The sequence below is a fragment of the Bubalus kerabau genome, chromosome 12, assembly GCF_029407905.1.
Source record: "Bubalus kerabau isolate K-KA32 ecotype Philippines breed swamp buffalo chromosome 12, PCC_UOA_SB_1v2, whole genome shotgun sequence".
NCBI classification, from domain to species: domain Eukaryota; kingdom Metazoa; phylum Chordata; class Mammalia; order Artiodactyla; family Bovidae; genus Bubalus; species Bubalus kerabau.
In genome coordinates this window covers 70,975,001-71,184,821 of record NC_073635.1, presented here as the reverse complement: position 1 = coordinate 71,184,821, position 209,821 = coordinate 70,975,001, and the positions used below count along the sequence as shown (strand labels likewise).

At 41.3% G+C, this 209,821-nt stretch overlaps 2 protein-coding genes across 2 annotated transcripts in view; both read right to left on the bottom strand.

Moving 5' to 3' along the window:
* Nucleotides 1-2,861: 2,861 nt before the first annotated feature.
* LOC129624640 (ATP-binding cassette sub-family C member 4-like) lies at nt 2,862-161,718 on the bottom strand. Its single transcript, XM_055542793.1, has 31 exons — nt 161,476-161,718; nt 143,652-143,762; nt 142,988-143,108; nt 132,510-132,734; nt 124,923-125,012; nt 123,498-123,661; nt 122,196-122,321; nt 121,016-121,265; nt 118,537-118,638; nt 106,591-106,680; nt 104,490-104,681; nt 99,713-99,807; nt 99,403-99,489; nt 90,446-90,542; nt 86,367-86,564; nt 84,912-85,052; nt 84,127-84,164; nt 83,375-83,469; nt 79,182-79,328; nt 73,781-73,860; nt 70,179-70,329; nt 57,537-57,656; nt 56,259-56,369; nt 52,787-52,887; nt 51,413-51,604; nt 38,548-38,706; nt 23,509-23,598; nt 13,375-13,547; nt 12,855-12,960; nt 5,422-5,545; nt 2,862-4,107 (listed from the first exon to the last, which is right to left on the bottom strand). Exons 3-31 carry the CDS (start codon nt 143,051-143,053, stop codon nt 4,064-4,066), a joined length of 3,654 nt encoding a protein of 1,217 aa, XP_055398768.1. The 5' UTR covers nt 143,054-143,108; nt 143,652-143,762; nt 161,476-161,718; the 3' UTR covers nt 2,862-4,063.
* Nucleotides 161,719-182,292: 20,574 nt separating this feature from the next.
* The window catches only part of LOC129624636 (ATP-binding cassette sub-family C member 4-like), a 364,051-nt gene continuing 336,522 nt past the window's right edge, over nt 182,293-209,821 (bottom strand). The window contains exons 38-39 of the mRNA XM_055542792.1: nt 204,009-204,143; nt 182,293-182,984 (exon numbers count right to left, since the gene is read on the bottom strand). Of these exons, the coding sequence (XP_055398767.1) occupies nt 182,940-182,984; nt 204,009-204,143 (180 nt within the window). The 3' untranslated portion in view covers nt 182,293-182,939. The remainder of the gene's footprint in view (nt 182,985-204,008; nt 204,144-209,821) is intronic.

Sequence of the window (209,821 nt, the reverse complement as noted above, 5' to 3'; positions counted from 1 at the left end):
GCCATTCTGACTGGTGTGAGGTGATATCTCACTGTGGTTTTGATTTGCATTTCTCTAATAATGAGCAATTTTGAGCATCTTTTCATGTGTTTGTTAGCCATCTGTATGTCTTCTTTGGATAAATGTATGTTTATGTCTTTTCCCCACTTTTTGATTGGGTTGTTTGTTTTTCTGGAACTGACTTGCATGGAAGTGCGGTAATGTTAGCATCTCAGTTGTGTCCAACTCTTTGCGACCCAATGGGCTGTAGCTCACCAGGCTCCTCTGCCTATGGGAATCTCCAGGCAAGAATACTGAAGTGGGTTGCCATTTCCTACTCCAGAAGATCTTCCTGAACCAGGGATTGAACCTGGGTCTTGCACATTGCAGGGTTCTCCCTCATTGCAGGCAGATTCTTTACCATCTGAGTCACTAGGGAAGCCTTGCATGGGCAAGGCTTGCTTGTATATTTTGGAAATTAACCCTTTGTCAGTTGTTTCATTTGCTATTATTTTCTCCCATTCTGCAGGTTGGAAAAATGATCCCACTTTTATACTGTAAAACACTCTAAAGTCTCAAAGCATTTAAGCATCTGCTCTCTCATCTGATCCCTGTAATGAGTGTGAAGAAACTGGCAGAACTCTAATCCCTGCTCTACACACAGGTGAGGACCTGAAGCAGAGAGGCCTCGGGGGACACAAGGCCACATGGATGCTAAATGGCTCCTCCATCGATTCAAACTGGTCCAGGCGCCTAGAACTAGAATATTGGGATTTTGTAACTTCTGGGCTGTATTAAGTGATTTCATGAATAGATTAATAATACCATTGTTACACACCAGGAACAAAGAAACTTCAAAAAACTTCAACCAGGTCTGCTTCATCACAGAACAGAATGAATGACAGGCATTTTTTCTTTAAGTTGAATTGTGTCCCCTCCAATTTTACATGTTGAAGTCCTAAACCTGCCAGTATCTCAGAATGTGACTGCATTTGGAGACAGGCTCTTTAAAGAGGCAAAAAGTTAAAATGAAGTCAAACAGATGGGTCCTAATCTAATAGACTGGAGTACTTACAAGAAAAGATCAGGACATAGGTACAGAGGGAAGATGGCATCTCCAAGCCAAGGAGAGAGACCTCAGAGGAAACCAACCCTACTGACACCTTGCCCTCAGACGTCCATCCTCCAGGGCTGTGAGAAAATAAATTTCTGTTGTTTAAGTCATTTACTCTGTGGTACTTTGTATGGCAGTCTTAGAAAACTAATGCTCCTTCCACTTTGTGTATCTGAAAGGTAATTTCTCTGCTATTTCATGGATCATCTAAAAGGGTCAATCAGACAGTGAATCAGTGATTCGCTTGAACTATGTATTTTAAAAAATGTGACTTGGAAGCACCTCTTCTCAGCTGTTGAGTTTTCTTTTCAAATGAATGAATTCTGTTCTATTAGAGTGAAAATTTTGTTGACTTAGGCTAATGCTCCTGGTGTTATAGCTCTGAACAATGCATGGGTATCTTATGCTTGCACATCCAAAAACCTGATAATCTGACAGCTTACCTAAGAGGATGCAGAGTATGCAGAAATAATGTCAAGAAGATGTTAAAATGGGATGAGGATCAAGAAATGCTTTTTTTTTTTTTTTTCTGTAGAGGTGACCTGACCCAGTGGCAGGACTCCAACTCAAGAGTGAGGTTCTGCCACTCTGTGAACTTGCATGATGGCCCCATCTTGGCTACCACGTGAAAGAAGCAGTGTTCTCAGAATTGACACAGGACACAGTACCTAGGGTAGCCCTCAGCATCCCCTAGCAATTGCCCCTCTGCTCCTTGGACCAGCTCTGTGACCTTAGGTGAGCCGTGGACACACTCTCCCCAACCATGACATGGATAAAAATGGACCATCGTGAGATTACGTGAAATCATACATGTGAGAGCAATGTAAAATAAATTGAGAAGAAATACACAAACGTAACTTACCCTGAATATTGTTAGAGTAGGTGCAGGATTACTAGACCAGGAAGCACAAGATTTCTAATTCTATGACCCATGTCTGTTTTTATATGTATGTTATACTTGATTTAAAACATTTACTGAAAGAAAAGATTTCTATTTCTGTATCTGCTGCAAACAAACTTCACATCAATTATATACATAGGGCCACCTTCCTTCTAAAGGGCCTCAGTTTCATCACCTGTAAAATGAGGTTGTTGAAACCTATCTTATGTTATCTGGACCTATCAGAAGTTCTGTGACCTACTTCTCATTACTCAATGCCTTGATAATGCATAATGATAACACAGTTTTTAAATGAAGACTTTGACACAGGTGGACACACCTCTTTCTGCTGTGAAATGCCTAAGGTGGAAAGACCAAAAGGGTTTGGGAGATTCCTGGTTGTTTTGTGATTTTGTCACCCAGAAAATGACAATGCTTATCAAGTCTTCAATGACTGGCAGACACTCGAATTAATGAAAGTGCTCTGTGAATTTCAGGCACTAAAAAAATATATAGGGTGATATATGGCTCAGATGGTAAAGAATTTGTCCTCAATGTGGGAGACTGGAGTTCGATCCCTGGGTTGGGAAGATCCCCTCGAGAAGGGAATGGCAACCAACTCCAGTGTTGTTGCTTACAAAATTCCATAGACAGAGCAGACTGGCAAGCTACAGACAATGGTGTTGCAGAGTCAAACGTGACTTGACAACTAACACACACACTCTATATGTGCATACAATATAAGTACTTTGGAAATGTTCTGAACAGACTTCCTTGTCCCTAAACCTAAGTACGAACTCTAACTCTGCCACCTCTTCAACCAGCTCTGCAACCCAGGAATTCTCCTACACTATGAGCAGTAGAAGGTACTGCTCTGCGTTTCCTCATTTCTAAGGAGGGCTGAGATGAGACAGTGATGAACTAAGGTCACATTTTAGATAAATGTTTCATATAGTAGTACTTAAGATACTGGGACATGTTTTCTTTAAGACATTTAAAATATTACACTAGTAATCTTATTCTGCTTACAAGTGAAAATTTGGGAAATGCACAAAAGTATGAGAATAGAAAATATACCCATAATTTAATACTCAGAGATAAATTTTCTATGGAGAAGCCTCACCACAGGCACCTGGAAGCCTCATCCCACCCCAAACCCTGCATGTCAAGGGTCAAGAACACCAGACCTTCCTCCCCTCCATCTTCCCATCAACCCTATTCCCACTCCCACCTTCTTCCAGGAAAACTTACAGATGGCTGAATGACAATGGCTAAGTATCCTAACCTAGATCTCAGTGACCATCTCACCTTTGTTTGGAAGATGTCACGTGACCTGAATGTTACCCATAGAGCCCCTTCCTCACACCATGCACAGTGCTTAGTGCTTTGCACACCTCATCTCTGAGAAAGTGCTCTGTAAACCTTCAAGCACCATTCAGACTACAGTGTGAAGGTGTTGTGAGTTCTTGATTTGTCCTGATGACAATTTCATCTTCTAGAAGGTAGAGGAAGAAGTTTTCCTTACAGATTAGAAAACAGAAGAGACCTACACCTTTCCCTGGAAGATCTTCCTAGAATCAAAATATTTCAAAAATTGTCTCCTGAACTCTCAAATTTCCTGGATATTCCTTGACAGAACTTGCATCACAAATATGCTGAGCACCAATCAGAATGAATGTAAAGGGTCTGCAAAGTAAGAGTGTTCTGTGCTCTATGAGAATTTGAGCCCAGAGCCCAGAAATGTGGAAGTCCAATCAGAAATCTCTGTCGCAGGCACAGGTGTGTGCACACAGAAGGGTGCACACATCCTGACCCCACCCCCACCACTGCTGCAGATTCTCAGCAGACCTGCTCTTAACCCACCTTGTGTTGTTAAGACCCACTCATGAAGCTTAGTCTCTGGAGATTTATAAGGCCACAGAGTGCTTGTTATCAGACCCCTGATAGAGACCTTGTGAAGAGTGAACCTGGAGACAAACTTTAATGACAACTCCCTGTCCTATTTTGCCCTTTCATTGAGGACAGCTACTTCCTCCTTGCCCAGATGTTGCACCATTTTATAAAACAGACTGTTTCTATTCTGCAGCAAATCATTTGGCTGACCAGTTTCTTTCCGTCTCCCTGAATCCAAAACCTGTAAACAGCAAAAAGAAACCCATTAGTACATAATGTCTCCCAGTAACATATTATAACCCAGACAATATTTCAAAAAGTGGCAGGATAGGGAAACAGAGAAAATCTGTTTGGGTGGTAGGACTGGCTGATGTTTTAATAGTTTGACTAATTTGTTTTACTAGGCAAACAAAGGCCTAACCTGACCTTTTAATATTATAATGTTATAGGAAATAAAGAAAATAGAATCTTTAGACTATGACTACTATATATATAGACTATATATATAGACTACTAACTCTATAGCATCTTATTTTATGTTCAGGGCATTTGGGGTTGTTATCATTAGCACTTTTAGCACTCAGACTCTGAGCTTTGAGGCAATTTGTACAGATTCACAGAGTTGGCAAATATCTTCATTCAAGAAAATCAAACTCCATTTACCTAAAAAGTAGGTTGGTGTCTTACAAACCAGAGAGCAGTGCCCTGACAACAAATTAATGGTCAATTTGAGAATCTGAACAATATTTGGGGAAAAAAAGCAAAGGCTTCCAGGATTTCTTAAGGATCCTGGATTATGCCAGCTTCTAAGAGGAACAGAATCCTTGTCCAAGGGATTGAGATGCTTCTTGAAGCTGGATGTGGTTGTAGTTTATTCTTCTGGGAGAGAAAGCCTGGCAAAAGGAGCTGGTACATAAGCAGCTTTTGCAAAACTGCTCTGCACAGAAGAAATCTCTAGAAGTCCAGTTTTCTCTTTGGATAAGACTAAAGAAGCAAGTAAGAAATTGAGCTCCAAATTCCAGTGATCATGGGTTACAGAGCACATGGGGCCAGCCCAACCTGAACTGCCGAGTATCTGACTCTGTTTCCATAAATTATCTTTCTTTCCTTGTTTCTCTTTCTTTCTTCAGCTGCTTTCCTTTCACCCCTGTTATTGCTCATTAATAAGTCTGCTAAATGCAAACTGAAAGTGAGAGGAAGGGGTCCTTCACTCTGCCTTTCTACTTATTAGTGACTTTGGTTAATGGTTCTGGACGGGGAAAAAGTGCCTGAAACAATTGGCCCAAGTGATATAATTATAAAACTGTTCTGATGTTCAGTAGTATTTAATTCTTCATTTAGGTCATATTTGAAATAAATGCATATTAAGAGAATATACTGGATGAGCTTCCCTGGTGGCTCAGTGATAAAAGAATCTGCCTACTAATGCAGGAGTCTTGTGTTCCATCCGTGGCTCAGAAAGCTCACACATGCCACAGAGCAACTAAGCCCATGTGCCGTAACTACAGAGCCTGTGGTCTAGAGCCCAGGAGCCTCAGCTATTGAGCCTACATACCTAGAGCCCATGCTCCACAACAAGAGAGCCCATGCAATGAGAAGTCTTCACACAGCAATGAAGAGTAGCCCCTACTTGCTGCAACTAGAGAAAAGTCTGTGTAGCAAGGAAGACACAACACAGCCTAAAATAAATAAATAAATAAAAGTTGATGTATGGCAAAACCCAATACAATATTGTAAAGTAATTAACTTCCAATTTAAATAAATTTATATTTTAAAAAAAAGTTTTTTTTTTTTGTTTTGTTTTTTTTAAAGAACAGAATGCAGGAACTCTAAACAACACACAGGTTGTTTTTCAACATATAGGTACTACAATAAATTTAATCCTTTCCATTTAATTGGAAACATTTATTAGTCTCATAAATGCCATTTTCCTGTTAATCATTTGTTTACTACTGTGAATTACTGCTAAGGGTAGCTTTCTCAAAAGAGTCTGAGAATAATCGAATCTGTTTCATCCACTTAATGGGCTTCCAAGGTAACTCAGTGGATAAAGAATCTGCCTGCAATGAAGGAGACACAAGAGACACAGGTTCGATCCCTGGGTTGGGAAGATCCCCTGAAGAAGGGCATGGCAACCTATTCCAGTATTCTTACCTGGAAAATCATATGGACAGGGGAGTCTGGTGGACTACAGTCCATAGGATCATAAAGAGTCAGACATGACTGATCAACTTTCACTTTCACATCTGCATAATAATTTAAATGTTCGGTGAAAGTTTCTCAGTCATGTCCAACTCTTTATGACCACATGGGACTGTAGTCCACCAGGCTCCTCTGTCCATGGAATTCTCCAGGTAAGAATACTGGAGTGGGTAGCCATCTCCTTCTCCAGGGGATCTTCCTGACCCAGGGATTAAACTCAAGTCTCCTGCATTGCAGGTGGAATCTTTACCATCTGAGCCACCAGGGAAGCCCTGTAACTTGGCATGTCAATTTAGATGTCTCAAATGTGCAATTCTACTTAAGCATAGCATAACAGAACGTAACTACCACTCCTGATGTTGAAGAAGAAAAACTGCAGTTTTAAAACACTGGTCTCCACACATCTACGTCAATTAATATATGAAACAGTACACAAGAATTGGAGAAAAGGCAGTTTCTATGGTAAATAGTAGTAGGAAAGCTGAACACCTGAAAATACATGAAATTAGACACTCCCTCACATCATGCACAAAAATAAACTCAAAATGGCTTCAATATCTAATATAAGGCTGGGAACTACAAAACTAAATGAAAACACAGGCAAAAGACTCTTTGATATAAATCACAGCAAGTTTTTTTTTTTAGATTAGTCTCCCAAAGCAAAAGAAATGAAAGCAAAAACTAATGGAACCTAATAAAACTTAAAAGCCAAGGCTCACGTAGGGGCTACAAAAGCTGAGATGGGACACAGACTGAAGAAAGGCCAGAAATAGAATTTTACAACTTAGCCTTTACATTTACTGGTTTGGTAAAAGACTCTAGATATTTCAGAACAAATAAACATAAAGCAAATCCAAATTCTCGTTATGTACAGAAAAATAGGTATAATTTTGGATTTTTAACATCCCTTATAAGAAAAAGCTCCTACAATCTCCCATTAGGTCCCCAACTCTTCTCATAACCCAAGATAAACTATTAACTAAACCACATATTCAAGTTGGTATGATAATAATCCCCAAACCCTAGGATCTCTCCAGGAACCCCAACCCTGAACAGCTTATCAAGCTCTAATAGGTTAAGTAAAAATACATTATGTTGGATGAGTAACTTAGTTACATAAGCTCAGTGAAGATGTGTTTATGAAGCCTGTTTATGTGCAGATATTCCAGACAGCTGTCCTAGAAATAAAAATGAAATGGATGCACTGCAAGATAATTTGATCCATTTTCACTGGCAGGATGTCATCAGTGATACAGAAGAATGCAGGGAGAGGTGGGTGAGTGCACCAAGAGGTGGTGGTGCCCAGGAGAGGATGGAGGAGAAGCCTGATAAGAAAGATGCTGGGAGGTGATGACAACAATGGAGAGAGATCCCACTGCGCAACAAGCAGAGCGGGGAGGGGGAGATCTGAGTGTCAGATTTGTCTCTGGCGGCCAGGTGATGACACAGGACAGCTGTCCAACCCTGAAGGTGGGTCCTCATCGGTAAAATGGGTACCTGTGATTTTCTCAGTGACTGGACAAGGTGACGACTATTAACTCAAAATCCTGTCTTGGGTCTTGAAATAGTAAATCATTCTTCTCACTGGGGAGGGATGAAGGCTGGGTCAGGGTAACCTCCACAGCCACTCTCCCAAAGCTGCTGCCTTTGCACACAAGCATGCCCCCTCCATAAACTATTTCTTCTCCCCAACTGTATTTCATACCTCAGTGTTAGTTATCTTTCCTCTTAAAACTTGAGTGAAAACTCTTGCAGTGTTTTTGCAGGAGCTTTTCTCTTCTCGAGTGTTCTAACTGCAGCATGTAGGTTTATGAAAGAAAAGTTCCATTAAGGTGAAAAATAGAATTTAAGTAAAACTCTATTTAGGTTGAGCTGTTTTATGCTTTTCAGGTGGGTGTGTTACAACCGTTTCTGATTTTCACTTCTGTGGGAAAAATTCTAAGAAGAGGTTTGAGATGAGGAAGAAACAAAAAATATAAAACCATAAGATGGACTATAAACAGAAGAGGTGGGATCTGAGTTTCTCAGCTCTGCTTTTGGTTCTTCATCATTCATTTCCAGAGAATTCTCTAACTGAGGACAGTGAAAGTGTTGACCACAGATAACACTGTTAGAGTAAGTGCAGATTGTCACATGCTTCCTTTGTTCACACCAACAGGAGACTATGGGTGATATGAAGGCAGCAGTGTGCAGAGACTGGAGGGAAGAGCTGGGCTGTTGGCTGCAGAGAAAGCAGGTCACGAGTGCCCAGCTACTCTCAAAAACTACAGGAAGAACCCTCTAGTGTAGAGACAGTGGTGAGTCTTAGGATAAAGAGCATTTCTAATTTGTCTGTCTTGCTCCACTGTTTTGTGGCAACTGAGAAAGTAAGGAAGATTATATTAGCTTTCATTATGACTCCATCAAGTTTTATAAACTTAATATTGAGAGAACTTTGTGAAATCAAATTCTAAGCCTGACACTTGAGTGGTGCTTAATGAGCTAAAACAGGCCAAATCCCTTTGGAGAGACAACACATAAACAAAGCTATTAATTAGGTTACAACTGTTTCCCAGCAAGCCCTTTCTCTGACTTACTTACAGTGAACAAAACCATATCCATCTAACTATTTCAAGATTTTTTATAAAAGTGACAATTTGGAAAATATATAGATGTCTAAGTTTGAGATTAATTGTGCTCTATACCAAAGGAACATTTCATGCAAAGATGAGCTCGATAAAGGACAGAAATGGTATGGACCTAACAGAAGCAGAAGATATTAAGAAGAGATGGCAAGAATACACAGAAGAACTGTACAAAAAAGATCTTCACAACCCAGATAATCACGATGGTGTGATCACTGACCTAGAGCCAGACATCCTGGAATGTGAAGTCAAGTGGGACTTAGAAAGCATCACTACGAACAAAGCTAGTGGAGGTGATGGAATTCCAGTTGAGCTATTCCAAATCCTGAAAGATGATGCTGTGAAAGTGCTGCACTCAATCTGCAAGCAAATTTGGAAAACTCAGCAGTGGCCACAGGACTGGAAAAGGCCATTTTTCATTCCAATCCCAAAGAAAGGCAATGCCAAAGAATGCTCAAACTACCGCACAATTGCACTCATCTCACATGCTAGTAAAGTAATGCTCAAAATTCTCCAAGCCAGGCTTCAGCAATACGTGAACTGTGAACTTCCTGATGTTCAAGCTGGTTTTAGAAAAGGCAGAGGAACCAGAGATCAAATTGCCAACATCTGCTGGATCATGGAAAAAGCAAGAGAGTTCCAGAAAAACATCTATTTCTGCTTTATTGACTATGCCAAAGCCTTTGACTGTGTGGATCACAAGAAACTGTGGAAAATTCTGAAAGAGAAGGGAATACCAGACCACCTGATCTGCCTCTTGAGAAATTTGTATGCAGGTCAGGAAGCAACAGGTAGAACTGGACATGGAACAACAGACTGGTTCCAAATAGGAAAAGGAGTTTGTCAAGGCTGTATATTGTCACCCTGTTTATTTAACTTCTATGCAGAGTACATCATGAGAAATGCTGGGTTGGAAGAAGCACAAGATGGAATCAAGATTGCTGGGAGAAATATCAATAACATCAGATATGCAGATGACACCACCCTTATGGCAGAAAGTGAAGAGAAACTAAAAAGCCTCTTGATGAAGTGAAAGTGGAGAGTGAAAAAGTTGGCTTAAAGTTCAACATTAAGAAAACGAAGATAATGGCATCCGGTCCCACCACTTCATGGGAAATAGATAGGAAAACAGTGGAAACAGTGTCAGACTTTATTTTTCTGGGCTCCAAAATCACTACAGATGGTGACTGCAGCCATGAAATTAAAAGACGCTTACTCCTTGGAAGGAAGGTTATGACCAACCTAGATAGCATATTGAAAAGCAGAGACATTACTTTGCCAACAAAGGTTCGTCTAGTCAAGGCTATGGTTTTTCCTGTGGTCATGTATGGATGTGACAGCTGGACTGTGAAGAAAGCCGAGCGCTGCAGAATTGATGCTTTTGAACTGTGGTGTTGGAGAAGACTCTTGAGAGTCCCTTGGACTGCAAGGAGATCCAACCAGTCCATTCTGAAGGAGATCAGCCCTGGGATTTCTTTGGAAGGAATGATGTTAAAGCTGAAACTCCAGTACTTTGGCCACCTCATGCGAAGAGTTGACTCATTGGAAAAGACTCTGATGCTGGGAGGGATTGGGGGCAGGAGGAGAATGGGACGACAGAGGATGAGATGGCTGGATGGCATCACTGACTCGATGGACGTGAGTCTCAGTGAACTCCGGGAGTTCGTGATGGACAGGGAGGCCTGGTGTGTTGTGATTCATGGGGTTGCAAAGAGTCAGACACAACTGAGTGACTGATCTGATCTGATCCCTATGATGAAATTTTAGGCAGCTTTAAGAACTGAGCTGTGGAAAATTAATAAATGACATGGGGGAATTTTAAGAATACATAAAAATTCTGGTAATGAAATATTCTGTTTTGAAGAATAAAATAAATTATTAAAATGGCTCTAATGTTATCCAAATAATATTATAGCACTATATAACTGCCACTTACTGGTGGTGGGTATTTTGTAACCTTCCCTTTATGAGATTTTCTTCTATTTTCCTATTTCTGCCTTGTACATCTATTGCTTTTTTATAACAAAAATATATTTTTATGGATTAGATTCAATTAAAAATAGAATTAAAAAACATATTCATCTATCTTTCTGCAGAAGTATTCACATGCAATAAAATGTAATTATTACACCTTATCACTTGCAATGATAGGACTTTATGGTGACAACCCTGTCGGTTATGCCCTTCGTCAGCATTTGTCACTTCCCCAGCTACTCCTTAAGGCCGGTCGCCCACCCTCTGGAGCATAGGCTTTGAAACAGATTGACTCGTCTTTATGTTCACACTAAAACTTTCAGAATAGACAGTCACCTGTTTTCCAAAAAGGAACGAGGTACAGTCATCCGTCAGTGTGGGTACAGTTCCAGAACACTGGAATGAAGTGAATATGTCATTAAAGTGAGTCATATGAATGTTCTGGTTTCCCAGAACATACAGAAGTTATGTTTGCATGACACTGGCCTATCAAGTGTGCAATAGCATTATGTCTGAGAAAACAATGTAGAGACCTTAACCTAAAAACAATGCATTGCTTAAAAAAATACTAACCAACAGAGGAGACTTCAGCAAGTCATAGCAGTAACATTGATGTTACAGATCACCAGAGAAACTATAATGATTGTAGAAAAAGTTTGACATATAATGAGAATTACCAAAAGGTGAGACAGAGAATTGGAATGAGGAAATACTGTTTGAAAAATGGCGCCCATAGACTTGCTCGATGCAGGGTTATGATAAGCTCTCAATTTGCAAAAACGCAGTATCTGGGAAGTACAATAAAAAAGCTATGTCTATTTCTAAAGCAAGAAATACAAATAAGGTTCAAATTGGGAAAGGATGTCAAGGTTGTATATTGTCACTCTTCTTATTTAACATATATGCAGAGTACATCATGCAAAATGTCAGCCTGGATGAAGCTCAAGCTGGAATCAAGATTGCTAGGAGAAATATCAATAACCTCAGAGAGGTAGATGACACCACCCTTATGACAGAATCAAAGAGGAACTAAGGAGCCTCTTGATGAAAGTGAAAGAGGAGAGTGAAAAAAGCTGGCTTAAAACTCAGCATTCAAAATACAAAGATCATGGCATCCAGTGCCATCACTTCATGGCAAATAGATGGGGAAACAATGGAAACAGTGACAGACTATTTTCTTGGGCTCCAAAATCACTGTAGACAGTGACCACAGCCATGAAATTAAAAAGATGGTTGCTCCTTGGAAGAAAAGCTATGACAAACCTGCTGCTACTGCTATTGATGCTAAGTCGCTTCAGTCGTGTCCGACTCTGCGCAACCCCATAGACGGCAGCCCACCAGGCTCCTCCGTCCCTGGAATTCTCCTGGCAAGAACACTGGAAAGGGTTGCCATTTCCTTCTCCAATGCATGAAAGTGAAAACTGAAAGGGAAGTTGCTCAGTCGTGTCCGACTCTAAGCGACCCCATGGACTGCAGCCTACCAGGCTCTTCCATCCATGGGATTTTCCAGGCAAGAATACTGGAATGGGGTGCCACTGCCTTCTCTGATGACAAACCTAGACAGCATATTAAAAAGCGGAGACATTACTTTGCCAACCAAGGTCCGTCTAGTCAAAGCTATATGGTTTTTCCAGTAGTCATGTATGGATGTGAGAGTTTGACCATAAAGAAGGCTTAGCATCAAAGAATTGATGCTTTCAAACTGTGCTGATAAAGAAGACTCTTGAGAGTCCCTTGGACTGAAAGAATATTAAACCAGTCAATCCTAAAGGAAATCAACCCTGAATATCCATTGGAAGGACTGATGCTAAAGCTGAAGATCCAATACTTTGGCTACCTGATGCAAAGAGCTGACTCATTGGAAAAGACTCTGATGCTGGGAAAGATTGAAGGCAGGAGGGGAAGGGGATGACAGAGGATGAGATGGTTGGACAACGTCACGGACTGAACAGACATGAGTTTGGACAAACTTGGACATAGTGAAGCACAGGGAGGCCTAGTATGCTGAACTCCATAGGGTCACGAACAATCAGACATGACTGAGCGAATGAACAACAACAATTTTCAGAAAAGAGAGGAGAAACTAAGAGAAAATTACATTACTGGAGGTTCCCATCAAATTTTTCAAGGAAGGATACATTGAAAAATTGAACATAAATGAAAACAGCTAAAGTGGTGAGAGTCTTACCGATATCCGTTGACAGTCAATGACATTGCTCAACCTGTGTGTGATGGTTAGCACAGTGCAGTGAGCAAATTTCTCACGAATTCTTTTTTGTATTAACTCATCAGTTCTAGAATCAAAGAAATTGATTTAGTTCAGTAAAAACAGGAAAAGCAGATGTTTGACTTAAAAAATCATGATACTTTTAATAATGTTTTTAAAAATCAATATCTTAATGTATAATCTTGTTCCTTAAAAAACTAAGTATAAAAAGTCTATTCAGAAATTTATTGTTTTTCAAAAATGGAAAATAGTCTTCCCTCAAAATTGCTTGAGATTATAATGAGCTGGATTTAGGAATCTAGCTCTCTCAGGTTGCCTCATAACAACATTAACCCTATATAAAATGTCTTGGTTTTTCCTTTGTTTTCTGGAATTAATATTATCAAGAAATATCCATGAGGCCAAGAGAATATGTTTTCAATTTACCACCTTTAGAATTCAAGAATTCAGATTCAAGGTTTCCTGGATCTCAGCTCCATACCTTGGATCCACATTTGATGTGGCTTTGTCAATAATCAATATCTGACTTTTCTTAAGAATAGTCCGAGCAAGGCACACCAGTTGTTTCTGTCCAACACTTAAGTTCAACCCAGATTCTGCTAATTCAGTATTCATTTTACCAGGAAGATATTCAAAGATGTCTTTAAGTTGCACCTGTGGATACAGAAAGAATGATATTTTCCTAAGCAAACTGTTACTGAAGTAGACAAGCCTCTACACATTAGAACTCTGACATCCTCAGGACTTCTTATGTATCTTACATGTACAGCCAGGTGATGGGGAGAGCTCTTTCCAAAGAGTGTTCACTGAGAAAGATGGTGGAGTCAAGTCAGGACAGAAAGATCTCAATGTCCCTCATCCCTGCCATAGGACAGCCTCCAGAAATCCCACCACCCTTGGGATTAGTTAGGGAAGTCTCTCAAAAAATGAAGCTATTTCTCCCAATGTGGTTTCAACAGAAAAGTTAAAACAATCTTTATAGTTGAGTCAAGTTTCCAAACGTTCATTTTGCATAGGAGTTGGTACACTAAAGAAAAACTTCAAAAAATTTTACAGTCTTTTTCTCTGAAGATAAAATCTTACCACCACATTTTGTTTTAGAAAAAGCAGAGGAACCAGAGATCAAATTGCCAACATCCGCTGGATCATCGAAAAAGCAAGAGAGTTCCAGAAAAACATCTATTTCTGCTTTATTGACTATGCTAAAGCCTTTGACTGTGTGCATCACAATAAACTGTGGAAAATTCTGTAGGAGATGGGAATACCAGACCACCTGACCTGCCCCTTGAGAAACCTGTATGCAGGTCAGGAAGCAACAGTTAGAACTGGACATGGAACAACAGACTGGTTCCAAATAGGAAAAAGAGTATGTCAAGGCTGTATATTGTTACCCTGCTTATTTAACTTATATGCAGAGTACGTCATGCAAAATGCTGGCCTGGATGAAGCACAAGCTGGAATCAAGATTGCTGGGAGAAATATCAATAACCTCAGATATGCAGATGATACCACCCTTATGGCAGAAAGTGAAGAACTAAAGAGCTTCTTGATGAAAGTGAAAGAGGAGAGTGAAAAAGTTGGCTTAAAGCTCAACATTCAGAAAACTAAGATCATGGCATCCGGTCCCATCACTTCATGGCAAATAGGTGGGGAAACAGTGGAAACAGTGACTGAATTTATATTTTGGGGCTCCAAAATCACTTTAGATGGTGACTGCAGCCATGAAATTAAAAGACGCTTACTCCTTGGAAGGAAAGTTATGACCAACCTAGACAGCATGTTAAAAAGCAGACATTACTTTGTCAACAAAGGTCTGTCTAGTCAAGGCTACGGTTTTTCCAGTAGTCATGTATGGATGTGAGAGCTGGACTATAAAGAAAGCTGTGTACTGAAGAATTGATGCTTTTGAACTGTGGTGTTGGAGAAGACTCTTGAGAGTCCCTTGGACTGCAAGGAGATCCAACCAGTCCATCCTAAAGGAGATCAGTCCTGGGTGTTCATTGCAAGGACTGATGTTGAAGCTGAAACTCCAATACTTGGCCACCTGATGTGAAGAACTGACTCATTTGAAAAGACCCTGATACTGGGAAAGATTGAGGGCAGGAGGAGAAGGGAACAACAGAGGAGGAGATGGTTGGATGGCATCACTGACTCAATGGACATGTGTTTGGGTAGCCTCCAGGAGTTGGTGAAGGATAGGGAGTCCTGGCATGCTGCGGTTCATGGGGTGGCAAAGAGTTGGACACGACTGAGTGACTGAACTGAACTGAAAATATACAAATTCAAACAATTGCAAACTGCACCTTATACATTAGTAATCCTGGAACCTGCTCTGGTGATGGTTCTTTCCCAAGTTTACTTCTATAAATAGTGGACCAATCAAGTGCATTTTCCTCAGTGTCATAAATGTCTTGCAGTGAATGAAAACTCATGAAAAATAAGACACAACATCTTATTTTCCCCAGAATATGGATATAGATGATGTTTATATCAATCTATCTTCATAAAGTTATACTCCAAAGATTAGAAAAAACAAACTTTTAACTGCCAAAGATAATCTGAAACTACATTTGGTGGTAGGGATAAGTTCAATAAATATTTATTTTGAAAAGTATTATGGAGCAAGAACCAAACTCAGGCTTTACTTGAAGTTGAATAACAAAGAAGAAATACACTCCAAATTAAGAGACCAACAGCTTGATGAGTGATGGCTGATAAATTATCTGACCCTTTACAATGTCAGATAACAACACACCAAGGATGAGTGAGCAGTGTTTTTAATTTTTCATTTTTCAGGTATCCTAAATGCTGGAGCATATCTATGAATATGAACCTGAATTATGTTCCAGATGGGAGTCTGATCCCATGAAAAGGGAATTATGAGTTAGGATTAAATATGGTATTTGTAGGTAGTGTTAGCTTGAAAAGTACATAAAATCTAAAGAGTAAGATTTGGATTGTGGTGCAAGTGGTTGGACTTGCTTAAGACTGACATCCTGACTCACACTTGCCTCTGACTTGGATGACATCTCATCACTAATTTGATTTTATACTTTCCTTCGAATTTGTCTATATCGGCGTCACAAGGAAAAAGGGTTGTGAGGGGAAATGTTTTTCAGAAAATGTTAATTTCTGAGATTCTGTCTTCATTTATAAATCAGGGATAGTTATTGGAATATATGAATATGAAGACCCTCTGTAGTGCAATGATAAAATCAAATTATAATTAAGTATTAAAATGGGGAAAAAGGACAATAGAAGCAGAGACAATAATAACTAGGAGCTACAATAAGAGACTCTGAAAACATACTAGATAATAGCATAATATCACTGTTAAATTTATTGATTGATATGACTGTGTTAGGACATATAAGGGAACGTCCTTGTTCTTAAAAGGTGTACATTTTTGTATTTAAAGGTGAAATCCAACTTTTAATAAACATTTCTACAACTTACAAAAAATTCAGCAAAATATAGATTATATTGATGGAGAAAATATGGGAAGACACTAACAGCTGATGAATCCAGGTGAATGTGTATATGTGTTCATCATACTATTCCTTCCGTGTTCCTGTGATTTGAAAATTTAAAAAAAAATAAATTGGAGGCTTGGGACTCCCTGGTGGTCCAGTGGTTAAGAATCCACCTGCCAATGCACAGGACATGGGTTTCATCCCTGGTCTAGGAAGATCCCACGTGGCAAGGAGCAAGTGAACTCACATGCCACAATAACCGAGCCCACACCCTAGAGCCCACAGGCTGCAACTCCTGAGCCTGCAGGCCACAGTACTGAAGCCTGTGTGCTCCAGAGTCCAAGTGTCACAACAGGAGAAGCCATGTCAGTGAGAAGCTGTGTACTGCCACGAAGATTAGCCCCTGTTTGCCACAACTAGAGAAAGCCTACAAGTAGCAATGAAGAACCAGCACAGCCAATGTAAAAATAAAAAATAAAAATGGAGACTTGAAGCCAGACAGCCTGGGCATAAGTCCTGCCTGGCTCTGCCAACTGGGCAAGTTTCTAAACTTACTCTACCTTACCTTCCTAAGCTCTAAGACTATATTATCATAATTATAAAGATGGGTACCTCCTAACACTGATAGAGTACAAAATGAATCAGTACATGTAGACTTTATGACAGATCAATAGATATTGCCCAATATTAATAATGCTGCCAGCTAGCTTCTGTTCATGTTCTGCTCCATTTTCCTCCTTTGCATGTATCAACACTGAGACCTTGTTACATATGCATCGACTTGTTTTCCATCTTCTCCAAGAGAATTTAAGCTCCAAGGGTAGAGATTTTGTCTTTTGATGACTGTGATAGCCCTACATTCTGCAACACTGCCTAACAAGCTCTCAGGAGATATTTGTTGCCTGTATTAATGAAGGCATGAGTGAATCTCATCGTGTAACACATCTGATCCTATAAATTAGAAAATAAATCCACATATATAAATAATTTATACATAACAGTATCTCCTTATTAAGTTCAAGTGTTGCTGCTGCTGCCGCTGCTAAGTCGCTTCAGTCGTGTCCAACTCTGTGCGACCCCAGAGATGGCAGCCCACCAGGCTCCCCCGTCCCTGGGATTCTCCAGGCAAGAACACTGGAGTGGGTTGCCATTTCCTTCTCCAAGTTTAAGTGTAAAAGGAATATATTATAACAATTAACTGGGTCCAAGATATCACAACCTCATACTTTACACAGTGGAAAGCACTGAAAAAGTTATGATTTAAGGAAAATGGAGTATATAATACTATTCAAAGCTATACATCTCAGTAGAGAATCCTTCAGACTGTTTTTGAGTTTGGGAAAATTACAGAAGATAGCAAAATTGAAAAATAATACACTGAAATTGAAGGCGCCCTATTTCTATCACTATAAACATTTCAATATAACCTACTAATATACTGAATCTACCAACCAGGCACCAACACCCCGCTCAGGAGATCAACACAGATGTCAGACGGTTTATATATTTTGCGGAACCTTCTTACTTTTCAAAAATGTTGATGTTTGGCAAAACCAACACAATATTGTAAAGTAATTAGCCTCCAATTAAAATAAATAAATTTATATTAAAAAAAAAAAAAAAGAAGAAAGGCTGGTGTGCACTGAAGGAGCCACTGAAATGCAATCAACAGATGGGGAAGAGCTTTTACTAGAGCAGGACTGGCAGTAAAGGAAGTAAAGGGAGAGCCCCTTCACCAAACACAAGGCCTGGAAGTAGACATGTGACCTGTCTCCACCGCAAGGACTGAACCATGTGGTTCCTAATGCACAAGCTGCTGATGCCCAGGTTTCTGTATCTCAGTTTCCTGTGTGATGAGACACACTTGTGTCCTAACAGAGACACTATCAACATCGAACATTTGACTGCATGATTTCTTCCCCAGTTTTGACAGGACAGACCATATGCTTAACTTCATATCCCAGAATCCCAGCTGTTTTGTTTTCATTTTTTTAACAGAAGTGACACATTGGTGATTCATGTTAAGAGTTATATCTACTGTGCTATTTTAACCTTTGAGTGATAAGGTGCTTCCTCTTCAAGTACATTCATGTTTTATTTGTGGCATTATCTTGCTTCTTAGTGCCCCAATCAGCACTAATTAACTGATGAATTTTTGTCAATTTATAGTAAGGTGGCTAGTTTTCAGTATACAAAAAATGTATTTTCAGCATATTTTGAAAAATAAGCAAGATGAGATGGGCAGCACCCATTGGACTGCCTCCCTTCTGAATGCCCATCTCTTCCAAGGAAGAAGGAGGAAACAGAACTAGAGGACTTTAAAAGACCGGTTCCCTCCTATTCACTCTCAGGTCACCTCTGTGAGTTTGGGTTCACATGTCCAGTTTGGCACCATTTACACACTAATAACTATGGTTTTGAGGAGAAGGTGATGGCACCCCACTCCAGTATTCTTGCCTGGAAAATCCCATGGACGGAGGAGCCTGGTAGGCTACAGTCCATGGGGTTGTGAAGAGTCGGACACGACTGAGTGACTTCACTTTCACTTTTCACTTTCATGCATTGGAGAAGGAAATGACAACCCACTCCAGTGTTCTTGCCTGGAGAATCCCAGGGATAGGGGAGCCTGGTGGGCTGCCATCTATGGGGTCACACAGAGTCGGACACGACTGAAGCGACTTAGTAGCAGCAGCAGCAACTATGGTTTTGAATTTATATAAAAATTGACCTCACTGATTTAGTGATACCTCTTAGAGTAACAGGCTTTCCAGGTGGTACAAGTAGTTATGAATCCTCCTACCAAATGCAGGAGATGCAAGAGATGTGGGTTCAATTCCTGGTTTGGGAAGATCCTCTGGAGGAGGAAACAACCCACTCCAGTATTTCTTGCCTGGAAAACTCCATGGACAGATGAGTCTGGCAGGCAATAGTTCCACAGAGGGTCACAAAAAAGTCAGACATGATCAAGCATGCACACACACACAGAGTAATAAATCACCCCATTATTCTATTTCTTCAGGAATTTTTCTTTATCACATATGTATGTTTTCAATGAAAGATTTAGTATATTTTCTTTAAAACAGTCATAAAGAAGCAATTCCTAGAGAAAAACAATGATGGGATGATTTCTCTAAGTGATATTACCAAAGTTAACATGGTAAATTCCAGAAGCAATATAAAGAAACCACATACTTCACTTTTGAAATAGACTCACGCTACTTCTTTTTATAGAAAGCTCCAAATGCAGTTTAAATAAAGGTGGATCTTAGTATTATCTACCCCTTCTAACACTTCATCATTTTTAGAATTTAGATAAAAGTTGCCTCTCTGTCCATGGAACAACGTGTTCTAAAATTCAGAGTAATTTTTCTACCTGAGAATCTGTGAAAAAATATATCAGCTGGGAAACAAATAGAAAAATAATTTACCAGTACTTCCAGTATTTTTCTTAAGATGTCATAATTTCACCATTAAATCTGTCCTGTGAATTCAAGTTCAGTTAGTTCAATTCAGTTCAGTCATTCAGTCGTGTCCTACTCTTTGTGACCCCATGAACTACACAATGCCAGGCTTCCCTGTCCATCACCAATTCCCGGAGCTTACTCAAATTCGTGTCTGTCAAGTCATTGAGGCCGTCCAACCATCTCATCCTCTGTCATCCCCCTTCTCTTCCTGCATTCAATCTTTCCCAGTATCAGAGTCTTTTCCAGTGAGTCAGTTCTTTGCATCAGGTGGCCAAAGTATTGGAGTTTCAGCTGCACCATCAGTCCTCAGTTCAGTTCAGTTCAGTTCAGTCGCTCAGTCATGTCCAACTCTTTGCGACCCCATGAATCGCAGCACGCCAGGCCTCCCTGTCCATCACCAACTCCTGGAGTTCACTCAGACTCACGTCCATCGAGTCAGTGATGCCATCAGTCCTACCAATGAATATTCAGGACTGGTTGGATTTCCTTGCAGTTCAAGGGACTCGCAAGAGTCTTCTCCAACACCACAGTTCAAAAGCATCAATTCTTTGGTTCTCAGCTTTCTTTATAGTCCAACTCTCACATGACTACTTGAAAAACCATAGCTTTGACAAGATGGAACTTTGTTGGCAAAGTAATGTAATATTTAAAGTAATATTCTGTCGAAGTTGGTCACAGCTTTTCTTCCAAGGAGCTAACGTCTTTTAATTTCATGGCTGCAGTCACCATCTGCAGTGATTTTGGAGCCCCCCAAAATAAAGTCTTTTGGTGTTTCCATTGTTTCCCCATCTATGTGCCATGAAGTGATGGGACCCAGATGCCATGATCTTCGTTTTTTGAATGTTGAATCTTAAGCCAACTTTTTCACTCTCCTGTTTCACTTTCAAGTGCAGCTTCTTCAGCATTCTTCAGCAAGATCATTGATCATCCTGTCTTTTATTACATTTGATAGTTAACTGCTCTCCCCTCTTCTCTTCTAGAATTTCACTATAGACTCAAAGACTTAAATGAAATCAGAGGTGCACTTCTTTTGGGGCAGGAAAAGGTAAAGCAATTGGCCCAATTTAGGAAAACAAAATCCTCACGTTGCTAGAAAGCCAGGTGGGTGTGTAAAGACTCAGTGCTGACATCCTTTAGAAACCAGAATTTCTGGCTGGAAATGTATGCTACTGCAGAGTCACTTCAGTTATGTCCGATTCTGTGTGACCCCATAGACGACAGCCCACCAGGCTCCTCCGTCCATGAGATTTTCCAAGCAAGAGTACTGGAGTGAGGTGGAAATGTATGACCTCCATCCAAATCATACTGCTCACAGTCAAGGCTCATCTACATATTACAGATTTCAGAGCTTGCCTGTAAGGGTAACACTAAATGACAAATACATCAATTCAAAACAACACGAACAGTTACTCAGATTTGCGTAGGAAAAAAAAAAAAAAATTTAAGGAACTATGCCACACTTCTCTGAAATGAAAAGAGCAATAAAAAATTTGGTAGTTATTTATGTCAAAGAGTGTTTTTCTTTTGTTTTCTCTAAGAGTTTTATTGGGTCTGGTCTTACATTTAGGTCTTTAATCCATTTTGAGTTTATTTTTGTATATAGTATTAGCTGCTGCTGCTGCTAAGTTGCTTCAGTCGTGTCCGATTCTGTGCGACCCATAGATGGCAGCCCACCAGCCTCCTCTGTCCACAGGTTTCTCTAGGCAAGAATACTGGAGTGTGTTGCCATTTCCTTATCCAATGCATGCATGCATGCTAAGTCACTTCAGTCGTGTCCAACTCTGTGCGACCCTATGGACAGTAGCCCACCAGGCTCCTATGTCCATGGGATTCTCTAGGCAAGAATACTGGAGTGGGTTGCCATTTCCTTCTCCAATATGGTATTAGGGAGTGTTCTAATTTCATTCTTTTACATGTAGCCATCCAATTTTCCCAGAACCACTTATTGAAGATATGTCTTTTCTCCATTCTATATTCTTGCCTCCTTTGTCATAGATTAGGTGATTAGGTGGCCATAGGTATGTGAATTTATCTCTGGGCTTTCTATATTGCTCCCTTGATCTATATTTCTGTTTTTTTGTGCCAGCACCATACCATCTTGACTACTGTAGCTCTGCATTGAATTTGTCAAAAAGTTCATTCGGGTCTTTCTATAATATCTTATGTAATGAACTTTTTGGCCAACTTAATAATGCAGTCTGAAATCAAGGAACCTAATCCCCAGCTTCATATTTTCTTTCTTAAGATTGCTTTGGCTATTTGGGATCTTTCGTGTTTCCATACAAATTGTAAAAATTTTTGCTTTAATTCTATGAAAAATGCCATTAGTAATTTGACAGGGATTGTATTGAATCTGTAGATTCTTTGGGTAGTATAGTCATTTTCACAATACTGATTCTTCCAATCCAAGAATATATCTTTCAATCTATTTGTGTCAACTTTGGTTTCCTTTGTCAGTAAATTACAGTTTTCTGAGTACTGATCTTTTGCCTCCTTAAGTCGGTTTATTCTTACATATTTTATTCTTTTTGTTGCAATGGTAATGGGGTCATTTCCTAATTTCTCTTTCTGATCTTTCATTGTTAGTGTATAGGAATGTGCATGCTTACTTTTCAGAAGCAAAAGACTGAGCTAGGTCCTATGAAAAAGTCAAAGACTGTCTGTGGTTTAGAAGTCTAGAGTTTCTGCCCTCAGTAGAATCAATTTGTAAAATGAGGGCAAATATACAAAATAATTTGCATTAAATATTCAAAAAAACAGCAAGATAATAGTCAAAAATGTTTCACGCAAGGGTGAGGGAATTCAAAGAAGTGGGGCAAGGAGAAACATGACACAAATGACAGAAAATTATCCAGAAATGAACCTCTCCATACAAAAGCTTAGCAAATTCTCCAGGGTTCTGTTACCTGCATTCATGCTGCAGCACTAAAATGACATAATCACCAATAAATAATCATTCTCACATTCCAGGGCTTCCCTGGTGGCTCAGACAGTAAGAATCTGCCTGCAATGTGGGAGACTCAGGTTTGATCACTGGGTTGGGGAGATCCCCTGGAGGACAGAATGGCAACCCACTCCAGTACTCTTGCCTGGAGAATTCCATGGACAGAGAAGCCAGGCAGGCTACAATCTGTGGGATCACAAAGAGTCAGACATGACAGCATGAATCTTTTTTCTGTCTTCTTCTCACATTCCAACTACAAAATATACTTTTATAGACACTTTACTATGAAACTTCCTTATTTTATTGGTCTGATCTCATTCACATCTTTTGGTTAATAATGAAAAACTACTATTGTCTCCCCTTAGTAGATGTTCCCTAAGACTAAAGGAATGAAATGAACACTGGAGGGTAATTAGGATAATGACATCATTAGATCACTAGTAGAATTTGATCCCACAGATTTAACGTCTAATTTAGTGCTCTGTGAAGGACAAGATAATGTGTCTAGTCATTCAAGCTTTTAAGGAAAAAGCTAAAATGCAAACATGGCATTATATTGTTGGTTTTCATCATCATCAATTAATAAACATTGTAAGTGTACACATGTTATCAATGTTCTTCTAGGAGGTAAACAAAGTCAGTTAAACTGTTAAGCTCCTCTTAATTACCTGCAATGCTCTAAATGTACATGTATGGATACTAACAATTAATTATATTTAATATTAATAAATTACCTCTTCTAAGGCATTCCACAGTTCCTCATCTGTATGTTCATTAAATGGATCCAGATTGTTCCTCATTGTTCCAGTGAATAAAACAGGTTCCTAAATACCCCAAAATACTGAATGTTATTAACTTAACCTCTTTTCATTATATCCCAATGCTTATAGAACAGAATTAAAATATAAAATATCTAAATTTACTTAATATTAATTATTAATTTACAAAATTAATAACAAAATTGCAAATGTACATTTAGAAAATGTTATCTATAAAATAATTTTCCATGTACAAAGCATGCTACAAAATATCCTCCAGACTATTGAACATTAACAGAAGAAAAAAGTGTTGAAGAAGTTTTTTATCTTAAGAAAAAACATGAAGAAGAGAAAGGAGGATTTGCTTATTTAAAAAAAAAAAAGGCTTTCTGGGACCATGGGCTTAAGCACACACACGCAAACTGAGGATATAATTACTGGAGAAACTTTATATCAAGATCTACATAAATTAATTGTCAATCGTAGTGTGACTGGGAAATATCAATAGCATGATTAGTTGAGGTTTGTGCCTCAAAGCAAAACCATTAAATATTTACACACTGGCACTGAAGAATAAACTAGGCTCTTTTCTCCACTGGTCAAACAGTCTTCTAGGATATGGAATATCTCCATTTGTGTGAAAGAACATCCTCACATGTGCAAAGAGAAGTCAGCTCCTGGGGTCTGCAGCATCTCTGTCCAAGGAGAGATCTCCTTGGATTCTACATCAACCTGATCCCCACATTCTCTCACCTGTGCATCAGAATGACCTGCCTCACAGAGCCTCCTTACTACTAACTGCAAGGTCAAGATGACCTGAAACCCATTATGACTGGGTCATAATAAAATTATTCAAATAACTTTTCCTGTTCAACTTTAGGAGGAGCCACAAGTAAATTACCCTAGAAATGTATGTGTCTGCCGGGAGCCGGCATATTGCATATTGAGTGCATATTGCATATTGAGTGCAGCACTTTCCACAGCATCATCTTTCAGGATCTGGAATAGCTCAACTGGAATTCTATCACTGCTGGGAGCCAGCGTGAGGAGCTCCACCCATGACAAAGGTCATGAGGAAGGAGGCTCGGCATACGCAAAGGCGGGATCGAGCCTCAGGAGTCCCCCTGGAAATTCTCGAGCATCTACCTCCCAAACCAGAGTCTGCCTACTTTCTGCTTTTTGCTTTCACCTACACCTCTGACTTTATGGGGGCTGTCCCCCACTACCTCTCTCTGAAAAAAAGAGTTAGCTTACAGCTCCAGTTAATAATTCCTGGGTGTGACAGTGTTTCAACCTACAAACTCCTTTGGAAATCCTCTAGCCTGCCTGAATGGGTTTTTCCGGCCACATGTGATTGTTCAGAGCCTCCCAACTGTGAGAGGCAGGAGATGTTCTAAACTGCCTAAACACAGATTCCTTTGAGTAGTTAAAAGATTGATTAGAAATTGTATTGGTGAAGGGTTTTTCACTTGTTGGGCCAATGTTTGCTGCTAAGTCTCCATACTCCTTACCTACTGTGTCCTTGGCAGTGTATTGATTGATATAATGGGTGTATAGAAATGTAAAATGCAGCTTTGTCCAATGCTTTTTTGGAGGCTGGTGCCTGACTTTGGAATAATCACCTTTAGAGAAAAATAAGTTTCTTAAAATGTTAACAGGCCTCCTGGCCAGAAGATGATGTCAATCACCTGAACTTTTGCATATGATAAGTTTGAAAGCCTGGCTTCGATTAGAACCAGGAACTGCTGTCCTTGCATGACTCCACCCCTTCCCCCATTATCCTCTATGCATAACTTAAGATATAAAAACTACTTTGGAAAATAAACTGCGGGCCTTGTTCACTGAAACTTGGTCTCCCCATGTCACTCTCTCTCCCAAATTCTGTCTGAGTCTCCATCTGGAGTGCGGAACCCACCATGCTTGCTAATTATGCCTGGGCTTCTAAGATCCGACCAGGGAGGCCTCAGTGTCTCCTCTCCTTCGGGAGAATGGAAGGACGCCTGCGGCCTACGTAAGTGGTGCAAACTTCTTGTCTTGAAGTTTTATTGGTCTCCCGTGTAAACCAAGCTACTCAGCCTCTTTTCTCCACTGAATTTCCTCACTGAGCTATCCTTATTTCAGCCTCTTTTCTCCACTGAATTTCCTCACTGAGCTATCCTTATTCTATTACTCTTTATATCCTTAATTAAAGTTTAATTAAGCAGTTGTTTCCTGACCCTCGCCTATGCCGTCTCTCCTTCGAATACCCTGGATCAGCTGGGGCTGGACCCCGGCATGTGTCCTTCCAAGTTTCAGGACTTCCTGGAAGCTTAGAGGGTAAAGTATCTGCCTGCAATGCGGGAGACCCAGTTTTGATCCCTGGATTGGGAAGATGCCTGGAGAAGGAAACGGCAACCCACTCCAGTGTTCTTGCCTGGAGAATCCCATGGACGGAGGAGTCTGATAGGCTACAGTCCACCTGTTCATAGAGTTGGACACGATTGAATGACTTCACATTCCTTTCCTTTTTTCCAAGTTTCAAGACAGAATCTTGTACAAAAGCTCCTGTAGACCATTTACATTATCTTCTGGAATGCTCTAGTAAGTCAGGCCACAAGAATATGAGCAGCAGAGAAGAGCCCAACTGGCTCCTTTCAGTGAAGGGGGAAGAACAAGGGGATGCACACGTGTGGGAACAAGAGGAGACTTGACTCTTCCACAAGTGCCCGGAACTGCTCGGAATCACCAGCCTCAAAATCCTGCCTGGCCTTGGGGCTAGACTTTCCTCCTCACTTCACAAAAGCCTGATAAGATGAAGAAGACAGACATTTCTTTTCCCTAGTCATGAAGAAGAATGACACTGAGAGCCTCCTGTACCTTCTTTCAATATTGTCTCTGTTTTAAGTCTGGTGAGAGACAAATGAATGCAGAAGACTCAGGGTGTGCCACCAAAAAATGTGTATCTCTAAGCAAAAAAAAAAAAGACATTATACAGGAGCTTTATTGCACAAAGTTGATTAAGTGGCCAATATGCCTCCAAAGTGGTGAAATCACTGCTCATACATTTCAAAATGATTACTGAACTGAAAACTCCAGAGACCCAAATTTAAGGTCTCCCTTAAAACTCTTGAAAATAGGACCAAGACCAAACAACCATCTGTGCAATGGTAAGAGCTCCTTGTTAGGGGAACCATCATTCTATTTCAGATTTTCACAAAACTTTTTTACTCTTTGTAATTATCAACCCTAAGATTCCTGCTGCTAAGCTGCTAAGTCGCTTCAGTCATGTCCGACTCTGTGTGACCCCATAGACAGCAGCCCACCAGGCTCCCCAACCCCTGGGATTCTCCAGGCAAGAACACTGGAGTGGGTTGCCATTTCCTTCTCCAATGCATGAAAGTGAAAAGTGAAAGTGAAGTCGCTCAGTCATGTCTGACTCTTCGCAAACCCATGGACTGCAGCCTACCAGGCTCCTCCATCCATGGGATTTTCCAGGCAAGAGTACTTTTTAGGGGAACCATTATTCTACTTCAGATTTTCACAAAACTTTTTTACTCTTTGTAATTATCAACCCTAAGATTCCTACATGCAGGCAGTTTTCATCCTTCAGTTGTTTCCATGAGGTTAAAACAGATGACATGACTAGGCAAGAGGAGGCTGCCCCCCAATACTCCTCTTTTCTCCATCTTCACTTCATTTTCCAGATCCTTTCAGATATGCAGCTGCTCCCTGAACATAATCTCAGTCAGTGTTCTTTCTGAGAAACATACTTAACTACTTCAGATCCTCAGCACAAAGGATGAACATACATTCTTTGTTCATCAACCTACTTTGTACATCAACCTACTTCAGATTCTCAGCACAAAGGATGAACATACATCCTACCTGTTCTGTTCAAAGAAATAACTTAGGAAGAGCTTTCATTTTTGCTCATTCCCAAATTTTGAACACAAATTGAGGAGTACCTTCTTTAAAACACAGTATTTATCTTCGAAAGATCCCCCAGGACTAATGGTCTATGTCCCTACTCCACTGTCTCTGGTTCCTACCCAGGTCCTTGCTGCTATCCTGTCTCCCCCAATTCTGATCTGCTCATGCTGGGTCAGCAGGATGGTGGGATGAGCCTGGGAGAGAAGTAGAGAGAGGACCCCAGAAGCTCGCTACTGCTCCAAGGATCACAGAGAGCAGGCAGTCAGGGAAGATGATGTGAGTTCATTATCTGAGTGGCTCTCCTGAGTGGGGCAACTCAAAGAAACAGCACTGGGCTCCCCTTCTGCAGAGTCTGCTCTCAGCTTCCCTAAATTAGGGTGTTGAGACACAAGCATCACTGCTTCCTACTCATTTGGGGGGAAGAGAGATTTAAGCTTTCTACACTTAGACAACTTAACTTCATGTAACCAAACCAACAGACTTTCTTCACCTCTGAGCCAGTAAGACATTGTAAAGTCAAAGGGCTCTTGATTGGGGAGGGGTAAGAGTTTGAGTCAAAGCCTTTGACTGTGTGGATCACAATAAACTGTGGAAAATTCTTCAAGAGATAGGAATACCAGACCACCTGACCTGCCTCTTGAGAAATTTGTATGCAAGTCAGGAAGCAACAGTTAGAACTGGACATGGAACAACAGCCTGGTTCCAAATAGGAAAAGGAGTACGTCAAGGCTGTATATTGTCACCCTGTTTATTTAACTTCTATGCAGAGTATATCATGAGAAACGCTGGGCTGGAAGAAACACAAGCTGGAATCAAGATTGCTGGGAAAAATATCAATAACCTCAGATATGCAGATGACCCCACCCTTATGGCAGAAAGTGAAGAGGAACTAAAAAGCCTCTTGATGAAGGTGAAAGAGGAGAATGAAAAAGTTGGCTTAAAGCTCAACATTCAGAAAATGAAGATCATGGCATCTGGTTCCATCACTTCATGGCAAATAGATGGGGAAACAGTGGAAACAGTGTCAGACTTTATTTTTGGGGGGCTCCAAAATCACTGCAGATGGTGAGTGCAGCCATGAAATTAAAAGACGCTTACTCCTTGGAAGGAAAGTTATGACCAACCTAGATAGCATATTGAAAAGCAGAGACATTATTGTGCCAACAAAGGTTCGTCTAGTCAAGGCTATGGTTTTCCAGTGCTCATGTATGGATGTAAGAGTTGGACTGTGAAGAAAGCCGAGCACTGAAGAATTGATGCTTTTGAACTGTGTGTTGAAGAAGACTCTTGAGAGTCCCTTGGACTACAAGGAGATCCAACCAGTCCATTCTGAAGGAGACCAGCCCTGGGATTTCTTTGGACGGAATGATGTTAAAGCTGAAACTCCAGTACTTTGGCCACCTCATGCGAAGAGTTGACTCAATGGAAAAGACTCTGATGCTGGGAGGGATTGTGGGCAGGAGGAGAAGGGGACGATAGAGGATGAGATGGCTGGATGGCATCACTGACTCGATGGACTTGAGTCTCAGTGAACTCTGGGAGTTGGTGATGGACAGGGAGGCCTGGCGTACTGCGATTCATGGGGTCGCGAAGAGTCAGACACGACTGAGTGACTGAACTGAACTGAACTGAAGAGTTTGAGTATGTTCTCCTGATACTTATTAGCCCAAGACACATAAACAAATAAACCCATTTCTAAACTAATACTGTCCAAATAAGGGACAGGACAGTAGGAGTAGTATCTTCTGGCTTTGCTCCATACTTATTCACTTTTGTTATGGTTTGGGGAATCCTTTTCAGGATTTTTTAACATAAAATCTTATGTTAAAAAATTCAGGAAAATATCTGATGAGAACATAATTTAGTTCAACTAACATTTATTGAAAAAAAAGAAAACTTGGAGTCAGAAAATTCTCAGTTCTCATTTTACTGCTCATTAGTTATTAGACTCAGGGTAAATTATTAATCTTCCCAAGACTTACTGCAAAATGGGGTTAGCCTTGCAGGGCTGCTCTGAGAATCTGGAATAACAGGGAAGCTCCTGCTGTGATGCTAACATGGACCAGAAGCCCCCACCAGGGGGAGAGTGAGGGACAGTGTTTGTCAAAATGCAGGTACAATGAATGGATCAGGAAATCAACTTTGTGCCTCGTGACCATCATTTTGTCATTTATATGAACTAGAATAGAACTAGTATCACAGAAAATATCAGAGCACAGAGCAAGAGTAATGTTATTTGTGAACTTTTTGTTCCTCTGTGTGTGTGTGTGTGTGTGTGTGTATGCACATGGAGGCACATGAATCATGATACAAATCAATTGTACATGGACCACACTCAACAGCCACTTGAAGGCACAAGCAGAGTAATTTGCTGCCCAGGCTCTGGAGTTGGGATCCTGTTAAATTTGGATCCTGTTAGTATATTTTGGAAATTAATATCTTGTTGGTTGCAACATTTGCAAATATTTTCTTCCTTTCCAGAGGCTGTCTTTTCAGTTTTATTTATGGTTTACTTGGTGCTTCAAATTCTTTTAACTAGGTCCCCTTTATTTTTGCTTTTGTTTCCACGACTTTAGGGGACAGATCCAAGAACATATAGCTGTGATTTATGTCAAAGAGTATTCTATGTTTTCCTCTAGGATCTTGTCTTACAAATCTTTAGATCCTTAATTTATTTTGACTTTATTTTTGTCTGCATTATTAGAGAAAGTTCTAATATCATTCTTTTACATACAGTTGCCCAGATTTTCCAGCACTATTTATTGAAGAGACTGTCTTCTATCCATCATATATTGTTACCTATTTTGTCTTAGATTAACTGACCATAAGTGTATGGGTTTATATCTGGGTTTTTTAATCTGTTCCATTAATCTATGTGCCTGGTTTTTGTGACAGGAATATACTTTTCATTATTGTGTCTCTGTAGTACAGTTGGAAGTCAGAGACTGTGAATCCTCCAGCTGTGTTCTTCTTTCTCGAGATGGTTTTGGCTATGTGAGGTCTTTTCTGTTTCCATATAAATTTTTAAAAAATTTTCTTTTGTTCTAGTTCTGTGAAAAATGCCATTGGTAATTTGATAGGGATTGCACTGAATCTGTAAATTGCCTTGTATAGTTTTGTCTTTTTTTTTTAATTTAAATTTATTTTATTTTTTTAATTTTATTTTATTTTTAAACTTTACATAATTGCATTAGTTTTGCCAAATATCAAAATGAATCCACCACAGGTATACATGTGTTCCCCATCCTGAACCCTCCTTCCTCCTCCCTCCCCATACCATCCCTCTGGGTTGTCCCAGCACACTAGCCCCAAGCATCCAGTATCATGCATCGAACCTGGACTGGCAACTCGTTTCATACATGATATTTTACATGTTTCAATGCTATTCTCCCAAATCTTCCCACCCTCTCCCTCTCCCACAGAGTCCATAAGACTGTTCTATACATCAGTGTCTCTTTTGCTGTCTCGTACACAGGGTTATTGTTACCATCTTTCTAAATTCCATATATATGCATTAGTATACTGTATTGGTGTTTTTCTTTCTGGCTTACTTCACTCTGTATAATAGGCTCCAGTTTCATCCACCTCATTAGAACTGATTCAAATGTACTCTTTTTAATGGCTGAGTAAAACTCCACTGTGTATACGTACCACAGCTTTCTTATCCATTCATCTGCTGATGGACATCTAGGTTGCTTCCATGTCCTGGCTATTATAAACAGTGCTGCGATGAACATTGGGGTACACATGTCTCTTTCCCTTCTGGTTTCCTCAGTGTGTATGCCCAGCACTGGGATTGCTGGATCATAAGGCAGGTCTATTTCCAGTTTTTTAAGGAATCTCCACACTGTTCTCCATAGTGGCTGTACTAGTTTGCATTCCCACCAACAGTGTAAGAGGGTTCCCTTTTCTCCACACCCTCTCCAGCATTTATTACTTGTAGACTTTTGGATCGCAGCCATTCTGACTGGTGTGAAATGGTACCTCATAGTGGTTTTGATTTACATTTCTCTGATAATGAGTGATGTTGAGCATCTTTTCATGTGTTTGTTAGCCATCTATATGTCTTCTTTGGAGAAATGTCTATTTAGTTCTTTGGCCCATTTTTTGATTGGGTCATTTATTTTTCTGGAGTTGAGCTGTAGGAGTTGCTTGTATATTTTTGAGATTAGTTGTTTGTCAGTTGCTTCATTTGCTATTATCTTCTCCCATTCTGAAGGCTGTCTTTTCACCTTGCTAATAGTTTCCTTTGATGTGCAGAAGCTTTTAAGGTTAATTAGGTCCCATTTGTTTATTTTTGCTTTTATTTCCAATATTCTGGGAGGTGGGTCATAGAGGATCCTGCTGTGATATATGTCGGAGAGTGTTTTGCCTATGTTCTCCTCTAGGAGTTGTATAGTTTCTGGTCTTACGTTGAGATCTTTAATCCATTTTGAGTTTATTTTTGTGTACGGTGTTAGAAAGTGTTCTAGTTTCATTCTTTTACAAGTGGTTGACCAGAGTTCCCAGCACCACTTGTTAAAGAGATTGTCTTTAATCCATGGTATATTCTTGCCTCCTTTGTCAAAGATAAGGTGTCCATATGTGCGTGGATTTATCTCCGGGCTTTCTATTTTGTTCCATTGATCTATATTTCTGTTTTTGTGCCAGTACCATACTGTCTTGATAACTGTGGCTTTGTAGTAGAGCCTGAAGTCAGGTAGGTTGATTCCTCCAGTTCCATTCTTCTTTCTCAAGATCACTTTGGCTATTCACAGTTTTTTGTATTTCCATACAAATTGTGAAATTATTTGTTCTAGTTCTGTGAATAATACTGTTGGTAGCTTGATAGGGATTGCATTGAATCTATAGATTGCTTTGGGTAGTATACTCATTTTCACTATATTGATTCTTCCAATCCATGAACATGGTATATTTCTCCACCTGTTAGTGTCCTCTTTGATTTCTTTCACCAGTATTTTATAGTTTTCTATATATAGGTCTTTAGTTTCTTTAGGTAGATATATTCCTAAGTATTTTATTCTTTTTCGTTGCAATGGTGAATGGAATTGTTTCCTTAATTTCTCTTTCTGTTTTCTCATTATTAGTGTATAGGAATGCAAGGGATTTCTGTGTGTTGATTTTATATCCTGCAACTTTACTATAGTCATTGATTAGTTCTAGTAATTTTCTGGTGGAGTCTTTAGGGTTTTCTATGTAGAGGATCATGTCATCTGCAAATAGTGAGAGTTTTACTTCTTCTTTTCCAATTTGGATTCCTTTTATTTCTTTTTCTGCTCTGATTGCTGTGGCCAAAACTTCCAAAACTATGTTGAATAGTAATGGTGAAAGTGGGCACCCTTGTCTTGTTCCTGACTTTAGAGGGAATGCTTTCAATTTTTCACCATTGAGGATAACGTTTGCTGTGGGTTTGTCATCTATAGCTTTTATTATGTTGAGGTATGTTCCTTCTATTCCTGCTTTCTGGAGAGTTTTGATCATAAATGGATGTTGAATTTTGTCAAAGGCTTTCTCTGCATCTATTGAGATAATCATATGGTTTTTATTTTTCAATTTGTTAATGTGGTGTATTACATTGATTGATTTGCAGATATTGAAGAATCCTTGCATCCCTGGGATAAAGCCCACTTGGTCATGGTGTATGATCTTTTTAATGTGTTGTTGGATTCTGATTGCTAGAATTTTGTTAAGGATTTTTGCATCTATGTTCATCAGTGATATTGGCCTGTAGTTTTCTTTTTTTTGTGGGATCTTTGTCAGGTTTTGGTATTAGGGTGATGGTGGCCTCATAGAATGAGTTTGGAAGTTTACCTTCCTCTGAAATTCTCTGGAAGAGTTTGAGCAGAATAGGTGTTAGATCTTCCCTAAATTTTTGGTAGAATTCAGCTGTGAAGCCGTCTGGATCTGGGCTTTTGTTTGCTGGAAGATTTTTTATTACAGTTTCAATTTCCGTGCTTGTGATGGGTCTGTTAAGATTTTCTATTTCTTCCTGGTTGAGTTTTGGAAAGTTGTACTTTTCTAAGAATTTGTCCATTTCTTCCTCGTTGTCCATCTTATTGGCATATAATTGTTGATAGTAGTCTCTTATGATCCTTTGTATTTCTGTGTTGTCTGTTGTGATCTCTCCATTTTCATTCTAATTTTATTGATTTGATTTTTCTCCCTTTGTTTCTTGATGAGTCTGGCTAATGGTTTGTCAATTTTATTTATCCTTTCAAAGAACCAGCTTTTGGTTTTGTTGATTTTTGCTATGGTCTCTTTGGTTTCTTTTGCATTTATTTCTGCTCTAATTTTTAAGATTTCTTTCCTTCTACTAACCCTGGGGTTCTTCATTTCTTCCTTTTCTAGTTGCTTTAGGTGTAGAGTTAGGTTATTTATTTGACTTTTTTCTTGTTTCTTGAGCTGTGCCTGTATTGCTATGAACTTTCCCCTTAGGACTGCTTTTACCGTGTCCCACAGGTTTGGGGTTGTTGTGTTTTCATTTTCATTCGTTTCTATGCAAATTTTGATTTCTTTTTTGATTTCTTCTGTGATTTGTTGGTTATTCAGCAGCGTGTTGTTCAGCCTCCATATGCTGGAATTTTTAATAGTTTTTCTCCTGTAATTGAGATCTAATCTTACTGCATTGTGGTCAGAAAAGATGCTTGGAATGATTTCTATTTTTTTGAATTTACCAAGGCTAGCTTTATGGCCCAGGATGTGATCTATCCTGGAGAAGGTTCCATGTGCGCTTGAGAAAAAGGTGAAATTCATTGTTTGGGGATGAAATGTCCTATAGATATCAATTAGTTCTAACTGGTCCATTGTATCGTTTGTGTTTCCTTGTTAATTTTCTGTTTAGTTGATCTATCCATAGGTGTGAGTGGGGTATTAAAGTCTCCCCCTATTATTGTGTTATTGTTAATTTCTCCTTTCATACTTGTTAGCATTTGTCTTACATACTGCGGTGCTCCCGTGTTGGGTGCATATATATTTATAATTGTTATATCTTCTTCTTGGATTGATCCTTTGATCATTATGTAGTGACCTTCTTCGTCTCTTTTCACAGCCTTTGTTTTAAAGTCTATTTTATCTGATATAAGTATTGCTACTCCTGCTTTCTTTTGGTCCCTATTTGCATGGAAAACATTTTTCCAGCCTTTCACTTGCAGTCTGTATGTGTCCCCTGTTTTGAGGTGGGTCTCTTGTAAACAACATACGTAGGGGTCTTGTTTTTGCATCCATTCAGCCAGTCTTTGTCTTTTGGTTGGGGCATTCAACCCATTACGTTTAAGGTAATTACTGATAAGTATGATCCCACTGCCATTTACTTTATTGTTTTGGGTTCAAATTTATACACCGTTTTTGTGTTTCCTGTCTAGAGAATATCCTTTAGTATTTGTTGGAGAGCTGGTTTGGTGGTGCTGAATTCTCTCAGCTTTTGCTTGTCTGAAAAGCTTTTGATTTCTCCTTCATACTTGAATGAGATCCTTGCTGGGTACAATAATCTGGGCTGTAGGTTATTTTCTTTCATCATTTTAAGTATGTCTTGCCATTCCCTCCTGGCTTGAAGAGTTTCTATTGAAAGATCAGCTGTTATCCTTATGGGAATTCCCTTGTGTGTTATTTGTTGTTTTTCCCTTGCTGCTTTTAATATTTGTTCTTTGTGTTTGATCTTTGTTAATTTGATTAATATGTGTCTTGGGGTGTTTCGCCTTGGGTTTATCCTGTTTGGGACTCTCTGGGTTTCTTGGACTTGGGTGATTATTTCCTTCCCCATTTTAGGAAAGTTTTCAACTATTATCTCCTCAGGTATTTTCTCATGGTCTTTCTTTTTGTCTTCTTCTTCTGGGACCCCTATGATTCGAATGTTGTAGCGTTTACTATGTCCTGGAGGTCTCTGAGATTGTCCTCATTTCTTTTAATTCGTTTTTCTTTTATCCTCTCTGATTCATTTATTTCTACCATTCTATCTTCTAATTCACTAATCCTATCTTCTGCCTCTGTTATTCTACTATTTGTTGCCTCCACAGTGTTTTTAATTTCATTTATTGCATTATTCATTATATATTGACTCTTTTTTATTTCTTCTAGGTCCTTGTTAAACCTTTCTTCCATCTTCTCAATCCTTGCCTCCAGGCTATTTATCTGTGATTCCATTTTAATTTCAAGATTTTGGATCAATTTCACTATCATTATTCAGAATTCTTTATCATGTAGATTCCCTATCTCTTCCTCTTTTGTTTGGTTTGGTGGGCATTTATCCTGTTCCTTTATCTGCTGGGTATTCCTCTGTCTCTCCATCTTGTTTAAATTGCTGAGTTTGGGGTGTCCTTTCTGTATTCTGGCAGTTTGTGGAGTTCTCTTTATTGTGGCGTTTCCTCGCTGTGTGTGGGTTTGTACAGGTGGCTTGTCAAGTTTTCCTGGTTAGGGAAGCTTGTGTCGGTGTTCTGGTGGGTGGAGCTGTATTTCTTCTCTCTCCTTTTGAAGAGTTGGGTTGTTTTTCTGGGTGCCTGATGTCCTCTGCGGGCATTCAGAAGTTGTTTTGTGGAATTTACTCGACGTTTAAATGCTCTTTTGATGAATTTGTGGGGGAGAAAGTGTTCTCCCCGTCCTACTCCTCCGCCATCTTGGATCCTCCCCCTAAATTTATTTTAATTGGAGGCTAATTACTAAACAATATTATATTGGTTTTGTCATTTTTAACAATATTGATCCTTTCAATCTAAGAACACAGTATATCTTTCCATCTGTTTGTCTTGTCTTCACTTTCTTTCATCAGCATCTTATAAATTAAGGGTCTTTTGCCTTCTTAAGTAGGTTTATTCCTAGTTATTCCTAGCATTGTTTTTAGTTTTTTTTTTTCCGCTTTGACATGATGGCCAATGAGGTTGTTTCCCTAATTTCTCTTTCTGATACTTTGTTTTTAGTCTATATAAATGCAAGAGATTTCTGTATATACAACAGCTTATACAGCTCAATATCAAAGACACAAACAACCCAATCAAAAAATGGACCCAAAATCTAAATAGACATTTCTCCAAAGCAAAATACAAATGGCAGGAAGGCATATGAAAAGATACCTGACATCACTAATTTTTAGAGAAATACAGATCAAAACTACAATGAGGTATGACTTTACACTTGTCAGAATGGCCATCATGAAAAAGTCTGCAAATAATAAATGCTGGCAAGGGTGTGGAGAAAGGGTAGCTTCCTACACTGTTGGTGGGAATGTAAAACTGGTGCAGCTATTATAGAAACCAATGCGGAGGTTCCTTAAAAAGCAGAAAAAGAGTTACATGTGATCCAACAACTCTAATCCTCAGCATATATCCAGAAAAGAAAAAAAAAATCCTTATTCAAAAAGATACATGCACCTGAGTGTTCACAGCAGAACTACTTAACAGCCGCCAAGATATCTCCATGGACAGATGAATGGATGAAGAAGATGTAGGGTATACACACACATACACACACAATGGAATATTATCAGCAATATAAATGAACCAAATAATGCCACTTGCAGCAACAAGGAAGGACCCAGAGATTGTCAGGCTAAGTAAAATAAGTCAGAGAGAGAAAGACAAACATCATATGAGATCACTTATATATGGAGTCTTAAAAAATGATAGAAATTAACTTATTTACAACCCAGAAATAGACTCACAGACATAGAAAACAAATAATGGCTGCCAAAGGAAAAGAGATAGGGAGGGATAAATTAGAAATCTGGTAATAATAGATACAAACTACTATATACAATATTCAGAAAACGAAGATCATGGCATCTGGTCCCATCACTTCATGGGAAATAGATGGGGAAACAGTGGAAACAGTGTCAGACTTTATTTTTTTGGGCTCCAAAATCACTGCAGATGGTGACTGCAGCCATGAAATTAAAAGACGCTTACTCCTTGGAAGGAAAGTTATGACCAACCTAGATAGCATACTGAAAAGCAGAGACATTACTGTGCCAAAAAAGGTCCGTCTAGTCAAGGCTATGGCTTTTCCAGTGGTCATGTATGGATGTGAGAGTTGGACTGTGAAGAAAGCTGAGCACCGAAGAATTGATGCTTTTGAACTGTGGTGTTGAAGAAGACTCTTGCGAGTCCCTTGGACTGCAAGGAGATCCAACCAGTCCATTCTAAAGGAGAATCCTTTAGATTGGTCCCGGGTGTTCTTTGGAAGGAATGATGCTAAAGCTGAAATTTCAGTACTTTGGCCACCTCATGCAAAGAGTTGACTCATTGGAAAAGACTCTTATGCTGGGAGGGTTTGGGGGCAGGAGGAAAAGGGGACAACAGAGGATGAGATGGCTGGATGGCATCACCGACTCGATGGACATTAATTTGAATGAACGCTGGGAGTTGGTGATGGACAGGGAGGCCTGACGTGCTGCAATTCATGGGGTTGCAAGGAGTCAGACACGACTGAGCAACTGAACTGAACTGAAGCACTTCACACTTAGTGACCTATTTTGTCCTCACAACAGCTCAAGGGGTTGGTACTGTTAGTTACCTTGTAAGACAGATAAAACTGAGGTACATAGAAACAGAATTCTCAGTTACCTGCTTTACCTCACTATTTTATACTGCCTCCCTGGTGAAAATTATTTATTAATGGATGAATTGTCAAAGTCTCCCCAGCATCTATATGCCCTGTGATTCTCAAAGCTCAACAGTTTCACAGAAAGTCCTCCAAGGAGATAATCACCTTTGAAAAGATGTCCTCATTTCCCACAGCAAAACTCCATCTGTAAGACACTTAAAAGTCATGTTTCCCTATAGGAACCTCTCCAGCACTAGACAAACAATTTATCCTTTTATTCTCAGAATTATGTGGTTATCAGTGTATACAATTGTGGCAACTGAGGAAGACTGAGTCCAGAAATCTATCTCAGTAAGTTATTAAATCACATGCACACAAAACTAATGAATGAACAAAGAAACAAAACCTGGTATCCGATGAAAATGTCTGTTGAAAATACCTGATGCTAAAAATGTACTCTATTGGGGAAAAAAGGATCAACCCTTTCATGTAACTTGAAAATAAAAATCAAATTAAAAGCAATGAAACTTATATACTTTATTAAAAGAACATGTGAGAATACTCTGATGTGCATACCTGAGGTGCAACTGACATTTTCTTCCTTAAATCATGAAGTCCAATGTTGGTTGTCCAGATCCCATCGATCCAAATGTCAGGTTCTTCAAGTTCTGACAATCTAAAAAGAGCAGTGATGAGGGAACTTTTTCCAGCTCCTGTTCTTCCCACAATGCCACGCTGTAAAGAGACCCAGAGCAATTAAACCCTGATTGTTGAAGACGAATTTTCAAAGTTCTATTATATATAAAGTGTAGTCTATAGTTTCTCAAGCATAGTCCTGGTGACATTTGGGTCCAGATAATTCATTGTTGAGGGGTCTGAGGACTGTCTTGCATATTGTAAGATGTTTGACAGTAGCAATGAACTCTACCCACTAGATACCAGATGCAACCCCCAAATTATGGCAACCAAAAATGGCAGATATTTACAAGTGTCCCTCCTTGAGACCACCATCAACCCAAGCATATGTAATATAAATGTGAGTGATTTTTATGCCTTCTTACAGTTTTATTTATTTGTGTAGTTTTATTCAGATTTCCCTGAAAATGAAAGTGAAGTTGCTCAGTCGTGTCCAACTCTGTGTGACCCCACGGACTGTAACCTACTAGGCTCCTTCATGGGATTTTTCAGGCAAGAATACTGGAGTGGGTTGCCATTTCCTTCTCCGGAGGATCTTCCCGACCCAGGGATCAAACCCAGGTTTCCTGCATTGTAGGCAGACACTTTACCGTCTGAGCCACCAGGGAAGTCAGATTTCCCTGAAGGAATGCTTAAAATGCTAAAAATTGTTTGTTTTCTGTGATTATCACATAGTATCCATTATATGGCAGGTTAAAAGGGGGAGACATGTTTTGTGTGTGGTGTATATGTATACATGTGTATGTATGTGTGTAATTAACATTCATAAATAAAGCAAGAAGATAACTTTAAAAAAAATCTGCTGGCAGTGAAAAAACAGCAGTCTCCTAAGTGGTACATAAGAAGTCAGTTTTTAAATTAGGTTTATTCCTACTGCCTGGGTAATCTGACCTTGAGAATTACATGGGTAATTTTACAGAGATGTCAACAAGTCATAAGTGTTATACACAAACAAGTACTCACTTTCTCAGGGATCTTTTAAGAGGAGTTATTCTTTGGTATAAAAATGAAATCACTTCCTGATATTAATAATCTTAATTACATTCTATCTTGAAACAACTTAAAATATAAAATGGACAAAATGCACATAATGAGATTAAAAACAACACAAAGAGAATTTTCTATTTACATGGGACCTTTCATCAGAGCAGCACAAAAGGCAGTTTATTAAAAAATTAATACTTACAATTGAATTTTGGAAAAATAAAAAAATACATATAATGTCAGTCTATTAATAATAAAGCAGAGAGAAATGAAATGACTAACAATAAAGTTAAAGAATCTATACAGTGCAGGTTAAATGCTGGTAAGGAATAAAACTGTATTCAAATATGTATGTAGAAACTGGCCTTTTTAACCAATGAGTTTGGAAATAAAAGAAAGAATTAGTCACTCAGTCTTGTCCAGCTCTTTGCAACCCCATGGAATGTAGCCCACCAGGCTCCTCTGTCCATGGAATTCTTAAGGCAAGATTAGTACAGCGGGTTGCCATTTCCTACTCCAGGGGCTCTTCCTGACCCAGGGATGGAACTCTGGTCTCCTGCCTTTCAGGCAGATTCTTTACCATCTGAGCCACCAGTGAAGCCCAACTGCAAATTCCCTGAAGGAAGCTTCCCTAGAGACGATTCCATCTCTATTTAGAATCTGGAATTGATGACAGTGTAAGACATGCTTTTGATCATTTGTAAATTAGTACAATTTTAAAACTCAGCTTTATTTTTTTTAATTTTATTTTATTTTTAAACTTTACAATATTGTATTAGTTTTGCCAAATATTGAAATGAATTCGCCACAGGTATATCTGTGTTCCCCATCCTGAATGCTCCTCCCTCCCCATACCCTCCCTCTGGGTCGTCCCAGTGCACCAGCCCCAAGCATCCAGTATCGTGCATCGAACCTGGACTGGCGACTCCTTTCATACATGATATTATACAGGTTTCAATGCCATTCTCCCAGATCTCCCCACCCTCTCCCTCTCCCACAGAGTCCATAAGACTGTTCTATACATCAGTGTCTCTTTTGCTGTCTCGTACACAGGGTTATTGTTACCATCTTTCTAAATTCCATATATATGCGTTAGTATATTGTATTGGTGTTTTTCTTTCTGGCTTACTTCACTCTGTATAATAGGCTCCAGTTTCATCCACCTCATTAGAACTGATTCAAATGTATTCTTTTTAATGGCTGAGTAATACTCCATTGTGTATATGTACCACAGCTTTCTTATCCATTCATCTGATGATGGGCATCTAAGTTGCTTCCATGTCCTGGCTATTATAAACAGTGCTGCGATGAACATTGGGGTACACGTGTCTCTTTCCCTTCTGGTTTCCTCAGTGTGTATGCCCAGCAGTGGGATTGCTAGATCATAAGGCAGGTCTATTTCCAGTTTTTTAAGGAATCTCCACACTGTTCTCCATAGTGGCTGTACTAGTTTGCATTCCCACCAACAGTGTAAGAGGGTTCCCTTTTCTCCACACCCTCTCCAGAATTTATTGCTTGTAGACTTTTGGATCACAGCCATTCTGACTGGCGTGAAATGGTACCTCATTGTGGTTTTGATTTGCATTTCTCTGATAATGAGTGATGTTGAGCATCTTTTCATGTGTTTGTTAGCCATCTGTATGTCTTCTTTGGAGAAATGTCTATTTAGTTCTTTGGCCCATTTTTTGATTGGGTCATTTATTTTTCTGGAGTTGAGCTGTAGGTGTTGCTTGTATATTTTTGAGATTTGTTGTTTGTCAGTTGCTTCATTTGCTATTATTTTCTCCCATTCTGAAGGCTGCCTTTTCACCTTGCTAATAGTTTCCTTTGTTGTGCAGAATCTTTTAAGTTTAATTAGGTCCCATTTGTTTATTTTTGCTTTTATTTCCAATATTCTGGGAGGTGGGTCATAGAGGATCCTGCTGTGATGTATGTCAGAGAGCAAGTGGTGCTGGGAAAACTGGTCAACCACTTGTAAAAGAATGAAACTAGAACACTTTCTAACACCATACACAAAAATAAACTCAAAATGGATTAAAGATCTCAACGTAAGACCAGAAACTATAAAACTCCTAGAGGAGAACATAGGCAAAACTCAGCTTTAAATGGAACAACTAAATCTTTCTCAGCAATATAATCAGAATTCTTGGAAATTTTCATATTTTCTGAATTGAATCATATTTTCTGATTTGAATCTCTAAAGTTTCGCATCTTAGCTGTCAGATCAATCATGGCATTTCAAAGCAGAATTTACCTTTAAAGAGATTAAACATAAGAAAAAGCGGGTTTAGCTAATTTTATTATCTTACGAAGATAATACAATGTCTATAAGATAATTTGTTGTTGTTTAGTCGCTCAGTCACGTCCAACTCTTTGCAACCCCATGGACTGCAGCACACCAGGCCTCCCTGTCCTTCATCATCTCCCTGAGTTTGCTCAAACTCATGTCCATTGAGTCGGTGATGCCACCCAACCATCTTATCCTCTGTCATCCCCTTCTCCTCCTGCCTTCAATCTTTCCCATCAGGGTCTTTCCCAATGAATTGGCTCTTCTCATCAGGTAGCCAAAGTACTGGAGCTTCAGCTTCAGCATAAGTTTTTCCAATGAATATTCAGGATTGATTTCCTTTAGGATTTACTGGTTTGATCTCCTTGCTGTTCAAGGGACTCTGAAGAGTCTTCTTCAACACCACAGTTCAAAAGCATCAGTTATTCGGCGCTCAGCCTTCCTTACGTTCCAGCACTCACATCCATACACGACTACTGAAAAAACCATAGCTTTGATTATATGGACTTTTGTTGGCAAAGTAATGTCTCTGCTTTTTAATACATTGTCTAGGTTTCTCATAGACTTTTCTTCCAAAGAGCAAACGTCTTAATTTTATGTCTGCAATCACCTACCACAGGGATTCTGGAAACCAAGAAAATAAAGTCTGTCACTGTTTCCATTGTTTCCCCATCTATTTGTCACAAAGTGATGGGATTGGATGCCATGATTGTTGTTTATTGAATGTTGAGTTTTAAGCCAGCTTTTTCACTCTCTTTCACTTTCACTCTTTAGTTCTTTTTCGCTTTCTGCCATAAGGTTGGTGTCATCTGCATAACTGAGTTTATTGATATTTTTCACGGCAGTCTTGATTCCAGCTTGAGCTTCATCCAGCCCAGCATTTCACATGATGTACTTTGCATATAAGTTGAATAAGCAGGATAACAATATACAGCCTTGATGTACTCTTTTTCCAATTTTTAACCAGTCTTTTGTTCCATGTCCAGTTCTAACTCTTGTTTCTTGACCTGAATACAGGTTTCTCAGGACATTTTGTACTTTATTTAAAACCCTAATCTGTATAATACAGATGGGCCATTCTCTGCACACAGACAGGTTGTAGTGTATACATATGTGGCTCACATGTGTGTACAGGCAGAACTCGAAGATATTTTGGATTTGGTTTCAGACAACCTCAATCATGTGAAAATCACAAAATAAAGAAAGTTATATGAATTTTTTGTTTCTCTGTTCAAATAAATTTATGTTTATACTATACTGTAGTCTACTAAGTGTACAATAGCATTATATATTAAAATGATGTACAACCTTAATTTTCAATAGTTTATTGCTAAAAGAATGCTAACCATCACCTGAGCCTTTAACATTAAAATACACTGATCACAGATCAGAATAACAAATATAATAATAATGAAACAGTTCACAATATTGTGAGAATTACAAAAATGTGACATAGATACATGAAGTTAGCAAATGCTGTAGGAAAAATGGTGCCAATATACTTGCTTGACACAGTATTGCCATAAATGTACAATTTGTTTAAAAAATGCATCATCTGTGAGGCACAATAAAACAGATGTGCCTATATTTCTGGGTGTTCTCATACACAAATCAACACATATCAGGACACAAGTGAGAACTGTATCTGTGAGAATGTGTGTTTGTTCCCATGTTATCAGCTCCACTGAAACCGATCCATCTGTACAAACAGGAACATTTGTAGACTTTGGGTAAATGGAGTGAGATATGTAGGAGCACCGAGGACTGCTCATAACCACAGGTCTGTGAACTCCATACTTCAGTGAAGAACATAAAAGAAAAATAAAAACAAAAAAAATGGGGAGACTTCCATGGCAGTCCAGTGGTTAAGATTCTGTACTTCCTCTGTAGGAGGTGTGAATTCAATCCCTCATCAGAGAACTAAGATCCCACATGCTGCATGGCCACAGGCCCCCCAAAAAGAAAAAGGCAACTCAAAGAAAATCTGGCTGTGGCTATCCTGCCATTCAGTCATCAAAACTATAGTCTGAATGTCTTTTCTGGGTAACCAAAGAGTTTTACCAATTGCCCCTGGAGAGTGTCACCAGTATCAGTAAGCTCACATTATTCAATCTAAAGACACTTGGAGGGCTTCCCTGGTGGCTCAGTGGTAAAGAATCCACCTGCCAGTACAGGAGACATGGGTGCAATCCCTCATCCAGGAGAATCCCACAGGCCACAGAGCAGCTAAGCCCATGTGCCACAACTATTGAGCCTGTGCTCTACAACACAGGAACCAAAACTACTGAGCCACAACTACTGAAGCCTTCATGCCCTACAGACAGTGCTTTGTAACAGGAGAGGCCACCACAATGAGAAGCTAGGGCACACAACTAGAGGAGTCCACGTTCACCACAACTAGAGAAAAGCCCAAGCAGAAACAAAGACTCAGCTCAGACAAAAATAAATAAATAAAATTATAAAGACACTTGGAGAAAATCGTATTTTATTTGCTTTGAAATGGCCCATTTCTGTTTTTCCAACCAGGTTGGTCTCTGATGATGACATCAACTTGTTACACATTTGCACCTGGATTTCTCTGCACACACCAAACTCAACATAATCAACACCCAATGCCCTACACAAAGCAATCCTTTCCTCCTCTTTCCCATGTTACTCTCACGATTTCACTCCCAGCCTCAGGGGCTGAACTGTCCACCTCACTTCCCTGAGTCCAGCATGGTGCCAAGCCCTGAAGACTCTACCTTTGCAGTGTTTTATGACTCTGTTCCTCATTTTAAGAGCCACAGTCAGCACTGGAGTGCCAGGCTGCATTACCTTTTAAAAAACAAGTTAAAACAAACTTTATGATTTATAAAAAATATGTTTTATGATTATTATCCTTAATCATAATCACTATAAATTTGAAAAATAAATAATAGCTATACTCAGCACTCTGATAAAAACATTTTCAAGATGATGTTTTTACTTTCTAGACTTCTGTATGTGTTCTTAAAGACACATGTTCCTATATATAAACAAAATGGGATTAATATGAACATATTGTTATGTGTTTTCATTTAGTATTTCATAAGAATATTTATTTTAATGGCTACAAAATATTACAGTATATGTGATCAATTAACAAACCCCCTACTTCTGGATATTTAGGCAGTTTTCAATAATTTGTTATTATAAATAACTCTGCTAAATATCCTTGAAGCTAAATCCTTTTTTTTTTTTTGCAAATACTCTCAAAGATTTCCTTCAGATAAATTCTCAGATGTGGAACTGCTGAGAATCAAGTATGAACATTTTCAGAGGAATGTTAAGCTGTTAACCTACTCTCCAGAAATATGATACCATTTTCTACTCCCACTCAATTCCCTGCACATTCACAAACCCAAGTGTTATATCTTTGTTTTAATCGACATCAGTTTGATTCCAAAAAGGGGAATCACTTTTCCAGGACATTTTCCTGGAGGCACAACAGCTCCAGGCTCCCCACCTCCTGCATCTGCCCACTCTGGTCCTCAGGCTCTCACTTCTCAGATTAAACTCCCAAAGGCCACAGGCCTTGTGCCCATCACTCCACCCTAGGATGTTTCTTCTACAAAACTGTTCCCACTGACCTCTCCATCCTTCATGTCCACAAGTTGGCTTCCTTGGGGTGACTCGGGAGTTGTCAGGGTTGAACATGTAAATGTCTGCTGCAAACCTAGTAGCTGATTTTCCTGAATTCTCTGCAGGCGCCTAGTTCTTCATTCACTGGATCAGGTTATCATGCTTTTGCTTATGTTGACTCCACCTCCTAAAGAACTTTCACATGCATTTCTGCTGAATGCATCTCCACCAGCTGAAACCCTAACCACACATCACTAAGTCTGTCTCACATGCCTAAATCCTTGGAAATACTCTCCCTGTCCCATCATGTGGGCTTGTCCCAACCCTAACAGATGTTATGTCATTTTTGTAAAAAAAACAAACAAAAAAAGATGTTATGTTATTTTTGTGAAAACCTCTAAAAATTATGACTTCTTTCTAGCTTACAAAGCTAATATAGTCATTTTCTTGTTTCTTCAGATGAACTGTACATGTTGACAGCAGAATATGTATTGGATTTGACTCATTTGTATTACCTATGGTGTCCTGAGAAAAATAAGCTTCCATTGGGAACTGAGATTTTTTAATTAGGCCAGACAAATTTATGGAAAATCTATTACTGTATTATTTAGGTATATGATAAACCAGACAGAGAAACACAACAGATGGATCCTACAGCTATAGATACAACTTAAAATGGCTAACACCTCTTTTCTCATGGGATAGACAAACTGGGTATAAGTGGTTATGGTCATTTAACACCCAATGAAATGATGGCCATCTTTATCCAAGCAATTACTCTGATCCCTATGCTGGGTGCTTTACATGTCTTATCTTGTTTAAGTTGTACCACAACCCTCCAGGGTACATCCTATTGCTTCCATTTTGGAAAAGAAAAGATTGAGGTTTAGTTAGATGAATTAGTCTGCCTGAAATGTCAGAACCCATAAGTCACAGGATGGGACTCAAATCCACATCCTCGGGCTCTTCTCCATCTGCCAATGGCCTCCTTATCACCTGGATGGCCTGGCACCTTATCATGTCCCTCTGTGTAGCCAGAACAGAGAAACTGGGGAGAAGTAAGTGTAGCTGCAGTTAAAGGCACAGGCCTAACATAGAGATCCTATAGCCAGATAGTTAAAGCATGATGTGGACACAGGCATGTTCATGGTGAGTGGGAGCAAGAGTGTGCCTGAGGTCAGGTGGGCCAGCTGTCAGCAGGAAGAACCAGCACCCACAGCTGGGCTGAGAGAAACCTGCAGCTGAGTGGGGCACATGGTGCCTGGGGAACAGACCAGACAGACCTCGTGCCGTGCTTAAGGAGCAAGATTCATATTTCATCCCATCAGGTGGTGAAAGAGCCATGCATACGCTCAGCAATCTCTGACTACCTTGCTCAGCAGTCTCTGACTCCAGTTCCAGGCAGAACTGAGCCTGTGGGAAATTCCTCCCATCCCCGCAGAAGGCTGCTGTGGAGAAGGACAGACAGCAGGATGAAAATGGCGCGTGATGAAGACAGACTCCATGGAAAGATGCAAATAAATGCAGTAAAACCACAGAATTAGATTATACTGTAAAGACCCGATTTATAGAGTATAAACGTAAGTAAATCTGTAGGGTAAGTGGTACAGAGCTTTCTAGTGCCTCCTGCTCAGTCACAATAGGGGTTTGGGTGATTCATGAGCTCAGTTTCAAACTGTCAAAGGAAATTTCTTGGAAATCACAGGCTATCAGTTATCAAACACTACCCATGGGAGAAAAAGGACTTTAGGAGGTCCTGTTTAAATGCAATGCTGAGAAAGTGATCTGAATGGGCCTGAGACCCTGCATTTCTAAGAAACTCCAGGAGAGGCAGGTGCTGCTGCTCCGGCACCACAGTCTGAGTCGCAGGGAATGAGGAAGCCAGCAGGGGAAGGGGGACAAGCTCAGAGTGAAGGGAGGGGTTTACAAGAAAACATTACATAAAAAAGAGAAAATATAGAAAACTTAATATTTTTGCACATTATAGAAAGGTTTAGTAAGCATCTGTAAAAATGTATTACCCAAGTAAGAGCCGTGAGCAAAAACAAACAAATCAATCTACCTCAAGAGATGGAAAATGCTTTAATATGGCCCAGGACTCTCTAAATGATCAAATAAACCACAAAACCATCTAAATGAAAACTGCAGCCCATGTTCAGAATCTAACCAGGAAGCCTAGCATGCTATTTACCTCAAGCTGATTTTTTTTTTTTTTTTTTTTTTTTAGTTTTTGGCTGTGCTGGGTCATGGTTGCTTTGGGCAGGCTGTCTCCAGTTGTGATGAGTGGAAGCTACTCCTTATTGCAGTGCACGGACTTCTCACTGAGGTGGCTGCTTTTGTTGCTGAGCACAAGCTTTAGTAGTTGTGGCACGTGGGCTCAGTAGTTGTGGCACGTGGACTCAGCAGTTGTGGCGCACAGGCTCAGTTGCTCTGCGGCATGTGAAATCTTCTCGGTTCAGATCAAGGATTGAGCCAGTGTCGCCTGCATTGAAAGGTGAATTCTTCTCCACTGCACCACCAGGGAAGTCCTGGTTCTTTATTTTCACTTGTCATTTCTTCTATGGATTAAAGTCCCACAAAGTACCTACTATACTTTCCTACTGATGGTAACTTCCAGGAATCGTGACAGCAGAGGAAATGAAGGAAAGAGAATAAAGCCCCCCTTCTGCTGAGCTGGTTCACTCCTACATCTCCTCCCCACCCACAGCTGCTGCTGCTGCTGCTAAGTCGCTTCAGTCATGTCCGACTCTGTGCGACCCCATAGGCAGCAGCCCACCAGGCTCCCCCGTCCCTGGGATTCTCCAGGCCAGAACACTGGAGTGGGTTGCCGTTTCCTTATCCCACAGCAGCTTCTCTCAATCAAATCCAACACCAAAGGGGGTGTCCTGGAGTGACAGGGGTGGGGACCTGTGAGCAGGAGAGGATACCTGGGATGTACACAGGTGGAGTGAAATGGCTTTGTGAACATGCTGCCCGGGTTTCATCTCCCCACACAGAAATAAAACTAATGGCAATACTGTGTCAAGTTGCTGCAGTTACTACTTCAGTCTCCAAATTTAATTTGCCCTCAAACATTTTAGAATCTCAATAATCCTATGATTTCCAGGGTTTAAGAAGGAAGAATAAGAATCTTTTATGTCCCTAAGTTGTACTACAGAGTTTCTTATGTAAGTTAACAGAATTACATTTACAATGGAAAATTTGACAGACTCATTGTCTGAAAGTAAACAAACATCACCCTCAGAGCTCTCAGGGACAAAATTGTATCAAAAGCTGTGGTGAATGTTTTCCTGATATGGCAGTTCACCTTCTTCCTGACCTACAGTGGAACTGGAAATAATTAGGACCAGCTTTTGCCCTGTGACTGACTGAAGCTGCTTCCTGGGCAGCATTTGGGGATTAAGTTGAATATTTATTTTTTCATTTTCATGTTACAAAGCTACCATTCATTAAATTACAGCTACAGTCCACTAGATGGGTCTGGGGTGGTAAGAGTTTTAAAGAGCAGTTCTTTTGGTAATTTACAGAGTTGTCTTCTCTGTGTGTGTTGGTTCCTGGTTGCTCACACCTGTGTATTACTCACTCATCCTCTCATCCAGCAATCTCTCAGTACTCTCTCTGTGCTCTGAAGAACGCCACTTGCTAGGAAACATAGATGAAAATAAGATGCTTCCTGATTTTAAAAAGCTTCAAGGTACTGTGAGATACAGACTTCAAATTACAAAGCATGTCACAGGTGCTATCTTTTAATTTAATTATGATAAAATTCACATAATGTAAGATTTAACTACTTAACCATTTTATTGGACAGTTTAGTTTTCAGTACATTCACATTATTGTGCAACCAGGCTCGAGAATTTATTTTTTTGCCTCATAAAACTGATATTCTATACCCTTTAAACAAACAACTCCTCATCTCCCCTCCCACAGTCTCTGGAGACCACCATCTTACTTCCTGTCTTTTTGAATTTGACTGCTCTAGGAAACTCACATGAGTGGAATCAGAGTTTTCATTTCTTTTGTGTCTGGTTTATTTCATTTAGCAAGATGTCCTCAAGTTTTATCCATAGGCCAGAATTTTCTTCATTTTTAAGGCTGAATAATATTTCATTGTAAGGATTTAGTTCCTTCCAACTTTTGCCTGCTATGACCACAGGTGTACTGTAAATGCTATGTTAAAAGAAAACATAAGACACTGAGGAAGAATTGAGAGTCTCTAAGACGCATTAGAGATGCCTCAGAAAATGAGGCGGAAAAGGCAATGGCACCCCACTCCAGTACTCTTGACTGGAAAATCCCATGGATGGAGGAGCCTGGTAGGCTGCAGTCCATGGGGTCGCTGAGGGTCAGATACGACTGAGCGACTTCACTTTCACTTTTCACTTTCATGTGTTGGAGAAGGAAATGGCAACCCACTCCAGTGTTCTTGCCTGGAGAATCCCAGGGACAGGGGAGCCTGGTGAGATGCCGTCTATGGGGTCGCACAGGGTCAGACATGACTGAAGCGACTTAGCAGCAGCAGAAAATGAGGAGACTTTCACCATCCAGACGATGGAGGGGATGGGTCTCTCAGGTTGAGGGACATAGTGCACACTGGAAGTTGGGAGGACATAGCTTTGGGAGAACCTACACACAACCCGAGTGCAGGGGTGTGTGTAAATCAGGAGACATTCTGGATGTAGAGGCAGATGGGGCAAGGGCTTCCTACCACCTTGTCTGTTCTGGTTTAGTCTCTTCTTCAAGAGTCTGCCCTGGCCCTAGTTGAGATTCCCAATCTGAGCGTGAAAGGAACATCACCAGCAGACATGGACACCGGCAGGTGCAGGTTACTAGCCTCTCTGCCATCTCCAATGTGAATCTTCCCTGCTCCCTTCAATTTGCTTTTGACTCTGAGCAAGTCTCTGGGCCCTATCTCCATCTGGGGCTCTGGTGCCTCACCTGTGACTGAGTCATGATTCTCTAGTGGCTACGAGCTCACCCCACAGCCTCTACTGGAATTGGCTTAGGGCGGTGCTGTGGTTCTACCAGCAGCTCACCCAGGCCAGTAAAAGTCAGATCTGTGCTTCAGAAAGAAGCAGTCTGCGGGGTGGGGCAGGGCAATGGCAGTTCAGTGTCAATGAATGGAGGACAAGTCTACGGGAAGGGCTAATGGAGAGAGGAGGAGGTGGCAACCAGAGGGCACCATGGGAGCAGGAGGAGATATCAGAAATACAAAGAAGAAAAGACGGAAAGGAGGAAAGGCAGGGGATATTGGACAGTTAGTGGCAGGGAGCCACGACTGACTTCCCAGACTTAGTATGAATAATCAGGTGTCCTGTAGAGTGTCCTGGGTCAGGTTAAGATTAAGCCCTGGAGCCCAGGACCCATCTACCACCATGAGGGGGCTCACTCCACAGGGAAAAAATTGCTGGTATCCCCATTCCATAGTCAGTTTCCAAGAAAGATTCACCTATGATGTCACTGATCTAATCTGCATCCATTAGGAACAAAGAGTCCCCCTGACACACTGACAAGGAAGCCAAGAGCAGATGTGGTGCTAAATATTTAGCTGGATTTTAAAGAGGCAAATGGGTCATCCCAGTGCACCAGCCCCAAGCTTCCCGTGGCAGATGCATGTTGATGTATGGCAAAACCAATACAATATTGTAAAGTAAAAAAAAAAAAAAAAAAAGATGTTCTAAATTAAAAAGTTCTGGAGATGGATAGTGGTGATGGTTGTAGAACAATGTGAATATACTTAATGCCACTGAAGTACATTTAAAAATAGTTAGAATGGTAAATTTTATGTATGTTTTACCTCAATAAACAAGATAAAATGTTAACACTTAAAAAATAAATAAATAAATCAAGAGGCAAATGGCTTAAACTAACCTTTTCTCTTGGGTCAATGAGCGTGTCCAGGTTCTTCAATACCAGAGGCCCATCCAGGCTGTACTTGAAATTAACATAAATAATGTAAATCCTTCCTTCATGAGGCCAGGATGGTGGTGGACGATACTCAAGTTCCCAGGGTGCTTCTTTTTCAAGGTCTGTATATTCAATCCCCCTTTCTACTGAAATCATCTGAAATGCATATGACATCACACGAGTTAAGTGTCAGACAGTCTTGCTTATGAATTTTAGAGATTGCAAGTGAAAACTTCTGCTTTTATATCTTCACATTTGCCTTTATATGGTATAGAATATCTCAGGTCTCAGCATCCACAAAGGACAGAAGTAGGAGTCTTATGGGGCCTTGGGTGATTTGCAAATTTATTCACCGTCAACCTTTTTACTTATGACTACTTCCTTCAACTTTATATTAAAGCTAAAAGAATTAGAGAAATGATTGTTTAAGATTTTATCACTCTACCTTTCACATCTGCTTAATGTTAAATAAAATATATACATCTTTTTCTTAGTTTTGTGTGCTCCATGTCAACAGGTTTGATAGTTTGTGACTATAAATTTAAAAAAAAAATTTTAAAAAGAGACTTTTCTCAAAGAAAAGAACACTTATGGACACCAGCTAGTAAACTGTGGTTACAGAAGGGCCATGTGTTACAGATGAGCAGGACTGGATGGTCATCAACCAACATTTTAATAATTAGTCAGGTTCTACTCTGTTAGAAGACCAAAATTATAAGATTTCATTTTTATTGTTTTTCTCCCTTTAGGAGAAGGTGCAAATATTTAGAGAAAGTGTATAATTTACATATTGATTAAGGCCTCTTAAACAACTATAACTCCACACCTTGAAGAGCACATTTTGAGAAACAGCTTATCCTACCAGAAAGAAGGGCTTCCAGCAATTTTAGGTGCTCAACACATACAAGGATAAATGACAAAATGGGTTGGGGGAAAGGCAGAGGAAGCTATTAATTAAATAAACAAACCTCAGAGTACTGAATACTTTTTTTTGTAACTAAAAACAAGGAATTACCCCTTAAGAAGCAAAGATAAACAAGCTGCTAAGAAATTAGCTCATATTCTCTCCAGGATTACCTGACCTCCCTCCTGCAGAGACATTTATTATACTTGAGGATAGTTTGTGACTATAAAACCTGTTGACATGAAGCACACAAAACTAAGAAAAAGATGTATATATTTTATTTAACATTAAGCAGATGGAGAAGAATAAAAAGAAATCCCTCTGTTAACAATGATGCAAAAAAAATAGTTTTATTATTTTACATTAGAATTGCTTTTATTCCATTTAACAGCAAGGAGACTTGAAAAGACTAAGAATGGAAAGATAAACATCACCATATTCTCAACTTCGGCACTTTGCTTGATACACCACTGGAACATCCCTGTAAATGTGATGATTAGAGACAGGACCAGGCCAGCCTCCCCAGGATTCAAAGCTAAATGAGGAAGAAGAGGAACAGTCAGTCTCCTTCTCCACCCCCTCACCTAGTTCTGTCACTTTATGAAGAAAACTCTTTTATTTTTATAATTTTTATTGGAGCATATTTGATTTACAAAGTTGTGTTAGTTTCAGCTGTACAGTAAAGTGAATTAGCCACACATATACATAAAATCTATTCATTCTAAAATTATTTTCCCATATAGGTCATTACAGAGTATTGAGTAGAGTTCCCTGTGCTATATAGTAGGTCCTTAATAGTTATCTATTTTATATTAATATATAGTAGTGAGAAGACTTCTTTATGACATTTTAATCATTTGCATGTAATATTACTCATAATATTACTGTCTATTGATTGGGACCATAATACAGTGAAAAAAACACTATGGATTTAGAAAGAATTAGAAAGGTGATTTTATTAATCCCAACTGGATTGACATACAGTTATTATATGGGTGAGGATCATGTCATTATTCAGACTTTCATCATTATGGCTTCAATTATCATTATGTAATCTCACTTTCTATGTCCAATGTACCTGCAGTTGAAATCACAAAAACAAGGCAATTCTAGGAGCCAATGCTTTTAAATCTAAAGTATTACTCTCATGTTTCATTATTAAAGACTATGATTCAGAGTTACTACTATGAATAGTTAGGGATGGTGAGTTCATGCCACAAATACCTACACCTACTCATCTTGTACCCATACAGCAGTGAGGATATTGATCTTTGCTACAGAGAATCTTTCTCACCCCAATGTAACATTATCTATAACTAAGAGATCCGAGTAGACCTATAGCTAAAACCTAAACCCTCATTTGTGGAAAAAGTTTAATAGAAAACTTGATTCTCCCCTCCCAACTACAGGACACTACCTGGAATGTTCAGAATGTCATGCTGCTACAGCTGTGTAGACCTCAACCCCTTCAAAGAAAGATGAAAAGATAAAAGGTCTCAACAAGGACCTACAGCAAATAAATATACAAAGAAACTATCCAAAGCAATCTATAGATTCAATGTAATCCCTATCAAATAACCAATGACATTTTTTACAGAATAAGAACAAAATTTTTACAATTTGTATGGCAACACAAAAGACGATGAATAGCCAAGGCAATCTTGAGAAAGGAAAACAAAGCTGAGGTAATCAGGCTCCCAGTCTTAAAACTATACTACAAAGCTTCAGTAATTAAAAGAGTATGCTACTGGCACAAGAAACAGAAATATAGATCAATGGAATAGGATTGAAAGTACAGAAATAAACCCATGCTCCTATGTCACCTAATCTATGACAAAGGAGGCAAGAATATATAATGGAGAAAAGACAGTCTCTTTGATAAGTGATGCTGGCAAAACTGGACAACTACTTGTAAAAGAGCGAAATTAAAACACTCCCTAACACCATACACAAAAATAAACTCAAAATGGATTACAGACATAAATGTAAGACTAGACACTATAAAATTCTCAGATGAAAATAGATAGAACACTCTGTGACATAAACTGAAGTCATAACTTTTTGATCCACCTCTGAAAGTAGTGAAAATAAAATAAAAAATTAACAAATATGACATAATTAAACTTAAATGCTTTTATACAGCAAAGGAAACCATAAATAAAATGAAAAGACAACCCATAATATGGAGGAAAATATTTGCAGATAAAATGACTAACTAGGAATTATTCTCCAATACATACACAGACCATGGTTCAATATCAAAACAAATAACCCAATCAAAAAATGGGCAGAAGATCAAAAATGACATTCTTCAAAGAAGACATAAAAATGACCAAAAAAGCACATTAAAAGACACTCAACATCTCTAATTATTAGAGAAATGCAAATCAAAAGTACAATGAGGTATCACCTCACACCAGTCAAAATGACCATCATCAAAAAGCCTACAAACAATAAATGTTGGAGAGGATATGGAGAAAAGGGAAACCTCCTACACTGTTAGTGGGAATGTTAACTGGTATAGCTCGTATTGAGAACAATACAGAGGTTCCTTTAAAAACTAAAAATAGGACTACCATATGATTCAGCAATCTCACTTCTGGGTAAATATCCAGAGAAAACCATAATTCCCCCCAATGTTAATTGCAGCACTATTTACAATAGCCAGAACATAGAAGTTGGACATAAATGTCCACCAAGAGAGGAATGGATAAAGAAGAGGTGGTATATATACACAATGGACTATTACTCAGACGTAAAAAGAAAGAAATAATGCCGTCTGCAGCAACATGGATGAACCTGGAGATTGTCATAAGTCAGATTCAGAGAAAGATAAATAGCATATGATATTGCCTATATGTAGACTCCAACAAAAGGCTAGAAATGAACTAATCTACTTACAGATGCAGAAAATACAAGGGGTAAGGGAGGGAAGGGATAATTTGGAAGACTGACACATATACACTACTATATATAAAAGAGATAACTAATAAAGACCTACTATAAAGTACAGGGAACTCTGTAATGACTTACAGGGAAAAGAATCTAAAAAAGAGTAGATATATGTATAGCAGATTCACTTTGCTGTACACATGAAGTGCTGTACACTAAGATAACAGTAAAAATCAACTACACCCCTATAAAATATTTTATTTTTTTAATTTTTTTTATAAAATATTTTAAAAATAAAAATAAAAGAATGGCCCAAGTGAGTCAAAGCAGGCACCCAAGGCACCCACCGCAGGTCAGCTGGAACAGGCAGGTTCATACCTGGTCTTTGTTCCTGAAGATTCCTAAAGCCAAAAAGAAAAGTTCTTTCCAATATGGCAATTTATTTGAAGTATTCTTTAAAATGAAAATTACCAAAAATATGCATGCAGCCCAATGTTCATGAGGTAGAAAAAAAGAATCCAAAAAAAGGGGATATAAATATAACAGATTTGGGTTTCCATGTGGCTCAGTGGTAAAGAATCTTCCTGCTAATGCAGAAGACACAGGCTTGATCTCTGGGTCCGGAAGATCCCCTGAAGGAAATGGCAACCCACTCCAGCATTCTTGTCTGGAAAATCCCATGGACAGAGTAGCCTAGCAGGCTATGTCTATGGAGTTTCAAAGAGCTGACATGGCTTAGAGACTGAGCACACAGTAATAGATTCACTTGGCTGTACATTAGAAACTAATACAACACTGTAAAGCAAATAAACACCAATAAATCTTTTTTTAAAGGTCTCAAGAAGGATCTACTGTAAATAAATAAATGGAAAAAAAGATAAAAGTTATCAAGATGTAAATAACTTCACATGGACCACACTGTGGAGTCACATGCTACAAACACTTTAATACAATTCATTAGAATCTGAAGCTATAAACTGTAAGCATTCCATAAATATTCAGATTTTTACTTACTATCTGCCAGAATCAGGGCTGCAAAGGAAACAATAGCGACAAAGATGGCACAGATGACATCCAGATACACAGCGAGCTGTTGGGACATCGTCAAAAGCAGGAAACAAGCCTCTGGATTTGTGAACCATAATATAATGAATAAACATAAAAACCATGTTAGCTGCTTCTAATGAAGGAGAGCATTTTGCTTAGTTCAGCATTTACACAAGGTAGGACAGCAAAGTTACACATTCAAGGAAACTGAAGATTCCAGGAAGCTAGGTTCTGACAAAGACAACATATAGTACATATAGAATCAGTCCAGTGGCTTTGTGAGAAGCATACACTGAAAACTTCAACTCACAGGCTATCAACAGAAATACAATCACAAGGAAAAAGAGAGAAAAAAGTCTAATCCGCACAATTCCGGCAGTGCTGGACCTCAACATGAAGGTCATCCTCTCACATGTCAACTGTTCCCAGCTCTCTGATAGCAGACAGCACAGCTCACACTGTTTCCAGCACCTTCTGCACTCATTACATGACCCTACATGTGTCTACTTTTAGGAGCTAATATCTAAAGGACCATCAGCTAACAAGATCTGCATGCGGTTTTTTAAAATGCAGTCATTATCTTCAAACAGAATAAAGATTTTAGAGATAGCTCAAAATTTTTCAGACTTAGTGGAAATTCTGAAATTTCTTCCTAGAAAATAATTCATTGATACAAAGTATGATCAAGTGGGTGGCAAATCAGGAAATTATACTCCTCAATCATATCTGCCACCCTGTATACTCTGAAAGAAGAGTCAATAAACTAAAGCCTGTGGGCCAAGAACAGCCACCACCTGGTTCTGTAAAGTTTTATTGGAACACAGCCCCAGCTATTTGCTGACATATTATCTTTGTCTGTCTTTGTGCTACAACACCAAAGGTAAGTATCTGCAATAGAGACAGTATAGTACAAAAAGCCTACAATATATTCTATCTGGATGTTTATTAAAAAAAAAAGAAAAAAGTTTCTTAAGTCCTGCCCTAAAGAGAGAGAGAACCACAGGGCACAGTGATGGAAGGACGAAGGACAAGGCAAACGAGGCAGGGGAGAAAAGCAGGGGGTGATGGGGAAGAGGGGCACACAGAGGGATGCCGAGAGGAAGGGCTGGGGGGAGGCAGGTGTGCAGAGGGGGATGAGGGGCAGCACAGAGAGAGGTGGGAGCAGCCAGGCCACCTGAGAAGAAGGTCAGGCCTCAGAAGGCAGCAGACCTCATACTTTGAAATCATCTCCAGAAACTGACAGACCTGAGTGCAAATCCTGGTATGTGTCGAACAGTTTCTGAAACTTGTGTTTGGCTTTGTACGCCCGGATGGTCCCGAGTCCCCGGAGAGAAGATGCTAAGTGAGAAAACACTGGACTCTGTGCTGGGGAAGCAGAGACAGACACACAACAGAGAAAGTCAGGGAGGCTGGACGCGAGGAAACCCACTGCCTCCCGGGGTCTGTGGTCACACGTCCTGACAAAGGGCACACCCAGGGCTTCCTGGAGGGCTGCCTGGGGAAGGAAGCTGCCCCTTTTGGAAAGGATCTTCCATGTGACCCTCAAACTCCTGTTCATGCCAACCTTCACTTTAACAACCTGGAAATTAAAGATTCTCTTTGAACTCACCTTTGACCAAATTCAAATTGAAGCTAGATTTAGGTAAAGGAACTCTTTATTAACTCATCAAGATCCTCTCAAACATGCCTCCCTCCAAATTCTTCTGGCATCTCTCCATGTGGAAATTGTTCACAATGTTTTTTAAAACATATTGAAGGACGGTTGATTTACAACAATATGTTAGTTTCAGGTATATAGTACAGTGAGTCACTTATTTTTTCTTATTATATTCCATTATAGGTTATTACAAGATACTGAATAAAATTCCTTGAGCTTTACAGCCAATCCTTGTTGCTTACCTATTTTACATGGTACTGTTTATCTGTTAATCCCATATTCCTAATTTATTCCTCCCTTCCAGTCCCCTTTGGTAACCATAAGTTGTTTTCTGTATCTCTGAGTCTATTTCTGTTTTGTACATAGTCTTTTACTTTTTAGATTCCACGTATAAGTGATGACGTATCATATTTGTTTTTCTCTGAATTACTTTACTAAGAATAATATTCTTTGCATCCATGTTGCTGAAAATTGCAGTATTTCATTCTTTTTCATCACTGAGTAATTATTCACTAATTTATGAGTCAGTGGCATTCCAAAATTTAATTCATTAGAGTCCTCACCACACTGAATTTTGATGAGCTACCTGTGTGCCATCTCCACCTTAGATGAGTAGCCTAAAGGCTGGGATAGAGTCAGTACATCCCCCACCCTGGACCAGACCCAGACCCAGGACAGGGTGAGACAAGTAAGGGGAGTGGACAGTCTGATGCCTCCCCCGTCCTGAGCCTCTCCCTGCACCTGCGCCAGGAGCCTCTGTGCGAGTCATGGAGCACCCAGTGCTGCACCACCCTTGTGCCCACAGGACCCAGCAGATGAGGAGCCTTTGAATAGTCTTGACTTCTGCTCTGGGAACCTGATGGATGTTTTTATAACTTCCCTGCTGGATACCTGTCCTGGTGTTTGGAGGTCACTGTGACATGTGACATTCACATCACCTTTTTAGAATCTGACAGTGGCCTTAGTGTCCACTCTCTTTTGAGTGATTTCATGTGGGTTTTGGGTCTGGTGTCACATGACTGGTCATTCATTTCCTGCCATCTTCTCTAAGAGCACACTGACCATGAGCACCAGGGTCAGGCTCCTGCCCATCAGGGAACAGGTGAGCTGTAGGCTGCAGGGCAAGGAGGACCCCTTACGGTTCTCATTCTCCACAGTAAACAAGGCTGTAACTTGCTGTGTCAGTGGCAGACTGTGACACTGTGACCTCTGTCCGGGATGAGTGATAATTTGTGTTGTATCAGCAGGAAATACCGACATCACCTTGTTACCTGTGCATCTCCTGAGAAGAGCTGTTAGTAAAACCTGGGTGTTTAGAAGAAGTTAAGATCACTTATCTTGCAGGCAGCTATGGAGATTTTATAAAATGAAAGGGAAAAAAGTCAAGGGGGAGAACTCCAAATTATTTTCAGGGCCTGACTCCTTAGCCTACCATCTGAACATCTGTCTGGTGACAGTGTAATCAGTAGCAATGTGCACATGGGCGCTGCGGGGTGGGGGTGTGCTGGGATACAAGGGGGCAAAGACACAGAACCTCCTCTTATGCTTAGTGTCCTCCGTTCTACCAGCAAGGAAGGAGAAGGCTTCCTCCTGTGAGACACTGGAGCTCAGAGAGGGTAGGAACCCCTGGCTGGGGGTGGACAGCTTGGGCTGGAGGCCAGCTGACCATCCACTGGACCCTGGGGCTCTTTCAACCTGGGGGTGTCTGACCAGGAACCATAACTATTAGTGCCCCACCTGTGACACTGACTTAAAGGAAAAACCTTCTGTGAAACTGAACATGATCATACATTTCCCCTCTGTACGTTGTTCAGGCAAAGAGCTGAAAATGATTCAGTGGTGCTTTGCCTTTGGTCATCCAGTTGCATGCCTGTGTTCTCATTTCAGCATCCACATGGCTCTCTGCCTTCACTAAGTTGAATAACATTTTATTTTAGCTTCCTATAACTTTGCCCTTTTAAGAGCAACACAAACACAGACCGAGCTCATGCTTCAAATAAGAGAGACTGGGAGCTCTGTTCAGTCCTTTTCTGCACCCCAGCAGGTGTCCCAATCCAACCCCAGAACTCAGTCTGGAACCAGGGTTCTCACAGGGATAACGCAGGTGAATTCCGGGGCCATCACCCTGTCAGAAGGATGCCAAGGCTGCAGCTCCAGAGAGCACAGAAAACTCACAAGAACCAGGCTCCCATTTTCACAGCAAATGTGGTGACATCAACACTACTTATCACAGACAAGACTTCTGAGCAGGAAGCAGACGTGACTGTTCACCCAGGGAGAGTCCTGGAACGAACTCTTCAGCATGACCTCCCTCACCTGCTTCCCTGTCGGGAGATCAAAGCTGCAGCTGATTCTCTCCAGCAGGCATGGTGGCCAGGGTCAACTTTAGAAACCAGGTATCATCTCAACCTTGAACACCAGGGAACCAAACATCCCACCACCTACCTCACCTCATGCCCAAGAGTTTCAGCGGGCCAGAGGGAACGCACACCTGTGAAAAGCCATCCTGTTTCTTTCAAACCCCTCTTAGGGCTGAGCAGGATGCCAGGATGAGTGAACTGGAGGGTCTGCAAAGACAATTAATTTGTACAGGGGAAGAGGGGATGTCAAGGCTCTGGTATTATGTTGCCCAATGTAACAGTCTTTTTCCCACAAACACTGAGCTCACTATCCTGAAGCAGATATGTAGCAGACATGGAATCACTCAGCAGTCACAGACACATGTAACTTTACATTTCATGTGACTGACAGCTACATTTTCCACAACCCTGAGGACACTTGGGAACAAACCTCACAAGGCCAGGACAACTTCCCTGGCAGGGGGAGGGAAGGAATTGCATGCAAGGACCATGGGCTGACAGCCTTCCTGCAGGTTATCATTCATGCTCTGTGAGACCTGCTAGTCATTGTTGTTCAGTCCCTAAGTCGTGTCTGACTCTTTGTGACCAAATGAACTACAGCACGCCAGGCTTCCCTGTCCTGCACTATCTCCCAGAGTTTGCTCAAATTCATGTCCATTGAGTCAGTAATACTATCTAAATATTTTATCCTCTGTCGTTCCCTTCTCCTCCTGCCCTCAATCTTTCCCAGCATCAGGGTCTTATCCAATGAGTTGGCTTTTCAGATCAGGTAGCCAAAGTATTGGAATTTCAGTTTCAGCATCAGTCCTTCCAATGAATATTCAGGACTGATTTCCTTTACGATTGACTGGTTTGATCTTCTTGCTGTCTAAGGGACTCTCAAGAGTCTTCTCCAGCACCAAAGTTCAAAAGCATCAATTCTTTTGTGCTCAACCTTCTTTATGGTCCAACTTTTACATCCATACATGACTACTGGACAAACCATACCTTTGACTATACAGACCACTGTCAGCAAAGTGATATCTCTGCTTTGTAATATGCTGTCTAGGTTTTTCAGTTTTTCTTCCAAGGGCAAGTATCTTTTAATTTCATGACTGTGGTCAACATCCACAGTGATTTTAGAGCCCAAGAAAATAAAGTGTGTAACCGTTTCCACTTTTTCCCCATATATTTGCCATCATGGGATGGGATTGGATGCCATGATCTAGTTTTTTGAATGCTGAGCTTTAAAACCAGTTTTTTTCACCCTCCTCTTTCACCTTCATCAAGAGATTCTTTAGTTCTTTGCTTTGTGCCATTCGAGTGGTATCACCTGCATATCTGAGGTTGTTGATATTTCTCCAAGCAATTTTGATTCCAGCTTGTGATTCATCCAGCCTGGCATTTCGCATGATGTACTCTGCATATAAGTTAAATAAGCAGGGTGACAATGTACAGACTTGAAGTACTCTTTTTCCTATTTGGAACCAGTCTGTTGTTCCATGTCCAATTCTTACTGTTGTTTCTTGTCTTGCATGCTGGTTTCTCAGGAGGTAGGTAGGTGGTCTGGTATTCCCATCTCTTCAAGAATTTTCCAGTTGTGATACACATAGCCAAAGTCTTCCATGTAGTCAATGAAGCAGAAATAGATTATTTTCTGGAATTCCTTTGCTTATCTATGATCCAACGGATGTTGGCAATTTGAGCTCTGGCTCCTCTGCCTTTTCTAAATCGAGCTTGCACATCTGGGTAGTTCTTGGTTCATGTACTGTTGAAGCCTACCTTGAAGGGTTTTGAACATTACCTTACTAGCATAGAAATGAGTACAACTGTGCAGTACTTTGAACATTCTCTGGTATTGCTTTTCTTTGAGATTGGAATGAAAACTGACTTTTCCAGTCCTCTGGCAACTGCTGAGTTTTCCAAATCTGCTGGCATATTGAGTTTGCAGCAAACTAACAGCATCTTTTAGGATTTGAAATAGCTCAGCTGGAATTTGATCACCTGCACTAGCTTTGTTTGTAGTGATGTTTCCTAAGATCCATTTGACTTCACACTCCAGGATGTCTGGTTCTAGGTGAGTGATCACATCACTGTTAATATTTTCTTATTTCTTCTTGTTCAAGGTCTGGTGTCTTTGGCAGTGGCCTGCAAGTACTTTATAAGTGTCAAACTCAAGAAATTCTCATAGGAACCCCAGAAACTGAGGGATTAAGAACACTCACTTAAGTAAGATTAAGTATATTAACCTACCTAAGTGGTAGAGCAGATGTCAGACCCAACTCTGTTTTATTCCAAAGTCTGTACCTGTGTATTAAGTCATTATAGTCATGTCCGACTCTTTGCAACCCTATGGACTGCTGCCCACAAGTCTCCTCTATCCATGGGATTCTCCAGGCAAGAATACTGGAGTGGGTTGCCATTTCCTTCTCCAGGGGATCTTCCCACCCGAGGGATCGAACCTGTATCTCTTATGTCTCCTGCACTGGAAGGCAGGTTCTTAACCACCAGCTCCACCTAGTTCAGTTCAGTTCAGTCTCTCAGCCATGTCCGACTCTTTGGAAGCCCCTTATTCCCAAGGCTGGGCTTTTATTCACAGCTGCAGTGTCTCTTTTAGCATGGGCGGCTGCGACCAGCGCACTTAGTGCAGCTGAGAGGAGCTACCCCACGTCCGAGGTCAGGGGCAGAATCTGGGAGGACCCCATGCCCGAGGGGAGGCGGCCAAGAGGAGTTACCCCACATCCAACATCAGGGGCAGCAGCCGAGAGTGCCAGACACAGGAATGACCAAGAGGAGCTACCCTACGTCAGAGGTCAGGGGTAGCAGCCAAGAGGAGCTACCCAGCGTCCGAGGTTAGGGGCGGTGGCCAGGAGGACCTACCCCACGTCTGAGGCCAGAGGTGGCAGCCGGGAGGACCTACCCCATGCCGAGGCCAGGGGCCGCGGCCGGCAGGAGCAACCCCACCTCCAAGGAGTGGTGGCTGCACAGGGTGCAGGAGGTCCTAGAGGAGCTAGTCCACGTTCATCATCAGAAGGGACAGTGGTGAGGAGATACCCCTTGTTCAAGGTAAGCAGCAGCAGCTGCACTTTGCTGGAGCAGCCGTGAAGAGATACCCCAGGTCCAAGGTAAGAGAAACCCAAGTAAGACGGTAGGTGTTGCTAGAAGGCATCAGAGGGCAGACACACTGAAACCATAATCACAGAATACTAGTCAATCTAATCACACTAGGACCACAGCCTTGTCTAACTCAATGAAACTAAGCCAAGCCTGTTAGGCCACCCAAGATGGGCAGGTCATGGTGGAGACATGTATGTGGTCTGACAGAATGTGGTCCACTGGAGAAGAGAATGGCAAACCACTTCAGTATTCTTGCCTTGAGAACCCCATGAACAGTATAAAAAGGCAAAGTGATAGGATACTGAAAGAGGAACTCCCCAGGTCAGTAGGTGCCCAATATGCTACTGGAGATCAGTGGAGAAATAACTCCAGAAAGAATGAAGGGATGGAGCCAAAGCAAAAAAAAAAAAAAAAAAAAAAAAAAAAAATATATATATATATATATATATATATCCAGTTGTAGATGTGACTGGTGATCGAAGCAAGGTCTGATGCTGTAAAGAGCAATATTGCATAGGAACCTGGAATGTCAGGTCCATGAATCAAGTCAAATTGGAAGTGGTCACACAAGAGATGGCAAGAGTGAACATCGACATTCTAGGAATCAATGAACTGAAATAGACTGAAATGGGTGAATTTAACTCAGATGACCATTGTATCTACTACTGAGGGCAAGAATCCCTCAGAAGAAATAGAGTAACCATCATGGTCAACAAAAAGGTTCGAAATGCAGTACTTGGATGCAATCTCAAAAACAACAGAATGATCTCTGTTCATTTCCAAGGCAAACCATTCAATATCACAGTAATCCAAGTCTATGCCCCAACCAGTAATGCTGAAGAAGCTGAATTTGAATGGTTCTATGAAGACCTATAAGACCTTTTAGAACTAACACCCAAAAAAGCTGTCCTTTTCATTATAGGGGACTGGAATGCAAAAGTAGGAAGTTAAGAAACACCTGGAGTAACAGGCAAATTTGGCCTTGGAATACGGAATGAAGCAGGGCAGAGACTAATACAGTTTTTCCAAGAAAATGCACTGGTCATAGCAAAACCCTCTTCCAACAACACAAGAGAAGACTCTACACATGGACATCACCAGATGGTCAACACCAAAATCAGACTGATTATATTCTTTGCAGCCAAAGATGGAGAAGCTCTACACAGTCAGCAAAAACAAGACCAGGAGATGACTGTGGTTCAGATCATGAACTCCTTATTCCAAATTCAGACTGAAATTGAAGAAAGTAGGGAAAACCACTAGACCATTCAGGTATGACCTAAATCAAATCCCTTATGATTATACAGTGGAAGTGAGAAATAGATTTAAGGGACTAGATCTGATAGATAGAGTACCTGATGAACTATGGACTGAGGTTTGTGAAATTGTACAGGAGACAGGGATCAAGACCATCCCCATAGAAAATAAATACAAAAAAGCAAAATGGCTGTCTGGGGAGGTCTTACAAATAGCTGTGAAAAGAAGAGAAGTGAAAAGCAAAGAAGAAAAGGAAAGATAAAAGCATCTGAATGCAGAGTCCCAAAGAATAGCAAGAAGAGATAAGAAAGCCTTCCTCAGTGATCAATGCAAAGAAATAGAGGAAAACAACAAAATGGGAAAGACTAGAGATCTCTTCAAGAAAATTAGAGATAGAAAGGGAACATTTCATACAAAGATGGGCTCAATAAAGGACAGAAATGGTATGGACTTAACAGAAGCAGAAGATATTAAGAAGAGGTGGCAAGAATACACAGAAGAACTATACAAAAATCTTCATGACCCAGATAATCACAATGGTGTGATCATTCACCTAGAGCCAGATATCCTGGAATGTGAAGTCAAGAAGGCCTTAGAAAGCATCACTACGAACAAAGCTAGTGGAGGTGATGGAATTCCAGTTGAGCTATTTCAAATCCTGGAAGATGATGCTGTGAAAGTGCTGCATTCAATATGCCAGGAAATTTGGAAAACTCAGCAGTGGCCACAGGACTGGAAAAGGCCAGTTTTCATTCCAATCCCAAAGAAAGGCAATGCCAAAGAATGCTCAAACTACTGTACATTGCACTAATCTCACACGCTAGTAAAGTAATGCTCAAAATTCTCCAAGCCAGGCTTCAGCAATACGTGAACCATGAACTTCCAGATGTTCAAGCTGGTTTTAGAAAAGGCAGAGGAACCAGAAATCAAATTGCCAACATCTGCTGAATCATGGAAAAAGCAAGAGAGTTCCTGAAAAACATCTATTTCTGCTTTATTGAGTATGCCAAAGGCTTTGACTGTGTGGATCACAATAAACTGTGGTAAATTCTGAAAGAGATGGGAATACCAGACCACCTGACCTGCCTCTTGAGAAATTTGTATGCAGGTCAGGAAGCAACAGTTAGAACTGGACATGGAACAACAGCCTGGTTCCAAATAGGAAAAGGAGTACATCAAAGCTGTATATTGTCACCATGCTTATTTAACTTGTATGCAGAGTACATCATGAGAAACGCTGGGCTGGAAGAAGCACAAGCTAGAATCAAGATTTCCGGGAGAAATATCAATAACCTCAGACATGCAGATGACACCACCCTTATGGCAGAAAGTGAAGAGGAACTAAAAACCCTCTTGATGAAGGTGAAAGAGGAGAGTGAAAAAGTTGGCTTAAAACTCAACATTCAGAAAACGAAGATCATGGCATTCAGTCCCATCACTTCATGGGAAATAGATGGGGAAACAGTGGAAACAGTGTCAGACTTTATTTTTTGGGGGCTCCAAAATCACTTTAGATGGTGACTGCAGCCATGAAATTAAAAGACACTTACTACTTGGAAGAAAAGTTATGACCAACCTAGATAGCATATTGAAAAGCAGAGACATTACTTTGCCAACAAAGGTCCGTCTGGTCAAGGCTATGGTTTTTCCAGTGGTCATGTATGGATGTGAGAGTTGGACTGTGAAGAAAGCTGAACGCTGAAGAATTGATGCTTTTGAACTGTGGTGTTGGAGAAGACTCTTGAGAGTCCCTTGGACTGCAAGGAGATCCAACCAGTCCATTCTGAAGGAGATCAGCCCTGGGATTTCTTTGGAAGGAATGATGCTAAAGCTGAAACTCTAGTACTTTGGCTACCTCATGCGAAGAGTTGACTCATTGGAAAAGACTCTGATGCTGGGAGGGATTGGGGGCAGAAGGAGAAGGGGATGACAGAGAATAAGATGGATGGATGGCATCACTGACTTGATGGACGTGAGTCTGAGTGAACTCTGGGAGTTGGTGAGGGACAGGGAGGCCTGGCATGCTGTGATTCATGGGGTCACAAAGAGTCGGACACGACTGACCAACTGAACTGAACTGAACTGCAGTGTCTTTGAGGGAGAATAATCAGGGTTAAGGATGCCCATGTGTGAATACATGCATTTTTCCTCCAGACTTCGTTATTTATATTCAGAATACTCTCAGATCTAACTCAGCTAATAACTAACAGCTTTTGCCATTACCATACATCGTATTAAGCACCAGAAGTTGAACAAAATTCCTGGGAATCTTGTATGAAAACACCTTAAAACAGAAGATTTAAGGGATGGTCTGAATACACCTGAACAACTTGCTAACCCACTGCTACCAAAGCCTGTGGCAGCATTGCTAGTTGATCACAGCAGCCTTTCAAACAGAATTTGCATGTGACTTCATCATTCAGGCACTGCTAAATGCAGAGCGGACCAGACCGTTAAAAAGAATGAACTAATGCCATTTGCAGCAACATGGATGGACCTAGAGAGTGTCACATGAATGAAGTCAAACAAAGAGGGAGAAATATATGAAATCCTTTATATGTGGAATCTAATAGGAAATTATACAAGTGAACTTACAAAACAGAAACAGACTCTCGTTCTTAGAGAACGAACTTATGGTTGCCGGGGGAAGAATGAGAAAAGATAGGGAGCTTCGGATGGACGTGTACACAGTGCTGTATTTAAAATGGATAACCAACAAATATCTACTGAGTAGCACATGGAATGTTAAGTGCAGCCTGGATAGGAGAGGTGTTTGGAGTAGAATGGATACATGTATATGTATGACTGAGTTCCTTCATTGTTCACCTGAAGCCATCACAATGTTGTTTGTTAATTGGCTATACCCCAATACAAAATAAAAAGTTTAAAAACAAACAAAAAAGAATTGGCAAGAGAAAGGCATGGAGAAGGCAATGGCAACCCACTCCAGTACTCTTGCCTGGAAAATCCCATGGGCAGAGGAACCTGGTAGTCTGCAGTCCATGGGGTCGCTAAGAGTTGGACACAACTGAGCTACTTCACTTTCACTTTTCACTTTCATCCATTGGAGAAGGAAATGGCAACCCACTCCAGTATTCTTGCCTGGAGAATCCCAGGGACAGAGGAGCCTGGCAGGCTGCTGTCTATGGGGTCACATAGGGTTGGACATGACTGAAGCGACTTAGCAGCAGCAGCAGCAGAGAAAGGCAATCAAATGCCATCCAGGTTTTATGTACTGCTCTGTGACTATTGCTATGCTCAATTTTGCAAAAATGTGCTCAATAAACCCATTATAATCAGCTGCATATTCATCATTAAGATGAAAGTGTCAGCCTAAGCTTCTAGAGGCAACTAGGTAGCAGGATCTGAAACAAAACCTCGGGACTTCAGTAGTCCTTCAGAGCACAAAGAAGAAGCAGGTTTATGCCTTCTGGCCATAGCTGTCAGACAAGTGAACTTACAGAACAGATGTCCTTACAAAATAGATGTCAGGTGTCCTTCTTGCTGGTGGTTCCAGCAGTGACCTTAAGAAATACTATAAGTTACTATTTAGAGAAAACAGCAGTATTATTATTTATGGCACAGACCCACCACCTAGAGAGAGAACATAGACAATTCTAATCAACTAGCCACCACATGTGGTTATCTGGGGTGTGTAGGAGGGGGTATCTGGATTGAATTTACAGTCTAACATTCCTGCAGCCTACTAGAGTACCAAAAATTCCAATATTCCACAGAGATGGGGCCAAAGTTTTCAGACTCTTCAGATGAAACATTGAGAAAATCCTGTACTGCTTCTTCATTATAAAAGCCTCAGGAGGTGCCCTTCTCTCCACTTCTGTGTGGATGGGAAGTAGCCCTTCCCTAGGTATAAATCTTAATCACTTGTTCCTTCTGGAACAACACCTCTTTGAATGTACCAGAGACCTGCTTTTTCCAACAAAACTACTGAATGACTCCAGCTCATGTGCACCCTCAAATCATAAAACGTCTGAAGCCTTGTCTACACAGAAGACTGGATGGAGCTCATCACTTCCTCTTCTGCCTCCCCAGGTCCTACCATGCTACCAAGTCACATCAGCAGAATGCCACATACCTGGACTCTACTGCTCCCCATCCACCCAAACACCTCACAAGACCACACCTCACAGGAGTTCAGCTAGTTCTCTTGATGAGTGAAAACTTCTAAAGCTTTTATAAAACAGATGATCACTATCCTTTTTGCAAATAATTAGAATAAGTATCTCTTAAGCATTTTTATTATTAAAAACAAAGCACACAAATGCCACAATAAAGGGAAAAAACACTTTTGAATGAACTTAGATTTTTTTTCCACTTGGTAGATACAAAGACTCATAGGACTCAATATGCTTCTCTTCTTGGCTTGGTTTCTAGAAGGTTAAATTGGTATTAATTTGTAATAATTATTCATGATTCGGGTCTCTGATATAAATATTTTCCTTCCTTATTTTTTGGCTATAGTTCTTACAACTTTTTAAAAAACATGTAACAATTCTGCTTTATTTTTTTGTTTTAATATTGATGAAATATGTACATTAATAATCAGATAAATTCAATTATTTCATCATCTGTGATTACCCATAGTATTGAAGGATTCATCATAAAATGCATTCGCCATTATTATTATTATTTTTTTGGCTGTGCTGTGTGGGATCTTAGTTCCCCAACCAGGGATTGAAGTTGTGCCCCCTGCAGTGGAAGCACAGAATCTTATCCACAGGACCGCCAGAGAAGTCCCTGTTCCTCATTATTCTACAAGTAGGAAACTGATTGGGGTAATACACCAAATGCCTACCAAACAGATTCCCCGTCCTGGGTCCTCCCAGGGGAATATTTTTCATATAGCATCTCATATAGTTTTCCCATATAGCATCATTTATATGAGAAGTTTTGAGAAAGGAGGGACCACAAACAGTGTGGGATCACTCCAAATACTGGTGATGATAAAGAATGAAGCTGAAAATAATAGGACTTATCTTTCCAATACATTTAACAGCTGCAACTTACTCGGACATGTAAATTAATGTATTTTTCAAATATATCACTTCTGACACACATTTCCTTAATATCTCCTTTCCTTTTCTTAATCTTTTACTATCCTTGTCATCTCTAGTAGGAGAAGAAAAAAATGTCATCTTTAGCAGAAGAAAAACTCCTATTTTCTTTCTACAGTAGTTCAAACATGATGAAATGTTTTATTTTTAAGAAAAGTATCTATAGAGTGGATAATCCGTTAGGCAGTATGTCATAAACAAGACAGAACGGTCCCTGTCCTCACCGTGCTCACATTCATCTTTGTGCTAAAATGCAAAGCTGCAGCTGACCTGTTAAAGGCCACACTGACTCACAGCGGCCATCACATTCAATTACATAATGTCAACTTAGTGAGAAATTCCAGAAGATAAGACTCTCTGGAATTTCAAGGGTATGGTTAATTACAGCATAAATGGAAGCCAGCCTGCCTTGCCATCCCAACCTGAGAGCCCCGGTACTCACCTGCAGATTCCAGGCGTTTCACGTCTCGTGATGACCTTAAGAAATACCACTGGATAGCAAAGAAAATGATGCCAAAGGGAATCACAAGTACAGCAACCCAAGGAGTCACAGCCACCATCACGCCCATCACACCAATCACAAGTAAAAACATCTGAAATGGCAAAAATAGATACAGAGGGCTCCTTAGGAAGGACACTTCTCAAACTTTAATGGGCTGTTTTGTTAGGATTAAACTCCTTTGCTCAAAAGACTTGTTGAAACAGTAAGGAATGCTTTTGCATCTTAAGAAATAAAACTATAGGAGGTCCTCATAATGTTTATTATATGAACCAAACACTATGATAAGAACTTTCTCAGTATTCTTTTTCACTTGCTAACTTAAGCCTGACTCTTTGTGACCCCATGGACTGCAAAACACTAGGCTTCCCTGTCCTTCACCATCTCCCAGAGTTTGCTCCAACTCATGTCCATTGAGTCAATGATAACATTCAACCATCTCACCCTCTGTCATCTCCTTCTCCTCCTGCCTTCAATCTTTCCCAGCATCAGGGTCTTTTCCAATGAGCTGGCTCTTTACATCAGGTAACCAAAGTACTGGAGCTTCAGCTTCAGCACCAGTCCTTCCAATGAAGAGTCAGGGTTGATTTCCTTTAGGATTGACTGGTTTGATCTGCTTGCTGTCCAAGGGATTCTGAAGAGTCTTCTCCACCACAGTTCAAAAGCATCAATTCTTCAGCTCTCAGCTTTCTTTATAGTCTAACCCTCACATCTATACATCACTACTGGAAAAACCATAGCTTTGACTAGATAGACCTTTGTTGGCAAAGAATGTCTCTGCTTTTAATACACTGTCTAGGTTTGTCATTGCTTCTCTTCCAAGGAGCAAACGTCTTTTAATTACATGGCTGTAGTCACCATCTGCAGTGATTTTGGAGCCCAAGAAAATAAATTCTGTCACTGTTTCCCCATCTATTTGCCATGAAGTGATGGGACTAGATGCCATGATCTTTATTTTTTGACAGAGCTCCCACAATTAGGAGTTCAGAAGCATCAAGGGGTGAGTTTCTAGATGTCTTCGTCCCCTGGGGGACTGGAGGAGACCCATGAGGGGAGGACTTCATGCCTGACTCACATCTGTACCTCAGGACCTCAAATCTATCTCATTTGTTGAAGGGAAGGAGGGAGAGAGGGAAATACCCTCACCACCTCACACACACCTGACTCACAAACTTAAAATCCAAACAACCAGCAATATATCCTCAGACCCTACATTCCAGATGGACCTCTCTCCTGCTTCAGTCAAACTCCTTCCAAAAATAGCCTGTCTTCACCTCAACTCCCTCCATGCCTCCTGCATTTGCAACCCTTTGTAGTCTGGCCTCCTCCCACCTGAAGCCTGTTCCTTGAGTCACCAGAAGCCTCCTGATTTGAAATCAACTGACAATTTTCCACAGACTCACCCTCTCATTTGAGTTGAACAGACTCATCCTTCCTTGGCTCCCCAACCTACTTCCTCCTTTCTCACTTGCTATTCATTGTGTGTCTCCTCTCCTCCCCTTTCTCTCTGAGTATCGAACCTTCTTATCTTGACCCCTAAAACTGCTTCACTCTCCCTGGGTTGCCATCTTCACAGATTCAACTACTACCTGCTCAGTGAAAACTACACAGGCTCCATGCTCATCCCAGGTCTCTCCCTCGAACACCAGACTCTTACTTCCAATGACCTGCAGGTCATCTCCACCTTCAACTTCAAGATAATTGAACTACAGGGCAGAGCTGAGATTTAAAATCAGTGAGACTAGAATTTTATCTCCTCATTACTGAGACTGGATCCTACAGAAATCAGGTAACATCTATCTCTGTCCTTCCCTATGTCATGCAAAAATATGTGACAATTCTGATAATGACTACTAACTAACCAAATACTAAGCACACGGAGGAAACCCAACCTTGGCCTAGCTTGTCATTAACAAAGATACAGAGCCTTTCACAAAATCTTTTCAAAGCTATTCACAATCACTGTTAAAATATAGCACTGTTTTTAGGGAAGAAGTGTTTCTAGGGATAAATTATGTAGTTAAACTCAGCAGGATGTACTCATAAAATCAGTTTGTGAAAGAGGAAAAAAAAAACCAAAAACCGGACATCTCTGCAGTAAAAGCACTCTGCCTCCTCATCTCAGCTTAATTCACATTGGTAACAGTGAAAGCCATGCTCACAGGCTACACTGTCTGCAGTTAGATATTGACTGCTGCATTTCTGTGCTCAGCTTTTGATAATGCATTTCACTTCTGAAATTAACAATTGGAAAGAAAATGAAAATTTTCCACAGATTTAATCACTAAAAATTTGACAGTATTAAATAACAGGAACAAACAAACAAACAAAAAAAACACTCCACATGAGCAACAGTACTGAGCGAAGAAATGAGAGCTGAGATGACCCAACATCATTCTTTAGAACCTCAAATTCACAGACAAAACAGAGGCTGGATGATAGTATTCCTGTAGGTCTCTCTCTCTCTCTCATTTTTTTAAGACCCTTTAAGACAGAGCAATCAACTTGTTAAAAGAAAAACTTCCTACAAAAACAAAAGACATTTTATGAGATGGCTTCGATCGTGGAATTGAATTACTGGCTTAAAGGCTTTATATCTTCAATAACTGCTCTGTATTGTACTTGTTGAATTCCCTGGTGGGTCACTGGTAAAGAATCCACCTGCCAATGCAGGAGACGTGGGTTTGATTCCTGAGTCAGGAAGATCTCCTGGGCAAGGAAATGACAACCCACTCGAGTATTATTGCCTGAAAAATCCCATGGATGGAGGAGCCTGGCGGGCTACAGTCCATGGGATCACAAAATAGTTGGATACAACTTAGTAACTAAACAACATTGTCCTTGCTAAAGTATGAATTTCATGTTATTTTTACCACTCTTCTCTTGGTAAGTAACCACACCTGGCTTTATCCAAATAAAACAGTGCAGTAAGTATTTGTCCTCTGTAGGAATACAATGTATCAGCTTGTGCTCAGTCCTGTCCAACTCCTTGTGACCCCATGGACTGTAGCCCACCAGCTTCCTCTGTCTATGGAATTCTCCATGCAAGAATAGTGGAGTGGGTTGCTCTTTCCTCCTCCAGGGAATCTTCCTGTCCCAGGGATCAAACTCACATCTCTTGCATCTCCAGCACTGGCAAGCAAATTCTTCACCACTGAACCACCTGGGAAGCCTGATACAATGCATAGTTTAGTTAATCTAGGCTATCTTTCCAGGAGAGGTGATTATTTCTATATTGTGAAAGTCTCACAGTAAAGGGAATCCAGTGAGACACCTGGAAGGCAGAGGGAGAACCAATTGCCCAGCATGTCACTGCTTCAGAACAACCTTGATGTCACTGTGTAGCCACTCTTGCCCCAGGTGTTTCTCATGTTAACTCAGCCTCCCAATCACAGCTGCACCTCTCTCTCACAAGCATGACCTTACAGAAGATAACAGGACACATTGCCAGGCTGAAAGGCCCACCCTCAGCCCCTCTGAAATGGCCTTGAGAAACAGGCACTCTACTATTCCCTGTGAAAACTCTGAGAGGATTGGTATGTTACCTGGATGAAATCTTGAAATATCTGGGGCAGCAAGTCATCCATATGCCCAATGTCTTTGGAGAAACGATTTAAAATTCTTCCTACAAGAACAGGATATGAGAAATTATTCATTTCCTCAGATAGGAAACAAACAATTCACAAACAAATGAAAACACTATTTGTAAAGTATATGTATTTAGAGACTTTCCCTGTGGTACAGTGTCCCCAGTGCAAAGGACATAGGTTCAATCCCTGGTCCAGGAAGATCCCACATGCCACAGAGCAACTAAGCCTTCACAACTACTGAAGTCCCTGTGCTTACAGCCTGAGCTCCACAGCAAGAGAAGCCACTGTAATGAGAAGCAGGAGCACCACAATGAAGAGCAGCCCTGCTTGCTGTAAGTAGAGAAAGCCTATGTGCAGCAACAAAGACCCAATCCAACTATAAATAAATACATCTTAAATGTATACCTGTGGCGGATTCATTTTGATATTTGGCAAAACTAATACAGTTATGTAAAGTTTAAAAATAAAATAAAATTAAAAAAAAATAAATAAAAGCAACCTTGCAAGATTCTTCTTTCAAGATTGCAAAGCGATCTTGAGAAAGAAGAATGGAACTGGAGGAATCAACCTGCCTGACTTCAGGCTCTACTACAAAGCCACAGTCATCAAGACAGTCATCATACTGGCACAAAGACAGAAATATGGATCAATGGAACAAAATAGAAAGCCCAGAGATAAATCCACCCACCTATGGACACCTTATCTTTGACAAAGGAGGCAAGAATATACAATGGAGAAAAGACAATCTCTTTAACAAGTGGTGGTGGGAAAACTGGTCAACCACTTGTAAAATAATGAAACTGGAACACTTTCTAACACCATACACAAAAATAAACTCAAAATGGATTAAAGATTTAAACATAAGACCAGAAACTATAAAACTCCTAGAGGAGAACATAGGCAAAACACTCTCCAACATAAATCACAGCAGGATCTTCTATGACCCACCTTCCAGAATACTGGAAATAAAAGCAAAAATAAACAAATGGGACCTAATTAAAATTTAAAACTTCTGCACAACAAAGGAAACTATAAGCAAGGTGAAAAGACAGCCGTCAGAATGGGAGAAAATAATAGCAAATGAAGCAACTGACAAACAACTAATCTCAAAAATATACAAGCAACTCCTACAGCTCAATTCCAGAAAAATAAACGACCCAATCATAAAATGGGCCAAAGAACTAAATAGACTTTTCTCCAAAGAAGACATACAGATGGCTAACAAACACATGAAAAGATGCTCAACATCACTCATTATCAGAGAAATGCAAATCAAAACCACAATGAGGTACCATTTCACTCCAGTCAGAATGGCTGCGATCCAAAAGTCTACAAGTAATAAATGCTGGAGAGGGTGTGGAGAAAAGGGAACCCTCTTAAACTGTTGGTGGGAATGCAAACTGGTACAGCCACTAGAGAACAGTGTGGAGATTCCTTAAAAAACTGGAAATAGAACTGCTTTATGATCCAGCAATCCCACTGCTGGGCATACACACCGAGGAAACCAGAATTGAGACACGTGTACCCCAATGTTCATCGCAGCACTGTTTATAGTAGCCAGGACATGGAAGCAACCTAGATGTCCATCAGCAGATGAATAAATAAGAAAGCTGTGGTACATATATACAATGGAGTATTACTCAGCCATTAAAAAGAATACATTTGAATCAGTTCTAATGAGATGGATGAAAACTGGAGCCTATTATACAGAGTGAAGTAAGCCAGAAAGAAAAACACCAATACAGTATACTAACGCATATACATGGAATTTATAAAGATGGTAACAATAACCCTGTATGCAAGTGAGCAAAATAGACACAGATGTATAAAACAGTCTTTTGGACTCTGTGGGAGAGGGAGAGGGAGAGGGTGGGATTATTTGGGAGAATGGCATTGAAACATGTATAATATCATATAAGAAATGAATTGCCAGTCCAGGTTCAATGCAGGATACAGGATGCTTGGGGCTGGTGCACTGGGATGACCCAGAGGGATGGTATGGGGAAGGAGGTGGGAGGGGGGGTTCAGGAAGGGGAACACATGTACACCTGTGGTGGATTCATGTTGATGTATCACAAAACCAATACAATATTGTAAAGTAAAAAATAATAATAATGATAATAAAGACATGATAAATGGTTAAAAATAAATAAGTAAAATAAAATTATAGGCCAAATTCCCTCTAAAAAAAAAAAGAAAGAGAAAACAGGATGATAACTAAAAAGAAACAAAATTACCACTAAATGGCAGTGGGTGGGGAGTTGAAACTGAGCCCTTATTTTTAAAAGAATGGGGGAATCTTGTGGCAGTGTCAAAAAGGGTTGGTGGATTTCAGAATGTTCCCTCCCTTTAGATCCATCCCATCTAAGACTCATTCCAAGTGCTAAGTTGGTAAATAAACAGTTGCAAAATACCCAAATTAATCCTAATGTTACACTAACTTTGCTTTAGTTGTCAAGATTAGTTTTCCCAAGTGATACTTTTTAAATCAACATAATTATAATCTCTCTGTAATTTTTTCCCTCCAGATCATTCACAGCACCTCACATTTGGGGAAAACTGTGAGTTTTGACTATTTCCAAGTTGTGAGTTTACTACTGGGGTAATAAAGTCATTATTTTCAGAGGTGTACCAGGTGTGACAAGCACAGACTTATGAATAAGCATCTAAGAAGATCAGAGGGATGACGGCAGGAAAACAAATATATTACTAAATCACTAAGGATCACTTATCATTGATTTTATCTCCCTTTTCAGAATCCACAACAATAGTATATCCACAATGATATATATAAAGGCTGCAGGATTAGAATATGAGAACTAATTTCTATTAAATATCTAGGGCAAACTTAAAATGCCACTTGCCACATCAGTAAACAAAGGATTCTGCAACCGTGAGGACTCTGCAGCCACCCTACAAGGGTGGTGCACCCTGAGGAGATGCAGGATGAGAAAGCAGAGGGTACTGGCCCCAGACAGGAGAGGTGCACATCAAAGGAACTGCAACAAGGAGGAGCCAATACTGACTCCAAGGTGGATCTGTTTCTTTGACCATTGCTGTTCACTGCTTTTGTTAGGGAACCCTGACCCTCTGCCTCAAAGTTAAACTAAAGTGGCTTTTTTTCAGCTCACAGGGGGACAATCTGACCCTCACCACCTGTGAATGGCTGTAGAAAAGAAAAAAATTAACAAATCCCCTCCAATTTTGCAAGGCAAATGGCTTTACTTCCTCGCCTCCTCTCCTCTGTGTTCTATAAAAGAACCTGGCATCCAGACCCCAATAAGATGGTTATTTTGAGACATTAGTCTGCCAGGTTTCCAAATGAAGTTGCTATTTCTTGCTTTAACACATTAGCTGTAAGACTTACTGGCATTGTGAGGCGAGCAGAGTGAGCTTGAACTTGGTAACAAGTAACACCACTCCACGTGGTTCTCTCTTCATGCCATCACACACCAGAAACAAAGACACCATAAACAGTCTATTACAAATTCTAGTTTTGAAAATAAACACAGGGAAAAGTTCAACTTAGTGTACCTACAAAAGAGTAAATAAGTGATACCCTGAAACCCTTGGGTGTATCTTTGCAGCATTTAATTAGGCTTCTATTTCTTGAAGGAATGAAGTTCTGATAATAGACACAGGATGAAGAAACAATATATATACTAGTGTGCCTGCTGCTCTAGGATTAGTGCGCTTGAAGATTTAAACTTGGTTCCAAATCCTTGAATAATAAATACATCAGCATCTGGAGAAGCCTACAGGTCATCATCAGCCTGTTCAGCTGTGGTCAGGAGCACTCAGAGGCTGTGATAACAGAAATTCAGTCCCATTTGATGCTCCCAAATTTATAACCATAGCTTTCACATTAACAGGCAAAGTAAAGTAGAGCAGCTTCACAGCCAAAATACCATGGACTCCTCCAATCACTTCCTCGCTATGACTTCATAATATGATGAGACCTATGTGAGCCTCTGCACCTTACCATCCTGTGCTCCACACAGTGCCTGGACTAAATGACATGTGTTGAATAAATCTGCACAAGATGCTGCCCTAAACAGTCTTATTTAATCCTCACAACAGCCTTGTCAAACAGGAAGGGCAACTGTTATTCCCATTTCACAGGAGAGGAAATTCCCAGAAACTATGTCATTATCCTTACTAAGGTTCATTAGTTACTGCCAGTGTGCTAAATGCTATGACTATATTAACCTGTTTAATGCCCACAAAATCAAGATATTGGTAAGTGTGTGAATAATGTCCTCATTTTATAGGTAAGAAAATCAAGACACAGAGAAATTAAATAATTTGCACATAAGTATTAACATAAATATAACTGGCTATTACTACTAGTAACTAGCACCAGGACTGAACCCAGGAAGTTGGCTCCAGAGTCCATACTTATAACCATGACAATATCCTGCCTGGAGATTTGCCTGCCCAGTAGTATCTAACTACTTTGACCTTGATCACACAGCTAGTTGATGACCAGGCAACTCCTGTCCTCTCTCCAGTCACATCCCTGCTTTGACAGGTCCTGTCAATCATGACCTGCAAAAACAAACCTGCCCTGGGCCTCAACACAAGTCTAACCAACTGAACAGAGTGGGCATATATGCTGATGAACTACCTGTTCATAGAAACCCACGTCAGGAGACTACCTTCCAAAGCAAGACAGGTCAAAGGCCTCAGAATGGAGGAAACAACCACTGGGAAACCTTCAGGGACACCCTTACTTAGTAATGAAAATCCACCTGCTATATACCACAAGACCTCTTAAATGTAACCAAAATTCCATTGTAAAACTAGAGGGTTGATTTTCCTGCAGAGGAGGTATACCTTTCACTGATCTTGCATTTAAATTAATTTTCCATTACAATTCAGATAAACCTCAAAATATGAGCACATGCCAGAGCTCTGTGGTCCCAGAAATGGATGGACAATGAAAGAAAGAAACACACAGCCTGTCTCCTGTAGAAATGTTTCTGGAAGAAGGTCATTCCTAGTTAGCTTAACACCATGTAACACGCCCAATGTTCCAACAACTAGTCAAAGACATTTCAACACATTTGCATTGTATATTGGGTATATATAACAAATGGATTTCTAAATCATCCTGCAAAGTAAACGTTATTTTTTTTACAGACATGCATAAGTTGGAATAAAAGCTTATTTGCTCCTATATTCAGATTTTTTTCCTACCAAGAAAAATTATCAATGAAGCTTTTTGTACAAAATGAAAAACCACGGACAGTGATTTTCTTCCAAGCATATCTTCCATTTTCAAATATGAAAATGTAATCAGGCACTAAATGTGTTAATAAGACATATTCATTGAGAAGCTTCATGTCCGACTTACCTATTGGATTTCTGTTGAAAAACAATACCGGAGCTCTCAAAATGCTCTCCAACATTTTGTTGTGCAAAGTTTGTGAAGAATTAGCAAGGACATAGAATAACAGCAGAGACCTTGTGATGCCAAAAAGGAAGGTAGATACAGTTAACCCTGAAATAAAGAAACATCAATCAGCACAAGATCTCTGTCTAATCCTCAGTGATGCTGAAGCATGGTAGGCAGTTTATAAAGATACAATGCATTTAATTGTATAGGTAAAATTTACACAAAAATTTACATACACAGAATAAATAAAATGTTATATATGTAAATATATATATATATATAGTAAATTCTGTAAGAGTTTAATGCTTTCACAAAAATACATTTATAAAGAAGAATATAAAAATCAATGTTTTCCTCTCACTAAATAGAAACAACACAGGGGTAAAAATATCTGTTACCTACAGTTTCATTCTAGGCTTTCCTAATTCAATTACAAGTTCTAATAAAAACTCACAAGATTGATAATTGCAAAAAGTAGTTGATCTTCTCTCCACATTTCAAATTTCACTATTTACAAACATGTCCCACAATCTAAAATTGAGGTACACTTTGGTACCAGCATGTGAATTAACAGGAAATAGGAGAAATGATTTACCATTTCCCTGTAATTTATAAGGAAATTTACTTCCATGTAAAGTAGCTTCTTAGGAACCTACTGTATAGCACAGGTAACTCTACTCAATGCTCTGTGGTGACCTAAATGGGAAGGAAATCCAAAGAGAGGATATTTTATCACTGGTTCACTTTTCTGTACCACAGAAACTAACACAACATTGGAGAGCGAGTATACTGAAATAAAAATTAATAAAAATTTAAAATATTAAAAATAAAGTAACTACTCTAGGCCCAAGTAACTTTAAAGAGTATAAAAAGACCATGTTAAGTTGCAAGTGGACAATCTCTTAAATAACTGAATTGTAAGAAACTACAAATTATATTCTGGCATGAGATAATTAATCTAAACAAGCAATTAATCTCTCACTAAGTGTTTGATAGAACCCCAAAGCATTTGTAAACAAATATAATCATGCAAATTTATGTTTTATCAATAACATAAATGAACTCTACTATGCATATAAACGGAGAGGTAATGGCACGCCACTCCAGTACTCTTGCCTGGAAAATCCCATGGTTGGAGGAGCCTGGAAGGCTGCAGTCCATGGGGTCGTGAAGAGTCGGATACGACTGAGCAACTTCACTTTCAGTTTTCACTTTCCTGCATTGGAGAAGGAAATGACAACCCACTCCAGTGTTATTACCTGAAGAATCCCAGGGATGGGGGAGCCTGGTGGCTGCCGTCTATGGGGTCACACAGAGTCGGACACGACTGAAGTGACTCAGCAGCAGCAGCAGCAGCATACATATAAAGGGCTTCCCTGGGAGCTCAGAGGTTAAAGCGTCTGCCTGCAGTGTGGGAGACCTGGGTTCAATCCCTGGCTTGGGAAGATCCTCTGGATAAGGAAATGGCAACCCACTCCAGTATTCTTGCCTGGAGAATCCCATGGACGGAGAATCCCATGGACGGAGGAGCCTCGGACATGACTGAGCGACTGAACTGAACTGATGCATATAAAAATTAAAAGAGCCCTCTAAACATCTCTTCAACCCACAATGCTAAATAGAGTTGGGGTAACTTCTGTAATAAATATTCCATCAAACACTTTTTTCCATTCAGCTGACCAGTATTATTTAAATTCTGAAAGCTGCTCAAATTCCTGAATTCCATTAACAGCCATTTGCCTTAGCCCACCATCCCATATGGATGTGTAACAGAATACCTTCCTTCTTCTCCAAGCTCTCATTGTCCACCAATTCAGAAAGTAAACTGCTGGTGGATTCAAGTTTCTTGACAAGCAATCAACAAAATAAATGCCAAATTTCAGTGAGTGGATTTTTACATAACACACTCTTTGTTAATCTTTGTACAAGCATTTGTACAAGCAAACTTTGAAAAGCATTTTCTGTGAGGATGTTTAAATTTTTATTTAGTTTTTGTTTTAATTTTATTAGGGTATAGTTGCTTTACACTGTTGTGTTAGTTTCTGCTGTACAATGAAGTTAACCAGCTGTATGTATACATATATCCCCTCCCTCTTAGACCTCCCTTGCCCCCATCCCTCCCCTCTAGGTCATCACAGAGCACTGAGCTGAGCTCCCTGTGCTACACAGCAGCTTCTGACTAGCTATCTGTTTTACAGATGGTAGTGTATGTATGTCAATCCTAATCTCCCAGTTCATCTTCCCCACCTCCCTACCCCTTGCTGTGTCCACACATCTGTTCTCAAAATCTACGACTCTGTTCCTGCCCTATAGGTTTATATGTACTGTTTTTTCTAGATTCCATATATATGCATTAATATAAGCATTTTGTTTGTTTTTCTCTTTTGACTTACTTTACTCTGCATGATAGACTCTAGGTCCATCCATGTCTCTACAAATGACCCAATTTCCTTACTTTCTATGGATGAGTAATATTCCAGTGTATATATGTACCATAAATGAAATGAAAAGACAGTCCTGAGAATGGGAGAAAATAACTGCAGACTAAGCAACTGACAGGGATTAGTCTCCACAATATACAAGCAGCTCATGCAGCTCAATATCAGGGGAAAAAAAATTAAAAATGGGCAGAAGACCTAAATAGACATTTCTTCAAAAAAGACATACAGATGGCCAAGAGGCACGTGAAAAGATGGTCAGCATCACTATTAGAGAGATGTTGATCAAAACTACAATAAGATATTACCTCACACCAGTCAGAATGGCCATGATCAAAAAATACACAAACAATAAATGCTAGAGAGTGTGGAGAAAAAGCAACCCTCTTGCACTGTTGGTAGGATTGTAAATTGATACAGCCACTATGGGGAGCAGTATGGAGGTTCCTTAGAAAACTAGAAATACAACTATTATGTGACCCAGCAATCTCACAACTGGGCCTATACCCTGAGAAAACCATAATTCAAAAAGACACATGTACCCCAATATTCATAGCAGCAATATTTACAAAACCCATGGCATGGAAGCAACCTAAATGTCCATCAACAAATGAATAGATAAAGAAGATATTTAAAATTTTAAGTGAAGATACCCTTTAAGTAGTATATAATGCGATATATATTCTTTTTTTTTATTTTATTTTATTTTATTTTTAAACTTTACATAACTGTATTAGTTTTGCCAAATATATTCTAAACATTCTTGTGAATAGAGGCAGTCATGCTAATATTAGTCTGGCACACCAAATGTTAAATTAATCACACAGTTGGGGAGGAGATAACACTGTGATCTCAAGATAAGAAAGAGAAGGAATCTAATCCCAGGCCCTGGATTTCCCCTGTTTAGCTTCTCTAGTAATTAGTGAAGCCCAAGAGATGACCAGTGTGGTAAAGGGGAGCTTTGCATACCTGGGAGGGAATAATGCTTTTAACTGGGGCCCATGCTGCCAGAGGATTTCACCCAAGATCAATAAAAGCCAGGGGTTATTTAGACTGAATTGGAACATCCTGAACCACAGGGTGGGGATTCACCTCTAATCCCCTTGCCCATCCATATAGTGGATAAAAGATTTAGCTAAAGCAATCTATTTAATAGACAATAGCCATGTATTTTCCAGGGGCTGATTTTCTGAATGTGCAATACTGGTTTAACTACCAAAATCCAGTACAGAGCAAATTAAGAGTCTTCATTCAACCTCTTTTCTTCTAGTAGATCTTTAAAATAATTATTCTAATTAATTAACAGAGTAAATGAGACTAAGACAATCAGTTAATACATTACTGAATTACTCTAGAAGCCCTAGTTTATCACACAGACTCTTTATAAACACCTTGCTGCTGCTGCTGAGTCACTTCAGTCGTGTCCAACTCTGTGCAACTCCATAGACGGCAGCCCACCAGGACGCCCCATCCCTGGGATTCTCCAGGCAAGAACACCGGAGTGGGTTGCCATTTCCTTCTCCAATGCATGAAAGTGAAAAGTGAAAGTGAAGTCTCTCAGTCGTGTCCAACCCTCAGTGACCCCATGGACTGCAGCCTTCCAGGCTCCCCATCTATGGGATTTTCCAGGCAAGAGTACTGGAGTGGGGTGCCACTGCCTTCTCCATGAACACTTTAGACTCTGCTATAATGGAGCAGATGACGCAACTTTACCTGAATAAGCTCCTAAGAACCAGTTCAGCACAAACATTACATCTGTGGCTTCTTCTACATATGTCCCAAAATATAGGCCACTTTGTACATTTGCCCTATGGAACAGGGAAGAAGAAATATTACACTATAGATTATACATAGAATTTACACAAATATCAAAAATTTTAGCTCAATTCAAGAAATGTATTTTATGCTGTAAAGTATTTCCCAGCTCACAAGACCCTGTGTGTATCTCTCTTTTAAAAATCTGAATCAGTTTTCAAAACTGTCTGTGAAGACAGACTTAGAAAAGGAACTTACAGTTGCCAAGGGGAAGGATAATTAGAGAGTTTGGATGGTCATGCACACATTGCTAGATTTAACAGAGGTAACCAACAAGGATTTATTGTACAGCACATGGAACTCTGCCCAATGTTATGTGGCAGCCTGGATGTGAGCAGGGTTTGGGGGAGAATGGATACATGCATATGTATGACTGAGTCCTTTCGAAGTTCACCTGAAACTATCACAACGTTGTTGATCGGCTATACTCCAATACAGTATTAAAAGTTCAAAAAAAGAAAAAAAAGTTTCTGTGAAGAAGCTGCTAGAGGGAGGGACATGGGAGAGATCACAGGGGGATCACACACCACCCGCAAGAACTTTCATTTTTCTTCAGGGAAACTACTTGAGGGTCAGTCCCCCTGACTCTGTGGGAAAGTGAGGCTTCGTATAGACTTACAGCACTTTCAGTCAGACCAGGAATCACTCACCAGTTTAAAAGCCACCAATCCTGCAGGACATAGGCAACCTGGAGCAGGAAACAGCAGTCATTCACACACTGACATCACTGAGCCTCACACCCCGCTTACTAGGAAGGGGGACAGAAAGGCTCCAGAACATGGAGATGGTCCTTCCAGCTCAGGTCTGCACCAAGCCCCATGCCCAGATGACCACAGGTCAGGGGAGAGCATGTTACAGTTTAACATGTTTAAAAGAAACCCCCTTTTCCCTAGAAGACTTTGCTCCCCAAATATAATGTATTTCAATGCAAATCCAAGTAGACTGTGAAAGGCAGTAATAACAGTGCAAATGTTGGGATTTTTCAAAGCAAAAAGCTTGACAGGTACAGAGATGGTCAGTTCCGGTGTCAGCTTGGCTGAGCCAGTCTCCAGTGATTCAACCAAACGCTTGTCTAGATGTTGCCTTAAGGTAGTTTGTGGATGTAGTTCACATCTATCATCAGAAGTTAAGCAGAGGAGATCACCCTCAACACTGTGGTTGCCTCATCCAGTCAGTCAAAGGCCCTTAGAGCAAAACCTGAGGCTTCCTGGAGGAGGAAGAAATTCTGCCTCAAGATCAGGGTCAGCTCCTGCCTGAGGTTCCAGCCTACAGGCCTGCCTTTCTGATTTCACATTCACCAAGCTAGATCCCACAACCTCATGAGCCAATTATTTGAGACAAATCTCTTAATACACAAAATAATCATAAAATACAGTATAAATAGTATGTAAATATCAACCTGGGTACACAAATCAAAATAAACACCCTTACATACCTGAGCTGCGATGTTTACTAGAATAAGGAAGATGATGACAGACCAGTGAGCACCAGCTGTGAAGTAACTTGCATAGGTCTTAAAATCCACTTTTCTTTCCAACTGGTCTTCTAAAGGTAGTGTAACCTGTATGTTCTCAGTCTAGAAGGGAAACATGGCAGTGAGAGATGAAATTTTATATAATGAACTCCAAATTTCAAGAGTTCAACACTGCCCTCCACTGCAAAACTGTGGGGAAACAGACACATCGCATACACTGGCAGGAGTGCAGGATGGTCCATCTCCTATGGAGAAGGGTGTGGGAATATCTAGGCAAATCACATATGCATTACCCCTGGACACAGCCATCCTACTTCTAGGAATCTATTAGAAATAAAAGAATATCCTCACGAGGTTATTCACTGTTGGGTAGCTTTGCTTAAAATAGATCATGGCTCTCAGCACACACACAACAAAATCAATTAATGTATAAATGCAGAAGATTGCTCTAAAATAACACACAAAATGATATGGAACTAATATATCCCTCTAGATAACTTGTGTCAATGATAGAAACAGAAAACACAGGCTCAAAATACTAGCCAAATACAGTAAACTGAGATCACAGAGAGGGCTGGAGTAATCAGTTTGGATAGCACATTGCAAACGTATGATCTGAATCTATTTGGTTCTGAAATTTCAGAGAGATTCTTGAGTCTAGAAAGTGAAGAGCTAATCCCAGTAATTATCAGAATCATCCAGGCTCCTGGGTTTAGATATCAAAGAATATCTGTGTATTTTAAGGGAGATCTAGTATATTTCTGGATTTCTGTCTGGAGGACTTAGAATGCATTATAGAGTCACGGGAGACTAAAATGTTGTACTCTACCCTGGCCACTGGGATCCAAGGTCAATAAGATGTAGTTCTCGGTCTTCAAGGGTAAGAAAGAAGGACAGGAACTAACACCGAAGTGTCTATCATGTGTCAGGTCCTTTGCACATGTTACCTCTGACCTATCACAAACCATCTGACACCAAGGCAAAATACTACCGTTAGTCATATGCAGTGCTAGAACATTCCAACATACAGGAAAAAATAGATGATTTACTATGGCAACAGCAGGACTCAGTCTAAGGCAGTCTTCACATTAAGCTTCTGGATCCATAAGGGAAGTCAGGAGCCATGACAGCAAGTAGGACACAACCATGGTAAACTGAAGAGTTCTCAATCAGTGTGAGCCACACACAGCAGTGCACCCACTACTGACCTCCATAAGATTTTCCAACTACCCCCAAAGAAGAACCACAAACAGGCTTGCTCCCTTCATGCTTTTCCATGAATTTCATGGAATAAGACTTTGGGAACTTTAGGGTCTACTTTGGGAAAAATGAAGATATCATTAGAGAAGCAGACTGAAGGTCCATGAGGCCACCAGGAGCAGAAAGACCAGGGCACTCTGATGGATAGAAACTCACATCTTGGTCTTCTGGAGCTACATCCTTCCATGAGGGTCTAGGAGACTGTAGAGACCGACTCAAAGACTTGGAGATCAGAGTGGGAGTTCCTGGAACTGGAGATGGTTCAGATTGCTTATTCCCCTTGTCAAAAAGGGAAAGAATATCTACCCTAGATTTCAGGAACTCAGAGTAAGTCCCCCTTTTCACTGTTTTGCCCTAAAATAAAAAAAAATTGAGAGGAATTAATTTACATTTGATAATATTAAAACAACCTAAATACTAGTCAAGAAAAGTTATGTGGCCTTAAATTGTGGTTTTTGTAAAAAAAAGAAAAAAAAAAAATCCCTGAGTCTAGAAGTGTTGTTGAAAAATCTAGTTCAGTCAACTCAGTATAGAACTGAGCATTGTGTTCTCTGCCAAACCCTGTGTTAGGTGCTAGGGGATATGAAAGAAACATGTGCTTGTGTGTTTAAAATGCAGGCCATTGACATAAGTACCCTGGGCACTTGGGGAAGCAAAAAGCACAGAGGTTGGTGGGAGGATCAGCACAGTCTCTACAGACAACATGGGAATTGAGAGAAGCCTCCCTGGTGGTTCAGACAGTAGAGAATCTGCCTGCAATGCGGGGGACCTGGGCTCGATCCCTGGGTTGGGAAGATCCCCTAGAAGAGGGCATGGCAATCCACTCCAGTGTTCTTGCCTGGGAATTCCCATGGACAGAGGGTCCATGAGGTCACAAAGAGTCTGACATGACTTGAATGACTAAGCACATACAGCACATTATGTGAGAAGCAGAATTTTAAAAAACAGTCAATTGGGGAGGATATTCCAGGAAAGAAATTTAAACTTAACCCAGAGGTGGGGACAAGCACATCTGCATATGGGTAAGAGTCACTCATGAAATCTTCACTGACCACTGTCACTGTCGCACTGTCATGTGCCCGGCTGGGATAACAGGAACCAGCCCCGGACAGAAAATCCACGAGAGGCCTCTCCTTGGTCTACAACTGTCCCCAGACACTCAGCAAGTTTCCAACTGAAAATTCAATATTCCACCTTTTAAAGTAATTAAACAAGGAGGCCATGGGGCTGGGGTGGCTCTAAAGCCTTGGCAGTCTGTGCCCACAAACCAAAACCTAAGCCAGAAACAGTGCACTCAGATCTGAGAGAAAAACTTAAGAACAACCAACCACAAGCAGCCAACCATCCTTCCCCAAAACAGGCAACTGCTTAAGCTACAGCCAATCTCATCATGTTCTTCAAACACGAGTGACAGATCCTTGCACAGTTTCTCTCCCTTAGAAAGTCATATAAAAAAATATGTTTCTCTATTTTCCAACCCCTAAGCAAGACACACCTGAATCACTCAGTGGCAAACAAAACATTAGGAAAAAAATCCCAGGATGCAAAACTCATCAAATGCAAGAAGCTCTGGTTAACAGTGGTCAGATGAAAGATGGACTCAGGACCCTAGTTGGGACCCCTCTCACCCTTTCCCCTGAGGTGAGCCAATGGGAGAAACCCAGTGAAGCATCTGGGTACCATCTGATACTTCAGAACTAGAAACGTATGTAGGATATAGTGTGTCTTGTTCCACTTGGGAGGCAAAATTCATACACCTCTTCAAGGAAATTAGTGCTCACCACTTGATATCTGTAATATACACAATGAAATGACTGGTAGTACAAAGACAGCAATTTCACTCAGCAGCCAAGCACTGACAATTCCAAGGGGACAAGGGGGCAGCCATCCCCCCTCTGCTGTGAGAGACGGGCCAAACACTAAGGATGGACCCCAACTCATGCAGCAGTATTCACCAGTGGACAAATAGTTGTTTGTTAGTAGTAAAATTGGGGGTAGTGTCCTCAAAGGAAGCAATAAGGGGACCCTAAAACATCTAGGGATGGAATAAATAGGTTATTCTCCTGCCCACTGATCCTGTGCTCATAACACTGTCAACACTGGGATTTGCACACTAGAATTGCACTCTCTGCACATGAAATCAACTGCTCTCAAGCTCAAAAAACCTTAACCACCACCCCCTTCCCATTCCTATAGGAGCAGGTAGGAGTCAACACATGGAACTGCTTCCAGAGAGACAGAGGTTCTGCATTCTAATAATCTTTCTTAGAGCAGAGATTCATTTCTTAAGTCGGGAATTTGACCAAGGGCCTGTGGAACAGTCAGGGGTTAATGACAACGGTGCTGAGACACAGAGGCAAACAAGCCAAGGAGTGAAGCATCAAAGGACCTCTACGTCTGAACACTTCTCACTACTCTCCACCCCACCCCCAACCATGCTAGGAGTTGTGGGTTGGATGGTGCCCCCTCCTCAAAAAGATAAGTTCAAACATGACACCTGTGAACATGACCTTATTTGGAAGCAGGGTCTTTGCAGATATAATCAAGTTAAGATAAGGTCACCCTGGAGTAGGGTGACCCTATATCCAATATGGCTGATGTTCTTATGAGACTCAGACAAACATGGGGACAATGACCATGTGACATCAGATGCAGAGACCACAGTGCTGCAGCTGGAAGCCAAGGAACACCAAGGAAGGCCAGTGAACACCAGAGGCTGGAGGGAAGGATTCTCCCCTGGAGCCTTCAGGAGAGCAAAGCCATGCCAGCACCTGGATTTGGGACTTGTAGCCTCCAGAACAAGGAGACGATAAACTTCTGTTGTTTTAAGTCACCCAGTTTGTGGTGCTTGGTTATGGCAGCTCTAGAAACTGATCGTCTAGCCTGAGCCCACACTTCTGTCTCCTCAGCTTTACTAAGATTCCTAATTACTTCTTCTGTCACCTCAGCTTTACTAAGATTCCTAATTACTTCTTCTGTCACCCCTCCAGTGACCATCAGAGGAATCTTTCAAATCCACATTACATCACATCCCTCCTCTGCTCTGGACCATCCGATGGCTTCCATCCCACAACCGCCCATTGTCCACTGCTCAGAGACCAGCTCCCTCCTGTCCGCTGCTCACTCTCCTCAGACATTCTGGTCTTCCTGCCATTCCTCCAACCTGCCCAGTCAGCTCCTTCCTTAGGGGGTCTGCCTTCCTTAGGACCCCCTGCTTCAGACCCCCTCCCCCAGGTGACAATGTGGCCCCCACCTTCATGTCACTCAGACCCTGTAAGGCACCTCTATTCAGGGAGGCAGCCAGGATGTTAGCCCACCTCTCTCTCTGTCACATCCTCCCCATAAGAACAGGAGCCCAGTGAAGGCAGGGCCTTGTCCTCCTGTCGCACAGGCTCCCACACGTATCGGGCACATAGAGACCTAGGCAGGGAGACCAGCAACTGGAGACACCAGCAGAATGGGCATCTCTGACCTGGGTGCTTGGATACCCAACCTCGCTTTTGGTGTTAATGGAAGATGCTCTTTAGGCAAACTATGTATAACAATCACTTAGATATAATCAGATGTTAGTATCTCTAATTTCTAAGTGATACATTTTGACTTAATTTGTGAAAGAGGAAAATGAAAACTTCTAAACAAAATTGAATCATTATCCTTAACAGATTTCATCAGAACAGTGACGATTTAGTAATGCTGTTGCACTTTTATATACTTTAGGGTTTATGTGACTTAGAGTGTAGTAGTGACATTTCCTGCATTGGAGAAGGAAATGGCAATCCACTCCACTGTTCTTGCTGCAGTATCCCAGGGATTGGGGAGCCTGGTGGGCTGCCGTCTATAGGGTCGCACAGTCAAACATGACTGAAGTGACTTAGCAGCAGCAGCAGCAGCAGCAGCAGTGACATTTCTGGACTTCCCAGGTGGTGCCAGTGGTAAAGAACCTGACTGCCAATGAGACAGGATTCAATAGCAAGAGACTCGGGTTTGATCCCTGAGTCAGGAAGATTCCCTGGAGGAGGCCATTGCCACCCCCTCCAGTATTGTTGCCTGGAGATTCCCATGGACAGGAGCCTTGGGGGTTACAGGTCTTTGGGTTCATCCTCCAAGGCATGAACACCACCTGCTCTGAGAAGGGGGTGTTTACTATGAATCCAAGGAGAATGACCTGTGGGGAAGTTTGTTCTTCAACACACCTGAGAGAAAAGCAATTCCCCAGACTTCTAGAAACCACTTACATCTTTCAGTATCAGAATCTGACTTGCATCTTCTAGGTACTGCAACTGATGAGTTACTAAGATTGTGATTTTCTCCTTCAAGGCCTGACGAATACACCTACAAATGCAAAAGGCACAGTATGCAAATGCACATTAATGGGGCGCTTCAAACTGGAAACTTATATTTTGAAAAAAATAAGGCAAAGACTACACATTAGTCAAAAATCTGCAGTTTAAATACCAAATCAATAATAAAAATTAAACATAGATCAATTAGTCTTGCTAGGTTCTTACATTTATCCCCAGTAAATTTGAACCTAACTCTGACTATGCCAAAGCCTTTGACTGTGTGGATCACAATAAACTGTGGAAAATTCTTTAAGCGATGGGAATACCAGACCACCTGACCTGCCTCTTGAGAAAACTGTATGCAGATAAGGAAGCAACAGTTAGAACTGTACATGGAACAACAGACTGGTTCCAAATATGAAAAGGAGTACGTCAAGGCTGTATATTGTCACCTTGCTTATTTAACTTATATGTAGAGTACATCATGAGAAATGCCAGGTTGGATGACGGACAAGCTGCAATCAAGATTGCCAGGAGAGAAATATCAATAACCTTAGATATGCAGATGACACCACCCTTATGGCAGAAAATGAAGAAGAACTAAAGAGCCTCTTGATGAAAGTGAAAGAGGATAGTGAAAATGTTGGCTTAAAGCTCAATATTCAGAAAACTAAGATCATGGCATCCGGTACCATTACTTCATGGCAAATAGATGGGGAAACAGTGGCTATTTTGGGGGGCTCCAAAATCACTGCAGATGGTGATTGCAGCCATGAAATTAAAAGATGCTTACTCCTTGGAAGAAAAGTTATAACCAACCTAGACAGCATATTAAAAAGCAGAGATATAACTTTGTCAACAAAGGTCCATCTAGTCAAGGCTATGGGTTTTCCAGTGGTCATGTATGGATGTGAGAGTTGGACTATAAAGAAAGTTGAGAGCCAAAGAATTGATGGCTATTGAACTGTGGTGTTGGAGAAGACTCTTGAGAGTCCCTTGGACTGCAAGGAGATCCAACCAGTCCATCCTAAAGGAGATCAGTCCTGTGTGTTCATTGGAAGCACTGATGTTGAAGCTGAAACTCCAATACTTTGGCCACCTGATGAGAAGAGCTGACTCATTTGAAAAGACCCTAATACTGGGAAAGATTGAGGGCAGGAGGATAAGGGGACTACAGAGGATGAGATGGTTGGATGGCATCACCAACTCGATGGACGTGAGTTTCAGTGAACTCTGGGAGGTGGTGATGGACAGGGAGGCCTGGCATGCTGCAGTTCATGGGGTCGAAAAGAGTCGGACATGACTGTGTGACTGAACTGAAAAACTTCTAAAAAGTAGTCCAATGAAGGAGGCACCAATAGCTAAGTTTTTTTTTTTTCCCCCTAAAACTCAGCTTAACAATTATTTACATGTTTCATAAAGAAAAGCAACTAATACTGATATTCCTAAATTTGACTGAACTAAAATACTATTTCATCTCTATGTGGGAATGAGAAGAGAGATCTATGTCATATAAAAATGTGTACATTCTAGGGCAACTTTCTACATGATTATAATCAATTATGTAAATATTAGCAATGAAGAAACGAATAGATTCTCTGTAATCTTTGCCACAGTGCATTGGCTAGATACTTGCTCCCAAAGAACGTTAGACAGAAACTAAATCCTAGCATGGCCTCCATCAGTCTCTGCAACATTCCCAGTCCCAATCAGGAAGCAAGACTTCTTTCATTAGGACTGAACACCTTCCAAACATGAAAATAAAAGAACAGAACTCAAATGGCCCCAATCAAAATGGAAATCATCCAACAGCTCAGAGCACCCACCAGTTCTCTATATCAAGACCCCCCTCAGTATTCAACCTTAAATTTTTTTCACAGAAAAAAAAATTACAACTGCTCCTACCTTTTAAAAGCAGACCCCTAGGAACTCAGCCCCAGTCTCATCCCACAGGGTCCACAACCCCTCTAGGGAAGCGAGTGTCCAGGTCTGGCACCCCCCTGACCATGGGCAGGGCTCCAGGCAGGTACTCTGGGAACCTAAGCCCCTCGCAGAGCAAATCTCAGGAGCATGGGCCACACCTCAGCCTGTGAGTGAGTCAGATGGAGAATCTGGAGGCAGCAGGCTGCAGCTCAGTCCCTCTCACGAGTCTGACGATGTCAGACAAGCAACTAAACCTCATTTTCTTCATCTCAGAACGTCAGTGACAACTTCTGAGAAATCAAACCACCGACAGGCTCAGTAAACGTCAGCCCCCTTCTCCGCTCCTCCCTAACCACAAGTGGCCCTGTGCTTTGGACTCAGGACAGAGTCCTAAGGGGACACTCTGGACACTGGGTCTGTGATCAGAATCAGGACCCCAGGACTCAACACACAAACCATTGCTTCATTAAGTCCAAAAGGATTCATGTTTACCCTTTAACATGTGTTAGTTCAGTGTTCATACTAAGTTTCTTGACTAACACTTTTTTCAGATTTAGTACTAAAGCTTTTAAATAGAATTTTTTTTCTCCTTAATTCATAATTACCTGCCAGTAGTCTAGGAAGGCATATGTTAATTAAATCTAATGGGCTGTAAAGTCCAAAATAGACCAACACAAAAGTTTTAAATTGTTTTCTTCTTAACATTCCATCACAGATGAGGTAACATAAATAATTACAACAGAGTGATCAGTTGATGGCTTTGAATTTTTCCTACATAATGCTTTTATCCAAATCATTAGGAAAATACACTGTTTTCCAAGTTTTTAGAGTAAAGATTTCCAAGTCATGCCATAGAAATTACTGAGCAGCAACCAGTTGTTTAACTGTTATTCCTATATAAAGGTTGTGTTAATCCTATAATCCCACATATAATCCTATATAAGGGCTGGTCCCTGACAGCTCAGCTGGTAAAGAATTCGCCTGCAATGCAGGAGACCCTAGTTCAATTCCTGGGTTGGGAAGATATGCGGGATAAGGGATAGACTACACACTCCAGTATTGCTGGGATTCCCCTGTGGCTCAGCTGCTAACCTGGATTCGATCCCTGGGTTGGGAAGATCCCCTGGAGAAGGGAAAGGCCAGCCACTTCAGTATTCTGGCCTGGAGAATTCCATTGACTGTACAGTCCGTGAAGTCGGACTATACAAAGAGTCCGGCATGACTGAGCAACTTCACTTTTCTGGGGAGACACGGGAGCCCTGAGATTCTCTGGGAAAACATCCTGGAAAAAGACACAGCAAGTGCAGGGGTCGTGGGACAGAACACGCTGGGCTGAGGCGCCTTCCTGCATTCATAGCTTGGGGGCAGGTGAGGGCACTCATAAATGGTCAAGGGCACCCACTGAGGGCTGTGGGAAGACAGAGGGCAGGGGCGCCCCCTGGAGGAGTGGGAGGGAATGGCAAGGCCGCCTTCCTTCTGTGTCCTGTGCACTGCTCCCTGGCTCTGGGACAGAGGGACCAATGTGCAGAGACAGAGGGGGTGAGAAAGGACCCCACAGAGCCCGCACAGCCAGACCCCGAGTGGGGGTAGAGCTGGAAAGGCTGAGGGGGTAGACGGCAAGGAAGCCTGTTCTCTGTCTGAGGACCTGGAGCTGCTTCCTGAATGTGAAGAGGGGTCTGAGAAGGGCTGGAGCAGGAGGGTGAGCTGTGTAGACAGCAGCATGGGAGTCTGATCAGGACAGACCCGAAGACTTGATAATGCAGGAGGTGGGGGTCTGGGATGTGGGGCTGAACCAGAACAGGATCCACAGCTGGACACAGGTGAGAGAGCATCAGTTCACCCAAGGCCACTCATCTTCTGTGGGTGACAGAACCCATTTAGTGTTCACAGCATAATGTAAAACTCACGAACCTTAATGACCTTCCTTCATAACGGAAGGAATCTGTTCATCGTAAGCAGAAGTGTGATTCATTCACTTTTAATACAAAACCCTTCACATGACTAAGCTTCCACGTGACCACCATCTCTCACAGCATATTGTTCGTCCAGTTCCCTAGCTTGAGAACACTCTCCAGCTGCTGCTGAGTGATTTCCTAAATTGCTTTTATGTTCTCTGCTTTTGCTTTAAATCACCCTAGAGAATGTGGTTCTGATTAACAAACAACTGTCTTAAGCCTGCTTCTCTCAAGAATATATCCAAAGTGGTACACCCAAAATATTTGAAAGGATTTTATAAATATCTCCTGTGTTCAAAAAAGAACTCAGGAGAACTTCTGTGATCAGCACACTGTACTTCACACCAATTGCCTTCCCCTGTGACATGGATGCAACGGCCAGTAGGATCTGTTCCCGCCCTGATGGGGAACTTGTGCAGATGTTCACAAGATGGGTTGACACACATTTGTGAGTTCAAGGTCGGGTCCTAGGAATAAAGAGGCTGAGATACGCACGATGCCAGGAGGGTGGGGGTAGGGAATCACTGTCACAGCACTAGCTCCTGTCACTGAACTCATGACAAGACACAGGCACTTCTCTAATGAAAAACTCATCAAGTCATGAACAGGAGAAGGTGGGAGGTCAGATCAGAGAACTGGAGGCCACGCCATGTGTCATCTGCCCTGTTCTCTCATGTTCTCAAAGATTCAGTGCTACTATGCAGGTTTGTATAAGTGTTACAATATATATATAACACGAAATTTACCATTTTAACAATTTTAAGCATACAGCCCAGTGGCATTAAGTACATTCACATAGTTGTGCAGCCATCACCACCATCCATCTCCACGACTCTTTCATCATCCCAACACTGAGCACGTTTTACACCTGGGCAGGTTCCACCAAAGACTAACGATCCCTGCTTAGAAGACATGGAATCCCAGCTTCTCATATCCAGAGCTCTGAAGTCTCTTCACTTGGCTATCTCTGAGATTCACGTGGCACTTTAACCATCAGTTTCTTAAAATTTGGTGACAGGGACTTTAAAGAGTTAATCATTACCCTCAATTATGCTGGACCTAATCTAATCTGACTGGTGTGCTTAGATGAAGCGGAGACTAAGACACAAGGACAGAGACACAGGACTGCAAATCAATGACGTTGGAACACACCCTCCCTCCATGCACAAAAATAAACTCAAAATGGCTTAAAGACTTAATCATAAGATGTGATACCATAAAACTTTAGAAGATATTAGAGGCAAACATTCTCTGACATAAATTATACCAACGTTTTCTCCTAAGGCAATAGAAATATAAGCAAAAATATACAAAAAGGGCTTTCCTGGTGGCTCACTGGTAAAGAACCTGTGTGCCAATGCAGGAGACATGGTTTCGATCCCTGGTCCAGGAGGGTCCCACATACGACGGAGCAACTAAGTCCATGCACCACAACTACTGGGCCTGTGCTCTGGGGCCCAGAAGCCTCAGCTACTGAGCCCACACACCCTAGAGCCGGTGCTCTGCTCAAGGGGAGCCACTGAAATGAGAAGCCCACACACTGCAACTAGAGAGAAGCCCCTGCTCATCACAACTAGAGGAAACCTCCACCAACAAAGAGCCAGCACAGCCATAAACAGATAATTATTTTTAATTAAAAAAAAAAGTAAGCAAACAGGACCTAATCAAATTTACAAGTTTTTGCACAGTAAAGGAAACCATAAACACAATGAAGAGACAACCTACAGAATGGGAAAAAATACTACAAATAATGTGACCAACAAGGGCTTAATTTCCAAAATATACAAACAGCTCATATAACCCAACAACAACAAAAAATCCAACCAAAAACTAAACTGCCTTTTTTTTAGGCAGAAAAACTAAATAGACATTTCTCCAAAGGACAGACACAGATGGCCAAAAGAAGCTCACCATTGTGAATTATTGGAGAAATGCAAATCAAAACCACAATCTGGAATCACCTCACACCAGTGAGAATGGCCAGCATTAAAATAACAGTGGCTGAGGGGAATGGAGTAAAGACAACCCTCCTACACTGCTGGTGGGATTATTAGTTGTTGCAGGCATTATGGAAAACATTATGGAGATTCCTCAGAAAACTAAAAACAGAATTATTTTATAATCCAGTAATCCCATTTCTGGGCATATATCTGGGGAAAACTATAAATCAAAAAGACACATTCAACCCTATGTTCAATGCAAAACTATTTACAATAGCCGAAACATGGCAATAACCTAAATGTCCATAGACAAATGAATGGGTAAAGAAGATGTGATACATATAGATGATGCAATACTACTCAGCCATAAAATAAAAAGAAAGAAAGAATACCATTTGTAGAAGTGTGGATGGACCTAGACTTTATCATACTAAGTGAAGTAAGTCAGAAAGAAAAAGACAGATATCATGTATCACTTATATGTGGAATCTAAAATAAGGCAAAAATGAACCTATCTATAAAACAGAAACAGACTCACAGACATAGTGAACAGACGTGGGGTTGCATGGGTGGAGGTGGTGTGGGGGAGGGATGGACTGGGAATTTGGGGTTAGCAGATGCAAACTGCTGCTGCTGCTGCTAAGTTGCTTCAGTCGTGCCCAACTCTGTGTGACCCCATAATGGACAGACAACATGGTTCTATGGTACAGTGCAGAGAACTATATTCAGGATATTCAATATCCTGAGATAAACCATAATGGAAAAGACTATTAAAAAGAATGTATAGCTGTGTATAACTGAGCCATTTTGCTATACAAAGAAAGTAACACAATATTGTAAATTAACCATATTTCAATAAAAATTTTTTTAAAAAATGGACAAAGACACAGGGGTGCTCGAGGACAGAGGGGAGACCAAGTGAGAACACCATGCGGTGGCCACTGCAGAGACCAAAGCTGCCCACGTGCTGAACTCCCAGCCTCGAGAAACGTGAGAGAATCAATTTCTGTTCTCTAAGCACCTCCATCTGTGACAACTTGGTAGAGTGAAAGTTTTTGTCCTCAAAATGCATGCATTAAAACCTAATCCTCACTTTTTTGGTATTAGGAGGTGGGGCCATCAGGAGGTGATCAGGTCATGAGGGTGGAGCCTCCATGAAAGGGATTAGTGTCCTGATAAAAGGAACCACAGGGATCCCTTACCCTTCCAGCATGAGAGGACACCGGAATCAGACCCTCACCAGACACTGAATCTGCCAGCACCCTGACTTGGACTTTCTCAGCCTCCAGAACTGAGAGAGATAAACTTTCTATTATTTCTAAGCCATGCAACTCTGGTTCCTGTGAGAGCAGCCTGGATGGACACAATCCTAGAAACTAACATAGGACCTGACAACGAGAATTCCCAAACAGCTTCTCTCTGCTGAACACCCTGCCTCCTCCAGGCGAGGACATGCCTGCTGTACTACTCACGACCCTGCTTCCTCCTCCCTCCACACCTGAGCTTCTCCTCTTCCTTCAGCAAAGGACTGGGTCCTCTTCTCAGCCTCCACACACACCCACCCAGCCTGAAGGCCCCCAGGGCACTGCCCGCCCAGCTCTGGGCACAGGGAGCTTTCCAACTTCAGTGAAAGCCTCAAGCTGCCACTTCCATTTCCACTTAGTACTTCCTACCCTGTATGGAAACTCTCTAAGCCGTGACTCTGCTGAGCTTTCCCAGGCATCTGTGTTAACAAGCTCCACATAGAGACAGGTTCCTCAGAGGCAGGAATGAGAGCTGGGTGTCCTAGTCTCCCTTATTTGGCCCAGTGTGGTCCTTACCCTCTCCTGGCTCACCATCCTTCTTGTAAACTGAGAGGTTTTGTGTAGGAACATCTGTAAGGGCATCGATCTCAGTGTATACAGCAGGACATTAATAAGTGCAGCTGGAAGGCTCGTTGGCTTTACAAGGTGAACAACAGCAAGGGAACTAACTGTGGGGTAGATGTAGAGGCTGTTTCAGAAAAAGAAAATTCATGAGGCTTTCAAACAGGCCAGTCTAGACTCCACCAGAGGCCTCAATCAGCGTGTGTTAGGACAGAAAAGCATCAGAGCTCTTCTCCTTCAGGAGTTCTGTGGCCAATAAAGAGCCACTGACAACAAATTCCAGAACAAAGTGAGAGTCAGGACTTCAGCCAAGATATCGAGTTTCAAATTCAAGGTTACCCTACATGAGGGTCTAAGTATTAATTCTAGTAAGAATCCATTGCTGCTGCTAAGTCGCTTCAGTCGTGTCCGACTCTGTGCAACCCATAGACGGCAACCCACCAGGCTCCCCCGTCCCTGGGATTCTCCAGGCAAGAACACTGGAGTGGTTTGCCATTTCCTTCTCCAATGCATGAAAGTGAAAAGTGAAAATGAAGTCGCTCAGTCATGTCCGACTCTAGCGACCCCATGGACTGCAGCACACCAGGCTCCTCCGTCCATGGGATTTTCTAGGCAAAAGTACTGGAGTGGGGTGCCATTGCCTTCTCCGAAGAATCCATTAAGCAATGTTAAATAATTGAGTCATATTCAGATGCGAAATAAATCATTTGCAAATTCTAGTCTTTATTAAGTATTTCCAAACCAACAGATTAATTAATAAGCATAAACCAAAAGTCTTTCCACAGAAGTCCTATGTCAGTACTGAAAACTTCACTTCTAATGTGCCTTGAACACACGATGGAGGAAAAGGGCTGGCATCCAGTTACCAGGTTACCAAGTCCTACTCTCTGATTTAAAAATTTTACATTGCCCTTCTTATCCCTGGGGTCTGGATCCATCAACTACAAGTCATGGAGGAATCTGCCATCTATCCCTCACTCCCTAAAGCATGGACCCCACTCTCCTCCACACACTGGAAGCACCTGCTGTATTTTCCTGTCCTGACCTCATCATGATGTAAGATTTCTCTAGGATGGATCTTCTGTGGAGGGAAGGGAGTGGAGAGAGGAACACCAGGGCAGAGGGAGCTGAGTCTCCTGGAGCACAAAGAACTTCCTGAGCTCCCTTCCCTGATCCCTACAGGGTTCCTGGAAAGAAGAAATTATATAAAACAGGTGCAAACTCACTGTTCGAACAAATGCCTGCTGACTCCTGCATCCACTGAGCTGAGCGGATCATCCAGGAGGTAGATGTCTGCGTCCTGATACACAGCTCTAGAAAATGTAGAGAGACGTCAGGAGAAGACACTTCACACTCCCTGGGTCTCATCTCTGAATCATGATGGCGTCCAACAACTTCATGTTCATTCCAGGAGCCCAGGGAAAGGGCCAAGACCCTGCTTCACACAGGCCCACCCGGTGAGCGGGGTCTGCCTGCTCACGTCCACTAGGAGTTGCAGAGGAGGAGGGGCAGGATGGCAACTGAAACCCCATCTACCTGGCGAGGCTGACCCGGGCTTTCTGGCCTTCACTCAGCGGGGTTCCTCCATCTCCTGTCACAGTTAGATCTCTTTCCTTCAAATTCTGAAAATCCTGTATGGAGATAGAAAAGGGGAAAAAGAAAAACATTTAAAATGTGTTCTCCTGCCATCCTAACCTTTTAACATAAGTTCTTTATACAAGTGTTTAATCAACAGCAATGGGCTTATTTCATAGTGACTATACTGTAACCAGGAAAATTAAACTCTCATATTCTGTATTTTTTTCAAAGCATTTATGCATTTTACCACTTTAACACGTATTTACTAAGGATTGACTATACACCAGGCACCGTTCTGGGCACAATGAATTCATCCACGAGAAAACAGAGCCCTTAGAATTTCTTTCCATGGTGGGAGGTGGGTGATATGGAAAATTAACCCGAGCATAAGTACCCAGGACAAGAAGGAAAAGGAAGCCAGCTCAGGGGGATGGAGAGTGAAGGAGGGAAGTGAGTCCACACTGGATGGGGAGGGCTCTGCTCAGAGTGGGTGTGAGCAGATCTGGGGGTGGGGAGGGGCTCAGGCAGACCTGGAGAGGCTGCTCCTTACAGATGAAGGGGTGGGTGCAGGGACCACGGGGAGATGCCCAAGGTGTTCATGACAAGGAGGCAGGAGAGCAGAGCAGAGTAAGAATGAGGGGAGTGAGGGCAGAGACAGAGCAGGAGGAGCCTGGGGGCACTCCAGTAAGAGGAGGAGGGGGAGGGGAGGACTGACATGGTCTGAGGTTTACAATGAAACTCCTGTGCTTTGCAGAAACCAGGCAGTAAGTGGGGAAGGGTGAGGGCGAATACAAATGAGGACATTACTGGAATAAGCTAGAGAACAGTGGGAATGGAGAGACGGGGTCACACTCCAGACACATTTGGAAGGCAGAGTTGTGAGACCTGCTGACGGGATGGGTGTGGGCTGTCAGAGGAGACTGTGGTGTCTGGGGTGAGGAGGGGGATGGACAGGGTCTCCATTTACTGAGCTGGGGAAGATGGTGGAGGCAGGTTTAGGAGACATCACTTGTGGACAAGCTGAGACGAGCTCTCGGTGACGTCATGGTGCAGCTGGACACGCAGGTGTGAAGGTCTGTGCTAGAGACACAGGTGTGAGAGCTGGAGGCCCAGGAGGTGAAGGCAGAGGACTTGTTTTATCTCAAGTTATCAGTTGTCCTGATCTTGGTCTCTGCTTCTTACTTTCAGAGAAGGGATAACACCTCGCCAATATCTTCACAGTGATACTTAAGGCAAGTCATACAGTGACAGACAAGGTCAGTGACAGACAATGGGAGCAGAAAGAGCAGGCTGGGCAGGAAAACCAAAAGGAAAGAAACAGTCTGCTCGATGTACACCAAGCATATCAGCTGGGCTAAGCTGATGCTTATCTGTGAAAGCAGGAAAATCTCAAAAGTTAAGAAGGATATGAAGCTTTGACTTGAGAATCTGGGAATCTACCATAAGTTATATTTGAATATTATTTAAGAAGTAAATGGACAAATCAATTTTCCCCAGAGTATCTGGGGAAATTTTTAAAAAATGACAACAATATCCCCCAAATGACAAGATAACAATCAGGTTTAAGTTACACAATTATTATGTTAGAAATCTTTGAATTATCTACTAAACCCCTCAGGCATCAACCTAAGATACACAGCAGTACCTTTCTGCAGATGACGCCCTCACTCTCTGTTTCTACTTTAGCAAATTTGGGGAGAAAGCAGGGAGCACACTGGAGTCTGCATGAGAAACAAGTCCTTTGATCTCCCTAAGTCTCACATTCCTCTTCTACAGAATGTGCTACAAAAACAAGAGTCACTGAACTCAAAAGTGAGAACACCCTCTATAAATGGAAAAAGGACTAGAATTGATTGCAACTTGCTACTGGTGGCTGATGCCTATTTTCCCATCAAACCAACAGTGGGACCACATTCACAGTGTGGGTCATAACACGTAAAGCACATGACCATAAAGAGAAGAGTGTCCATCATAACCCTCCCTGACAGGCACACAGACACACAGTGTCCCTGCTCACTCAAAGCTTAACTGGGGTACATCCAATGAAAGGCAGCAACTGATCTGTCATGAAAATTGATCATTATTTTATTTTCTTTCTTTGACAAGTTCAGAAGTTATTACCATCTCTTGATTTGGTTTTCATGAACAACAATGAGCCACTTTAAACAGGTTCCCAGACCTATATTCATGCGCACACACACACACGCATACAGAGTTATTGGCCTCTGTTTCACTGTTGAAGTCCTGCAAACTGTTCCACTCAGCTTTTATGCTTTTGTTTCATTTTGCTTAATAGTAACACATCATAGCACAACAACCTTAACCATGTTCTAGAAAAAGCACCTAAATCCACACATTCACTTAGCACAGTTAGGGCACAAGAAACAGGCTCTCTCTGAGCCTGGTAGCAAGACTGCGACTGCATTGTTGACTCTGAACATTATTTATGGGCCAGCCCCAAATGAGAAAACCATTTCACAGGATTTGCAACAAAATCCAAGTCAGGCTAAATTCCTAGCCACCATTTTCCAATTAGGTTAAAGGGAAAAGCCTGACTTGCGTATAGACTACAATTCCCCCCACCGACAGGTGTTCTTATTCACGTTATTTTCCTTTAAGTTTCCCCAATTCTCACTGAACAGCAGACACACACATTAGAGGCAAACTAGGAAACAGCAAAGCAGATCTGATGTCATCCATCCAGAAGCACATCAAGGGCCCTTCAGCGATGGTGGAGACTTACAGTAGAAGCATCACCAAGCAGACTGCTGAAATGGTAAATGTGGGCAAGACGTGAGGCCCTGGCAGAGGAGGGCTGGACTCGAGAGTCAAGCAGCAGGAGCCCTGCCTTCCTTCACAGCTTTTCTTCCATGTAGAATCACCCCTCCTCTCACAGTCTGTCAATATCCTGCCCATTTTCCCAGGCTCAGCCCAAGTATACTCTCGCATGAAACCATCTTGGATTCATCTCTACCTGCTGGGTTCCTAAGGCTCTGTTTACATCTCTCATCTCTCATGAAAGACCATCTTATTCTGCTCCATCATTTGTACATGTGTATATGGCTTCTCTCAGGTCCTGGGGGGTAAGATCTGTGTACCAAGCTCTGTGCTGGATCCTGATGCTGATTATCTCTAATCCTCACAACAAGCTAAGAGGAAGCACTGGCCCCATTTCACAGATGAGGAAACTAAGACTAAGTGAGGTCGTATCACTGGTCTGAGGATGGTCAGCTGCTAAACAGAAGAGCTGAAATCTGAACCAGATCATGTCCTTTCAAACCACTTCATAGCCTTTTGCTCTTTCACATCACACGGCCCAGGGGGTGACTGAAGATTATATCTGAAATGAATGCAACACTAAAATAACTCAAGTCTTGAAGGCCTCTATACCTAGACACAGAAGGATCTTATTATCTATGATTGTCAAGGCAACCTGAAAAGAAAATGGCCAAGTTGCCAGAAATGTGTAAATATGAGATGAAAGTATAAACTTACAGGCGTCCAAGAGGGCTTTGTAAGGTCAAGCAATATATACGGGAAAATATCAAACTAGAATTTATCAACATGATACCTGTAACTAGGTAATGCCTAAAACTTTTTAAAGTCCTTAAAAAAATTTTTTTATAAAAACTTGTTTATGGCAAATAGATGGGGAAAAGGTAGAAACAGTGACAGATTTTATTTTCTTGGGCTCAAAAATCACTGCAGACAGTGACTGCAGCCATGAAATTAAAAGATGCTTGCTCCTTGGGAGAAAAGCTGTGACAAACCTAAACAGCATACTAACAAGCAGAGACATCACTTTGCCAACAAAGGTCCATATAGTCAAAGCTATGGTTTTCCACTAGTCATGTATGGATGTGAGAGTTGGACCATAAAGAAGGCAGAGTGCCGAAGAATTGATACTTTTGAATTGTGGTGCTGGAGAAGACTCTTGAGAGTCCCTTGGACTGCAAGGAGATCCAACCAGTCCATTCTAAAGGAGATCAGTCCTGAATATTCATTAGCAGGACTGATGCTAAAGCTGAATCTCTGATACTTTGGCCACCTGATACGAAGTGCCAACTCATTGGAAAAGACCCTGACACTGGGAAAGACTGAGGGCAGGAGCAGAAGGGGACAACTGAGGATTAGATGGTTGGATGGTATCACCGACTCAATGAACATGAGTTTGAGCAAGCTCCAGGAGATGGTGAAGGACAGGGAGGCCTGGCCTGCTGCAGTCCATGGAGTTGAAAAGAGCTGGACAGGACTTCGTGACTGAACAACGACAACAATGAAATGTTTACAGATGAACTAATCTGACGTCTAGGATCTGCTTTAGAATACTGGGAGATGGGGTGGGGTGTTGGGTGGAGGGGTGGCACAGGGCAGGGGTAAAGACCTAGCAAGACTGGCCACCAGCTGACCCCGGCTGAACCTGGGGGTGGGAACATGAGGGTTCATTACATTGTGCTCTCTTCTACAAATTTTTGTTAATTGCCCATTAAGAAAAGAATCTAAAAGTGAATGATACTTCACCAAATGAAACAAAGGCATTCTGTGACCATCATTATCACACCAGAATTAAAACAGTAACATATATGACTGCATACTTATGCAAAGTCCAGCATAAAGCAACAAATAAGACCTTTCAAATTCAAAAAAAAAAAAAAAAAGAACTTTTAAGAAACCTTAGAGCTTAAATCAATGTTATCATAATTCGACCACATGCAACTCAAGAGTCACTACTCACCTCTTCCAAAGCACAAGCCTTTATTACTTCTTCATATCGTTCTTCTTCATATTTCTTCCCAAATAAAATGTTACTCTTCACAGTTCCTGGAAAAACCCAGGGCTGTTGAGAAACATATGCGATCCTCCCGAGCGCGCTGACCTTCCCCTGGCTCGGGGGCAGCTCCCCCAGCACAGCGCTTAACAGTGAGGACTGCAACAGACGGGAACACACACATGTGAACAGGGTGCACTCAGGATGGAACATGCCCTGCAGCACAGCAGACCCCACCCTGGCGCTTGATACACGATATCAGAAGAGTATAAAGTACAGCTTTGGATACTGCAGGAAAAAAAAATGGAAAAGAGCCATTATTGGTCACCGTAAACTAAAGGTTGAAAAGGAATATTAACAGGATAACAATCTACTCTGCCTGATCCCTCAGATGAAATGCTCTACTCAGCAAAGACTAAGAATGTTTAACATCCTTCACTAGCAGAGCAGACTAACAGGATGTATATTTTCTGTATCTAATGTTTAATGCAGTTGCTCCTGCATCTGGGTATCTTTTACTTGACAAATAGTTGTTCTTAAAAAGCTATGTGAGGCTTCCCTGGTGGTCCAGTGGTTAAGAATCCACCTTCCAGGATGGGGGGAAGGGATAGTTAGGGAGTTCAGGATGGACAGGTACACACTGCTGTATTTAAAATGGATCACCAGCAAGGACCTACTGCACAGCTCATGGCACTCCATTCACTGTTACATGGCAGCCTGGATGGGAGGGGATTTGGGGGAGGATGGATGCATGTGTATGGATGGCTGACATACACCCTTCACTGTTCACCTGAAACTATCACAACATTGTTAACTGGCTACCCCCCAGTACAAAAGGAAATGCTAAAAAAAAAACAATAATTATATTCAGATAACAAACACTGAAAAAAAGAAGAATCCACCTTACAATGCCAGAGACTCTAGTTAGATACCTGGTCCCCTGATGGGGGAACTAATATCCCACATGCCCAGGGCAACTGAGCCCACATGCCACAATTAGAGATGCTATGCACTGCAACAAAGACCCAATGCAGCCAAACACATAAATAAGTATATTATTTTAAAAAATAAGAACTAACTAGGACTAGGTGTGAAAAATATATCCAAAGATTATTATTTAAAACAACTCTGAGGTTGTTGTATTTGAAGAACAGAAGTCCATCATGCCCAGGGGATTCAAATCCTGGGCTCTGTGACAACCTAGTGGGGTAGGATGGGAAGAGAGGTGGGAAAGAGGTTCAAGAGAGAGGAAACATATGTATACCTATGGCTGATTCATGCTGATGTATGGCAGAAACCAACACAATATTGTAAAGCGATTATCCTCCAATTAAAAATAAATTTTAAAAAACTCCTTCATAGAGGAAATCATCACCCTCTCGTGTGCATACCCCACATTTAGGTTTCTGTATTTTGTGGTACAAAACACAGGACACTAAGTGCACACGTACATGTCCTTCACATCTCTTGTAACACAGAGAAATGACATGCCTATGTCCACGCCATCAGAGCACTGACCACACTGGGCTGAAATAGTCTGCCTGCATATCTGTCTTGCCCCAGAACCTGGTTGCCTCTGGAGGACAGAGGTGTCAAGATCTGGCTCATGTCTATATCTTTAGCTCCAGCACGTGGTTGCACATTCCCTAATGTGCACTGATGGGACCAAGTCAAGTCACATGAAGAAATGCTCAAAGCTTCCTGGAAGAGCCTTCACCACCTCCAGACTTCCTGGAGGGGCCACTGTGACAAAAAGAAGTCCCCACTGTCTCCGTCCATCCTGAACAGCTGCCACATAAATAATGTCCTTCATTGAGACGTGCAAACTCCCCACAAGCAGTTCCCAAGTATGTCACATGAAGCATGAAGAAGGAAAACACAGTGTGCATTTATCCCAATGTAGTTGGCCATGAAACCTTTTTGCAAAACTAATGTTCCTAGAGAAACACTTTTCTAGATACACCCAATTCAAACTCAAACTGAGTCACACTCAGCTCTGGGCTCCACTCTGAGGACTGAATAGGGGCTGTGGCATTGCATCAGGCTGACAAAAGTCATCATAACTTACCTTTCCTGCTCCCACAGGTCCGACCACAGCTAACAGTTCACCAGGTCTGACAGTAAAGGAAAGGCCTTGTAGGGTTGGGATTTCTGATTCCTGCAAATTAAAGTTTATAAAAATGCACCCATTTCCATAAAGTAATATACATTACTTTAAAAAGTAGAGAAAGTAACGTAATAGTCACTGATATCCTAACATTAACTCACATTTTTCTCCTTCCTATTTTAAGATACTGTGTCTCAAAGGCATTTTCATCCAATCCTATGTCTTAGGGGGTTTGAAATAGTTTTAAGTTGCCTTTAGGAAGCCTCTTTCTTTTACCAGATTGACATATGGATTCAGCTCTAGACACCCACAGAATTTAGTAGCAGAGATGAGAAGACACCTTTCTGAAATGCAAACTGAATGATGCATACTAGTTTATTAAAATAATGTACTTAATACAATATCCAGTGTGGAATGTTTTCAATAATTTATAAGTTTTCATCAGGACCCTTGGTTTTAACTGTCTCATTAATCTCCACAAAGCAGCAGCATAAGAACCTGGCATGCCTGGCCTTTTACTAAATAAATAAATTGAAAGTGAAAGTTGCTCAGTTGTGTCCAACTCTTTGTGATCCCATGGACTATAAAGTCCATGGAATTCTCCAGGCCCGAATACTGGAGTTGTTAGCCCTTCCCTTCTCTAGGAGATCTTCCCAACCCAGGGATTGAACCCAGGTCTCCCGCATTGCAGGAGGATTCTTTACCAACTGAGCCACAGGGAAGCCCAAGAATAATGGACAGGTAGCCTGTTCCTTCTCCAGGGGATCTTCCTGACCCAGAAATTGAACTGGGGTCTCCTGTATTGCAAATGGATTCTTTACCAACTGAGCTATAAGGGAAGCCCTAAATAATTTCAAATCTCCACTAATCTCTTCATTTTCATTTGAAAGAATGAAACTCAGTAATGTTCAGCAAGCAAAGAGGCACTTTATATTAAGAAGTCACTCTTGGTAAATTAACTCTTATAAGTAATCTTCAAAGCTCTAAAGAGAGCTTTAATTCAACACCTACAACAACAACAAAAAAAATGGGTTATAAAGAAATTAATTATGACACCATGGGTCAGAGTGATAAAGCCTCAATTTTGTACATGATACATGCATTATGTGTCCTGGCTAAACAGGGCAATAAGGTACTTCTACTGTAAGAAAAATATAAAACATGAAGGTATATGTGACAACACATAATCCAACTCAAAGGTGAAGGACAAAGTACTCTTCATGCCTATCACAGGTCACGTTCCTGAGAGACTCAGGGTGTCTGTGTGTCTTTACATATCCTGAGTGTTAAGAAAATAGTAACTTCTATGTAAAAAAAAATATAAAAAAGTTTATATGTGATTAAGTAAAATGCTCAAAAGACTAAAAGCACACAGTCTGGATTAAAAGTCTGAAAAATCTTCAAACTGAAATTTTTTTCTAGAAAAAACTGAACTGATTAAACAACATTCACATACTAAAAAAATGACAATGATTTTTCATCACCAAAAAAAAAACTAGTTTCATATTTTAGGAATGAAAAATCTATCAAAAGAAACTACATTTTAATATACAAGAAACATTTTTTAAGCCTTTTAAGCTTCTCCACTTTCCCCCTTAGTCAGTCTCTCCATCAAAAGGCTTCCATAAGCCTCTTATCCATCTTCATCAGAGGTGCAGACTGACTGAAAACCACAATCATAAAAAACTAACCAATCTGATCACATGGACCATAGCCTTAGTCTAACTCAATGAAACTATGAGCCACGCTGTGTAGGGCCACCCAAGACAAACAGGTCATGGTGTAGAGTTCTGACAAAACGTGGTCCACTGGAGAAGGGAATGGCAAACTACTTCAGTATTCTTGCCTTGAGAACCCATAAACAATATGAAAAGGCAAAAAGATAGGACACTGAAAGATGAACTCCCCAGGTCGGTAGGTGCCCAGTGTGCTACTGGAGATCAGTGGAGAAATAACTCTAGAAAGAATGAAGAGATGGAGCCAAAGCAAAAACAACACCCAGTTGTGGATGTGACTGGTGACAAAAGCAAAGTCCAATGCTGGAAAGAGCAATATTGCATAGGAACCTGGAATGTCAGGTCCATGAATCAAGGCAAATTGGAAGTGGTCAAACAGGAGATGGCGAGAGTGAACATCGAAATTTTAGGAATCAGCAAAATAAAATGAATGGAATGGGTGAATTTAACTCAAATGACCATTATATCTACTACTGTGGGCAAGAATCCCTTAGAAGAAATGGAGTAGCCATCATAGTCAAGAAAAGAGTCTGAAATGCAGTATTTGGATGCAATCTCAAAAATGACAGAATGATCTCTATTCGTTTCCAAGGCAAAGCATTTAATATTATGGTAATCTAAGTCAATGCCCTGAAGAAGCTGAAGTTGAATGGTTCTATGAAGACCTACAAGACCTTCTAGAAAGTGAAGTGAAATCGCTCAGTTGTGTCCGACTCTTTGCAATCCCATGGACTGTAGCCTACCAGACTCCTCTGTCCATGAGATTTTCCAGGCAAGAATACTGGAGTGGGTTGCCATTTCCTTCTCCAGGAGATCTTCTCAACCCAGGGATTGAACCCAGGTCTTCCACATTGGAGGCAGATGTTTTACCGTCTGAGCCACCAGAACTAATACCCAAAAAAGATGTCCTTTTCATTATAGGGGACAGGAATGCAAAAGTAGGAAGTCAAGAAATACCTAGACTAACAGGCAAATTTGGTTTTGGAGTACAGAATGAAGCAGGGCAAAGGACAATAGAGTTTTTCCAAGAGAACTCACTGCTCAAAGCAAACACCTTCTTCCAACAACGCAAGAGAAGACTCTACACATGGACATCACCAGATGGTCAATACCGAAATCAGACTGATTATATTCTTTGCAGCCAAAGATGGAGAAGCTCTATACAGTCAGCAAAAAAAAAAAAAAAAAAAAAAAAGATGGGGAGCTGACTGTGGCTCAGATCATGAACTCCTTATTGCCAAATTCATACTTAAATTGAAGAAAGTAGGGAAAACCAGTAAACCATTCAGGTATGACCTAAATCAAATCCCTGTGATTATACAATAGACATGAGAAATAGATTCAAGGGATTAGATCTGATAGAGTGCTGGATGAACTATGGACAGAGGTTTGTGACATTGTACAGGAAAAAGGGAGCAAGACCATCCCCAAGAAAAAGAAATGCAAAAAAGCAAAATGGCTGTCTGAGGAGGCCTTACAAATAGCTGAGAAAAGAATCTCTTCTGATCTCTTGTGAAAAGCAAAGGAGAAAAGGAAAGATATATCCATTTGAATGTGGAGTTCCAAAGAATAGCAAGGAGAGATAAGAAAGCCTTCTTCAGTAATCAGTGCAAAGAAATACAGGAAAACATTAGAATGGGAAAGACTACAGATCTCTTCAAGAAAGTTAGAGATAACAAGGGAATATTTCATGCAAAGATGGGCACAATAAAGGACAGAAATGGTACAGACCTAACAGAAGCAGAAGACATTAAGAAGAGGTGGCAAGAATACACAGAAGAATGATACAAAAAATATCTTCACTACCCAGATAATCACAATGGTGTGATCACTCACCTAGAGCCAGACATCCTGGAATGTGAAGTCAAGTGGACCTTAGGAAGCATCACTACAAACAAAGCGTCTGGAGGTGATGGAATTCCAGCTGAGTTATTCCAAATCCTAAGAGATGATGCTGTGAAAATGCTATACTCAATATGCCAGCAAATTTGGAAAACTCAGCAGTGGCCACAGGACTGTAAAAGGTCAGAGTTCATTCCAATCCCAAAGAAGGGCAATGCCAAAGAATGTTCAAACTACTACACAATTGCACTCATCTCACACGCTAGTAAAGTAATGCTCAAAATTATCCAAGCCAGCTTCAACAGTACGTGAACTGTGAACTTCCAGATGTTCAAGATGGTTTTAGAAAAGGCAGAGGAACCAGAGATCAGATTGCCAACATTTGTTGGATTATCAAAAAAGTCAAAGAGTTCCATAAAAATATCTATTTCTGCTTTATTGACTATGCCAAAGCCTTTGACTGTGTGGATCACAATAAACTGTGGAAAATTCTTTAAGCGATGGGAATACCAGACCACCTGACCTGCCTCTTAAGAAATCTGTATACAGGTCAGGAAGCAACAGTTAGAACTGGATATGGAACAACAGACTGGTTGTCACCCTGCTTATTTTACTTATATGCAGAGTACATTGTGAGAAACGCTGGGCTGGATGAAGCACAAGCTGGAATCAAGATTACCAGGAGAAATATGAATAACCTCAGATATGCAGATGACACCACCCTTATGGCAGAAAGCAAAGAATAACTAAAGAGCCTGTTTATGGAAGTGAAAGAGGAGAGTGAAAAAGTTGGCTTAAAGTTCAACATTCAGAAAACTAAGATCAAGGAATCTGGTCCCATCACTTCATGGCAAATAGATGGGGAAACAGTGGAAACAGTGAGAGTTTATTTTGGGGGGCTTCAAAATCATTGCAGATGGTGACTGCAGCCATGAAATTAAAAGATGCTTGCTCCTTGGAAGAAAAGCTATGACCAACCTAGACAGCATATTTTAGAGCAGAGACATCAATTTACCAACAAAGATCCATCTAGTCAAAGCTATGGTTTTTCCAGTAGTGATGTATAGATGTGAGAGTGGACTATAAAGAAAGCTGAGAGCAGAAGAATTGATGCTTTTGAACTGTGGTGTTGAAGAAGACTCTTGAGAGTCCCTTGGATTGCAAGGAGATCCAACCAGTCCATCCCAAAGGAGATCATCCCTGAATATTCATTGGAAGGACGGATTTTGAAGCTGAATCTCCAATACTTTGGCCACCTGATGCAAAAAATTGACTCATTTGAAAAGACCCTGATGTTGGGAAAGATTGAAGGCAGGAGGAGAAGGGGATGACAGAGGATGAGATGGTTGGATGGCATCACTGAATCAATGGACATAAGTTTAAGTAAGCTCCAAGAGTTTATGATGGACAGGGAGGCCTGGCGTGCTGCAGTCCATGGGGTCGCAAAGAGTTGGACATGACTGAGCGACTGAACTGAACTCCTTTCTTCCTGCCTGACACTTGGGATTTCTATTTTACTGCTTTTCACCTAGTTATGACAGCAAAATAGTGAACCAACTACAAACATCCACTTCCTATCACAGCCCCTCAGTCTGTCAAGGACAGAGTTCCCTCCGTGTTCAGGCCTCAGGATCGCGCACTGCTCCGGGGTGACCAGAAGGGGGCAGCACCCGACAGCTCATGGCTGCTGGGTCCCTCCCCCACTGGTTATCCAGGCTCAGGGAACACTGACTCAACAAAGAACATCATCTAAGCTACTACTCCGTGCAGACACAGTTCAAAACCCTGCCCCTTGAGATCTGGAGGCTCCCACAAGACCGTTTGTTTTGCTTATTCTTTTTTTATTATTTTGGCTGCTGCTGTGGGTCTTTGTTGGGGTGTGGGGGCTTAGTCGGAGAAGACAATGGCACCCCACTCCAGTACTCTTGCCTGGAAAATCCCATGGACGGAGGAGCCTGGTATGCTGAAGTCGATGGGGTCGCTAGGAGTTGGACACGACTGAGAGACTTCACTTTCACTTTTCACTTTCATGCATTGGAGAAGGAAATGGCAACCCACTCAAGTGTTCTTGCTTGCCTGGAGAATCCCAGGGACAGGGGGGCCTGGTGGGCTGCCATCTCTGAGGTTGCACAGAGTCGGACACGACTGAAGCGACTTAGCATCATCATCAGCAGCAGCAGGGGGCTTAGTTACTCCATAGCATGTGAGATCTTAGTTCCTCAACCAGGGATGGAACCAGAGTCCCCTGTATTGGAAGGTGGATTCTGAACCACTGGACCACCAGATAAGTCCCTGGAACCATTTATTTTAAACCTTAAAGATCAAGACCAAGTCACATCATTTCATGAATGAGACCTGGGTACCTGAGAACTGCCCATCTGGCTGTCTAGGGGAGCAGGTTACATGTCTGTCTCCTGCCTCCCAGCCCAGCAGGGGCTTCATTCAGACTCAGCTTCTCTCCAAAACCCTAAATGCCTTCCCCTTCCCCTCCAAGGACTCTCTCACCTATGACCTAACCTGACAGCCCTAATTACTAATAACCCCAGCAAGGGACACAGTCCTTCCATAGGCAAGGCCAGGGCAACAGAACAGGGTGTTCTGGACTACAGTGCAATTTACACAGAAGTCTGTGACCATGTTATTAAGTTCTTGAAAGAACAAGATAGTTCATTTTAAAATGCTGCATGCTGCTGCTGCTGCTAAGTCACTTCAGTTGTGTCTGACTCTGTGCGACCCCATAGACGGCAGCCCACCAGGCTCCCCCGTTTCTGGGATTCTCTAGGCAAGAACACTGGAGTGGGTTGCCATTTCCTTCTCCAATGCATGAAAGTGAAAAGTGAAAGTGAAGTCTCTCAGTCGTGTCTGACCCTCAGCGACCCCATGGACTGCAGTGTACCAGGCTCCTCCGTCCATGGGATTTTCCAGGCAAGAGTACTGGCGTGGGGTGCCATTGCTCCATAGTTTGGTACAAAAGCAATTCAATTGACACCTGCGCACACTGGGGGAGAGGATGCAGGGGACAGAAGGACAGACGCAGTGATGGGTCCACTTGAACACCTGCACAGAGGACGTATTGTCGGGCTCTCGCATCTGCTGCTCTGGGCTGCGGGCTGCCTGGCCACACTCTGTGTGATGACCGGCTCAGGGCACTGCCCTGGCCCTGATGTGACTACAGCTCAGCTTTACTGAGCACCACCACGAGAGCCTCAGTGCCGCCACTCCTCAGGGGCACCTCTCCAGCCCCAGAAATCTGGGAAACCACAACAGCTGTGTTTCCTGTTTTGATGCTAAGACTGCTAATACTACCTGCTTTTGGACTGAATGAAAGGCAAGACCTACTGTTTACATAATTCAAAGTTAGTGACTGCCAGGTGGTGAACACAGAGTTCTTTCTGTATCTGTGCCTGCTGTCACACCATTGCCAACCAATTTGAGAGCTAACACCACAACTCTGCCTTCCCCTCCACAGCTCCCACGGCAGCTGCCACATCAGGTGTAACTAAAAGCACTAACTCAGCTCACAACCCGCGCCAAAGTCTGCCTCTGATGCAGCCAGGTTCTTTGGAGGAACTGTCCATTCTTGGGTGTGTAGGCTGTAATTTTCTTTCTCTATAGATTTGCAAATCTAAAACCCAAAATTACCACACCCTATGGGCTTCCTTGATGACTCAGATGGTAAAGAATCCGCCTACAATGTGCCGAGACCCAAGTTTGATCCCTGGGTAGGGAAGATCCTCCTGGAGAAGGGAATGGCAACCCACTCCAGTATTCTTGCCTGGAGAATTCCATGGACAGAAGAGCCGGGCGGGCTATAGTCCATGGGGTCACAAAGAGTTGGACCCAACTGAGCAACTAACACTAACCCCACCCTCTGAAAACAGACCTGCTAAATTAACAAGGGCTGGAGTGTAACTCACTGAAACCAAAATATCATCTTTCAATATGTCCCACATGGAATATGCTATTCTGGGATCTTTAATTTTTCAAGGGATGCATATAGGAGCATTGCTCTTGAAGAAAAATCAGTTAAATCATTTTGCTCAAGGGGAATATTTAAAGTCCTCTGCATGAATATTTGTGGCTTCTTCTTATACCTTAAATGCCTGCTGCTGTGGGATTAGATTCTCTCTTCTTTACATGCCAAATGTAACTCTGTAAGTGATGGAAAACACTGTCCTGTGCAGACAGCCTCATGACCCTTTTGCAGGTGCAGTGAAAATCACTTAGCAGTCCCTAGGCAAGATTACTAGAGTGGGTTGCCATTCCCTTTTCCAGGGGATTTTCCCAACCTAGGAACCGAACCTGGGTCTCCTGCACTGCAGGCAGATTCTTTACCATGGAGCCACCACGGAAGCCCAATATTGTAAAGTAATTAGCCTCCAATTAAATTTTTTTAAAAAGTAGTCATTTTAAAGCCTGAAAGATGCATTATTTTTATTCGAACTCAGGATGTACTTTAGTGACCAGAATTGAGAAGAAGGTGCTAAGTGAGCATCAATCAGGTGGATTTTTGGCTATCATTTAAAAAGTGGAATAAATTTAAAAATTTAGTATCCTTAGAGTAAAATTTTGTGCTTGATAACAGTTTTTTGCACATGGAAAAAAAGATGCATTGTTCCAGATTTTAAAAAATGAATGGAAAGGACAAAAAAATAGTAAAGTACAACAGATTATTGTTCATACTTATAAAGCACTTTGTATCATTTAGAAATTAAAGAACAATGCCTTAAAGTCTAGACCTAACCTAAAATGCTGATGATTTGCTATTTCACATTAAAGAAGGGAAAAGTTGGTCTGAGGATGTAACTGTTGATGTGGGCAATAAAAAATCTGCTCTAAGATACTACACTGTTATAACTGAAAACTTACCTACTTTATTTCAAGCCTGAGTAACTTAAACAATTTATATGAAGTCAAAAGCCTTCATCTATGGAACCACCCTAAATTTTTCTTATGACTGTTAAAAAGTATAAAGTTGATTTAATTATATTTTCCTTTGTACTTCAAAAAAGTATCCTAACTGTTGTACCTTAAGATTTCCACCAAGCTTTCTTAAAATGTAACTTTTATGAGGCAAGAAAGAAGTTGTTTTAGAATCATTTACTAACTCTTTAACGTGACAATCATTTTAAGTTTTGACACAGAAAATGTGAACAGTGTAATTTCAGAAAAAAATTTTAGTTGATCGGATTACTGTTGATTTTTAATGATGATTGTGCTAGGTAAATAGATAGTACTTTTTATTTCTTCTCACCTATCTTTTTTTTCTTAGTTCCAATTTCTGTGGTATGGTAAGCATGCATACTTTCATCTCTTTAGTTTCCTTATGAATCACTAGTTTTTTCAGGTTTAGAGGGATCCTTCTTCCCTGCCTTTGACACACAGGATTAGTTCAGGGGCTTAAGTCAGTTTAAAATGAGCTTTTGCTCATTAAGGCTCCAGGTCATTAAGGCTTTTTTGTTTTAGTTTCCTTACCCTACAATGGCTGAATTTAGCACTTGGTTTTCAATATTATATAGTAAGATATAACAAGTTGCTCTTGACCATTTCTTAAACCAAAATTCCTTACATTTAGATAATTAAAGGTTCATAAAATGAAGATTTACTATTTCTTCATTGCTTGCTGGTACAGCTATAGTTTGTTTTATTCACAAGTTTATACATATCCCTAATGTTTTCAAGTGCCTTAATTGTTTAATATCTCTGGCTTCAAAGGTTTCTGGGAAAAGATATGCTTACCTCACATTTGTGTATCTCCCTCAGTAGTAACAGTCTAGGTACCTCACAAAAAATGTTATTATGGTGCCATGGCTGTTAGTTTTTAGTGAGTGCTATTAGACTAGATTCAGTTGAAAATATTTAGAATTTCTATTCCATGAAAGTGGTAAAAATTAGCTGCAATACCAGAATCATCATTTACCTAGATAGGAATACCTTTGCTTTGCTCAGTCACTCTGCAACCCTATGGACTCTACCCACCAGGCTCTTCTATCCGTGGGATTCTCCAGGCAAGAATACTGGAGGGAGTTGCCATTTCCTTCTCCAAGGAAACTTTGCCACACAATAATGTTCACATTGTTATCTATTTTTGTGAAAATGTAGCTGATGAAGCCTCTCATCTCTGTAATTTTGAATTCTGCTCTAACAGAATCATAATATCCCATTAGTTAGATTTTACAAGAACCTTACAACAGAACTCACAGCCTTTTCCCCTCTTCCTTCAGCAGTTTAGTATCTTGAGTTAGTAATAATGTGTGTGTGTGTTTTTTTTAACTCTAGAAGCTATATAGAAACCTTTTCAGATTTTTCATCTGATTTATTCACATGGACTGTAGTATAACTAAAATCCCTTATTCTACCTTACAGGCATTTGCTGCACAGGCAGACTGCTGCATACAGATATTTTTATTTCAGTTAATTAATAACTGCAGAACATATACTGAACTGATTTAAAGTAAATCTACATATTTGCTTGGAACAAAAGAAATCTGCTCATAAGTTCATACAAAGTATGTATTAGCATTTACATAAAATGGTCTTTATAATGGAATTTTAGTGGTACTTTCTATAAATGCTTCAAGAGCATTATGACGAGAAACACCAACCAGAAGGTAAATCCACTGTATTAAGGTAGCAGAAGCTCTCAAGTTAGATCAGACACCTTCTGTGAGTTTCCATGGACAGAAGGTAAAGGGTTATGGTTTCATGTATCTAGGAACAAACCACTGGTTGTCGGTGGGGACAGCAGCTGCTGAGTCAGAAGCAGGTGAACAGGATGCAGGTGGCACCACAGAGTCACAGGCACGGAAGACAGGGTGAGTCTACAGTCAGGACACGTGCTCTGTGGTCCCCACTCTGACAGCCCGGCTCCTGGGCGCTGCTGTGGAGGGTGGACCCTCTGGTGGAGGCGCTGCCTGCCTGAGTCCCTCCAGCCCTGGGGGTGGGAGCAGCTTCCTGCCTTTGATAACCCCTGGGTTGTCTCACACACCACCATTTTGCCCTTACTGCTTTTTTCTCCCTCTTTTATCATCTGCGTAACTAATTCCCTGCATGGAACTCCCTCTCCTGCAGTGGGGTTCTGTTTTCCTAACCAATCCTCACTGATACAGGAGGGTGAGCACAGAAGACCACAGAACCGGGGAGCAGCAGGGCATTTCAGTTGGTAAAGGGGCTGCACTGGGTGTGTGATACTGACAACTTCTTGAGACCAGACCCTGTTGTTTTTTCTGTTTGACTGAACCTAACAAATAATAACCCTGTATACAAGACAGCAAAAGAGACACTGATGTATAGAACAGTCTTTTGGACTCTGTGGGAGAGGGAGAGGGTGGGATGATATGGGAGAATGGCATTGAAATACGTATAATGTCATATATGTAACGAGTCGCCAGTCCAGGTTCCATGCACGATACTGGATGCTTGGGGCTGGTGCACTGGGACAACCCAGAGGGATGGTATGGGGAGGGAGGAGGGAGGAGGGTTCAGGATGGGGAACACATGTATACCTGTGGTGGATTCATTTCGATATTTGGCAAAACCAATACAATATTATAAAGTTTAAAAATAAAATTAAATAAATAAATAAATAAAAGAAGACTACAAAAAAAAAAAAAACAAATAAGATGATGGACAGGGAGGCCTGGCATGCTGCGATTCATGGGGGTCGCAAAGAGTCAGATAGGACTGAGCTGAACTGAACTGACTGAACTGAAAAGTGTTGGAAATCTCTAGCTCTCCTAGTCAGCTTCCATACAACATAATCCTTTAACTAGGAATCACTGGTGCTCATTATGATCACCTGCTGTCTCCTCCTACCCTGGCTACCACCAAAGTATTCAGAACCATCCAGAAGCTCAGGATGGGAGAGCCCCCACTCTACCCCACAGCAAAGATCCAGATCATGGCCTCATTCTGTATATAATAAACTGGTCTGAAAATCAAGGCAAAAAATATATGTTGATTCCCCAAAGCCTCTTTAAAAACTAGTTGTTTATTTTTCAGATAATCCATATCACATTGCAGCATTTTATCTGTCCAATTCTGTAAATGCTAACATTACAAATGTATGGACTTTAAGTTCAAAATGTGCTAATACTTTGAAAGCTCTCTTGAAAATGAGAGAGACAGCAACATGTCAAACATCTTAGGTTGATACTATAATCTCCATTAGATACAAACATTAGTCCCTATTTTGAATAATTTTGTAACATACTTTTAGTAAATGAGCAAGTCACATTTTACACCATGGGTAAAATCTAAAAATTCTCCAGTGAATCTTAGTCACAGTTGTCTGTTAGCAATCATGATCTTGGAATGGAAGATCTGTTACCTCATCCCAAAAAGCAGTGAAGTCTTGCACGTCCACCATCACTTCACCCTCTGATGGCAGCTGAGTGTTGACCTGTGGTATTTCATCAAGTAATAAAAAATTCTACAGAAATGAGGCAAAAAAAAAAAAAAAAACCAGATTGTAAAAAAACAGATTGTTAAACTGCAGGAAGAAAGCACAAACAAAAACAATGCTTTCCTGGGATTTGCAAACTTTGAACAGTCTAAATATGTTTTGCTAACTGTACTTAAAGTATTAGTTCACATCAAAACTTATTATGCAATACATGAGACCCCAGTTCGATTCCTGGGTTGGGAAGACCTGCTGAAGAAGGGTTAGTCTACCCACTCCAGCTGTGGCTTCCCTTGTGGTCAGCTGGTAAAGAATCCACCAGCAATGCAAGAGACCTGGGTTTGATCCCTGGGTTGGGAAGATGCCCTGGAGAAGGGAAAGGCTACCCATTCCAGTATGCTGGCCTGGAGAATTCCACAGAATGTATAGTCCATAGGGTTGCAAAGAGTCAGACACAACTGACCAACTTTCACTTTCACTCAGAACATATTAAATAATGTATGGAATAATATATTACATAATTACTATTATTACATAATTAATAATTACTATTATTACAGCTCATGGTATATATCAATATAATCATATAATATAGTGTATTTGTTGTTGCTCAGTCACTAAATCGTGTCTGACTCTGCAATCCCACGGATTGCAGCACTCCAGGATCCCCTGTCCATCACTATCTCCAAGAGTTTGCTCAGACTCATGTCTGTTGAGTCAGTGATGCTATCCAACCATCTCACCCTCTCTCGTCCCCTTCTCCTCTTGCCCTCAATCTTTCCCAGCATCAGGGTCTTTTCCAATGAGTTGGCTCTTGGCATTAGATAGCCAAAGTATTGGAGCTTCGGCATCAGACCTTCCAATGAATACTCAGGGTTGATTTCCTTTAGGATTGGCTGGTTTGATCTCCTTGCAGTCCAAGGGGCTCTCAAGAGTCTTATCCAGCACCACTGTTCAAACCATCAATTCTTCCGTGCTCAGCCTTCTTTATGGTCCAACACTCACATCTATACATGACTAGTGGAAAAACCATACTTTTAACTATAGGGAACGTTGTTGGCAAAGTAATGTCTCTGCTTTTTAATACACTGTCTAGGATTGTCATAGCTTTTCTTCAAAGAAGCAAGGGTCTTTGAATTTCATGGCTGCAATCAGCACCTGCAGTGATTTTGGAGCCCAAGAAAATAAAGTCTGTTTCTGTTTCCATTGTTTCCCCATCTATTGCCATGAAGTAATGGGATGAGATGCCATGATTGTAGTTTTCTGAATGCTGAGTTTTAAGTCAGCATTTTCACTCTCCTCTTTCACCTTCATCAAGAGGCTCTTTAGTTCCTCTTCACTTTCTGCCATAAGGGTGGTGTCATCTGCATGTCTGAGGTTATTGATATCTCTCCCAGCAATCTTGATTCCAGCTTGAGCTTCATCCAGCCCAACATTTCTCATGATGTACTCTGCATATAAGTTAAAAAAGCAAGGTTACAATATATAGCCTTCATGTACTCCTTTCCCAAATTGGAACCAGTCCATTATTCGATGACCAGTTCTAACTGTTGCCTCTTGACTTGCATACAAGTTTGACAGGAGACAGGTAAGGTGGTTTGATATTCCCATCTCTTTCATGATTTTCCACAGTTTGTTGTGATCCACACAGTCAAAGGCTTTAGAGTAGTCAATGAAGCAGTAGCAGATGTCTTTCTGGAATTCTCTTGTTTTTCTATGATCCAACGGACGCTGGAAATTTGATCTCTGGTTCCTTTGCCTTTTCTAAATCCAGCTTATATATCTGGAACTTCTTGGTTCACATAATGGTGGGAATTATAAATGTGAAAAAAAGAGGGCAGTTAGAGAGAGGATTAAGCAGTAAATAAAGAGGGGACAGGGATGAAAAGGCAGACGCAAAAGGTGGCTCAGATATCAACAAGCAGAACATCTGTAGAGGAAAGAACTCATTTTTGAACACAGAGAATTAAGTGAATCTGAGGCCACTCTTCCTGTCCAAGGAGCAGGGAGCTCTCAGTAAGTTCCTCCCCTCCCAGCCCAGAGAGGAATCCTGTACCCCAGGACTGTGCACAGTCACTGCCTGGTCACTGGAGTCAGCACAGGAGATGCACTCTGTTTGCTTCTCCTGCTTTTATACATTTTAGTCACTCTGCAGACATCACTACACAAGAGCCCTGTGCTACTGCTACTTATATATACTACCGTCCCTACAAGAGAACCATTCTTATGATATCTGTAATGCACTCTACCTAAGAAGAAAGGGGAGTATCTACAACATTCTGGGAAGGCTGCCAGCTTTGGCACTGAGAGAGCTAAGTATCTCCTAACTGGAACACAGTGATACCAAACAAAAGGGCATTTTACAAAAAATCCACCAACAACTGAAAACAATTATTTGTCTCCAAACCTTGATTCTTCGGATGCTGACAACAGCCTCTGACACCTTCTCGACAGCCATGGGGAAGTAGAGGGTGCTCGAGAACCGCAGAGCCTCAATCAGCGTCACCACCACAAACACCTGGCTGGCTGTGATCCGGTTGTCAAGGAGCTCATTGGTGATGAAGGTGACAAAAATCATAATCTTGCTGATAGCGAAAAATGATGCCAAATTCATGCCCCTAAGGTAGGAACTTTTCAGAATCCTGGAAATTTCCTTCCTGAAAAGGAGAGTAGGAAAGAGGTTTTAAAAGAAGCATCGACATCCAAGGCATGACTTCAAGTCCTCACATGGAGACACTACACAGTGCACGCCTGGGGCTCCGTCCCAACACCAGGACACACACTTCATCACCACTTCACTCTTCCAACTAAAGAGAGGCTTCATGTCACCCTTTTAAACACTGTTGGTCAATTGGACTGGGTTTGAACATTCTTTCAACAAGCATTCATAACCACATGTCCTGGGCCAGGCTCCCCACTGATAACAGAAAGACACAGTCTGTCCCCTCCAGGAACTCATGAATTTGTGGGAGAAGAGAATAAGACACCCCAAAATTGTGAGACACCAAGACATTAGACAGAGGCAGGCACCATGGCCCCTCTGGAAGCACATGTCCTGGCTATTGTAAACAGTGCTGCAATGAGCATTGAGGGACATGTGTCTTTTTGGATTCTGGTTTGCTCAGGGCATATGCCCAGTAGTGGGATGGCTGTGTCATATGGTGGATTTATTCCTAGTTTTCTAAGGAATCTCCAGCCTCTTTTCCACAATATCTGTGCCAATTTGCACTCCTACCACAGAGCAGGAGGGTACTGTTTGTAGACTTTTTGTTGATGGCCATGCCTACCAGTGTGAGGTGATACTTCATTGTAGCCTTGATTTGCATTTCTCTAAGAAAGAGTGATGTTGAGCATTTTTCACGTGTTTATTGGCTATCTGTTCGTCTTCAGAAGCATACATAATTTTTACTTTAAGAAGATTGTAAGTGGAACAGCAGGTTAAAACGACATTTCCCCTCTTCCACTTATATGGAGTTCATAGTATTTAAGCTCATCTTCATGTGAAAACTTGGTAAGACTTCTAATTTCAGTCAGTAAAAATAGAGGGGAAAGTATAAAAATATGGTGTGATATGCACAAAAACTTACCTTCTCAGTCTGGTAATAAGGTCTATAAATGACTTTTCCCAAGCATTCATTTTTACTGTTCTGATGCCAGTTATGACTTCACTCATGGTCCTGATCCTGTCGTCTGTGAGAGCTGCAGTCTTACTCCTGAGGGGACAGACGTGAGATGAGCCTCAGTGACCACAGCCCAACTTTCTTCAGCAGCTGCAGAAGCAGCAGGGGGCACAGGGAGGGACCAGGGATCGATGATTCCCTACAGCTCTTCTGTGCTGACATCACAGGCAGGTCCTTCTCAAAGTGCAAATGGAGAAAAAGACTTTTAGAAGTCAACCACTCAGCCCAACTCAAGGAGTAACTTGGAGAGCTCGCAGTACTGGCTGAGGAAGACCCAAAGTAAGTCAGGTATAAACTCTCTGCCCAAGGAGGTCACAGTTGGGCAGAGAAGGCAAAAAGACACTGAATCTAACAGGAAGACAGTGTCTGTGCTATGATAAAATAGGAGAGAAGTGCTGGGGAGCAGAAAAGATGGGACTGTAAATTCTACCAGGAAAGCAGAACAAGAAGAAATTCAGAGACCTGATAGCACTGGAACAGGGCCTCGAAGGATAAGGAACATCTCTTCATAGCCGACAGGAAAGGAAATTGCAAATAGACAAAAATATCACATGTAAAGTCATAAAAAAAAAAGAGAGAAATCTCAAGGGGGAAAAAAAAAAACTTCAAAGAGCACAACACCTCCACCACCTGACAACCTGGACAATGACCCACCTCCAACCCTCTGGGACCTGCTTCAGGTCTATCTCTTCACCATTAGGTCCTTCATCACCAGCCACTGTTCTATCACATATTCTGCTGGGACTGTGGGGCTTTACTAAGACATAGTTAATTAAGATTGACCTTGTCCTTGAGGCACTTATAAGTTAATGGAAACACTGAATTAAAAACAAGACAAGAAAATAGGTACCTGAAAATTGCTCTAACATAAGAATAACAAAAATACATGCAGTTAAATTTGAGTCTATGGGATTATTACTATTTAATAAAGTTTACATAACATCAATGTAGGTATATTCTGCTCAAGGACATTCCACTTATTCAGCTATGGTAGTGGGAGGAGCCAATGAGTGCCATCTCCTTTCCCTCTTCAAGATCAGCCTTCAGCTTAAGGCTGGAGCCTCCACCTGCAAAGCCTGAAGGGTCTACAATGCACTCAAAGAAGAGACCAGAGAAGGCATTGGTTTTGTTTTTGAACACAAGCATCGAGCAGACGGTGCATGTTACTAAGCACATATCACCTATTTTTTAAACCAGTGTTTCTCTTACCAGAGTGATGAAAACAACATCCCGAAGCAGCTTTGCAAAAGTAGAAGAATAATGAGAACCGCCATCCCAGCAAGACACGACATTCCTATTTCCATCCAGAGCAGGGCGGTCACTGCGACAGCCTGCAGTGGTCCCATCCACAGATAGTGCAAGAACATTGTTACCTTAAAAGAGAAAGACAACAGTGTAGAAACAATCTACTCTGAAGGAACAGACAGGAATCTAAACAGAAATGATCTTAGTGAGTTTTACACCTGCTGAAGGAGAAATCCAAGCGTCCACCCCAGATGATGCTGTCCCAGGGAAGCACAGGGCCGGCCTCAGGGATATCCAGGGAGAACCCGACCAGCACCACTGACAGAAGATGTTGATTTTGTCCACAACACAGATGAACTCAGGGCTTCCCCAAACTCTCTCTGTCCCAAAATTCAGCCCCATCTCCCCAGAAGAGCCTATATTATGGTACCTACCACACTTTCCAATAACTGCTTGTGCATTTACCTTTCGGACAGGCTATGGCCTTTCCAGGGCAGAAATTAAGGCTTATTCATCCTTCAAATTAAGTAGAGGCCTTACATCATGTTTGATGAATAATTGAAGGGGAATTGAAAGTGTTAGTCGCTTAGTCATCCAACTCTTTGCAACCCCATGGATTATAGCCCACCAGGCTCCTCTGTCCATGGAATTATCCTGGCATGACAACTGGAGCAGGGTGCCATTTCCTTCTCCAGGGAATGTTCCTGACCCAGGGATCAAACCTGGGCATCGTGCATTGCAGGTGGACTTTTTACCATCTGAGCTACCAGGTAAGCTCCCAAACTTAAAGGCAGTATCATCCAGGAAAGAGAACTGTTCTATGCAGATCTGGCCAACAGCTGCAACACCCTGGAATCGTGATCTATTCATAAGGTAAGTGTGAAATGGGTATGATGGGACAGCAGAGAGGAGGTTGTGCAAAGCTGGAGACCATCCACTTGGCATTATTCCTCAAAGGCCCTGTGAAGCAGCACTGAACAGAGGGCAGGGGAAAGAACAATCCCTGCCCACCAGGCCTTCATCATCCAGAGAGGGAGGAAGACAGTTCAGGCAGCAACACTGACACCACATGCCAAGAAGGGCCACTATGAAACTTCTATGGAGGACCTCTACAAACACTAACCAAGCTGTCCAAGAACACTACTGCCTGCCTATTACTGAAGTATATTGCAGACAATGTCAGAAAAACAAACTTATCTACAGGACAAAACATATTATCACATCTAAGTTGCACACAGAGGAAATGAGAGTTGGATAAAGAGAACCCTTGTCTTATGTCCTCAACAGAACACTGACCGACACCAAACCCTGGCACCTGACATCCCAATAAGCTAAATCCAGTAAGAAGAAGGATGGGAAATGGAAGAGGATCCCTCAGGGGCAGCTCACCTGATCAAACCTGTTCACATCATTGGACAGCAGGTTGACTATCTGGCCTGTGGTGGTCTTCCCCATGGCTGAGCTACTCAGGAAAAGTGACTGAAATGAGAAAAAGATACAGAGAATCAGATTCCTACAGTGATACAAAGTCAGTCTGAGAACATAGCAAAATGGAGTGTGTTTTCATGGGGTTTTGTGTGGTGTCAGGACGAGCAGGATGATGCATGACAGCAGGGCTTTGGGGACCCATGTTCATCCTTAGACGATTCAATGTGGCAGCAGCCCTGCTTACAAGGACAGCAAAAGGAGGAGCAGGAGACAGAAGCAAAACCCTCCACCCTGTTTCTCAGTGAACTTGGACCTGTCCGAAGGATAAATGAATGTAGGTTTAGACTTACGAGCCAACTAAGTAATTTTCAGCCAAAACCTAAACAGCATATTAAAAAGCAGAGACATCATTATGCCAACAAAGGTCCATATAATCAAAGCTATCTTCTTTCCAGTAGTCATGTACTGATGTGAAAGCTGGACCATAAAGAAGGCTGAGCACCGAAGAACTGATGCTTTCGAAATGTGGTTCTAGAGAAGACTCTTGAGAGTCCCCTGGACAGCTAGGAGATCCAACCACTCAAACCTAAAGAAAATCAACCCTGAATACTCATTGTAAGGACTGATACTGAAACAAGCTCCAACAGTTTGGCTGCCTGATGCCAAGAGCCGATTCATTGGAGAAGATCCTGATGCTGGGAAAGATTAAGGGCAGGAGGAGGAGGGGGCAACAGAGGATGAGATAGTTGGATGGCATCCTTGACTCAATGGACATGAGTTTGTGCAAACTCCGGGAGATAATAAATGACAGGGAAGGCTGGTGTGCTGCAGTCCATGGGGCCACAAAGAGTTGGACTGGACTTAGCAAATGAACAACAACAAGATGAATGTGGAGAGGCCGCCTTAAGGAAAGAGATTAGGGGACTGGGACTATAAATCTGGTCAGTCATTAATACCAGGTATGACACCATTTAAACACTCTGGTCTTAGTTTCCTCATTCTAAAACTAACCAGTATAATATTCAAAACACTAATCCTGTGAGGAACTTATGTTCTTAATGCCAGTCTGCTGACTTTACAAAAAACACAGACTGTGCTGTACAATCCCTTGATTTGATAAAAAGCTCTGAAAAATTCCCTGGAGAACTGAGAAACCTGAACAGACCACCTTGAGCTGTTTCAACAGACCATCAGCTGGAGCCATGGATCCAAACAAAATATCATGGTTCATAAATTCTTTATATTTAGTCTTCAAGTTAAACAGAAAAATCAATGCTCAAGAGAAAATGTAAAATGATGTAGCCATAATGGAAGAGATGGCATTTCCTCAAAAACCAAACATGAAATTAGTATACAGCATAGCAATTTCATTTCCCAGAATGTACCCAGAATAATTTAGAGCATGAATTTTACTGGTCATTTGTGCACCCTTTTCATAGCACCATTATGTACAACAGTCAAAAGGTAGAAACAACTCAAATGTCCACTAACAGATAAATAGATAGTTAGTCAGTCAGTCAGTACTCAAACTCAAGTCCATCGAGTTGATGATGCCATCCAACCATCTCATCCTCTGTCATCCCCTTCTCCTACTGCCTTCAATCTTTCCCAGCATCAGAGTCTTTTTCAGTGAGTCAGTTCTTTGCATCTGGTGGCCAAACTATTGGAGTTTCAGCTTCAGCATCAGTCCTTCCAATGAATATTCAGGGTTGATTTCCTTTAGGATGGACTGGTTTGATCTCCTTGCAGTCCAAGGGACTCTCAAGAGTCTTCTCCAACACCACAGTTCAAAAGCATCAATTATTTGGTGCTCAGCTATCTTTAGATTCCAACTCTCATCCAAACATGACTGCTAGAAAAATCATAGCTTTGACTGGACAGACCTTTGTTGGCAAAATAATGTCTCTGCTTTTTAATATGCTGTCTAGGTTGATCATAGCTTTTCTTCCAAGGAGCAAGCATCATTTAATTTCATGGCTGCAATCACCATCTGCAGTGATGTTGGAGCCCAAAAAAATAAAATCTCTCACTCTTTCCATTGTTTCCCCATCTATTTGCTATGAAGTGATGGGATCGGATGCCATGATCATAATTTTCTGAATGTTGAGTATTAAACCAGGTTTTTCACTCTCCTCTTTCACTTTCATCAAGAGGCTCTTTAGTTCTTCTTCACTTTCTGGCATAAGGGTCGTGTCATCTGCGTATCTGAGATATTTTTGATATTTCTCCTGGTAATCTTACTTCCAGCCTGTGCTTCATTCAGCCTGGCATTTCTCATGATGTGCTCTGCTATAAGTTAAATAAATAGGGTGGCAATATACAGCCTTGATGTACTCCTTTCCCGATTTGGAACTAGTCTGTTGTCCCATGTCTGGTTCTAACTATTGCTTCTAACTACTGCATACAAATTTCTGAGGAAGCAGGGTCAAGTGGTCTGTTATTCCCATCTCTTTAAGAATTTTCCACAGTTTGTGGTAATCCACACAGTTAAAAGCTTTGGCATAGTCAATAAAGCAGAAGTAGATGTATTTCTGGAACTCTCTTCCTTTTTCAATGATCCAACAGAGCTTGGCAATTTGATCTCAGGTTCCTCTGCCTTTTCTAAATTCACCTTGAACATTTGGAAGTTCATAGTTCACGTGCTCTTGAAGCTTGGATTGTAGAATTTTGAGCATTACTTTGCTAGCATGTGAGATGAGTGCAACTGTGGGGTAGTTTGAACATTCTTTGGCATTGCTTTTCTTTGGGATTGGAATGAAAACTGACCTTTTCCAGTCCTGTGGCCACTGCTGAATTTTCCAAATTTGCTGGCATATTGAGTGCAGCATTTTCACAGCATCATCTTTTAGGATTTGAAATAGTTCACCTGGAATTCCATCACCTAGACTAGCTTTGTTCATAGTGATGCTTTCTAAGGCCCACTTGACTTCACATTCCAGGATGTCTGGCTCTTGTCCAGTGATCACACCATCATGGTTATCTGGGTCATGAAGATCTTTTTAGTATAGTTCTTCTGTGTATTGGTGCCACCTCTTCCTAATATCTTTTGCTTCTGTTAGGTCCATACCATTTCTGTCCTTTATTGTGCCCATATTTGCATGAAGTATTCCCTTGGTATCTCTAATTTTCTTGAAGAGATCTCTAATCTTTCTCATTCTATTGTTTTCCTCTATTTCTTTGCACTGATCACTGAGGAAGGCATTCCGATTTCTCCTTGCTATTCTTTGGAACTCTGAATTCGAATGAGTATATCTTTGCTTTTCTCCTTTGTCTTTAGCGTCTCTTCTTTTCTCAGCTATTTGCAGGGTCTCCTTAGACAACCATTTTGCCTTGTTGCATTTCTTTTTCTCAGGAACGGTCTTGATCATGGCCATCTGTACAATGTCAAGAACCTCCATCCATAGTTCTTCAGGCAGTTTGTCTATCAGATCTAATCCCTTGGATCTATTTGTCACTTCCACTGTATAATCATAAAGGATTTGATTTAGGTCATACCTGAATCAGTTCAGTTCAGTCGCTCAGTCATGTGCAACTCTTTGCAACCCCATGGACTGCAGCACACCAGGCCTCCCTGTCTATCACCGACTCCCGGAGTTTACTCAAACTCATGTCCATTGAGTCGGTGATGCCATCCAACCATCTCATCCTCTGGCATCCCCTTCTCCTCCCACCTTCAATCTCTCCCAATGTCAGGGTCTTTTCAAATGAGTCACTTCTTCGCATCAGGTGGCCAAAATATTGGAGTTTCAGCTACCGCATCAGTCCTCCCAATGAACACTCAGGACTGATCTCCTTTGGGATGGATTGGTTGGATCTCTTTGCTTCCAAGGGACTCTCAAGAGTCTTATCCAACACCACAGTTAAAAAGCATCAATTCTTCAGTGCTCAGCTTTCTTTATAGTCAAACTCTCACACCCATACATGACTACTGGAAAAACCATAGCCTAGACTAAATGGACTTTTGTTGGCAAAGTAATGTCTTTGCTTTTCAATATGCTGTCTAGTTTGGTCATGACTTTCCTTCCAAGGGAAAGCGTTTTTTAATTTCATGGCTGCAGTCACCATTTGCAGTGATTTTGGAGCCCCAAATAATAAAGTCTCTTACTGTTTCCCCATCTATTTGCCATAAAGTGATGGGACCAGATGTCATGATCTTAGTTTTCTCATTGATGAGCTGAATGGTCTAGTGGTTTTCCCTACTTTCTTCAACTTATGTCTGATTTTGGCAATAAGGATTTACACAATATTGTATATACATGTGAAGGAATATGATTCACCTTTAAAAAGGACTTAGATTTTGACATCTGTTCCAACATGGATAAATCTTGAAGACATTGTACTACATGACATAGAATAAATATTGTATGATTTCACTTAAATGAGGGACCTAGAGGAGTCAAATTCGTAGAAAGATGTAGTAGAGTCGTGATGACGAAGAGGAGGTGACTGGGGAGTGAGTATTTAATTAATGCAGAGGTTAAGTTTTGGAAGAAGAAAAAATTCTGGGGATGCAGAGTGGTGATGGCTGCACAAAAATGTGAATGTATTTAATGTCACTAAATGGTGCACTTAAAAAGTTAAAATGGTAAATTTTATGTTGTGTATGCTAAGTCACTGCTAAGTCACTTCAGTCGTGTCCGACTCTGTGTGACCCCATAGATGGCAGCCCACCAGGCTCCCCCATCCCTGGGATTCTCCAGGCATGTTGTGTATATTTTACCACAATTGTTAAAATTATGAACCAAAGCTATAAGTAATTTTATCAAAAGGTAAATAAATGACAAATCATCTTTATATATGATACATCTCCCAAAATCATTCAAAATCACAAACTATGACTATGAGCTTAGCAGCCATCCCATTTCTAACACCCAATCTGATTTCTCCCCAGGACCAGGGGTCAGGAGGCGGAGCCTAGGTATGAACCACAGACGTTCACAGGGGCATTTCAGAGCCTCTCGGCAACCCCAGCTTTGCCCTAAGGAACCAGCCCACCTGTTACCTGCAGAGAAGTGTCTTATTTCTCCATCTCAGTAGGAATCTAGATGCAAGGCTGTCCATGAGGAAATTCCCATGTTTCTGGGATTTCAGGTTATGTATACAGTTTCTGACTTTGAAAGAAACAATTATTTTAGGCTAATTAAGCCAGTAAATGAACACTTTGGGAGATGTTCACATTCATATAAGCAACATACAAGGTCAGATCAGATTTCCCAAAATAGGCATTCCAAAGTGTTAGTGGGAAGAGGAAGAAAACCAGGCAGACACTGGCTCACCTGTACAGCAAAGAAAGAGCTTTGTTTGCCTAAACCATCATCTCAAATATAACTTAAGATTTTCCCAGTAGAGTTCTGGTGAAATTTCCTGCATACTTATGGGAGCTAAGCATGATCTGGAAAGGTAAACATCTAGCTATTTTTGGGGGGGTGGGGGCTCCAAAATCACTGCAGATGGTGACTGCAGCCATGAAATTAAAAGACGCTTGGCTCCTTGGATGAGAAGCTATGACAAACCTCAGTTCAGTTCAGTTCAGTTGCTCAGTCTGACAACCCTAGACAGCATATTAAAAAGCAGAGACATTACTTTGCCAGCAAAGATCCATCTAGTCAAAGCTATGGTTTTTCCACTAATCATGTATGGATGTGAGAGTCTGACTATGAAGAAAGCTAAGCACTGAAGAATTGATGTTTTTGAACTATGGTGTTGGAGAAGACTCTTGAGAGTCCCTTGAACGGCAAGGAGATCCAGCCAGTCCATCCTAAAGGAAATCAGTCCTGAATATTCATTGTAAGGACTGATGCTGAAGCTGAAACTCCAATATTTTGCTACCTGATGTGAAGAACTGACTCATTGGAAAAGACCCTGATGTGGGGAAAGATTGAAGGCGGGAGAAGAAGGGGATGACAGAGGATGAGATGGTTGGATGTCATCACTGACTCAATGGACATGAGTTTGAGTAAACTCTGGGAGTTGGTGATGGACAGGGAGACCTGGTGTGCTGCAGTCCAAAGAGGTCTCAAAGAGTCGGACATGACTGAGCAACTGAACTGAACTGAATTTGTAGGGAAATCTGAGTATTTTGTCTACTAAATGGTACAACAAGGTGCAAGAGAATAACAAAGATGATGATGACTGACAATGAAGACCCTTAACTAGAGGGTATGTCACCCAAGGAGAATCTGGACTCATGTGCCATAGCCAAACACAGACAGTGAGATGCCAGGGCTCTGAGTTCACAGTCCCAAGATTTAACAAGATTTTACTAAAGGAAAGATGGGGAAAACACATCCTACATTTTACCCAGAAAAGTATTCCCAAGAAACAGAAGCTGTAGATAAGTAGCAAATAATAAGAGAAGCAATATTTTTCATTTAATTTTTTTTGGTTTTAGCTTTCAATGAGGATTTTGTTTATTTGTAGTAAAAATTAAATGTATTTAATATGTGTAATGTGATATTTTGATGTAAATAAACATTGGGAAACAGTTACAGTAGAAAAACAAACATACTCCATCATCACATGTATTTACCCTTTTGTATGTGTGGTGAGAACATTTAAGATCTACTCTCTCCACAAATTTCAACTATAAAATACAGTTATATAATTTTTTTCTAGAAAAAAGTAAACAGCCAAGGGCAAAGAGACATCCAAATCAAGTTTATAAACAGCCCTTCAGCTTATAACACTGGTGTATCTGTGGCAAATCCTTAATAAAATCACCAAAAATCCTTATTTCTTTTAAACTAGTTAAGACCTGGGTAAACTATGGAATAATTCTGCAGCATTTCTCAATACAAAATCACTGAACACATTAAATCAGGTCTTATTAAAAGTGCTAAAATGCATACTTAAGAAAAAAGAAACACTGAATTAAACAACTTGAATGAATAGCAACAAATTCTCACCAAAATACTAAAAACAGTATGTGATTTCAAGTTTCATCCCAACATTCAGCTCTATTCTTTAATACCATTATAAACAATCATAACTATAGAATATAGTGAGTGAGTCTATGTTTGGCATGGATTCCATTTATATGTTTTTTTAGTTCACACAATTATATTCAATATGATTAGATGGGTCATTTAAAAATATAATCGTTTCCTTTCTCAAATACATTTTTTGCTCCTAGATTTAATTTTATAAATCCAGTCACTGAAGTTTACTTTTAAATACAACTTCAATGTAAAAGAAGGTTTTAATGAACAACAAAACGTCTACAAATACAGCTATGAGATATAAGTATTAAAACATTGAAAACCAATTTGATAATCAGAAATCATTACAAGCTGAGTGGATATTATGCAACAACCTGTGGATAAAAGTTATCAAAGGCAGCTCTGACACGATCTCAACACAAAACTTTTCATTATTTACCGGTAAACTTTGCTTAAATGACAACAACAAAATTGGCCTGATGCAAATAGCAAGACTCTCTAGGAAGGTGTAAATGATCCCAGTTACAAATTTTTAGTTTTCAGAGAACTTTCCCAAAATGCTTCTGATGCTTGAGGGGAGGTACATACCGTGGTACCGAGTGACACTCACCTTGCGGTAGATCATATGGCACACGGCTACTCTCAGCCTCATCCCCACACGCTGCATGTGGTAGAAGTACAAGTGGTGCAGAATGGCCCACACGAGCACGCAGGCGCTCAGCCCTGCTGCATAGCCATAGGCTTCATGCAAAGCAGCAGAATTGGCAGGATCATAGTTTTCAATATAACTAACCATTTTCCCCAAAAATATGGGTTGAATTACTCTGGTGCCTTCCTGAAAGAAAAAAAAAACCTTAATTAGAAATACAAGTGATGTCAGTTTTTCTTAATACAAGCTTTATTTTTATTGTTAGCATGTTGAAAAAGCCATCTTGAGAAAATGCTACATTCATGGCTAATCTAAAAGAAAAATGCACAGATCCACTATCTCAAAAAAGACAGACAACAGTGTTAGTTTTAACATAAGCCAAAATCTTACATTCAAAGATATTAAGCCTTAGTGTTGGGTTGGCCAAAAAGTTCTTTTGGTTTTTAAGTAAAAATAAAAGGCACGTTTTTCATTTTCACCAAGAACTTTGTTGAACAACCTTGTCAAAGTTCTGTTCCATTACCTTCTTGCATTTTTCAGGCAATTTCCTAATTTCATCTTCCCAAAACTTTGTATCTATTTCAGGTGCCTTTTACAGTCTTCCAGAGAATTAAAATTTTCTTCCAGTAAGAGAATCTTGTAAAAAACAAAATAAATGGAAATCTGAAAGTGCAATGTCTGGTAAATATGGAAGATGAGTTAGATCCTCCAGGTCAAGCTGTAACAGTTTCTGCCTGGTCATCAAAGAAACATGCGGTCTTACATCATCCTGATGGAAGATAATACATTTTTTGTTGACTAATTTCAGACACTTTTCATCAAGTGCTGCCTTAAGTTGATATAATTGGGAGAAGTACTCACTGGAATTAACTGTTTGGTTTTCCGGAAGAAGCTCATAATAGAGGACTCCCTTTCATTCCCACAGTATACATAACATCAACTTCTCTGGATGAAGACTGGACTTTGGTGTGGTTGGTGGTGGTTCATTTCACTTACCCCATGATCTCTTCCATTCCACATCAGTGTAGAGTATCCACTTTTCATTGCCCATCACAATTTGTTTTTAAAAAGGAGCATTTTATTAATAGTTACGTATCAGTAGAGAATTGACTGGGGAAATATGGTCAAGAAAGGTTTTTTGCCCCCTGCTTAACTTAGGTGGAAACAAAACAACAAAGTCATTAACATAAACAAAATGGTAAAATGACTTTTGATTTTTTTTTTTTTTGCTATTTTGAGTATGTTGACTATCTCCCATATGATATAACATTGATTGTTCTTAATCAATGTCTGGATTTGATCTGTGTCAACTTCTACTATCAAATGGTCTACTCAACTGAGGATCATCAGCCACAAAGAAACCTCCAGCACAAAACGTTTCTCTTTTTTTGGCTGTGTTGAGTCTTCATTGTAATGCGCAGGCTTCTCTTGTTGGGAACTGCCAGTTTAGTTGCCCTGAGGCATGTAATATCTTACTTCCATGACCAGAGATCAAACTTGTGACCCCTGCATTGAAAGGCAGACTCTTAGGACCACCAGGGAAGTTCCCAGATGGGTTTTCTTTTGAGAGCTCTCTACTGTCTGTACAAATTTGAGGCACCCACACACAGGAGGAAAGGAAGAAGAATCCAAAGCTCAAATGTGAAGCATAACAAAAAAGCATTTTCTGCTCAACCAACTAGTGCCTGCTCAAATTATTTACAGAAAGCTGACCCCATCTCTCAAATGGATGAGGCACTCAAACGGATGAGGCACTCCTATATTGCTTTACACACACATGTTCATAGGCTGTAACACCTGCCTTACCTTCCACAAGGTCACAGGAGATTTCATCTACTCCAGAGAAGAGAAGATCATGTAGTGGAAGAATTATGAGTAAGATGACCATATCAGAGTAAGATGACCAGTTTTAAAGAACACAAAGGCTCACTGCTACATTTCCAGAAAGCCACATCATTCACCCCTAGAGGTGCTAAAAGCTTAAGAGCCCCTCACATCATAGATTATAAAACACACTGTTTATAGAGTTTACTTAGGTAGAAGTCTGGAGGCTTACACAGAGAAGCAAGAATGTCAAACTACACAAGGCAGTCCCCAGCCCAGATATGATCAGGGAAGCCCAGTGCTGCAGGCTACAAACCAGGGGCTCTTCACCAGAAGTCTAGCAGTAACACCTGCCATCCCAAAGTGTCCTAAAACTGTGATTCTCTTTGGGAATCACTGCTGTCTGTTACTCAGCTCTCAATTTGGTCCTAATATAATTGTAATTACAGGAAAAGTAAGAGCAATGTCACCTACTTAAAGAACACTGTAAATGCAACAAATTCAGCAAAAAAAAAAAAAAAAAAAAAAAACTGCAAAATAAAGGCAGGTCATTACTGCCTAAATGTCTCGATTTTTCTGCTAAGAGACGGAATTTAATATGCCAGCTGAGCAAACAGCCTCACTAAGGAGTAATGCCAGTCCAGGACCTATAGCTTCTACTCTTCTGTCTGTTCCTGATCTTAACCCTCAGTTAGTGAGGTAAAAAACAACTGAGAAAGTATTCACTATCAAACTTGAAACTGGGGGCTCTCCTGATAGCTCAGTTGGTAAAGAATCCACCTGCAGTGAGGAGACCCCTGTTTGACTCCTGGGTCGGGAAGATCCACTGGAGAAGGGATAGACTACCCACTCCAGTATTCTTGGGCTTCCCTTGTGGCTCAGCTGGTAAAGAATCCACCTGCAATGTGGAAGACCTGGGTTTGATCCCTGGGTTGGGAAGATCCCCTGGAGAAGGGAAAGGCTACCCACTCCGGTATTCTGGCCTGGAGAATTCCATGGACTGTATAGTCTGTAGGGGTCACAAAGAGTCAGACACAATTGAGTGACTTTCACAAACTTGAAACTAACCAAATTAAAACTTTCTGGATAAGCAGGGAGAAGATAAAAAATTGTTTCCAAGATGCTTCATCTTTGACTTCTAAGCTTGATCTGTGAATATTCTTTCCACAAACCAATGGAGATTAGAGTTCTTACTCCTTCACAGGAATTCTTCACAACTGTGAAACCATAAAAGATTTTTAAAAGAGTCCAATACAATATGACAACATTTGTTCAAGTTTCCACAGAAATCTCAGGGTAAGAGAGAAACAGACAGACATTTCATGGTGCAGTCCCTAGTATTCAACCTTCTGAAAGTACTTGACTTTTGGGCCCTGTTTCCTGCTTCTTAGGGGAACTTCTCACAGGGTTAAGTGCTAAAACTTCCCTAGTCAGTATAGTTTCCCCATTACATTTCTACATGTACTTAAAAGGTTTCTTACCCAACTCCACCATCTCCACTTCATGAGAAAAATTAATAAAACACAGAAAATAGAAACAAGCTATCAACTAAAAAAATGCTTGAATGAAGTATATAAGCAGAAAAGAATGAGCTTATGGAAAAAATGAATAGACAGTTTATCTTCAGAAATGGGGGAACAGGTGACAAAGAGTAGAGCTGAGAAAGATCCAGAGCTAAGGAGGAAAAGCAGTGAATCTGGGAAAATAATAACCATTAGGATTCTAAATATAACATCACTCCTCCTGACACAGTGGTCTTCATCCTGACTGCAGCTTAGCATCACCTGGGAGGGGTTAGGAGCACCCTGAGGCCTGAAACCCAGCCTGAAGAAACTGATTTAGGTTCAAATGATTAGAGAAGGAGCCTGAAGTTCCCTCTCCCTAGAAGATACTGGATGCAGAAACTAATCCCATGTAAGCATCTGCTATTCTCCTGTATCATCAGGGCATCTGGACGTGGAGGGGTCATGAACCTGCTCTGAAGGACTTACAAATGCCACAGAGGGTTTTAACCAGAGTTCCATGTTACATATCATGCTTCTAGGAAAATTCCTTATGAATCCAAATTCTTGAGACTCCAATGATGAAATTCAGACCTTTCATTTGACACTACAGAAAAAAGTAAATGTTTATAAAATACTATATCTACAAAATAAAAACATGAATCAAAATTTGTAATGTTACCTCTAAAAGCGGAGGGAGAATTAGAATGGAGCCAACAAGGATATCAGACTTCCTTAAAAACAGCCTCTTCTGTTGATAGAGTTTGAAAACATTATCAGTTCAATTCAGTTCAGTCGCTCAGTTGTGTCCGACTCTTTGCAACCCCATGGACCACAGCACACCAGGCCTCCCTGTCCATCACCAACTCCTGAAATCTACTCAAACCCATCTCCGTTGAGTTGGTGATACCATCCAACCATCTCATTCTCTGTTGTCCCCTTCTCCTCCTGCCTTCAATCTTTCCCAGCAAAATATTATACAGAATTATAATTATAAAACAATAAAGTTTTAAAAAGCAATTCCTAAAATTTCAGAGTGAAATGAAACAAAAGTTATATTCATCCAGTAGTCTGAGTTATATAAAAAAAGAATTATTAAAAGTGGTTGTAAAAAAAATAATTTGAAAACACATTCCCTATGTGATATGCCTAAGGACAATATGAACAGCAAAAAAAAAAAAAAAAAAAAGCTTCCAAAAGTCACATTATGGTTAATAGTGTTGATACTATAAGATTTTTAAATGAGTAATTATGTTGATATCATTGAGAACTGGGATTAGGCATAACAGAAAAGAGAACAGATGATGAAAGAAAACAGATACCAATCTAAGAGTTAAAAGATAAAGTAAAAACACTAATGTCCTGAATCTGATTTAGATTGAAAATACCCATATAAACTCAAGGTTTGTTTACTACAAAAAAAATGTATACTAGCTTTGTCCAATGAAAAAGCTGAGAAACAATAGCCAACTCAACAGCAATGAGCACCCCTAGTGCCCAGACCATAGTCTCTAAATACCATTTCCCACTAGAAGGAACCATGGCTGCTTGGAGAAATGGAGATTCTAGGGCTGGGGCAAATTTGTACTTAAGGGTGCGCAGCTTTTTGTGTGTGTAAAGATAAACTAGAAACATTTTGTCACATCAGAAAGCAAAAAATTAGCAAGGATTTCTACAGTATGCACAAAAGACAGGAGTCCTGGGAAGAGATGCATTCTATCCTTAATAGCACAGGCTGGTTTCACAAAGAACTTAGAAAACTCATTGCTGTTTATAGGCCATTATGGCTGAATGAGATCTCTTGAGAAAAGTCACGTCTAAAAGCCAACTTTTCTGTAAAGTAATTAAAAGTTTCACTTCTAAGCAGGATTTTGATTTTTTTAATCATTATGAAAATTACTTAAAAAAAAGGAATCATCAAGGAAATAATCTATTTCCTTGATTTTTTAAAGAAAATGGATTGAGGGGGATTGGAGGATGAGTGAAATAGGTGAGGGAGATTAAGAAACACAAACCAGTTATAAAATAAATAAGTCGTGTGAATGTAATGTACAACATAGGGAATACAGTCAATAACATTGGAAAAATTTGTATGGTGACAGAGGATAACTAGACTGATCAGGGTGATCATTTAATAATGTACAAAAATACTGAGTCACTACACTCACTATACACTTGAAACTAATATAATATTTATATTATACGTCATTATATTATATATATTATATATTATTATTATATTATATATTAGTATATATAATATTATATATACTAATATTTATATATACTTCATTATATTATAAAGTATAATACTTCATATTATACTTCAAAAATCATACTTCAATTTTTAAAACTTATTTTCAATGAGACAATAAAAGTATAGATTTTTTTTTTTTAATGAATTGAAAAGCATTACCCTCGTATATGTCTCAGGTCATCACTGTGGATATTACTAACACCTGATGGCTAATGCTATGCTCTCAAGAATCAGTAGAGCAGGTCTGTTCTGCAGGTCCCTTTCTACTTGGCTCAATGCCCCCTCCTCTCCTTTGCTGTGTGGTCCTCAGTGGTTGCTCTGAGCCCACATATCTCTGCCACAAGCAGCCACTCCTCAGCCTCCTGGGTGGAGCAGAAGTGAGGGACACATGAAAGAAAGGGTTGGGAAATAAATGCAAAGACCACTCAGCTCTCCGGGAGTGAGTCAAGGCACAAAGCGCTGAGTCCAGGCACAAAGCCCACTTTGGGATGCAGAGGATTCTGCTTACTTCCTGCTCATCAGTTGAGCCCCAATATAAAGATTTACCCAAATATGTGCTTCCTACATTCTCCACCTAAAGCAGAGACAATTAGCAAAAGTGGCCTTGGACAAAGGTCAGTAATTAGACAAGGCCAGGCCATTTCTAAGGTTCCTGGGAAGAGGACATAAACTCTGTTCACTCCGCCCCCCTCAGGGGAAGGGACTGGGTGAACTGGACTGGGTGAACCCCCTCTGGTTCTCTGAGATCACCTCACTTACACACCAGCAGATGGACACCTCATCTCTCACAGAGAAGCCCTGATGACCTGGGGAGGTGGTCTCTGTGTCTCTGGTCCAGGAAGAGTCTTCGGGCCCCTCCTCTCCACCCTGAGGGTCCCAGGCAGGCAGAGACCTGTTCTCCTCACCCAAGGTCCCCATAGGGGTGCACACAGGGGCCAGGGTGCTGGGAACTCGCTGGCTGTTCTGTTCTAATAAGGGGTGACCTGCAAGTGCTCCAGGTTGGACATTAGCCTGGTACTTGCTTCCCCAAGCATTATGATCACTCCTCAATTTGCACAGGACAGAGGTTTCACACTTTGAAATATTAACCCCAAAAGCCTCATGCTGGACTGGTATCACCCTGCCTCTTCCCACTGTGTGCCAGGAGTGCCTTTGCTGTGGTTAGTCACAGCACTGTCTGGGAACCATGGGTAACCCATGAGTCACCTGTGCATCAAAGGAATTAAAAGAGGGCAGGAGGTCACAAAGTAAACGTGTTCATGTTTTAGAGAATCCAGAGGTGAGTTTAGATCTTCCACTATCTAAAATTATCACCACTTAGGGACAGTAATGAGGCTTATTAAGAGGCTCCTGGTCCATCTGACCACAGCATGATGTTGTTGCCGCCATCAACGTCCTAGTCAAAGCTGGCACCCAAGGGACATGGTCACTTGAAAACTACTCACAATTATGATCACAAACCCGACTTCCTGCTCCAGGAAGTTCTTAGCATCCTATTTATTATATTAAACAAAGTTCAGGATGCATGTGTCTGAGACCCTGAAGACAAAGCTCTAAAGACAAGCCTTGCTGACCCTGGATGAGCTCTTAGTCATTGAGATGATCAGGCTTATAAGTCAGAGTGCCTGAAATGGAATCTCACTTTGTCCTTTAAGCTCCCTGTAACCACAGGCAACCTATGTAATTACTTGGGTTCAGAGTCCTTTCTTCTACAATGGGGGTAATAGAAAACCTACAACTTCGCTGAGTTAGCCAAAGAAATAAAAATGTTATTACACATAAAGTGCTCGTAGCAGTTCCTGATACATAACTTAATTCGAGTACTTGCTATTGCTATTGCTGAACTACTAATAGTACTGTGGCTGCCACACCAGTACTACTCAGTATGACCCTTTGTAACTGCCACTAGTACTTGTAGTACTACTACTGAGATGAGCCCCCCCATTTACCAGGTCCTCGACTCCCAACTTCTCTGCCATGACCACCCAACAACCAGCCTCCTGAAAGAGGGGCCGGGGCTCTACCAGTTGCACTTGATGCAGCCCCCAGGCCTGGCCTTCCTGGATCCCCAGTAGGAAGTGTTCCTGGGGCTGGACAACTGTGAAATCAACACTCCACCCCACCCTTCACAAGGCACTGCAGCATCTTGGTGGTCAGAGCCCTCTCTAAGGTGGCACTCTGCCCCACATACCTGTCCCCACCCTATGGCACGATGATCAGCTCACCTTTGTCTCAATGAGAACTCCGTCTCCCAGGACCATCCAGTCACCTGGGAGCTGACAGATTCTCTGTCTGTCCATTTGTGTGCGGCAGACTTCACCTGCCCAGCTGCACACTGCCCACAGTGCCCTTCAGTCCAGCACAGCCTTTAAACAAGAGCCACGCCGCCCACCTGTAAACCACCTGGCCCACCCACCTCACCCCAACACAATGAACTGATGATAGCTCACCACCTTCTCCACCCCTTTCACAGCAACTGCATCTTCCATCCCTCCTGCCCTCACACACTCACAGGCCACCCGTGTCCCTAAGGCAGTGCTAAGGGACCACGGAGAGCACAAGCCACCCAGGGGGGTCTGCAGCAGACCTCCAGCAGGCTCAGCCAGAACAGGGGGCTGACGGCACTGTGTCCCCAGGTGAACCGTCTCACTGTGGGGTCTTGACCCAGGATCTTCAGGGTCATGGAGGTCATTGACCTCACGGCTTTCTGTCCCTGGTTTTCTCCTGCACATCCCCTCCTCCACCTCCACCAAAACCAGTATACCAAGACTCTCTCTTCAACTAGCAAACCACTTCCACAGCCAGAATAGAAACCAGCATGGAGGATGCATGAATTCACGGTGAAGCTGGAGCTCCTCCACATGGGGTTTCTGACCTGGGTGACCTGATCCACAGGGAGGGCACAGCCCAGGGAAGGGCGTGCTCTTGGAGCTCTGATTCCTCCAAACCAGCTCCTCCAAACCAGGAGGCTCATATTCCTTGAGGTTGTAGGATATTTTCCTCAAGGATCACTTTCAGCATTTGTATCAAGTACTAAGCACTAAAAATGTCCTCAGTCAAAATTAGTCACTCGGTCGTGTCCGACTCCTTGCAAACCCATGAATCGCAGCACGCCAGGCCTCCCTGTCCATCACCAACTCCCAGAGGTCATTCAAACTCATGTCCATCGAGTCAGTGATGCCATCCAACCATCTCATCCTCTGTCGTCCCCTTCTCCTCCTGCCCCCAATCCCTCCCAGCATCAGGGTCTTTTACAATGAGTCAACTCTTCAAATGAGGTGACCAAAGTATTGGAGTTTCAGCCTCAACATCAGCCCTTCCAAAGAACACCCAGGACTGATCTCCTTTAGGATGAGATCTCCTTTAGGTTGATCTCTTTGCAGTCCAAGGGACTCTCAAGAGTCTTCTCCAACACCACAGTTCAAAAGCATCAATTCTTCAGGGCTCAGCTTTCTTCATAATCCAACTCTCACATCCATAAATGACCACTGGGAAAACCATAGCCTTGACTAGATGGACCTTTGTCAGCAAAGTAATATCTCTGCTTTTCAATATGATATCTAGGTTGGTCATAACTATCCTTCCAAGGAGTAAGCATCTTTTAATTTCATGGCTGCAGTCACCATCTGCAGTGATTTTGGAGCCCAAAAAATAAAGTCTGACACTATTTCCCCATCTATTTGCCATGCAGTGATGGGACCAGATGCCATGATCTTCATTTTCTGAATGTTGAGCTTTAAGCCAATATTTTCTCCCTCCTCTTTCACTTTCATCAAGAGGCTTTTTAGTTCCTCTTCACTTTGTGCCACAAGGGTGGTGTTATCTGCATATCTGACGTTATTGATATTTCTCCCAGCAATCTTGATTCCAGCTTGTGCTTCTTCCAGCCCAGTGTTTCTCATGATGTACTCTGCATATAAGTTAAATAAGCAGGGTGACAATGTACAGACTTGAAGTACTCTTTTTCCTATTTGGAACCAGTCTGTTGTTCCATGTCCAGTTCTAACTGTTGCTTCGTGACCTGCATACAGGTTTCTCAAGAGGCAGGTCAGGTGGTCTGGTATTCCCATCTCTTTCACAATTTTCCACAGTTTATTGTGATCCACACAGTCAAAGGCTTTGGCATAGTCAATAAAGCAGAAATAGATGTTTTTCTGGAACTCTCTTACTTTTTCCATCAACTGGATGTTGGCAATTTGATCTCTGGTTCCTCTGTCTTTTATAAAACCAGCTTGAACATCTGGAAGGTCACGGTTCACGTACTGCTGAAGCCTGGCTTGGAGAATTTTGAGCATTACTTTACTAGCCTGTGAGATGAGTGCAATTGTGCAGTAGTTTAAGCGTTCTTTGGCATTGCCTTTCTTTGGGATTGGAATGAAAACTGACCATTTCCAGTCCTGTGGCCACTGCTGAGTTTTCCAAATTTGCTGGCATGTTGAGTGCAGCACTTTCACAGCATCATCTTTCAGGATTTGAAATAGCTCAACTGGAATTCCATAACCTCCACTAGCTTTGTTCATAGTGATGCTGTCTAAGGCCCACTTGACTTCACATTCCAGGATGTCTGGCTCTAGGTGAGTGATACAGTATAAAATGTCTTGTCTTGTCAATGCCATCCTTTCCCATAAGCTGTTATGAGAAAATCTGAAAGAACTTTTGGCCAACTTAGTACTAATCCCCTGGAGGCTCACTCCTTTAAGCTCTGTACATTCTAAAAATAAACACAACCACTGGGGTACATCATGATGAGATTTATCCTGTGACAAACTGCTGTCCTCTCTCCCCACCATCGCATCCATCTCAGTACTGATCTGCACACACTTAAAAGCAACACACAGTATGTAAAAAATTTTTACCTCAAGAAAGGTAAATATTCCCAAAACTAGACAGGATTTCCAGTAACACTTTACGATTGCTTTCATTAAAGAAGGCTCCCGTTTGTATGTCTTGGCTCTCAAAACTTCTTGATCCTAGTACCTGTGATGAGAAACAGAGTACAGTAAATAACAGCGTGTCCACGAAAAGGAAAGGGGGAGGGGTGGAGTGGGAGATGAGCCTTCACTACAGGGTGCTCTGCGGCTGCCCCATAGATGCTGGCTAACTGATCACAGGGCTCCTGAAAGATGAGCGGTGCAGACTCTGAAGCACCAGAGAAACAGGCCTTGAGGGAAAAGTTCCAGATTCTGGAAACAAGTTCCTTCCAAGCTTTGCTGGACTCACAGGTCATGAGCAGCTCAGAAGGGCAGACACTGTCCTCAGGGACCCCACCTCCAGGGACAGAGCTCGCCCTCCAGGGCTGTGGCTGTAGGCTCCCTCCACGTCCACAGATGCACAGGAAACATGGGCTCTCCCAGCCTCCAAAGTGGGCTAAGCCTGGGGTCAGCCTGAGGAGGGGAGCGTTCAGTGTCAGGGGAGGAGGCTCAGAAGAACCCAGAGGAAGCAAAGCCCCCCCACATGCACCTTTAGCCCCACATGGAAAGTCTCACTCTCCCTCCCTTTCTCCCTGCTGCCTGTGCTCACCCTTGCAGCTCTTCTCCGAGGTGCTGGGAGCGATCTTCCAGAAGCACTGAGTACATGTCATCTTGTTTTAATTTCTGTTCGTCACCAATTTTAAACAAGGGGTTTAGCCACCTGCTAAAAATTAAAAGGACAGTGACATGTATCCAAATTCTCTCTGCTCTGCACAGATGCTCAATTGTACATCCAAACTGCACATCTATAATTATAATCTTATATTTATGGGCTTTGTTAAATAAATAAAAAAAACACTACATTTTAAATATATAGAGGTATGGGGGAATAATTAGATATCTGTTTACACACTAACTCACATACATACACACAGTCCCTAACTCTGTACTTTGAGAGGCCCTGGAAGCAATGTCACACTGGTAGCATTTTAGCCCCCTGATCTTGGGGTTTGGGGTAACATACACAATCACAATTTTTTTCTTGTTGTAAGAAATGTTAAGGTCTCTTATCAGCTTTCAAATATTCAGAACAGTAGGATTAACTAAAGTCAACAGACTGCACATTACATCCCCATAACTGACTCATTTTATAATGGAAGGTTGTACCCTTAGGCCCCCTTCACCCAGACCTTGGCTTTTTAATACCTTCTTCACTAAAAGGAATCAACTAAGAAAAGGCTGGTTCCAAAATTGGGGCTGTGTGTGTCAGCACTGATAACTCTGTTTTTTTGTTTTTTTTGTTTTTTTTTTTTTAACTGTACTATAAGTGCCTGACATAAAGCTTTGACGACATCCATGTCAAAGACATCCATCTCCAGTGAACACATGACAGCTACACGATGAGATAAAGAGCCAAGCCACCCCGCCCGTGAAGTTCCCGCTTTAGAAAGCTCTGGTTGACCTGATAACAGACCATCTCACTGACTGTTTGCTTCTCCCTTCCTGCACTTTAATTCCCTCTCTTATTTTTTAAATTCACCAATAAAGAGTGAAACTTTAAAATCCTAGACACCCTACGCTCAACCTCAAAAAGGCAGAACCCAAAGTCCAAGCTTACTCATGAGCTCTCTCTCTCCACCCAGGACCTCACTGTGTCACCCCAGGGTGCCTTGTACCCTCTGGGGCATGTGAGTGATACACCTTGGCATTTCAAAGTTCCCTGATGGTTGTTGCTAAGACATGTCTCACAATCCTAAGAACCACAGGGACCAGTCCAGCCACAACTCTGGCTGCAAAAAGAGAATTTCTGTGGGGACTGCTCATAACTAGTATGAGCCCTGGTGAGCAGAGCCCCAGGCAATCCCGGCAAAAGCCTCACTGTCTACAGGCCAAAACCAACAGGCAGAGAAAGTCCAAGATGGGTCTGGGACATATTGTGCCATAAAATAAAGAATCATGAGGATGTGTAGGAAGGACAGAGAAGCTTGAATGGCTCTTGCTAGACAAATCTGGGATACTTTGAACATCAGAACAAACAAATGGCAATGAACCTTAACCCAGTAAATAATGAAAGAATCCATGAATCAGTACTGCTAAATAAATGGCAGAAAAAGGAAAACTCTTGCAAACAAATGCAAACACACATAAAATGAGTAATCAATTACTTTTTAACTGTGCACATAACTGAAAATGTACTATACTGAATAATTTTTAAGTGCAAGATATGTTTTATCTTTATATGAGAAAAATCACTTGAGAAATTGTTTTGTGATTCAATCTATAAACTATGTATTCCAAGACATGTCTGTTCCAGATAGATGCTTAGTCCCTTGTGCAAATCAAGTACTGGTCCAAAATACTGCTGAAATTTTATATACTTACTGATATTTTACACTTTTTTATCCTGCATGTCCTATAAAATTATAAATCTGTACAATAAAAATATTTAACAATTCCAAAAAAATAAAAAAGGAAAAATCAAGTCAAGAAAATCATCAATGGAAATTAAAAACTGGCTGAAAGTTTACAGCAGAAGATGATATTTACATAATCTCAACTTATCTCTCTGCAATTATTTATTATAAAGGGAAAAAACAGTAACTATACAGATGATCCCACCGAAAAACCTATTCAGATAGATCATGCATTATTTAAATGATAATAGTTAGTATGCAGAGACAGCCCATAGGTAAACACCATTTTACTGATTTTGCCAGGGTAAGGAAATTTCCAAAGCCAGACCATAATAACCCATGGATAGAGATCAAATCAGTCAGTCCTAAAAGAAATAAACCCTGAATATTCATTGGAAGGCCTGATGTTGAAGCTCCAATACTTTGGCCAAGCTAATGAGAAGAGCTGACTGATTGGAAAAGACCCGGATGCTGGGAAAGGTTGAAGGCAAAAGGAGAAGAGGGCAGTAGAAGATGAGATGGTTAGATAACATCACTGACTCAATGGACATGAGTTTGAGCAAACTCCAGGAGAGAGTAAAGGACAAGGAAGCCTGGTGTGCTGGTCCATGGGGTAGCAAAGAGTCGGACACAACTGAGCGACTGAAAAACAGCCAGGACAGAGATCATATTTCTTTTATCTTGTTATTCCTAGGACAACATGGGTACAGATGCTCAAGAAATATTTGTTGAATGTATGAATATCCATGACTCATTAAAGAAGCAATAAGACTGAACTTCAAATTTTGCTAATCCAGGTACCTTGGCACCCCTAAAGAACCCCAGTCCAGGAGTCAGAAGACTGGATTCTAGTCCCAGCAGTGGTGCTGAGCACCCAGGGCCTCAGCTGTCCTCTGCTCCACGTCTCCACTCCAGTTCAGCTGCTCCATGACCTTTAACATCTCTAGGCCTCAGTTTCCTTCCAAAACGATGGTGTATATCTAGGAGCTTTACCACTAAGCAGGTTTGACACATGTTAGGTGTTATTCCACACTTGTCCCCTACAGAAAATGCCCAGGGAATCAGCACTGGGACGTACCCAGATGATGACACTCTGCCCCCAAAGTGAGTGCGTTAGTCACTCAGTTGTGTCCGACTCTTCCTGACCCCATGGTCTGTCCACAGAATTCTCCAGGCAAGAATACTGGAGTGGGTAGCCATTACTTTCTCCAAGGGATCTTTCTGACCTAGGGACTGAACCAGGTCCTCCTGCATTACAGATTTTTTACCATCTGAGCTACAAGGGAAGCCCACAAAAAACCCTCTTTAAAATTCTGCTTGAAGAGGAAAAGATGCTCAGCATCATTAATCATGAGGAAAATGCACATGAAAACCACAATGAGACATCAGCTCACACATATTAGGAGGGCTACCATGGGGAAAAAAAGAAGAAAAAATAGTGTGGACAAGGATGTGGAGAAACTGGAAATTTGCACACTGATGGTGGGATTGCAAAAAGGTGTATCACAAAGTACAAAGATTTTATGATTTGATTTACATGAAGTCCTCAGATCAGTCAAATTCCAAGAGAAACAAAGTGGCCCTGTGGTTGCCAGGGGCTGTGTACAAGAGAAATGGGCAGTTAGTGTTTTTCAGTTCAGTTCAGTTCAGTCGCTCAGTCGTGTCCAACTCTTTGTGAACCCATGAACCACAACACGCCAGGCCTCCCTGTCCATCACAAACTCCCAAATTTCACCCAAACCCATATCCATCAAGTTGGTGATGCCATCCAACCATCTCATCCTCTGTCGTCTCCTTTTCCTCCTCCCCTCAATCTTTCCTAGCATCAGGGTCTTTTCAAATGAGTCAGCTCTTCCCACCAGGTGGCCAAAGTATTGGAGTTTCATCTTAAACATCAGTCCTTCCAAAGGACACCCAGGGCTGATTTCCTTTAGGATGGACTGGTTGGATCTCCTTGCAGTCCAACGGACTCTCAAGAGTCTTCTCCAACACCACAGTTCAAAAGCATCAATTCTTCGGCGCTCAGCTTTCTTCACAGTCCAACTCTCACATCCATACTTGACCACTGGAAAAACCATAGCCTTGACTAGACGCACCTTTGTTGGCAAAGTAATGTCTCTGCTTTTGAATATGCTATCTAGGTTGTTCATAACTTTCCTTCCAAGGAGTAAGCGTCTTTTAATTTCATGGCTGCAATCACCATCTGCAGTGATTTTGGAGCCCAGAAAAATAAAGTCAGCCACTGTTTCCACTGTTTCCCCATCTATTTGCCTTGAAGTGATGGGACCAGATGCCATGATCTTCGTTTTCTGAATGTTGAGCTTTAAGCCAACATTTTCACTTTCCTCTTTCACTTTCATCAAGAGGCTCTTTAGTTCTTCTTCATTTTCTGCCATAAGAGTGGTGTCTTCTGCATGTCTGAGGTTATTGATATTTCTCCCGGCGATCTTGATTCCAGCTTGTGCTTCTTCCAGCCCAGTGTTTCTCATGATGTACTCTGCATATAAGTTAAATAAGCAGAGTGACAATATACAGCCTTGACGTACTCCTTTTCCTATTTGGAACCAGTCTGTTGTTCCATGTCCAGTTCTAACTGTTGCTTTGTGACCTGCATACAGGTTTCTCAAGAGGCAGGTCAGGTGGTCTGGTATTCCCATCTCTTTCACAATTTTCCACAGTTTATTGTGATCCATACAGTGAAAGGCTTTGGCATAGTCAATAAAGCAGAAATAGATATTTTTCTGGAACTCTCTTGCTTTCTCCATGATCAACTGGATGTTGGCAATTTGATCTCTGGTTCCTCTGTCTTTTATAAAACCAGCTTGAACATCTGGAAGTTCACAGTTCACATATTGCTGAAGCCTGGCTTGGAGAATTTTGAGCATTACTTTACTAGCATGTGAGATGAGTGCAATTGTACAGTAGTTTAAGCATTCTTTGGCATTGCCTTTCTTTGGGATTGGAATGAAAACTGACGATTTCCAGTCCTGTGGCCACTACTGAGTTTTCCAAATTTGTTGGCATATTGAGTGCAGCACTTTCACAGCATCATCTTTCAGGATTTGAAATAGCTCAACTGGAATTCCATCACCTCCACTAGCTTTTAATAGCACACTAGTACAGGATGCGGAGAAGGCAATGGCAACCCACTCCAGTAGTTTTTGGCTGGAAAATCCCATGGTCAGAGGAGTGTGGTAGGCTGCAGTCCATGAGGTCGCAGAGAGTCAGACATGACTGAGCGACTTCACTTTCACTTTTCACTTTCATGCATTGGAGAAGGAAATGGCAACCCACTCCAGTGTTCTTGCCTGGAGAATCCCAGGGACCGTGGAGCCTGGTGGGCTGCCATCTATGGCATCGCACAGAGTTGGACATAATTGAAGTGACTTAGGAGCAGCAGCAGCAGCAATACAGGATGAAAAGAGTTCTGGAAATTGGGTGCACAATAATGTGAATGTACTTAACAATACTGAACTGCATGCTTAAAAATCGTCAAGATTATAAATTTTATGTTGTGCGCATTTCCCACAATTTAAAAAAATTTAATCAGAAACAAAATGGCACCTGATGTGCTTCATTTGGAAATCTTCCTGTGTTAGAGTCTAGACTTTGCCACTTCCTGGTTATATGACCGTGAACCAGCCACAAAAACTCTCAGTATTGGCCTCGGGAAAGTGGGGAGAAGACCTGGAGAGAACACCTCCCTGGGATGCTGAGAGGGTCAGTGATGCTCTGAACAGGACAAAGTACCCCCAGACATCACAACAGCAGTCATCACCACCACAGAGTGCTCGAGTAATCCCATGTGGTCCCCAGTAGAAAGCCTCTGAATGTTTGATACATGAGGTTACAACAACAGCAGTGCCCAAGAGGAAGAAGAAAGACTCCTCTCCTTTCCTGGCAAGGACACAGGCAATGAAAAGCCTTGGACTCTGTAAGAGCCCTCCCAACCTCCTCTTCCCCTCTGTAAAAGTGCTCTCCAGCCCTGGCACTTTGGGGACTTACACTTGGCTCTCCACAAATGCAAACCTCAAACTGCAATTCTCTGCTGATGCTGAATAAACCCATTTTTGCTGGAGAAATATCTGACACTCTGTTTGTTCGGGTCAACAGAGGGAAGGGAATCAACATAATTGGGGGACCCATGGAAGACTCCGAAAGGCAAATGATCCACTTGACACATCTGAAAGGACACTTGTCTCAGGCTGATCAGATGCAGAACTATAAAGACCAAAAAAATCAAGAATATACTACAGGAGATAAATTTGTTAGGAAGTTTATTCTGCCATAAGGACATACCAGTAAATGTGAATATACCTTTGGGATGTTCTACCTCTTGCTTGAGGCTGTGGATATTGTATAAAGTTATCAAAACTCATCAAACTAAACAGTTATTGAGAACAGGTCAAGGCCAGAGAAACAGCCCTGCAGAGCTCACCCAGCCTCCTTCTCCAACATGTGGATTTCTGACTTTTAATGAAGAATAACAAGTGTATTCTGAAAATGGTGCAAAGAATCCTAGTTTGAAATTTAACATTTCTATGTATTCACAATTGATAGTTACTAAGGACCTTACAGGACCAACCTCCCTAAACCATCTCAGCACTCAGCCAGTTCACATCCCCCTCATGTCATCAGCTTCTCTGACAAGAGTCTCTGGAGAGTCTGGCTTGACACCAGTGACAGTTTCCACATCCACACTCACCCTGTGGCCATTGTCAAGGGAGCAAGAATGTAACCAGTCCCTGAAGGGTCAAGTGCATCTGGTCCAAGACCCTGCTCCATCTCATCCCTGGGGACAGGTCCTGTACTCACCCTCAGCTGGCTGGACTCTGGGACGAGAATGGAGGGAAACACAGAGCTCACCCCAGAGGCTGCAGTGAGGACAGCAGGGAGAGTCTCAGCAGATGGGAAAGTCCAGTCCCCACAGGGACACAGTTCATAAACTAGGCCACTGATTTCCAATAATGGGGAAGAAGAATTATTCAGTAAATCATAATGGGGAAATGGGCTGTTTTAGAAAAAAATGGGGCCTATCTTTCATCAAAAACTAAAAAATTCTAGCTGCCTTTACTATTAAAACAAAATAAGAAAAAAGCAAAAATTAAACAGAGATTTAGATGATGTTAGAATTTTTAAAACACATACTACAAAAGCAACAAGAGAAATCAAACAGAAAAGCTCAATTTTAATTAATTATATATAAATTAAAACCTCTAGATACCCAGAGGAGGAACTAAGATGGCGGAGGAATAGGACGGGGAGAACACTTTCTCCCCCACAAATTCATCAAAAGAACATTTAAACGCTGAGTAAATTCCACAAAACAACTTTTGAATGCTGGCAGAGGACATCAGGCACCCAGAAAAGCAACCCATTGTCTTCGAAAGGAGGTAGGAAAAAATATAAAAGACAAAAAAAGAGACAGAAGAGGGAGGGATGGAGCTCCGTCCCAGGAAGGGAGTCTTAAAAAGAGAGAAGTTTCCAAACACCAGGAAACATTCTCACTGCCGAGTCTGTGCCGAGCCTTGGAAGCACAGAGGGCAACAGGGAGGAAAAATAAACAAACAGGGAGGAAATATAATAAATAAAATAAAAAATAAAATAACAGGGAGGAAAAATAAATAAACAATTAAAACCCACAGATTACGAGCCCTACAGTAACTCCCCCAGTGGAAAAGCAGTGCAGATGCCTGCATCCGCCACTAGCAAGCAGGGGCTGGGCAGGGGGGCTGGGCAGGGAGGCGCTGCGCGGGCTGCATCGCTTAGAGTAAGGATCTTGCCTGAATACCCCGAGCACTACCTGAGCAAAATAATTTGGGCTAGCAAACCAGACTGTGGGATACCTACCATGCAAAAAGCCAGCCCTAACCTAAGACACCGCCAGGCCTACACAGGGAACAAAGGACTGAACAGAGATAGCCGGCTGCAGACCGTCCCCCTCCAGTGACAGGCAGCCAGAGCCGGAAGGGGGCAATCACAGCCCCAGAGAGACAATATCTACAAAACTGTAAGCAGGCTTCTTTGCTAACTAAGACTTCATGGGCGTCTGGACGGTCAACATCCGCCTGAGAAGGTGCGCCGGTTGTACACCTAGATAACTGAGCGGCAGGGAGGCAATAAGTCGCAGCAATCGTGCTCGCCAAACACCTCATCACCTGAGCTGCTTGGACCTGGGAAGGGCACAAAACGCAGGCCCAACCGAGTCTGCGCCTCTGAGGACTACCCGAGTGCCTGAACCTGAGCGGCTTAGACCTGGGAGGTGCAAGCAGCCCAGGGCCAGCTGTGGATGGTTCCTGGTGGAGAAACCTAGAGCCTGAGCAGTGTGGGCAGGGAGGCTACACGCGCCGTGATTGGGGACAGGCCCAGTGTGGCTGAGGTACTGCAAGCACACGCTAGTGTTATTTGTTTGCAGCGTCCCTCCCTACTCACAGCGCGACTGAACAAGTGAGCCTAAAAAAAAAAAAAAAAAAAGTGTCCACCACTGCTCTCTTTGTATCAGGGCGGAAATCAGACACTGAAGAGACCCGCAAACAGAAGAAGCTATAACAGAGGAAACCACCTTGGAAGCAACAGGCAATAGATTAAAACCCCATGGTTAGTACTGACTACATAGGAAGGGGCCTATAGATCTTGAGAAAGCCAGAACACAGAACTAGCTGAAAATGAACTGACCCCACAATAACACCAGAGAAAGTCCTAGATATATTTTTACTATTTTTACGATCATTCTTTCTTTTTTTTAATTTTTAAAAAATTTTTAAGTCCTCTATTACTCCTTTAATTTTCACTTTTGTAACCTACTATTACTTTGCAAAAAAAAAAAAAAAAAAAAGAAGACGACCCTTTTTTGTTAAAAAAAGCAAACTTCATATATATATTTTTTATAATTTTTGTGACATTGTTTTTCTTTTTCTTTTTCTCTTTCTTTCTTTTTTCTTTTCTTTAACATTGTATTTTTGAAATTCCAAACTGTGCTCTAGATTTTTAATTTTAGCTTTTTAGTATTTGTTATCAATTTTGTACCTACTTTTTTTTTTATTACTTTTATGACTTTTTTTCTTTCTTTCTCTTCATCTTTTCTTTAACATTCTACTTCTGAAATTCCAAACTCTACTCTAGATTTTTAACTTTTGCTTTTTGGTATTTGTTATCAATTTTGTACCTATATTTTCTTTATAATTTTTGTGACTTTGGTTTTTTTTTTCTTTTTCTTTTTCTCTCTTTCTTTTCCTTCTTCTTTTCTTTAACACTGTATTTTTGAAAATCCAAACTCTACCCTAGATTTTTAATTTTTGCTTTTAGGTATTTGCTACCAATTTTGTACCTTTAAGAACCCAATCTTCAGTACCCATTTTTTACTAGGGATCGAGATTACTGGCTTGACTGCTCTCTCCCTCTTTGGACTCTCCTTTTTCTCCACCAGGTCTCCTGTGTCTCCTCCCTAACCCCTCTCTACTCTACCCAACTCTGTTAATTTCTGTGTGTTCCAGATGGTGGAGAACACTTAGGGAACTGATTACTGGCTGGATCTGTCTCTCTCCTTTTCATTCCCCACTTTTATCCTCCTGGCCACCTCTGTCTCCTTCCTCCCTCTTCTCTTCTCTGTATAACTCCGTGAACATCTCTGAGCGGTCCAGTTGTGGAGTGCACATAAGGAAGTGATTACTGGTTAGCCCACTCTCTCCTCTATTGATTCCACCTCATCTCATTCAGGTCACCTCTAACTCCCTCCTCCCTCTTCTCTTCTCCATGTAACACTGTGAACCTCTCTGGGTGACCCTCATGGTGGAGAAACTTTTCATCTTTAACCTAGATGTTTTATCAATGGTGCTGTATAGAAGGAGAAGTTTTGAGACTACTGCAAAAATAAGACCGATAACAGGAAGCAAGAGGCTAAAGTCCAAACCCTGACTCCAGGGAACATTAATTGACAGGAGCTCATCAAATGCCTTCATACCTATACTGAAACCAAGCACCACACAAGGGCCAACAAGTTCCAGGGCAAGACATACCAAGCAAATTCTCCAGCAACACAGGAACACAGCCCTGAGCTCCAAGATACAGGCTGCCCAAAGTCACCCCAAAACTACAGACATCTCATAACTCATTACTGGACACTTCATTCCACTCCAGAGAGAAGAAATCCAGCTCCACCCACCAGAACACGGAAACAAGCTTCCCTAACCAAGAAACCTTGACAAACCACCTGTACAAACCCACCCACAGCGAGGAAACTCCACAATAAAGAGAACTCAACAAACTGCAAGACTACAGAAAGGACACCCCAAACTCAGCAATTTAAACAAGATGAAGAGACAGAGGAATACACAGCAGGTAAAGGAACAGGATAAATGCCCATCAAACCAAACAAAAGAGGAAGAGATAGGGAATCTACCTGATAAAGAATTCCGGATAATGAAGCTGGTTCTTTGAAAGGATAAACAAAATTGACAAACCATTAGCCAGATTCATCAAGAAACAAAGGGAGAAAAATCAAATCAATAAAATTAGAAATGAAAATGAAGAGATCACAACAGACAACACAGAAATACAAAGGATCATAAGAGACTACTATCAGCAATTATATGCCAATAAAATGGACAACATGGAAGAAATGGACAAATTCTTAGAAAACTACAACTTTCCAAAACTGAACCAGGAAGAAATAGAAAATCTTAACAGACCCGTCACAAGCACAGAAATTGAAACTGTAATCAGAAATCTTCCAGCAAACAAAAGCCCAGGTCCAGACGGCTTCACAGCTGAATTCTACCAAAAATTTAGAAAAGCTAACACCTATCCTACTCAAACTCTTTCAGAAAATTGCAGAGGAAGGTAAACTTCCAAACTCATTCTATGAGGCCACCATCACCCTAATACCAAAACCTGACAAAGATGCCACAAAAAAAGAAAACGGCAGGCCAATATCACTGATGAACATAGATGCAAAAATCCTTAACAAAATTCTACCAATCATAATCCAACAACACATTAAAAAGATCATACACCATGACCAAGTGGGCTTTATCCCAGGGATGCAAGGATTCTTCAATATCCACAAATAAATCAATGTAATACTCCACATTAACAAATTGAAAAATAAAAACCATATGATTATCTCAATAGATGCAGAGAATGCCTTTGACAAAATTCAACATCCATTTATGATAAAAACTCTCCAGAAAGCAGGAATAGAAGGAACATATCTCAACATAATAAAAGCTATATATGACAAACCCACAGCAAACATTATCCTCAATGGTGAAAAATTGAAAGCATTTCCCCTAAAGTCAGGAACAAGACAAGGGTACCCACTTTCACCATTACTATTCAACATAGTTTTGGAAGTTTTGGCCACAGCAATCAGAGCAGAAAAAGAAATAAAAGGAATCCTAATTGGAAAAGAAGAAGTAAAACTCTCACTGTTTACATATGACATGATCCTCTACATAGAAAACCCTAAAGATTCCACCAGAAAATTACTAGAACTAATCAATGAATATAGTAAAGTTGCAGGATATAAAATCAACACGCAGAAATCCCTTGCATTCCTATACACTAATAATGCAAAAATAGAAAGAGAAATTAAGGAAACAATTCCTTTCACCATTGCAACGAAAAGAATAAAATACTTAGGAATATATCTACCTAAAGAAACTAAAGACCTATATATAGAAAACTATAAAACACTGGTGAAAGAAATAAAGAAGGACACTAATAGATGGAGAAATATACCATGTTCATGGATCGGAAGAATCAATATAGTGAAAATGAGTATACTACCCAAAGCAATTTATAGATTCAAAGCAATCCCTATCAAGCTACCAACGGTATTCTCCACAGAGCTAGAACAAATAATGTCACAATTTGTATGGAAACACAAAAAACTTCGAATAGCCAAAGCTATCTTGAGAAAGAAGAATGGAACTGGAGGAATCAACCTGCCTGACTTCAGGCTCTACTACAAAGCCACAGTCATCAAGACAGTATGGTACTGGCACAAAGACAGAAATATAGATCAATGGAACAAAATAGAGAGCCCAGAGATAAATCCACACACCTATGGACACCTTATCTTTGACAAAGGAGGCAAGAATATACAATGGATTAAAGACAATCTCTTTAACAAGTGGTGGTGGGAAAACTGGCCAACCACTTGTAAAAGAATGAAACTAGAGCACTTTCTAACACCATACACAAAAATAAACTCAAATGGATTAAATATCTAAATGTAAGACCAGAAACTATAAAACTCCTAGAGGAGAACATAGGCAAAACACTCTCCGACATACATCACAGCAGGATCCTCTATGACCCACCTCCATGAATATTGGAAATAAAAGCAAAAATAAGCAAATGGGACCTAATTAAAATTAAAATCTTCTGCACAACAAAGGAAACCATAAGCAAGGTGAAAAGACAGCCATCAGAATGGGAGAAAATAATAGGAAATGAAGCAACTGACAAGCAACTAATCTCAAAAATATACAAGCAACTCCTACAGCTCAACTCCAGAAAAATAAATGACCCAATCAAAAAATGGGCCAAAGAACTAAATAGACATTTCTCCAGAGAAGACATACAGATGGCTAACAAACACAGGAAAAGATGCTCAACATCACTCATTATCAGAGAAATGCAAATCAAAACCACTATGAGGTACCATTTAATGTCAGTCAGAATGGCTGCAATCCAAAAGTCTACAAGCAATAAATGCTGGAGAGGGTGTGGAGAAAAGGGAACCCTCTTACACAGTTGGTGGGAATGCAAACTAGTCCAGCCACTATGGAGAACAGTGTGGAGATTCCTTAAAAAACTGGAAATAGAACTGCCTCATGATCCAGCAATCCCACTGCTGGGCATACACACTGAGGAAACCAGAAGGGAAAGAGACACGTGTACCCCAGTGTTCATCGCAGCACTGTACATAATAGCCAGGACATGGAAGCAACCTAGATGTCCATCAGCAGATGAATGGATAAGAAAGCAGTGGTACATATACACAATGGAGTATTACTCAGCCATTAAAAATAATACATTTGAATCAGTTCTAATGAGGTGGATGAAACTGGAGCTTATTATACAGAGTGAAGTAAGCCAGAAAGAAAAACACCAATACAGTATACTAATGCATATATATGGAATTTAGAAAGATGGTAACAATAACCCTGTATATGAGACAGCAAAAGAGACACTGATGTATAGAAGAGTCTTTTGGATTCTGTGGGAGAGGGAGAGGGTGGGATGATTGGGAGAATGGCATTGAAATACGTATAATATCATGTATGAAATGAGTCAAAAGTCCAGGTTCGATGCACGATACTGGATGCTTGGGGCTGGTGCACTTGGACAACCCAGAGGGATGGTATGGGGAGGGAGGAGGGAGGAGGGTTCAGGATGGGGAACACATGTATACCTGTTGTGGATTCATGTTGATATATGGCAAAACCAATATAATATTGTAAAGTTAAAGAAAATAAAATTAAAAATAAATAAATAAATAAAAAACATGGGGGAAAAAAACCTCTAAAGAACAAATTAAAATATGAAAAAGTATTATATGCATGATTACAAGTTATTTCAAAAATATAAATGCTGTATAGGAAAAAAATCTATTAACAGAAATTTGAAGAAACACAAATAAATGGTCAGTAGGCATAAAAAATCTTCCATCTCTACAAATCAAATGGCAACCCACTCAAGTATTCTTGTCTGTGAAATCCCATGGACAGAGGAGCCTGACAGGCTACAGTCCATGGGGTTGCAAACAGTCAAACTGGAGTAGATGACTGAGCACACATACATCAAATCAATTCAAATTAAAACTCTTTGAATTATTTTTAACTTTAGGCCCAGAAAAAAAATGTAATTCAGGTACTCAAAGTTGACAATGAAATAAGCTCACAAACAGCTGTTAAGGGGGCAAATTGATATGAACCTAATGGAAAACAATTCAGCCTTTCATTACTTATTCTACTTCTGGGAATTTGGAAAAAGAAAAGATGCACCAAAATATATGGTCATAGATATGCATAACATCCTAATTAGCAATAGACTCTATTAAACAAAAGTGAAAGACTGCATAATTTCAATTAAATACCACATTTTGACAGAAACAGATTCACAGACTTAGAGAATGAACTTGTGGTTGCCAGGGAGAGTGATGGGGGAAAGGGATAGTTAGGGAATTTAGTGGGAACATGCATACACTGCTGTATTTAGGATGGATAAGCAACAAGGACCCACTGTATCACAAAGGGAACTCTGCTCAATGTTATGTGCCAGCCTCGATGGGAGCGGGGTTGGGGGAGAATGGATATGTGTTTGTGTACGGCTGAGTTCCTTTGTTGTCCCCCTGAAACTATCACATTGTCAGTTGGATATACTCCTATACAAAATAAAAAGTTTACCTAAAAAATAAATGCCACATTTTGAACATTATTTAATGCTATAAATAAATGTTAACCATAGAAAATTAAGAAGGAATCAGGATCCAAAGATATTTAACTTTATAGAAAAGTGTGCATAACACAACATTGTTAGCAACTATGCCACAATAAAAATTAATTCTAAAAAAAATGAGCTATAATTTTGATTAAAAAAAAAAAAACAAAAACTGTGCATGTGCAGATATGCACAAAAATTTCATGGGGAAAGACTAAGAAACAACCAAAATATCAGCAAGTATACCTGGCTAAAAAACAACAAATCCTTGTTCCTTTCTTCTTCTATGTGTTCAGTCGTGTCTGACTTTTTGCAGAGTAGCCCACCAGACTCCTCTGTCTATGGGATCTCCAGGCAACAGTATTGGAGTGGGTTGCCATTTCCTACACCAGGGAATCTTCCTGACCCAGGGATCAAACCCATGTCTCTGTGTCTCCACATTGGCAGGTGGGTTCCTTACGTCTGGGCCACCTGGGAAGCCCTTCTTCTTGCATAAATTTTTTTTATAGAAATAGAAAAATATATATTCTTTTCTAAAATTCGCAATTACCAATAGCCATAATGTATGCCTTCTCTTAGACTCTAAGTCCTACCTCTCCTGTGAAAACACTAAAACCCCTGTGAGGTCATTTGTATAAAGACAATAAGCTATTTATTGGCATTATTTACAAGTTGAGAAAGCAGATGAAATGTAAGAAAAGCAAACACCCAACGAGAAAATGAAAACTGTTTCTCTACATGGTGGGTCTTGTCTCTGGGCAGCAGTTCCTGCCTGGCCTCATTTCAATTTCCCAGGACAGCAAGTGGGGGACATGAGTAAATCATGAGGATACCTCAGACTTTACAAACAGGATGGCAATTGTGGTCACCAACTAACTTCATAAAGTCTGGACCCCTTTTTAAAAGTTAACACTGAAGGAACAATGCCAATGGGAGGAGTGGCTTAAAGCAGAAAACAGCCTATACCTTCCATCAGAATCTCCTAGAGCTTGTTTAACCCCATCCCCAGGATTTCTAATTTTACAGAATTGGTCTAGAAGGAGCATGGAGCAGGGGTGGGGTGGGGGTGGGGTGGTGATTTCCATTTCTAACAAGCTCCCAGGTGAGGAGGATGCTGCAGGTCTGAAAGCCATATTTTAGAACAGCCACCCTAAAGCTTGATTATAGAGATGTTTCATGTGCATCATCTCCAACAAGATCTTTAAGAACTTCCCTTGAGAAACTCCACTTAGAAGACCAAAGGTGTCTTTGAAATCACCTTCTCCCTCCATTTAAGAACAAGAATCTCAACAGAAGCAGCTCAGTACTACAGTTACATCCATAACAACACAGGCTCGGAAGCCAGACTGCCTGGTTTGGGATCCAACTCTTACTAGTAGCTGTGTGATGGTAGGCAACCTGGTCAACCTCTTTGAATCTGGGGCAGAATGGATACATGTTTATATACAGCTGAATCACTTTCCTGTCCACCTGAAACTATAACAACATTGTAAATTGGCTGTGAAAGTGAAAGTCATTCAGTCATGTCTGACTCTTTGCAACTCCATAGATTATACAGTCCGTGGAATTCTCCAGGTCAGAATACTGGTGTGGGTACCCTTTCCCTTCTCCAAGGGAATCTTCTCAACCCAGGGATTGAACCCCGGTTTCCTGCATTGAAGGCAGATTCTTTACCAGCTGAGCCAGAAGTTTATAAAAAAAAGTTAAAAAAAATTTACTCAATCTCTCTGCTTAGGTGACTTCACATGTTAAATAAGAGGTAATAGCTCCTTCCACTCTAGAAGAAAAATTGGAAATGGGTGCCTACCCAAATCAATAAGAAGTCCTCACATTCCCATTTCCGTGCACATACAATTTGAAAATCCACAACAGAAACATGCCGTGCCCTGTAGAGCTCCTTGCCCTGTCTGAAGTTAAGGAGAGGTGTCCCTTAACTTTGTTATTATTTATTGTGGTTGTTGTTTAGTCACTAAGTCATGTCCGACTCTTTTGCAACCCCATGGACTGTAGCCCACCAGGGTCCTCTATTCATGGGATTTCCCAGACAAGAATACTGGTGTGGGTTGCCATTCCTTACTCCAGGGGATCTTCCCCACCTAGGGAACAAACCCACATCTCTTGGTCTTCTGCTATGGCAGGTGAATTCTTTACCACTGAGCCAACAAGGAAGCCTACAGCCATATTTTCTCTTCTTGACCCTCTTTCCTTAAGGGCCACCAAATGGCCAAGAGATGTAGTTACACACACTGAATACACCACCATCAGAACAAGCACAGAAGCTTCTGTTTCCTGGGAATCCCCAAGGACCTCCCATATGAAGAAAAGGAAATAGAATTTGTGGGAAAGATGGATGGTTTCGGGTCCAGAAAAGAAAGATATAATAATCACTCAAGTGTGATTAAACCCACCTAATTAGTGGTCCCAACTACCAGATGGAAAACTTTAGTTAAGAGCTTCACCTCTCTGAACTGCTTTTCATCTGTGTGTTTCCTCACAGCTCAGGGGCCCCTCAGTGGTTTCAAAACCACAGGACTCCTGGGAAGGACCACCTGCATCAAGACCATGCACTGTTTCTGGAAAGGCTAGAGATGCAGATAAGACCCCACAGGCTTCAGGGACCCCATCCCCAGGGTGACTCTCTAAAGTGGAAGCAGAGATTCACAGTAAGGGGCTGGTATCCCAGATAAAAGCAAAATGGGTTCAAGAATCATGTCCCCGTTCATTTTTTAAAAAGTGTTTTTTTACACACATGAAATTTGTCAGTAGATACTGGAATATAGTGAGAGATGCACACAGACAGGGAGGCAGGGAAACATGGTCATAGACACAGTGACAAGGGAGCCTGGTGCAGTTGGAACTCAGCTGTCACCTCAAGAATAAGGAGAAAGCTGGGGACATTATTGGAAGATGGCAACAGGAGCAGAGCACTAATTAGTTTAAGGAAGCAGTTCAGGGCTGTTTGCTTAGTGGGGAAAGGGTGCGAATTAGTTCAGAACTATGAATCTGGAGCTGTCCTGGGGAAGCCGGCTAAGGATGGTGTGCGGGTCCGGTCCTTCTCCCACTGGCGGTGACCCCTCTGGACAGCCTGGGTTCTCAGGCTCCCTGCCTCCTGCTCCCGCTGCCCCTCCTGCTCCCGGGACTAAGGAGGCTGAAGGGGCAGGGAGACCCTGCACCCCACCATCAGGACCCTCTTCTCCTTCCTGCTACCCCTTCCTGCCGCCTCACCCAGAGGGCACAGACAGGGACCCCCGCGGCCGACGTGGGGAGACCCCAACTGCTACAAGCTGCTGCTGCTGCTGCTGCTAAGTCGCTTCAGTCTTGTCTGACTCTATGCGACCCCATAGACGGCAGCCCACCAGGCTCCTCTGTCCATGGGATTCTCCAGGCAAGAACACTGGAGTGGGTTGCCATTTCCTCCTCCAATGCATGAAAGTGAAAAGTCAAAGCCCGCTACAAGCAGCCATCGGAAAGCGCTCCTTCGCCCTAACCCTCGACCCGCAGCCCCTGAAAGGCGCAGCAGCGTCAGGCACTGGCCCTGAGGCTGCGGGCTGTCTCAGCCCAGGCGGGGCTCACCAGAACAGCCGCGAGCAGATGCTCGCGTCCTGCATCGGATTGGGCTTCTCCTCCGGGGACACCGGCCGCATCTTGCCGGCCTGTGAGGTGGGGGCAGCCGCGGGCCTCACGCAGGTGTGAGGCGAGGCTGCAGGCGCCGCTGATGGTGGCGGTGGGGGAACTGCACGGCGGGGGACGTAGGACCCCAGGCGCCCTCGTTCCCACCCTGGCTACAAACGCTATCGGAGGGCACGGTCTGAGCCCGGACCCCAACACAGAAGGTGGAGAGGGAGGGGCAGGCTGGAGCGGAAACGCCCCTCAGCTGTGGTGAAGACCCAGAGAAAGCTGGCAGAAGCAGATAGCAGCCCGCCCTCTGGGCACGCTGCCCTCATCAGGACCAAACAAGGGTGCTGTGGGAAGGTCTCCAACTGGAATGGAGAAGTACTCTGGTGGGCCTTTCTGGGACAGATCCCACCCCACCGAGAGATACCCTGAGCTAGTGGCCTGTACTGGTCGGTGGAGGTGAGCACAGATGACAGGCGCAAAGCTGCCAGGCTACTGAGATGACAGTCCCAGGCTCCCCAGTGTCTGTCCTACTGCTAGGCTGGCCCTGAGGAATCCTGTTTTGATAAGAGGAGGGAAAAGGAAAGACCACAGCACATGCTTCTCGTGGCATGAAGCACACTCAGTAGTGAACTGAGCACAGAGAAAAGTACATAAGCAAGAAATCGAGGTTTACTTTGTTTATCCCTCAAATAAATAAATTTGAATCAGCCAATAAGCAGATATCAGTGCAAGAGAGAAATAAAGAACTTCAAACTTTTTTCCCATATATAAAGCCCATATAAATATATATGAAGAAAATAACTGTATTCAAAAGTATTATTTCTTGAAGGAATAAACAAAGTGTGGTATAAACATACAGTGGAGTATCATTCACCCTTAAAAAGGAAGGGAATTCTGACACGTGCTGGATGAATCTTGAAGACTGTTATGTTGTGACTTATAATTAGAATACTTATTTAGTCTTCATGCTATTGCTGGCACGGAACTCCTAAAACCCTTAGGTGCTCTAAGACTGAAAAAGTATCTTGATAATTATAACAAGCCCCTTTCAACTACACCTGAGTTTTACTGAATGCATCTGTGTGTCAGAAAAACCAAACAGCTGATTAAAGGGTTGGCAGTTTCAGCCCACCCCCCATGTCCAGGGAGGAGAAGGACTGGAAACAGTTCAAATAGAGTCTGTGAGCAAGGATGAGAGAATGCCATAGAGAGAGATGAAGCGTGTGTCATCCAGCTGGGGAGCAGATGAGAACCAGTTACATACTTCCTTTAAAATCCCACAGCAGAGTTGATTTTAAAAACAGAATACATTTTAAAAAACATTTGCCCAGAAAAGTGGAAACCAGGCTTTGCTAAAGTTTAAGAAACAACACCAGGAAGATAAATAAAAACTCTTCCTAAAACTAGATCATCTGCTTTATAATCAGGTTAGATTTATAGTCCCTATTCTTCATCCTCCACGTTACAAATGGTGCAGGAGAAGGAAATATCTCATCCTGGGAGATGTGGGAGTACCAGGGACCAGCTTCCAAGTGAGGGTCTTTGGCTTCCTGAGGGAGAGAGTTGAAGAGGGAGCTGAAGTAAAGTGAAAATGGACTTATTCAGGGAGACACACACTCCATAGTCAAAATATGGACCCTCTCAGAAGATGAAAGGACCCAGGTTGTTAGTTGTCATGGACTGGGCAATTTTATATGATAATAAGCAGGACAAATATCCTTGCTATTCCAGGGAAGGAACAGGGATTTTCAAGAACTGAACCACTGCACACTTTTGAAATGGAGCAGGACCCTATGGTCCTTGCCCCCAGTGTCCTCTGCCTGCCTTTTGTCTGTTGAAAATCTTTAGCCAAAAAATAAGTTTAATCCCAGAAGTGAGAACATGCAGAAGCAAAAGAAAACAGTTAAAGGAGCCCAAATAATAATAATGTAGTCATTAAGCATAGTCAAGAACCTCTTAATTCCTTCCCAAGGGCTATAGATACTATTCTGAGCCATATCCTGTGAGCTGTCTTATAGGTACTGAAAACCCCTCCAAGTAAAAGAACTGAATGATGACCGGACTGTAGCCATGATATAAGCTACCACAGTTCTGAGAATAGACCTTGAGAAATGGGGACAAACCAACCCTGGAACTGAAGAGTAACTATACTTAAAACAATCAAGATGAAGCTGATCAGACCACCAGTGACCAATCTCAAGATGACTGTCAGCACTGACTGCTATTTTTACACATAACCCTCTCTCTCTCTGTCTATAAAATCTCTTGTCCATTCGTTCTCAGGGGAGAGGGCAGTAAGCCTTTGGACAGGTGCCCACCCTCCCCCTCACCACAAACTGGCATCCAAAATAAATGTTCCTTTCTACCAAACTGGCCTCTTTATTGGCTTTTGAGGGCGGAGAAGCCAGACCCGCCTCACTTTCTATAGTCAGCCTTGAAACTATCACGGCACCTGTCACAGTGAGAGGTGAGTGAATTTTAGTGTTATAATGAAGGTGTAATGAGTTAGAGGTCAAAGGCCAGACCATACTCAATACCATCTTGATTTTAGCTAGTTCAAGCCAGTTTTTGTGGGATCCTGTTTTTCTCAATATCTGTGCCCCTCTTCCTTCCTGTCTCACAAGCATAGGAACACTATTTCCATAGTGATGAGGCCATCTTAGCCTGTCATCTGGGAGTCCAGACCTGGTTCTCTGTGTACCCTGATACCTAGGTCCTTCTCTTGCCCATTTAAGCAATACCAGGTTATCTTCCTCAAATGAAGGGCACCATGCACTCCCACTTATTTCAGGAGCAACATCAAGCCCCAGCCAAGAGGGAGTTATCTTATAGTTTAAAAAACAAACAAACAAACAAACAACTGATTATATCAATACCTTCCCTTTTGGATCTTCAGGCATAGAAGAGAAATTTGTCTCTTTCTCTTCATCAAGATTATCTCCACAGGTAACAAAGGAAACAGTCATTTAAGTTAAGTTGGGACCCTTAATATTCAGGGAGGCTGGACTGTGACGCAACAGTCACTGATAAAGCCCACCAACCATTACCTGGGAGTAAAGTTAGAATCTGGATAATGAAATGAAGTTTACCTTTTATCTCTCCCTTTGTGCTGAGTCTTGTTTCACTTGCTCACAGGGCGCCTCATGCAGAAGCCTCACACCTGGTCCTTCAGATGAGACTCCCTGGTGTGAAATGGCTGTGCCGACACCTCAGCTCTGAGGGCCTTGTACAGAGTCTCTGCACCTGGCACTGTGATTCAAGATGGCGGCCAGGGGGCCATGTGCAGAGATGCTGACCCAGCACTATGATCTGGAGCCACGGGCTGAGTTTGTCCTGTGAGAACCCACCCATCCCCCAGCTGACAGGAATCACACACAGCAGTCCCAGGGGTGCTCTTAGAAGAAAGCCTGTCCTCTACAGCGCATTCATGGACACAAGCCGTACTTGACAGAGGGGCTTCCCAGGTGGCTCAGCGGTAGAGAACCTGCCTGCCAGTGCAGGAGACTCGCATTGATCCCTGGGTCAGGCAGATCCCCTGGAGCTGAAATTGGCAACCCGCTCCACTATTCTTGTCTGGGAAATCCCATTGACAGAGGAGTCTTGTGGGCTGCAGTCCATGGGGTTGCAAAGAGTCAGAAGTGACTGAGCACACACACACACACCTGGCAGAATGAACCCTTTGGGCTTTGGGCTCTGACTGGGGAGGGTTGGTAACAAAATAGGAAGAAGTCAAACCATCTTTGGTTTTCCTGGTGGCTCAGATGGTAAAGAATCTGCCTGCAATGGAGGAGACCCAGGTTCAATCCCTGGGTCGAGAAGATTCCCTGGAGAAGGGAATGGCCTCCCACTCCAGCATTCTTCCCTGGAGAAGTCCATGGAATTCTGGTGGGCTATAAAATTCGTGAAGTCACAAACAGTCAGACACAACTGAGCAACTTACACTTGTTCACACTTTCTAGCAATGAAAGCAGCTGCCATTTGGGAAGACATGAGATCTTTTGCCTCCAACAATGGTTCTCACTTGGCTGCAGGGTGGAATCATCTGTGGGGTTTTAAAAAGTGTTGACGCCTGCTTCCCCTCCCTCGAGATTCTGATTTAACTGAGATGAGGTCTTCAGCACTGGGATTTCAAAGAGTCTTCCCTGTAGCCAAGTTTACAACCCCCTGGCCTTTAGGAGTGTGCGTTTCTGTGTATAAGGTGTAGATGAGGTGGGTGAGGTGGGGGCCTGTGACCCCTTTTCCCCCCGTGTGAGGCCTTCCTGCCCCCTCTATCCACGGCCTTTGCAAGCCGCTCACCTGGACACATGGATTCTGCTGCCCCCTGCTGGTAACTTTCAGTGTGGCACAGTTTTCCCTGGAGGGTTTCACGCAAGCCCCGTCTTCAGTTCAGTTGCGCAGTCGGGGCCGACTCGTTGCGACCCCATGAATCGCAGCACGCCAGGCCTCCCTGTCCATCACCAACTCCCGGAGTTCACTCAGACTCACGTCCATCCAGTCAGTGATGCCATCCAGCCATCTCATCCTCTGTCGTCCCGTTCTCCTCCTGCCCCCAATCCCTCCCAGCATCAGAGTCTTTTCCAATGAGTCAACTCTTTGCATGAGGTGGCCAAAGTACTGGAGTTTCAGCTTTAGCATCAGTCCTTCCAAAGAAATCCCAGGGCTGATCTCCTTCAGAATGAACTGGTTGGATCTCCTTGCAGTCCAAGGGACTCTCAAGAGTCTTCTCCAATACCACAGTTCAAAAGCATCAATTCTTTGGCACTCAGCTTTCTTCACAGTCCGACTCATGACCAATGGAAAAACCATAGCCTTGACTAGACGGACCTTTGTTGGCAAAGTAATGTCTCTGCTTTTCAATAAGCCCCGCCTTAGGTCAGCACAAACTTATGAGCACCTCATCTACACACTGGACACAGAAACACACACTCCTGCTCCTGAACAATCACTCGGTTTACCCTGTTTCCTCATTCAGTTTTTTATATCCTCAGTATGTGCTTAGTTCAGCACAACCTATGAGCTTGCTAGGAAGGAAACCCTGGGGACTGTAACAGGATGAGCAGCTCCGCAGTACCTTCAGGAGCTGCTCCTGTGCAGGGAAGCTCAGGGAGCTCCAGGCCACTGGCCAAGCACAGGTCTGGCACATGCCTGTGACTGGAGCATTCCTGTACCTGGGGTCTGGGGTGTGTGTGTGTTCAGTCGTGACGACTCTCTGGGACCCCGTGGACAGAGGATGGGATTTCCCAGGCAGGAATACTTAGAGTGGGTTGCCATTTCATCCTCCAGGGGCTGTTCCCCTACCTGGGTCTCTTAGATCTCCTGCATTGGCAGGCAGATGCTTTACCACTAGCGCCCCCTGGGGGTTTGAGGAAATTGGTCTTATTGTCCAGAGACAGGTGCTTCCCAGGCTCAGTGGTAAAGAATCCACCTGCCAATGCAGGAGACGCAGGAGACGTGAGTTGGAGCCCTGGGTCCGGAAGACTCCCTGGAAGATGAAATGGCAACCCACTCCAGTATTCTTGCCTGGAAAATCCCATAGACAGATGAGCCTGGCGGGCTACAGTCACAAGGTCGCAAAGAGTCACGCATGACTCAGCACAGCCAGTGACAAGTGCCTATGATATCGAGCATCCGAAAGTGCAGAGATGTAAGCTAAAGAGCGTCCCAATAAACAGCAGCCGCCCCTTATTCTGCTTCATGTGGCAAGATGTGTTTTTACTTTATCACGTTTAATTTTAATACAAGCTCAGAAGTATTAGGATCCCCATCTTACAGACAAGGAAACAAACCCACAGAGCTTAAGGACCTTGATCAACGGCATTCGACTCCTAACTGACAGATGCAGCCTCTGTTCCAGCTCCACCCGTGTCCCGGCAGGACCAGGAGGTCTTCCTGCCCAAAGACCTGCTCAGCAGCTTCAGCCTGACCCCCCAGGTGGGTCCATGTGGCCCCTCCAGGCGCCCGCAGCCCCTTTGCTCCTATTGCCCCTGACTCAGGTCCTTCTTCTGCAGAGCAGCCCCCGAGAGCCCCACGGTCGTCAGGAGGACACCCTTGCCCCATTCTGGCAGCTTCTCCCTGCAGCCAGCTCCCAGGGGTGGGGTCAGGCTAGGTTGTTAGTAAATCAGGAGAGAAGCATGAAGATGTGAGCTCACGGTCGGCACCTTCCTCTGACCTGGGACCTCCCTCTTCTCCCTGATGCTTCTTGCTCCTCTCCACACTCCCCCCCCCACCCCCATTACAAGTTTTCCTATAGTTCTGCTGTGGATCAGAGTCATCAGGGGAGGGTTATAGGTTCCTAGGCTCCAGCCCCAAAGATCTGATCGAAGGGGTCACACAAGTGGGGCCTGGAAATTTGAATTTTTAACCAACATCCATTGGATGTGACACAGGGGCATCTCTGAACACTTTGAGAAGCATTTAACAGACCTGCCACTCACATCTGTGGGCCCTGGGTCAAGAGTATAAATGAAGCCCATCCCATATATTTAAATATTTAAAAGTTAAAAGTCAAGCTAACACATTGTCAAGTGCACCTTCATAACCACCTAGCAGGCTGGGATTCCTGGACCCCGGAGTTTGGAGCCAGAAGGCAGGACGGCAGAGGGAAGAGCCGCCCCAGCCCCCAGCCCTCCCACTGCTCTTCCCACCTCTGGCTCTGACCCTCTCTGTGCCCTGAGGAATCCACTGCTCAAGCAAGAACACCCCCAGCCTTCAAGTCCAAGCTCAGGCCACCCTCTTCCCACCCTAAACAGCTGTATCTTGACCACCTGTCAAGCTGGGACATGGGCCCCAGGAGGAGGCCTGCACTGACGCTGGGAGCAGGGTTCTGGGCTCCAGGTGGTCAGAGCACAGCCTGGAGTGGGTGGGGCTCCAGGTGGCCACACCCCCTGGTCCTCCCTGGCAGCCTGCACCTGGGAAGGGTACAACCGCAGGAGGGCCGAGCAGGGCTTCTAAACCAGCGCTTTTCTAACTGTACTGTGAGCAGGACTCACCTGGGGTCCAGAGATTCTGAGTCAGTGGGTCTGGGGTAGAGACAAGATTCCTCCCAGGCCAGCCGATGCTGCTGGTCCACAGGCCACACTTAGAACAGCAAAGCTCTGGGGCAGAGTGGGCAGAGATTTCCTATAAAGAACCAGGAAACACATTTCCAGATTTTCACATCGGACAGTCTCTGCAACCCCTCAACTCTGCTGGTGGAGCACAAAGGCAGCCACAGACAAATATTAGTGAATGAGGATGGCTATGCTCCAATAAGACCTTATTTCTGAATGCTGAAATTTGAATTTCATATAATTTTCCTATGAGAGACAAATATTCTTCTTTCAACCATTTAAAAATATTAATATAAAAACTGTTCTTAGCTTACAGGCCATAAGGAACAGATAGTGGGACAGACTTAGCCCCAAATCTCTAAAACACAAGGATGTTTTAAAATAACCACAACATCAATGTCCAACCTAAAAACAATTAGCAATAATTTTTAACATCATCAAATACCCTTTTCGTCTTAATATATAATCACTGTTTAATTTGTCCTTTTATCCTTTCCCTGTCCCACAGTAGCTCAGTATCCTAAATTCTATAAATGTTGTCATACTACTTCACCAGTAGATGGCACTGATAATTGTGACATTAGCTAACAGTTTACACAAAGGAAGGCATCATTTGTATGCAATTTGCAATTATAAATAAATATATGAACACAAAAATTGAAAATAGCCTGTTGACTCTGTGTATCATGCATAAAAGCTCAATACATTCCAATTTCAAGGAAAATTTTTTATGTCAAACAAATTTTATTTTATTTTTTTAAAGAGGTAACATGGGAAGCTCCTGTCATCTTTACTAGATCAACAATTTTTAGTGTTAAATAATGGAGGTCCTTATGTTTTTATACTTTTCTGTTTAAGAAAAAAAGCAAAGTGAATCTATTTGCACAAATGATCTATGTTAAAATTCATTATAAATGTACTATCTGAATAAAAACTTATTTTCCAAACTTGCTCCAGTCTGTTGTGAAGAACAAGGACTTAGGATGTGAGATTTGGAGGGAATCTTTAAGCCCATGTAGTTGACCCTTCATCAGCTAACAGCAGACTTATATCACATTATGAAATCTCATAGCAAGGTAATGGTTTTCTGTGCAATTTGCCATCTTTCTGCCAGTGATCTCCCCTTCTTTGCTCCAGCCCAGTCCTGCTATAAACATAAACTATTAAAAATAAATAATTACTCAATACAATTAGTTTCTGACTTTGGCATATTTTGTATATCTAGAAAAAGAAGTTTAAAAAATCATCAACCTGAGAGTACAAGTGAGATCATAATTGCAGTCATACTCCAAATCTCAATATTCTGTCCTCGCACCCGCTTAAATACAACCAGTTCACACAGCCGCAGAGGACCCAGTCCACAGGGAGTGGGAGAGGGGTGTCTCAGAGCTGTTTCTTTCCATTGGTATCTGAGGATGTCATGTGATTTACCCAAGATTACACAGGCCATTTGTGTGAGATGAGGGTCTTTTGACTCCAGGCTGACAGGATTCTAATTGGACCTGAGGGTTTGTACTTCATATGCAGTGCTGATATGTTCAACACACTGCTTTTTTAAAACAAGTTAAAGTTCTTGTTGTTATAAAGTCTTTAAATTATACTTTTTTAAACAAGTTAAAGTTCTTGTTGCTATAAAGTCTTTAAATTATACCTTTTTCTCCTGCTTGGTACTAGACTATAATATTTTTTTCTAATTCCTGTCCCTATATCAAAAGAAAGCCCCGTCAGAAAATTTAACAATCCCAGTTTAAGGCAGTTTAGGGCCTTGTACATTGTTTCTCAAAGCCTGACAAACTCTTCCAAACTACTTGGAGAAGATGGGATGTCCCACCCAGACAAACTGAATCAGAACTCCTGGGGAAGTTGAAGCAGGAATCTGAATGGTAACAAGCATCTTTCTTCCCCACAATTAACAGTGCCATCTACTGGTGAAATGTAGTATGACAACATTTACAGAGTGCAGGACTCAGCTACTGTGGGACAAGTAAAAGATAAAAGGACAGATTAGACAGTGATTATATATTAAGACGATGGTGAATCTATCTTCTATGAAATAACTATAAATTCAAATTATTATATATAATATGTATATTCAAATTACTATCTATATAAACAGATATTTGATTATGTTAAAAATTATTGCTAATTGTTTTTAGGTGGGCATTTGATATTGTGGTTATTTTAAAACATCCTTGTGTTTTAGAGATTTTCACAGAAAACCATTACATTGCTGTGAGATTTCATAATGTGATTTCAGTCTGCTGTTAGCTGAGGAGGCTCAACTAGATGGGCTTAAAGATTCCATCCAAATCTCATATCCTGAGTCCTTGTTCTTCACAACAGGCTGGAGCAAGTTTGGAAAAAAAAAGAAAGAAAGCTTTTATTCATATAGTACATTTAAAATGAGTTTTAACCTGCTAAATTGTGAATTTTATTTCATCTAGAGTTGAAATAAAATTCAGTGAAATAATGAATGTGAATCTGCTTGGTAGTTTCCCAGACTGATCCATGATCTTAACAGTCAGTTCTTTAACAACAGCAGCAAAAATATATTCAAGGATATATATTCTTAAATGTAGTTTTTAAATATATGTAAGAACATATTAAATATGTTTATAAGAGGTTATTACTGAAACAAGACAATGTCCCCTTTACAATGGTACAGCACACCAGGAAATCAGGAAATAAGGGCACCTCATGTGTCCATGTATGATGCCCATGGACAGGTAAGCAGCATGTTGTCTTCTCAACAGTCACCAGCCTGTTATGAGTCATAATTTCAGCAAATATTTGTAAGACTTTCAATGTTCCTTGTGTATGAAAACATTTATTTTATTTGTCTTGTGAATGGATCTTAAAGACCTGCAGTTTTAAACCAAAAGTCAATTTTGTGGCTCTGAAAACACAAAAAATTGAACAATTCAGAATGAAGATGAATGATTTTAGCCTTCAGATCCTGAAAAACTGGAAGGAGAGCTATCCAAGATGAAATAATGATTTTCAGAGCAGCCCATTGCAAAAATGCCCCAATATGGCGAAACATGCCATTTATGTTCTTCTCCCCATTGTCATTACACTCTCTGTGCTCCAACACAAACAGAATAAATGAAGAGACTTGATGTTGCAACTGATATGAAGTCTTACTCAGCCCCATTGCTCCAAATGTTAGTGCCTAAAGGAAGGGACATACAATAGAGTTCATTAAAAATGTATTCAGTATGTTGTGTTTTATAATACAAAGTGTAAACTGAAAGATGCTTTATTTTTATATAGTTTTTTATTATTTGTTCTCAACAAAATAGTTAAATATGTATAATTAATTAATTATCTATTATAGTTAGTTACTTCAATCACTCAGTCCTGTCCGACTTTTTATGACACCATGAATCACAGCATGTCAGGCCTCCCTGTCCATCACCAACTCTCAGAGTTCACTCAAACTCATGTGCATCGAGTCAGTGATGCCATCCAGCCATCTCATTCTCTGTCGTCCCCTTCTCCTCCTGCCCCCAATCCCTCCCAGCATCAGGGTCTTTTCCAGTGAGTCAACTCTTCACATGAGTTGGCCAAAGTATTGGAGTTTCAGCTTCAGCATCAGTCCTCCCAATGAACACCCAGGACTGATCTCCTTTAGGATGGACTAGTTGGATCTCCTTGCAGTCCAAGGGACTCTCAAGAGTCTTCTCCAACACCACAGTTCAAAAGCATCAATTCTTCGGCACTCAGCTTTCTTCACAGTCCAACTCTCACATCCATACATGACCACTGGAAAAACCATAGCCTTGACTAGACGGACATTTGTTGGCAAAGTAATGTCTCTGCTTTTGAATATGCTATCTAGGTTCGTCATAACTTTTCTTCCAAGGAGTAAGCGTCTTTTAATTTCATGGCTGCAATCACCATCTGCAGTGATTTTGGAGCCCCCCAAAATAAAGTCTGACACTGTTTCCACTGTTTCCCCATCTATTTACCATGCAGTGATGGGACCAGATGCCACGATCTTCGTTTTCTGAATGTTGAGCTTTAAGCCAACTTTTTCACTCTCCACTTTAACTTTCATCAAGAGGCTTTTGAGTTCCTCTTCACTTTCTGTCATAAGGGTGGTGTCATCTGCATATCTGAGGTTATTGATGTTTCTCCCGGCAATCTTAATTCCAGCTTGTGCTTCTTCCAGCCCAGCGTTTCTCATTATGTACTCTTCATAGAAGTTAAATAAACAGGGTGACAATATACAGCCTTGACATACTCCTTTTCCTATTTGGAACCAGTCTGTTGTTCCATGTCCAGTTCTCACTGTTGCTTCCTGACCTGCATACAGGTTTCTCAAGAGGCAGGTCAGGTGGTCCAGTATGCCCATCTCTTTCAGAATTTTCCACAGTTTATTGTGATCCACACAGTCAAAGGCATTGGCATAGTCAATAAAGCAGAAATAGATGTTTTTCTGGAACTCTCTTGTTTTTTCGATGAGCCAGCAGATGTTGGCAATTTGATCTCTGGTTCCTCTGCCTTTTCTAAAACCAGCTTGAACATCTGGAATTTCATGGTTCACGTACTGCTGAGATCTGGCTTGGAGAATTTTGAGCATTACTTTACTAGCATGTGAGATGAGTGCAGTAGTTTGGGCATTCTTTGGCATTACCTTTCTTTGGGACTGGAATGAAAATTGACCTTTTACAGTCCTGTGGCCACTGCTGAGTTTTCCAAATTTGCTGGCATATTGAGTGCAGCACTTTCACAGAATCATCTTTCAGGATTTGAAATAGCTCCATTGGAATTCCATCACCTCCACTGGCTTTGTTCATAGTGATGCTTCCTAAGGCCCGCTTGACTTCACATTCCAGGATGTCTGGCTCTAGGTGAGTGATCACACCATCGTGATTATCTGGGTCATGAAGCTCTTTTTTGTACAGTTCTTCTGTGTATTCTTGCCACCTCTTCTTAATATCTTCTGCTTCTGTTAGGTCCATACCATTTCTGTCCTTTATCAAGCCCGTCTTTGCATGAAATGTTCCCTTGGTATCTCTAATTTTCTTGAAGAAGTTTCTAGTCTTTCCCATTCTGTTCTTTTCCTCTATTTCTTTTCATTGATCGCTGAGGAAGGCTTTCTTATCTCTCCTTGCTATTCTTTGGAACTCTGCATTCAGATGCTTACATCTTTCCTTTTCTCCTTTGCTTTTCACTTCTCTTCTTTTCACAGCTATTTTTAAGACCTCCTCAGACAGCCATTTTGCTTTTTTGCATTTCTTTTCCATGGAGACGGTCTTGATCTCTGTCTCCTGTACAGTGTCACGAACCTCTGTCCATAGTTAATCAGGCACTCTGTCTATCAGATCTAGTGCCTTAATTCTATTTCTCACTTCCACTGTATGATCATAAGAGATTTGATTTAGGTCATACCTGAATGGTCTAGTGATTTTCCCCACTTTCTTCCATTTAAGTCTGAATTTGGCAATAAGAAGTTCATGATCTGAGCCACAGTCAGCTCCTGGTCTTGTTTTTGTTGACTGTATAGAGCTTCTCCATCTTTGGCTGCAAAGAATATAATCAGTCTGATTTCGGTATTGACCATCTGGTGATGTCCTTGTGTAGAGTCTTCTCTTGTGTTGTTGGAAGCGTGTGTTTGCTATGACCAATGCATTCTCTTGGCAAAACTCTGTTAGTCTTTGCCCTGCTTCATTCTGCACTCCAAGGCCAAATTTGCCTGTTACTCCAGGTGTTTCTTAACTTCCTCCTTTTGCATTCCAGTCCCCTATAGTGAAAAGGACATCTTTTTTGGGTGTTAGTTCTAAAAGGTCTTGTAGGTCTTCATAGAACCATTCAACTTCAGCTTCTTCAGCGTTCCTGATTGGGGCATAGGCTTGGATTACCTTGATATTGAATGGTTTGCCTTGGATACGAACAGAGATCATTCTGTCGTTTTTGAGACTGTATCCAAGTACTGCATTTCAGACTCTTTTGTTGACCATGATGGCTACTCCATTTCTTATAAGGGATTTGTGCCCACAGTGGTAGATATAATGGTCATCTGAGTTAAATTCACCCATTCCAGTCCATTTTAGTTCGCTGATTCCTAGAATGTAGATGTTCACTCTTGCCATCTCTTGTTTGACCACTTCCAATTTGCCTTGATTCATGGACCTGACATTCCAGGTTCCTATGCAATATTGCTCTTTACAGCATCGGACCTTGCTTTTATCACCAGTCACATCCACACCTGTGTATTGTTTTTGCTTTGGCTCCATCACTTCATTCTTCCTGGAGTTATTTATCCACTGATCTCCAATAACATATTGGGCACCTACTGACCCGGGGAGTTCTCCTTTCAGTATCCTACCATTTTGGATAATGGATAATCCAAAAAAAAAAAAAAATCCATTATATTGTATGGTAAATCATATAAACTATAATAAAAAAACAATTCAAAAAAATCTACATGGCAAACAAACAAATGCAAAGATGTTCAACATCACTAGCCATTAAGAAAATTCAAATTCAAACTAAATGAGATACCACTACACATCCATTAGAATGGCTATGATTAAAAAGACTGGCAAAACCAAGTATTGGTGAGGATGTCAGGAAGATGGAATTCTCATTTATTTCTTAACACAAGTGACCTTTATTCTCTTACAGTTCTGGAGGCCAGAAGCCTGAAATAAGGGGAGAGGCAGGCCCACACTCCCCCTGGAGGCTCTACCAGAGATCCTCCTCTTCCATCTTCCAGTGGCTGTTGGCTTTCCTTGACTTCCAACTGCATCTCTCTCTGCTCCACCATCACGTCACCTCTCCTCCACTTGTCTACCTCTAAAGTCTCTGAGCCTCTCTTACAAGGATACATGTTATAGTACTTAGGATCCACCCAGATAATCTAGGATTAATTCCTCATCTGGAGATCCTTACTTGCCCACATCGTTTACCATATTAGGTAATTTTCATAGGTTCCAGGGATTAGGATACATATGTGCCGGGAGCCAGCATGGGAGTCCTCACCCATGACAAGGTCATGCGGGAGAGCTCTGATGGGCAAGGGGCATCAGAGCTTGAGCCACCCCCCCGCCCCCACCCGCCCCGGACCTGCCTGAGCGTCTACCCCAAAACCAGAATCTGTCTGTTTTACTATTTCATGACCTTCACCAACTCCTCTGACATTTACGGGGGCTATCCCCGACCACCTTTCTCTGTAAGAAAATCAATTTAAAGCTCTAATCAATAATTCTCCTGGGCATAATAGGAGTGTTTCAATTCAAATACCTCTGATGACTTTCTAGCTTGCCTGACAGGTTTGTTCAGATTCACAGCCTCCCAACCACGAGAGGCACTGGAAGCTTAAGATATTCTAACAATGCAGAGCTTCTTAGAGAGTTAAAATTGTTAGAATATAACTAGTAGAGGATTTCTTTGTTGAGCTAATGCTTGCTGCCAAGTTTCCATATTCCTTACCTACTGTGTCCCTGGGAGTGTATTGATTAATATAGTTGGTGTACAGGAATGTAAGTAGTAGCTTTAATGTTTGTAACCTTGGACCCTTGAGTTAATTCTTTTCTTGTTATAGCCCACCACGCTTTTACTCTATAGGAATGCAACTTTATCTAATGCTTTCGGAGGGTGGGGCCTGACTTTAGAATAATCACCTTTAGAGAAAAATAAGTTTTCTGAAGAAAGGGTCATGAAATGTTAACAGGCCTTCTGGCCAGAAGATGATGTAAATCACCTAAAGCTTTTGCATATGATAAGTGTGCAAAAAGAAAGCCTGGCTTCGATAAGGATCAAGGACTGTTGACCTTGCATGACTCTACCCCCCCCCCCCATTATCCTCTATGCACAACTTAAGGTATAAAAACTACTTTGGAAAATAAAGTGCGGGCCTTGCTCACCGAAGCTTGGTCTCCCCATATCGTTCTTTCTCTTTCCTTTTCCTTTTCAGGCTGATCCCCTGGAGTGCAGGGGTCCTCTGCGTTCACTTTCTTGCCTGGGTTTCTAAGACCCACTCGAGAAGGTTCCTAAGGTGGGGCACCTTCCGTGATTCGAGAGGGCGCCTGCAGCCTACGTGAACAGAGCAAGTCCCGTGCTGGGGCTTTATTGGCTTTCTGCGTAAACCAAGGAATATCAGCCTCTTTTCTCTCCTCTATTTTCTTAACTGCAAAATTCTTTCCTTATCTCTTTCTCCTTTTATCTATCCTTTTCGCCAACGCTGTCCTCCTGAGGGAATCCCTGGATCCAACCGGGGCAGGACCCTGGCACATATGTATCTTTAGACCACTGTTGTTGTTGCACCTCATTTTATGCTGATTGGTTTAGGTCTCAGGTCACTGCTATCTATAATCAATGTGTGCAGAAGATGAGAGTCCTCTGATGGACCAGGGGTTTTCCACCCCTCTGCCCATCAGGATCACCTCTCCCTCTAGTGATCCTGATTCCATAGTTATAGGAGTGGCTGGGCATCAGAGAAACTCCTGAGGTGATTCTACTGTGTAGCCAGGCTTGTAAACCAGTGATTTTGGCAGATCCAAAGTGGCTGCCACTCACTGGGGGTGGCGTGGGTGGAAGTTGGGAGGAAATCACAGACCCCTACAGTACAATTGCAGTTGTGCTGCTGTGCTCTGTTGATTGGGCAAAAAAGTCTTTTGAGGAGAGCTACCCTGGAATCAGAAATATTTTAAACTTAAAATTATATTTTCATGAACCCTATCTCCTACCTGAGTTTGAAAAAGAGCATCACATGTTTTCTCAAGATTCCATTTATTTTTTGCCTATAGATAAGAGTTGGACACGATTGAGCAACTTTACTTTGACTTTTCACTTTCATGCATTGGAGAAAGAAATGGCAACCCAATCCAGTATTATTGCCTAGAGAATCCCAGAGAAGGGAGAGCCTGGTGGGCTGCTGTCTATGGGGTTGCACAGGGTAGGAAACGACTGAAGCGACTTAGCAGCCGCATCAGCAGCCGCAACACTAGGTAAGCATATGCATTGAGGATTGCCTCCCAACAGTTCTTTGTGGTCCTTGTCCACTGGATGGGAACCCCACATTCATACATGAGCTGCCAGCTTTCCTCTGCCTCCCATAGAGATGGCAGGGGGCTGGAGGGTCATGGTAGGTACAGGGACATCAATAAGGCAGAGAGTGCTAGGCATTCCTGCTCATGTGTAGTGCCCAGACTCTCAAAAGATTACCTGTAATTGTGTGCATGTATACACACACACAGCAGGTATGGCTAGCCTGAGTCCTGCAGGTAACATGAGGAAAGATAACTCTGGCTCCCATCTACAGAGTGCAGGTGAGGAGTGGTGGCCAGGTGAACTCACTGGGTATCACCACATTCATATTTGTAAGCAGGATTTCATCCCTTTATTGTTTAAAACTTTTTTGAAAAAGAACTTAGTATCTTTTTAAAAAAATTAAAGTATTGTTGATTTACAATATTATGTTAGTTCCAAGTGTACAGCAAAGATGATTCAGTTATATATATATATATATATATATATATATATATATATATAATATGTATATAACATATATTATATATTTTTTCAGATTCTTTTCCATTAAGGTTATTAAAAGATATTGAATATTGCTCCCCATGCTCTACAGGAGGTAATTGCTGGCAGAGCTGGTACGGGGGAACCAGGGCCTGCAGTGTGGCAACACAGCCCATGGATGCATCAGGACATGGGCAAAGAGGGGACCAGGCTATCCTCAGAGCAGGGCAAGAGGCCTCTTCTCTGACCCTCACACTTTAAAGAACCCCAGTCTAGTCCTCCACTGACACCCCCCCTCCCAGTCCCCATGGGTTGAAGCCTCTGAGAGCCAAGGAGACACATCCCAGTCCAGAGCCCTCTCCTCCAGGCGCTTGCTTGGCAAAGTGTGGTCCACAGAGCACCAGCATCAGCATCCCACATGCCCACAGCAATGAAGGCGCAGAGTCTTAACCATTCAACTGACAGGGAATTACCACTATGTTCTAATTTTAAATATATATATGGTAACAATAAAGAAGGTAGTTGAGCTAACCACATATCGACTATTGTTCTAAAGTACTGCTTCTCACATCTCAGATTAAGAATCAGCTTTTACATTTTCAGCCCATTGCAACATAATCACTGATCCATTGTGCACAGTTAGTGTGCAGCTCAGCCATGTGCACCTCCCCTTGCAAGTGCAACACTCACAATGGTCTCTGGGCTGTTCAAGATCCCACCCATCCTGATTGTGGACGTCACTGCAACAGCAGATGACTGTGAGTTTCTAGCTTTCTTGAATTTTCTGTAGTTATTTCAGACCTGGTTACAAACAGGTCATGAACTGGCACTAGCTCACAGACCATATTCTGTGACTGTCTCTGATGTATTTAATCTTTGCAACTGCTCTCTGAGAAACATACTACTCCCATCTCAACGTTACAAAGAAACAAAAACAGTGGGCTTCCCAACCTTAACAGCCCACAATTAGCAGGCAGCAGAACTTGTATCCAAACCCAGTCAGCAATGCCCAGAGGAGCCAGTATTTGTCCCTAGAAGGCTGACTCCAGAGCTTGTGCTCCTCCCCATGTGCTTACATCATTCTGACTATATGTTAGAAGAGGAACAGTTATAACTTAGGCCGTCAGATGAGAACCTATTCAAATACACCCTTTGCAGTCTCTTGCCTACTTTCAAACATACCCATCTCGCTCTCTTCTCTTGGTGGTTAAGAATCACCAAGGTCAGTGATTCCATCCTTTGCTTCTTTGGATGCTTTCAGTCCATCCATCATCCAACCAAAGCAATTGCTCAAGAGCAGAAGTTATATTCATTTTCAAGATAAAGAAGCTGAGATTCAGAAGTTGAGACTTACCTATGCAAGTAATTAAGGCTACATGGCTATATGGTATCCAGAGCCCATTTTGTCAAGGTTGGTGCCAATTTATTATGTTGGTAACTTAGCTAGTTATTTCCTTTCACTCCCAAGTGTCCCAATTGGACACTACACGTTTTGAACACCCACACTGCTAGCAAGTAGCAGATAAAGAATTGGCATGCAGATCAATGTGACTGACTCCAAACCCAGGGCCTTCTGTTATCCCAGGCTGCTGCTGCTGCTAAGTTGCTTCAGTCATGTCTGACTCTGTGCAACCCCATAGACGGCAGCCCACCAGGCTCCCCCATCCCTGGGATTCTCCAGGCAAGAACACTGGAGTGGGTTGCCATTTCCTTCTCCAATGCATGAAAGTGAAAAGTGAAAGTGAAGTCACTCAGTTGTGTCCGACTCTTTGTGACCCTGTGAACTGCAGCCTACCAGGCTCCTCCATCCATGGGATCTTCCAGGCAAGAGTACTGCAGTGGGTTGCCATTGCCTTCTCCAGGCTACCTCTTAAAATGTCAAAATCATAACGTTCAGAAAGAATATTTGTTTTCAGTCAACATTCATTCAGCAACGAGCATCCCTTATGTGACAGACACTGTGCTGCAAGGCTAGCCAGGTGACTCAGTGGTAAAGAATCTGCCTGCCAATGCAGGAGACATGGGTATGATCCCTGGGTCCAGAAAATCCCCTAGAGAAGGAAATGGCAACCCACTCCAGTATTCTTACCTGGGAGATCCCATGGACAGAGGAGCCTAGTGGCCTACAGTCCATGGGGTTGCAAAAGAATTGGACACAATTTAGTGACTAATGAACAACAAAAATGTAATAGACATTGTGCTGCAAGATGTTATTAAAAAGTAGACAGGGCACAGTTTAAAGTTTTTAGAAGCTCATGGTTTAGTAAGAAAACAAACCACCTATGAATACCCATAGTCAGGGTAGGCTACATAATTTACAGAACCCAGTGCAAAATGGAAAAAGAAGGGACCCTTGTTCAAAAATTAAGTATTTCAAGATTGTGAGAACAGGCACTAGCCAAGCATGATTGGGTTTAACAAATGAGAGGTAACCAGGGTATCAGAGAAATAAGCATTAACTAGGATGATGAATGATCTTGAGATTGCTTCCTAGAAGAGGTGACAACTGGGCTGACCCTACAGAATGAGGACTTCTCCCCTACATGGACTTCCTCCTTTATTTTTTAAACCATAGGGTATTGAGGAAAATCAGTTACTCAGTCATTTTAGTTAAACATCAATCACCAAGAGTTTCTGTCACAGTACACACTCATCACCTACCCCTGGAGCTGTGACACACCCATGAGGGGCATGCAGATGTGCTGTTCAGACCTCCCTTCACGGACTCACTGCCCAGCCACTAGAAGCGCTGCTAGTGGGCGACCTTAAGCCACCAGCCCCTCTGGGCACAGCCTCTGTACAATGACCCATCCAGGTGGATGTATGACAGCCTGGTCAGTGGATATGTCACAACAATCCCAAAGGGTCATCACACCAGAGCTCCCGTGGGGTCAGCTAAAGTCATCTGGCCAGTGCTCCAGCTTGATTTTTTCCTCTGCCCTATCCCATTTCTTCCCTCTTGATTCCACAAGTGCTGATCCTAACAGCACCCTTAATACATATGCCAATACTGAACTCCATCCAAGTCTGCATGTCAGAGAACCAACCTGTAACATGTGTCAAAAAACATTCAGTTCTTGGACAGGATTTTTATTTGAAAATACTGTTTACATACATACTTATAACATTTCTAAATCACCAAGTAAAATATAAAATGGAAACAAGGACTCTCTGTGTGAGTGTGGTTACCTTTGGTTTAAAATCCTCAATCTAATGTCTGACTAAAAATTAAGTTTTAGTTTTAGGTTAATAACAAAAGAAAATTAATATGTTGAACCATATGAAACTGCCATTTTTATAGGTTAAAAAAAGGTTGGATATGATTTTCACATGGTTTAATGTCATAGTAAAAAGCACTTAGCATTTGAAATTTAGAGAACATTACACTTATGAATAACTCATGGGTAAAAGATATAATGAATAAAATTAAAAATTAGAAAATACCTAAATACTATGTTTATTGATCAGTGCTAAGTTCCAAAACCTGTAGTTGCAGCTAAAGAGAGTTTTAGGGGAAAAAAGTGGGCTTTATGTACTTTTAACTTAATCACTTTTCTAATATAAGTTTCTAATTTAAGAATTTAGTGAAAAAATATCAAAAAGTAAATGAAGAAAAGTTAAAGGAAAGAAATAATAATATAGTGAAACCACCAAAAAAGAAGAAGAAAAAAAAAGCCCACCAAAGGATCAATCAAGCAAAAAAAACTTATTCTTTGAAAATTAATAGGAAAAAGTCATTCAAGATTTTTCAAGGGAAAAAACAAACAAACAAACAAAACAAACAGGGCAAAGTTACAAAGTTAAAAAGCAAAGAACAACATAATTATAGATGCTGCAGAGATTAAACATTTAAGATACTATGAATAATTTTATGCCAATCAAGCTCAAAACTCACAGAAACAAATCCACTGCTAAAGAAATAAAACTTAACCAAAAATGACTCTGTAGAAATAACACACTGAAAAGTACTAAAATAATGAACAAAAATTAAGTAAATGTTGATTGTTGTACAATATTGTGGATACAATTAATGCCGCTGAATTGTATGTTTAAAAATGGTAATACGGCAAATTTTATGTTATCGATACTGTAAAAAAAAAAAAAATGTAAAAAAATCCCCAATCTAGAAGACAATCAATGATCATGTCTGTTCTTCATTTTCAAATGCCCTCAAAGGGTTCCTATTTTGAGAAAGCATGTTTTCTCTCCCTTCTCTTTTAAGATATAAAATTAAATATTGTCCTTCTGTATCTTAATCGCATATCTTCTTTTGTGGGGGGGCACAACTCTGCCCTATAATATCACTTAGAGTATATTTTTTGTTTTTCCTATCCGTTTTCTCTGTAGTATTTTAACCAGAGGTCTTTGGGTGGAATAATTGATCCTAGTTATATTAAAGGCAGTTGTGAAACAAAACAGCAACTTCACAGCCTTCAAGTAAACAGAATCCTTGATATAACTGGAAAGTAATATGTAATTCTGGGAACAGTAAAAAAAAAATCTGTGACAAATTTGTTTTATAACTTAGAAAATGAGCTTTAGCTCTGGACTCTCTCAAGGCACTAAATCTGGGAGACAGCTTTTATTGGTGGCTTGCTTCTCTGATTTGGATAAGGAAAAAAAAAATAGTATAACCTTTAAAAATTAACAAGTCATTTTGTAAGAGTTTGAAATCATTGTGTGAAGTTGGAAAGAGATAAATCCAAATTAGCATCTTGTATGTGTAAATATTTGTTGCTGGTATAAAGAAGTGCAATATAGTTTATGCAAGGCAAATACTATTGGAGAAATGCCTTCAGAATAGACTTGACTTCACAGGAGAATCACAATGCTATCTCAAAAATTGTTAAGATTAAGGTCTGTCCATTGGAAGCATTCATAACCACACAGTCACTGAGCATCATCATCATCTGGATAATTCCTTTTGAGGTACACCTGAAAAAAATAAATAAATAAAAACACCACACTTAAAAGCTGTAAAGTCCCTCCTAAAGCAACACATTTCTAGGGTCACTTCTTCATGTGAAGCAAATCATAACACTAATGGAGGCACAATTTTTAAACCCAGTGATGTGTTTATTCTATGAAGGATGTAGCCCCATTAAAACCCTCAGTGGGACTGGGCTGAATGCCAAATATGATTCCCTTGAGTTCTGATCATTCTGATTCACAGATAAGCTTTAATCACTAATTGATAACCAAAATCATTTTACAGAATTAAAACATGGAGATAAATTATAAACAAGATGACAAAGAGGCTGGGAAATCTAGTGTCTGCGTGAGGGTTTCTCACTTTTACACAAAAATGAGCACCATCAATCTAGATGTTAATATCAGGTTTGCCAGGCCTTTGAATTCTTGACTTTTACCAACTTCTAGCTGAACTGGAAGAGACATAGGTTTTCTGATAAATGTATAATCAGAACATAAAGGAAGTGAAATGCTGTCAAGTTTGTCTGTTCCACAATCATCAGTTTTTGTAGCTGCACCATATCTTGGTTTCTTGACGAATGCACATAACAAAATGAAATAATGTCAAGACTTGTGAGCTCTTACCTCTAAATGTGTTTGGCTGTAAAAGGACTTCAAATGTCATTTTTTCCCCCAAATAAGAATGTGTAAAGTTTTGTTTGAGTGTTTAAAACAGAAAATGGTCCATCTATCTGAAGCTGACTCATGTCATGAGCTAGGTTGCTAGGTCATGTGATTCCAGATTCATTTTATAAAACTTGATTCTAAGTCCATTTGTAGATGCTATCAACAAAGTTATCATGAGAGATAGTGGGCTTTACATATGAAATAGGAAAGCTCTGAGACACCTACCTTTATATTAGGTGTACTTTTTCTCTTGTTACCTGCACACATGCTACTCCCTAAACAGCACTGCTTATGAAATGCTATATATCAAAATGTCCCTTAAGTTAAGGAGAAAAACAAGAAATTCTCCAAGAATGTTTAGGGCTCATGGATGAAATCTGAGGCTAGTTCCATTATGAATGCAAGAATTTTAAAAAAAGTGGAGAGGCGGGGTGGGTGGGGGGTGGGGGGGCTTTGGATCCAGTGGTTCAGAATCCACCTGCCAATGCAGGGGACATAGGTTTGATCCCTAGTCCAGGAAGATCCGCGTGTCATAAAGCAACTAAGCCTGTGTGCCATAACTACTGAGTCCACATGTCTCTACTATGAATCCCGTATGCCACAACTACTGAAGCCAGTGCACCCTAGAGCTCATGCTCTGTAACAAGAGAAGTAAGAAAAGCCCACACACCACAACTATAAAGTAGCCCCCTGCTCACCACAACTAGAGAAAGCCTGTGTGCAGTAATGAAGACCCAGCACAGCCAAAACTAAATAGATAAATAAATAAAAAAATTTTAAATAACAATAGTAAGCCCTTTTGAGATAGCATTGTTGGGGACACTCAAGCTGAGGGGCAGGCCCCCATAGGAGCTTTCTCTGTGTACTCTGAGGTGGCAGGGTACTGCCTACATGAGCTCCAAGGGTGGGTGTAAGCTGATGCTGCCACTTCAGACTCCAGAGGCAGCCACAGACAGATGACACTACCACCTCCGAGGGTCCTGTGAGTTGGTGCAGGTCACTCCCCCACCTTCCTTGAAGTATGCATGGCTCACCATCACTTGCCAAGGCACCCATGACTGACAGCCAAGTGCCTTCCTGGGAGAGTGCACATGCCATACACCCACACAACTGCACACCCCCTATCTAGGGGAAAACAGCCAGCATATGCTGAGGAAATAGATGGCAAGCATCAAAACCTAAAACAGTCCTCCTACCAAAAAAAAAAAAAAAAATTAATCCACAAAGGCTACAGAGGGACAGTCCCACATATAAATAACCCTCTAAGACAACAGTAGATAATTCTTTCACCTAAATTCAGAGTAAGAGAAACATAAGCAAAATGAAGAAGAGGAATCACTCTCAGTTAAAAGACCAAGAGAATTCCCCTGAAGGAACAATGAAACAGATCTCTTCAGTCTAACAGACAGCAAGCTCAAAAGGAGGCAATGAAAATACTGAAGGAATTAAGAGGCTATCAACAGAAATGCAAATTACTGGGAAAAGGAACTAGAAACTATAAGGATTCAGGAGAATGCATTTGCTGAGACTAAAACTGAGCTCAAGGCAATGAAAAATAGAATGAATATTGCGGAAGAAAGGATAAGTGACCTGGAAGATAGAATAATGGAAATTATTTAATCAAAACAGCAGACAAAAAGCCAAATGAAAAATTAAAGCAATATAAGAAAGCTATGGGATAATATAAAGCAGGCCAATCTATATATAATAGGGATTCCAGAAGGAGAAGAAAAATAAAAGGGGATTGAAAATGTATTTGAAAAAATTATGGCTGAAAACTTCCTAGATACAAGATGCACAGAGCGCCCCAAACAAGATGAACCCAAACAGTCCAATACCAACATATTACGATAAAAATGGTAAAAGTTAGAGATAAAGAGAAGATTCTAAAGACAGCAAGAGAAAAACAAAGAGCTTATTTAAGAGAATTCCCATAGGCTATCAGCTGATTTCTCTACAGAAACACTACAGGCCAGAAGGGAGTGGCAAAATATATTGAAAGTATTAAAAGAGAAAAAAAAAATCAACTCAATGGCCATGAATTTTTTTTTAATTTTATTTTATTTTTAAACTTTACATAATTGTATTAGTTTTGCCAAATATCAAAATGAATCTGCAACAGGTATACATGTGTTCCCCATCCTGAACCCTCCTCCCTCCTCCCTCCCCATACCATCCCTCTGGGTCGTCCCAGTGCACCAGCCCCAAGCATCCAGTATCGTGCATCGAACCTGGACTGGCGACTCGTTTCATACATGATATTTTACATGTTTCAATGCCATTCTCCCAAATCTTCCCACCCTCTCCCTCTCCCACAGAGTCCATAAGACTGTTCTATACATCAGTGTCTCTTTTGCTGTCTCGTACACAGGGTTATTGTTACCATCTTTCTAAATTCCATATATATGCGTTAGTATACTGTATTGGTGTTTTTCTTTCTGGCTTACTTCACTCTATATAATAGGCTCCAGTTTCATCCACCTCATTAGAACTGACTCAAATGTATTCTTTTTAATGGCTGAGTAATACTCCATTGTGTATATGTACCACCGCTTTCTTATCCATTCATCTGCTGATGGACATCTAGGTTGCTTCCATGTCCTGGCTATTATAAACAGTGCTGCGATGAACATTGGGGTACACGTGTCTCTTTCCCTTCTGGTTTCCTCAGTGTGTATGCCCAGCACTGGGATTGCTGGATCATAAGGCAGGTCTATTTCCAGTTTTTTAAGGAATCTCCACACTGTTCTCCATAGTGGCTGTACTAGTTTGCATTCCCACCAACAGTGTTAGAGGGTTCCCTTTTCTCCACACCCTCTCCAGCATTTATTACTTGTAGACTTTTGGATCGCAGCCATTCTGACTGGTGTGAAATGGTACCTCATAGTGGTTTTGATTTACATTTCTCTGATAATGAGTGATGTTGAGCATCTTTTCATGTGTTTGTTAGCCATCTGTATGTCTTCTTTGGAGAAATGTCTATTTAGTTCTTTGGCCCATTTTTTGATTGGGTCATTTATTTTTCTGGAGTTGAGCTGTAGGAGTTGCTTGTATATTCTCGAGATTAGTTGTTTGTCAGTTGCTTCATTTGCTATTATCTTCTCCCATTCTGAAGGCTGTCTTTTCACTTTGTTTATAGTTTCCTTTGGTGTGCAGAAGCTTTTAAGGTTAATTAGGTCCCATTTGTTTATTTTTGCTTTTATTTCCAATATTCTGGGAGGTGGGTCATAGAGGATCCTGCTGTGATGTATGTCAGAGAGTGTTTTGCCTATGTTCTCCTCGAGGAGTTTTATAGTTTCTGGTCTTACATTTAGATCTTTAATCCATTTTGAGTTTATTTTTGTGTATGGTGTTAGAAAGTGTTCTAGTTTCATTCTTTTACAAGTGGTTGACCAGATTTCCCAGCACCACTTGTTAAAGAGATTGTCTTTAATCCATTGTATATTCTTGCCTCCTTTGTCAAAGATAAGGTGTCCATATGTGCGTGGATTTATCTCTGGGCTTTCTATTTTGTTCCATTGATCTATATTTCTGTCTTTGTGCCAGTACCATACTGTCTTGATAACTGTTGGCTTTGTAGTAGAGCCTGAAGTCAGGTAGGTTGATTCCTCCAGTTCCATTCTTCTTTCTCGATAGCTTTGGCTATTCGAGGTTTTTTGTATTTCCATAAAAATTGTGAAATTATTTGTTCGAGCTCTCCGAAGAATACTGTTGGTAGCTTGATAGGGATTGCTCAATGGCCATGAATTTGAGCAAACTCCAGGAGACAGTGAAGGACAGGGAAACCTGGCTTGCTACAGCCCATGGGGTCACAAGGAGTTGGACATGACTGAGTGACTGAACAGCAATACTATACCCGGAAAGACTATTTAGAATTGCAGGAGAAATAATTTCTCAGATAAGCAAAAACTAAAGAAATACAGCAATACTAAAACTATCCTAAAAGAGATATTGAAAAGTCATCTCTAAATAGAAAAGAAGCAGGAAGATATAGGAAGGAGGAAATCACAATTGAAAAGTAAATCACTTAAATTAGTGAGAATACAGGTCAAAAAAACAAACAAACAAAAAACCCTATTTGTGAAAGCAATGATAAACACAAGGAGCAACAAAAAGATAAACATGGAGATATAAAGGGACATTAAAATCATATTATGTGGGGAAAAGTGTGAAAGTGTTAGTTTCTCAGTCATGTCTGACTTTTTGCAAACCTATGAACTGTAGTCTGCCAGGCTCCTCTGTCCATGGACTTCTCCAGGCAAGAATACCAGAGTGGGTTTCCATTCTCTTCTCCAAGGGATCTTCCCAACCTAAAGATCGAACTTGGGTCTCCCAAACTGCAGGAAGATTCTTTACAATCTGAGCCACCAAGAAGCCCAAATATGTGGGGAAGGAGAATAAGAAATGCAAATCCTGTTTCTTTTAGGCTCACTTGTTCAGTTGCGCTGTGGGGAGGGAGGGAGGGAGGGATGCTGCAAACAAATAACACTGGCGTGCGCTCGCAGTGCCTCAGCCACACTGGGTCTGCCCCCCCCCGCTCACGGCGCATGTAGCCTCCCTGCCCACACTGCTCGGGCTCTAGGTTGTTCCTCCGGGAATCATCCGAGGCCGGCCCCGGGCTGCCTGCACTTCCCAGGTCCAAGCCGCTCAGGTTCAGGCACTCGGGTAGTTCTCAGAGGCACAGACTCTCCGTTGGGCCTGCGTTTTGTGCCCTTCCCAGATCCGAGCAGCTCAGATGATGAGGTGTTTGGCGCGCGCGATTGCTGCGACTTATCGTCTCTCTGCCACTCAGTTATCTGGCGCACCTTCTCAGGCAGATGTTGACCATCCAGACCCCCAAGAAGTTTTAGTTAGCAAAGAAGCCTGCTTACAGTTTAATAGATAATGTCTCTCTGGGGCTGCGATTGCCCCCTTCCAGCTCTGGCTGCCTGTCACTGGAGGGGGAAGGTCTGCAGCCGGCTATCTCTGTTCAGGCCTTTGTTCCATGTGCAGACCTGGCGGTGTCTTAGGTTAGGGCTGGCTTTTCGCATGGTAGATATCCCACAGTCTGGTTTGCTAGCCCAAATTATTTCGCTCAGATAGCGCTCAGGGTATTCAGGCCAGGTTCTTACTCTAAGAGATGCAGCGCGCGCGCGCGCCTCCCTGCCCAGCCCCCGCTCACTAATGGCGTGTGCAGGCGTCTGCGCTGCTTCTCCGCTGGGGGAGTTAACGTAGGGCTCGCAATCTGCGAGTTTTAATTGTTTATTTATTTTTTCTCCCTGTTTTGTTGCCCTCTGTGCTTCCAAAGCTCGGCACAGATTCGGCAGTGAGAATGTTTCCTGGTGTTTGGAAACTTCTCTCTTTTTCTCCCTTCCAGGGACGGAACTCCGTCCCTCCCTCTTTTGTCTCTTTTTTTTGTCTTTTATATTTTTTCCTACCTCCTTTCGAAGACTTAGGTTGCTTTTCTGGGTGCCTGATGTCCTCTGCCAGCATTCAGAAGTTGTTTTGTGGAATTTACTCGAAGTTTAAATGCTCTTTTGATGAATTTGTGGGGGAGAAAGTGTTCTCCCCGTCCTACTCCTCCGCCATCTTGGCTCCTCCCCCAAATTCTGTTTCTTATTTTTAGAATGTGTTTGAGCCTATCTGACTAACAGTCTAAAGCAAGCAGATATGTAAAGGGGTTAACATACTTGAAAAACAGGGCAACGACAAGTCAAAAGCATACAATAGAATCACACACACACAAAAAAGAAGAGAATAAAATAAGCATAAAATAAAGTTAAATCATTAAAACATGGAAGGGAAAACAAAAATAAAAAGAAAGGAACAAAGAAGAAGTAAAGAATCAACTGGAAAACAAGGTTTGAAATAGAAATAAATACATATGTATCAATAATTGCCTTAAATGTCAGTGGGTGCAGAATCAAAACACACACAGTGGCCAACTGCATTATAAACAAGAACCTGGACTCAGGGAACTAAAACAGGGGCTCTGTGACAATATAGAAGGGTGGGATGGGGAGGAAGGTTCTGGAGGGAGGGGACACTGGTGTACCTATGGCTGATTCTTGTTGATGTATGACAGGAAACCACAAAATTGTGTAAAGGAATTATCCTTCAATTAAAAAAAAAATTTAAAAAATTTGGGGAAAAAAATACCAAGAGACCTAAAAGAGACCCATGCTGCCTACAATACTCAAATTAGGCAAAGGATACATACAGATTGAAAGTGTGGAGATGAAAAAAGATATTTCATGCAAACAGAAATGACAGGAGAGGAGAAATTGCAATACTGTACTCATGGAAAAGAAATGCAAAAAAGCAGAATGGCTGTCTGGAGATGCCTTACAAATAGCTATGAAAAGAAGAGAAGTGAAAAGCAAAGGAGAAAAGGAAAAATATAAGTATATAAGTATATGAATGCAGAGTTCCAAAGAATAGCAAGAAGAGATAAGAAAGCCTTCCTCAGAGATCAATGTAAAGAAATAGAGGAAAACAACAGAATGGAAAAGACTAGAGATCTCTTCAAGAAAATTAGAGATACCAAGGGAACATTTCATGCAAAGATGGGCTCGATAAAGGACAGAAATGGTATGGACCTAACAGAAGCATAACATATTAAGAAGAGGTGACAAGAATACACAGAAGAACTGTACAAAAAAGGTCTTCATGACCAAGATAATCATGATGGTGTGATCACTCACCTAGAGCCAGACATCCTGGAATGTGAAGTCAAGTGGGCCTTAGAAAGTATCACTACGAACAAAGCTAGTGGAGGTGATGGAATTCCAGTTGAGCTATTTCAAATCCTGGAAGATGATGCTGTGAAAGTGTTGCACTCAATATGCCAACAAATTAGGAAAACTCAGCAGTGGCCACAGGACTGGAAAAGGTCAGTTTTCAATCCAATCCCAAAGACAGACAATGTCAAAGAATGCTCAAACTACTGCACAATTGCACTCATCTTACACGCTACTAAAGTAATGATCAAAATTCTCCAAGCCAGGCTTCAGCAATATGTGAACTGTGAACTTCCTGATGTTCAAGCTGGTTTTCGAAAAGGCAGAGGAACCAGAGATCAAATGGCCAACATCCACTGGATCATTGGAAAAGCAAGAGAGTTCCAGAAAAAAATCTATTTCTGCTTCATTGACTATGCCAAAGCCTTTGACTGTGTGGATCACAATAAACTGCAGAAAATTCTTTAAGTGATGGGAATACCAGACCACCTAACCTGCCTCTTGAGAAACCTATATGCAGGTCAGGAAGCAACAGTTAGAACTGGACATGGAACAACAGACTGGTTCCAAATAGGAAAAGGAGTACGTCAAGGCTGTATATTGTCACCCTGTTTATTTAACTTATATGCAAAGTACATCATGAGAAACGTTGGGATGGAAGAAGCACAATCTGGAATCAAGATTTCCAGGAGAAATATCAATAATTTCAGATATGCAGATGACACTACCCTTAAGGCAGAAAGTGAAGAGGAACTAAAAAGCCTCTTGGTGAAAGTGAAGAGGACAGTGAAAAAGTTGGCTTAAAGCTTAACATTCAGAAAACTAAGATCATGGCATCTGGTCCAATCACTTCATGGGAAATAGATGGGGAAAGAGTGGAAGCAGTGTCAGACTTTTTTTTTTTTCTTTTTTTTTTTTTTTTTTTGCGCCAAAATCACTGCAGATGGTGACTGCAGCCATGAACGTAAAAGACGCTTACTCCTTGGAAGGAAAGCTATGTCCAACCTAGATAGCATATTCAAAAGCAGAGACGTTACTTTGCCAACAAAGGTCCGTGTAGTCAAGGCTATGGTTTTACCAGTGGTCATGTATGGATGTGAGAATTGGACTGTGAAGAAAGCTGAGCACGGAAGAATTGATGATTTTGAACTGTGGTGTTGGAGAAGACTCTTGAGAGTCCATTGGACTGCAAGGAGATCCAACCTGTCCATTCTAAAGGAGATCGGTCCTGGATGTTCTTTGGAAGGAATGATACTAAAGCTGAAACTCCAATACTTTGGCCACCTCATGCCAAGAGTTGTCTCATTGGTAACGACTCTGATGCTGGGAGGGATTGGGGGCAGGAGAAGGGGATGACATAGGATGAGATGGCTGGATGGCATCACCGATTCAATGGACATGAGTTTGAGTGAACTCTGGGAGTTGGAGATGGACAGGGAGGCCTGGCATGCTGCGATTCATGGGATCGCAAAGAGTCAGACACGACTAAGTGACTGAACTGAATTGAACTCATCAAAAAAATAAAAAGTCTTTAAAGAAAAGGCTATAAAGAAGGACGTTATATAATGATTAAAAGGTCAATACAAAAAGAGGATTTTACATTCATCAACATATATGCACCTATAGGAGCACCAAAATACATAAAACAAATACTAACATACATAACAAGAGAAAGCAATAAGAATACAATAATAATAGAAGACATTAACACCCATTCACATCAACGCACATATCTTCCATACAGAGAATCAATATGGCAACAGAGGTCCTAAATGATACAATAGAAGAATTAGACTTAATTGATAATTTAAGAACACTACATCAAAAAAACAAAAAAAAAAAAACCAAAAAAAAAAAAAAAACCCAAGGTATACATTCTTATCAAGCAGACACAGAACATTCTCTAGGATTTACCACACAGATCAAATTGCCAACATCCACCGGATCACGGAAAAAGCAAGAGAGTTCCAGAAAAACATCTATTTCTGCTTTATTGACTATGCCAAAGCCTTTGACTGTGTGGATCACAATAAACTGTGGAAAATTTTGAAAGAGATGCGAATACCAGACCACCAGACCTGCCTCTTGAGAAATCTGTATGCAGATCAGGAAGCAACAGTTAGAACTGGACATGGAACAGACTGGTTCCAAATAGGGAAAGGAGTACGTCAAGGCTGTATATTATCACCCTGCTTGTTTAACTTCTATACAGAGTACATCATGAGAAACGCTGGACTGGAAGAAACACAAGCTGGAATCAAGATTGCCAGGAGAAATATCAATAACCTCAGATATGCAGATGACACCACCCTTATGGCAGAAAGTGAAGAGGAACTCAAAAGCCTCTTGGTGAAAGTGAAAGTGGAGAGTGAAAAAGTTGTCTTAAAGCTCAACATTCAGAAAACGAAGATCATGGCATCTGGTCCCATCACTTAATGGGAAATAGATGGGGAAAGGTGGAAACAGTGTCAGACTTTATTTTTCTGGGCGCCAAAATCACTGCAGATGGTGACTGCAGCCATGAAATTAAAAGACGCTTACTCCTTGGAAGGAAAGCTATGTCCAACCTAGATAGCATATTCAAAAGCAGAGACATTACTTTGCCAACAAAGGTCAGTCTAGTCAAGGCTATGGTTTTTCCAGTGGTCATATATGAATGTGAGAGTTGGACTGTGAAGAAGGCTAAGCGCCGAAGAATTGATGCTTTTGAACTGTGGTGTTGGAGAAGACTCTTGAGAGTCCCTTGGACTGCAAGGAGATCCAACCAGTCCATTCTGAAGATCAGCCCTGGGATTTCTTTGGAAGGAATGATGCTAAAGCTGAAACTCCAGTTCTTTGGCCACCTCATGCGAAGAGTTGACTCATTGGCAAAGACTCTGATGCTGGGAGGGATTGGGGGCAGGAGGAGAAGGGGACGGCAGGGGATGAGATGGCTGGATGGCATCACTGACTGGATGGACGTGAGTCTGAGTGAACTATGGAGAACAGTGTGGAGATTCCTTAAAAAACTGGAAATAGAACTGCCATATGACCCAGCAATCCCACTGCTGGGCACACACACCAAGGAAACCAGAATTGAAAGAGACACATGTACCCCAATGTTCATCACAGCACTGTTTATAATTGCCAGGACATGGAAGCAACCTAGATGTTCCATCAGCAGACAAATGGATAAGAAAGCTGTGGTACATATACACAATGGAATATTACTCAGCCATTAAAAAGAATGCATTTGAATCAGTTCTAATGAGGTGGATGAAACTGGAGCCTATTATACAGAGTGAAGTAAGTCGGAAAGCAAAACACCAATACCGTCTACTAATGCATATATATGGAATTTAGAAAGATGGTAATGATAATCCTGTATGCAAGACAGAAAAAGATGTATAGAACAGTCTTTTGGACTCTGTAGGAGAGGGCAAGGGTGGGATGACTTGGGAGAATGGCATTGAAACATGTATATTATCATATGTGAAATGAATCACCAGTCCAGGTTCAATGCATGATACAGTGTACCTGGGGCTCATGCACTGGGATGATCCAGAGGGATGGGTTGGGGAGAAAATTGAGAGGGGGCTTCAGGAATGGGAGCACATGTACACCCGTGGCAGATTCATGTCAATGTATGGCAAAACCAATACAATATGGTAAAGTAATTAGCCTCCAATTAAAATAAATAAATTTATATTAAAAAAAGACGAGAGTGACAAAGAGATGGAAGAAATTATTACAGATTTTATAATTCAAAATAAGGAGAGATTCTTTAAAAATTTTATTTATGAGGAACTTTTAATATAGGTTAATAAGTTGTTTGCTTTTAAAGACAAGGAATTGAAAGAGCATGACCTAAAAGCCATGTTATTCATGCAAAATTTCTGCAAGCTAACTGAGTGTTTAAGAGGTTTTTAAGATGTTGCAAGATCTCGAAAATGATTGTTTAGAAAAGTTTTCTCACAAGCAGCCAAATAAAAACCCTTAATTGAAAACTTAAATCTTTGGTTAAAAGGTATAATAACAAATTATTTTAAAATGTCTGTTTGCAAGAATTAATATGCATAAGGATATTTTGTGTTTTGTGCACAAATCTAAAGTATCACTTTTATTGGCATTGTGATTAAATTGTAAAAAATCAATAATCCTAAAGTGGTACGAATTAAGTTGTTTTAACTACTAATTTTATATTTCAGCATAACCCCACAGGAGCAAAAGTGTGAACTTTTAAGTTCCAAAACGATGGCAGCAACCAGACAAAAAATTGTTGTGGTGAAATAAGTATAACACGCTTGTCAGGGCAGCAAAAGAGACTCAGACATAAAGAACAGACTTTTGGACCCAGTGGAAGAAGGTGAGGGTAGGATGATTTGAGAAAATAGCATCAAAAAATATACATTACCTTATGTAAAATATATGACAGTGGGAGTTCAATGCATGAAGCAGGGCACCCAAAACCAATGCATTGGGACAACTTAAAGAGATTGGGTGGGGAGGGACTGGGAGGGATTCAGGATGGGGGTGGGGGGACACATGTATACCTATGGTGATTCATGTCGATATATGGCAAAGGTCCATCTAGTCAAGGCTATGGTTTTTCCTGTGGTCATGTATGGATGTGAGAGTTGGACTGTCAAGAAGGCTGAGTGCCGAAGAATTGATGCTTTTGAACTGTGGTGTTGGAGAAGACTCTTGAGAGTCCCTTGGACTGCAAGGAGATCCAACCAGTCCATTCTGAAGGAGATCAGCCCTGGGATTTCTTTGGAAGGAATCCTGCTGAAGCTGAAACTCCAGTACTTTGGCCACCTCATGCGAAGAGTTGACTCATTGGAAAAGACTCTGATGCTGGGAGGGATTGGGGGCAGGAGGAGAAGGGGACGACAGAGGATGAGATGGCTGGATGGCATCACTGACTCAATGGACGTGAGACTGAATGAACTCCAGGAGTTGGTGATGGACAGGGAGGCCTGGCGTGCTGCGATTCATGGGGTCTCAAAGATTCGGACATGACTGACCGACTGAACTGAACCGAACTGAATGGCAAAAACCATCACAATGTTGTAAAGTAAATATACTTTAATTAAAATAAATAAATTAACTTTTAAAAAATTAAGCAAAATAATACAGGTTAAAATATTTTTAAATATTTGAAGATAAAACACAATTTAAATAACTAAAATTTGGTGGTAGAAAGGAAAAAAGGAAACTATGTTTTCAATGTTTATAATGTGGAGTCAATAATAACAAAATAAACTATTCCTAGAAGAAATGAAAGCAACACACATACAATAGTGAACAACAACAACAACAAAATACAGACTGCAAACTTTTTAAAGGTTAAAAAAAAAAAAAAAACACTTAAAACTGAAAGCATAACATAAAAGAACTCACGTAAAATATGACCTATAAGGGCTAAGACTAAACTCAGAGCTAAACCTAACTACTTACCATTGTAGGAGACACATCTACAATCTGATATTTAAAGACAGTGAAAGACATATCAGGCAAATGAAAACAAAGTGAAAACAGAGGACTCGATTTTAGTCTTGAACTAGCTTAGATTCAGGCAAGAAACATTAAAAATATCAAAGAAAGGCACCTCAAAAATTGTGGAAAATATAATTCTTAGTGAAAACCCAAATCATGAATATTTGTGGACTGAAAAATCACTGCATCAAAATTATCAAAACAAAAATGACAAGAACTAAAAAGTGAAACATGGTACAAGGTGAGACTAATTCACCTAAGTCCAAGTCACATCAAAGGAACCAAAATAAAGAAGGATAGAGAAAACCTAAGTAATTAAATTAATAACTCAATCTAATTACAAATTAAACTCTGTATCTTGGATTCCCTGGTAGCGCAGTGCATAAGAATCTGCCTACCAAAGCAGGGGACACAGGTTTGATCCCTGATCTGGGAAGATTCCATATGCCACAGAGTAACTAAGCCATGTTCCACAACTGCTGAGCCTGTCCTCTGCAGCCTATGAGCCACATATACTGAGCCCACATACTGTGACTACTGATGCTCAAAACCCTAGAGCTTGTGTTCCATAACAAGAGAAGCCACTGAGAATGAGAAGCAAGCATACTGCAATGAAGAGTAGCCTCCGCTCACTACAACTAGAGAAAGCCTGCATGCAGCAATGAAGACACAGCACAGTCAGAAACAGAGTTAAAATAGTTCATCTTTTTAAATGCTCAAGAACATTCACAAAAATTATCTATATACTAGAACACGAAAAATTATTAACAAATACATTTTCTGGGTGAAAATAGTACAGATAACTTTTTTTAATCACAAAGCAATGAAATGAGTAAAATAAAGAGTAAATTAGAAAACAAATCAACATTAAAAAATCCTCTATACCCAGGAAATTTTAATGACCTCCTTCTCAAATAATTCTTGGACCAAAGAGGAAATGACCAAAATTATAGAAATCTATAAATAAAAACCTAACTATAATGAAAGGGCTACACACCAGCCCATAGGATATAACTAGAACAGTATGCAGAGAGAAGTTCACAGCCTTAAAATGTTTATATTAATAAATAAGAAAAAATAAAAATAAACACATTCAAGAAGTGAGAAGTGACAACAAAATAAACCAAAGGGAGGGTGGAATTTTTAAAGATAAAAAGCAGAAAGTGATAGATTATATTAAAAAAAAATACAAATAGTAAGTGAATGTGGGAGCTGCTTCTTTGATGGAAAAAAGCACCAAACTGTAACAGTTAATTAGAAGGGAAAATGAGGAGTAGGGAATAGAGAAATCATAAATATTATGTAGCCATTACAAAGAATAACTATGCACTGATATAATCTGAGGTATTATATTAAATGAAAACAACAAGGAACAGCCACCATTTGTGCTTAAAAACAGGAAGGGCATATCTGCACAAGTTCTTCCTGATGCACAAAACACTCAACAGAACAGCCAACAGTGGAGCTGGGGCTCCACCTGGGGAGGAGCTGTGTGATGACAGGAGTGGAGAGTGATTTACTTTTCATTCATAAATTTTAAAGAATTTATTTTTAAAGCTGAAGTTTTAAAATTTTATAGCATTAGATGTATCATCTCTTTAAAAGCTAATTATTAAAAATACATTTTATTTATTTTGAGTCTCTAAAGCTACTCAGAAGAACTGTAGGTGCATTTTCCTATTATTGGGAAGTAAGGGTTCACTCTAAGCCTTTTAAAAAAATAATCCCAGTTTTATACTGTAAAACACTCTATATTCTCAAAGCACCAAAGCATCTGCTCTTTCATCTGATCCTTGTGTAGAATAACTGTGAAGAAGCCAGGCAGGGATGTAATCTCTGCTTTACATACAGGTGAGGATCTGAGGCTCAGAGACCTTGGGGGACACAAGGCCACATGGCTGCCAAGTGCCAACTCCATTTATTCAAATTGACTCAGGCTCCTAGATCCAAGATGAGGGTTTCATAACTTTTGGGTTGTATCTGGTGATAACACAAATAGAAAAAATGACCCCTCTGTTACACATTGGAAACAAAGAAAATTCAAAAAATCTCAATCAGGTCTGCTTCATCACAGAAGAAAATGAATGACAACTTTCATCCTTTGTTATGAGCTGAATCCTGTCCCCTCAAATTTTATATGTAGAAGCCCCAACCTTCCCCCATGCACGGAATCTCAGAATGTGACTCCATATTGAGACAGTGTCTTTAAAGAGACAATAAAGTTTAAAATGCAGTCATATAGGCAGGTCCTAATATAATCTGACTGACCTCATAGAAAGAAGAGATTAGGACACAGGCACACACAGAGGAAAGACCACATGAGGACACAGAGAGAAGATGGCGTCTCCAAGCCAAGAAGAGAGACCTCAGAGGAAACCACCCTACTGACACTGTGACCTCAGACTTGCAGTCTCCAAGGCTGTGAAGTAGTACATTTATGTTGTTTAACTCTATTATTCTTTGGTGCTTTCCCACTCCAGTGTTCTTGCCTGGAGAATCCCAGGGACAGGGGAGCCTGATGGGCTGCCGTCTCTGGGGTCGCACAGAGTCGGACACAACTGAAGTGACTTAGCAGCAGCAGCAGCAGCATGGCAGCTCTAGCAAACTAATGAACCCTGCAGCTTTATATTTCTAGAAAGTACTTTCTCTACTGTTTTATGGATCATCTAAAAGGGTCAGTCAGACAGTTATTGAGCTTGCCTGCACCAACATTTTCAGAGAAGCAACTACATGGTCAAGAAAACGTGATTTGGAAGCACCTTCTCCCAGATGTTGAGGTTTCTTTTCAAATGAATGAATTTTATTCTATTAGAGTGAAAAGCTTTTTGACTTAGGCTAATGTTCCCAGTGTTACAACTCTGAACCATGCATTGATATCTGATGCATGCACTTTAAAAAAAAATTGACAATCTGATAGCTTGTTCGCCTAATAAGACCAAGTATATGCAGAAAGAATATCTAAAAGATACTCAGCTGGATGGGGAAACAAGAAATGTATTTCCTTATGTTTTCTGCAGAGGTTACCTGAACCAGTGGTCGGGTTGAAATCTTTGAGAAACTAATGCTTTGCCACCCAATGAACTTGGGTGATTGACCCAACTTGGCTATCAATTAAAGAAGGAGCAGCGTTCTCAGACTCGATACAAAACACAGTACCTAGGGCAGCACCCAGCCTTTCTGCTTCCTGGACCACCTCTGTGACCTTGTGCTTAGTCACTCAGTAGTGTCCAACTCTTCATGACCCCATGGACTGTAGACCCCCAGTTCCCTCTGTCCATGGGGATTCTCCAGGCAAGAATACTGGGGTAGGTTGCCACTCCTTTCTCCAGGAGATCTCCCCAACCCAGGGGTCAAACCTAGCTCTCCCACATTGAAGGTGGATTCTTGACCATCTGAGCCACAAGGGAAGCCCTCTGTGACCTTGGTGGCTTAGTCACTAAGTCATGTTTGACTCCTGTGAGCCCATAAACTGTAGCCCACAAGGCTCTCCTGTCTCTGGGATTTCCCAGGCAAGCATACTAGAGTGGGTTGTCATCTCTTTCTCTGTGACCTTATGTGTGACCAAATCTCTTCATCCATGATGTGGATAAAAAAACAACCATCAAGAGGATTAAGTGAAATAATACATGTGAGAACTATATAAAACAATTGTGAAGAACAATACAAACATAACTTAGTGATATTGTTAAACTAGGTGCAAGATTATAGACCACAATCATGAGATTTCTATAACCCATTTCTGTTTCTGTATGTATGTTAAACTTGATTTGAAACACATACTGAAAAAACAAGTTTCTAATTCTGTAGTATCTGCTGCAAACTAGCAAAACAACTAGTTACATACATCAGTTCCATCTTCCTTCCAAAGAGTCTTAGTTTCCTCATCTGTAAAATGACCGTGGTGAACTCTGTTATTAAATATTTGGACCTCTCTAAAATTCCCTGGTCTATTTTCTCTTTACTCAATTTTGAAAAAGATAAAATGATAACACATTTTTTAAATGAAGACTGACACACAGGTGAGGACACGTCCTTTTGATGTGGAATGCGTAAGGTCAAAGGAACAAATGTTTATAAATTCCTGACTTCTTTGTGACTACTTATTCAAGGAATGACAAATGATCATCAGGCCTTAGCGGGGAAGCTCTGACTGAGAGACACTCTAGTACAGAGGTCCCCAACCTTTTTAGCACCAGGGACCAGTTTTGTGGAATACAGTTTTTCCATGGATTGGGTTGGGGGATGGTTCTGGGATGATTCAAGTGCAGTCGATTTATTATGCTCTTTATTTCTGTTTTGTGGTAATCTTAGGATATTTCACCTCAACTTTTGGGTTAAAGTTCACGCTCCTATGAGAATCCAATGCTGCCACTGATCGGACAGGAGACAGAGCTCAGGGGATATGAGAAAAAGCTACAAACACTGATGAAGCTTCGCTTGCTCACCTGCCACTTACCTCCTGCAGTACTGCCCAGTTCCTAACAGGACATAGACCAGTATTGATCTGTGGCTTAGGGGTTGGGGACCTCTGCTCTGGTAGGTAAAAACGCTCTGTGAGTTTCAGGAATTAAAAATAAGTCAGGGCTCCAAGTACAGCTTCTCTATATCTGCACACAATATAAGTACTTATGAAAAGTTCAGAACACAGACTTCTCATCCCTATACCAAGAATTGAATCCTGACGCTGCCAACTCTTCAGCCAGCTCGATGACGCTGTGAAACTTCACACCCTGTGAAAAGTGGAAGGTACTACTCTTCATCTCTAAGGAGAAGAAATGAGGTGAAGCGGTGACAGAGGAAATTTGAGCTACATTTTAGATAAATCTCTCACTTAGAAATACCATTCAGTTCAGTTCAGTCACCCAGCCGTGTCCAACTCTTTGCAATCCCATGGACTGCAGCATGCCAGGCTTCCCTATCCATCACCAATTCCTGGAGCTTGCTCAAACTCATGTCCATTGAGTTGGTGATCCATCCAACCGTCTCATCTTCTATCATCCCCTTCTCCTCTTCTCTTCAATCTTTCCCAGCATCAGGGTCATTTCCAATGAGTCAGTTCTTCACATCAGGAGGCCAAAGTACAGGAGCTTCAACTTTAGCATCAGTCCTTCCAATGAATTTTCAGGACTGATTTCCTTTAGGGTTGACTGGTTGGATTTGCTTGCAGTCCAAGGGACTCAAGAGTCATCTCCAACACCACAGTTCAAAAGCTTCAATTCTTTGGTGCTCAGCTTTCATAGCAGTCCAACTCTCACATCCATACATGACTACTGGAAAAACCATGCTTTGACTAGATGGACCTTTGTCAGCAAAGTTATGCCTCTGTTTTGTTGTTGTTGTTGTGGCATGCTTTTTTTTTTATTTTATTTTATTTTTAAACTTTACAATATTGTATTGGTTTTGCCAAATATCGAAATGAATCCACCACAGGTATACATGTGTTTCCCATCCTGAACCCTCCTCCCTCCTCCCTCTCCATACCATCCTTCTGGGTCATCCCAGTGTACCAGCCCCAAGCATCCAGTATCGTACATCGAACCTGGACTGGTGACTCATTTCATATATGATATTATACATGTTTCAATGCCATTCTCCCATATCATCCCACCCTCTCCCTCTCCCACAGAATCCAAAAGACTGTTCTATACATCAGTGTCTCTTTTGCCATCTCGTATACAGGGTTATTGTTACCATCTTTCTAAATTCCATATATATGCGTTAGTATACTGTATTGGTGTTTTTCTTTCTGGTTTACTTCACTCTGTATAATAGGTTCCAGTTTCATCCACCTCATTAGAACTGATTCAAATGTATTCTTTTTAATGGCGGAGTAATACTCCATTGTGTATATGTACCACAGCTTTCTTATCCATTCATCTGCTGATGGACATCTAGGTTGCTTCCATGTCCTGGCTATTACAAACAGTGCTGCGATGAACATTGGGGTACACGTGTCTCTTTCAATTCTGGTTTCCTCAGTGTGTATGCCCAGCAGTGGGATTGCTGGGTCATAAGGCAGTTCTATTTCCATTTTTTAAGGAATTTCCACACTGTTCTCCATAGTGGCTGTACTAGTTTGCATTCCCACCAACAGTGTAAGAGGGTTCCCTTTTCTCCACACCCTCTCCAGCATTTATTGCTTGCGACTGACTATGTCTCTGTTTTTTAATATGCTGTCTAGGTTTGTCATAGCTTTTCTTCCAAGGAGCAAGCGTCTTTTAATTTCATGGCTGCAGTCACCATCTGCAGTGATTTTGGAGCCCACTGTTTCCATTGTTTCCTCATCTATTTGTCATGAAGTGATGGGACTGGATACCATGATCTTAGTTTTCTGAATGTTGAGTTTTAAGCCAGCTTTTTCACTTTCCTCTTTCACTTTCATCAAGATGCTCTTTAGTTCTTCTCTGTTTTCTGCTATAAGGACAGTGTCATCTGCATATCTGAGGTTATTGATATTTCTCCTGGCAATCTTAATTCCAGCTTGTGCTTCATCCAGCCCAGCATTTCACATGATGTACTCTGCATATAAGTTAAATAAGCAGAGTGACAATATACAGCCTTGACGTACTTCTTTCTCAGTTTGGAACCAGTCTGGTGTTCCTCGTCCAGTTCTAACTGTTGCTTCTTGACCTGCATACAGATTTCTCAGGAGGTAATTAAGGTGGTCTGGTATTCCCATCTCTTGAAGAATTTTCCACAGTATATCTAACAGAAATACTGTGAGATACTTGGAATATGTTTTTAAGAGACATTTAAAATATTACACAAGTAAATTTATTTTTTACAAGTGAAAAATCTGGGAGATTCAAAGTATGAAGAAGTAAAAACACACCTATAATTTAATGATCAGAGATTTAGTTTCAATGGGGAAGCCTCACCACACACAGTTAGAAGCCTCAAGCCATGCATCTCAAGGGGCAAGATCACCAGAACATCATTCCCTCCTTCTATCCTTCCATCAACCCCACTCTCACCTTGTTCCAGAAAGAATTACAGGCAGCTGCATGACAATAACTAAGTTCCTTAAGCAGACCTCAGTGCAGGCATTCTTGCCATTTCTGCTTGTTTCTCGTGTCATAACCACAGAAACCAAAGGACATGAAGTCAGCAAAGCAAAAAATATCAAAACAGGAACATTTTGACTGGGATCAGGGGACCAAAATGACCAGGGATAACATCATGGAAATAGCTATCCTTAAAAAAAAAAGCAACTATATGTGACAACCATCATATAGGCACCCTAAAACTTTTCTTTAAATACACCTGCTGTCTCTTAGAAGGCAGGATGATAGTTCTTAAAAAATTAGTCTGCTATCCTACTCATTTGCTAGCAAATTAACAAATTTCTTTCCTTTATTCTTTGAAACTTGTTTTCATTATTCTCATTCAGCATTGGAAACAAAGACCAAATTTTTCAGTATGAAACCACATGACCTGAGTGTTACCCATCGAGCCCCTTCCTCACACCATGCACAGTGCTCAGTGCTTCACACACCTCATCTCTGAGAAAGTGCTCTGTAAACCTTCAGGCACCATTCAGACTACAGTGTGAAGGTATTGTGAGCTCCTGATTTGTCCTGATGACAATTTCATTTTCCATAAGCTAGAGAAAGCATGGGGGGCAAATGCACCTAACTCGAAACAACAAAGAATTAGAGAGAAAGTGACAGTATCAGGTAGGAGTTTTATTTACAGATCAGAACACAGAAGAGACCTACATTTTTCCCTGGAAGATTTTCCTAGAATCAAAATACTCCAAATTTGTTCCCTTAAACTCTCAAATTTCCTGGATATTCTTTGACAGAACTTGTATCACAAATGTGCTGAGCACCAATCAGAATGAATGTGAAAGGTCTGCAAAATGGGTGTCCTGTGCTCTGTGAGAATCTCAACCCAGAGTCTAAATGTGTGCCAAGTCCAGTCCAAAATCTCTCTCAGGTGCACATGCATGCACACATCCTGACCCCATCCCCACTGCTTCTGCAGAGTCCCAGCAGACCTGGCTTCCACCTGCAACATGTAAAGATCCATTCATGAAGCTTTGTCTCTGTAGGCTTATGATTGAAAAGGACACAGAGAGCTTGTTACTGGACCCCTGCTACCAAATCATGAGGAGTGAACTGTGGAGATAAATTTTAATTACAACTCCCCGCAGTGGGCTCACCTGTTTTGCTGTTTCAGTGAGGTCAGTGGCCTTGGCCTTGCCCAGTTGTTGCACCATCTTGTAAAACAGGCCGTTTCTATTTTGCAGCAAAACATATGGCTCATCATATTCTTCCAGTCTTCCTGAATCCAAAACCTGTTAAGCAGCAGAAGGAAACCTGTTACTACACAACATTTCACAGTAACTTATTATAACTCCAACAATATTTCAGAAAGGGGCAGGAAAGGGAGAATACAGAGAATCTATTTGGGTGGTAAGACTGGCTGGTATATAAATAGTTTGATTACTCTAGTTTACTAGTAGATCAAGCCCTAATCCAATATTTTACTATTACAATGTTATAGGAATAGAAGAAAATCAAAGTTTTAGACTAAGATTACAGGCACTTAGCAATCTATATTATTTATATTCTGCCAAAGGCATTTGGGGTTGTTATGATTAGTTAGTATTTTTAGCTTTCAGACTCTAAGATTTGAGGGTTGTTTATAGAGACAAAGCTGGGAAATTTCTTAATTCAAGAAAATCAAACTCAATTTATCTAAAAAGTACAGTTGCTGCTGCTGCTGATGCTGCTAAGTCACTTCAGTCGTGTCCGACTCTGTGCTACCCCACAGTCAGCAGCCCACCAGGCTCCCCAGTCCATGGGATTCTCCAGGCAAGAACACTGGAGTGGGTTGCCATTTCCTTCTCCATTGCGTGAAAGTGAAAAATGAAAGTGAAGTCGCTCAGTCGCCTCTGACTGGTAGCGACCCCATGGACTGCAGCCTACCAGGCTCCTCCCATCCATGGGATTTTCTAGACAAGAGTACTGGAGTGGCTTGCTATTGCGTTCTCCGAAAAAGTACAGTGGTATCATATAAATCAGACAACAGTGACCTGACAGCAAATTAACTGTCAAGTTGGTTTAAAAACACTGAGCAAAACTTGGGAAAAAAGTAAATGTTTACAGATTATGTCACCTCTTTGGGGCTGGATCCCTTGTCAGTGAGGTTAAAGTGCTTCTGAAAGTTGGTTTTGGTTGTAGTTTATTATCCTGAAAGTGAAAGCCTGACAAAAAAGAGTTGCTACATAAACAGCTTTAGTGTAATAGCTCTGCACTGAAGAAATATCTAGAAATCCAATTTTCTCTTTGAGTAAGACTAAAGAAGCAATTTTTCCAGTAGTCATGTATGCATGTGAGAGTTGGACTATAAAGAAAGCTGAGCACTGAAGAATTGATGGTTTTGAACTGTGGTGTTGGAGAAGACTCTTGAGAGTCCCTTGGATTCCCTTGGAGATCCAACCAGTCCATCCTAAAGTAGATCAGTCCTGGGTGTTCATTGGAAGGACTGATGCTGAAGCTGAAACTCCAGTACTTTGGCCACCTGATGTGAAGAGCTGACTCATTTGAAAACACCCTGATGCTGAGAAAGATTGAGGGCAGGAAAAGAAGGGGACGACAGAGGATGAGATGGTCGGATGGTGTCACTGACTCAATGGACATGAGTTTGGGTAAATTCCAGGAGTTGGTGATGGGCAGAGAGGCCTGGAGCGCTGCAGTTCATGGGGTTGCAAAGAGTCAGACACGACTGAGCGACTGAACTGAACTGAAGACTTTGTACTAGCTTTATATACAAATTAAACAAATATGCCCATAAGCATAAATATTTCCCCTACTTCCTACTGCAATTTTTATTACACTCAGGCTCAAATTATTTACTGTGTACCTCTTATATATTCACAGAAAAATAAAACAACTCTGATTTAGCTTTCAAGATTAATAAAGAGTTAAGTAACACATAGACAAAACACATTTGAGGAACACAAGAAAATTTTTCATTAATTTCTGATTTATTCAGCAAATACTTATTACACATTTAATTGCATTCCTGTCACTATGCTAGATGTTGTGGAAGAGCCAAACACAAGTAAGTCACAGCCCCTGCCTTCAGGGAGCCTGTACTGAGAGGAGAGAGAGAAGGAAATCCTCAAATGTCTACAATGCAAGAGAAAAAAAAAAAAAAAAAAAAAAACATAAAAAGGAGGTTAGTAACAGAAAAGATGACTTCTGTCAGAGGTTCTGAATATGAGCTTCAAGGAGGAGATCAGGCAATGAACTGGGCCTCAAAGAATGGATAGGCATGAACATGCAGAAGTGGGGGTGGGTGGGTGGACAATGGTCATTTCAGACACAGGGAATAACCTAGGTCAAGAGGGCTGGAGGAGAGACTGGCATCTCCTTAAGTGCAGGGTATGCAATCTCCCTTGTTTGGTGTTGCATCTCAGGCCCCTGGCATTGTATGTGACAGGTAACAGGCACTTAATACATGCTCATTGGAAGTTAAATGAAAAGGAAACTAAATTCAGGGCATGAATGAGTGACCACCCAATGGTGTAATCTGTCAAGACTATAGAATGAGATCAGGGGATTTGGAGAATGAGTCCAGCTGGCTTGAGGAATAGCTAAGGATTAGGGATGTGGACCTGGAGGACCACATGCCCAAGATTGATGACTGTGGCCAAGAGGGAGAGTGAGAGGGGAAATAAGGAAGGGACAAAGCAGGGTTGAGGACTGAAACTCATTTACACCAAATATCAGAATAAAAGAAAGAAAAAGGACAGTCAGAGAGGAGGGAGAGTCGAAAGGAGCAAGAGTTTAGTGCAGCTCAGACTCATGTCAGGCCACAAGAGCTGAGATGGGACCCAGACTGAAAAATGGCAGGAACAGAATTTTACCAACTTAGCCTTTACATTTACGGATTTGATCAAAGATTCTAGATATTTCAGAACAAATTGACATAAACAACTACAATTTTTTTGTGTATGTACATAAAAAATAGGTATAGTATTAACTTTTTATTTTAAAACCCTTTAATCTTGAAATTAAAAGTCTCCTGTAATCTCCAGGTATATCTCCACTCTTCCCGTAACTCAAGTTAAACTATAAAGTAAACCACACATTCAATTAGGTGTGATAAAAATCCCTCAACTCTCAACCCCAATGAATACCAACCTCACATTGCTTGTCATTCTCTAGAAGATTTAGAAAAAATACATTATATTATCTGAGTCAGTTATATAAGTGCAATAAAAATGTGTTTATCTGGCTTCTGTATCTGCTGATATTCCATCTAGTTGTCCTAGACATAAAATTTAAATGGGCCCAATGCAAGATAATTTAATTCATTTTTATTGGTAGGATGCCTTCAATGACAATGGGGCGGCTGCAGGGAGAGGTGGAGGGCAAGGACAGGGTGAAAGAAAAACCTGAAAAAGGGCTTGAAACAGGTAAAGTTCACAGCATCATTCACTTACTGTGAAAGAAGTGGGAACAGTATGGAAATACAATGCTGAGAGATAAGAATTAACAAAGTGACAGGTAAAGAGTAGAAGGAAAAGGTTACTTTTCCCATTAGCATTCAAGAACACAAAATGAGTGACTAAAGATGCTCCATGCTAAACATCTCTGGATTCTAAGAGTCACTGTTCTACAATCTTAGATTGTCACCCGGTCCCTCACAAACTCTGCAGGAGAAGCCTGCTTCCTACTGAGATGTTCTTGTCCTGTGACCAGCTGCACTGCTTGGAGCCTAGAGCATCCCTTTGGTTGGCAATCCCCTACTCCAGTCATCTGCCTCCACAGAGCTCACTTCTGTGCATGTTCAGCTCAGGAGAGTGAGGCTACAGGCACTGCCTCAGTTCTCACAGTCCGGTATCTATTCAGTGTCCCCACTGATGATCCCACCTGACAATGCATGGGAAAGAGGGTGGGAGGTGATTTTCTAGAAACTGCCCAAGAAGTCAAAAGCTCCATTATATCATTGGACATAAGGAATTTGAGGTATTACTGACCATTTATTCCTGATTATTACCTGTTTAGTGTGGACCATCAAAATCACTGGTTAACTCCATCTGCTGCCTCTTGTGCATTGTGCAGGCCTTCTTTACCTATTTACTTCATCACTAATCAGCATCAATTGTATACTCTGGAGTCTTGTGATGACTAGTATCTATACAGTGGGTGAAATAAGCTCATTGACCCAGACTAGGTTAGGCTGAAAATACCTTGCTTCTTTTGGACTTATTTGCTACCAAAGGTATTTCCTTTGAGGGATGATTTCCTTGTCATTTAATAAACCACAACCTAAAATCTATTGAAACTCAGCAAGCAACAGAGGAGAAGAACAAAGAGAGAGAGAGAATAGAAAGAAAAAGAGAGAAAATGAAGGGAGGAAGAAATGGAGGAGATAAAGCTAAGGAAGGAAATATTAAATTACTAAGGAAGAAAGAGCAATCAAACCTGAAAGAAAGACACTAGACAGACATCCAGAGACCAAAGTTTGGAGCTTGCTGTGTCTGCAATGCCTGGATACATTGTATAAGAGACTTGCTAGTAAAAAAATAGAGAGACTTGCTAGTTGTTCATTTACAGTCACTCAATCTCCATCTGCCTTTCTTTCTACACTTTTCATCTGTGATGCAGAGGTTGTCTCTGCAAAGGCTCTTTGGCATGCTGGCCCTTTGTGAAGTTCTGCCAGTTAGGGGGCACTAGAAGGAAGAGGAAGGTGGGAAGCAGAGCAAATGGTCTCCCTCCTTTCTGCTACTTCTGCAACATAACGCCAGCTTCTATCAGCACATGGAGAACTAGCCTCATCATGCTCACTCACAAATATGACCAGTAGCTAGACAATGACCTCCCCTTGGAGGTCGCTCAGTCATGTCAGACTCTGCGACCCCATGAATTACAGCACGCCAGGTCTCCCTGTCCATCACCAATCCGGAGTTCACTTAAACTCACGTCCATTGAGTCAGTGATGCCATCCAGCCATCTCATCCTCTGTCATCCCCTTCTCCTCCTGCCCACAATCCCTCCCAGCATCAGAGTCTTTTCCAATGAGTCAACTTTTCACATGAGGTGGCCAAAGTATTGCCGTTTCAGCTTCAGCCTCAGTCCTTCCAAAGAACACCCAGGACTGATCTCCTTTAGAATGGACTGGTTGGATCTCCTTGCAGTCCAAGGGACTCTCAAGAGTCTTCTCCAACACCACAGTTCAAAAGCATCAATTCTTCGGCGCTCAGCTTTCTTCACAGTCCAACTCTCACAATCCATACATGACCACTGGAAAAACCATAGCCTTGACTAGATGGACCTTTGTTGGCAATGTCCCTGCTTTTGAATATGCTATCTAGGTTGGTCATAACTTTCCTTCCTAGGAGTAAGCATCTTTTAATTTCTGTACTGAACTGAACTGAACTGGAGGTCTCAGCACTGACTCATAAGGCTTCTTCTCTGAGTCTTAGGTCTGCAGATCTGTCCTAAGACAGTCATTGCTTCCTAAAATTATTACCCCAGTGATTAATTTTTCCAGTCCTCCAATTCTTATGTAACAAATTTTCTTTATTAAATCCTTTCTGTTTAAATACTTTTTCTCATTAGGCCTTTTCTCCTCAACGACTCCCCTCTGACAGCACATATTGTGAATGTCCCAACAACTGGGAAATTCTGCAAGTTCAACTAACAACTGCCTGGCAGTCTAATGAAATGCTGTTTTTATTAAGGGAATACAAAAATGCTGAAAGAACTGTGACACAGTAAAAATGACTTTGTTGCACCACTCTGAAATCTGAAGTCTCATTGTGAGTTTGGAATATTTTTATGGTTGGATACCTTAAAAAAACAGCAATTCAAATAAACTTTTAAATGGAAATAGGAAATTACTGTTTCCTATTCCTAAACAATACTGGAATGTATTGTTTAATAGCACATTCTGAAACTACACTTAAGTACTTGAGTTATTGTGAAGGATGAGAGGAAAAAATAAGAATTAATTAAT

What these genes read in the sequence shown, in the direction of transcription:
- LOC129624640 (XM_055542793.1), bottom strand. Translation starts at nt 143,053, where the DNA reads ATGAAAGCAATCGTAAAGTGTTACTGGAAATCCTGTCTAGTTTTGGGA. An exon ending in TCACTGCTTTTTGGGATGAG is followed by an intron (nt 106,681 to 118,536) that starts GTAACAGATCTT and finishes TTTAATTTGCAG; the next exon opens with GAATCAGAAATCCCAACCCT. An exon ending in TATTTCAAGATTTCATCCAG is followed by an intron (nt 70,330 to 73,780) that starts GTAACATACCAA and finishes TTGCCATTTCAG; the next exon opens with ATGTTTTTACTTGTGATTGG.